Source organism: Schistocerca cancellata, chromosome 10 (assembly GCF_023864275.1).
Source record: "Schistocerca cancellata isolate TAMUIC-IGC-003103 chromosome 10, iqSchCanc2.1, whole genome shotgun sequence".
Lineage (NCBI taxonomy): Eukaryota > Metazoa > Arthropoda > Insecta > Orthoptera > Acrididae > Schistocerca > Schistocerca cancellata.
In genome coordinates, this window is record NC_064635.1 from 171,799,926 (window position 1) to 172,088,283 (window position 288,358).

The 288,358-nt window shown below is 41.7% G+C and overlaps 1 protein-coding gene across 1 annotated transcript; it reads right to left on the reverse strand.

The window, feature by feature from the left end:
• Positions 1-38,802: 38,802 nt before the first annotated feature.
• Positions 38,803-182,362, reverse strand: LOC126106453 (uncharacterized). Its single transcript, XM_049912740.1, has 11 exons — positions 181,601-182,362; positions 151,461-151,793; positions 141,677-141,927; positions 123,595-123,723; positions 123,206-123,494; positions 105,390-105,645; positions 94,513-94,701; positions 82,811-83,067; positions 71,916-72,149; positions 59,700-60,146; positions 38,803-40,512 (listed from the first exon to the last, which is right to left on the reverse strand). The coding sequence occupies exons 1-11, from the start codon at positions 182,183-182,185 to the stop codon at positions 39,688-39,690; spliced, it is 3,795 nt and encodes a 1,264-aa protein (XP_049768697.1). The 5' UTR covers positions 182,186-182,362; the 3' UTR covers positions 38,803-39,687.
• Between the last annotated feature and the right edge of the window lie 105,996 nt (positions 182,363-288,358).

A 288,358-nucleotide genomic window follows, 5' to 3' on the forward strand; every position in this document is an offset into this window, starting at 1 on the left:
CAAGTAGTCCTTAAACAGTGTCAGATACTTTCCCATTCCTTCACCCAGCGGCCTCTATAATGCTCTGTAAGGTCTCTGGTGGGGGAGGGTGTTTGCACACCACTTCTTTTAGCGTGGACCATGCATTGTCATTGCAGCTGGAATCTGGAGAATATGGACCCCTTTCCGTCAGACTGAGTGTGTGTTCCACTAGAAATTTATTTATACGATTGTAACAATGGCGCCGTGCATTGTCGTCCACCGGCGTGAATCCCGCCTCATTGTATTCACCAAATGGAGCCACTTCTTCGCACCAGGATTTCTGTCACATATTAGCACAAGGGGTGATCTGCAGCCGTACATGATTCCACCCCAAAATATGACTGAACTGCCTTCATAAGGGTGACGGTGTATGGTACAACTAAGGTATAAGCGTTGTACTCGTTGCATCCACACATGAATTTGAGTATTTTCAGCGTAGAGACAGATACAGACCTCATCAGAAAAGAGCGCAATCTCCCACTGCTCCTAATCCAAAAATAGTGGCTTTGTGTCCGTATCTTTCATACCAATCGGTGTAGTAGGTTAGTCTCGGTAGTGACGTCATTTTCGGTTCTTTATCGAAATATCCTATTCAGTAAGCTTCTGAGACCTGTTACCGAACGGTCCTCCCACCGATTTCACAATTGTACCGAGAGGTTTTGGATTTCGGTCTGGCCCTGCCGATCGGTGAACTGTGGTTTATGTACACCTATAATTTGTTATTTTAAACATATTTAGCGGTTTTAGCTTTGGATTTAGTGATTGGGTTATAACACTCCTTTCTGCTACTGCTATACCATAACCTCAAAACTGGAGGCAATTTGCAAAACAGAATTATTTTGTTGGAGTAATAATGGTATAAAGCAACAGAGCAGTGTTACCCCCTGAGAGGAATTTTGTTATGTTGACCGTGCTGTACCTAACGGAGGTGGCTTATCGGAAGTTAAAGTGAGAATTATGTAAATATTTGAACAGTAGCAAACAAAATTTTGCCTATCTGCACTGATTATAGAATAAGGAAAACGGTCGACAGCCTAATTAGGCAAGAGAAAGATTAACATTCTCATTTAAGAAAGTAGGTATAAGTAACTATAACGGATCAACACAACCTATACTTTGTCACACACGAGTGCAGTGAACTCTGTCACATACATATGTTTACGGTAAGATTGAAACTAACAGAGCAGCAGAAACAATTTGCAAAATTATAACAGATACCGAAACACACTATCACTTTCAGGGCTTACACAAAGTGAATAGTCTTTATAACATTACTATTAATATGCACTTCTAATACACAAGAGAGACAAACACTTAGCAAACATGAGTATATAACGTTTCACAACTGCAGCTTTCTCACTTTTACTACTGCGAAACACAATGTTGACAAAATTGCAAGAAACTGACTCACCTTTTAGAATTTACTACAGACAACAATGTGATCATTTACTTTATAAGCCTCAGTCTTAAGAACTTTTAATTTTGAAGTTAGCAACAGCACTTTAATAAGCAGGTTTTATAGGAATATTTTCAGCAAACAACATTTACTTTAATTCACTCTCTTGCCATCTTAACTTTAACTTTCTTTTTACTATGTTGAAGAGGCATTAATGAGCAAAATATTAGGCTTTAATGTTCTTTTAGTAAGGACACTCGGATATCACTTTAGCTCAAACGGAGAGGAACCTGAGAGGTGTTATGATGAGGAGAAAAATCAGGGTAGGTACACAAATTCAGATATAAATTACCTTATATTTGAGCACACTAACACATCCATTAAGCTGATCCTCCACTGTACATCATTGTAGTATTCCGATGTAATGATTGTGCAATGTGGTGGCAACTGCATGTTGTTAGGTGGAATTGCAGGTAGAATTGCTGGACTCTGTCATTTCTTGGTGGTGATGATCGATACCAATCCCAGAATATTTCCAGCTATTTAACCATTCTTCCGAGGCATTGGAAAGCGGCAGGAAAAGCCTCTCTCGGAACCAGCACAATATGCATCTTTTACATGGCAGTGCACAGAATCGTAGCTCGTCCCTGACTCGTAGCTCGTCTCCGACTCGTAGCTCGTCCCCGACTGGTAGCTTGTCTCCGACTCGTAGCTCGTCCCCGACTGAGTATCAGTTCCACCTTTTCTACCTAGGCCAACCACAATTTGCGCGCGCTACACAGTTCCGTTCCCGAGGGGAACCACTACACCTTTTACATACAGAATAACTAAGAGCCCTAAGTGAGGATCAGCAGTTTACATAATAGCAAACAAATATATTAAATAAAACAGAACATTTACACATATTGACATTTCTACAAAAAATTATTCACACAGAAATTACAATTATATATGGTAAGTTTTGTTCCCTCCAAATGGGACAAAGATTTTAAATTACAGATACACTACTTTGCATAGAATCAGACCATGACTCAAAGTTTGTAGAAAGAAAGGAGTATACAATTTTATGTTATCGATTCAAACAAACACATTTACAGAAGCACAGCAATGTGACATTAAATGAAACAAAAGCAAAATAAATCAGTACAGCATTAGAGCTATGGTGTTACAGGGTTACTAAAGAATCACCAGAGGACGCATCCAGTTGGAAAGTGAGTTCATAACAGACTATTTTCCTTTGTTAGAAATATGGTTAGGTTAGGTTGTTACTGTGAATGATTACATCAAAACAAAAAAAAAAACACGTTTTCGGTCAATATTCTCTCAAAATAAATGTTATTTTTATGCAAATAAAAGTTTAAACATCATTAAATATCAAGACATCGGCTCTGCTTACGTATATAACATGAGTGTGAACTGACATTACTAGTGCCTTTGTGTACTTTTTCCCACAAATGGGTTAGTTAGTAATTATCGAAATGTCTTTACAACTTTCATGTAACAATGGAAAGCAATTATGTGAAGTTTGATATTGGAAACCTTCGAAACTATCACGCATCTATAACTTACGCAGCACCGTTTGGCAACGAAGTCAGCCTACGTTCCTCTACACAGTACTTAAAGAATTGAGCACTGCATATCTGTTGTTAGGCGTGGCCAAGTGGTTAGCGCGCGGAATGCGATTCCAATGGTCATGGGTTTGCGCATGGGTGGACACAATTTTTTTTTTCTCTTCATGTATGCAACATGTTCTGAGACATTGTTACTCGTGTAAGTTAAGATTTTTCTGCAATATTCGTTATTACTTACATGTAAGAGCGCACTTCCTCAGTAATGATGTCGTGATTTCTGTGTGTTTAAAATACGAAATATGAAATTGTTGAAGATGAAATTGCTGTGAGTGAAACAACCGACAGTGAACTTTATATTTTTTCTTGTCAGAAATAATGCACCATTTTTTCCGAATATGTAGCGATTTCCGAGTATGCACTTAGACAGGAATCTAAGAGCACAAGTTAAATTACTGGGAATGTAACTAGCAGCAGTCATTTTCATAATCTTGCTTGTCACAAGTATTTATCTGCGATCGAATCCTCAACAACAGTAGACAGAGATGAAAGATCTCTGCCGTAATATTTTTAGACTGTAGCACCATGTACGGAACACTTTCATTCATGAGATGCATGTTATAAACTTTGACGAACTGCAGGAGCTCTCGAAAGCGCGTTTTTTCAGTTTCGTTTTTAAGACCCAAATTGTTGATACATCAAATAGGGAAGTGGGCTACTTAATCATTTGGATCTCTAGGAGCGAGTTCAAACCACATTCTGTTTATCTTCTTATTCTTTGAAACTCCCAGAATCAATTTTTCGGGTGTTCTTATAGATGTATTAGTACAATGTGGTACTACACACTATTCCTAACTCATTTTCCGAAACGTAAAATCCAAAACACGATGTCAGTGTGAATGAGAATAAGATGATATAATGCGTCATTTACGACAATCTGCAGAATGCAGTCAAACACGCCATCGTTATATTGCAGAGAAAAAATAAAAAAAAAATTATGCATTTCAGCTGAGGATCATGGAAATGGATATACTACGCCTGATGCTGTTACGGAGGAGGCAAGGGCGATGAAGGCGGGCACGTCAGCTCTATGGAATGCGGCGTTACGCGTTATGGAAACGTAAACGCAATTTTCTGTACTTGGAAGAATAGCGCGCCTGTGTCGTCTTCTAGCCGCTTTGTGTTCGTGGCGCTGTGCGCGCTGCAGTGCGCATGCGCGGATCTGCGGCCGCTTGCTTTAGATTCGCTTGCGCGACAGGAACTGACAACAGCGCTTCAGTCCTCTAGACCCGAACGGTATCGCTACCGAAATGCATACTGAATAACGCAGGGTCTCTAATTCGAGTACTAGACCGTTCGGTGCTATTGAGTACCGTAACAGTTGGCACAATGGCGGAAAGATACAGAATAGGCATCCTGGTACGTAATAGCCGCTCACGGAGCCTATTTCGTATCATTCGTGTTGCACCTGCAGTCCTGTAGCGATCTGGAACTGCCGCCGTAGATGTTGTGCGGAATTAGTATTTAATTTAGGGGCGACCAGACACTTCAACAAAAACAAGAAACACCAGGATTAGCGTTGCCACAACTTAATAAATAGCTTCTAGTCCCCTAATGTTACATCAATGCCCGTTCCCAATTGGCCATGGTTGACTGGCTAATGGAGATGGGTGCCTTCAATAATTACTTACACAACATTACTGATTTACGTAATTTATTAATAATAGTTCACTGAAACACAAGTCTTAAAACACTTCACAGAAAGGCTGGTTAAATAATTGTTCCTTTGATTAATCAGGTAATAAATTCTCAACCAATAACAGTAGTAAACAACGTCAGTTCGAAATCAAAACTTACAGACTCATAATGGTAGAAAGGTACCTTACAACTTCAAAATTTACTTTCATTTAACACGCAGATACAAAAACATATCCAAAACTCACAGTTAGCATATCTGTCAAATTCTATTATTTATAACACGCTGAACTACAGAGCAGAACTGACAATTTCAAATCTGTCCAATGAATAATCCTGATAACAGAAATTTACGTTCACCAATAAGAAATATAATAACTTTATGACAACGCCCATCCGGCATTCAAAAATGGCCCTGAGCACTATGGGACTTAACTGCTACAGTCATCAGTCCCCTAGAACTTAGAACTACTTAAACCTAACTAACCTAAGGACAGCACACAACACCCAGCCATCACGAGGCAGAGAAACTCCCTGACCCCGCCGGGAATCGAACCCGGGAACCCGGGCGTGGGAAGCGAGAACGCTACCGCACGACCACGAGATGCTGGCTATCCGGCATTGGCCACACTTTTACACAATCGTAAATTCCGTTGAAAAGTGACAGTTACTGCTCAACCTCCACACAGTTAAGTAAACTGACACAGCAGAAGTCACTGAAGGTTAATACACGTACTGTATTCCACTGCTTTCTTCTCCAGTATCATGACATCCTTACTGTGGGCGAACATGCTACAGCACAGCATGTTCAGGTTGGGCCCACGCTGCCTTGTTTATCTGCCGTGGCAAAACACACACAAACGACATTGGCCACAGCTCGCCGTAAATTGTGTCCATATAATTGCAGACCCCACGGCTTATTGTTCCACAGCAGCGTTGAATTCCCAAGCGTCTCCGTTTCACCATAAGTTCATTTCGACAGAGTTCCAAAATTAATAATTCACAATTTTGGCCCCAACACTCTGCCGTTCTGTCCTTCTAACTTGGTAATCTCCTACCGTCCTCTCCTCGTCGCCAGAGGGCCAGTCGCCGCCAACTCGGCGCCCCAGTGTCTCTGGCGAGGCCAATATCGACCTTAACACTCGCGGCCGAAACACAATCGTGCCAAAAACAGGCACAACGTGTATCATTTTTCTGACGCTTTGTGCTGCTATACGCAGGTATCTGGCGTGCACACCTGTTGTTTCCCTTCGTCGGCCACTTCTGTGACGATCCTCAACTGATCCTGCCGCTAGAAACTTGTTCCATACTCTAGAGACATCACTTTGACTCCCAGCGACACTCGCTGATGCATCCACTTGTCTCGTTCCTTGCCCCATTAGACTGGCGACGCGGAGCCTCTGACCATACATAAGATAATATCAATGACTCACCGTTGGAATTGGCTAACACATACAAATACCTGGGTGTAACACTTTGTAGGGATATGAAATGGAGTGATCACATAGGTTCAGTTGTGGATAAAGCAGGTGGTAGGCTTCGGTTTATTGACAGAATAGTGGGGGAAGTGCAATCAGTCTAGAAAAGAGATTGCTTACAAATCTTTCGTGCGACCTGTTTTAGAATACTGCTCAAGTGTGTGAGATCCTTACCAAATAGGTCTAACAGGGGATATATACAGTAAAGGGCAGCATTAACAATTAGAGGTTTGTTTAATCAGTGCGAGAGTGTCACAGAGATACTGAAGGAATTGAACTGGCAGACTCTTGACAACAAACATGAACTATCCCGATAAAGTCTATTAACAAAGTTTCAAGAAACGGCTTTAAATGGTTACCCTAAGGATATGCTACAACCCCCAACGTATCGTTCACACAGGGATCGTGAGAGGAAGACCAGAATAATTACTGCACGCACACAGGCATTCAAACAATCATTCATCCCACACTCCAGTCGTAAATGGAACCGAGAGAAATCCTAATAATTGGTACAATGGGACGTACCCTCTGCCATGCATGTCACGGTAGTTTTTGGAGTATAGATGTAGATAGAGATATTGTTGTCCGAACCCTGCTCAAGCAACATAACTATCGTAATGACACATGGCAGGAGAATCACATACTAGCTAACAGCCCTCCTCCCTCAACTTCAGAATAAAAAAGAATTTTCTTTGACCACTTCCATTTTCGAAATGACAAAAGATATATAACTAATAGTTTTGGTAAGTGCTTTGTTAAACCATGAACTAATGAGTCACCGAGACAATTAGTGTTGCTTATTTCTAACAACTTTTTTTATATGACGATGAAATACGTCTCAGTGGATTGCGAGTGTTGCCTATAACTACTCAGAAACGAAAGCTAACTATCCACATTGAAGGTAGACACTTGCTATGAAACATGCTTCCTCTCACCGGTCCTCTTCCTAGCAATGCTTGCTTCACTCGCACACGCGTTTAAAATCAATCAAGTTAAAATGTATCCACTATACTTAGTATACCTGCTAGGTAAATCACTTGGTTGCTGCACTCCTTAACTTCTGAATTGGCAGAAATTGGAAGACTCCAGGCTGCCAAGGTTTTTTATCTAACCATTGCCGCAAACTGTACCACTTGCACTGTCTCTTTCACTCTCTTTCTAGCACTGTTCTGTCACTATAAATTATGAAACTTCCTGGCAGATTAAAACTGTGTGCCCGACTGAGACTCGAACTCGGGACCTTTGCCTTTCGTGGGCAAGTGCTCTACCAACTGAGCTACCGAAGCACGACTCACGCCCGGTACTCACAGCTTTACTTCTGCCAGTACCTCGTCTCCTACCTTCCAAACTTTACAGAAGCTCTCCTGCGAACCTTGCAGAACTAGCACTCCTGAAAGAAAGGATATTGCGGAGACATGGCTTAGCCACAGCCTGGGGGATGTTTCCAGAATTCTGGACTATAAATTATGTTTCACTGCCAGTGCGTCCCTCTCTGCCTATCACAACGCTGTTGTCTCCTTCACTCTTTCTATCCCACAGCCACTGTCTGCTATCTTCCAGTAAATATTTACTGGTTTTCCGCCCCTGTCTCCTCCTCTCTTGGCATAAAAGACCGCGAATGTGTTCGCGAGCTAAAATTTTTTGGGAAATTTTTGAAAGGTGCTGAGAAAGTTAAAATGAGACAGCCAGTACACACACAGGAGCATAATCGCCTTTCTTGTGCTCCGATAGGAACATTTTTCCACTGGTTCCCACATGTCTCTCAAATGAAAAGAACTTTATGAGTCAGTAAAATTTTGATAGTTTACTTATGTGAAACGGATACAATATATAATTTTAAACCTCGCGCAGGATTTTACGTCCTCAAAAATTTTGCATGTGCTTCAGAGATACGAGGGTGGTTTGAGAAGTTCTCGGTATCACCGCGAGAGGTCAGCGCTGGCGCAACGAGTTGTTCACGTGACATTCATTGGACTGTTGCCTGTAAACACGTTATAAAATTATACGTAGTCGCGTTGGAAGTCAGATCTGGAAGCTGGAGAGATTGAATAAGAGTCACTATCCGTTCTTTGCACACCAACCTGTCGTCTTCTAAAGTTGTGTCCCCAGCGCAGAAGATAGCTCGTCGGTCGAGGGATCTTCTTCGGCGGAGGCTGCTATGTTGTCATCTCGAACTTGAACCTATGATTGTGCTTTTTTTGTCGGATGCCACTTGCCCAGGTTAGTGTCTGTGTCTACAGAGGGCAAGATCTGTAGTACTGACAATAACGGTAGCGACACCTCTCATTAATGTATCCTGTTTGTTTATATTTTACAATATCACTTTTTACACTCTCATCAACAACACTCGACATAGCTTTCTTAAGAGTAAGGTAAATTTTCTGACAACTTCCAATGTAGGATACGACATGTCCGTCCGAAACAAAGATACACGTCCGGCTTTGAAAAACACCCGAAACAGAGTGGCTAGCGCAGCCGAGGTACTTCGTCTCCCAGGCGCCCCAAAGCCACCCGAAGGTGTCCAAAGCACTTCGGTTGTAATATTGTTACTCTCATATTTCTCAAAACTAGTGAAATTTAATAAACAAAAGCGGTAGACACGTAGTATGGGTTAAGTACAATGAAAAGTATATAAATAAATAATAAGAGAATTAGGCGTTTTGGCGACAACACCCGGATGTGCCGACGAATCAGAAGCCAGTTCAGTACAATTAGCGGACTCTCCCCCAGGAATCGTACATACTGCACCATCTCGGCGCTCGTATATCCCTCTACTTTTGTACCACATGCTACTTCACGTGTATCACGCTACATCAAGGCAAGCTTCTAGCAAGATAAAATACTAGCGGCCACAGCCAGAAATATCACAACGTGGCACGTCAGTGCTCTTGGAAGAGAGCTGTGGCGGTGACTCTATTGTTGTTCCCAGTAGTGATTTGCGAAGATGGAAAAAAATCGAGATTCGAGCAGTGAAGAAGTACTTCGTCAAAGAAAGGTATGAAAGCAAAGGACACTCATGCCGATTTCTAGAATACACCGGGAGACTCGGCTCCTTCATATTCAACTTTTGCCAAGTGGAGAAATAAATTTGGATTTGGTCGGGAGAGGTCAGATGATGGTCTGCGCAGTGGTTGACCAAGATGTGTCACCACTCCAGAAATCACTGCAAAAGCGCACAAAAAGATCATGGAGGAGCGCCGATTGAAAGTACGTGAAATTGCTCACGCATCACATTTTAACTGTACAATTAAAAAAATGAAAACTCTCCCACGAGGCACCGCCTTATCGTAGCACTGTCCGTGTGGGCGGGAGAGTTTGTGTGCTCCAAGGAAGCTGATAGCTATATCGGCGGTAGCGTAGCTACTGGCGGGTCCAACCTAGCCGGGCAGGTCTCAGCAGAGGAGCCAGACAAAGTGTGCCTCACAACGACCCGTCTTATATCCTATATGTCCTATTCCCTACCCTCTCCTCAGTTACCATTCCTTTTCTTTCTCTAATTACCTTAAGGGGCTCCGGAAAGGCTCAAAATCATGAAAAGTTCAATTTTCACTTTTTTGCGTTTTCTGAATCTGCAGACTATTACCTTTTAATAGATATATAATTTATTCAATTAAGAAGACTACAACTATTTTTAAATGTTTTTTGAAATGTGTTCTACATGGGCGTGACCCACTGTGGCGCTGTTAAACTGCTCTCAAATGGTGTTATTATTAACGTCCGTGTTCATCAGGTACATTTTAGTGATGTGAGATAAAGTATGTGTTGTGGCTAACCTGCGTTGGTTCAATATATATCGCTGGTGTGATTGTCGATTGTTTCATGTTTATTTACTCTGTCGTTATCTCGAAAATATTCGTAATTAATTCTGTTTCTTGAGTCTCTGTTTTGTTGAAGTATAATAATGAGTAAAAGTAAAGTTATTAGAAATCCTCTGAAGGCTTTTAAGAAAAGGAGAAATGTTGGAAAGCCAAAGGTATGTGTTATTACTGTAAATAATAACATTCTAACATGGTACGAGCGATGCTTGCTTTAGACAAGGAACGCCTTCGGGCTGCAGACAGGGCTGTAAAGAGTCTAGAAATACAAGCAAGAGTAAACAGGAGGAGGAACAAGAGGAAGCTGGAGGAGGAGTTTGCAGAGGACGAAGATAATCCATCCTATGGACCTCGAATGCACTAAAAAGTTAATCCAATCTTTGTCGCTCGATTCCCAAAACTTTTATTTTCTCATACTAATTACATGTTTTCTAAGGACCTTCCAAACATATTTGTTTCAAACTTTCAGTAAATGTTACACAGTACCTTCTGCATAATTTAACAAAGCCTTTTTCCAAAAAACTGTATATTTTTGAATATATAAATAAAAAATTGCAAAAAAATGTTGTGAATTTTCATTACAATTGAAAAAAAAATCATCTTTAATAACTGAACTAAAATTTTGTAAAATCCCTGTGTTAAGTTGTAGCCCATATTTCAATAAATAATCTGTAAAAAGTTCAACTTCCTACCTCAAATACTTTGTGAGGAAAGATGTAATTTATAAGCGTTATTTTAACATTGCAAGTATAGGGCGTTCCAGAGCCCCTTAACACACCACTGCCTTGTGGTTGGTCTCGGGAGGGATGAAGGCTAAGGGAGAAAACCCTGAAAGAAAATCTGGAGTGGGGCCCCAAAGGCGGTTGGAAGGCGTAATACGTCCCCTTTCGGCAGCTCCTGCAACCGAAGTGATACCAGACGTATTGGCTTGCCTTTCCTCTGGATATCATCATTTGGGTCGAGAGGGAGACCGTGATGATTGGGCAACTCACGTGTCTTCATATTTATCGCTCAGGCTTGTAGCATCCTGGAGAGGACACTTCAGCGACGTCCAAGGACTTCGGCACAACACGGGAAGAGGCAGTTACCGGTTATAACCTCTGTCTGATTGGCGTAAGACTCGAGTGCCAGGGGCCATTTGCGACGGTGGGAGAGATCATTGCATCTCATTGGACAGCTACCGCCCGCCCCAAGCTGGGCAGCCCCCAGCCAATAAGGTGCTGTCCCGCCACTATCCGCCTGCTTCACGGGGTGTGTGAAGCTTAGAAGTAATCTTCGACAAGCGGGTTGATATAGTACACCTACCAACAACAAAAATGAAATAATAAAGAAATCACTATTTCGTATTGCCACCTGGAATGTTAGGATTACGTGTCCAAGGTACATTGACGATGCCCAAGAGGTTGATTTCATCTGTAAGACTGCCGTAATTGACAGAGAGCTCCATCGTTTGAATGTAGACATCGTGGGACTGCAGGAGACGCGGCTTCCAGACGCGGGCTCTATCAGGGAGGATAATTACACATTCTTCTGGCAGGGGAAGTCTCAAGATGGGCCAAGACTTCATGGCGTAGGATTTTCTGTTAAAAACGCCCTCCTGGACTGTACTGTGCCACCATCTGGTGGAACAGAGCGAATTATTGATTTGAAACTATGCTCCTCAAGTGGCACTGTCAACATCCTAAATGTGTACGCTCCCACCTTATCATCCAGCATGGAAGAGAAGGATCTGTTTTATGACTTACTCAGTGACAGAATAGCCAAGGTACCTAGCACCGAGACACTGTATATTCTAGGGGACTTTAACGCTAGAGTTGGATCAGATAACGACATATGGCCGAATTGCCTGGGACATCATGGGGTGGGAAAAATGAATGAAAATGGCCAGAGACTGCTTGAAGTTTGCTGCTTTTATGGACTCTGTATCACAAACACATATTTCCAGCTTAAGGATCAGCACAAGGTGTCTTGCAGACACCCGCGCTCTCATCACTGGCATCAACTTGACTTAGTCATAGCTAGGCGTACTGGTCTCATAAATGTGCTACTGACACGAAGTTATAGTGCTGATTGTAACACAGACCACGCCCTAGTGGCGTGCACATTGAGGCTCACTCCTAAGAAATGTCACCACGCTAAACCGAGAGGTCATCCCCGTATCAACACAGATCATGTTCATGACACACAAAGAAAGCAGGATTTTGCCAGTAATTTTGAAAGTGCTTTCCCAGGAAACGTGCAAGCAGAAAGGAATGTTGATAAGAAATGGGCAAAACTCTCGGGTGCAATCTACAACTCAGCAGTATTGGCCTATGGAATAAAAGGAAAAAGAAATAAGGACTGGTACGAGCAAAATTTGGAAGAAATGGAACCAGTCACTGAGGCTAAACGGAAAGCCCTGCTTGCTTACAAAAGAAACCCAAATGAAAGAACTCGAGATGACCTACGAAAAGCAAAGAACAGGGCACAGCAAACATCCAGGAGATGCGCAAACAACTACTGGCTGAATTTATGTGCAGGTATACAGAAAGCGGCCGACTCTGGGAACGCTAAGGCAATGTACGATGGTATTAAGAAAGCAATTGGACTAACTGTCAGAAAAACAGCTCCTCTGAAGTCCAAGACGGGTGAAGTCATTACTAATGAAGGCAAACAAATGGAACACTGGGTTGAACACTACCTCGAGTTGTATGCAGCCGAGAATGAAGTTAGCATGGATGCATGTGACGCCATCAAACAAATGCCAGTTATGGAAGAACTAGATGCAATGCCTACTATGGAAGAACTTAGTAGAGAAATAGATTCTCTTGCTAACGGAAAGGCCCCAAGTGAAGATGGGATCCTTGCAGAGGTTATTAAGTATAACAAGTCTGTTCTTCTCAAACAAAAATGGTTCAAATGGCTCTGAGCACTATGGGACTTAACAGCCATGGTCATCAGTCCCCTAGAACTTAGAACTACTTAAACCTAACTAACCTAAGGACAGCACACAACACCCAGTCATCACGAGGCAGAGAAAATCCGTGACTCTTCTCAAACATTTATATTCACTTATCACAACCAGCTGGGAAGAAGTTTATGTCCCGATGAGTATGCGGAATTCGAGGATAGTTACTCTATATAAACAGAAAGGGAACAGAAGTGACTGTAACAATTACCGAGGCATTTCATTACTAAATGTAGCCGGGAAAGCTTATGCAAGAGTCATCCTAATGCGATTACAGATCTTAGCTTCCAGAATCTACCCAGAATCTCAGTGTGGCTTCAGGCCCGGCCGATCAACCGTAGATACGATCTTCTCCTTAAGACAGCTACAAGAGAGATGTCGTGAGCAGCAGAGGCCACTTTATATTGCTTTCATTGACCTTGTTAAAGCGTTTGATTTAGTGAGCAGAAATGGGCTATTCAAACTGTTGCAGAAGATTGGATGCCCACCTAAACTACTACAGACAATTGTCTCTATGAGAAAACACAAGCAACAATTTGCTTCAACGGTAAAACATCAGAAGCATTCCCTGTTAATAGCGGTGTGAAACAGGGGTGTGTGTTAGCTCCTACATTATTTGGGATTTTCTTTTCCCTTCTGCTCAGATTTGCCTTTGAAGACTGTGAGGAGGGAGTGTATCTCCGAGCTAGGTTAATAATTGGCTCCTTTTACCGACCCCCCGACTCAGCAGCATTAGTGGCAGAACAACTGAGAGAAAATTTGGAATACATTTCACATAAATTTTCTCAGCATGTTATGGTCTTAGGTGGAGATTTCAATTTACCAGATATAGACTGGGACACTCAGATGTTTAGGACGGGTGGTAGGGACAGAGCATCGAGTGACATTATACTGAGTGCACTATCCGAAAATTACCTCGAGCAATTAAACAGAGAACCGACTCGTGGAGATAACATCTTGGACCTACTGATAACAAACAGACCCGAACTTTTCGACTCTGTAAGTGCAGAACAGGGAATCAGTGATCATAAGGCCGTTGCAGCATCCCTGAATATGGAAGTTAATAGGAATATAAAAAAAGGGAGGAAGGTTTATCTGTTTAGCAAGAGTAATAGAAGGCAGATTTCAGACTACCTAACAGATCAAAACGAAAATTTCTGTTCCGACACTGACAATGTTGAGTGTTTATGGAAAAAGTTCAAGGCAATCGTAAAATGCGTTTTAGACAGGTACGTGCCGAGCAAAACTGTGAGGGACGGGAAAAACCCACCGTGGTACAACAACAAAGTTAGGAAACTACTGCGAAAGCAAAGAGAGCTTCACTCCAAGTTTAAACGCAGCCAAAACCTCTCAGACAAACAGAAGCTAAACGATGTCAAAGTTAGCGTAAGGAGGGCTATGCGTGAAGCGTTCAGTGAATTCGAAAGTAAAATACTAGGTACCGACTTGACAGAAAATCCTAGGAAGTTCTGGTCTTACGTTAAATCAGTAAGTGGCTCGAAACATCATGTCCAGACACTCCGGGATGATGATGGCATTGAAACAGAGGATGACAAGCGTAAAACTGAAATACTAAACACCTTTTTCCAAAGCTGTTTCACAGAGGAAGACCGCACTGCAGTTCCTTCTCTAAATCCTCGCACCAACGAAAAAATGGCTGACATCGAAATAAGTGTCCAAGGAATAGAAAAGCAACTGGAATCACTCAACAGAGGAAAGTCCACTGGACCTGACGGGATACCAATTCGATTCTACACAGAGTACGCGAAAGAACTTGCCCCCCTTCTAACAGCCGTGTACCGCAAGTCTCTAGAGGAACGGAAGGTTCCAAATGATTGGAAAAGAGCACAGGTAGTCCCAGTCTTCAAGAAGGGTCGTCGAGCAGATGCGCAAAACTATAGACCTATCTCTCTGACGTCGATCTGTTGTAGAATTTTAGAACATGTCTTTTGCTCGAGTATCATGTCGTTTTTGGAAACTCAGAATCTACTATGTAGGAATCAACATGGATTCCGGAAACTGCGATCGTGTGAAACCCAACTCGCTTTATTTGTTCATGAGACCCAGAAAATATTAGATACAGGCTCCCAGGTAGATGCCATTTTCCTTGACTTCCGGAAGGCGTTCGATACAGTTCCGCACTGTCGCCTGATAAACAAAGTAAGAGCCTACGGAATATCAGACCAGCTGTGTGGCTGGATTGAAGAGTTTTTAGCAAACAGAACACAGCATGTTGTTCTCAATGGAGAGACATCTACAGACGTTAAAGTAACCTCTGGCGTGCCACAGGGGAGTGTTATGGGACCATTGCTTTTCACAATATATATAAATGACCTAGTAGATAGTGTCGGAAGTTCCATGCGGCTTTTCGCGGATGATGCTGTAGTATACAGAGAAGTTGCAGCATTAGAAAATTGTAGCGAAATGCAGGAAGATCTGCAGCGGATAGGCACTTGGTGCAGGGAGTGGCAACTGACCCTTAACATAGACAAATGTAATGTATTGCGAATACATAGAAAGAAGGATCCTTTATTGTATGATTATATGATAGCGGAACAAACACTGGTAGCAGTTACTTCTGTAAAATATCTGGGAGTATGCGTGCGGAACGATTTGAAGTGGAATGATCATATAAAATTAATTGTTGGTAAGGCGGGTACCAGGTTGAGATTCATTGGGAGAGTCCTTAGAAAATGTAGTCCATCAACAAAGGAGGTGGCTTACAAAACACTCGTTCGACCTATACTTGAGTATTGCTCATCAGTGTGGGATCCGTACCAGATCGGGTTGACGGAGGAGATAGAGAAGATCCAAAGAAGAGCGGCGCGTTTCGTCACAGGGTTATTTGGTAACCGTGATAGCGTTACGGAGATGTTTAACAAACTCAAGTGGCAGACCCTGCAAGAGAGGCGCTCTGAATCGCGGTGTAGCTTGCTCGCCAGGTTTCGAGAGGGTGCGTTTCTGGATGAGGTATCGAATATATTGCTTCCCCCTACTTATACCTCCCGAGGAGATCACGAATGTAAAATTAGAGAGATTAGAGCGCGCACAGAGGCTTTCAGACAGTCGTTCTTCCCGCGAACCATACGCGACTGGAACAGGAAAGGGAGATAATGACAGTGGCACGTAAAGTGCCCTCCGCCACACACCGTTGGGTGGCTTGCGGAGTATAAATGTAGATGTAGATGTAGATGTAGATCTACATACGAGGTCTGATGGAAATCTTTTCAACATTGCTCGCCTCAAGGCCAAGACCAAAGTAAATACAGTTGTTATCCGTGAGTTGTTATATGCGGATGATGCAGCTCTAGTAGCGAACACAGAAGATAAGCTGCAGTATATAATCAACAAATTATCAAATGCCTGTGAAAAGTTTGGTCTACTCATCAGCCTTCAAAAGACTAAGATCATGACGCAGAGCACTACCAACCTTCCATCCATTAGCATTGATGGCAATCCTCTCCAGATAGTTGACGACTTTACCTACTTGGGACCTACAATATGTAGCAACTTGTCCATGGACACTGAACTTACTAATAGAATCGCAAAGGCATCATCTGTCATGGCTAGATTGAAAAACAGAGTATGGAACAACGGACTGCTTACCACAAAAACTAAATTAAAAGTCTACAGCGCTTGTGTTATAAGCACCCTTCTCTATAGCTGTGAGACATGGACAACTCTTTCTAGGCATGAATCTCGACTCAACAGCTTCCATCTCCGCTGTCTCCGGAAGATCCTTCAGATCTCTTGGAGAGACAGAGTACGCAACACCGAAGTCTTTCATCGTGCAAGCACAACCAGCATCTCATCGACGTCTAAGATGGTTGGGACATGTCAAGCGCATGGATCCTGAACGGATACCGAAACAGCTGCTGCACGGCGAACTTCAGGAAGGTGTGAGGCCAGTGGGACGACCGCATCTTCGTTTCAAGGATGTCTGCAAGAGAGACCTGACCAAGACCAGAATCAATCCAAGTCGCTGGGAAAGCATTGCAGATGACCGTGTCAAGTGGCGAGTAACTGTGCGCAACGGCGTCAGGCTCTCAGAGGATGAACGCACACAGGAACAAATCAGGAAGAGGACAAAGCGAAGAGACAGAGCGGCTTGTGTTCGAAGTCCCTCAAATTTCACATGTCCAAACTGCAGTAGGGACTGCCACTCTCGAGTGGGACTTTTTAGCCACAGCAGACTCTAAACCAAGCATGCTACACCATCGTCCCTCAAGGATGGACGGATGCCATTATAAAAAGTGAAAAAAAAATTATCTGCAAGATGGATGCCGTAACTCTCGACGCTGGATCAAAAACGCATGAGAATGGACATATCGGAACAATGTTTGGCCCGTTTTAAGAGAAATGAACAAGATTTTTTTGCGCCAGTTTGTGACCACAGATGAAACTTGGGTGCACTACTATATCCCAGGGACAAACAGTCAAAGCAGTGGAAACATGCTGATTCTCCGCCACCAAAGAAAGCAAAGACAGGTCCTTCGGCGGGAAAGGTCACGGAATCAGTGTTCTGGGATGCGAAGGGGATTCTGCTTGTATATTTTCTCCCCACTGGGCTTGTACACGTATTTTGTGTGTACAAGCAGGATAACTTCAAATTTCTGTATCTAGGAAACGGATAAAGATACGAAGAAAGTTTTCAAGTCCGTTTGAGAGCAGGAACTTAGGACTACATCGTAAAAATTCCAGCCATTTGTTGAGCATGGTTATCTCGAAATCCTCGGCTCATTTTTGGTACCCAAACACCACGTTTTTCGTGTTTTCTCGAGAGCTGCCCAAGAGCCCCATAAGCCCCTACTGCATATCATAGACCACATATAATGCGAAAAGTAGCAACAGATTTTCTCCATTTGCCTAAGCGGCAGGAAGTGTGTAATGTGCAAACTTTGACCCCGTACTATAGGATGATGGCAGTTGGGTGTACAAATGGTCCCTAGTCTACGGGCTATCGAAAACACTGTACCTTTTTATTGTCAACAGGACCTGAGGTTGATCCCCACAAATATACCGTTTTAAGCGCGCCTTTTTGTAACATATCAGGTACTGTAGCGCATATTGACACATGCCTACCAATGCTTATGCAATCCTCAGCATGTTTAATCCACACTTCAAAATGGTTCAAATGGCTCTGAGCACTATGGGACTTAACAGCTGTGGTCATCAGTCCCCTAAGGGCATCACACACATACATGCCCGAGGCAGGATTCGTACCTGCGACCGTAGCAGCAGCGCGGTTCTGGACTGAAGCGCCTAGAACCGCTCGGCCACAGCAGCCGGCAATACATACTTCGGTCCTAATATTATTTAGTATAAAGGCAACTCGGTCGGATACATTTTAACGACTAAACAGCTGAACCAATTTCGATGAAATCTGTTATGGAGATAGCTTGAATTCTGTGGAATAAAATAGGCTAACGACTCTTAATAGGGTGAAGTAAGGAATGGAACATTCTTTTTATACATCAGTGAATATAAACCATGTTAAGAATTAATAAATTTGCTGCATAATGTACACGTTGTACAACAATAGAACCCACACCCTTCCGTACGCATCACTCCAGAACGACGCTGCGCGTGCCACTTCATCGTGCATTGGGTCAACTGGGGTGCAGCACACATCACAGCCTACGATTATCCAAACAGGCAGACATATGACGGCAGCTGACATTATTGCACATACAACAGCTTACTTACTCGACCTCACTCATCCTAACGAAACTACCAATATGCGAGTACAGCTGTGGAAAACAGCTAGTTGTACAATGCAATGAGGTGATGGGATACCTCCTCATATCGTGTCAACCTCCTTTTGCCCGGTGTAAATACACTCCTGGAAATGGAAAAAAGAACACATTGACACCGGTGTGTCAGACCCACCATACTTGCTCCGGACACTGCGAGAGGGCTGTACAAGCAATGATCACACGCACGGCACAGCGGACACACCAGGAACCGCGGTGTTGGCCGTCGAATGGCGCTAGCTGCGCAGCATTTGTGCACCGCCGCCGTCAGTGTCAGCCAGTTTGCCGTGGCATACGGAGCTCCATCGCAGTCTTTAACACTGGTAGCATGCCGCGACAGCGTGGACGTGAACCGTATGTGCAGTTGACGGACTTTGAGCGAGGGCGTATAGTGGGCATGCGGGAGGCCGGGTGGACGTACCGCCGAATTGCTCAACACGTAGGGCGTGAGGTCTCCACAGTACATCGATGTTGTCGCCAGTGGTCGGCGGAAGGTGCACGTGCCCGTCGACCTGGGACCGGACCGCAGCGACGCACGGATGCACGCCAAGACCGTAGGATCCTACGCAGCGCTGTAGGGGACCGCACCGCCACTTCCCAGCAAATTAGGGACACTGTTGCTCCTGGGGTATCGGCGAGGAGCATTCGCAACCGTCTCCATGAAGCTGGGCTACGGTCCCGCACACCGTTAGGCCGTCTTCCGCTCACGCCCCAACATCGTGCAGCCCGCCTCCAGTGGTGTCGCGACAGGCGTGAATGGAGGGACGAATGGAGACGTGTCGTCTTCAGCGATGAGAGTCGCTTCTGCCTTGGTGCCAATGATGGTCGTATGCGTGTTTGGCGCCGTGCAGGTGAGCGCCACAATCAGGACTGCATACGACCGAGGCACACAGGGCCAACACCCGGCATCATGGTGTGGGGAGCGATCTCCTACACTGGCCGTACACCACTGGTGATCGTCGAGGGGACACTGAATAGTGCACGGTACATCCAAACCGTCATCGAACCCATCATTCTACCATTCCTAGACCGGCAAGGGAACTTGCTGTTCCAACAGGACAATGCACGTCCGCATGTATCCCGTGCCACCCAACGTGCTCTAGAAGGTGTAAGTCAACTACCCTGGCCAGCAAGATCTCCGGATCTGTCCCCCATTGAGCATGTTTGGGACTGGATGAAGCGTCGTCTCACTGCGGTCTGCACATCCAGCACGAACGCTGGTCCAACTGAGGCGCCAGGTGGAAATGGCATGGCAAGCCGTTCCACAGGACTACATCCAGCATCTCTACGATCGTCTCCATGGGAGAATAGCAGCCTGCATTGCTGCGAAAGGTGGATATACACTGTACTAGTGCCGACATTGTGCATGCTCTGTTGCCTGTGTCTATGTGCTGGTGGTTCTGTCAGTGTGATCATGTAATGTATCTGACCCCAGGAATGTGTCAATAAAGTTTCCCCTTCCTGGGACAATGAATCCACGGTGTTCTTATTTCAATTTCCAGGAGTGTACATCAGTGAATATAAACCATGTTAAGAATTATTAAATTTGCTGCATAATGTACACGGTGTACAACAATAGAACCCACACCCTTCCGTACGCATCAGTCCAGAACGACGCTGCGCGTGCCACTTCATCATGCATTCGGTCAACTGGGGTGCAGCACACATCACAGCCTGCGCTTACCCATAACAGGCAGACATATGACGGCAGCTGACATTATTGCACATACAACAGCTTACTTACTCGACCTCACTCATCCTAACGAAACTACCAACATGCGAGCACAGCTGTGGAAAACAGCTAGTTGTACAAGGCAATGAGGTGATGGGATACCTCCTCATATCGTGTCAACCTCCTTTCGCCCGGTGTAAATAGCTGCTCGACGCGGCGTGCACTCAAGTCGTTGAAAGTACCCCCACACAAATGTTGAACCAAGCTGCCTCTGCAGCCTTCCATAACTGCGGAAGTGTTGCTAGTGCAGGATTTCGTGCACGAACTGACCCATTAAGCACCGTAAATGTTCGACAGGATTCATGTCGAGCGATCTGATAGTCAAATCATTCGCTCGAAATGTCCAGAAGGTTCTTCAGACATATCGCAAACAACTGTGGCCCAGTGATATCTCGCATTGCCACCCAAGAAAATTGCATCGTTGTTCGAGAACAAGAAGTCGCTCAATGCTCACCCCACCGTTCTCGGCTCTAGCCAGAGCGTTGAGCAAAGCAACTCAGGTGTCACTCTGGTCTCTGCGGTCTTAGCTCACGCAGTAATACAGCTCGCGGCTCGACTCAGTGCTTCTGCATCGGAGTTCGTCTCGACTGGGTATTGTTCTTCGTAGTAATACCGCTATGTATATTACATTATTATGTTATGTATACATCATTTGTTTTTATTTTATTTTTATTTGTTTAAACTGATCAGATTAGGTTCCTGACGACTCCTCTTACTATACTTTTTATTATGGACACTCGAATTTACGCTTTAATTATGAGCAAACCAATAAACGTATCGCAAAATGTGATACACCAATATTTTCCTTGTTTTATTCTGCGTAAGGCTATATGCAGCACTTTCGTTTTACAGTCAAATTTATATTTTTTTTTCTTATTCTGGTACGGATTTTGCGATTTTAGGCGTCTTCGGAAGGAAACGTTCACTTTAAAAATATATGGCTTGCGATGCATTTGTATGAGGTTAATGAAATTTTAATACATTATAGCCAAATATATTGTTAATGTAAATCTCAAGTTACAACATTTTCCGATCACCCAAAAAACCACGATAGTGCAAAATAAATCAATAATCCAAAACTTTGTCATATCGTGGAAATTTCAATACACAATACAAAATTCTTACTCATTATCTGTGTTACTTCAAAATAGGATCAAATAAGATCAAAATACAGGTATAGTACTGGAATAAACCAAGTTTAAAGGGCAATGTGCCTTCCATTTATTTTCTATTGTAAATGAGTGGTTAGTCATGAAAAAGAGCTAATTCATTTCAGGGAGTGAACAGTTCTGATCCGATCTCTGAAAAGAACAGTTTTGCCCATCTCGAACATAAGCAAGATCCAGTCCATTCCACGTAAACACAGCGCACATCATTATGGAGCCACCACCAGTTTGCACTGCAGCTTGCTGGCAACTTGGATCCATGGCTTTGTGCGTCTGAGCCACCCTCAAACCCTACCACAGCTCTTACCAACTGAAATCGGGACTCGTCTGACCAGGTCACAATTTTCCAGTCGTCTAGGGCAGGGGTCTCCAAACGTTTTAGTCTGCGGGCCACATTGATTCCTCCACGAAGTCATAAGGGCCAAGATCTACCTAGTGGGATTAAAGAACCCCAGCACTCCATGATCACTATAATGTAAGGCTAAAGGAAGGATGAAATCGCAAAAATCTAAGGTTGTGGGAATAGCTAGCACTGAAACGAGCTACGATTTTTATTCAATTACATAATTTTGATTGGTGGACGTACCTGACCGAATTTCTGGCATATTTTATTCTGGCGAATTTCACCGACAAAAAAGTATGTCACTGCACATTCTTCACGAAAGCGTCCTGCAAAGTTGACGAAATCTCAAAATCATTGTTAGCAACACTATTGCTACAAGACGTAACAGCGGTAGAGTATGTCAACGCATTGTTATTTCAAGCAGCGCAACAATAATTTTAGTTACGTAGTCTTGTAGCGAGTAGCAGAGCCATAGCATATATTTGATAGTTCTGTTGCGTTATTGTGTCAAGTTTGCTAGTGTCTCACGAGTTTTTTAGTGTTTCATGCGCTGTACTACTAGTTGTGGGACAATACAAAGTTTGAATTCGAAGATACAAGGAAAATCTGAAAATCGAAATACATAAAGAAAGTGGAACCTTGCTTAAGAAGCACCTTCCATAATGATTGAGTACTAAGGCTAGTCGCCGAAGTGGCGTCCATTTGAAAGACTTGCACCAGACTCGTGTGTAGAATAAAATGCAAAGAATTTTTTTACTTAAAATGTTTTCGCCAAACTAGTCTGTTAATCGTTTTTTTTTTCACTATCGCACGGAGAATGGTCTGTCTGTTTATTGTGGATAGCCACAAGTTTAACCATGACCTTCCGCTTTGTAAAGATAGAGCTCCGACCATGTCGCGGTGTATTGGTCACGATAGGCCTCGAAACTCAATTGCTGGCAGTATAGACACCACCTCAAATATTTGGCGGGCCGGATACCGGGGATGTACGGCCAGCTAATGCGGACCAGTTGGCCGACCCTCGCGGACCATAGTTTGGAGACCCCTGGTCTAGGGTCGGGCCAATATGATCACGAGAGCGCAGCAGACAATGTCGTGCTGTTACCAATGGCACTCGCGTCGGTTGTCTGCTGCCTAACCCATCAATGTCAAATTTCGCCACACTGTCCTAGCAGATGCGTTTGTTGTACGTCCCGAATTCATTTCTGTGGTTATTTCACACAGTTTTGCTTGTCTGTTAGCACTGACAGTTCTACACTAACGCCGCTGCTTTCGACCGTTGTCCGCCTTGGAATGTAATGCCTCAACTTTGGTGTTCTCGGCACGCTCTTGACGCCGTGGATCTCGGAATAAGGAATTCCCTAACGATTTCCGAAATCGGATGTCCCGTGCATCTAGCTCCACTCCGCGTTGAAAGTCCGTTAATTCCCGTCGTGCGGCCATAATCATGTCGAAAACCTTTTCACACGAATCGCCTGAGTACAAATGACAGTTCTGCACTGCACTGCACTGCAAATCTCTGGTTTTCATCGACCAGGAGTGGGACAGGCTAAGCAGCGAAGCTGCTGTTCCTGTGTGGACCTCAGGATCTATTTTATGGCCTCACTGTTGGTTTGGCCTATGTGAGCGGCCGCGTGAGGGCGGACGCTGCGTCGAAAGCGTCATAGGGGCTGCGGAAGAAGCTACTTCCGCAGCAGATCAGGCCAACGCGTAGTTGGCCTGCGGTGGACTTGGTGTCCCAGTCCGCGTATAAGATGACTGCCAGAGTGTTCTGCAGAGGCATAGAACACCCTGGCGGACTGCCGGATGCGATCCCGTAGCAACGGGACGCCAGCTTCCTCATGAAGCAGCCTCGTGGAGTACCGAGGCGGCTTGTGAAGAGGGAGTCGCAGCGCCCGATTCTGGACACGCTGGAGCATCGCAACGTGCGACGGAGCGGCATTCCCCCACACCACGGCGGCATACTCGAGTACCGGCCGGACAAGGGCCAAGTACACGGTCAGGCCGTGCCAAGGGGGGTGAGTGGACGAGGGGTTCAGCAGCGGGTAGAGCGCCCGGAGACGCCCAATCGCCCGCCCCCTGATGTCTCTGATGTGCGGCAGCCAGGTGAGATGCCTGTCCAGCTTCACACCGAGGTACTGGCCTGTTGGTGACCACGGGATGGGGCCTCCCGAGATCGAGACAGGCGGCAGGGCAGGAGGCAGTCGTCTCCGAGTGAAGACGACCGCCTGGCTCTTGGCGGCGTTAAATTTGAGACGCCACTTGGTGGACCACGCCCCCAGGACGTCGCACGCAAGTTGGAGTCGGCGGCACATCGCGACCACGTTCATGCTGCGGGTGAACAGCGCAGTGTCGTCGGCGTAAAGAGCCAACTCCACGCGCGCCACACGCGGTGCGTCGGCGGTGTACAAGGTGTACAGCAGGGGGCCGAGAACCGACCCCTGCGGTACCCCTGCACGAATCGGCCGGTCGGTGGATGTGCCGCCGGCGGCCCGGACGTGGAAGGTGCGGCCCTCGAGGTAGGACCGGACCGCAGTAGAAGTGCATGGGACGTCGGGACCCCATGTACAAGAAGTTTGTACAAGAGGCCCTCGTGCCACACGCTGTCGAACGCCTTGGAGACGTCGAGGAGTACCGCCCCAAGGTACTCCCGCGTCTCCAGCGCCCTCATCGCCTGTTCCACCAGGCGTAGGAGCTGGTGCGTGGTCGAGTGGCCCCGCCGGAATCCGAACTGCTCCGCTGGAAGGAGCCCTTCGGCAGTGACGTGGCGCCACAGCCGCTCCATGTACAGTCTCTCAAAGATCTTGGAGAGGGACAGGAGCAGGCTGATCGGCCGGTAGTGCTCCACCTGACGCGGATCCTTGCCAGCCTTCGGGATAGCCACCACTTCTGCGTGTTCCCACACGGAAGGGTAGATCCCGGAGCTGAGAACACAGTTGAAAGTGTCCGCTAGTGGCTGATGGAGCGCCGGCGGCAGTAGTCGCAGGAGGTGGTTTGTGACACCATCAGAGCCACCTGCCTTCCTCGGGTTGAGGCGGCGGAGCTGGAGTCCAACTTCTTCAGCTGTGATGGGTGTGATCGCATCGTCAGCGGCCCTGGCGGCGAGGAAAACAGGTAGGTGGTCTTCCACGAGTTGGACGTGTTCGGCATCGAAAACGTCCGCGACCGGGCGGAAGTTGTCGGCGAACACGTCGGCGAGGGCGTTGGCCTTGGCGTCTGGGGCACAGACAACCTCGCCGCCGACGTGGAGCGGAGGAACAGGCTGATGGCGGCGGAGGAAGCGCTTGGCGGTCCGCCAGGCACTCCCATCAGTCGTGTTCAGGGTGGCCACAAGGCCAGCCCAGTCACGGTTTCGATGTTGGTCGATGGCGGCCCGGATTTCGCGTCGTGCCCAATTGAGGCGACGCTTGGTCGCAGGCTGGCGGGTGAGTTGCCACTCGCGGAACAGCCGGTTTTTGGCCGTTATAGCCTCCAAGATGTGAGGAGGAAGCTGCCGGGACATCTCGCGGGGCCGCCGCGGCTGTTGGGGAGACGCAGCGGCAGCAGCGCTGAGGGTGTGCCGCGTAAAGAAGGCCAGCGCAGCATCGGCCCCCTCCAGGGCAGGATCTGGAGCACCTTCGAAGCGGCCGAGCAGTTCGGCTTGGAATCGGGCCTCGTCAATTCCGCGGAAGGTGCGGCGGGCAGGCGGCAGGGAGGCGCCGACGACGTCCATGTCGTAGACCACCGGAAGGTGGTCGGAGGACAGGGCGCAGCGGACAGTAGCCGACGTAAAGTGCCCGACGCCTTTCAGGACTGCGACGTCAAGCACGTCGGGCTGGCCTATGTTGGGGAAGAATGTGTGGTCAAATGGACCCAGGACGAGAGCTCCGTGACGTTGAGTGATGCGGAGAAGGCGTCGCCCGCTGACGTTGGTGAGTCGAGAGTTCCATTGCGGGCTCTTGGCATTCAAGTCACCCGCAATGAACAGTTTCCCACGCAGCGTTAGTAGGGCATCAAGGTCGGCCTCCAGGAGGTGGCCCCTCGGTGGCCTGTAGGCGGCGATGAAGGTAATGACACCAGCTGTGGTGGTGACAGCCACCCCAGTGGCCTCCACCGCAGCTAGAGGCGGCAGCAGGACTTCATGGTGCTTCAGGGAATTTTTCACATATATGGCGGTGCCTCCGCCATGGGTGGGCCGGTCGGTGTGGTAGCAGCGATAGTTCGCCACACCGACAGCCACGCCAGGTTTCAGAAACGTCTCGCAGACGAGACAGATGTCTATCGCCTCATCTCGGAGGAATTGACGGAATTCCCCTTGTTGGGGAACTAAGCCGCGTGCGTTATAGCCGCACACGGTGAGCCCATGTACATGCTCATTTTCCATGGCGGTCAGCAGGAACAACGCCGGCCTGGAGGGTGGACGTGACGGCGGTGACTAGCACCGGCAGCTGCTCGAGCAGCTGTCTCAACGAACGCAGAAGCGTGCAGAGCTCAGCTGCATCAGGAGCCGTGGGGGCCTCTGGGGCGGCCTCCAAGGCAGGAACAGCAGGCTGCGGTGGGACCGCAGGAGGCAGCGTTTGCTGTGGCACAGCCCGAGGGGCAGACCGCTGTCGCGGGGCATCAGTGGCCGGACGTTCCGCCGCATCAGTGGCCGGACGTTCCGCCGCAGGGGCGGTACGCCGTGGCCGTCGGCGGCGCCGGCGGGGGGAGGCAACCGGTGCGGGAGGCGCGGATGCAGGGGCAGCAGTCACATCGGACGAGGCAGGCTGCTGCAGCGCAGCGCCATTAGAGGCAGCAAGCTGCTGAGTAGAGGGGGCGGGCGTTCCCCCCTTGGCGGCATCAGTGAAGCTGGTGCCAGACTGCACCTTGCGGGAATGGGCAGCCCGGCCATGGTGCTGCTGGCGGCCACGTTGGAAGGCCGGACATCCCCGGTAGCTCGCAACGTGCACGCCACTGCAGTTGCAGCACGTCGGTTTATCTTCTCGCAGGAGCGTGCATTCCTTGCTCGGATGCTGGGCCCCGCACTTGACACAGCGGGGTGGCATCGAACAGTAGCGTGACACATGGTCGAGCCGTTGACAGGAGAAGCACTGAGCCCTCCTGCCCTTGGCCCGCAGTGGCTCCACTTCGACGTTGACCCGCCCAACCCGCCGCACCTGGAAGATCTTGCGATTTTCCAGGTTGTCAACAAGGACAACCAGGTACAGCGGCATTGGTCGGTGGGTGCGTGGGGAGTTCATGAGCCCCGTGTTGCGGATGCCGAAGCCCATGTCCTCCAGTTCTTCACGTAGATAATCCGCCTCAAACTGGAGGGGGAGGCGGCGGAACACCACCTTCAACAGTTTGAGCGGTTCAGACGGGTGCGTGTAGCAATGGAGGCCATCTTTGCAGATGACCTCCATGACTGCACGGTAGTCCTCAGCAGACGTCGTGGAGAGCCGGTAAAGATCATTACCGGCAGTCCTGACGCTGGCAGTGGGCGCCACCCGAGCGATCTTCTGCTCGAACGGCTTATAAGGACCGTCCCATTGGACCACGATTGGTGGGGGGCGCGGCGCAGCTGGCCGGGGCGGAACCCCGGCGTCGTCGGGGACGTCAGCAGACACGTCCTGGTAGGCGTTGGCGGTCGGCAGCGGCTGCGCAGGCTGTAGGACAGCCGCACGCGCCGTGTGCCGCCTGGCAGGGGCGACGAAACCGTCCTCATCAGGTTGGCGCACAGCAGCAGGCCCTGTGGAGGACCGCTGCTCCCTCGCGCACGCCGTCGGCGCGACCGTACGGGCCGCAGAGGCAGCGGCGGCGCGGGAGGATTTGGTGGCCTTCCTCCGCGGCCGAGCAGTGTCGGAGGCTAGGGAGCGGACGTCAGAGTCGTCAGTTGCGTCAGCACGGCGCTTCCGGAGCGCACGAGCAGCGTCAGCGTCACGTCTGTCGGCGTCAGCAATGGCCTCCGCAAGATTTGCGTCTGGCAAGTCGTCGTCGTCGGTAATCATGGCGGCCTCTTGAGCTGGCTTAAATGACAGTTCCACAAATGCACCTCCGTTTATACGTTGTGTACGCGACACTACCGCCATCTGTGTATGTGCATATCACTTCAGCCTAAAGTTCTTATCATATGAATTGTGGCAACTATTCCCAGCTTTATATAATCAAAGGGAACGGAGTGATCCTCTCTCAAATTCGGTCAGTGCCAGACATCAGTTTCCTAAAGCAATATTACTAAGTTCTCCAAAAAGGTCTAAAAAATCGCTTTTGAAAATTTCCAACTGTTGTTGACTACAAAAACATATTGCTATTAGTAATTAAATATGGAACAACGTTATTTTTATTAAAATTTATGATTCAATAATTGTTAACTAAAGTTTCCATTTGTTATTAAATATAGAGTTAAAATAAAAGTAAAAAAAAGTTGCTACCTATGAGATTAGAACCAATGACTTTATACTACACCTTCACGCTACGGGATCAGCTAACGGCAGCTATGTTCATAACTTCGAAATGTTTAACAGCAGTTAGAAATCCTGAAATTTCCAAAGGCGATTTTTGTTTTGTTTTTTTCAAGGTTACTTTTTTCCTTAACAAGATACGTAAGTAAATACACTGTGTCATATTGCTTGATGAAATTAATGTCCGAGATGCAGAGCCATAATTGTGGGGGAGCGGAGCAAACTGCGTAACTGAACAGGGCGGCAGGTTTTAGGGGGCGGCAGTATTTGTCGAAAACTATGAAGAACATGGGCATCAACCATGTTCCTAAAATTTAAATCTCCCGCTTCCCAGGGAATATTATTTGATGCACACGCAGATATGTATTACGTAGTGTTGTTTATCCTCGATACTATTAGCAAAGGTAAGAAATAGTTTCATATACTGATACTAATTAGTTCTTTTTATGTCACTAGTGAACCCCACACTGCTTCGCAATGGCGTAATCTGTACGAGAATGTATATACGTCCTAATCCCTTCCCCTCTTTGTCCACCTCCTCCTTGCTCTGCTCCATGTACGTCCCCCGCCCCCCCCCCCTTTCTCTCCCTTGTCCATCTCCTCTTACCCCGTCTTGCTAAGCCATTGAGCTTTATTTATTGTTACTGTCAACGAATCGTTGATTGAGGATCGAATTAGCTTAAAATGAATGTTTAAATCGGTTGAGTTCATTGGTAAATGGGGTATGACCGATCTATCCTGCTGTTGTACCTGAGAGTAGAGTAGCTTCAGTGACAGTATTATGCATAGTTTTAATTTGCAGACCAGTAGGATTACAAAGTTGCGGACGATTCAAGATTCTTTAGCATTATTCTAATTATAAGCCAATAAGCCATAAATATAACTTTCCAGTAAAAAACGACTGGGAGGATGACAAAACAGCACATTGTTGTGTATACATCTTTTGCTTAAAAGTATAGATACGGTAATGAGAAAGAATATCTATGGAACAAACAATTTTTCTAATGGTTTAAATTCCCTATAATTGTAGTTAACACTACCTGCAAGAGAAAAATGGAACAACATATTTTCACACCACAGCATTTTCTTTCTTGCAGTCAGTTTTAACTGAAAAGCTGAGCATTGTTGTTCCTTTTCATTACATTGTTGTTTACAAAGATATATAGCCCATATGCATCTAAATATTTATTAGAATCCTGCGTAAAAATGGTCATAAGCTTTGAGATTTTTCGTAACAACGTTAAACGACTTGTCTTTTGATAGAAGTATGGACATACATGAGAGAGCATTATGATGTGTTTCATTTTTGATTGATAAACGGCTTACAATGTGATTATGGTGTTAATACTCTTAACAAAAGATATTCGGATTTCCTGCTGTTCATAAACAAAACAATGTATTTTTGAAACTTTGGGGCATGTTTTATAAATGGTTTCTTTTAACTTCTGTGAGTCAAATGATGTATTAACCTTTAACTACTATCGACCGTCTCTCAGACCGCTACTAATTTTTGTGTCGAGGTATTTCTCACACCCTTGCAAAGCCAAATGGACTCTTCCATGTACCTTCCTATTGTCTGTCAAGCTACACGTGCAAGCATTCTTGCTGCTCTTTGTTTCGTAATTATTACCCTTAGGAGGTCTCACAGACGTACCATAGTGTTTGCGTGCCGCATTTTTATCGCGTGCTACTGTTTCTCCATGGCGGGGAGAGCTGGGCCTTCTGTGCGACGTGTGTTATGTGAGACGGATGTCTTCACTTGCAAGATGAGCCTCAGACACCGAAAGAAGAATTTGAAAATCGAAAAACGTGCACCTTTTGCCCTCCTCGTCTGAAGAGGAAAACAAGGTATCCATGTCAACAGCGTGGTGTTCCGATTAGTTTGGAGTGTTCCAGGAAGGTCTGTGTGAAGTGTTTGCAGGTGGAAATTGACTAAAGTATGATTCAGTGCCACATGAGAACAAGTATTTAGTTTTTACTTGTAATTTTAGAAGTAAAATGGTGGCAAAGTTTCTCCATTCATAGACTTATGGACTGAAATATTCGCTCTACATTGCAAAGTGAGTCGTAAACTGAAAGCTGACTTCGCACACAATTTATCGTAAGTCATGTCGGGCTTTTCCACCTAGTTATATTGCCAATTTGTAATATAATCCGTCTGATGAAAATCTATGTGTGAGTAGAGAGCTAACTATTTGCTGTTGTTTTCATAACTCATAAAATAAAAATATACTCCAGATTTCGCTTTGTTTTAATTGTCTAAGTGTTTAAAATACCACAGTGTTGAGAAAAAATCAAATTTCTACAAAAGCCACCTCTAAGAAGTGTAATGAATGACTGGAAGTCAAGAAACTATATATGTTCAGCAAAATTCTGGTTTGACATATAAAATAGAAAAATGCGGTCTGCGAGACCCCTCCATAGTAATTGTGTTCCTTTGAATGACCATAGTAGTTAAGGGTTAACTTATCATCTCGGGCACATCGAACGTAGAGTATACGACAATGCTGTGATCACCAGTGACGTCAGGCGGGGCACCTACTGTATATTAGACCCTACCAGCTGTTGTCCACTGGCAGTCATACCACTTGAAAATGGCCAAGGAGTGCGTTGTCTAAAGCTAATACAATTTTAATCATTGGTTAGGCTGGAAATCCGAGTACATTTTATTCAGTGTTACTGCTGCAGGACTCTCCATTTTTACATAACATACCTCGACAGGAAGCAGATGTGGTACAGTGTTATATGTTTGGGGTAGCAGTGTGTCAAGAAGGTTATTGCATATACTGGGAGCTTCACACTATTACGAGAAAGTTTACACAAAACCAGACAAGTACTGGCTGCAAATGAAAGTGCTCTTGTGGTCTTGCATCTGCAACTGTCAAGGGCACTTGCAGCTTTGTACTGGGATTGTGTCAACGCAGCTACAGTTTCCCACGAAAACAAACTACAGAGAGGCAGAAAGGAAATATCAGCCGCCTTTCGCATGAACACGATGTGGGCCACAGATCCTCAGAACACACAGTCATCAACTTGATCGTGAAGACATAGACAGGGATGCAGTGTTAGCACTGAAGACAGGACTTCCGCACATTCGGTGGATGAAATATGGCCTGCAACAAGCTACATTTCCACTAAAGCACAGTTACCAGTGCACAACATGATCAGGCCCATCCACAATGGCCTGCAAATGATGAACGCATTGTGGCCCTTCCTGCTGAGAGGGGCAATGCAGCCATAATTAAGGAATACACGGACTATGATACGAGGATCTGCGCGTTGCTGGACAGAGATACTTGTCGAAAAGTCCCACACGACCCAACATCAATGGAAACAAGAAAGACATCTGCAGTCCTCAACCACTCTTTGATGGAAGACACTGTGGTCAAGAGTCTTCTCCTGGAAGCACCTGGATCACCTGTTGCTATTGCCTTACCAAAGATTCTCAAGAATAGGACACCACTCCACCTCATCATTTCCACAATAGTTCACCAACATACAAGCTGGCAAAGTACTTGGCCAATCTCCTTGCTCTGCGAACATCATATTGAAAACTCTGCAGATTTTACCAGCCGAATTAACTGTCCGTGATGTAATGAGGGAGACAGGGTTAGCTTTGATGTGCAGGTGGTTCTACAAATATGCCTCTCAAAGACACTTTGGATCTAGTATTCCAATTCTTTATAAGAGACATGGTCGACCTGTCTAAAGCCTGTTAGCTGCAGCTGTTGCACACCTCTTTGTAGAAAATTTTTAAGATACTGACTTAGAAACGGGGCCACTGAGATCCAGTGGCTTCTTTCGGTATGTTGACAACACATTTGCATAATGTTAGAGCCCACACAGAGGCATACCGACAATCCTCCTTTCCACGAACAATTCGAGACGAATAGAAGGGAGAACCGATAGAGGTACTCAAGGTACCCCCGGCCACACACCGTCAGGTGGCTTGCAGAGTATGGATGTAGATGTCATTTGGTCACACGCATGTGAGACACTTGACAAGTTCTTGAAACACCTCAATAACATTAACAGTAACATCTAGTTCACCACGGATTTAGGAACAGACAATGCACTGCACTTCCTCGATGTTCTCACTTCTTGTAAATGAAATGGATGCCTTGTCCACAGCCTACTCACATCAATCTGTACTCGCACATTCTCAGCCACCAACACCCAGCACAGAAGCACACTGTGTTACAAACAATGTTGCATCATGCAAGAATATCAGACGCTTATAACCTGTCCCATGAAACCACCTATGCGAGATCTTCACGAACAATGGCTATAATGTTCATCAAATACATGAAGTGATTTGAAGCTAATAACACAAAAAGATCACCAATGAGGATCGGGAAAAGAAACTTGCTTTCCTGCCTTTCTGTGGCTCCGTGTTGGGCAAGATATACCAGGCGCTGAAACGACACACGACCAAATCGATCTTCAGACTTCCGACAAAAACTAGTCAGTTACTGATACCAGTTAAAAATGCAGCAGATCTAAGAACACCGTGACCTACAAGGTACCTTGCGAGTGTGGCCAGTCTTATTTCAGAGAAACAGTATGTACTGTAGAACAATGGAGGAAGGACAGAGAGATTTTATCAGCTGTGCTACCCCGACAAATATGCTTAGCCACCGTATAAAATTTGATGAAACTTTCATCACGACTCACACTATCAGCTTCTGAGACTGTAAGTAAAGAAGCCATTGAAATCACCGATAACACCCTAAATAAACAGCAGTCTGCAGCTCAGCGCGGCATGGGATCCAGCGATCACACGGTGGGGCACGTCAAATGCCAGGTCAACATATTCCTACACCTGGCGATGCTGCAGGCACCAGTGACATCAGAGTCACTGTACTGTGTATATAAGGGGCATATCAGCAGCCCACTGGCAGCCATACCACTTTACAATGGCCAAGGACTGCTTGGCTGAAAGCTCATGTTATTTTAATCACTTGATGCAACTGGAAACCTGATAACTTTTTTTCCAACTTATCACGTTTTTGTTAAACTTTGTTTACATCACACATGCACTTATAACAGCAGAGTGCAAGAGATGACTTTCAAGCAGACGACGAAATAGTTTGCTCTGGTTTGTCAACTCAAATGGCAAATTATGTCTAATGCGATTCCTACACTGCCAATAATGGATGCTGCATTTTGTTATTTTGAGGTTAACTGAAAGAAAGTGATTAAGTGGAGTTCAGTACCAATCCCTGGCAAAAGAAGAATAATTCAGGTCGAGAGGAAACACTCTCCCAAAGTGAAATTATAAAAGACCAGGGAGAAACACTTACCCCAAACAAACCCAAGGGTGATGAAAAAACACTTCTACCAAATGAAAGTGAAAATGGTATACTCATCGTTGTTGAGAAACATTTCACATTAGTGTTGATCCCTTTTCTTGGGGAAAAAAATGGTAAAAACTTGGACATCACAACGAAAAGAATAAAACAAAATAAAGAACACGACTTTTCCAAATGAGAATATCAGTTTAAAGATGGTACCACAAGAGACCGTACTAGAGCATTGTTCTGAAAAGTTGGCAAACAATGAAATTATTGATGAGAGATTATCTAGTGTATTCAGAAAGTCAGGAAATATTATTTTGTGAACCATGTACTATATTATGGAGAATAAAATATTTGGCAGGACCTCAAAACCAGAAAAAATACGAATCTCTGTGATACTGCTCCAACTGAATCGGTCGTAGCTGAAAGACATTAAGTCCAAGAGAAGCAAAAACTGTAGAGATGTATCCAAACCAAATAAATATTTATTACGACTTATTATCTATAAAATAATTTCTTAGAATGTAATTTTTGTTAGTGAAAATATAATCTGAACGTTTAATCTGCATTTATTTTTGTTTTTCAAAAACATATTAATGATTTTCAGCCTTTCAGTTACTAGTAAATTCACGACCTGTATTGATTAACAAATGTAATATGTTATATTAATCACGTGTGCTTACTGAATACATATTAATGGAATTTAAATTCATGAAGAAACAAACACATAACTCATTAGGGATGGAAAGATTCACTTGAGTATCCGCTGTTGACCATTTCAGCACATTCTCATAAAATTCCATTGCATCCTGAGGAACATATTTCACTAACTTTCCAATGTCCTATATCTTTCTTAAGTTTATGGAAACGTTGTCCCTGTGTACCTTTTCAAGTGGCATGGTAAGATAGGCAACGACCTTGACTTTCTCAGAAAGAATCTGTGTGTGTAACCGGAGAGTTGATCTAAACAGACTCTTCAACCTCTCCTCCTACCTTGTTGTTGCAGTAGAACTGCTTCTTATCTCTTGAGAATCCTTCAGTTTCCCTTGGTATAACAGTTTTCTTAAAGTAGGATGGCCACCGTTTATCAATATCAATGATTTCATCAAACTCTGCAACATGAAGCTCCACATTTTTTCTGCCGTTTGCTATTAATTCAACATTTTTTTGGGGTATAAACTCTATCGCAGATTTTTATTTTCTTTTTGAATACCACAAAATTTCTATAATGTGGTAGGTATGAATCACCACGTTCAGGAAACGTGGGTAATTGACTCAAACCTACCAACTGTAGTCAGCCCTATACACATTATCACCATTGTGTGATTTCAGTTTTGTCCAGTACATCCGTTTAAAAACAAGCTAAGATGCTTCATTGTGTCTGGAACATAGTTTTTAATGTAGTGGTATAGAAAAGTGTGCACCTCATTTGCACCTTTTCTTCCCTCACCCTCATGATAAAGATATATGACAGTGCTGTCATCTTTTGAAATGTGGATAGCAAATACAGTTACCCAAAGCTGTCGCATGTAAAAACTTCTTGCACAGGAATTTCTGGTACGGGCAAATTATGCGTATAGTCACAGGCAATGGCACCTATTTCTTCATTTTGAAGACACTGAGACTTTGCTTCTCTCAGAGACTCGTAAAATATTCAACTCCTTTGAAGATGAATCTGCAAATCTGCCTTGGCTGCAAGTTTTGAAGCTTCACAGAGATGAGGACTTTTTAACTTCGCATTAAGCTCCTAACAAAGAGAACAAACATTTGACTGTGGTCTCCCAAACTAATAATCATAATTTTCGTGAAAATACTGTCTGTAGAAGTTGTATTTCAGAGCTGTGCCTAGATATGTGGTACAGTACATCTGGTACATTGTTTTCACACACGGTCACAAATCTATGTACTGAATATCATTCCCAGCATAATGTGTGGACTTCAGAGGAGAAGACTGTATATGTCCATCTACTGTTTTCAGGATACTTTCAGGAATTTTATTTCCTTTCTCATTCGTCCCAAGTTTATCTTCTGGCAGTCTCCCATCCATTAACGTGTGAGTTATAGAGAACACCCACTTCATTCCAATGGAATGGAAACTGTGAAATGATTATTGACACACTTGCACTCTAAATGAGCCATACATTACAAAATACCAAAAACTGAAACAACGCTTATTTTCAATCACCATCTAATTTCCAAGGTTTGCACCTCAACATCAAAAGCTTCAATAAGGCCCATTAGGTACAAATCTTGAGTATCTTTGTTTGGGAGGTCATGAAATTTCGAAATGGTATCAATTTTCTCATTGTCAGTGAATCTCTTGAAACAGTCTCTCCAGCACCTATAATCAATACGATTGTTTAACAAATTGTCATTTAATCAAGTCTTTTATGATAAATGTTGGAAAAAAAATACAGGACACACCAGCATATCTACTTCGGCATAAAAAAAATATAAAGTGGAAATAAATCTTATTATCGTCAATATTGATGTAAAAGTTTGTCCTGACCTGGAGTCCTTTCCTGTTTTCTTTTCTGCAATGTGTTTTCCACCATAGTTAATATAAGCCTTTGGTAATGGCTTGTTTTATTATGTTTTTCTAATGAATGGAATCATTTCTCTTTCATTTGGGCGACATAGCATAGTACTGAGTTTGGCATGATAATCAAACAAAAACTGAATGAATATGAAACCAGGCGGGAAGATCTGCGTGGGAAACAGCATTAACAGCATTGCCAACACGCACAATGGCACGGAGGTGAAAAGTAATAAGCCCGTGACTTAATGCTTTTCTGCTCTGCACACCTAACCTGCAGAGTTCAACATAGAAGCAGAAGGCTAGCTTAATGCACCTTGTCCAAGTAGTTCACGATGTTCAACAAAACGAAATATGTAAGTTTGGACTTAATGCCTTTCAGTTCGACTGATGCAATTCAACAAGTGAAGTTCAGAATAAGAAATACAATAGGAATAACAAAAGATTCTTTGATGAATCTGATTCAGACATAGAAAAAATACACTTCAGGTCGCTGTTTCTGATTGCTCAATACAAAGGTCATTTTCTGCTGTCAGACACGTAAGTAATTAGTAAGGACATCACATAGCAGGATTGTCTTAGTTATCTTGGTGTCTGTCTATTAATTAGACTTGATAGTGAAACTAAACAATGATGAAATCATAAAGTTGTTTGTAAATGACAGGGCAAGAAAAAAAAAAAAAAAAAAAAAAAAAAAAAAACTCTTGCTATTTAAATAATCAGTGTTTTTCCCTGGTACCTTAAAAGCACAATAGCAGTATTTGCATTTATATTTATTGTCCAACACTTTATTACATTTTTTTTTACTTGTAACTTCAAAAAAGCACGGTTTTAAATTTGCAACTCAAAGTATTACGCAGACAAAAAACATGCCCACGTTAGGCAGACTAATAAATATCTGTATTTCAAGTCCATGGGGCAGAGGGTGGAGGACGGGAAGGGGGGGGGGGGGAGGGGGCAAGTAGAGATTTTTTTGCCCAGGGCCATCAAGAGTCCAAAATACAGACCTGCCAGTATGTATGAAGACAATCTAAGAGCAGCATCACTCCATAACGTCCACTTTCAATATTAAAAAAAAAGTAGATCATATGGCCATACTTACAAAATTGAAACAAAGGCTAACAAGATGAAATATTTCTTTTGACTTCCCTTTTATAAGAGATGTCTTAAATATCCACCATGTGCTCCATTACTGCATCTGTGAATATTAACAAATAAAGGCACTAGTGGTTTCAGATTTTGAAACAGACCACTCAACAAGATTTTAGAAGTTATGCGACCCTTCACAAACCTGCGAACATGTCTCTTGAATTAGGAACTAAACTTTCATTCTCACAACTACTGTGCAGTTAAGGTAATTTCACAGCCTATTACAATTTGTTTTCCAAAATGTAATTTCACAATCTATTACAATTTGTTTTCCAATTAATACTGTAATCTGGACTGAGGTCAACAGCCTGGAAACAATATGTATAAGGTGAAATATTACACTTTTTATTTTTATATTCTTTCTGAAAATAGGTAGCACAGTCATCACACAACTGCAAACTTAACACTAATTATAAAAAGTGTTATCACTGTTGACATCTTATCACAAGTACTAAATCAAATATGAAATATGGTGAAACTTAGTGTGGAATTAACAGCCAATATTCCTCTTATTATAATCAGGTACAGATAAGTAGGAACTGTTTTCCTACCTAGAAAAATTATCCAGTACAGAGTACAAAGACCTCAGTCATCACTGACTTAGCAGAGCAGTTAGGGCTCTCTGGCTAAGTACAAAATTGCAGGGAACACAACGAAAGTAATGGTCTACTTACTGTATAAATATTCAAAGATGACGTATGGATAACCACTATCTTCTGGTACACATTTAGTAAAAAATAATCCTCAGACAAAAACACTCACACAAACTCCCTCACAGAAAAATACAACAGTGACATATATACAAAGTGTCTTTGCATGAACACGTAGGACAGAGTGTTGTCTTATCAGTTGCACACTTTAGTAAAAATACATCAAGCAGATGAAAGATGAAACTATCCATCGAGGAACCCAGAGGTTGCATAAACATGTAACTCAAACTGCAACTGATACAATTATGTCTATTGTTCATCTGGAGAGCTGCTGGCTGACAGAAAAATGAAAAAGTGATTAATCTGGAGTTATGAAAAAAATAAAACTGACTTCTTTCACAAGTACTGCTACCTATCTCACTTATGAGAGGTAGACTGCTTCCAAATAATTATTAAAAATATCAGCGCAATGAGTATAAAGTGGCAAAAAATAACCATTATTGCACCGTATCATCTCAAATTAGCAGCTGTGCACAGATAAGACTGCAACTAATTCCGAAATATGACATAACTATATATACATATATATACACTTACATTTAAATGCATATTTATTACTAATAAAGACTACACAAATAGTTCAGCTTTACTAGCTGGAGCTTGTATTTACACATTATAGAAATAATATCTTTGGACAGTACTGACTCACTGCAACTGTGATAGCTGCAAACCTGCATTTGCAATTTTGTTCCAAGTGTAGGATACTGAAGGAGGGGGAGGGGGGGGGGAGAGAGAGGGAGAGGGAGAGGGGGAGAGAGAGAGAGAGAGAGAGAGAGAGAGAGAGAGAGAGAGAGAGAGAGAGAGAGAGAGAGAGAGAGAGAGCACATTTCATAACATTACTTTCACAAGGCAAGAGCAGGGGAGAAATAGATAGTTGCTAGAGGGGAGAGTAGTTATACACAGATCCTTGTAAGTACACATACAGAATACTTTTGTACTGGTGAAATACAATCATTTCAAGCCTATTCAGTTCTCAACAAACAAGCAATTAAGTTTCCCACTGCAGATTCTCAGCAGAACTTCAGGCGAGAACGGTTTTCTGGCAACACGGTTTATCACCAAATGCCAATGCCATTGTTAACCAGTAATAGCGAAAAAGTTTTTAATCAGTCAGGCAAATCTGTGAAAAGTTGAGCGCACAAGTGAAATAAATTTTGGCTTGTGACAGAGGCAAATGCATACCCCAGTTCAGTAAATGCAACATGATCCAATGGTACATTTTTGTCCATAAGAAGAACATTTTTAATTTCTAAGCGGAATGATTTGCTTTAATTAGAAAAAGCTTCTAGCAGAAAAACAGTTGTGAAAAAGCACTTCATTCATTGTGACCATGCCGATCATGAAAAGAGTAGTAACAAACTGCAGTCAAAGCATCCATCTCGTATCTTTTAATTTTGGCAATATCAAAACTGTAGCATTTCGTTGATTAGATATGTTTTAGATTAGTGCTGCTTGGAATTTATCAATAGAGGAATTGAAGTTACTAGTAACATAGCACATAAGCCAGCGAAAAATATTTTGTTGTGTTGAGGTGGATAACAGAAAGTCACTGCTAATCACAAAATTCGTAGGTATCACAAATCACATTTCATTTGGTGTCTCACACATTAGGTACACAAATATCGTCCTTCGGAAGTAGCCCTCTTTTCTGAGGCATTACTCTCAGCTTCCGACAACTTCACCTCCACTTGCAGCAGAAGCTGGATGTGCCGAGGAACTCAGTTCTTCTCCCAGTGCATCTAGATCTATGTGATCTGCTAAATCCGGCAATGCTAGGAATGTGGGGGGTGGAGCCGTGGGAATGCCGCTTCCACTTCCGGCACGGTGCGGTACCTGCAAGCTCGCGAACCCGGGGAGCTCGACCCGCCCGGACGGGTGCGGTGGCGGGATCACGTCGAGGAAGTCCACTAGACCCAGCCGCTCGCGAACTATGTCATCCACCGCCTGCAGGGCAGCCCGCCGGCCGGCATCCTCTTCAGAGCCCGCCACATCGGGATGACCTTCTGCCGAACAGCAGAGGCCGTCCAACAAGTCCTCGTCCAGAGGGTGTGTGGTGTTGTGGTGGAGCTGTCCTGCGGGCATCGGTGCCACCTCCCTTGGTACGGGTGGCGGTTCTGGGGGCGTGGAAGACAACTGTGTGGGCGTATGAGGTAGATCTTCTGGCATGCGGGACACGGACAGCTCCGGTGGCGGCTGCGGCAGTGAGTCGTCGTGTGGTGGGTGGGGCACTGGCACCTCCGTTACTGTGCAAGGCACTGACAACTCTGTTGGCATCTGGGGCAGTTCCCCTGGGGTGCCAGGTGGCTCCACCTGCACACTCTGCAGTTCTGTCATCATGTGAGGTGCCTCTGCCTGTGTGTTCAGCAGTTCTGAAGATGTGGCGGGAAGTTCCACTACGACATGAGGCAGTTCCGTCGGCGTGTGGGGTGCCTCTGCTGAAGCTGGCGACGAGTCCTCTTTAGGGTTTGCCACACCACTATCTGGAGTCTGTGAACAAAACACCTATGTGTCAGAACATGAAACATCAACATCCAATAAAACTCACTCACCTCTCTCTCTTTCTCTCTCTATCTCCAACTAACTAACTAAAGCATCTTTTACAGGAGTGACTTCGTGTCTCAATCATTGGCCAGCATCCACATAACTCCAATAATCTTCAAGCAGAACTGGAATCAAAACCAATCAGCAACAAGGTTCATGAGAGACTACTCTTTGCAAAATCAGTCTACTGCCTCTGGCATATTATTCCTACACCAAGTCTCATCTCTCACGAGTCACTTTTGTTTAAACATTGATACCAAACTTTCAGCAGTCTGCTGTGCAGTTTGATAGCTGAACACTGAAAATCTGGTTATGAGGGCCCATCCTTCTACAAGAAAGTAATGGAATTAAGAAACAAGCAGTAACACAGTTTATTAATGGCCAAAGCAAAATATGTGGTGCATGTTCACAACAAAGATCACATGATGAATTCTCCATATCACTAAGGACTGGAAGAATAGGGAAATCGTCGCCCAAACATTTCAAAACATTTTCACTTCAAATGAAATTACAAGTTTACTGTTAACAGACACAATTTATTTTATTTCCACTGTGAGTTTCAGAGATTCAAACCTGCATCATCAGGCGGATTTATTTGGATTATGTGACAGAGTCAGGTGGGATAATCTTACTTGTTCTTCTACCACTCCTAGCATGTATGTTGTTTCTTTCTTTTTTCTGGTATCGTTTTGTTAATAATACATAAACAGCAATTACCAGAAATCTGTAATTATTTTATTTAAGCTATGATTCTTGAATCTATATTATTCATTGAGCAACTTCCCTGTTGCTGTTGACTAGAATATAGTTAGTTTACCTGAACCATTTTATTAATAATAATATGAGCGATTTGCCATATATCTACAAACCTGTTGAAGCTGAAATTCTCATTGAACAAATTGCTGTTTGTTTCTAAATTAGTACAGCTCATTTTTAAAATTCCTCAGCCCCCACTTTTCAACTTTTTTTTTTTTTTTCCCGAAAACTATGTTTCGAAAGTTATTAGTATTTAAAAATTTATTGTTTTGGAAAGTTCCAACCTTAAATTGTGATTATTTGTAAAAGCCAGTACCAAAACTTTGTAAGCTAGTTTTTTTCTGATTTCAAAATGATTACTTTCACTAGAATAACTTACAAGTCTGTTAATCATTCAATTCAGAAAATTTAAATTTCTCGAAACTTTTGATGGGTTTTGGGAATCACTGAGAGCATAAAAATAAACCTCATATAACTGTGCCTAAAATTTTTGTCATTTTCTATTTATACAGCTCATACTTAAACTCCTCCTTTGCCAATTGTATCAGTGTACCCTTTAATTCTTCCTTACTTTCTGTGTCATTATTTCATACATAACAGCTCTGCATTTCAACATTTTGTGGGACACACAACCACAGTCAGTTTCTATTTTGCTACTAGAACTATGAACACTGAGTTACACATCCGGTCATGTTCTGCCATCAAAATGAAAACTACTTTGTGAATGGAGAATAGCTTTCATTACGCTAACATAATTTAGTCAATCAAAATGTATATTTACTTCGAGACAGTCTCTGCTCAGATACTGAAACACAAGTTGTGTGTTATTAGCCAGTCAGTGCCAGACTGTGAACAATGTGAACCCACTGAATTGTGACCACGATTGTATTAGTGTACCACTAGAGAGAACTTTGCCATATGCTGCCTATTAATGCAGTTTGGCTATCTGGTTCAAATGTTTACTTCTGCCAAAGCTGAACATCAGAAAATAAACATGGATTACAAACATACATGCAGCATGAAAACCAATTACTGCAGTGTGTGTACACAAATCCTTTGCCAGTTGGATGACAATTATCACTAAACAACTACAAATCTACCAAAGAATGAATACCAGATGAGTAAACTTATACTTTTGGAAGGAAGGAAGATCAGAGTTTAATGTACAGTCAACAGCATGGTCACTGGGAGATGGATGACAGGCTCGGGTTATGAAAGAAAGGAGAAGGAAATAGGCCATTATGTTTTCCAAGGAACCATGCCGGCCTTTGCCAGGGGCAATTTAAGGGAAACATGGAAAACCTAAATATGGATAGCTGGATGGGGATTTGAAGAGTCATCCGCCCGAATGTGAATCCAGTTTGCTAAGCACTACACTATCTGACTTGGTTCACATTGTTTTCATGACTTTGGGGAAATTTGGCACTGATTCAAATAGTCAAAAGTTCCTTTTCTGTCATGTTTACATAGCATATAACATTACTTACAGACTGGCCAGTGACGCAATGTTAGGAGTAGTCCCCTGGGACTGCGGCCCTGCCTTTTCAGACAGTATAAGTGACAGCGACTGCAAAAGGCAGATACGGAACATCAACCCTACCACTGTCAGGGCTGGTGACAGCATGGCACCTTCCTGCCAGTTTTCCATAATCAATGAAGTAAAACTTCAAACTGGAAACAATGCCACAGGTTGCCCCAACATCATACACACAATGCATGCATGTCATATTAAATCTCTTTTAGCCACGAATTTTCAAACACCTGAAAACTAATAATGGATACAAAAGACCTATATCGGCAACTGGTTGCTGACTAGCTGGCAACGCAGCTCCACACACTGGGGCAACTAATAATTGAGAAACTGCTGTTGCTGTATGCAAGTGAGGAGGAGAAAGGTTATTATTTGTCACGCTTGAGCATCTTTAGGTTATACTCAGCATCTCATGCACAGATTCAAGCTCAGAGGAAGATGTGGCTTCTTGTTACTGTTACTATTATTATTATTATTATTATTATTATTCACATATGGACCCAATAGGACCACTTGAGGAACATTACATCAATATCACTTCAGATGGTTGGCCTTCCTTTGTGTCAAAATTTGTTTCATCCTTTCATAATGAAGCCTCTTTCCTTCACCAGACCACAGTGTTCCAGTCCGTTTTCTAATTTCCCTCTCAGCGATTTTCCAATCAAATATCTTTTGTCTGAATATTTTTCTATTTGTAACATCTGCCCGAGTTATACCGGCTACTTTAAGATCCTCCTTAACTGCAGAGATCCATTTAATTGGCTCAGTTTTGCATTACTTCTGTTTTCATAGAATTCTATTGTTTGTTTTCTCAACTTAGTGAGTGCCATTATTTTAATATGCCCACAAAATTTAAGTCTTCATTTCTCATGTCATGATGTATGTCTGTGTAGTCTTCTATCTCCTTATTACTTTTCAGCATATAAGTTTCTATATCAGTAATTCTGAGGCCTAATTTTCCCAATAATCTTTCTTTCTTTCAAATTTCTTCAATTTATCTCTCTCTATTTAAAATTAAAGTTTCCGCTCCATAAAGACATTCAGGTTTGATTGAAGTGCTGTAATGTCTAAATTTACTGAATCTAGAAAATGATTTTTTATTATATTTTTTGTTGATCAGAATGTTTTCTTCTATGATTTCCCCCAAGTATTTAAATTGAGAAACCCTTTTTATTTTTCCATATTTTGTGTTCCAAAATTTTGATGCTTGTTTGTTGCATGTCATATATTCCATTTTTTCAAATGATACTTGTAGTCCTACCTTTCCCGCTACTTCTTTGAATTTCAATTTGTTTTTGAGCTGTGCCATTTTCCCTAGTTAAAACTGCCATATCTGTAGCAAAGATGAGGCAAACTTCTCTAGTATTACTTCTACCTAACTTGATGGATTGATCTAATTTGAGTTGACTTTGGCTCTCACCATTCAGTAATTACGTTTTCCAAAACACAGTTAAACAGTAATGGGGAGAGTCCATCTCCCTGTCTAACACCAGTCTTTATATCAAACGGTTCAGAAATTTCTCCCATGAATTTAACTTTAGAGCTAGTGTCAGTTTCCGTTTCCTTAATCAATATTAGAGTTTTTTTTTTATCTAGCCCTTGTTCCTTCAAAATTTGGAAATAGAAAAGAGATTCACAATCAAATGAGTTGTAGGCCTTTTTAAAACCCACAAATATATATGTTACCTGAAATCCTTTGGTGCCTAAGGAATGGTTTTAAATTAACAATTTGTTACAGATGGGATCTATTTGGTCTAAAGTCTGCTTGGTATTCGGCATTTTAGGTTCTAACCATTCTTGGCCTTGATCAATTAAACATTGAGAGGGAATTTTGTATGTGACTGGGAGAATAGAGATTCCTCGGTAACTATTAACATTGATTCTATCCCCTTTTTTATGCAATGGACGAATTAGGGCAGTTTTCCAGTCATCAGGTATTTTCTAAGTGTGCTACATATGTCCTATTAGTTGAGTGATCTCTCTTACAGAGTTAGGGCCAGCTGATTCTAGTAGCTCTGCAATTATTCCATCTTCTCTAGATGCTTTGTTGTTTTTAAGTCTCTTAATTTCTTTAAGATTCCTCCCCATGAACCATGGACCTTGCCGTTGGTGGGGAGGCTTGCGTGCCTCAGCGATACAGATAGCCGTACCGTAGGTTCAACCACAACGGAGGGGTATCTGTTGAGAGGCCAGACAAACGTGTGGTTCCTGAAGAGGGGCAGCAGCCTTTTCAGTAGTTGCAAGGGCAACAGTCTGGATGATTGACTGATCTGGCCTTGTAACAATAACCAAAACGGCCTTGCTGTGCTGGTACTGCGAACGGCTGAGAGCAAGGGGAAACTACGGCCGTAATTTTTCCCGAGGGCATGCAGCTTTACTGTATGATTAAATGATGATGGCGTCCTCTTGGGTAAAATATTCCGGAGGTAAAATAGTCCCCCATTCGGATCTCCGGGCGGGGACTACTCAAGAGGATGTCGTTATCAGGAGAAAGAAAACTGGCATTCTACGGATCGGAGCGTGGAATGTCAGATCCCTTAATCGGGCAGGTACGTTGTTGTTGTTATGGTCTTCAGTCCTGAGACTGGTTTGATGCAGCTCTCCATGCTACTCTATCTGTGCAAGCTTCTTCATCTCCCAGTACCTACTGCAACCTACATCCTTCTGAATCTGCTTAGTGTATTCATCTCTTGGTCTCCCCCTACGATTTTTACCCTCCACGCTGCCCTCCAATACTAAATTGGTGATCCCTTGATGCCTCAAAACATGTCCTACCAACCGATCCCTTCTTCTGGTCAAGTTGTGCCACAAACTTCTCTTCTCCCCAATCCTATTCAATACTTCCTCATTAGTTATGTGATCTACCCATCTAATCTTCAGCATTCTTCTGTAGCACCACATTTCGAAAGCTTCTATTCTCTTCTTGTCCAAACTAATTACCGTCCATGTTTCACTTCCATACGTGGCTACACTCCATACAAGTACTTTCAGAAATGACTTCCTGACACTTAAATCTATACTCGATGTTAACAAATTTCTCTTCTTCAGAAACGCTTTCTTTGCCATTGCCAGTCTACATTTTATATCCTCTCTACTTCGACCATCATCAGTTATTTTGCTCCCCAAATAGCAAAACTCATTTACTACTTTAAGTGTCTCATTTCCTAATCTAATACCCTCAACATCACCCGACTTAATTCGACTACATTCCATTATCCTCGTTTTGCTTTTGTTGATGTTCATCTCATATCCTCCCTTCAAGACACCATCCATTCCGTTCAACTACTCTTCCAAGTCCTTTGCTGTCTCTGACAGAATTACAATGTCATCGGCGAACCTCAACATTTTTATTTCTTCTCCATGGATTTTAATACCTACTCCGAATTTTTCTTTTGTTTCCTTTACTGCTTGCTCAATATACAGATTGAATAACATCGGGGAGAGGCTACAACCCTGTCTTACTCCCTTCTTAACCACTGCTTCCCTTTCATGTCCCTCGACTCTTATAACTGCCATCTGGTTTCTCTACAAATTGTAAATAGCCTTTCGCTCCCTGTATTTTACCCCTCCCACCTTTAGAATTTGAAAGAGAGTATTCCAGTCAACATTGTCAGAAGCTTTCTCTAAGTCTACAAATGCTAGAAACGTAGGTTTGCCTTTCCTTAATCTTTCTTCTAAGATAAGTCGTAAGGTCAGTATTGCCTCACGTGTTCCAACATTTCTACGGAATCCAAACTGATCTTCCCCGAGGTCGGCTTCTACTAGTTTTTCCATTCGTCTGTAAAGAACTCGTGTTAGTATTTTGCAGCTGTGGCTTATTAAACTGATTGTTCGGTAATTTTCACATCTGTCAACACCTGCTTTCTTTGGGATTGGAATTATTATATTCTTCTTGAAGTCTGAGGGTATTTCGCCTGTTTCATACATCTTGCTCACCAGATGGTAGAGTTTTGTCAGGACTGGCTCTCCCAAGGCCGTCAGTAGTTCCAATGGAATGTTGTCTACTCCGGGGGCCTTGTTTCGACTCAGGTCTTTCAGTGCTCTGTCAAACTCTTCACGCAGTATCGTATCTCCCATTTCGTCTTCATCTACGTCCTCTTCCATTTCCATAATATTGTCCTCAAGTTCATCGCCCTTGTATAGACCCTCTATATACTCCTTCCACCTTTCTGCTTTCCCTTCTTTGCTTAGAACTGGGTTTCCATCTGAGCTCTTGATGTTCATACAAGTAGTTCTCTTATCTCCAAAGGTCTCTTTAATTTTCCTGTAGGCAGTACCTATCTTACCCCTAGTGAGACAAGCCTCTACATCCTTACATTTGTCCTCTAGCCATCCCTGCTTAGCCACTTTGCACTTCCTGTCGATCTCATTTTTGAGACGTTTGTATTCCTTTTTGCCTGCTTCACTTACTGCATTTTTATATTTTCTCCTTTCACCAATTAAATTCAATATTTCTTCTGTTACCCAAGGATTTCTACTAGCCCTCGTCTTTTTACGTACTTGATCCTCTGCTGCCTTCACTACTTCATCCCTCAAAGCTACCCATTCTTCTTCTACTGTATTTCTTTCCCCCATTCCTGTCAATTGTTCCCTTATGCTCTCCCTGAAACTCTGTACAACCTCTGGTTCTTTCAGTTTATCCAGGTCCCATCTCCTTAAATTCCCACCTTTTTGCAGTTTCTTCAGTTTTAATCTACAGGTCATAACCAATAGATTGTGGTCAGAGTCCACATCTGCCCCTGGAAATGTCTTACAATTTAAAACCTGGTTCCTAAATCTCTGTCTTACCATTATATAATCTATCTGATACCTTCTAGTATCTCCAGGGTTCTTCCACGTATACAACCTTCTATCATGATTCTTAAACCAAGTGTTAGCTATGATTAAGTTGTGCTCTGTGCAAAATTCTACCAGGCGGCTCCCTCCTTCATTTCTTAGCCCCAATCCATATTCACCTACTACGTTTCCTTCTCTCCCTTTTCCTACACTCGAATTCCAGTCACCCATGACTATTAAATTTTCGTCTCCCTTCACTATCTGAATAATTTCTTTTATTTCATCATACATTTCTTCAATTTCTTCGTCATCTGCAGAGCTAGTTGGCATATAAACTTGTACTACTGTAGTAGGTGTGGGCTTCGTATCTATCTTGGCCACAATAATGCGTTCACTATGCTGTTTGTAGTAGCTTACCCGCACTCCTATTTTCCTATTCATTATTAAACCTACTCCTGCATTACCCCTATTTGACTTTGTGTTTATAACCCTGTAGTCACCTGACCAGAAGTCTTGTTCCTCCTGCCACCGAACTTCACTAATTCCCACTATATCTAACTTTAACCTATCCATTTCCCTTTTTAAATTTTCTAACCTACCTGCCCGCTTAAGGGATCTGACCTTCCACGCTCCGATCCGTAGAACGCCAGTTTTCTTTCTCCTGATAACGACATCCTCTTGAGTAGTCCCCGCCCGGAGATCCGAATGGGGAACTATTTTACCTCCGGAATATTTTACCCAAGAGGACGCCATCATCATTTAATCATACAGTAAAGCTGCATGCCCTCGGGAAAAATTACGGCCGTAGTTTCCCCTTGCTTTCAGCCGTTCGCAGTACCAGCACAGCAAGGCCGTTTTGGTTATTGTTACAAGGCCAGATCAGTCAGTCATCCAGACTGTTGCCCTTGCAACTACTGAAAAGGCTGCTGCCCCTCTTCAGGAACCACACGTTTGTCTGGCCTCTCAACAGATACCCCTCCATTGTGGTTGTACCTACGGTACGGCTATCTGTATCGCTGAGGCACGCAAGCCTCCCCACCAACGGCAAGGTCCATGGTTCATGGGGGGGGGGGGGGGCAGGAACGTTAGAAAATTTAAAAAGGGAAATGGATAGGTTAAAGTTAGATATAGTGGGAATTAGTGAAGTTCGGTGGCAGGAGGAACAAGACTTCTGGTCAGGTGACTACAGGGTTATAAACACAAAGTCAAATAGGGGTAATGCAGGAGTAGGTTTAATAATGAATAGGAAAATAGGAATGCGGGTAAGCTACTACAAACAGCATAGTGAACGCATTATTGTGGCCAAGATAGATACGAAGCCCACACCTACTACAGTAGTACAAGTTTATATGCCAACTAGCTCTGCAGATGACGAAGAAATTGAAGAAATGTATGATGAAATAAAAGATATTATTCAGATAGTGAAGGGAGACATAAATTTAGTAGTCATGGGTGACTGGAATTCGAGTGTAGGAAAAGGGAGAGAAGGAAACGTAGTAGGTGAATATGGATTGGGGCTAAGAAATGAAAGAGGAAGCCGCCTGGTAGAATTTTGCACAGAGCACAACTTAATCATAGCTAACACTTGGTTTAAGAATCATGATAGAAGGTTGTATATGTGGAAGAACCCTGGAGATACTAAAAGGTATCAGATAGATTATATAATGGTAAGACAGAGATTTAGGAACCAGGTTTTAAATTGTAAGACATTTCCAGGGGCAGATGTGGACTCTGACCACAATCTATTGGTTATGACCTGTAGATTAAAACCGAAGAAACTTGAAAAAGGTGGGAATTTAAGGAGATGGGACCTGGATAAACTGAAAGAACCACAGGTTGTACAGAGTTTCAGGGAGAGCATAAGGGAACAATTGACAGGAATGGGGGAAAGAAATACAGTAGAAGAAGAATGGGTAGCTTTGAGGGATGAAGTAGTGAAGGCAGCAGAGGATCAAGTACGTAAAAAGACGAGGGCTAGTAGAAATCCTTGGGTAACAGAAGAAATATTGAATTTAATTGATGAAAGGAGAAAATATAAAAATGCAGTAAATGAAGCAGGTAAAAAAGAATACAAACGTCTCAAAAATGAGATCGACAGGAAGTGCAAAATGGCTAAGCAGGGATGGCTAGAGGACAAATGTAAGGATGTAGAGGCTTATCTCACTAGGGGTAAGATATATACTGCCTACAGGAAAATTAAAGAGACCTTTGGAGATAAGAGAACCACTTGTATGAACATCAAGAGCTCAGATGGAAACCCAGTTCTAAGCAAAGAAGGGAAAGCAGAAAGGTGGAAGGAGTATATAGAGGGTCTATAAAAGGGCGATGCACTTGAGGACAATATTATGGAAATGGAAGAGGATGTAGATGAAGATGAAATGGGAGATAGGATACTGCGTGAAGAGTTTGACAGAGCACTGAAAGACCTGAGTCGAAACAAGGCCCCCGGAGTAGACAACATTCCATTGGAACTACTGACGGCTTTGGGAGAGCCAGTCCTGACAAAACTCTACCATCTGGTGAGCAAGATGTATGAAACAGGCGAAATACCCTCAGACTTCAAGAAGAATATAATAATTCCAATCCCAAAGAAAGCAGGTGTTGACAGATGTGAAAATTACCGGACAATAAGCTTAATAAGCCACAGCTGCAAAGTACTAACACAAATTCTTTACAGACGAATGGAAAAAACTAGTAGAAGCCGACCTCGGGGAAGATCAGTTTGGATTCCGTAGAAATGTTGGAACACGTGAGGCAATACTGACCTTACGACTAATCTTAGAAGAAAGATTAAGGAAAGGCAAACCTACGTTTCTAGCATTTGTAGACTTAGAGAAAGCTTTTGACAATGTTGACTGGAATACTCTCTTTCAAATTCTGAAGGTGGCAGGGGTAAAATACAGGGAGCAAAAGGCTATTTACAATTTGTACAGAAACCAGACGGCAGTTATAAGAGTCGAGGGACATGAAAGGGAAGCAGTGGTTGGGAAGGGAGTAAGACAGGGTTGTAGCCTCTCCCCGATGTTATTCAATCTGTATATTGAGCAAGCAGTAAAGGAAACAAAAGAAAAATTCGGAGTAGGTATTAAAATCCATGGAGAAGAAATAAAAATGTTGAGGTTCGCCGATGACATTGTAATTCTGTCAGAGACAGCAAAGGACTTGGAAGAGTAGTTGAACGGAATGGATGGTGTCTTGAAGGGAGGATATGAGATGAACATCAACAAAAGCAAAACGAGGATAATGGAATGTAGTCGAATTAAGTCGGGTGATGTTGAGGGTATTAGATTAGGAAATGAGACACTTAAAGTAGTAAATGAGTTTTGCTATTTGGGGAGCAAAATAACTGATGATGGTCGAAGTAGAGAGGATATTAAATGTAGACTGGCAATGGCAAGGAAAGCGTTTCTGAAGAAGAGAAATTTGTTAACATCGAGTATAGATTTAAGTGTCAGGAAGTCATTTCTAAAAGTATTTGTATGGAGTGTAGCCATGTATGGAAGTGAAACATGGACGGTAAATAGGTTGGACAAGAAGAGAATAGAAGCTTTTGAAATGTGGTGCTACAGAAGAATGCTGGAGATTAGATGGGTAGATCACGTAACTAATGAGGAAGTATTGAATAGGATTGGGGAGAAGAGAAGTTTGTGGCACAACTTGACCAGAAGAAGGGATCGGTTGGTAGGACATGTCCTGAGGCATCAAGGGATCACCAATTTAGTATTGGAGGGCAGCGTGGAGGGTAAAAATCGTAGGGGGAGACCAAGAGATGAATACACTAAGCAGATTCAGAAGGATGTAGGTTGCAGTAGGTACTGGGAGATGAAGAAGCTTGCACAGGATAGAGTAGCATGGAGAGCTGCATCAAACCAGTCTCAGGACTGAAGACCACAACAACAACAACAACAACAATTTGTTTAATTATTTAGATTTCATCAGGTTCTTTAGAGTTACGGTTTGTGTAATTAGTTTGATGTGGTTGGAAAGTATTCGCTGGTTCTGGACAATTTAATAGTTTTTCAAAATAAGTAGCAAGTACCCTACCATTTTTCTGGTTGTTAAGAGCGAAACTGCCATTTTCATTTTTGAAGCAAAGACTTTGACCGGTTAGCTTAGTTTTGAATGTTTTATGAAAGTTTCTTGTATTGTTGTTTTTGGAAGTCTTTTTCCGTTTCTAACAGTTGGGCATTTTTGTAGTTTCTTTTAGTCTGTCAGATTAATTTAAATGTTTCGTTTCTTATAGTCAGAAAGGTGTTGGACGTATTTTCACTTTTGTTGCTATTCCTATTTTTGAGTGCCTTATGCCTAGACTTAACTGCTGTATCACAGTCTGCATTCCATGAAGGGTGTTTTCATTTTTTTTAATAAATAGCATAATTAAATTTTGTGCTGTTTTGACGAACTTTTCTTTTAGGCCTTGCCAATTGTTGGATTGTTATTTGTCATGTTAGTTTGTTAGAACTGGGGTTATTTTAGCAGTGTCAAATTTTGGGACAAAAGTTTTTGGTTTGAAGTTTTACTTTCATTTGTGTTAAATAATGGTGAGAATCAATAGTAGCCCCTTTCATAACGCGGACATTTAAAATTTCTTTGTAGTTAGGGTATGATTTTTTTTTTTAAATATGTTGACATGATTTTAAGGTTAAAATGTTTTGCACGTTTCAACAAGTCTTTGGCCATTCTGGTTGGTCCACTTACACACAAGGAATCTACCCAATGTTTTCTCATGTATATTTTTTCCTCTTTACCTAATGGAGCATTAATATCACCCATTAAAATTTTAACATGGTTCAAGGGTAATTTTTGAGATGATGCTTTCCAATGTTTCCCAAGCTCATTAACTGTTTCAGGTTTTTTACAGTTATCCTCAATGACCGGTATATGGGCATTAATTAACGTGTATGCTTTATTTGTGCATTTAAGAGAAATTGTCATTAGTCTATTATTTGTGAGTTGTACCTCTGTTACTGAATTTAAAATATTTTTGGAGACTGCAAAAGCAACTCCCAGATTTGGTGTATTATTAAGTATTCTTTTATCAATCTTACTTTTAAAAAGATGATAATTACTGAAATCCATGGTGTTATTGTCCATCATTCAGGTTTCTTGAAGTGCCAAAATTTGGATCTTCTGTTCTTTTAATGTATCTCCCAATTTATGAAGTTTACTTGACTGCAAATGTGTTCGTAAGTGTTGCAAAAAATGTATTTAGACTTTAAGACTGAAAGGATTAGTTCCAGAATATACATTTCAGCTGCACCACAGGTGAACAGACACTACCACTCTGCCACTTGCAACAAGACAGATACAAAGTGGATTTGGTTTTATTTTGCCTCGGTCTGGGACTGCTTATTCTACATTCACAGCTGTCCACCATATATGATAGAATGTTCACTATCCACCATCTGTCACCTGGCCAATACCCTAGGCAAGGTCGGCTTCTTAGATTTTTAGTTACAAAGTCCTGAATTATTATTATTATTATTATTATTATTACACATGAATAACAAAATGAAGAAAATTCTGTAACAGAAAGATAATTCATAACTTTTTATAGAATGACTAAACAATGCAACAGTGATCTGGCGAAGCTGATTTCTTTCACCATAAAACATTGTTACTTTTATTCTGAAAACCCAAATATCGAGATTTATACACATTGTAATGTGGTGATGATCAAACAATGGAAATTCCTGCTAGGAATATAAACAATGTAGAAAAAGGCAGATTGCTACTTACCGTGAAGCAGACACGTCAAGTTGCAGACAGGCACAATCAAAAAGACGTTTTTCAACTTTCCATACAAAGCTGCTCATTCATCTTCAAACTGAACCACCACAGAGCTCTGTTCGAGGACATGATGCAACTCGGATCGCTTAGCAACATGGACGATGAGTCACTGGTAACTGGCTGACAATGCATTGCAAGCAATTAACTGGGGAGTCACTCAGCAATCACGCCATCTGTGCAGCCCTTCTTAACTAAATACAAAGGGATTCGCTGCTGATCTGTTGCCATCTCATGCCGGCAATGAGTTGTTTGGGTCGTGCGGAGGGTCTTAATATCTTTTGGCCTGATGTGAGATGTTTGCTCTCTTGTGGGAGAACACTAGTAGGAAAATAGTAAGTCCTCAATCAACCTCAGCAATATGTCACGCAAACAAAGGAAATAATGAAAATAATGACATAAAAATAGCAATATAATATCAATGGACAGATAAAAAGAAATCTACTCACCAAGAGGATGACACACATGCAAAAGGATTTAACTATTACAAGCTTTCAGAGCCAGTGGCTCCTTCTGGCAGAAGAGTTGAAAAGGAAGGAAGAAGGGTAAAGGAAAAGGACTGGAGAGGTTTAGGGAACGGGGTACATTTTTCATCACTCAGATTGTTGGGGACTGCACTGAATGAGATTTGAAAACCTGAGAGCTTAAAGGTGGACAACAGCATAATATGCAAGACAGAGATTACTACTAACACATCGTGCACAGTTATTAAGAGTGAAAAGCTAAAACAGAGTTGGGAGGGGGGATGGTGAAAAATATACAAGTCAGAAAATGAAAGATGTAGAAAACTAAAAAGTAGTAAAGAAAGGAGTACTTACTTTGAACAAATGCTGAGACAGAAGGAATTGATATAAATTAAGGTCAGGTGGGTGGCGAGACCCAAGGACGTGTTGTAGTGTTACTTCCCTCCTGTGGAGTTATGAGACACTGGTGTCTGGAGGAAGAATCCAGATGGCACGTGTGGTGAAACATGCACCAAGGTCATGACCGTCATGTTATACAACACACACTGCAACAGGATATTGTGTGCTCCTGCGTATCCCTGTGCTATGCCCAGTTATCCTGACTGATAACTGGTGGTCGTCAAGCCGATGTAAAAGGCCAAACAGTATTTACATATATGCTAATATATGACATGTGTGGTTTGACAGGTGGCTCTCCCTTTGATAGTGTATGTGGTGGTGGTGGTTAGGAGGGTGCATAGGGCAAGTCTTGCAGTGGAGATGGTCACAGGGGTAAGATCAGAGGGTAGGGAGATGGGCGCAAAGGAGCATAGGGTCTGACAAGGATATTGCGGGGATTGGAAGGGTGACAAAACGCTATTGTAAGTGCAGTGGGCAAAATCTCAGACAGGATGGATCTCATTTCAGGGCATGATTTTAGGAAGTCATGACCTTATCGAAGTAGCTGATTATACATCTAAGACCGGGATAACACTGGGTTACAAGTGGTGTGCTGTCCCCTGATCTGTTTGTGTGTCTGCCCTTAAAGGTAAAGTAATCGTTGGTAAGTATAAAATTGATTAAGGTGAGCAAGAAGGATGACATAGGCTTGGAATCAGATGGGCATTGACAGAGGAAATTTTCAGCAGCAGACCAAACATGTCCGTGGGGGATGTTGGCACAGAGGGAGATGGCATCAACGGTGACAAGCAAGGTGTGTGGTGGGAGTGGGATGGGCAAAAATTTCAGACAATCTTGTGGATCTTAGGAAGAAGGTAAAAGGTGGGGTGCATGGTTTGGTTGGAGTTAGGAGTTCTATGGATTAGGGTGTGTCCTTGTGAGGGGCGTGAGGTTTTTAGGAGGGACTGCAGGTTAGTTTGAATAAAAGGTGGGATCTTGATGGCAGATGCTGTATGTAGCGGTGTCAGACAGCTAGTGTAGACCTTCACCCATATACTCCTGTCAGTCAAGTAACACAGTGGTAGATCCTTTGTCTGTTGGGAGGATAATGATGGAATAATCACCTGTCCTCTGCAGAACTCCAGGCTCTACGGCCTGGAGATCTTCAGAGGACAAGTTAGAGTCATGTTGTAGGGAGGGACCTAAGGAAAGGTTGTGAAGCAATGCTGGATTTGAGGAATTCTTGGGAGCTTGTAAGGAATGTTTCTGAGATAGTGGTGGTGGATCAAGCTGGGATCATTGTCAGAACTGTACACGGCAGGCTTTAATGTCAGGTTTGGTGCTGGAAAGTTTTTGGGATTGGGTTGCAAAGTGATATTTCCAGTTGACATTACATGTAAAGGAAAGTAAGTCCTTCACCAAAGCAGCACGGTTAAATGCAGGTTTAGGGCTGAAAGTGAGGCCCTTGGCTAATACAGATAATTCCAAGGGGGAGAGTGCTTTGGATGTGATGTTAAGTACACTGTGTTGTTGTGACTGGTTCTTGTGATTATGACAGGAAAGGAAACGCCATTGTTGTGGTAGTTTAGGAGTGGGTGGGATAGCTTTTTGAGGTGAAGTCTGGCATGTTGTTGTAGTCTGATGTTGGCTTGGTAGGTAACTGTCAGATATTGTAGAAGAAGATATGTCTGGTGAAGTGGAAACTGGCTAATGAGGCCACAGGTCACAGATTAGTAGGGTAAGTGCAACAGATTGCTGTATTTGAACTGTAAAAGAGGCTGGTGCATAGTACGATTACATCCAGAATAAGGAACTTTTCAACATTAGGCCTTTTGGGAGTAACTCCAAGGGACAAGCAAGTTTCAAAAAACAGAAAGTGAGACCTTAATTTTGATAGTGCAAAAGCATGTTTTAGAAAAGAATGGATGTAATATATGACAGGATTCATCATGGCAAGTGAGGACAGTTTGGCCTATTAGAAATGGTGGTAGTGCCCAAAACGAGAGGTAGACAGTAGAAAAAGATAGAAAAACGGAAGAAAAGCAGGGACAAATTTGGAAAAATCAGAAAAATCTGCACGAAATCCTGAGAACAGGCAATGGTAAACAACAGGCAATGGCCAACAACAGGTAATGAGTGTGCGAGAGCTTCTAGTCACAAGAGTGGTCCATTTGATCGGAAAAAATAATGGGGGGGAATAGGCAAAGTCACAAAAGGAGATGAAATTTTAAAAATGGTCAGACAGAAAGAAAAAGTCACAGGAGATAATTGAAACTATCTTCTACTTTGCTTGGCAAATAAAGTGATGTAGGAGGCAGCAGTAAACAAAAATGTGAAAGAATTGCTTATAAACAGTGTAAGTGGAGGGTAGGAAATAAAATAGCTGTCAAATTTGAAAATAAATTGGTGGAAGAAGATCAAGAGAATGCCCAGCAGTAGTGAACTATAAGCAAATTTGTAAATAACAGTGGAATTCTTAAATGCAAGTTCACAAATAACAATGCATGCATGAAAACCGGACCTACAAATGATGTAGGGGCAAAGTGTTGAATAATCTGGTTGGTACAGATAATAAACAATCAGAATACTAGCACTAAAGGTAGACAGCAGACGATAGTTTGGACACAACAGATGGCAACAAAGACTGACAAGAGGGTTACATAAGAAGGAATGATGGTCATATAGGCTCATGTAACAACGAAAATAATTGATTATCGATAATATAATGTAAATGGATAGATTAAAAAGAAATCTACTCACCAAGTGGCGGCAGGGGGACACCCCCACAAAAGGATTTAACTTTTACAAGCTTTCGGAGCCAGTGGATCCTACTTCTGGCTGAAGAATTGAAGGGGAAGGAAGAGGGGTGAAGGAAAAGGACTGGAGATGTTAGGGAACAGTGTATAGTTTAGAAAAGTCACTCAGAACCCCAGGTCAGGGGACACTTACCAGATGGGATGAGAAGGAAAGACTCGATTGTTGGGGACCGCATTGGACAAGATTTGAAAACGAAATTAATACCCTGCCATGCTTGAACAGTACACTTTCAGTTAACTCACTACATGTCCACAATCAAAATGTAGAAGGCAGACTGATGAGAAATGTAAACAAGTCTCCATGACATCATTTTGCCATATAGGATACAATGTGTCAAACCTATCTATGAAGGAGTGCAACACACTGCCGTCAAGGATATAGTGAGGCAAAGCCTCCATCAAATGAATACATCTAAGTTGTCGGCTTGTATCTAGAAAGCCACAGAATATAAACTTTCATCAAGAATTTGAAAATGATGGATTTTTGGTCGTACCGATGTTGTGTTCAGGTCCATTGCTCTTGGTAACCAGTGATATTGAAATATCTGCAGTCTTGTGCACCTCCATTGTATACTGATTCGAGAGCATTATATCTGAACTTAACACAAACAGTTTTTACTATCTTTAACAGATATATTACAAATGCTTTGCAACACTGTATTTTATGTCAAAGCACACAGGCTTACACAGGCCGAATGGGCACATTTTTGGGCAGCCACTCTAAAGAATATTGCAACATAATTGCTTCTTCTTTTAAAAAATACAGAAATAAAGTAGGATGCATAGATGAACATCTGGATATCTTTCATTAGATTTCTAAAGATTCCCAGTTGGATATAATGTAAGAGCTTGACATTTTTAGTAATTTAATACCCACAGTAGTAGTTAAATGAACAAAGCAATTTCTGCAACAGAGTCTTTTGAAAGTATTTTCCGAACTGTGATTGTATTCTCCCTGTTTCTGCTACTTTGTCAGGGTTCCTTCAGCTTGGCTAATAATAGCTCGATTTAAAATTTTTTTTTCCTACAGGCTGTTTATGTGTCTTTGCAGCCACCAGCCATAAGTTTGCTACATGCAGATTGCAGCTGTGGGTGGGTGTCATCTATTCTGCTTTCGGTACTGATTTAGATTCTCTACAGTACGTAAGTAATTTTTTACTAGTTTTCACTTTGAGAAGTCTGTTTCTCACAATAAATTTTACACATGTGGCTATTTTTATCTTATTTTTGTGATTTAATACTCCAAACACAAAGATACAGCTGTCCCCAATCCAGTGTTTGGCGTGAAGACCACGGTGCTTTATTAGGCACAGTCTGTTGGAGGAGGTATACATTGCCTTTGACCAACTTTTAACCGACTTACCCAGCCAGTTATAGTGGGACGTAAATTTAGTGTGGATTCTGAAATATGAAGCAAGTTATCACTTTTCACATGAACAAAATCATTTCCAGAAGTAAAATAAGGGATAAGTGGCATACCTTACAACCAACTGGAGACCCAAAATTGAACCACTAGCTACGCAGTCGTGCACGTACCAACTGAGCCACACATCCCAGACAAATACTTAACAACATATGAGGGTGGTCTGAAAAATTCTTGGACTCACAAGGCATGTGATTTTTCCCCAGACACTGGAATTACTTTCAACAGGTTCCACGTGAAACTACGAGTAATTCTGTCCAGCAATTGGCTGTAGGCAGCTGTCTGAACTAGTCACAGTGAGAGAATTCTTGAAAATTTAGGAAATCGAATGCTGTCCAGTGATAATTTTTTTTTTTTTTTTTAAGAATGTTTGATGCCAACCAAAATTAATTTGAGATTCATAAATGTCCACGGTAACTTTTCTATTGCAATTTCCACCGTGAAGAATTAGGCTGCGCAATTTAAATGTGGCCATCAAAGTGTCCAAGTTGTTTCCTGTGGAAAGATGTCCGAAAAGTGTAATCACACTAGAAATAGTCAATACTGAATTGGAATACTGACATACAAAGGTACATGAAATTGGCATCAGTTATGGGACTTCGACAGAACCTGTTGGCCACTCTTTGCATACAAATGCTTTGTGGAAGATGCGTGATGTACCTGCTTACAGCAGATCAGATATGAATCCACATGACAATTTGCAAACTGTGTTTGCCACTTTGGTAAAAATAAAGGTAATTTTCTACATCAGTTTGTAAGAATCGATGAAACATCATCACCTTTCAAGAAAATGCACCCTCCCTCAAAACTGTCTTGCCAATAAGAAAACAGAGAAATCTGTGATGTGAAGTTCTGGAACATCCTCCTCAGTTCCCACAGTTGGCTCCCTCAGATTTCCAAACCTCATGAACACTCCACACGACAAAAGTCTTCTGCTGGTCAGAACCTTTTGTCCTATTAAGAGGTGATTCACATCTGCACAGGAGCATTATGCAATGCTTCCACAGGTGTGCTACAGAGAAGAATGTCACTGGAAGATTGCTGGTTGAAGCATTGTTATGTCACAGGGTATTATGATGGAAAATAGAAGTTTCATGAAAATAAAAATTCTCATTTTCATTATTGGCCCAAGAGCTTTCCAGACCACCTCGTACACTACCTCAGTTCAGTCATCGAAACAATAGTAATGTAATATCACTCACTCTGACAGCTTCAAGTGTGTTGGTCTGTGCTTGCAGCCCGAGTGCCTCTAGTGGACAGAGCCGCAGTTCGTGCGTGTCATCATCCGCCACTTCCTTATCACCACGCAATTCACCAGGGTCGTCAACAACCATGGTCTCTGACGGAGTGCCGGCCATACTGCAATCCATCCCAACACTGCTGCTCCCACTGTCCGGGGAGGTGGTTGCAGCCTCCAACTTCAGATCTTCTATTCTTGGCTTCTTCTCTCTGGGCTCTCCGGGTACGGCATCTTCCACTTCTGTTGCTGATTGCAGGTTTTCAGAAGCTCTGCTGGGTACATTGGACTCTGGAACAGTATTGGATGGAGGTGGCTCTTCGGGATGCGGCGGAGGACGCAGCTTCGAAGTATCCACACGGTATCGTCCACATTCCAGACCCATTGCGACACACAACACATCACCACAAACCTGCAGGACAAGAATGCAACATTTTATACTAATTATTATAGAGAGAGAGAGAGAGAGAAAGATGGTCACACAAAATCAACTCTCGGTGGGGTATACTTTGAAGCAACCTCTGAAACTACGTTCTGCCCCACAGTTTTTACCCACGAGTTTCCAGTAGTTCTGTTATGAAAAATATACGTGCATCTTCCTTGATCTTCTCAATGGCTGGATGAATAATAACTGCATTGGACTGTGTAATACAGTGCAACTGGAAAATGACAAACATGAAAACAAATGTGTTACATTACATTTGTTCGATTAGCCACAGCAAGGTAGCAAGACATGTCTTATCGGCAACAAAGATGCTAATGTAAAGGGTGCAGTTCATATGAAATCTTTAACACTGCATGGTTTATTGCTTGCTGAACATACCATTTTCTCGTCATTCATATGCCTGTGTTGTAGATGTATTTTCTGGAAATATCTACATGCCACAGTAACAATCAAAGCAACAATAATGGGATTAGCCACCCATTTCTGGGAATGTGGATAGGTTACAGACAAGAAGAGATCTGAGACACCGGCCATTTTGATTGCCGCAAAACTCGGACAGAGGTGAGAGTTGTGATACTGCATTTGTCTTCAAAAAGTTTAAGGAAACTGCGTGTCAAATATAAAAGTTCATACGATAGTGCTCAGAAAGCAATGCAGAAGTTAAAAATTTGTTCACATCATGTTTACAGATGGAGGAATGGAAGGTGCTGGATAAAGAAAAGCATACAGTACACGGTTTGGTGATTAGTTGACAGCCACGATTTTACCTTAGGCCATATCCTACATAAGCGACAGAAGCAACCGACAGTGCATGACATATGGATATGTAACACTCCAGCTACAAGTGGCAGAATCAAGTGATATGCTTAGATATCCAGCGTGCAAGCTGGAAACTCCCACTACAAGATGGTTACTAGGTCAACCAGCTGTTTTCATAGAATCATGTCCAAGAACTATAAAATATTTTAGTAAAAATTAGCTTTACTTAGGAAAAGAAGGCCAAAAAGAGTGCTGTGCATGAAATTTACAAAGAGAGGGATGCTCATGGATAATTTTGTAACCTGTATCATCAGCTACAAAGATCACCAGACAGATTCATCAAATGTACAAGGATGAAAATAGATACATTTGGCTACCTCATCAATGTTTCTTATGTGACCACAAAGTTTCAGCAGCCAATAAGTGCAGAAGAATGACTGATTAAAATAAATATGAAAAAAATGAGTGCAACGGGCAATGAGGTGTCCACAGTATAGCAGTAGCATCTTTGTTTACTAAGCTGAGTTGTCATGGTTCGTGAGTTCAGATCCAGTTACTTCTTATAATTTCACTGACTCAACTACAGTTCTATGTACTATGTTTTATATATATTCTTTACACTGCATCTCAAAGTACGAGGGCTGTTCAATAAAGAATGATCATAATTTTTTTATGGTCATTTTCTTGCACTAAAATTTAATCTTATGATAGTCTGTTATCTTAATGTGCAACAAACACGCCATACTAGTTTCATTGTTGGGATTGCTGGTTCCCGCCTGTGAGAGGCAGGCAAGGTAGACATGTTCAGTATCCCTACCACTGCAATGGAGGTAACACGCGAGTATGTGGCTTTGAAATTCTGCTTTTCTCTCAACAACTCTTCATATGAGGCCTATACAATGTTACAGGAGGCCTATGGAGAGTTTGTTCTTCCCTACAGCACAGCTCGGATGTAGTTTAAAATGTTTAAAGAGAGGAGACAATCAATTTCAAAGGAAGGTGGACCCAGTGCTCCAGTTACTGCTTTTACAGAAGAAAACATCAACACTGCTACTGTCATTGCCAGGGAGGACTGACGAATTACCTTAAGATCACTTTCTGAAATACTGAACATTTCATTGGGTGCCATTCATACACTGGTGACAGAAAAATTACACACGACACGTGTTTGTGCACTATGGATTCCAAGACTGTTGATTCCCGAACAAAAGGACATTTGCGTGCAGGTCTGTATGCAGTTAAAGTTGATGCCAGAGGAAGATCTGGAGTTTCTTTCAAATCTAATCACTCCTGATGAAACTTGGGTACATCATTTTGATCCTGAGAGCAAACAGCAAAGCACAGTGTGGGAATCTCCATCATCACCAACCCCCCAAAAAGGAAAAGTGGTTGCTTCTGCTGGGAAAGTTATGGTCGTCTCATTCTTTGATATTCATGGAATGGTTTATCAGCATGTTCTGCACACACATCAGTAACTGGACAATACTACAGGGATGTCCTGGAAACATTGCAAGTCCATATTAGGCCCAAAGACCACATTTCCGGGAAATAGACTGGATGCTGCACACCGATAATGCACGGCCACATATTGCCAATGTTGTTGCCGAATATCTTGCAAAACTCAATGTGCAGTGCATCCCTCACCCTCCCTACAGTCCAGATTTAGCGCCATGTGACTTTTTTTCTATTCCCTAACATGAAGGGGAGGCATTACCAATCATCAGAAGCAGTGTGAAGGCAATTTTGAAGGACCTCTCAAAAAATGGTGTCCAGCATGTATTTGAAGACTGGCAGAAATGCTGGGACAAGTACATTGCATTCATGGGAGACTACTTTGAGAAGGACCATCAAAAATACGAGGATGAGTACAGGTATGTTGTAAAAAAAAATCATCCTTTACTGAACAGCCTTTGTAAGTTTTTAAGGTCTTGTTAAAGTGTCTTAAGTGCGTACATACATATCCCAATATATCACACATCTTAAATTCCTAATAAAGCACATTAAACAACCACGAAATTTAACTGATTTTAGTTGTGAATGTAATTCATCAGCAATCAATGTTACTGCCAAGCATTTCAATTAATAAATAAAACAAACAACATATTTTGGAAAGAATGGAAAAGGGTCAAATGTTCTATGAAAACGTGTCCAAAACAAGTAAAACAGATTAGAGAAAAATTTGATTCGAGCCTCATCCAGAGGCACATCAAATGATTCTCTAATCCATTTTATTTCTCATTCAGAGGCACACCAAATGATTCTCTAATCCATTTTATTTCTTATAGACAAACCATTTCACACAACATTTAACTGATTTCTTTGCTATTTCCTTTTTTTTCCAAGTTCTATTCAGAAAGCGTGATCTTTCTGACATCTCAGCAGTCTTCCTAGTGCCTGATGTCCTCTAAATGTCCTAAATTTTGCACTTGATTTTAAGGAAGCAGTTTTGACAGTTAAATATCACATTAATGCACCTTCTTATGGGCAAAATAGCTAGGCCTTGAAGATATGAACTTTTTGACACTTCCTTTAGACAGCTAGCAGCAGCTGTGCACAAAGTATTTCAATTTTCCCTCAGCTTTTCTTAATTATTCGGATTACTTTCAAGTAATTAAATATTTGTTTGCAAAACTACACTTCATGCTAATCATTTGGAAACCCCATTTGTCCATTTCCCACTCTTAGTTTGGCTAGGAAAATTCAGACAAATCTATATTGTGTGATTTACAGGAAGGCTTGTTTTCTCTCCATTCATACATTTGACCAAAATGTTTTAAGTGTAAATCATATGACAAGATATGTCATCTTAGGTTGCTGCCATTTGCAAAAAATCTCATTTCGATATACGGAACCATTTATGAAACGTGACAATTTTTACAATCATATGATCCTTGATGCACAAGGATGGAACTGGACACGCCAAACTCGTCTGCTAGATATAAAATCCAAAATCTCTGGGACTAAGAGATATCATTCTGATCTCAACTTTAGTTAAATTTAATATGCAACAAAGTATGACCTAAAATCAAGCTACACGCAAAATCCATGAAATGTGTTTTTACTTCTGCAAACATTTTAAAAATTTCATGCAGTCATTTGCTTGCTTTAGTACTACACAGTAACTATGACAAACAATGAAAAATTTCAGTCCTACATCAAGCGAAGATATCAAGCTGTGTCCAATGTCAAGCGAAGATATCAAACTGTAAGATGTGGGAGAATCAAATTTTTCTCGCCAAATAGTTTTCTTAAAATCAGATATCGATTTCATAGCAACCGGTGCATCCGCTTCAGCACTTTGCTGAGAATACTCAGACTGTCACTGTCGCGTGAGCTGCAGCAACAAGACTCAAACATATTTGAATTGAAACGTCGTAAGTCGTAGGGGACAACCAGCAGTGGCACAGACGTCACCAACCTAGCGCACTTCAGTAGCTGTACCTGTAGTCATGTTTTGTCATCTGAAGCTGTCACATGCTGTCAGTTGCTTCTGTCACTCACCTAGGACACGGCTTTAGTGGATATGTGAGTAGTCAGCATGTAGGAATTTTGTCAAACAAAAATTCTCATGACTTTCATGCAAACACTTCACACTGTCAGAAAATTGGAGTACGGTATGCTGTATCACACTGTTTGACAGTGTGCCCCGTGAAACTACGGTGGACAGTGTCGTTTAGCAAAATATTATTACACAGTTCATTTTGCTTCTTGAGGCACATGAACGTTATTGTTGGTTGTAGCAGGAGAGTGCCACTTATCACATGTCTATTGAAACATCTCATTTCTTATGCAAATTTTTGGGTGTTGACTCATCCCTGAAGGATCACGGCACCCATGTTCTCCTGATTTACTTTCTCCATATTACTTCCTGTGGAGCTACGTTAACAGTGCAGTGTACGAAGGAAAATTAGGGGAAAAACTCGCTTAGCCACAAATTTTTGCACAGTTTTAAGGGGAGTGTAATGAATAACACAGTAAAAATCCAGATTGGCAGGATGTGAGCATGCGGGTGGGGGTGTTTAAAGGTAATTTTCTAAAATTTTTCTTGAATACCCTGAAAACCCTACCTTCTAGCAAAAATATTCCCCAGCACAAAATTAAACTACATTTAATTTCCTACAAAAAAGGTCATATTCATTACTTCCATTGGACTAGTAGTTTCCACATTGCAGAGGGAAAAAAAGCAGATTATTAAAAATAATGTTTCAATGGCATAAAATTGATGTTTATTGCTAAACAAAGTGCCTTAAAAACAAATTTTAATGTGTGTGGCACACCCATGTGCAGTAAAAAGGGATAATTTGTGTTCTGGGGGTGTAACAGGGAGAGCAAGGGGGAGAGGTGGATGTTAGGAGTATGAGGGAACGAAGGTGATCAGATTGTGGTCATATGCTTCTCTCCTTCAAAGGTCTCCAAACTGAAGAGCAGGCAGCCAATTCCCCACTCTCTTTACCTCACTACAATACAAAATACAACTACAGGGTATTTCACAAAGTTATACTACTCCTTCCGCAGCATGCCTTATTAATCACTGGTGACACAGTGCCTAGCCTTGCTGGGGGATGACTATTTTCCACAAAGCGTATTAATACTACATGGAATACAAACATGAATCACTAATACTAACACAAGAAAGACTTATGGAAAGAATCTATGTAAATCTCTGCACACTGTTCTACAATACTACAGGGAAATTGATTCTTAACCACCATGTAAAGAAGGTGTATTCTTCTTCCAGGAAATGCAACTTCCCCCAGCAAGAGTGCATCTCGCTTTTCAGTCTACAGACAGGGTATACCTCCACAGAATTTCCTGACAAGATCTCTCAAGTGAGTAGGCAAAATAACTTTACTGAGATGGTATTTATATAGCGGAGTTATTTTCAGTTTATTGGGTAATGTGATGTTGTCAGTGACCCATGGAATGTTGGTGGGTTGGTAAAAGTGGCATCTTGCTGCTGTCTGTCATTGACAGCATATGGTAAGGCCATGTAACTGCATTGTAGTCACTTGGTGACGAATTAATGAGTGATGAGAAAGTTACCACCCATCTCTCACGAGTAATTGTGTTACTGATAGAATGCATGAACCTCTTATATTCAGGAATTGCTGGCACTTGGAGAGTGGGTTGCACTGACCGCTTACCACACATCACCAGTATATTTTGGAAGGTCGATCTCAATATGTCTGCTTAATAATATTGATCCTATTTGAATTGGGAACAGTAATCTGCTGTAATGAACTGCTTGGCTTGCGTTAAAAATGTCTGAATATCCATGACACCAATGTGTGTGTATGTCTAAAGCAGAGAGATAAAGCAGCCATAATCTACCAGTAAAATTTTTTCTGAGGCTGCCAAGCTGCCAGATTTGTGAATGCGCATAGCTGTTCGAGTCAGAGTGGGGGTACACTTAACTTGCCTCATGTTTTGTTTGTGGTGCGTTTTTAAATTGTTCCGGAACTGTTGCAGTTCCCGCGTTCGGATACTCATTTTTATCATCTGCTATTTTTTTTTTTTTTCCCCATTGTATTCTTATTCTAAACTCGGCGACAAACACGTGTTTTGTGAAAATGCCAAAGCCTACAGTAACTGCCGACAAAAGGGAACAGCAATTTGAAATTGATGGTTTATATGCTCTCAATAAGTTAACAGTGTTTTATAAATTCTGCAATATCAGAGTTCCATGGAAGTGTAAAGATTCTGTAGTGGAACATGTGCAGACCGAAAAACATAAGGACAACAAGTTGAAACAGACCAGTTTGCCAATAAAGTGGGACACTACAATTAGCAGCAGCTTTGAATCTGCAAAAAAATGAACCGTGACAAGTCGCCCTAGACCGCACGGCTACCCCGCGCGGCTTATGATTCATTCAAAAACCAACTTACAGAGTGTGTTCAAAAACCAACAGGGATGCACATCAAAATCACATTAGTAATCGATAGAACCATCATGCGCTGGATGCTAGGCGCTTTGTGAAACAAGGTTTCCTCCCCTCAAGAATATGAATTTGGCACCCCTCCCCCACCCTCATAGATCAAGGCCCGCTGCGCACACGTGAATCTGGCAGCTTGGACGCAGCAGTAAAATTTTTCCCGGTTGCATCTAGCTGCTTGCTGCGACTGCTTACACAGCCAACAGCCCTGTTTCTGTAACCAGAAACGGGAGAAGGTACTACTCATACGCAACTCAACTGTGCATGCGCATGAGCCCGCTCGTAACTAAAACGAATCTAATGTAAACAGCTGTGACGTCATGCCCATCGGAGGCAATTTGTTGTTCTGAAGCATTGCATAGTCTTCCTAAAACCTTTGACACATTTTGCTGTTGGCAAACGCTTGTATGAGCACTGTGTTTTGTTGTTGCATATGGCACATTTCCCTTGCAATTTATGTTTTATTTTCACTTTTTCCTCGTTAACGTTTTATTGTTGCAGTATTATTCTGCAGTAGCGGGATTCAGTGATATCCTTGTTGGAGTATCGATTCTTACCAGTCAAAATTACAAAAACTTAACTGAAAACTAAAACAATGGAAAATTTCTGGATTCTAAAAAAATTCCCGGGTGTTTCCCGGATGAAAAAATTATCAGGTTTTTCCCAGATCTCCCGGTTGACCCGGGTCGTATACACCCTGTCTTGGCTCTCCACAGCCATTTATATAGCAGAATATTTCGAGGTAATGACTGAATTCTTCTGCAGTGATAGCTTGCAAGAGCTGTCCAATGCAGGCATTGAGTATATTATTTCACTGTCAGACAATGATGTAACTAGGATTCTTGCAGAGGCCATCTTTGTTAAAGAACATGCCAGAGATTTGATGAACACGGCTGTCTTCTTAGAGACTTCAAAGCATCCAGCCTCACATGAACTTTATTCAAAGTTGAAGCTTCTTGAAGTATTGTGGGAAAAGGAATATTTGGCAAGGAAACCAGTGAGATTTTAAAAATGATAAAGAGGGAAGTGCATCGTGCAGAAATTAAGGAGGGATTGAAGTGAACTGGACCGCACTTCCAAATGAGAAAGTCGACTCTCATGGCCACAGATCCAAATCAGTCAGTTTTCAACACCTTGGATTCTTGTTTCGATCCAAGGACAATAATTCTCAATTGTATTAATTCCGAAATGGCCAGGATCTTGCAATCTGTACCTGGGATGACTGTTCTTAGTATTGCAGATACTCTGAAGGGGTATCAATCTCTCCAGAATTTTGTTTAAAACCAAATGTCAAAGCAGTCGGGACATGTTGAAATAGTGAAATGCTGCAGGCACCTGCAGTCAACAATCTGGAATTCGCAGCTGCAGCATTGCAAGCTGTTTGGTTACCGTGTTCCAATGTTGACAGCAAGAGACTGTCATCAAACTGTAACGAAGTATTGACAGGTAGGTGGCACAATCTCTCTGAAGGCAACATTGAAATATAATGACAATGCTGTCATTCAAAAAACTGTCCACAGAGTGAAAATGTACTTGCCTCAGTGCTACTGTAGATCTATCTTCGTGAACTCGTTGCTTGATTCTTCTTTTTAAAAAAAAAAAAACTATGCATGTTCTCACTTTTTCAAATGTTTACTAGTTTTTACTTCTCTAATGTAAGGATGAACTATGCTTCTTTTGTTTGAGGATGGATTTCTATTTTGTCTGTTTTTACCGAATTTGTCCAGATCATGGTAAAAAAAGCTGAAAATGCAGTACATAACTCGGCCTTACTACAAGTTGTATGTATGTGTAAAAAAGAGAGAAAGAATGAGAGAGAGAGAGAGAGAGAGAGAGAGAGAGAGAGAGAGAGAGAGAGAGAGATTACGTTACAAGAAAGTATTTTTTGTATTACAGACTGTTTTACCAATGGAAAATAGAATTTAAAACCCAAAATTTTTACTGAAACATATTATAAACATTGTTTCTGAGCAACATGTGAGTGAACATTTAAAAAAATTAATAAAATAAAATTTTGTAGTAATTTCAGCCCAAGTTAAATACCTTTTGTAAATGATATTTTGTTACTTGGGAATACTTAAAAAATAGCCTAGAAGCTTTCTTGGTGATATTCATAGAGAAAAATCTCTTGGGGGTGCAGCCAAGACATTTAATTTATTAACAACAGCACTGCAAAGGCAAAAATTTTTCTTTACATTAAAATATTTTCTTCTAAGTTTCATTATTGCTATTCCGTAAGAAATTTCAATCATTTTACATAAATATTTAAGTCAGTGACAAAAATGGTTGAGTGTCAAAAATAGATTGTGGACCTGAAATAAGGGGAGTTCTGTATATTTTTTAATCTGCTGGATACATCATTGATAAATAATTCTTTTTGCAATATTTAAAATATATGTATAACTCCAAACCATTCTGGCCAAGCACAGCAACAGTATAGAAACATTAAAAATTGAAATAATAGTTTCTGTTACATATACTTTATTCATTATGCATTTCATGCTTCTAGTGCATCTACCGATCATTTATGAGTCGTGGAGATCGGCTTCTGTGGTCTCCACAGCTCAACAACAATATGGAAGAAGTGAGAAACGTATCATCAATAAAATATCTGCAACATACTGTTATTTTCATTTTTACCTTTGATATTTGTTATTAAATAATTATCTGTGTCAAAATTTTTTGTTAAAATAATTTTTCTCTGTGCTTGTCTCATGTTTGTCTATGCTATCTTAGGAATAGCATTTTCAACATAGCATTGAAAAATGGTTAAATACAACAAAAATAGATAACTGATAATAGTAAAAGATTGCCATATAACACTGATAAATAACACCAAAAAGTGCAAAAAATAACACCAATTTTTTCCTGTCCCTACTTATGAGCTATGAGTACTTGTCAAGGAGAAGATGTGAAGTTTGAAGAGGAACAAGTGCTCATAGCTCTTAAAGCAAGCATTTTAGAGCCCACATTTACTAGCCTTTTTTTACTTTGAACAATCATTCCTGTCATCTTTCTGAATACTGACCATTCCTCCTAGGACATCCTGTATATTCTCACATCACTTAACATATTTTCTTTTCTTTTCACTCTTTAGATTTGATTCTTCCAATTCTCCCTTTTCAACAATGATCTTAATGGTGCATCAGTGCAGAAATGCTACACTTAGCTGATAAGTAGTGTTGTCCACCGTCAACAGGTGGCAAAGCATAGTTCTACCTGCAAGCAAGTACTCCGGTTTCCAGCTTGAGGGACAACATAAAGAAATATTAGGCTATCTTAATTTGCCATCAGCAGCTTATATCAACGTCCAACTAAATCAATGCAACTGACAATGAACCTTTTGACAACATTTATTTGAAATACTGGAGTTACCAGGGCAAAAATGCAGGTAGTGAAGGAGACCAGACTGGAGTTCTAGGAGTCAAATAACATTAAAGAGGCAGTATCAGTAGTTGATATGGAACAGACAGGCTGCAGCCTATCCAAAACATTATTCAATCTGTATGCAGATGAAATAAAAAAGGAACCAAACTGGAAATTTGAAAAACAAATTGAAGTTCAAGGAGAGGAAATAACATCAAGGTCTCCCAATGACATTGCAACAAAACAACATTCTGGGCAAAGTGAAGAGGGTGTAAAATACAGGCTGGCCATAACAATGAAAGAATTGTAAAAAAGGGATATCTGTTAACACTGAATATAAATTTAAGTAATTTTTGTCTGGAGTGTAGCCTTATTATCAAAACAAAACTTAAATTATGATAAAACAATGGAAACTCCAACTTAGAATATCAACAATATAAGGAAAAGATAGATTACTATTCACTATAAATATGACATGATGAGTTGTAGACAAGCATAACAAAGGTACATATAATCTTGCAGCCAAAACCTTCTTCAGAAACACACACACACACACACACACACACACACACACACACACACAAATTCATTTACATGCGCAAGCAGGTACACATCATAATCATCTCTGGCAGCTCGGACTGGATTGCCATTGCTTGCTTGTGTGAATGAAAAAGAAAGAAAGAAAGAAAGAAAGAAAGAAAGGAGAGAGAGAGAGAGAGAGAGAGAGATTTTATTTTCTGACGAAACCTTTGGCCGAACGCTTATGTGTACCTATCTTTTCGATGTGCCTATCTACAATTCAACGAATCATTGTTACAGTGTGTAACTATAATAATCTATCATTTCCTTACATTTTTGAATGATAATAATACAGTCAAAAAGTAAACAGAAGATTGTGAAATGTGGTGTTGCAGGATTTCTGTAAACAGAATGAGTGGATCGACTAACTAATGAGAAGCCACTGAATCAAACTGAGGAGAAAAGTGAATAGTTAATTTCTTTGATAAGACGAGGGAGAGGGGGAGAGAGTGAAAAAAGGGGGTGGAAGGCTCATGGGTGAAATTGCAGAGGAAGTGAGGCACAAACAGGAAGCATATTCAAATTGATATGGCTTGGAGTAGAGATGATGGGTCTTGTAAGGGATAGATTAGTGACAGAGCTATATCAAATTAGGCTCCACAGTGAAGATGACAATACTAACAACAACAACAATAACAATAATTGTTCATGAGAGGCAAAACATAAGGAGCATCACTCAGCAAAATTTTAGCCGTCATATCAACATCAGGCTTCTCAAAGCTGTAAGATTTGTGAAAAACAGGTTACAATGAGAATTACAAAACAGTGGTTTAATATAAACGAACAGATAAAAAATCTACTCATCAAGCAGCAGCAGTGTTCCCCTGCCGCCACTTGCTGAGTAGATTTTTAATCTATCCATTTATATTATATTATCAAAAACAGTGGTTTAGCTTTACAGGTAAGAACTTTCGATGTCAACAGCAGATGTACGATAAACTGTTGTACCACATACGTAGCACATGGAGCACGCTGGAGACGGTCATGGATGGAAAGTAGCTGAAGATAAATAACAAAAATAGTGGCAAATGCTAGAATGGATGAATTTTACAACCGGTCTTTTTCTCTAGCCACAGGCACACTGCAGAAGCTATCTCACCTCCACATGCTCGTCATCTAGACTGGATCCCATTTTGTCATCACTCTCGTCCTTGGTCAGGGCAGACCCGAGAAGGGTCCGTGCCTCTCCAACCAGTGCTGCAAGCTCCTCCAGCAGTCGGTTGGCATGAACGGCTTCCAGTCGCAACCACAGCAGCTCCAGTAGAGAAAGTGATCCACAAACAGTGCGACCACACACCTCTGCGACCTCTACCGGTTCACAAGTTACCAGCATCTGTCACGGAAGACGGTAAGTAAACATTAATTGTCATGTTGCCAGGGCCCTAATTTTGAGAACATCAATTGCGAATGAAAATCCAATACCACAGAAAGCTTGATTTTTAAATTCTTTGTAGTTCAGTTCAGAAGATATTGCCTGAAATGTAAATAAAAAAACACAATATATTCATGGCTAAATGTAAAGTTTTCTATCCCTGACTTGTTTCATAGGCTTTGCTCTAACACCAGGTGGCAATTCCAATGTTTAGTTCATGTACACATCTCTGGCAGACCAACAGAGTTGAAACATCTGGAATGCAGTATGATTTTGGTGGATTAGTAAGAAGAAGTATTTTGGAACTGATGTATACCTGCAGCTTTATGCTGCTTGCTTGTGCACTTTTGTTAAGAGCTCTGCATTTGAACATAACACATACACTGTTTAAAAACTTTATTATAGGTACTGATTGAGTTAAAGATCTGTAGATTTTTTTACATTTTTCTACACAAAAAATAACTGTTCATTTATTTTTCAGATATATCATTGACATAAATAATTTTCTTAAATGGGGAGAAACTGCAGGAAAGTTCCCTAAGAGGATAATGAGCAGAAAAGGTCAAATGGACTTATGGCTGGAAATGAGTTCCAACTGAAGATTGAGATGAAAGATCTATGACAGTGTAGGACCACCAGGAAAGTAGGAATGTTCTGTCTGATCTAGAGTTTTTGTGGAATGACATCAACAAACCGTCAGCACTGGTTCAGTCTCAATGTGTCAATGTGTGGGTGAGGATTACTGGCAACTACCTCATGGGACCACTTAATCTTCTACAGTGCCTCACAGGCGAGGTGTCTCTGCATTTCCTGCCTCCTCTACTGGAAGACATGCCTTTGGCATTCCTACCTGCCTGGCGTGTTCTCAAGTGTGCTTTCAATGACTGAAAACTTCACTGACCCCCCCCCCCCCCCCCCAAAACACACACAGAACTCTTAGCCTGTCAAAGGATGGACCACCTGTGAAAGCAGCTATGTGATCTACCCACTAATTTACAGCACTGTGCTGCACATTTTTTTAATGGATGTGGCAACCAACAAGCTATCAGCCTCACAAATAGTCACTGCCAAACTGTGGCCAAGAAGCAGCTGGACCACCTAGATGCTGAGCATGCCATCCAACATGATATGCTTCACTTTAACCACTGCTCACAGACAGTGTCATATGTATTCTTCCCCCCTCCCTGCTTTCCCTGACCTCTTACTTCACTAGTCCATGTCCTCCATTGCCTCTTCCTGTTACAAATCCAGTACTATATTTGCCTTTGATCCCATCAATGCACTTGCACCAGCCTTTCTCCTTCTCTACCCCCCCCCCCCCCACCCCTTGCCGCTCCTCCCTGGACAGTCTCACGATGCTCCACCTAGCAGCTCTATCTTGTCCCCACCACATCTCTACATGCTTCCACAGGAACCCCCACTACCCACCCCAGGAAAGATTGTTTTGTTTCTAACGTGCAGTCATAGTCGGGTCATAGGGCCAGGAGACAAGAGTGATTTTGTGTGTGTGTGTGTGTGTGTGTGTGTGTGTGTGTGAGTGAGAGAGAGAGAGAGAGAGAGAGAGAGAGAGAGAGAGAGAGATTTCTATGCCCAATGAAGAACTTAGCCTGAAAGCTGAATATTTCTAGCATTCTTTTTCATTGTGCCCATCTGAGACTAAACACCTTGTCTATGTGGTGAGTAGCAATCTATCCTTTCCTGTTGTCATATACTAGTGTCATTCAGAAAGTACAGAATGTTCTTTTTCTACAGAAAGATTTGATATAATTAAACGAAATTGTATTTTGCATACCATTTTTTTTTTATCACTTCTGCAGTGTTGTCGTCTCAAAAAATCTGTCAATTTGGGGAATCACCGTACACCTCATTTACCTGCCTATAACTTCTGATGGGTCGGACTTCATGCCCATTTAAAATGCAGATAACGCTGCACACCTTACCTCACACTTAGTGGGATCATCGATTTTGTCACACATATTCAAGACACACAGCTACTCAGTATTCAAATGCATTGGATCATTCCTACTGCCATACTGAGGTGGATGGGTTCCAAGGTTGGTGGGCAGTCAGCAATGGTCTAACTATGTGGTCAAGTCTCAAAACAAAACATTCTTTACTTTCTGAATGACCCTCGTGTATACTAAACCTGATATCTGAGTTTCATTGTACAGCCTAAATCAAATTGGATCATAATTTAGTCTGTTTCAAAAAATAATGTATGGTACTGTGTATACAAGAAGAGCACCTACAAGGAATAAACTTAAGACCCTCTTCTTGTGTATCGGGTAGCACATAAAATATCTGGGGCAGGTGGCACTAAATATTTGTAACCCCTCCAGCAATGTTAAAAAACAGTGAACGTGTAAGACTCAAATGAGTATGTTCCAAACTATTAATTCTTCTGGCTAATCCATCAAAAGCATCCTGCAATCAAAGCTTTAAGCACAAAATATTGAAGCTATTTTATACACTGCTGGTTTTCAAGAAGCAATACAACTGTACCAAACACTGGAACGGTCATCTGATGATAAATCAAAGCCTCCTAAATGAATCCTATACAAAAATTATTAATTTAGTGACTTGTTACACAATGTTTTCATTTGAATTTCAAACTGTCACAAAAAATAGTCTAACAGACAGGTGTGTGTTCACTTCTTTGGCTGCTGGTCCTGACAACAGCTGGGTCCTTCTTAACCCAGAGTATGGGTGTCTTGCTCCTCATTTCCTACCTTTCCCAACCAATCTGGTCTTTCTCCCAGAAGAAGAAACATTCAAGTTCTGAAAGTTAGGTTTAGTATCTTTAACTTTTAGAGCATGTACAGAAGTACCCATAAATTTTGCCTGCTGAATGTTACGTACTAACTAGTAATACTGCTGTTCAACAATTTTCTCAATGGAATTTCCTCTTTGATGCAAACATTATATCATCAGTGAATAATCACTGCAGAATAACTTACATTTTTCTTACCAGTTCCTGAAAGAATAGTGTACTTCCGATAATGCAGTATGCAGTTATGTCAAATGCTTATCTAAAAAAAACTTCTGTTACATTATAACTATCACAAAATAAAGTTCAAATTAATGATATGAATATAATACAGGGAAACATTCCACGTGGGAAAAATATATCTAAAAACAAAGATGATGAGACTTACCAAACAAAAGCGCTGGCAGGTCGATAGACACACAAACAAACACAAACATACACACAAAATTCAAGCTTTCGCAACAAACAGTTGCTTCGTCAGGAAAGAGGGAAGGAGAGGGAAAGATGAAAGGATGTGGGTTTTAAGGGAGAGGGTAAGGAGTCATTCCAATCCGGGAGCGGAAAGACTTACCTTAGGGGGAAAAAAAGGACAGGTATACACTCGCACACACACACACACACACACACACACACACACACACACACATCCATCCGCATATACACAGACACAAGCAGACATTTGTAAAGGCAAAGAGTTTGGGCAGAGATGTCAGTCGAGGCGGAAGTACAGAGGCAAAGATGTTGTTGAAAGACAGGTGAGGTATGAGCGGCGGCAAATTGGAATTAGAAATTAGCGGAGATTGAGGCCTGGCGGATAGCGAGAAGAGAGGATATGCTGAAGGGCAAGTTCCCATCTCCGGAGTTCTGACAGGTTGGTGTTAGTGGGAAGTATCCAGATAACCCGAACGGTGTAACACTGTGCCAAGATGTGCTGGCCGTGCACCAAGGCATGTTTAGCCACAGGGTGATCCTCATTACCAACAAACACTGTCTGCCTGTGTCCATTCATGTGAATGGACAGTTTGTTGCTGGTCATTCCCACATAGAAGGCTTCACAGTGTAGGCAGGTCAGTTGGTAAATCACGTGGGTGCTTTCACACGTGGCTCTGCCTTTGATCATGTACACCTTCCGGGTTACAGGACTGGAGTAGGTCGTGGTGGGAGGGTGCATGGGACAGGTTTTACACTGGGGGCGGTTACAAGGGTAGGAGCCAGAGGGTAGGGAAGGTGGTTTGGGGATTTCATAGGGATGAACTAAGAGGTTACGAAGGTTAGGTGGACGGCGGAAAGACACTCTAGGTGGAGTGGGGAGGATTTCATGAAGGATGGATCTCATTTCAGGGCAGGATTTGAGGAAGTCGTATCCCTGCTGGAGAGCCACATTCAGAGTCTGATCCAGTCCCGGAAAGTATCCTTTCACAAGTGGGGCACTTTTGGGGTTCTTCTGTGGGAGGTTCCGGGTTTGAGGAGATGAGGAAGTGGCTCTGGTTATTTGCTTCTGTACCAGGTCGGGAGGGTAGTTACGGGATGCGAAAGCTGTTTTCAGGTTGTTGGTGTAATGGTTCAAGGATTCCGGACTGGAGCTGATTCGTTTGCCACGAAGACCTAGGCTGTAGGGAAGGGACCGTTTGATGTGGAATGGGTGGCAGCTGTCATAATGGAGGTACTGTTGCTTGTTGGTGGGTTTGATGTGGACGGACGTGTGAAGCTGGCCATTGGACAGGTGGAGGTCAACGTCAAGGAAAGTGGCATGGGATTTAGATTAGGACCAGGTGAATCTGATGGAACCAAAGGAGTTGAGGTTGGAGAGGAAATTCTGGAGTTCTTCTTCACTGAGAGTCCAGATCATGAAAATGTCATCAATAAATCTGTACCAAACTTTGGGTTGGCAGGCCTGGGTAACCAAGAAGGCTTCCTGTAAGCGACCCATGAATAGGTTGGCGTACGAGGGGGCCATCCTGGTACCCATGGCTGTTCCCTTTAATTGTTGGTATGTCTGGCCTTCGAAAGTGAAGAAGTTGTGGGTCAGGATGAAGCTGGCTAAGGTAATGAGGAAAGAGGTTTTAGGTAGGGTGGCAGGTGATCGGCGTGAAAGGAAGTGCTCCATCGCAGCGAGGCCCTGGACATACGGAATATTTGTGTATAAGGAAGTGGCATCAATGGTTACAAGGATGGTTTCCGGGGGTAACAGACTGGGTAGGGATTCCAGTCGTTCGAGAAAGTGGTTGGTGTCTTTGATGAAGGATGGGAGACTGCATGTAATGGGTTGAAGGTGTTGATCTACGTAGGCAGAGATGTGTTCCGTGGGGACTTGGTAACCAGCTACAATGGGACGGCCGGGATGATTGGGTTTGTGAATTTTAGGAAGAAGGTAGAAGGTAGGGGTGTGGGGTGTTGGTGGTCAGGAGGTTGATGGAGTCAGGTGAAAGGTTTTGTAGGGGGCCTAAGGTTCTGAGGATTCCTTGAAGCTCCACCTGGACATCAGGAATGGGATTACCTTGGCAAACTTTGTAAGTGGTGTTGTCTGAAAGCTGACGCAGTTCCTCAGCCACATAATCCCGACGATCAAGTACCACAGTCGTGGAACCCTTGTCCGCCGGAAGAATGACGTTGGATCGGTCAGCCTTCAGATCACGGATAGCCTGGGCTTCAGCAGTGGTGATGTTGGGAGTAGGATTAAGGTTTTTTTAAGAAGGATTGAGAGGCAAGGCTGGAAGTCAGAAATTCCTGGAAGGTTTGGAGAGGGTGATTTTGAGGAAGAGGAGGTGGGTCCCGCTGTGACGGAGGACGGAACTGTTCCAGGCAGGGTTCAATTTGGATAGTGTCTTGGGGAGTTGGATCATTAGGAGTAGGATTAGGATCATTTTTCTTCGTGGCAAAGTGATATTTCCAGCAGAGAGTACGGGTGTAGGACAGTAAATCTTTGACGAGGGCTGTTTGGTTGAATCTGGGAGTGGGGCTGAAGGTGAGGCCTTTGGATAGGACAGAGGTTTCGGATTGGGAGAGAGGTTTGGAGGAAAGGTTAACTACTGAATTGGGGTGTTGTGGTTCCAGATTGTGTTTATTGGAATTTTGAGGTTTTGGAGGAAGTGGAGCTGGAAGTGGGAGATTGAGTAGATGGGAGAGACTGGGTTTGTGTGCAATGAGAGGAGGTTGAGGTTTGCTGGAAAGGTTGTAAAGGGTGAGTGAGTTGCCTTTCCGGAGGTGGGAAACCAGGAGATTGGATAGTTTTTTAAAGTGGAGGGTGGCATGCTGTTCTAATTTCGGTTGGCCTGTAGGAGGATGCTCTGAACAGCCGGTGTGGATGTGGGAGAGGAAAGATTGAGGACTTTTATTAAGGATAGGAGTTGACGGGTGTGTTGATTGGCTGAGTGGATGTGAAGGTGAAGGATTAGGTGGGTGAGGGCAATGGATTGTTCAGTTTGGAACTGGTATAGGGATGGGATGTGCATAAAGGTTAGGCTGACCGATCCATCGTCATTCTTCCGGCGGACAAGGGTTCCACGACTGTGGTACTTGATCGTCGGGAGTATGTGGCTGAGGGACTGAGTCAGCTTTCAGACAACACCACTTACAAAGTTTGCCAAGGTAATCCCATTCCTGATGTCCAGGCGGAGCTTCAAGGAATCCTCAGAACCTTAGGCCCCCTACAAAACCTTTCACCTGACTCCATCAACCTCCTGACCCCACCAACACCCCACACCCCTACCTTCTACCTTCTTCCTAAAATTCACAAACCCAATCATCCCGGCTGTCCCACTGTAGCTGGTTACCAAGCCCCCACAGAACACATCTCTGCCTACGTAGATCAACACCTTCAATCCATTACATGCAGTCTCCCATCCTTCATCAAAGACACCAACCACTTTCTCGAACGCCTGGAATCCCTACCCAGTCTGTTACCCCCGGAAACCATCCTTGTAACCATTGATGCCACTTCCTTATACACAAATATTCCGTATGTCCAGGGCCTCGCTGCGATGGAGCACTTCCTTTCACGCCGATCACCTGCCACCCTACCTAAAACCTCTTTCCTCATTACCTTAGCCAGCTTCATCCTGACCCACAACTTCTTCACTTTCGAAGGCCAGACATACCAACAATTAAAGGGAACAGCCATGGGTACCAGGATGGCCCCCTCGTACGCCAACCTATTCATGGGTCGCTTACAGGAAGCCTTCTTGGTTACCCAGGCCTGCCAACCCAAAGTTTGGTACAGATTTATTGATGACATTTTCATGATCTGGACTCTCAGTGAAGAAGAACTCCAGAATTTCCTCTCCAACCTCAACTCCTTTGGTTCCATCAGATTCACCTGGTCCTACTCTAAATCCCATGCCACTTTCCTTGACGTTGACCTCCACCTGTCCAATGGCCAGCTTCACACGTCCGTCCACATCAAACCCACCAACAAGCAACAGTACCTCCATTATGACAGCTGCCACCCATTCCACATCAAACGGTCCCTTCCCTACAGCCTAGGTCTTCGTGGCAAACGAATCAGCTCCAGTCCGGAATCCTTGAGCCATTACACCAACAACCTGAAAACAGCTTTCGCATCCCGTAACTACCCTCCCGACCTGGTACAGAAGCAAATAACCAGAGCCACTTCCTCATCTCCTCAAACCCGGAACCTCCCACAGAAGAACCCCAAAAGTGCCCCACTTGTGAAAGGATACTTTCCGGGACTGGATCAGACTCTGAATGTGGCTCTCCAGCAGGGATACGACTTCCTCAAATCCTGCCCTGAAATGAGATCCATCCTTCATGAAATCCTCCCCACTCCACCTAGCGTGTCTTTCCGCCGTCCACCTAACCTTCGTAACCTCTTAATTCATCCCTATGAAATCCCCAAACCACCTTCCCTACCCTCTGGCTCCTACCCTTGTAACCGCCCCCAGTGTAAAACCTGTCCCATGCACCCTCCCACCACGACCTACTCCAGTCCTGTAACCCGGAAGGTGTACACGATCAAAGGCAGAGCCACGTGTGAAAGCACCCACGTGATTTACCAACTGACCTGCCTACACTGTGAAGCCTTCTATGTGGGAATGACCAGCAACAAACTGTCCATTCGCATGAATGGACACAGGCAGACAGTGTTTGTTGGTAATGAGGATCACCCTGTGGCTAAACATGCCTTGGTGCACGGCCAGCACATCTTGGCACAGTGTTACACCGTTCGGGTTATCTGGATACTTCCCACTAACACCAACCTGTCAGAACTCCGGAGATGGGAACTTGCCCTTCAGCATATCCTCTCTTCTCGCTATCCGCCAGGCCTCAATCTCCGCTAATTTCTAATTCCAATTTGCCGCCGCTCATACCTCACCTGTCTTTCAACAACATCTTTGCCTCTGTACTTCCGCCTCGACTGACATCTCTGCCCAAACTCTTTGCCTTTACAAATGTCTGCTTGTGTCTGTGTATATGCGGATGGATATGTGTGTGTGCGCGCGAGTGTATACCTGTCCTTTTTTCCCCCTAAGGTAAGTCTTTCCACTCCCGGGATTGGAATGACTCCTTACCCTCTCCCTTAAAACCCACATCCTTTCGTCTTTCCCTCTCCTTCCCTCTTTCCTGACGAAGCAACCGTTTGTTGCGAAAGTTTGAATTTTGTGTGTATGTTTGTGTTTGTTTGTGTGTCTATCGACCTGCCAGCGCTTTTGTTTGGTAAGTCTAATCATCTTTGTTTTTAGATATACAAAATAAAGTTCCTTATACTGGAAGAAAAGTCACATTTTGCACTGGATGAATTCCTACATTCGACACACAACTGTTTGGTATATTTCATTGATTGTTTGCAATCTGTGAACGTGAATGACAATATACTATAAAAATATTTGCTGTTAAGCAGATTATGCCAGCTAACAGGTCGTATATGAGGAATCTATAGAAATCATACAGAGTAATACACACTGAAAAAAGTGACTATGTGACACTGATAAGGATGAATTCTACTAGGATGCTGTCAACAGCAAATCCATGCTATCACAAAACAACAATTTAAATTTACAATATAACTTTGTCATTACCCAAGAAACTTGCAAACACACCTTTACCAGATATCCGTTACATTTTACAAGCATAACTTTAAAGTGAACAACTTAAGAGGCAATGGTACTGATTAATTTTGTCTTATTTTGGACATTAATACTTGAGACTGTGGTTAAACAGTAGATGATTTGTGTGCATACTACAACCAATTGATTCATGATGTTTTTAAAAAATTTTACTGCCCCATTAGCCAGCATTTGAACTACTAGAGGCTCATTGTCAAGACAATGGATACTTACAAGAAATTTATATTTTGCACAACATGCAGTCAGTCATTAGGACTGTAGTGTAGGTGAAACTTTTACCTCTACAGATACTATCATGTTCTGCACATAAAGTGCAGCAACATAATCCCAGAGGTTACACCCGTAACAGTATGTGGCTGATGTAATATTAAGGCAATTACAGGGAATGGGAAAATGTGGTAGACATAATATTACACCACAACAGCTAACATAATTTTCCATGGTGTCTGACCTATATTTATAACTACTGTGAATGTCTGTGCAGTTTGCAGATTTTTACTGTGACCATTAGATATCATTGGTAGCTGGCATTGGTGTAAGAATTCGTTATTACTGAAATGTTTTGTCACTGTCCCTTCGTAGATATCAACTGGTGTGGAATTAACACTATATCGCACTAAAAACACTAAATTTCACTTTGATCTTGTGTTTTGTGTGTCTGTCATGAGCATTAAATCATGTGTTTACTTATGTATTTGAACACAATAATTATTTCCCAAATTTTTCAATTTTGCATTTGCAATAAAATAATACTGGACTGAAGTTTCTCATCTGTGCATCAAGTTTCAACACTACCAATACCAAACTGATGACTTTAAAGCAAATGTAAAAAAGATAAAATGAAAAAAAAAGTTTCCAACTACATATTTTTTGTGCATAACTTTCACACTAGATACCCACTGAACATATCTTAAGATACTCCATCAATACGAGAAATCACATAAAACGGATATAAAGGAGATCCTGCAAATTTTTGTACTTCAGAAAGGGAGAAAAAATCCTTAAAGACAAGCTAGATAGTAAATTGATAAATTTCTTCAAATGTATATGTTGTATATGATAACTATAGTAATCCACAAATATACTCATTCCTTCGCACATTCCACCCAATATTTGTAAAAAATTAAGTTAAAAAAATTTGTAAAAATTAAAGTAGATATGATAATAATAAAAACAAAACAGAATACACAGCATAACTGATAATTTAAGTCCTCCGTGGCGTTAATGGTAGAAGTAAGTAAAAGTTTAATTTAAAAATAACGCAACCCTGAAAAATGAAACATGTCTGACTATATCCATACTCTTTTGGGAAAACATACTGATGTAATATCTTTGCACCATATTTTCATTTCATGTAAACACACAGTGCGAGTGATCTTTCTCATGTTTGTGAATTTCTGCGCAATGAAGGAGGCACACTACCTGTAAGTAGATACACAAAATCACTATTTTGCAATGTTTCTATGGGGTAAAAGCCCACAGGATCCATATTTTCCGACTGCAGTAAAATCATGAAAAGACCACTGCAGGGCAAGAGACGCAGAACAAGACACACACAAAATACCAATGTAAATATATGCACTCATAAATGGGAATAATTTTCTGAAATGTGCCTTGCTATGCACGAAAATATTCTCATCTTCCATCCCCTCTTCATTTACTTCCTCTTATCTTCCTGTATATTGTCCTCAAATTTCATGTAATAAATAATCTGCTACGTAACACAACTACCACGTGGGTGACTGGCCACGGAACGCACAATGAGTACTGACCTCCCTCAGCTTCTCTTTCCGCCTCTGCGATCGGGCCTCTGGTGTGATGTACGCCCACGGCCCACGCCGTTTCTTCTTCCGCGGGCCCGGGGGAGCGCCGACACGTCTGACCACTGTCGGTACTGCACCGTTAGGAACTGCAGGCACAGGTGTGGCTGCGGGTGTGGGTGCGGTTACAGTCGCGGGCGCAGGCGCAGGTGCCGATGCTGGTGTCGGCGCAGTGGCCGCAGCAGCAGTAGGTGCAGCTGCAGATACACCTAAAAATTTCAGAGGTGCAAAAGTCACTGGCTCCTAATTTGTGTACACATTTGGATCACACTGTTATGACCAACATCTTATTTCTTGAAATATAAATTGGATAAGAAAACAAAAGGTTTTTTAAGCTAACAAACTCCATCAGTGGTAATCAAGTTTTTGATCCTTTTCTTTCCAACAGAGGGTACATTATTCAGTTCTATTTCATGAAATGAACAGTAATTAATTCGAGTCCATCTTCTTATGTAACTGTTTATTACACCAAGAATGTGTGGCATACAAAATAAGACGAGGTATCAGCTGGACGGTACAATACCTATGCTGTACAAAAGACTCACGAATTATGTCGAAAAAACAGCAAGGCACAGTGAAATAAAGAGTTAATATTGAAGTGTTTCTTTCTATGATTGCATGGCCATATAATTCATAAGACAAGGGCCAAATAGTGCCAGAGTGTAAGTGTACTGCTGCTTGATGCATTGAATGTATATACACTTTTTACACTTTTGAGCAATTTTCATCCTTAGATGACTATAACATGTCCCTGAATGTACAACAGCCCTTTTGTTCTTTGAGAAATTTTTCTTTTAATGTATTGTGACCAATCAAATTTACAAACTGTTTTACTGATACATGTTAAGATCTGCCTAAAGAAGTTAACATTATCTATTCTAGACAGCCAGAGTTTTCTTAGATAGATTATACTATACTGATACGCAAGTAATTTTTTTGTCAAATGTCACGTGAAGTCTGTGAGCTGTCTATCTCCACTGCATTCATTAAGATAATTTCTCGAGTAACTGTGAACTCTGAATCATATTTCTCTCACATGTACTGAACAAACTGCTGCTTACAATTCATGAAACCTTCCCTGATTTTTCTCTCCTGAAAGATTGGCACCAAGAACTGGGAATCTTTAATTTACTCTTCATACGATGCCACCAACAAACATTCACTGCTGCGACATCAAATTTTCTTCCTTCTGCACAATTGTTTGTGGCCTCTGCTTCAAGAATAACTATTAAGTTAAAATTAGTGTTTTTCGTATTTGTGAACCAATTGTGAAATGCAAACTCATAGATCCACATGTCTCAACAGTCACAACTGTGATGAGCATCAATTATCTATAGCAAAAATTTACTGGTCTTACAGCTTCCTAGCGCTGGATTGGCAGAAATCTAAACACTTCAGGCTGACCAACATTTCATCATTTGTTGCTGACCTTGGAACTCAACAGTGCTGTTGAACAATACCTGCTTTAGCATCACTGCTGCATGTTTCATTAACTGTGCCACATTTTGAGTGTTCTGTGAGACATCTATATGTTAATTTGTCTCGTGTAAAATCCTACAAAAAAACATTACTACTAAAGAGGGACCAAGCAGCACTCAGTCAAAAGCTCATGGCTTTAAAACCACCTGATGTGGCTGGAAGCCCAACAACAATTTACCCAGTACAAACCAGACATTATACATCAGAAAAAACTTTATATTTTAAAACTGTTAAGGCTCTCGTGGCCACTTGTTGACAAACTGCCTATTGGCTTCTGTCTCGGGTTCTTTGGCCGACGTTCATCTAATGATTTTTCTGAGGTATCGCCAGCACGAGTGGCTGGCATTGTCAAAGCTTCACCCTCCATTGCCGGTGGTGAACTGGAGCCGAGCTCGCGGCCGCAGACTATATGTACCTGGCGCGCCAACGTCCGAGGGCTTCTCCGCGGTCATTTCCGGTGCGGTTCTCCTCTTGCTACCTGCGACAGTCGTTCGCTGCAGTACGGGTAAGCCAGGATCCGTTTACCTTAAGGCTTTCCTCTTTCTTGTTGAAACTGTTCGCGTGTTTTTAGATTTCTACAGCTTCTCTGAACAAGCGCGCGTGATAGTGCTTCTCTACAGCCAGAACTTCCGTGTTGGCGAATTTTATTGCGTGGTCTGTCTCATTCAGTGCGTGCTCTGCCACGGCCGATTTCTCCACCTGCCCCAACCTGCAATGTCGCTTATGCTCTTTGATCCTGGTGTTAATGGATCGTCCAGTCATTCCGACATAAACTTTTCCTCATGTGCAAGGTATACGGTACATTCCCGACATTGCAAGTGGGTCTCTTTTCTCCTTCGCCGATCTAAGACACTCTTTGATATTCCTTGTTGGTTTGAAAATTGTCTTTACGCCGTGTTACGGACAGAATCGGCCGTATATTGCGCAAACACGGCGTAAAGACGATTTTCAAACCAACAAGGAATATCAAAGAATGTCTTAGATCGGCGAAGGAGAAAAGAGACCCACTTGCAATGTCGGGAATATACCGTATACCTTGCACATGCGGAAAAGTTTGTGTCGGAATGACTGGACGATCCATTAACACCAGGATCAAAGAGCATAAGCGACATTGCAGGTTGGGGCAGGTGGAGAAATCGGCCGTGGCAGAGCACGCACTGAATGAGACTGACCACGTAATAAAATTCGCCGACACGGAAGTTCTGGCTGTAGAGAAGCACTATCACACGCGCTTGTTCAGAGAAGCTGTAGAAATCCAAAAACACGCGAACAGTTTCAACAAGAAAGAGGAAAGCCTTAAGGTAAACGGATCCTGGCTTCCCGTACTGCAGCGAACGACCGTCGCAGGTAGCAAGAGGAGAAACGCACCGGAAATGACCGCGGAGAAGCCCTCGGACGTTGGCGCGCCAGGTACATATAGTCTGCGGCCGCGAGCTCGGCTCCATTTCACCACCGGCAATGGAGGGTGAAGCTTTGACAATGCCAGCCACTCGTGCTGGCGAAACGTCGGAAAAATCATTTATATTTTAACATCCTGAGAGCAAAGAAATCTTACTTCCTCTACAATATACGTTACATAATGACAATGACAGGAGGAGCATATCAATTGTGATTCTTATATATAGACAGTAGGTCTCCTCTACACTGCTCACAAACATAGTATGATGGGGTGGAAATGATATTGGTGTAACATGTACCCTTGAACCCACACACTGTATAGTGACTTGCAGCATAGGGATGCTGAGATAGACATAAAAATCTGTTATTTTATTTGCTGTGAAGATGAAGCTTCAAACTGTAGAACCAGGATGAACACTGCATAATAGCTGGCAATTCAGTTGCTCCTCGCTTCCATTTGATGATATAGCAAAGTTCATTGTACTATAGCAACAATTACTCCACAGTACTTCCTGTAGCTGAAACAGACAGACACAAAGCCTCAGGAAGTATGAAACGCCAGCAAACTTCAATGGCCAGGGAGTTAAGTTTTCTGCCATTGGTGCACCTCACATTGTAAAATACCTGTCGTTAAATAATACTGATGTTTTAGTGACCAATGCAGTTGGTTTCCAGTGTTTCTACTGGAGCAATGTGTTGTTGAAGGCCCACCCATGTTTTGTCATAACCACTATGTCAGGGATGGCTTTACATCACAACTTTGCTGCACTAACAGCATGAGACACGATTATTAGTAGTGAAAAACTGCCTCTGTCCTAGATAAGGAAAACAGGAATCTATGCCCCATTCAACAATGATTGCCAACTGCAGTTCAAAATTAATAACAGCAGATACCACAGGAAGGCAATCCATTAATGTTTCCCATTCCTTCTGTCATTGTAAACCAGGGGGTGAAACACTGTGAGGTGGAATACCTTCCACCAACTATAATCCCACTTCTAATATAAATACTCCTTTTTTCCTTCCCCCTATTTATTCAATACATAAGACACATACTAGACATAAATGAAGTGTCCAAATTGTTGTTAGCACTGCAATTTTCAAAACTTTATTATTTAGTTTAATTAAAGTATTCCCATTGTCACCAAGAGCGTTTGTCTGCTTCCCAGTTCTTTTTCTTTATCTAATAAGGTCCGCAAAAAGGAAAAAAAAAACTCTTCTTATTTAATAGTTCACAAAAATAAATTCTTAAGATGGGAAAGACATATTTAGATACAGGTACTGGAGACTGAAATGAACCAAGTGAACTTACAGAATGGTTTCGGCCTGTCAATCCAAAGCAGTTTGTACAGTTTGAAACTGGAGATTGAACAGAACTAAGTGAACTTATGGACAGATTTGGTCTTCCATTTAGATGCAGTTCGCAATGGTTCACTGTTTGGAGTTCAGAACTAACGATGCTCAGGTCCTGGGAGTGGAGTGTGCTAAGTATCATGCGAGGGGAAATTCGTACATGCACATTTCAGCTTTCAATAGGTAGGGGAAGTGATGAATACAAACTCTGTAGTTCACTAAAGATAGACTGCTATAAACAGTTCCTTTCCCAGATTAATTCACTTGAACTAGTTTGTTCATGAACTACACATTCCTATTGTTAATGTTGTATACAGATTAAGTTTCTATCCTATCTTTGTCTTGTGTTAATATAGCTATCACCTTGTTCCACACCCAAGAACATTCTTCTTCTTGATGGGATCTACGAAACACAAGCAAATGAATGGACCTCGACAATATGGTACACCAGTAGACAAATGAACTCCACAACCAGGGCCAAAAACTGTCTTACAACCTTATCGGGTCCACAGTAGCACCTGAGGAACTTCTCAGAGAGACCAACCTTCCAAACAGGGGTGAAGATCCAGACAAGATCACCAGGCTGGTAGACAACAGGCTGGTGGCTCGCGTCATACCTTCGGCCATCGTTTTCTTGAGCCTGCAGCGTGCGGAGTCAAGCTAACTGCCGAGCTACCTCAGCTCTGGTTACACCTGGCCAATGTAGTCATCATCCACATCATCAGGATGTAACAGAAACACAAGTGTCCTTCGTCGTAGTTGCCTCACGCCCATGCACCAGAAAAAATGGCATAAATCCTGTGGTGTCTTGTTTGGCAGTGTTATAGGCAAACGTCACGAAAGGTAGCACCTCATCCCAGTTGCTCTGCTCAACACTGATGAACATTGATAGCATGTCAGCCCAGGTCTTATTAAGGCGTTCAGTAATCCAGTTAGTTTGCGGATGGCAGGCAGTCGTCATGTGATGAGTAATGTTGCACCGACGGTTTATATCTGTCACAAGATTTGATTGAAAAACTTTCCCTCGATCTATAATTAACGACCTTGGGGCACTGTGTTTTAATACAATGTCTTCTACGATGAATTTGGCTACCTTGGATGCTTCGGCTGTTTTCACGGCTTTTGTAATGGCATAGCGTGTCATAATCAGTGCAAACAATAATCCATCTATTACTACTAGCAGACATTGGAAATCGTCCGAGGAGGTCAATCCCAACATGCTGGAAAGGTGTTTCGGCTGGTGGAATTGGTATGACTCGGCCAGGTGGTTTCTGAGGAACTGCCATTCTCCTCTGGCACCCTTGACAGTGCAACACATAGTGACGGACACTCCTAAACAAACCTGCCCAGAAAAATCTCTTGCAGATTCTATCGTATGTCTTAATACATCCTAAATGTCTGGCCTCAGGTGTGTCACGGAATTTCTGTAGAACGTCTAAGCGCATACGTTTAGGAATCACTGGTAGCCACCTCTTTCCAAACGGATCCAAGTTTTTCTTGCAAAGCAATCCATTAACTACCTTAAATTGTCCTTTCACATCCTCTGACCGATTTAAGGCAAGCATAATTTGAGAGATCTTGGCTTCCCTCTATTGCTCAGCAGAGAGATCCTGGAGTGCAGCAAGACAGTCACTATCTTCACCAAAGTCTTGATGGTCTTGCATATGGTTTCTTGAGAGACAGTCGGCATCTTGGTGTTTTTTTTCCTCTTTTGTACACTATGGTAACGTCACACTCTTCAAGACATAGTGCCCACCTGGCGAGTCGTCCTGTTGGATCCTTAAGACCTGTCAACCAACAAAGTGAATGATGGTCTATAACAACTGTGAATGGCCTTCTGCACATGGTCCAGATCACAGCAAGACATTCTCTTTCTGTAGTTGAGTAGTTTCTCTCGGCTTTTGTAAGTGTCCTAGAAGCATAGGCTATAACCTTCTCCTTTCCATCTGAAATTTAAACCAGAACAGCACCGATCTCATACCTACTGGCATCTGTGTGTCGTTCTGTCGGTGCTCTCTCATCATACTGACCAAGTACAGGGTGAGTCATCAGAGCTTTTCACAGCACATCGAAAGAATCTTGCTGAGCACCACCCCAGATAAATTTAGCATCAGCTTTTAACAGCTCTTGGAGTGGCCTGGCTTTGATACAAAAGTCTTTGATAAAATGACAGGAATAAGAACATAATCCGAGGAACCTTCTCACATCTCTAATACGTTTAGGAATAGGAAATTTCATTAGAACTCTCACCTTTTCTGGGTCTGGCCACACACCTTTGTTTGACACAAGGTGTTCAGGTATTTTGATTTCTTTTGCTCCAAAGAGTCCGCCTTGTTGGAGACACTTAAGAACGGCCCACAGTCTTTTTATACATCCATCAAATGTCTCTGAGAACACTATAATGTAATCTAAATAACAAAGACATATCGTCCACTTCAGGTGACGTAGAAGATTATCCATCATTCGTTCAAAAGTTGCTGGTGCATTACACAAACCAAATGGCATTACCTAACACTCATACAGACCCTCAGGGGGTGATGAATGCAGTTTTCCCACGATCAGCCTCATCTACTTTGATTTACATCCCGAGTACATGTCCACGGTTGAGAAAAACTTAGCCCCCTTCAGACCATCTAGTGATCATCAATTTGTGGAAGAGGATAAACGTACTTTTTAGTTATCTTATTAAGCTTCCTGTAATCCGCCAACTGCCATCCTTCTTCCTGACGAGGACCACTGGTGACAACCATGGGGTCTGTGAAGACTGAATGATGTCATTTTCCATCATTTTCTCTACCTCATCGCGAATTATTCGACGTTCCACACTATTTTAGACAGCTTCAAGACATCTTGAATGTAGTTTCTCCTGGACGCTGTGCCCTGCACTTTAATTTATCTTCAGCCTTGCACTATTTAAGTTGTGTGTCGCAGAAATACTTATGCAGTTCCGCCTGGAACACTTCCCAGCTTGTGAACTTCTCATTGTTCTCATACCATTGATTGTCGGTGCCGTCCAAGTAGAAAAATATGCACGCAAACACACGGTGTCATCCCATTTGTTAAATTTGGCTATACGTTCATATACCTTCAGCCACTTGTTTGGATCTTGACAATCGTCACCAGAGAACCCGGAAGGATGTCTCGTGTGGTGGCACACAGTTGCTATCATCATAATGTCGTCTTCTGTCTCCGGTAGATTGCGATCTGTTGAATATGGCTCGGACTTGGGTTTCTCGCCATGTAAACGGCGGCTCTGTCATGGCCTGATGGGAGCCACTGTGTCGTCGATAACATACGCTATCACAAGTTCCAATACCCAATGTCTCCACCAGAATAATGTCACGTAGAAGAAGGTGTAAGTAGCTGAATGACGAACACTAACTTCAATTAACGAAGGTTTATTCAGCACTTGCACATACAAGAGCATGGAGCGAACTGCCTCTGGCCAGACCACATACAGTATATATACAGCTACAGAACATTCCAGTACAATGATTCTTTACATTTGTGGATACTTCTAGGATGTACTCGAAGTGAATATAGAAATTAAAATTCTACAGTCCAGGTGAGTTTTGCACTCACGACCTGCTGTGCAACCGTTTAGTATCATAGCCACTTGACCACGGTTCTACTCAGCTTCTTCTGCGACAATACAGGAATGGGAAAGATATGACACATCTACCATTTTGGCCATTGCCTGTGCTTTCTTGTTTTTATCCTTATACTCTTTTCAACTGTGGAACCTCATGACACAGTGAGAAAAACTCTTTCTCACTAAACACTCATGGTACAAAACAAACAAAAATGACCACTATATTCTTAAAGTGGCCGTCCATCAAAATCTCTCTGAAACAGGGTCTCCATTTGGCAAACACATCAAACAAACTTGCGCAGCGCCAAAAAATTCGACAAACTAGTAAAGTTTGACAAATTCTCTGATCATTTACTGAGGTCATTAGTCTGTTGGTTGAGAGAAAGGGGGGGGGCTTGAGCAGTGGGGAAGGAAAGACAAGAAAAGTGAAGACTGTGAAACAGCTAAAAAGTGCTTTTACACTCATAAAAGTTTGTTATGTAACAGTAAGTATAAAAATGAATTCCCAATGACAAATTCCCAAATCAGGGTGTATACATGTACCAGGAAAAAAAATTCCTGGATTTTTCCAGGATTTCCCGGAAAAAAAAAAATTCTCCCAGGTGAAAATATGCTTTTTCCATGTTAAATGGTAGTATACTTTCCCTCAGAATCAGAAAACTTATCATTACTTTGAATGGTCAGGTTTTTATACACCGGCCTAGAACCTCCCGCCCCTTTAGTAAACAAACTCCCAGGAGAGAAAAAAGCATTTTCAAAAGATATTTGGCGCAACAAGTATGCTACATATTTTCGTATTACGAACGTATATAATCAAATCCCACCAAACACAGAACATTAGTTTCCAAAGCATCGACATCAAGATCGTGGTGTGCTTTTATAAGCCAATCATAGCTCATGTCACATGATCTTACCAGCCGATGGTAGCAGATATTCACCACATTTATATGGGGCACCCAGAACAGGACTTCGTAAACCGATCCCCCAATACCGCTTCTGGGTGGTCATTGTAAACACATCAAAAGCAATTCTGGAAATACAATTCTGGTTGCCCGTTTTCCAATTCCGCAATCAATTTTCACTTCCTTGTAAATGCAGTTGGTTTTGAAACGTGATAGGGCTGTCAGGTTCCGTCTTGTTTTTAAAAATTTCAGCTAATATTGATGGAGTGGCTTTTTGTACAGTGAAGGATAAGTAGAAATATTAGACTGAAGCTGTTTACACCTCGTTTAATTGAAGAGAAACAGTGATTGTGCTGACTAAATCATAAATTATATCTGCTGTTTTCCCAGCACCATAGTTATCTGGGCTAGCAAATCCGCTTCAGACCTTAAGACATAAGCACGACAGAGAAAAATGGTTTCCGAAATTCGATTTTCGTCTTTCAAAAGATGTGTTGCCTGTAAACGTAGTGATTCAGAGCATAGGACACATTATGTAGTGGCCTATAGCAACAACTCCATTAAGTAGTGCAAACACACAAATGGGAAAAGTTAATGTTATAAATTAAGATAAATAGTGTAGCTACAAGGAAAGCTAAGCTTTCGCATATAATATTTGTCGTTTTTGCATGAGTTACACTTTGATACATCACACAAACGTGCCTGTAAAATTTCAAGTAATGATGTAAATGTCTGGTCTTCCGGATTCTAAATTCTTCTAAGCGGCTGCCCCTCAAAGTGTTAAGCTTTAAATGAGAATCAAATGCTCTACGATTCAAGAAGATTAAACATAACTCATATTAAACTTCCTGGCAGATTAAAACTATGTGCCCGACCAAGACTCGAACTTGGGACCTCTGCCTTACGCGGGCAAGTGCTCTACCATCTGAGCTACCGAAGCACAACTCACGCCCGGTATTCACAGCTTTACTTCTGCCAGTATCTCGTCCCTACCTTCCAAACTTTACAGAAGCTCTCCTGCGAACCTTGCAGAACTAGCACTCCTGGAAGAAAGGATATAGCGGAGACATGGCTTAGCCACAGCCTGGGGGATGTTTCCAGAATGAGAATTTCCACTCTGCAGCGGAGCGGAGACATGACTTAGCGCACACTCCGCTGCAGAGTGAAAATCTCATTCTGGACACATCCCCTAGGCTGTGGCTAAGCCATGTCTCCGCAATATCCTTTCTTTCAGGAGTGCTTGTTCTGCAAGGTTCGCAGGAGAGCTTCTGTAAAGTTTGGAAGGTAGGAGACGAGATACTGGCAGAAGTAAAGCTGTGAGTACCGGGCGTGTGTCGTGCTTCGGTAGCTCAGATGGTAGAGCACTTGCCTGCGAAAGGCAAAGGTCCCGAGTTCGAGTCTCAGTCGGGCACACAGTTTTAATCTGCCAGGAAGTTTCATATCAGCGCACACTCCGCTGCAGAGTGGAAATTCTCATTCTGGATAACTCATATTGCATAAAATGAAATGTAATTTAAAAGTAATGCTTTTAAAACCACCAATTGCAATACTTTCCGTGATCTATTGAAATTCATTTCAGCAACTGTCACAGAGCGCCACAAAATGGACTTACTGTGCCTGTGTAGCTATCACGATGTAGGTAGTCTGTACGTTTTTATGTACACAGCATTAAGAGATCTTACATTGCGTCATCAATGAAACAAAACATCAGAGGATACTCCAAGAGCATCAGAACTTCGTAAACCGTAATAAAATGCTTAATTCAACTTAGAGAGCACACTCATACACCCAGATTCACAAAGATGTAGGTCCCTAGCCGATATTATAACTTTTCAGTGTGATTTTTGAGATGCAAATTTTCTTGGAGTACCAGTACTGTATTATCTCATGTTTAGTTTTTTATTATGGCATAATGCTACATGTCCCAAAAGATAGCAACATGCACTTGAAATTCCACAAACATATGACACTAGTCAATAGTGTTTCCAATAAAATGACTGCCTTTGTGGAAAAGCATAATTAAAGCCAATTTTTTTAGCAAATCGACAAAAATAACTTCAGTGTTCTGCAAGGCAATTAATGCCCGACTGCCAAAAACCTAGAAATAAAATAACATCAGAAAACTGAAACTTATACCATATTTTAACCTTCCATAATTATGTGAGCATATTTTAATTCACTTTGTACCTCCCAGCCGCAGAAATCCATTTTGTTTTCATTTGACTTGAGAGCTATAAACCAAGAGGAAACAGCAAAATCACTGAACGTAAACACGGCTAATGTGGATACTACCCCACATCTGGCTGTTTGTAGGTACTGCTGGTACAGTTTGTATCTAGTTACCTCAGACACAGCTGCACTTGAAGTAGCCAGAAGCGGGAGAAGGTAAAGCTCATATGCAACTCAACTGGGAATGTGCATAAGCCCGTTGGCAACTGCTCAAACGAACCCAATGAAACCATTATGACGTCATGTCCAACGGAAGCAGTTTGTTGTTATGAAGTACTGCATAGTCTTCGTCCTAAAGCCTTTGACACATGTTGCTGTTGGCAGACGCTTGTGTGTTCACTGTTCCCCCCCCCACCCCACCCCCCCCCCCCCTCCTGCAAATGGCACATTTCCTTTGCAATTTATGTTTTATTTATTATTTTTTTTATGTTTTATTGCTGCAGTATTATACTGCAATAGCGGACTAAAGTAAAATTCTTTGTTAGAGCATCAGTCCTTACTAGTCAAAACCACAAAAATTTAACTGTAAACTAAAACAACGAAAAATTCCCAGAATACTAAAAAAAATTCCGTGTTTTTCCCAGTTTCCTCCCGGATAAAAAAATTCCCAGGTTTTTCCCGGATTTCCTGGTTATCCCAGAGCATATACACCCTGCAAATAGATAGCCTCTCTTATCAGCTACTGAAGTTTTACTACTGACCTGTCTTGTCTTGCGATCCTCCTCCGTCATCAGTGGGTGGAGCTGGCGAAGTGGCTTCGTCCACCGGGACAGACTTTGCGTGCTCAGGAAATGCCTGCAGGTGTCGCGCCATGCGACTGTGGCCCAGATATATCTTCTGGCAGGCTGGGCACCGAAAGTGCGGAGAAATCTTGCGCTTTGGAACTGTCACTGTGGAATCATTAAAACACTATCAAACTGTCAGTAGTATTTCACCGTGGCATTTGTCACCCTAGAAAAGGCAAAGCAACTCTACTGTGAACCATGAACAACACAAAGACAACAACCTTCTAATAACAAACACCAACACAACTGAATGTTTACTCTACTCATATAAGTAAGGTTAATGGGAAACAGTCTGAGAATGTTCGTAGTAGCAACAGTGAAAAATAACTTACTTCTTGAAGTTACTGCTTCCTCACATTACCCATCCGAATTAATGAAATTAAATATTGTAAGACTGTGGAACAACTACAAGTAGAGAGCTTTATCCCAATGACGACAGAAATGAAATTCACGCAGTGAGCATTTAGGTGGCATGAAGGAATTAAAGGAGCACACAATACCATAGCTAAAGATGACACACACTACTCCACAGTAAATGATAATTACGAAATGGATACCCAATTCATTAATCAATTGCTGCTGTCAAAAGTTTTACAAGTACAAACATTTTAATAAACGTGGTAGTTAATAAAACTCTGCTCGAACAGGCCACGAAGGCCCAACGGTACTGACCAGCTGCCGTGTCATCCTCAGCCCACAGGCGTCACTGGATAGTGGTAGTTCACACAGCATGGTAAACAACAAATATGCAAATTGGGCAATTAAACTAACCATCATGAGCATCACCCATTAGACAAGATTATTGACATAAATGGTTGTAGCTCCATCATAAGTTACATTGAGAAGTATTTTTTTTTTTTTTTTTTTTTCATTTCTTGATGGTGACTAGTTTCAAACACCTGTGTCCATTTTCACACCATCCCTAGCGTAGGTGTTACAAATACAAGTGACAGCCTATGTTCAGAAACTGTCCCCGCAGTGATGATCAAAGCGGCGCTATGGCTGACTCAACAACAGTAAACTGAAATCAAGGAAGTTTACAAAAGTGCCCATCTGCTATTACCAAAATCACATTGTGCGCGCATACCAATGAATCGCCCCCTTTCTGTGCTCAAATATCACTCACTTTATTATTTCGATCAAAGTATAGATCGTTGGTTATGAACAACTTCAGTGTTCAAAAATTTGGGGATGTAGTGCTGACGGGAGATATCCCATGCCCCTGGAGAGAAAGAGTTAATGACATTTTTGGACAACTCGTGCCATCTGATAACAACTGCCTAAGTCTCTAGTTAATGGTATGTGATACATCTGATCTGCCATTTATACAAGAGCTGGCCAGAAAGTAGTACTTGGTTGGCTTAACACCGTAGCAACATCCTTATCAGTTTTTTGTGCACTTTTACTATTGGTTTAAACAGCCTGTCAAGTACAATAAATACACCACACAGAGAATCAATGCAAGCAATAAAAACAAATCACAAGAATTACGTTAAAAGCCGCAAGTGTCATCTGCATCTGTCTGTGGCATCTGGCACACATGAGACGGCAGAGTGACACGACAATGGTGAGCACAATAAATGGCAAAACCAAACTCATTCTCAGATTGATTGTTGTTATGGTAGCTGTTGAAAGGGTCCTGTAGTCCCCTTTTATTATCATTTTATTTGCTTTCCAGTGATACAAAACTCTCTGGCAGGTGTGAGTGAATGAATGTGGTGTTTCATGTTGCTATACAGCCATTTAGTCTGCTGCAGAGAATCATCGATAGTTGTACAGAATGGCCAACCCCTGTAGTTTTCAGGTAGGCAAAGAGGTTTGCTACCCTTGTGTGAAAGTCACCGGTGTTAGGTTGGTGGCGGAAGCCTCATCTCTGGGTTTTCCTGGCCATGGAATCGTGTGGGAGATGTTGGAGTGTGTGAGACGGTCAGTCTGCTTCCAGTGCACCAAGAGTCTGCAGCCGAGCTCTCTTCGAAGGACGGTGAGTTGGTTTAACCGCATGGTGCGTTGTCTCGTAGCAAGAGGGGAGCTTTTGGCTTTTGGTCTCGCGTCTCGTCTTATAAAGATTGTTTAACCTTGTCGAAGTAAGGAATGCGTGGCTTCTGCAGACCTTCAGTTTATTTCCTAATGCAGACTTTGATTGTTAAGGAGGTAACACAAAGGTGTTGCATATGTGCGCCCTTGGTTCAGTGTGAATGTTTGTCTGCCTGCAACTGTGTCTGTATACGTTCTGATCTTTCTGCACCTTAATAATTTTGCCTCTTCGTGAATTTTCTTTGTCTCATTTACCTTATGTCCATTGGAAGCCACCCACGCGTGGTTTAATATTAGAGTTTGTTGGCCCACTGCCATCACCCTTTGTCCATTTAAATGCGCCTTCTGAATAATGTTGATTGTTCACAGCTGCGTAGTTTAATGTGGTTAAAACTTGGTCACGGTATGCAGAAATTCTCTCTCTGCAAACCACGTGGGCGTACGAGTGTGTCGTGAATCCTGTACCATTCACAAGAAATTGTACTTAGTTACCAGGCAACAGCAGTTGTGTAGATGCATTACATCAATGTTTTAACGAATAAATAATTTTGCCACCAATCTTATCCTGTGTACTGATGTTACGTTTCTATTACCTACGCTACTTACCTTGTTAGCCCATCCATAGCGCTTCCATGCGCACAGGCCCAGTAACTAGTGTTACCTTTTTATTTAAAACAAATTCTTTAGAATAGATGTTTTCAGGAGTGCTGCTGCAAGCTGCTCTTACGCACAGTGTTCACGCATTATTTACTTTATTTTAATATTTGATTCACGTGAATAATGCCTGGACCAAGCTAGTAATTACACCCCATTCTTTATGAGTGACAGTACGATGAATGTTCTTCTGTGAGTTTTTTTTCTTAGGATTAAATTAATTAATTTTCCGATTCAGTCGAACCCTTTATTTGTCTTGTGAATAGAGTTGATGATGACCCAATCTTTTCCGTTCATTTCTATGTCAGATAGCATTTTCTTATTCAAAGTGAGGTTCACACAACTTACACACAACACCATTTTTTTCCCCGCAACTTACAAATAGTGACCATGACGCAAGCTAACAAGCTAAGTTACACATGGCTTACCCTGCTCATGGATGTCGGTAAACCAGAGATCTTCTGATGTGCAGTGAGGATTAGTTATTTTCGGTTGGATGTGCTAATTGATATATTGTCTTTCTGCAACACAGAATTTACGTGAATTTAGGATATAGGTGTGCATTTTCTTCCATGTTTAATCTCGTTTATGTATTGCTGTATAGACATTGTCATTTAGTATTCCACTGTGTTAAAAGTGGGGGTTGATTAATGTCCTGTGGCATGCATCGGTGTAATATAGTAAATATTGGTGCTTTGTGGGGACTGAGAGTCCATTAGGAGACCTTGGCATTATTTTGTTGTATTTTAGAGCACAGAGTAACTATCCTTATGATGGAGACGCATACCTGTTCAGGGAGCCACAATCGGAAAAACCAGCCAGACAATAACCCTGAACAAGGACAAGATCAAAATGTCGAGTCTGACAGGGAACGAAAAGCGGAAAACGGAAGTACAAGTGTTGTCCATCCTGAGCCCGCTGTAGTGATTTCAAATCAGTTGATAGGTGCAAATTCATTGCAGACTATGTGCTATGACAGTTACTAAACAGTAATAGGAGACATATTGAGGAAGCTAATAAAAGATTGAGTAGTGAAATAGTACAGGGTGTTGGGGAGAAACTGGCGATCATTGACCCACGCATCTCCGCTTTAGAAGAGGGCAGCTAGTCACTAGCAAGGTGATAGAGCAAGAAGGAAGGTTCGCTGGGAATCTACGTATGCTAGCAAAACAATACCGGAGTGAACACGCGGCTCTTGAGTCCTGAGTAGGACAAAGTTCCGCCAGATATCTCCGCGCGTTAGCAGAACAATGCCAGAGTGACCATGCGGCTCTTGTGTCCCGAAACTAAGTGCCCGGTCCACCTTAGCGCGCAGGTAGAAACTCTCAGCCAGGTGATAATAGCCCTTGAGCGAGAGCAAGGGCGTATGCAAACACAACAAGACACGGCCCACCAAGAGGTGCGAGAAGAAATATCCAGGATCTCAGACGCAGTAGCGCGTTAAGTCTGACAATAATTGGGGAAACGATAACCTCATCATCAGCGGATGCAGATGAAATACGGTCGATAACTAATTGTCCACGTGGAGGGTGTGAAATAAATATACAACAAAGAGGGGCTACCAAGGGACTATGTGAGCGCATGACCTGTTCAGAACTTCACCTAAAAGGGTTAACGGCCCATGAAGTTGAAAGAAATGAATGAAAGGGCCATTATTTCAACGATTATTCCGGGAACGATGGTGAATTTGATCATCGTCACAATCACGGATCTCGTACCAGGTGGGAACGGTGCGAATCCCCTCAAGAACGTTTGTCAGGGAAAGCTCACGAATTTGACTTTAAACATTTAATGACAGTGAGGAAGTTTGAAGTCTTCTGTAACTCTGCTACGGGGATCCGCCCGTAGCAGTTCGAGTTCTCCCTTCCTCCTACGATGCCCAGTGCACACAAAATAGAGTATATGTGCAGCTACCTCAAAGGTGAGCCAGCGGTGCGGATGAGGTCAATTGCATGCAATTGCTACACAGTCAGGGAGTTTCGTCAACACTTCCTGTCAATCTATTGGTCAGTGGCAGTGCAGAGTCGTGTAAAACACGGACTCATTATGCTACCAGAGTTAAACCGGTCGAAATTCTCCAGCCCTGTGCAGATGTTTGAGCACATGTTGCAGGTGAATGAACATCTTGACGATCCTTATGGACCTGCGGAAATTATTCGTATTTGTCTGGGAAAGTTTCCAATGAAGTTGCAGCATACTATCCTTGGGTTGTGGCATGCTGTCCTTGCAGGACGATGTAAGGATGACGTAGAGGGATTTCACAATCTCCTTTTAGAGATTGAGTGCGACGCGAATGGCACCACGCAGAATTACGGTCAGAGCGCCTACGAGCAGCAGCAATGCGAGCGAAGCCGCAGCCATAGAGACAGGTGGCCATCCAAACGTAATGGGTCACCTGAGAGTTACAGAGCACGCATGCATTGGCAACATCGCGACTCCTCACGGAACGTGGGCAGAACAAACAATGCCAATGGTCATCATTCGCCGAGAGGAAATCAAAGACACACCGGGGAGTTTAGAAGATATGGTAATGAGCAGAGATTTAGGTGCAATTATAGCAGACCTAGGAACGGTAGTCCTGACCGACCACAGAATAATTATCAAACAAGCAACAACAGGGGTGCTGTAAACAGTACAGGTGGTCCGCCAGTGGGTGTTGAAATTTGTCCCGCAAACCCGCGGCACAATCCGCCAAATGCCCCTAATCAAAAGGATCAATGGCTATTGGCTGACTCGGTTGGCTTCAACTTAATGAGGACTGGTGCTATTGATGATATTGATGTGCATTTGATAGATGAAGATGATAATAGGGAAGATTTGTTGAGGGAGGGCAACGGTCTTGGTGTGGCTGTGGTAAACCCAGTAGTGTCTCTTTACATTCGGGGAGTCAGTCTTAGATGTGTACTCGATACAGGCAGCCCCTTTTCGTTAATTAGTGAGGCGGCGTTTCGGAAGCCTGAGGAAACGGGGAGAGGAACCACAGTCAGGGGCGCGATATGTGGAAAAAATGTTAAAATTAAAGTACAGACTCGAGTAAACTTTGTCTGTCAAGGTCATGAGTTTGAATTCAATTTTTTTGTGATGCCGCTAATGAGCGTGGCAATGATATTAGGGACTAACTTTATGAATGCCCACCGTGCCGTAATCGACGTCGCTGGCGGTGTTATGAATATCATTGCCGGGAGCAACCCTGTCAGTCTAATTTTCGAGGCATGTGTTTTGCGCAAGGAGGCTGACGTGAGCTGTCTGAAATTTCACGTTAGGACTGAGTCACGACCTGGGCAGGAGGTTTTGGTCAATATGATTAGTGACCTAGATGCACAACCTAATGAGCATGATAGGAACGATGTTTTCACGAGCGCTGTGGAAAGGTGTATTGCTGATGCAGGAGCCACAGAAACAAGGGGGGAGGGGGAGGGGGGGCAATTGATGGATTTCTGTATCGCTTTACGGTACGCGAGCATATTCTGTTCTTTGTTAAGCCCTACCCCATCCCATTGGTGCACAAGAGCAGTGTGGAAGCTGAAATAAGTAGGGTGCTGGAGCAGGGTATAATAGAGCGAGCTAGGAGTTCCTATAACAAGCCATTACTAGTTGTGCCAAAGCGGGCCAAGTCCATGTCTCTGGTGGTGGAATCACTGCAAATAAATACGGTCATCATGTCTGAGACTGATAGGCCAGAAGGACTGGAGGAACTGCTGCAAAGGTTTCATGGCGTGAAAGTTTTGTCATCCGTGGACCTCTGGGCAGCTATTGGCAAATTATGCTCAATTCGTCTTGCAGACAATATACAGCATTCCTCTGCTGTGGGAGTTGCTACCAGTTTAAACACTTCCCTTTCGGGTTGAATGTTTCTTCAGCTGCCTTCATAAGAGGCCTGAATACATACTACTTGACCCCCTAAAAGCGCGCGCAACTGTGTGTGGACGACATTCTCATTGCAGAGAAGTCATGGGAGGAACACAAATGGGTTCTAAATTGATTGCTCGAAGAATTCAAGAAAGCGGGGGTGACCGTCAATCTGGACAAATTCCAGTTCGGGTGTGAAAGCATAAAGTTTCTGGGTCACATTGTGTTAGTGGATGGGATTCATCCGGATCCAGAAAAAATTTCAGTGATTGCGGAGTGCGCGACACCCACGTCAAAGCGTCAGCTCAAGGGTTATTTGAGGCTTTGCAATTTCTACAAGAGATTTATAAATCTACAAGAGATTTATAAATCTCAATGTTTTGTCCACTCCTCATTTATGTGCACTGACAGGTAAGAACACCGTTTGGATGTGGGACGAACAAGCACAGTGCGAATTCGACGAATTAAAGAATGCATTAGTTAACGCTCCATTGATCGCGCATCCGAATTTGAATAAGGAGTTTTGCGTGATGACAGATAGTTCACTGATGGGGCTGGGAGCGGTGTTGTTCCAGATGGATGGTGGAAAGGATCCGTCCACCAGGAAAACTATCTCCTTCGCCAGCTGTGTGTTCTCGCGGAGTGAACAGAACTACTCTGTCAAGGAGCTTGAAGCCCTGGCGATTGTCTGGGCCTTCAAGAAATTCTGCTACTATTTGTTCAGGCGCACGACTATGGTGTACAGCGACCACTGAGCACTACAATTCATAATGAGCGCCAAGATGAATCACGGTAGACGCGGATGGTGGACGGTGTTCCTCCAGGAATACCACTTCACGAGAGAGTACATTCCGGGGCACAAGAACATCATTGCTGATGCTCTATCTCGGATGCCTATCGAGTTCACCCATGGTGAGGATAACGCTATTGATGAAAACAATTTCAGTGTGTTATACCTTCAAAATGTGGCATTCGAGAATTATGTCACTGCGTCACTAGGCAATATCGAGGCAGAGCAAGACAAGGACGAAGTCTTGCGTGACATCAAAGAGAAATGGCGTGATAAATCCCATGCGGCCATCAGGCAGTATCATATTATCCGTAATAGCATCCTATTCAAGAGGCGAGCTCTGGATGAGTCCAGGTGGCTGTTAGTGATTCCGGAGGAACTGGTGAACAAGCTCGTGTGGTACGTGCATCTGAGCTACGGTCACTTTGGTGCAAGGAAATGCTTGGAGAAGCTGCGGGAAACCTGTTATTTTAATAATATGTTTCAGTGTATATGTAAAGTAATTAGGGTATGCAAGCCCTGTCAGCAAGCCAAGCCGCCCACTGTGTCGTTTGCCGCACCAATACACCCGTTCATTCCCATTGAACTCAGGGATCTCGTAGCAGTAGATATATTTGGTCTGCTAGTGCATTCTAGGAACAGATTTGCACACATTTTTGTGGCAGTAGAGCTGACCTGAAAATTCAACTGCCTCACCCCGCTGTGTAGGGCCACCGGGAAGGCAGTAGCTGCCGCGTTCGCAAATCACTTCTTACGGGAGGTTGGCACTGTGAAGTGTGCGATTTCGGACAACGGGCCACAATTCAGGTCACGTCACTGGGAGTGTATGCTTTCGGAGAAAGTGTGTGCAACTGATCTTTATCTTCCTTTTCTGCCCTTCAGCAAATCCCTGTGAAAGGTGGAGGAAGGAGATTGGAAAATTGAGTCGATTATACTGCCACCGTGACCACCAAACTTGGGGCATGAAACTATCTGGTTTCCAGAACATATTAAATGAGTTGCCAAATGCCTTAACAATGTTGCCACTGAATCTGGTCCTGAAAAACAAGGAGCCTCCAAGTAAAATGAAAGAGGTGGTTCTCTGGCCAGCAGAACCCAGGTTATGGAGATCTGCAATTGTGGAGCTTGCCCTGAAAAAAATAAAGAGTGCCGCCGACGCTCAGATAAGAGCCTACAAAAAGAAGGCGCAGAACATAACTTTTCACGTAGGCCAGAAAGTACTTGTATGCTTGCACAAGCTCTCCAGTAAACAGGCTGGGTTGTTAAATAAGTTCTTTTTCTTATTCAACGGGCTGTACAGAATCAAGCGGATTCCACATCAGAATGCGATTGAAGTAGAAACCCTCCGCTCTCGTAAGTCGAAGGGCCTGCACCACATCTCCGATGTAAAACCTTATATTGAATAAGAAGCAGAAGATCTTGCCCCTCAGAGGTCGGAATGACGTATTTCCCGTATGTTTTTCTTGCATTCATTCTTTTGTGAGTAAAATTACAGTGTATATTTTCCAATGTTTTGATTTACTCTGGTGTGATTAAAATTAAAGTGTATATTTTCTAAGAATTGTAAAGGGTTCCCCAATATGTGCGTAGTTATTTCTTCTTCCTAGCAGAAAAGAGTAGTGTTGTGCAGCTTTATAACGTCTGTATGTGAATGACTATGAGGCTCGAGTGAAGCATTTCCTATTACAGTTGGATGCCCTTTTTTTTTGTATGACTAAAAAAGTATCGGGTGTGTTGGCGTGGCGAGTCAATAGTCATAAGGTAATTCTCGATGACAAATTACAGTTGTAGTGTGCTTATTCCCCCTAGGTGAGGATGATTCAATGAGACTTTGCACCTGTACTGCGATGTTGATGAAGCGACTTGGTGACTTGTAGGTGAAGGATTTGTGTATGAAGGGAGATTAATAGTGTTTGATTTTCAGAGTTGCCACCTTATAAGATGTTTGGAAAGTGTAACTTGCCGCCACATACTATTAGGTACGTTTAACGATGCCAGAATATGGAAGCCCTGGAAGATGAATATTGAAACAGCTTTTTAAACTCAAGCAATTTTTATATTTGATAAATAATCAAGGTAACAATCTATAAGTGTGAAATAACACGAAGGTATGTTAGAATCCCTGGTGACAGTGGTGAGTAATGGTGCAATGATTGTATCATATGACAATTAGTAAGATGAGTAATTATGGCTATGGGTAAATGATTTTACCTTTTTGACAATATTTTATGTGTTTACTTATAGGATAAAGTGATTTTGATTTCTATTTTTATGCCCATTCATTCGTTTACATCAGTCTGATGCCTAAATATTCCAGGTATGACTTCTATGAACCTTCTGTGTCTCATTAACCACAACTAACAAATTCAGCTGAGAGAGCACGGCTTTAGTCTGTCCACTTCTGTAATATGATTCTGTAGTATGAGGAAATGCTGCGGTTTCTCATTTAACCTCTTCAGCCCTTACATAGTACACATGTTACATCCAAATTTCAATTTTTTCTGAATCAGACAACAAACGAAATTCACTGTGCCTCCTTGGAGTATATACTTTACAACATATATGCTCTTACTGAATCAACTGTTTTCGTTTGTGTATGTTACCAGAACTCATAAGTGACAGCACCTGCTTATAGAAAGCTCTTCATCATATTTTCAGTGCGTCTTCAAGAAATAAATGTAATTTCTGTTTGTTTTTAGTAATTTTGGAATGGAATGTGATTAGAGTATGTTGTAATACGCTAATACACCCTGCAGTATCGAATAAGTAATTACTTATTTCATCACCATGATATTTTCTTTTCGACGGGATGACGTTCAGGAATGATCTATACTTTCACATTCCACTGATGCTCTTTTTATTAACTTTTACGTGTTTTGTACTGAGTTTTTGTATTGCACTTTTTCAATTATTTTCTAACATAAATAGTATTCACTTTGAATATATTCTAAAAGTTTGGCCAATAACACCAATTTTTTAAAATTTAATGTATTAATGTTATTCTGTTGCAGAATGAAGCACTAACCACCAATTTAAATTTTTCATTCATAAAATCTAAGCTCAGAACTGAGGAGGATAATCAGGCTACAGCGAGTACAAAACTGGGCCTTGATCTTCAACTCTCATCTGCAACAAGATTTCCCATTAAGATTACATTTGAAATTACTGGAGTTCCATCACTTCACCAATGATACCATCTGGCTGCACTCATATTTTATAGGAGAGTGAGGCAGTGAGATAACAGACTAATCTAGATGGTGGGTGGTGAGATTCATCACATGGCCTGGCCTACTATGCACAAGCTAACTGCAATGAAAGTGGATAAATTAAAATAGCCCTAAGGAGGTAAACTACGCTTATAGACATCTGGAGGAAAATCCCAAATGGTCGGTGAACTCCGATATCCCAACAGATGAGAGGTCCTGTGATCCAAGGAAGTGGTGAGCACTGCTACATTTCGACTGACCTGTAGGAGCACCCGCAGGCAGCGCTGGATCTGGTACCTCTGTGCCCCCTTTCACCAGAGCCCCGGCACCTTCCCCCTCCTTTCCATCCTCGTGGTCACTCATCTGGTAATCTGAGTAGCCACCATCCGAATCGTCAAGGTCCGCATCTGCGAAGTCCAGCCTGTGGAGTCGCTTGTAGTCTTTCACCATGTGCCGCGGTGGACGAGATAGTCTTCCAGAGCGGGTGCGCGATAACAACTGCTTCTTGCGCTCGGACTGTGGGCAAAATGTATTAATCCTCGAGCAGGCGTGTCAATTTTCATAACACGGGCAGGTGCTTAGTGTACTTTTCACACATGCGAAAGATAGCTGTTTTTATGTTACCAAGGTAAACATGTGCAGGTAAAATCTCAGTTTAATCTTAGTTTAATTACACAATGATAAAATAAACCTCAAACAATGGAAAATCCAGAATGGAGTATGAGTTGCGCGCACACGCATTTGTGTGTGTGTGTGTGATTCTGATAAAGGCATGTTTGGCCAAAAGCTTTGTTTGACAGTCTTTTTGTTGTGCCTATCTGTAACTCGGCACCTCTGCTATACGGTAAGCACCAACTATCCTTTTCGTAATACTGATAAAATAACCTTATATTATACAAGTTAAATCACTGTTTAGATAAACAATAATAAAATATACTTTCATGGTATCATTCTGCTGACAAACAACAAGACTGCACAATCGAATTTAAGCACGAAATATAGAAATATCACAAGAACAAACAAATTTAAGTAAGAAACAATGGAAGCTCCAGGTTGGAATAACAATGATATTAGGAACAGGACAGACTGCACCTCCCATAAAGACACATGGAGTTGCAGACTGGCACAACAAAAAGTCTGTTACACATGCAGCTGTCGGCCAAAGCCTTCCTAACCAAATGAAAAGCACACACACGCAAGCAAGAACATCTCACGCACAACTGACCACCGACCAGAATTGTCGGTGATGGCAGTCGAGAGTGCGTGAGGTGTGTGTGTGTGTGTGTGTGTGTGTGTGTGTGTGTGTGTGTGTGTGTGTTTTCTGAGGAAGGATTTGGCCAATAACTACATGTAACAGTCTTTTTGTTGTGCCTGTCTGCAACTCAATGCCCATCTTTACAGTGAGTAGCAATCTACCAGTATCCTTTTCCTAATATTATTGTTAAATTTAAGCATCCAGGAGAAGCCATACACCCTAATGGGGGAGAAACAGCTCAGTTATGAGAAACTGATTTACCATTTCACTTAACAAAATACATTAATTATACAAAAACTATTCTCTATAAATGCAAAATTTCACATTACAAGACAGTAAGTTGGCCAGCATCTTCATATGCATCAAGAAACAATAGTTTTAGATCCAATAAAAGAAAATGAAACCAGGAAAAAGGTAAGAAAAATTGTATATTTTTTTTATCACAGTTACGGATCACGATTTCAGTAGCAACCATCTTCAGACCTAACAAACACAGATACATCTTGTTTAGCAAAATATAGCAAAATTACGAAACAAGACATCAGAAATCAATTCAAGTATAAACGAAACAGACACATACCTGAGTATACACAGGTTGCTAATCATTGTTCAGTCAGTGTAGGAGAATCGAGGAGATAACATTGCGTAGCGACAGTACAGTGATAAGGACCGAGTGTAATGAACAACATACTTAAATGTCCTCACCAGTGGGGTGCAAGCATGGGAGGTGGGGGCAGGGGCATTTAAAGATTACTTTTTTATGTTTTTCTTGAATAAATTGGAAACCCTGGCTTCTAGCAAAAATGTTTCTCTGTACATGATAAACTACATTGAGTTTCTTACAACAAGGTCATATTCCTTTTTTCCTATGACTAATAGATTCACATTGCAGAGAATGAAAAAAAATCACAGGTTATTAACAATAGTCTTTTTAATTGTATAAAACTTAGGGAAGGTACGGTGCTGGGTTGTGGTCATGGCAGTCCCTCTTCAAAGCTCTGAAAACTATAGAGTTAGCAGGTGATATACCCCACTTTGTCACAAGAAGCCACTACAGAGTGTTTCACAAATTATACTGAGTTGCTGCAGTGCATCTTACAAACCACTGGTGACGCAGTTAGTAAACATGCCCAGGGGGTTGTTTATTTACCACAAAGTGCATTAACACTACACGGTATGCAGATGAGGTTGTTTATTTACCACAAAGTGCATTAACACTACATGGTGTGCAGATATGAGTTACTAATAACACTCACACACAAAGCAAATATGGACAGAATCCACGTAAATCTCTATACACTGTTCTTCACTGTAAAACTGGAAACTGATCATTAGTTATCCTGTGCAGCAGCTGTAGCTTTCTGTTGGGTAAGGAAACTCCCCCACTGCTGTTTGCTTTTCAGAATTCCCTGTGGTGTTCTCTTTATGTGAGCAGATAGGATGATTTTGCTGAGCTCATGGTTATAAAGGGGAGTTATTAGTGATTTATTAAAGGAGTACTTATTTGCAGTAATTAAATGAGCTTTTATGTAAAATAAATTCTCTCAAATAAAGGCTGAGAAGTGTTATCTTCGTAGTGTTGGTGGGAAAGGGACTGGATTGGTAAATGCATCATCTTGCTGCAGTCTGTAGTGACAGTGTATTGTAGAGTTGTGTAATTGTGTTGTTGTCAGTCGGTGGTGAATTAATGAATGACCAGAAAGTAACTTCATTTCACTGTCAGTTAACTGTGTTACTGGTAGTCTGCATTAATCTCTTTCGTCCACAAATTTCTTGCACTTGTAGAATGAGTTGCACTGAACGAAACCACTTGCCACATACTGTGGGTGTGAATAAGTCTGAAACAGCAATGTGCTGTAATGCACTGCTTGACTTATGCTGAAATACCCGAAGCTCTGCAACACCTAGGCAACTTACTTTTGTTACAGGTGGAGACAATTTACGCTCTTGGGACTCTTCAGATGTGGGTAGAACTGATGCTAAGATGATACCTTTGACACTGCTCATTCTGGGAAAGGTATTCCAGGAAGCGATAGGAGAGACAGTGAAATCGACATTGTCAAATAAATATTGACAGCTTGTTACACTTGGGACAGGGTCTTCAATGTGGTAGACACTTAGCAACTTCCAACATACTTCACACATAATGTCAAATGTTCCCTAAACTTTTACTCACTTACGTGCTTAACATTAAACATTAACACATGAACTAATCTTTGAAGTACCCAAGGCATTTGAAGTTGTTTTATATGGTGCAATTCGGTTCTTTAAAGGATCAAGGGTTTTCTGGTAAATGCTTGTACACAATCGACAAATGTAAATGCGCAAAACAAACATTGTATCACTACAGGCCTGCAATACAAGGACTTTATCCCCATTCTGGGATGTGTGTAAGATATAAGTCATGTCTAAAAAAAAAAAAAAAAAAGAGCCAATACAAAGCAAAATGCAACAACCAATCATGAGTCAAGGTTCCAACCAGGTTGAGTACAACATGCCAGTACACCCTATTTGACACACAGTAAATGACAACCAGTTTACAATTGTATGATGCTTGATTTCTTCTGCCTTGGTTTGTAATTCTGGTATATTTTGACATACAAGAAATTAGTCCTTACAACAGACTGGCAAGAGAAATTGTACAGCATTTTGAAAAATTAAAATGCAAATGGAAAGAGTATGAATACCTATAAAAAGAAGTCAGAACAAAAGAGGTGGGAAGGTTTCAGACAGGACCATTTCAAAAAGATACATAAGAAAATGGACAGTAGAACAGAGAAAGGACACAAGTGAACAGGTGGAGTATTGCAGACAGTGTAAAGCTAATTTAGTGGAATAAATGTGATCATTAGCTGACCGGTAATGACAGAAGAAGAAGTCAAAGGCCTTCCGAACTGGACACTTGATGATGAATGGCAGCAGGATTGTGAAAGTGGAAATGTGGGACATGAAGTACAGTGTCACCTTCTGAACATTAGAACAACATTACAAATGGGTTAGCTTAGGGCCCATGAACATGTGGTTTTCAGATGCTTCCTCTTTGTGGAAGCCAGGAAGCACAAAGCACTTCTGGGTGAAACATAGTTATTAATTCAGAATGTCAATAATAATGTGATGGGATGTTCCATGTAAAGTAGGAAACACATTATTTAAAAGTTTAAGATTTGGTACTTTTTATGTATTTTTTGAAAATGCTGGACTTTTACTGTATGGAAACAATAGTTTGTGGCCCATTATTGCTTTCCCTGCATAATTTGTAGCCAATTTTATAATGTCATATGTTTTCCATGTGATGAGAGTGTGAATTATTGGAGATTTTGGACCTTCATTTCAACTAATTGGCAGGTAAGAGTTAGTGTATAATTATTTATATTACTGTTACATACCCTAATGTATTGCATAAAGAGTATAAAACTGAAGTAGGTAAATTATAGGTTGGGGTAAACAATACAACAGCATGAACTTTCATGTCACGAGTCACTTTCATGTAATTAAGTTTTCATATCAATAGAGATATCGGAGATAACTTTATCTTGTTCAGTAATTTACTTCTTAGTGTGACTGTGTAACTAATATCACTACTAAGAATTTCCCACTTTCAACTATTATTGTAAAAAAAATGTGTAAATGTGTAACGTGTCACGTAATCTGAATCACAGTTGTATTATTTTAAGTTTGGAAGAAGAGGATGCCCTAACAGCCGCAGAAAGACAGAGTAGGAGGAGGGAAAAGTTGAGTTAAGGAAAATGTGAAGAATTTAAGAAGAAGCACCTAGAAGAAGCTCGAAAAAGCCAGCAGAAGCAGAAAATTAGAAGAAAGAAGAGCTAAAAATAGGGAGACAGTTAGAAAACACAGGCAACATAAGATGCAAGATCAGCAACCTAGTAAGACAAGTTTGTCACCGTATAAGTCACATAGTGCTATGGATAAAGCCGTAGCTCGAGTGCTGCAATTGCTTACATTAGCAAGGTACAGTCAACTTTACCTGAAAATGTGAAGGTAGTTTCAATCTAGTCAGACAGACCTGCCTCACAATTTAAAAACAAACATATTACTGCTGCTGTACCTCAATTTCAATCATTTCATAATGTGGAAATCTAATGGAACTTATTTGCTACATGCCATGGGAAAGAAGCCATAGATTGAATTGGTACAGTTGCAGAATGATTAGTGGGGAGTGCAGTAAAAAAGCGAAAATTCATAGTAGGTAATGCATCAACTTTCACTCAGGTAGCTGTGAGTACCACAACTATGCAGGTTTTTCATGTGCCTATTGATGAAATTCAAGGAATCAATGTGAAACTTAATCTGACTCAAATATTTTCTTCAGCATCATTAGTACCAAACATAAAAAGGATTCACTGCTTTCACTACCGGAAAGGAGTGCTACAAACATACCTGCTGTCTCCAAAGAATTTTGCTGCTATAGATTATCATACTGGAGAAACTATAGAAAGTGTGAAAATTGGGGAATGGTACAAAGTAGAATATGACAGTAAATTCTGTGCTGGAGAAGTATGTGTAGTTTTTGGAAATTCTTACTTATCCGTGCAATGGAGTGTGAAGGGCACTATTGGAAATGGCCTGTAAAATGTGATGAAATTATAAAGAAAATTAATCCACTTGATGTTGTCAATGCAAGAGGATATTTTCAGTTCTGACTTAATTGAATTTTAAGTTCATTTTCACAGATGTCATGCTCTTATAATTTTTCATGGTGTTTAGAAAGTGAAATGTTAATGTTAAGTTTATCTTATTTGGCACATAATGTCATATTTTCACTTCTCTGCTTGTTTTTCCAACGCGAAGTAGCAAGTAACACGAATCATGTAACACTGAGTCATGAGCCTTTTTCAGTTTATTACAATGTTTCACATGGTATAAATATTTTTAGAAATCTGTAACTCTCCCATTTGAATGCTAACCTAATATCCATTTTCTGTGATAAAAACCAGATACATACTCCTAATAGATTGACGACTCTTTTGACCTAAACTGCACATTAGGAATAGCATGTTCCAAATTTGTAACATGAGTCACAACATAAATTACATTCTTGCTCTTTGATTTTAATGCTCTTTACTGCTTAAATAATGCTTCAAGACCTTTGTCTGAATACCACAATTTATAATGATGATTTACAAAAGTAAATAAGGGTTTATAGATTGATAACAAGTCAACATAATAAAACACTGATTTCAAAATGTAACGTTAGTCGCCATGGAATCTCTCTGTTACTGCAAAAAGTAAAAAACATATCTACCAACAAACTAAATAAATTCTGAATATATATTGTAACATATTTTTATTGGGACATTGCTATACTTCCTCCTAAATATATTACATAATTGATACCAGACAGGTGGAGCTGCTCATCTCTAAACATAAAAAAGATATGGATTAATAGTGACTAATTTAGCAAGAGATGTCTTTTTTTTTTAACCTGCAAGTTTTTATCTGTTTCGGATCACACGCTCACTTCGATTGTTGTTGTTGTTGTTGTTGTTGTTGTGGTCTTCAGTCCAGAGACTGGTTCGATGCAGCTCTCCATGCTACTCTATCCTGTGCAAGCTTCTTCATCTCCCAGCACCTACTGCAACCTACATCCTTTTGAATCTCCTCATTAGTTATGTGATCTACTCCTTCAGCATTCTTCTGTAGCACCACATTTCGAAAGCTTCTATTCTCTTCTTGTCCAAACTAGTTACTGTCCATGTTTCACTTCCATATATGGCTACACTCCATACAAATACTTTCAGAAACGACTTCCTAACACTTAAATCTACACTCGATGTTAACAAATTTCTCTTCTTCAGAAAAGCTTTCCTTGCCATTGCCAGTCTACATTTTATATCCTATCTACTTTGACCATCATCAGTTATTTTGCTCCCCAAATAGCAAAACTCCTTTACTACTTTAAGTGTCTCATTTCTGGCAGCATCACCCGATTTAAATCGACTACATTCCATTATCCACATTTTGCTTTTGTTGATGTTCATCTTATATCCTCCTTTCAAGACACTGTCCATTCCGTGCAACTGCTCTTCCAGGTCCTTTGCTGTCTCTGACAGAATTACAATGTCGTCAGTGAACCTCAAAGTTTTTATTTCTGCTCCATGGATTTAATTCCTACTCCAAATTTTTATTTTGTTCCCTTTACTGCTTGCTCAATATACAAATTGAATAACATTGGGGATAGGCTATAACCCTGTCTCACTCCCTTCCCAACCACTGCTTCCCTTTCATGCCTCTCGATTCTTATAATTGCCATCTGGTTTTTGTACATATTGTAAATAGCCTTTCGCTCCCTGTATTTTACCTCCGCCACCCTCAGAATTTCAAAGAGAGTATTCCAGTCAACATTGTCAAAAGCTTTCTCTAAGTCTACAAATGCTAGAAACGTAGGTTTGTCTTTCCTTAATCTATTTTGTAAGATAAGTCGTAGGGTCAGTATTGCCTCACGTGTTCCAATAGGAATCCAAACTGATCTTCCCTGAGGTCGGCTTCCACCAGTTTTTCCATTAGTCTGTAAAGAATTCATGTTAGTACTTTACAGCCGTGATTTATTAAACCGATAGTTTGGTAATGTCAACACCTGCTTTCTTTGTGATTGGAATTATTATATTTTTCTTGAAGTCTGAGGGTATTCCGCCTGTCTCATACATCTTGCTCACTAGATGGTAGAGTTTTGTTAGGCCTGGCTCTCTAAGGCTATCATTAATTCTAATGGGATGTTGTCTACTCCCGGGGCCTTGTTTCGACTTAGGTCTTTCAGCGCTCTGTCAAACTCTTCACGCAGTATCATATCTCCCATTTTATCTTCATATACATTCTCTTCCATTTCTATAATATTGTCATCAAGAACATCGCCCTTGTATAGACCCTCTATATACTCCTTCCACCTTTCTGCTTTCCCTTCTTTGCTTAGAACTGGATTCCCATCTGAGCTCTTGATATTCATACAAGTGATTCACTTTTTTCCAAAGGTCTCTTTAATTTTCCTGTAGGCAGTATCTTTCTTGCCCCTAGTGAGATAAGACTCTACATCCTTACATTTGTCCTCTAGCCATCCCTGCTTAGCCATTTCGCATTTCCTGTCGATATCATTTTTGAGACGTCTGTATTCCTTTTTGCCTGCTTCATTTACTGCATTTTTGTATTTTCTCCTTTCATCAGTTAAATTCAGTTTCTATTCTGTTAACCAAGGATTTCTATTTGCCCTCGTCTTTTTACCTACTTGATCCTCTGCTACCTTCACTATTTTGTCTCTCAAAGCTACCCATTCTTCTTCTACTGTATTTCTTTCACCCATTCTTGTCAATTGTTCCCTAATGCTCTCCCTGAAACTCTCTACAACCTCTGGTTTAGTCAGTTTATCCAGGTCCCATCTCCTTAAATTCCCACCTTTTTGCAGTTTCTTCAGTTTTAATCTGCAGTTCATAACCAATAGATTGTGGTCAGAGTCCACATCTCCCCTTGGAAATGTCTTACAATTTAAAAACTGGTTCCTAAATCTCTGTCTTACCATTATATAATCTATCCGATACCTTTTGGTATCTCCGGGATTCTTCCATACAAACTTCTTTTATGATTCTTGAACCAAGTGTTAGCTGGGTCATTCCATGTCAGTTACCATGTGGGGAACACTTGTGTAGAATGTATTAGTTTCCCCTGCCAATTAGTTCCAGAATTATGACTTGCGAAAGAAGGTGGCGTGACTCAGAAATTGCAACCAGCATCTGGCAATCTATCTTCAGACCCAACTTCAGGTATTAACTTTGGAACTATTCCACACAGTCCAGTGAAATTTTTACAACCAGTAACATACACTTAGAACACACTCCATTAATCAAAACACCAACAACATATTTCTGAGGGAAAATAAAAAATTCCAAAATGTGATTTAAAAAATGTATTAAGTTAAAAGGTACATATGATAGGTGCCCTCTATGCCAAATATAATTCACTCAAAAGGGTATAAATTTTTTTGTGGTAAGCTTAATGTTGCCTAAACACACACAGAACTCATCATGCCCATATCAGTTACAAAAACTGAGTTACATGCATACGAAAATACAAAAATTTGAATAATTACCTGAAAAACATGGATTTTCTAAGTGTGGTAGCACAAAAGGGACAAGTGGTATCCAAGCCAAATTTCACACACTGCGTAAGTAGCCCATGATATATGTCTCAGAATTTCAGCACGTTATTGGAAGACATTTGTGTACAATGGAAGTTGACAGATGTATTTGGTGATGTGGTCATTGTTCCACAACACAATTTTGTAAAAACATATCATAAACTGTTCTGCCTCTTCTTATCCTCTCCCATAACTGTTTAATCACTAAGCAACAACATATAGACAGATTAACACAACCTATCATTAATGATTACTGCACCTTAACTGCAAAAACCAGTCGATTGTGCTTCGAACAGAAGTTCTCCCACACTTTAGCTACTGCACTGTGTACATTGAGTGGTAAATTGTACTGTCTTCCTGACACTGTGGTAGGAACTGGAACTGTCATAAGAATATGTTCAAAAGGAATCCAACACCTGTCTGCCAAACGTGGCCAATGAAATGATCTTGCTGGTGCCATGAAGTTCACAAATACATCACCTTCTGCTTCTCAGCACTCTGCAACACACAGTAAGTACCATTTGTCATCATAAACAGCAATAACATAGCAGCCTGGTTGTATGTTGCTGTTTTTGCTTCTGAATCCTGAGTCAGACACACTGTGAAGACACATGTTGTGCATGAACCTATAGTTATAACCGGACAGTCTGCTCATCTGTACATTGTCAGAGTCCGCTGGAGAGAAGTGATGATGGCTCCTTGTGCCTGCAACAGTTTTAACGTGTTCTAGTCTGCTTTTTAGCAACTCTTCGACTGATTTCACCTCATCTTTCAAAACATAGAATGATTGTATGCCAGAAATATTTTTCTGTACCCAGATAAATAATTGAAGAGGTGTTAGAATGTGACCTTCTGTAGGGTGCTGCAGACTAGCTTGTGACGCCATGCGCTTAACGGTAGCACCAAAACCATCACATACATTTTTACCATGACTTGTTGCGAAAAAATTCCATTCTGCTTGAATCTGAAAATCATGGTAATGCATGCATAAATTTTTGAGTCTTTTACGGTTTTTGTACTGACTAGTTGCCCCATCACTGAAGTATTTCGCAAAATGTATGTGAGGTAGCTAGTTTTTCACATATGCCATGACAGTGCGAATGTGGGCATGAACTGCAATGGCATCATGAATTGAACAGTCACTAAAAACGCACAGGTTCATGACCTACACATCACCTGATTCACCTCTATAGTAAATCGCAAATGGCTGGAGAGTTGCTTGACTGTTATCCCAATGATATCCTTGAACTATAAATGCATAATTTTCAGAAAAGTCTAGTATTACAATAATTTCATCTTGTTTCAAATTATCCTTACAAAACTGGAGATAAGCTGATTGTGCTGTTGCTGTGTGTGGTAAGTTTGTGCGTTTTTTGACAACACATTTCAACAAACTCTTCCTCTGTACTTTGCTTTGTTTCAAGACTTGTGCGATCCATGTATGTCCGTTGTTTATAAGAAACAAGTTCGTTGTCATCCATAAGCAGTTCACCATACAGTTTGTTATTCATGTGTTCTGCAAGATTTGCCTTACCGGGACACTTTTCACACCTGTGTATCATGCACTGGTAGGAACTGATGTCACACACTAGCAGCTTCATTGCACCTTTGTAATCCACACCAGAATCCTTTATAGCAGCAAACATCAGATTAGCATTTTGATGGGTCTCACATACACAAACATTGTGTGAGCCCCTTGCACTTACAGGCACAACCCAATTTGGCCGAAGACTGAAAAAAGATGATAAATCTACTTTGGTATTGGGATACTTTTCCTTGAATTCTACATATAGTTCTGATATGTTGCATAGCAACAGTCTTTTTTGCATCTGTACACGTACATTTCCCATTTTCACCATTACATAGTCTTTTTTTCCAGGCATTATTTGGCTGTAGTCATTATTTTCATAAAACTCCGACACTAGCACCTTTATTTCTGAACTCAATTGCTTACCCTGAGCCTGCTGAAGTTGTGGAAGCACTCCTTGGGTTGCTTTTATTTTCCTAGCTTGATTTACCATATAGGTAGAAACATTGAATTCCTTTGCAGTGTAGTCAATAGACCAGTTAGAAGGTGCAAGGGTAAGAATAGCTACTTTTTTCTGGCGTGTGGATAAGGCACATTTTTCTTTCAAATCATGCACAATTTTGTCCAAATCAGAGCATTTCTGGCATGATTTCTGTTCCTTTGGAGCAAATAGTTCTTCCTCTTCCACCATTAGTGTGTCAGCTATTTTGTGTTTTAATTCCATTTGAGCTTCTTGTAGTTTTCTTCTACCATAGCTGGGCCTGTCTCTTTTCCCAACTTTGTGTGTCTTCATGGGAGACAAACCAAGAGCAGTCACTGAAGTATTTAACTGCTCATCTGCTGTGGTTGTAGGTGGCTGATACTCCTTGTCACTGTCATGTAAATTATCAGAATATTCTTCATTTTTTAGCAGTGTAACACACCTGGAACATAACTTTTGTCCTAGTTTCATCTTAAGTCCCATGCACTGATTCACTTTCAATACTGATTTTATATCAATTTCTATGAGGCTACACTTCACTGTCTTCTTACGAATCCGAAATGGATCAAAACAACTTCTTTGTAGGAAAGAATACTTATCCAGAAACACTTTCATATGATGATAACAAACACTAAAGTTTCCTGGAAGTGTACTTCTTGTGGCCACAGGGTGTATCCTGGATCTCCATAGCAACAAATCTTGGTCCGATTCATCCAGATCATACAGTACAAAGCGAATGCCACATTTTGTTCCATATGTTGTTTTATGACATTCAGATGCTTGTGTTCTACCAATACTGGAACTTGTTTGAACAAAAGCACCACTAGTACACTCTCCTGCCTCCATACTGACTTTCCACAACAGTACTGACCAGTCTGAACTAGAATCTTAAAAACAAGAGTAACCTGTAATTGTTGCTTGTTTCCTTTGTTGTTCCTGCCTAACAATGACTCATTCTGTCCCTGAAAACTACCATTGTTTAACTTTCTGTTGCCTAATGGTTCCCAACAATTCCTGCAGCTTTATCTGAAACATGTTGTCTGCATCATCACTATTACTTGCTAAATTGTGTTAAAAGAAACATAACCAAATACACCTCTGTCAACTTTAACTGTACACAAATGCCTTGCAATAACAAGTTGAAATTTTGCCACATATTATATTATAGTCTACTTATGCAGTGTTTGAAATTTGGCATGGATATCACTTGTCCCTTTTGTGCTACCACACTTAGAAAATCCATGTTTTTCAGGTAATTTTTCAAATTTTTGTATTTTCGTGTGCATGTAACTCAGTTTTTGTGACTGATATGGGCATGATGAGTTCTGTGTGTATTTAGGCAACATTAAGCTTACCACAAAAAAATTTATACCCTTTTTGAGTGAACTATATTTGGCATAGGGCCCCTACAGTATGTACCTTTTAACATATTACATTTTTTAATCACATTTTCGAATTTTTTATTTTCCCTCAGAAATAGGTTTTTGGTGTTTTGATTCATAGAGTATGTTCTCTAAGTGGGTGTTACTGGGTTGTAAAAATTTCACTGGACTGTGCAGAATAGTTCCAAAGTTATTAAGACCTGAAGTTGGGTCTGAAGATAGATTGCCAGATGCGGACTGCAATTTCCGGGTCACGCCATCTTCTTTCCCAAGCCATAATTCTGGAACTAATTGGCAAGGGAACTTAAAATTTTGTACATGAGTGTTCCACACTTGGTAGCATCGGTATGACAAATTTCAGCCAAATCTGATACTATCAGCTGGAACATTTTCTAAAATTGGTTGAATTGACATGGAATGACCCAGCTATGATTAAGTTATGCTCTGTGCAAAATTCTACCAGGCAGCTTCCTCTTTCATTCCTTACCCCCATTCCACATTCACCTGCTACGTTTCCTTCTCTTCCTTTTCCTAATGTCGAGTTCCAGTCACCCAAGATTATTAAATTTTCGCCTCCCTTCACTATCTGAATAATTTCTTTTATCTCATCATACATTTCATCAGTCTCTTCATCATCTGTGGAGCTAGTTGGCATATAAACTTGTACTTAGATTATTATCATATGTTATCATGAGTGAATGCCTGTGCCAACAACTTCTTTGAACAAAAATTAAGTATATAGTTAAACTGATCAAACCTAACTCTCAAATGCTAAGTAAATAAGTTCTACTAAACTGATAATAATAATTACAAAAAAATCTTAGATTGCTACTGCTGTCAGGGTCAACGTAATATCTCGTACACCTCCCCACTCAGTAGCAGGAATCACTGAGCCTTAGGTTTGATTGTTCATTCATCTGCATAATTTTCATCAGAGAAAAAGTCACTGCTTTCTATGACAAAAATAAATTATATAAATGTGAATGAAGGACTTTTTCTGCATCTCTGAGTGAAGCAGACATATTCACAGATATGGAGCATATGACGCTGAAAAGCAAATAAAAATGGGCAAGTTCAATAAAGAAAAAAAGACATCTCAGCTAAAGTGTTCACTGTTAACCTTTTTTAACACATGAGTGGCTCCACCTACCTAGTATCAATGATGTAACACATTTACGAGGAAGTTGAGAAATGTTCAAACAGAAATAAAAGTAAAATTAAAACACAACTCATGAATTAAATCTTAGGCCTGGCCGACTGCTGCCTACACGGAGATAGTGGTCACGTATGTGTGAGGTGTGCCTGCGCGCGCGCGCATGTGTGTGTGTGTGTGTGTGTGTGTGTGTGTGTGTGTGTGTGTGTGTGCGTGTGCGTGTCCTTTCTGTTCTGAAGAAGGCTTTGGTCAAAAGCTTAGTATGTAACAGCCTTTTCGTCTGTGCCTATCGGCAATTCAATGAGTCATCTTTATGGCGAGTAGCAATCTATCCTTATCACAACTGTTAATATTCCAACCAACCTGGAGTTATCATTGTTTAGTTAGGTATGATTCTATTCATAGCTGTTCTTTCCTCAGAAACTGTGGTATATTTTTTCAGAATAAAATTCAGATTTCAGTTGTAGAGTTAGGGAATTTTTTTCATTTTACCTGTTTCAATAGCTTGATCTGTCATCATTAGTCTACAAAATTTTGGATATCAAAATCATTAGAACTTGGCTACACATGTATGTAAATAATAATTAGTTGTAACAAAAATTTACTTAATATTGGTTTAGTACATATCAATGTCTTCATCAAAGAAGCATAATCCTGTGACATGTCAAAGTGCACGTTTTACATCACAATTGTAAACACAAATTGATAATTTACAGCAACTGAATAACATTTATGTACATGGTCAATATTTTATGTGACAACTGTAAACACAGACTGTTAATTTACAGCGAATGAATCACATTTCTGCACACAGTTAATTTCCCTTGCTGCTAGCTGTGTACATAAATGTTATCCTTTCACTCTAAGTTGTCAATCCCTGTTTACAAATATCACATACAATATGCACACTTTTTCTTGGCATAATGCTACTGTGATGAAGATACTGACATAAACTATAACATAATATTAAGTAAGCTTTTGTTATACACTTCTTATACTTTACATACATGCATGGCCAAGTTCTAGTGATATAATATCCCAAATTTTGTAGGTTTCTGAAGATGACAGATCGATCTGTTGAAATCTATAAGGTTAAATAAATTTCTTAAATTGTGCAACTGATGAATAACTTTTATTCTGAAATAATTAGATAGAGTTGTGGTGCACATTCAAATAATAGTTAAATCCATAAATTGCCTACTTCCTCAAACAGCATCCCATAAATTCTGAAATTTACTATTTCGGTAACTGATTGAATGTAATTTTATTGCCAGCTTGCACGTCTTTCTACAAGAAATGAAGGACAACAAAATGAGCTGTTAGGTGAAAGAAAATGTGTTTTCCAGGGCTGCAGTACCCACACTACTTCCGCAGTCTGCAGCACTTTGCGTCCATGATCTGCCAACCTAGGAAGAAGCTCAGTGTTGTTGTACGTCAAGGGCAGCTTCTGCTTTTGAATTGGTAGACAGTGTCAGGTGGTGGGAGAGCCACACAATGCCATATTTCAAACAGATTAGCTACATATCTGTCAATGAACAGTTGTTCATTCTCATTCAATAACATGCAGACACCAAAAACAACTGGAAAACAATGGTGTGTGAGTGACATCTCCACTGTGAAAATACGCTCAACTCCTTATTAAATTTGACCCAAAACGTACTCTGCCATCTAAGCTACGCTGTTCCAGCTACAATGACCACCAGGGGGCAAACAGCTTACGCACATGCAGTCGAGATGTCTGTCCTGAAGTCTATGCGATTAATACTGCCCTGGTCGAGATACTGCTAGCAAAGGTAGCCGAGTGGTTCATATATGTTCGGAATGCACATAATATAGCCCGCCGAGCCTGGGAACACCATTGCCCCATAGCGTAAAGTTGGAAGAGCTCACTTTCTCAGATGATGATGGGCTCCCTTAGAGAGAGCCTCAGTGACATAGGAATCAGGATAAGTATTTGGACTGTTTAAGCACTTCTGAGGAGACTATGAACTATTAAATGAAGTTTTATTTTGGTTTCATAATAACATGCAAAATTTTCAATATCTTACACACAACAGAAACAGCTGTAGTGCAGTTCTTAGTCGATGGTTTTACCTCAATTATGAGGGTTTTGTTTCAAATGGAATATGGGAGTATTAGCTTAGTGCATTAATTCACAGCATTTTGTTTTGCATGTTGGTACTCTAGTTCCTATGGGTTTGTTTATTGACTGTCATTTTTTATTTGAGTTGTCATTTTGTCATCTGAGGATAGTGAGGGGAGCTGCAAATGCTAGAAAATGGAGCACCAAGTGGAGAAATCTTAATATTTCTAACTCATTCTTCTGTCCGAGTTAACAGAAGGGTGACAGCAGCAGAAGCAGCCGGAAACATTTGTGCCATATGTGGGGATAATGCCACTGAACAGAACACAGCAAGGAAACGGTTTTCTCGTTTTAAGAAACATGGTTTGACATTAGTGACTTTCCACACTCAGGAAGACCTTTACAGCTTGATGAAGATCGTTTAAGTGCATCAACCCACAGTGATTCACGTCACTGTACTTGAGAACTGGCAGAACTGTGATCATTTCACCATCATGTGACATTTGTGTGCAATGGGGAAGGCTCGAAAACCAGGTGTATGAGTACTACGTGCTTCAAGCAAAAATCACAAAAATCAGTGGGTGGTCCTACGTACCTCTCTGTTTCCATTTCATCAATTGGCTTGTGAACAACACTGACCATACCCATCCTGTATCGTTCCTGGTGGCGAGAAATGGTGCCTTTATGCAAACATACAGAAAAGAAAGGATTAATCGGGCCTAAACAAAGCAGAAGCAGCAACTCCGCATACAAAGACTTGCACTCATCCACAAAAATAATGTTATGCAACTGGTGGAACAGCAACAGTGTGGTGTACTACGAATTGCTTCGCTGAGGTGTAACCATCACTGCTGACACTTACTATCAACAACTGAAATGTCTTGCAGACACAGTCCTAGAAGAATGACCAGGAAGATTGTCTGAAGTAATGCTACTCCATGATAATGCCTGCCTGCATTTTGGTAGACCAATAAAAATCACTATACAAGAGTTGGGTTGGGAAGTCTTTCTGCAGCCACCCTACTCACCTGATCTTGTGTCCTCCAATTTCACCACTTCTGCTCTCTATTGAACAGCCTTCAAGGAACTTCCTTTCAAGATGAAAATGCACCTGAACATCGCTTGAAAAATTCTTCATCTCAAAACAATGTGATTTTTACAGTCACAGATCCAAAATAGTGAAGGAGATTATATTATTGATGACTGATGTGTCTGTTATATGTATCTGCTGTGTTTAATAAACTTGTGGAAAAATGCTATGAACTTACACACCAATCTACAATCTAATGTCTACAATAATAATTGCAGCAGCTGGTTCTGTAATATTCCTGCAGCCAAACCTTGCTGAATTCTCTAGGATTTGTATTTCATGAGGGTAATCCAGCTCATAATTCTTGTATGGTCTCCTGGCTGTTTTGAGTAGAATACCACTTGTATTGATGTTCTCTGAGGGACAATCAAATAAAAACAATTTGAAGAGTGCATGCTGGTAATGACTGTTTATAAAGAAATTTCAGCACACCTAGTTTCATTTCTCATAAGTGTAAAATTTTGATAATCATATTATTAACAAGGTATTTTCGGCCTATTCAAGAAACCAAGTTTGAGTATTTCTTTTCCTGAACCTGGCCCCCCTTTTAAAAGAAAAGAAAAGAAAAAGATGTTACGCAAGTGATTCTTCTTAACTTCATTTCCAGGAACACACGTGTGTAATTGTAGCTTGCTTTTTGTGTACGAGTATTCACTTTTGTGTGATGTAATTAGGGTTGGTTGTTACTGTATGAAATTCTGGATTAGATACCACATGCTGGTTATATAAGGGAGAGCAGATATCTGTCCGTAAATAGCTACCAGATATTGGCAAGGGAGCCTGAGGCAGGTTCTGTCATACAATTCAACTGAACAGTACTCTGGTATTCTCTTACACAACATGTAACCATGCCTGCAAATAGGAGATACAGTTTCGATACTCGTACAGGTAGAGTATGAAAAGCTTTGAGAGTAATCTTATAATGTCTTGATTTAAAAGAAAAGCACAAATATGTACTCACACGGGCTGCCTCCTCGGCCTCATCATGAATCACCCTGATTTCTCCCAGTCCAGCTGAGTCGGCAGGACGTTTGTTGCGGCTGCCCGGGAGCCGGCCTCTGCGTCCACTACCACGACCCCGCAGTGCTGTCACCTGCTGCAGCCTCCCATTGTCAACAATGGCCTTCGACAGAGTAATGTTTCCCTGCACTGAATGTGACACACCGATGCCTTGCAAGCGGCGCGGAGCAGTATCTCCTGAAGGTGGAGAGTTGGGTTCGCACAGGTCCAGGTCCTCCGGGTACACCACCCTATAAAAGTCAAAGAAGGCTTAAGAAAGCTTCCAGGCAATGAACCTACATCATTGAACTAACAGAATTTTTGAACAGAATATTTAAAGAATCAAATTACCTGTAGATGATACGAGTATTGGTCTCTGCATCGTAAACAACATTTTTGGTGCGAGGTGCCGAATCCAGGTGCTGCTGTTGTAAAACTGTTGCAATTTGCTTTAGCTGCTCTTGGGTCAATGCCTGCACACTGAAAAATAAAAGATATTTATATATTTCGCTATACAACAAATCATCAGGAAAACAAAGCAAAAGTTACATAAAAAACAGAAAATTTAAGAATATTGCTCAGTACAAGACATAGCTTCCACATATACCTAACTGAACAATGACAGTGCTATATGCGTCATAAGATTTTGGGCAGCTATGAATACATGGAAATGAATGAAAAAGTAAAAATAAATAAATAAATACAATTGGTAAATTTAAAAAATAAATGGTATTAATGAATGTGAGGACCTTTTTTATTTTTGAGTAATCAGTCTTCTGATTGGCTTGATACACCCTACCACAACTTTCATCTACATTTACAGGCATACTCCACAAGCAACCGTAAAGTGTATGGCAGACGGTAGCTTTCTACTCATTTCCTTTCCTGCTCCACTCGCAAATGGACTGAGGAAAAAAAACTGACTGTCTATATGCCTCCATACAAGACCTAATTTCTCACCTTGTCTTTGCAGTCCATATGCTACATTCACGAGAATTGTCCTGCAGTCAGCTGAAAATACTAATTTTTCTATATTTTCTCAGCAGATACTCATATATCATAAAGTCATTTAATCAATCACTTCAGTTGTAAATACTCCATACCTTACCTTCATGTACAGTCTTCATGTACAGCTGTTACCTGATTGAGTATTCACACTGTACAGTGGCCATGTGCCCCATGGTTCTTGTACACCTCAGGGATGGGCTGGTAATTGCCCAAAACCGGTCTTGGTTTTGAACTAATAAAAATATTTGCAACTGAAGCAGTTAATTATCTGATTCTACTATGCAACTCAGTTGTAGATGTCCTTCTTAATAAAACTTTTGTATCGATTGAGCTTACCAGCATCAAATCGAGCAGGACACTTATGAAATGCCTTGATGTCTTTCCCTGCCTAGTGATTCCTAACACTCCAGCAGTATTCAAGTATGGATCACACTAATGTTCTGTGTGCCGTCTCCTTTATACACGAGCTACACATTTGTAAAATTCTCTCAATAAATCAAAATCAATCACGCCCCTTCCCTACTACTGTTTATGGGTATGGTCACTTCATATTGTTTTGGAATATTACGATGGAAAATCCATAAGTCTCCTGGCCTCATCCTTCGTTAGTCACTGTCCTTACCCATCTAGCCCCTTCTCTGTTCCCATTTCAGCACGACCTCAGTCCTCTACTCCACCAACACACCCACAGTCTTTTTACTTTTCTCCTTTTCTGCTAACACCCCCCCCCCCCCCCTGCCTAACCTCCTGACTACACTTGGCTGCCTACCCTCTCTCCACCTCCTCCCTGTATGCTGCCACAAACAGCACTTTACCGTCCCCCACCCCTACACTACCACCCCTCCCATTCTCTGCCCCAGCCTCCACCTTCCCCCACCACCTGGTTGCTTCTACCAACATGCGCCACTGCTCACAGTCTGGTTTCAGCAGCCAGAGACTGTTGTCAAGTGAATGCGATTTGCACTTGTGAGTGTGTTGTCCATTTCCAACGAAGGCCTTGTTGGCCAAAAGCTCACTCTCCTTTTGTAGTGCCTATCTGCAAGTCAGCATCACCAGTATATGGTGATTTGCAACATTACACTTAGATATTTAATTGACATGACTATGTCAAACGGCTCATAACTAATACTGTATTTGAACATTATAGGATTGTTTTTCAAAGTCATCACCATTAACTTATTTCCTCTCTTGTGGCAACCTCTTCATTTCCCAATAGCACTTGCTACTAAACCCTTCTATCATTTGTTGGACACATTACGATCTTTGACTTGTACTACAGTTTTTACTCTCTTCAGCTCTCTCAGGCCCTACAGTTCACAATTTGCTTCCATACAACACACCGAATGTGAACTATAAGAAATTTTTCTGGAATTAAAAACAATGTTTGATAAAAGTAGACTTCTTTTGGCCAGAATGGTTTTCTGGTTGTGGTGGTCTGCTTTTGGTATTTTCTTTGCTTCAGCCATCACGTGTTATTCTGCTTCATAGGTAACACAATTCCTTCACTTCATCTACTTTGTGGTCCCCAGTTTTGATGCTACCCTCATTTCTGTTACTTCTTAGTACTGTTGTCTTTTTTAGGTTTACTCCAATCCATTGCTTGTGCTGATTAGACAGTTCATTTCATTCAGCTAGTTCTTCACTTTCAATGAGGATGGCAATGTCATCAGCGAACCTTATCTTGAATTTTAACCCTTCTTCTCAAGCTTTCTTTCATGACAGTAAATGCTTCTTCAAAGTATAGATCAAACTGCAGCTGGATGAAAGAGTGCAGCCCTGTCTTATGCCCTTTCTAATGCAATCACTTTTTCTCAATCTTCCACTCTTTTTTTTTTTTTTTCTCCTCTTGGTTCTTATACATTTTGCATATTACCCATTTCTCCCCACAGCTTACATCTTTTTTTGCTGAGAATTTATAACATCTTGTTTTCTTGAGAATTTTTAACACTCGCACCACTTTAAAATGTTTAACATTTTTTCGAGGTCAACTAATACTACAAATGTGTCTTGATTTTTTTTTATACCTCACTTCCACTAACACACACAGTCAGAATTGCCTTTCCGGTCCCTTTACCTTTCCTCAAGCCAAATTGATCATCATATAACCATTTTCTTTTCCATTCTCCATATCTAAGGGCCTGGCAGGCACAAATTCTGTTTTATCTCTCTTTCTCGACAAAATACAAAATTATTATATTATTAAGAAATTTTACATAATGTTCCTTTGTACACACACACTTGTCCGAAGGGACACCGCACAGAACTTCTTAATAACACAGGAACTGCTATTTCGTATTTATCTGACAATAACAGGCCCTCGACTCTACATAAATATGTTCTTCTCAGATGCGATAATACATAATGTACACGTGCAAGTTGTGACACACGGACAGTGACACATGGAGGTTTGGGTCTGGCTGTGACTTGTGCTCAGATGGCTGTTGCGGATAAGGTGACCGCTCGCATAAAGCGGGAAATCCCAAATTCGAGTCACAGTCCGGCACAAATTTTCATTTTCATCGTTCCAACATACAGCTTTTGGTAGTCATATTCACAACTGCAAATACATTTCCCGTATTTCTTTCTAGAAACTACAGCCTTCAATGATAGCATAAACCTGATTGCTCTAAGTAACTGCAGTGACTGATGGAAATGATGTACGTAAGAGCACTGTGTGTTGTTCTGCTAGTCTATCAATTGCTGCTAATGTTTGACAACTGCTCCTCCTGATGTGGTTACGGCTGTCTCCTTTGTATCTATAATACTTTTCCATTAATATAATTGATCTAAGAGTTCATGCTGCCATCTCTCATCATATGAACCTAATGCACCCAGGAACATTGTCGAACGTGATTGTTTTGGCTGTACATATGTTATGGTGTGGGACGTACAATGCTGCACGGCTGTACAGAACTCAAAATCGTCTGCGACACTCTAGAGTCAGTCAAAAGTTGCAGTACACCTGGTATGTCAGAAACTCTGCGGGAATGGTGAAACCTGAATATTCCAGTAAACTATGGGTGAGGTAGTCCACGTTTTCCAGCATGTACCGAACATGGGCGCCATCTTCAAACAGGCCATCTTGCATCTGAATCAAATTTTTTAAATGGAACAGGGGCTGTGTGATATGTTAAATAATATCAGCATTTTCTGACAAGTTCAGCCCTGTAAATAGAGTTAAAACAGCTGTTATGGTCCAAAAGTTACAACACTGTTTTTTGCTGCAAGTAACTGAAGGTGGCTTTGACCAACGAGGAGAGAATTGAGGTCATTTTCGGGTCTAGAGAATAGTTTTTCCCAGTCATAGCGGCAGATTTTAACAACTGGCACCCATAAGACCTCCAATTTCAAACAACACTGTCAGGTTGCATTTGCAACCTGACATCCATCTATTTGACCATGGCAGTGCTTCATTTGTCCAGTTAGGATGGTTTTAGACAGACAACTTACTCTACCACTTTACACCATGTGTACTTCCTCGGCGTGTATCATGGAGTCAGTATCTGTCATCTCTTCATATCCACGACACGAGATCCTCCAGATCTAGTGTCCTAACACAAATACAGTCACAAACTAAACATCTGTTGCTGCTGTGTGCATTCGGAACAAGCTACCCAGCACTCTTACATCCCAAAAACTTAATGTACAAGGAACAGACAAGGTATTAATTTACCTCAAAAAATAAATGCTGCATAATTAGTTTTTTGATTCTTTGAATGAACATGTCTGAATTAAAGTAAGGGTACTTATATTTTCACATAGCTGTAAGTGTTCACAAATGGCTCCTATCTTCATCTGCACACGTACCCAACGAGCCACCATGTGGCGTATGGAGGAGTATATCATATATACCACTATTAATAACTATTTTCTTTCTGTTTCACCCGCATACAGAGCAAAGGAGAAATGACTTTCTATATACCTCTGTAAGAGCCCTAATTTCTCTTATCTTCATGGTCCTTATACAAAATGTACATTGATGGTATTACAATTGTTTTGCGGTTTTTTAAATGCTGGTTCTCTACTTTTCTCAAAAGTGTTTCACTCCAGGGACAAACACTTGAGACCATAACGCATCTCCACAGCTATTGCATGTTGACCGAACCTAATTGTAACAAACTTAGCGGCATGCTCCTGAACTGCTTTGATGCCTTCCTTTAATCAGACCTACCGGGGATCCCAAACACTCAAATAGCATTTAAGAATGGGTTGCACAAGTGTTCTATACATAGTCTCCTTTGTAGCTGAGATAGACTTAGCAAAAATTCACGCAATAAACCAAAGTCGACTATTTGCCTTTCCTACTACTGTCCTTATATGCTCGTTCCATTCTGTATCACTTCGTAGCATTATGACGAAATAATTAATTGATGTGACTTCCAAACAGCACACTAATACTGCATTCAAACACTACACAATTCTTGTCATTTAGGAAAAGCTGCCACTCATCATATCAAATAGAAATTCTGTCCAAGTCATCCTATGTCCTTCTATGATCACTCTACGATGATACTTTGATACTTTCCTACGCACTACAGCACCATCAGCAAACCAGTCACAGATCACTGCTCACCCTGTCCATCAGACCATTTGTAGAGGTGAAATTAGTAACAGGCTACGTACCAAAAAAATGATTCCGAGTTACTCCGATTTTTTTTTTCTTTTTTTTGCTTATAGTAAGAGTTACACCACTATTGCAAATTTGTTCAAGTCCCCTCCCTTGTATCAGTGAATATAAATATTTTATTCTGAAAAATGCAAAACATGCTAAATGCCCTACAGCTATTGGCAAAAGAGAAGCAAGTGCCAATGAAAGACATCTCAAGCATTTATCAGCTTTTTTGTTATAAACATTTTACAGATGCACTATCCTGTGATTAAATTATTTTTAATCTTTCTTTTAGTTTTATAAAGCACAAAATAATTTTAACTGATTAACTGTTCGAAAAATGTTCTATTCGCTACTTTCAAATATGGCAACATCTGTTGCAGATCGTTTTTTTCTTTTCAGCTGACAAGCTGTTCATATGTTGTTGTGACTGTAAAACAAAGTTCTTTATAATGTCAGTGGTATCCCCTTCCTTGACGATCTTGCAGGCGCTCCAGTCTTTTTCTTAAACATTGTTTTCGTCTCAATGGCACCACGTGTGATTTTTTTCAAAGGAATCCCACTACATTTGGAAATCTTTATTACTGTTGCATTAATATGGGTATTGACTGTGTTTTTAAAATAACAAAGTCCTAAGGATGGAGTATGGTAACCATATAGTAACTACAAATGGACTGTTAGGTGTCCACAAGTTTTGCAAGGTCCTTATGTACCGTGTGTTCTTCCAACCTCTTACATTTTTCAATCTGGGCAAAACCTACATCACACGCTGCAAACAATTGCAAATCTTTGTGGCACTTAGCCCACTTTATCCTCACCAGTGGGCTGACACAGCTGTCTTTCTGGCCTTATATGCACTACTACAAATAATAGTGCTCAGAGGATTTTTCATTATTATACATTATTATAATCCTTATTAAACCATTGTATTAACCTTTGTGTAACCAATCGGAATGGTCTAATGTAAGTCATAAATTTAATAATGATAACCGTTTCCACTATTTATGTCACAGTAATTTCTAAAAGTTGGATTCTATATTATGCTTGCCATAATTAATGTAATGTAAAATATTTAGAATGGCAGGTTCAGTCGGTGTGGGCCTGCTGGTCCTAATCTTACCAGGATAAATAAATCAATAAATATTTCTATCTATCAACTGTTGTTTACAACAGCATCTCGAAGGCACACAACCACAAGTATTTTATTATGGGAAAGCTGCAGTGTTTTGTAGTTAACTATTTATACAAGATATACGACCTGCTTTGAACACACATTCCACTATCACATGTACCACATTTAAAAAGGGAAATGGATAGGTTAAAGTTAGATATAGTGGGAATTAGTGAAGTTCGGTGGCAGGAGGAACAAGACTTCTGGTCAGGTGACTACAGGGTTATAAACACAAAGTCAAATAGGGGTAATGCAGGAGTAGGTTTAATAATGAATAGGAAAACAGGAATGCAGGTAAGCTACTACAAACAGCATAGTGAACGCATTATTGTGGCCAAGATAGACACGAAGCCCACGCCTACTACAGTAGTACAAGTTTATATGCCAACTAGCTCTGCAGATGACGAAGAAATTGAAGAAATGTATGATGATATAAAAGAAATTATTCAGATAGTGAAGGGAGACGAAAATTTAATAGTCATGGGTGACTGGAATTCGAGTGTAGGAAAAGGGAGAGAAGGAAACGTAGTAGGTGAATATGGATTGGGGCTAAGAAATGAAAGAGGAAGCCGCCTGGTAGAATTTTGCACAGAGCACAAATTAATCATAGCTAACACTTGGTTTAAGAATCATGATAGAAGGTTGTATACATGGAAGAACCCTGGAGATACTAAAAGGTATCAGATAGATTATATAATGGTAAGACAGAGATTTAGGAACCAGGTTTTAAATTGTAAGACATTTCCAGGGGTAGATGTGGACTCTGACCACAATCTATTGGTTATGACCTGTAGATTAAAACTGAAGAAACTGCAAAAAGATGGGAATTTAAGTAGATGGGACCTGGATAAACTGAAAGAACCAGAGGTTGTACACAGTTTTAGGGAGAGCGTAAGGGAACAATTGACAGGAATGGGGGAAAGAAATACAGTAGAAGAAGAATGGGTAGCTTTGAGGGATGAAGTAGTGAAGGCAGCAGAGGATCAAGTAGGTAAAAAGACCAGGGCTCTTAGAAATCCTTGGGTAACAGAAGAAATATTGAATTTACTTGATGAAAGGAGGAAATATAAAAATGCCGTTAATGAAGCAGGCAAAAAGGAATACAAACGTCTCAAAAATGAGATTGACAGGAAGTGCAAAATGGCTAAGCAGGGATGGCTAGAGGACAAACGTAAGGATGTAGAGGCTTATCTCACTAGGGGTAAGATAGATACTGCCTACAGGAAAATTAAAGAGACCTTCGGAGATAAGAGAACCACTTGTATGAACATCAAGAGCTCAGATGGAAACCCAGTTCTGAGCAAAGAAGGGAAAGCAGAAAGGTGGAAGCAGTATATAGAGGGTCTGTACAAGGGCGATGTACTTGAGGACAATATTATGGAAATGGAAGAGGATGTAGAAGAAGATGAAATGGGAGATACGATACTGTGTGAAGAGTTTGACAGAGCACTGAAAGACCTGAGTCGAAACAAGGCCCCCGGAGTAGACAACATTCCATTGGAACTACTGACGGCCTTGGGAGAGCCAGTCCTGACAAAACTCTACCATCTGGTGAGCAAGATGTATGAAACAGGTGAAATACCCTCAGACTTCAAGAAGAATATAATAATTCCAATCCCAAAGAAAGCAGGTGTTGACAGATGTGAAAATTACCGAACAATCAGTTTAATAAGCCACAGCTGCAAAATACTAACACGAATTCTTTACAGACGAATGGAAAAACTAGTAGAAGCCGACCTCGGGGAAGATCAGTTTGGATTCCGTAGAAATACTGGAACACGTGAGGCAATACTAACCTTACGACTTATCTTAGAAGAAAGATTAAGGAAAGGCAAACCTACGTTTCTAGCATTTGTAGACTTAGAGAAAGCTTTTGACAATGCTGACTGGAATACCCTCTTTCAAATTCTAAAGATGGCGGGGGTAAAATACAGGGAGCGAAAGGCTATTTACAATTTGTACAGAAACCAGATGGCAGTTATAAGAGTCGAGGGACATGAAAGGGAAGCAGCGGTTGGGAAGGGAGCGAGACAGGGTTGTAGCCTGTCCCCGATGTTATTCAATCTGTATATTGAGCAAGCAGTAAAGGAAACAAAAGAAAAATTCGGAGTAGGTATTAAAATCCATGGAGAAGAAATAAAAACCTTGAGGTTTGCCGATGACATTGTAATTCTGTCAGAGACAGCAAAGGACTTGGAAGAGCAGTTGAATGGAATGGATAGCGTCTTGAAAGGAGGATATAAGATGAACATCAACAAAAGCAAAACGAGGATAATGGAATGTAGTCGAATTAAGTCGGGAGATGCTGAGGGAATTAGATTAGGAAATGAGACACTTAAAGAAGTAAAGGAGTTTTGCTATTTGGGGAGCAAAATAACTGATGATGGTCGAAGTAGAGAGGATATAAAATGTAGACTGGCACTTGCAAGGAAAGCGTTTCTGAAGAAGAGACATTTGTTAACATCGAGTATAGATTTAAGTGTCAGGAAGTCGTTTCTGAAAGTATTTGTATGGAGTGTAGCCATGTATGGAAGTGAAACATGGACGATAACTAATTTGGACAAGAAGAGAATAGAAGCTTTCGAAATGTGGTGCTACAGAAGAATGCTGAAGATTAGATGGGTAGATCACATAACTAATGAGGAAGTATTGAATAGGATTGGGGAGAAGAGAAGTTTGTGGCACAACTTGACCAGAAGAAGGGATCGGTTGGTAGGACATATTCTGAGGCATCAAGGGATCACCAATTTAGTATTGGAGGGCAGCGTGGAGGGTAAAAATCGTAGGGGGAGACCAAGAGATGAATACACTAAGCAGATTCAGAAGGATGTAGGTTGTAGTAGGTACTGGGAGATGAAGAAGCTTGCACAGGATAGAGTAGCATGGAGAGCTGCATCAAACCAGTCTCAGGACTGAAGACCACAACAACAACAATGTACCACATGTACCTGTAATATCAGTAACTCCTACAGTGAATAAATGAAGTACAAGTGACAGTCAAATGAAAATGTGACAGTAGAAAACACTTACACATCCTCCGTAGTCCCAGTCTCTCCTCACGTGATTTTCCTATTTTTGGTGCTCTGAAGGAAGTCATTCATGACAATTTGCTTTGTAGAGGTGCATGCAATACATGCAGTACAATTATGGTTCCGCAGGCAACGGCAAACATTTTCCCATGAAGGCATTGACTGTCTTGTCTCACACTGGGATAATGTGTTAATAGTTAAGGTGACTACACACGGTTTACTTACTTTTCCCACCTACCTCATGTTCACTTGACTGGCCCTTACACATCCACACAGAGATAACAGGAAATAACCAGTACCCTGCCATACCACTTGACTATGAAGATAAAACCTCACAATGCTGTAAAAACTTTGTGGTAGTGTTCTGAAATTGACCACGAATGTTATATGAATAACCAATATCGTTTCAGTGCAGCCTGAGGATGTCTGTAATCTTTCACTAACCTTATGCAGACTTTGTGCAACATATTTCCTACATCCAAATTTTCCCACCGAGCGGGGTGATGCAGTGGTTGGACACTGGACTCGCATTCGGGAGGACGACGGTTCAATCCCACGTCCGGCCATCCTGATTTAGGTTTTCCGTGATTTCCCTAAATCACTCCCGGCAAATGCCGGGATGGTTCCTCTGAAAGGGCACGGCCGACTTCCTTCCCAATCCTTCCCTAATCCGATGAGACCGATGACCACGCTGTCTGGTCTCCTTCCCCAAACCAACCAACCAACCAAATTTTCCTTTTTTATTCTAACAAGGGGAGGATGCCAGCAGTGGGATTGACTTTTTGAAACTGTCTAAATGATTATGTAGGTTAGTTAATGCCCCAGTCATTTCCCCTGGTTGGTGCTCATTTGTGAATTACTGACAGAAAATAATTTTGGAATTTTGCATGATGCTCAGTAGCATTGAATAGTAGTGTCATATCGCCTGGTTATGTGGCGTAAAGGGCAGGGTAAAACCTTGACATGAGAAGGTCATGGGTTCAAATCTTGTCAGATACATTTTTTTGGTTTAATTTTTATCGAAATTTCTTTGATCATTATTTTTAGTAAGTTAACTGGTTTAAATGTAATTTTTTTTATTTATACTCATTTGTCACACCATTTTAATCGTAGTATCAGCTTCTTCATTTACTCTCATTTTTCTTCCTCTTATTCGTTTTCTACTAGAAATCTCTGTTCACATGGTTTTAATAAAGTTTATGAATTAATTTCGATTTAATTTCTTCCGTTTTGTCACCATATTTTCTTTGTCCATACCATTCTTTCATTTAAATCTTCATCACTGTTATTTTGTCCATAGTGCATTAGAAATATAGGGTATGTTTTAAATGTTTGTATGACACATACCATGAAAAAAGTTCATCTTGTAATGAAAAATACATTTTTGACACTGCTGCACAGTCAATGTAAACAGATTATTTTGTCTTTTGATTTTTTAACTGACAGATTGTCATTTTCAAATATTTAAGTATTATAATAGATAAATATAATTAAAATCACATTCCCAAAAATTCCAAGTGGAAAAAGAATGACAAAGAAAAAATGAAAAAAATCATACGATGATTAAAATGTGACAAAGGAATAGAAATTTAAAAAATTACATTTTAACGAAGATTTAAAATTAATAAATTTAAGGGCACTTGATGATATTCAAACCCACAGCCTTCGGCATATGAAGGCCTTACCCCTAGCCATTACAACACTCAACCAGCCTACGTAACTCTTCTCTTTAAACACTATTGTGTATCACATAAAATTTCGATTTTTTTTTTTGTCCATTGCTCGCGAATAAGGGCCCACTAGTGTTAATGGCTGCAATTTATGATACCTGAGAACTTAACCTATATGACCAAACAGATGATTTCACAAAGTCAGTCCCACTGAAAGTCCCACTGTCGAGGACGTCTCCTTGCAAGGGAGCAAACTAAACTTGCTTTGCACGACTGTAGCATAGGCTACAGTCATGCACAGCGAGTTTAGTTTATTCCCTGAGATGGGAAAAAAAGCTGCTTATTGCAGTGTCAGCCTGTCTTGAAGAAATAAAGACAACATCTGTTTGTTTTTAGTAATTGGGGACTATAACTTACTGAAAGAGCTGAAAACAAATCGCTTGCCATGTTCGGATGGAATCGCAATTCGGTTTTACAAACAGCATTCTATGGCATTTGCCGTTTACTTGCATTTATCGCATGTCTCTCACCCAGGTGGCTCTTGCATATAAGAAGGGTAAAAGAACTGATTCACAAAAGTACAGACCAATATCCGTAACTTCGGTTGGCTGCAGAATTCCTGCAAACTATGGATAGTGGGCAACAGGCAGATACCATATTCCCAGATTTCCGGAAAGCATTTGACACGGTGACCTAGTGCAGACTGTTAACAAAGGTACAAGCATACGGAATACATTCCCAGATAAGTGAGTGGCTCATAGACTTCTTAAGTAATAGGAACCAGTACACTGTCCTCGACAGTGGGTGTTCGTCAGAGGCGAGGGTATAGTCGAGAGTGCCCCGGGACTGCTATTATATTCTATATGCATAAATGGTGTGAAGGACAGGGTGACCAGCAATACGTGGTGAGTGCAGTGCCCTGGCCAGCTTTACCCCCAGGAAAGATCTCCGGTACCCATTTGATAGCAGTCCGAGTGGACCCAGGGCCACCCCAGAAGTGATGAAATGAGGAAACATTCCTGTCCATAACCAGGATCGAATCTGCAACCTAGTGCTATGCCCGCTAGACCGTCACGGCCACAGAACGTGCTGCAATATACAAATATACCCTATGCTATCGAATAAGTGGTTGTTCACTGTATCACAACAATACAGCAATATATTTTTTTCTTTGTAGCACTGGGACTACATTTGGTAATGGCCTTAATTTTCACATTCAATTGGCATTGTTCTCATAATTTTTAACTGTTTAGTTTTATGAGTACAGCACACATTTCAGTTATTTTTTAATAAATATTACCCACTTTGAACATTTTCTAAAATCTTGGTGAATCGCGTCAATTTAAAATTTATTTAACTGGATGGATAAAAAAAATCTACTCACCTGCTTGTGTCTGTATATGTGTGGATGGATATGTGTGTGTGTGCGCGAGTGTATACCCGTCCCTTTTTCCCCCTAAGGTAAGTCTTTCCACTCCCGGGACTGGAATGACTCCTTTCCCTCTCCCTTAAAACCCACATCCTTTCGTCTTTCCCTCTCCTTCCCTCTTTCCTGATGAGGCAACAGTTTGTTGCGAAAGCTTGAATTTTGTATGTATGTTCGTGTTCGTTTGTTTGTCTGTCGACCTGCCAGCACTTTCATTTGGTAAGTCACATCATCTTTGTTTTTAGGTATATTTTCCCTCGTGGAATGTTTCCTTCTATTATAACCATACAATTAAATAATTTTGTCAATAATTGATTGTTTTCATTGCTATATTAGCCCCTGTGGCCATCATTCCTTCTTATGTAACCCTCTTGTCAGTCTTTGTTGTCATCTGTCTTGTTCAAACTGTCATCTATTTTCTACCTCATGTGCTAAACCATTCGTTTATTTATCTGTGTCACCAAGATTGATCAACACTTTCCCCTACTCCTCTTCTAGTACTGATTTCCGTGCTCGTAGATGGGTCCATTTTTATTTGCATACAACAATTCCATTGTTATTTAGGAATTTGCATACAACAATTTATGGTTCACTGCACTGCAAGGCCTTCTCCTGATCATGTTTCTCCGATTTATTAACAAATTTGACAGCTGTTTTCTTTCCCGCCATCCACTTATATGTAATTCTTTCCCATTTCTGTGCATTTGTTTTTTTACCAAATCACTCTGATTGACTTTTATTGCCATCTCTTACGTCACTTTAATTGCAAAGCTAAGTAGTTCACATTTTCTCCTATGACATCTGCTTTCTGCTTACTCAGTTATTAAAATTTTGTCTGTGTTCACGACTTTCCCAATTGATTTTTTTCGTTTTTCTTTCCCTTTTTTTTCCATGTCATATATATCTCCCACTCATTACCTCTTATTATCGATTTTTGTATGAAATTTTCTAATTTTCCAAACTTTTTCCTTGCTTTTCTTCCATTTTTCTATCTTTTCCAACCCTCAGCTTATTTATTTATTTGCCACTCCCACGATTTCTAACTCTCCGAACGGTCCTCTCTCACCCTGATGAATCCTATTTCATATAACATCTGTTCTTTTCAATAACATGCTTTCGCACTATCAATACTAAGGTCCCACATTCTGTTTCTTGAAACCCGCTTGTCCCTTGGAATTACTTCAAAAGTCTTAACACTGGAAGTTCCTCTTTCTGGATGCAATCGTACCCTACACGAGACTCTTTTACAGCTTCAAATACAGTAATCTCTTGCTGTTACCTGGCTAATCTGTGGCCTATATGCCTCATCAGCCAATTTCCACTCTACCAGACTTCTCTCCTCCTTCAAAATCCTGCAGTTATCTGCCCCACGTTTCCTTGAATGGTATCACCTGCCAATTCAACTTCAAACTGCAACAACATGCCAGACTTCACCTCAAAAATCCCACCTTCTCCTAAACTACCTCTTCAGTGGTGTTTCCCTTCCTTTCCCTCTGCAGCTCCCCACACAGCCAAACCATCAACCATCATTCCTCTTCTACACACCAAGCTTGGCCAACCTCCTAAACATCCCACAGCCTTCACCACTGCCTTCCAGACATGTAATAATTCATAATCACAAGAATCAGTCACAACAGTACAGTGTTCTCAACCCTTTTAGCTCTAAATCTGCATTTAACTGTGCTGTTTTGGCAGAGGACCTACTTTCCTTTACACTTAGTGTCAATTGGAAATATCACTTTGCAACCCAATCCCAAAACCTTTCCAACACCAAACCTGACATTTAACCTGGCCTTGAACAATTCTGACCACGATCCCAATTTGATCCACCACCACTACCTCAATCATCCCTTACAAGCCTTCCAAGAATTCCTCACATCCAGCTCTGCTTCACAACCCTCCTCAGGTCCCTACGACATGACCTTAACCTGTCCTCTGCAGAATTCCAGGCTCTACATTCTCTGAAAGCTGATGACTCCATCATCATCATCATCATCCCAGCAGACAAAGGAACTATCACTATAGTACTTAACTGACAAGAGTGCGATAGTGAAGGTCTATGTCAGCTGCCTGAGACCTCTACATACAGCGTCTGCCATCAAGATCCAGTCCCTGTGATTCAAACTGACATGCAGTCCCTCCTTAAAATCTCAGGCCCCACACAAGGACTAACACCTCAATCCATACAACTTCTCATCCCACCCAAACCATGCAGCCCCACCTTTTACCTTCTTCCTAAGATCCACAAAACCCTAGTCACTCTCACCATCCTATAGTTGCTGTCTTCAAAGCACCCATCAAACGTATATCTGTATGTTGATCAACACCTGCAAACCCATAGTGTTAAAGACTCTCCTCCTACATCAAATATACCAACCATTTCCTAGATCGTCTGAAATCAATGCCCGTTGCACTCCCAGCACACACCTTGCTTGTCACCATTGATGCCACTTCCCTCTATATCAACATCTCCCAATTACCTGGTCTGCCTGCTGCTGAACATTTCCTCAGTCAGCACCTACATGATCCCAAACCTATGAGATCCTTTCTACTCACTTCAATCAACTTTATACTTATCAACAACTACTCCATCTTTGAGGGGCAGACATACTAACAGATCAAGGGTCACTTGTGTGTGTGTGTGTGTGTGTGTGTGTGTGTGTGTGTGTGTGTGTGTGTGTGTGTGTGTGTGTGTGTGTGTGTGTGCGCGCGTGTGGGGGGGGAGACTTTCCTAGGATCCATAAGTCTTCAGCCCCTAATTTGGTTTAGACAAAGTGATGACATCTTTACCGTATGGACTCATGATGTGGCTCATCTGCTGAAATTCCTGGAATCTCTGAATACCTTCTCCCAATTAAATTTCACATGGTCTCATTCCAAATCCCATGCCACTTTCCTTGATATCGATCTCATTCTCAGCGAAGGCCAGCTACACACTTCCATTCACATTAAATCTACCAACAAATAATACTACTTACATTTGGACAGTTGCTATAATTTCCACGTCAAACGTTCCCTCCCATATAGTCTTGGCATCAGAGACAAACATATTTGTTCGGATGAAGACTCTTTACAGCAACACACCACCATTCTCACCTCCGCCTTCACTGCACATAATTACCCCACCAGCCTAGTTAAAAAGCAGTTTTCCCGGGCCATCACATCCAATCCTGGTACTGCTGATCTTTCCAAAACACAACTTTGGGGCCAAGACTTCCTAAAATCATGATCTCAAATGAGTTCCATTCTGTCTGAAATTTTGCTCACCACACCCAGAATAGCTTTCCATCACTCTCCCAACCTCTGCAATATTCTTGTCATACCCTATGCTGCTCCTGCATCCATCTCCCTGCCCTATGGCTCCTACCCCTGTGTCCATCCCCACTGCAAGACTTGCCCTATGCAATCTCCTACTACAATCTATAACAGCCCTGTCATTGGCAAAACGTATACTATCAAAGAGAGAGCCACCTGCGAAACGATACATCATATACCAGCTGTTATGTAAACAATGTTTGGCCTTCTACATTCACAAGACTACCACCAAATTATCAATTAGGATGAATGGGCATAGGCAAAGAGTGTATACTGGTAACTAGCAATATCCTGTTGCAGAGCATGTGTGACCTCAGTGCCTGTTTCACCACACGCGCCATCCGCATTCTTCCCCCAGACACCAGTTTCTCAGAACTCTGCGGATGGAACTAGCACTACAACGTTCTTGGTTCTCACCACCCACCTGGCCTTAATTCATGTTAATTTCTTCCATCTCATAATTCCTCTTTCATCACCTTACCCGTCTATTTTTCACCGCCTCCCCTCCCACCTCTGTTCCATACAATGCACTTAGCTTTTCACTCTTATTAACTCATGCATGGTATTCGAGCAGTAATTTCTGTCTGCATGTTACCCTGCCTTCCACCTTTAAACTCTAAGGTTTTCAAATCTCATCCAATGCGGTCCCCAACAAAATGTCTTTCCTTCTCATTCCATATGGTAAGTCTCCCCTGACATGTGGTTCTGGGTGACATTCCTACACCTCTCCAGTCATTTTCCTTCACCTCTCTTCCTTCCCTCCTGGCTCTGAAAGCTTGCCAATTACAACCATCTTTTATGTGTGTGTTCTGTCGCTGCTTGGTGAGTAGATTTTTTATCTATCCAATTAAATAATTTTGTCTATAACTGACAGTTTAAAATTTAGTATGTCAAACTTATTTTATCACAGGACAATGCAGTAACCACAACTATCAACTTTTCATTCATAAAATCTAAGCAAAGAGAGATGTCTAACAGGATGACCTCTTCCATGTCATTCTGAACACATCGATCATACAAAACTCGACTCTCACTTTTTCTCACATGACTTACTGAAAGCTTTGGATCAACACAGTCAAGTAGATGCAGTATTTCTTTACTTAGGGAAAGCGTTTGACTCAGTAACACATCTACGCTTATTGTCACATGTAAGATGACATGCGGTATCAAGTGAAATTTGTGACTGAGGTTTCCTTTGTAGGGAGGATGCAGCATGTTATCATTGTGCCCCAAGGAACTGTGCTGGGTTCCTTGCCGTTCATCTCATACATCAATGCTGTTGCGGGCAATATTAATAGTAACCTCAGGCTTTTCACAGATGACATTTATCTATAGTGAAGTACTGTCTGAAAGAAGCTGCATAAATATTTCGTCAGATCTTGATAAGATTTCAAAGTGGTGTAAAGACAGGTATCTTGCTTTAAATGTACAGAAATATAAAACTGTGCACTTCACAAAATGAAGAATTAGTATCCTATAACTGTAATATCTATGAGTCACAGTTGGAACAGGCTAGCTCCTACAAGTACCTGGGTGTAGCAAGTAGCAGGATATGAAATGATCACGTACGCTCAGTCATGGGTAAAGCAAGTAGCAGACTTCAGTTAACTGTTTGAATACTGGGAAGTGCAATTACTCTGTAAAGGAGATTACTTACAAATCACTTGTGTGGCACATTCTAGAATACTGCTCAAGTGTATGGGACCCACACCAAATATGACTAACACGGGATACTGAATGTATAGAGAAAGGAACATGAATAGTCACAGTTTTGTTTGACCTGTGGGAGAAGTGTCACTGGGGAGTTTAAAGGACTGAACTGGTGGACTCCCAGAATGCTACTAGAAAAGTTTCAAGAACTGGCTTTAAATGGTGATTCTAGGAATACGCTTCAACCCCTTGCATATTGCTCCTATAGGGATCGCGAGAAGAAGAGTAAAATAGTTACTGCATGCACAGAGGCATTTAAACAATCATTCTTCCTGCGTTCCATATGCGAATGGAACAGGAATAAGCCCTAATAACTGGTACACTGGGACCTACTCTTTCCCATGCACTTCACAGTGGTTTGCACAGATGTAAAAATAAATACAACTAAATTTAATTGTCGTATCTCACTTCAGGGTGAATATCAATGAATCTCAAATGAATCGTGAGACAAACAGTAAAGTTTTTAAAATAAAACAGAAATAACTGGCTGCTTACCTGTGGAATGTCTGCCCGTGCTGTACAAGTTGTATGGGGTTTTCACTGGAGCCGAGTGGTTTGGCCGAATCAAAGTTGTTGGCAGCTATGCGAGCTACGTTCGGCGCAGTCCTGGTGACGAGCTGCTGCGCTTCAGGCTCTGTCACCACCTTGCCACCGACAACGTGTACCTTTATACGATTGGGCCCAGATCCTGGTGTACTCTGAGCTGGCACTATCTTTCTCGCAGGTACGTGTGGCCTAGAGGTGACCTAAAAAAATAGGAGTAACACAAAAATTATAAAAAGGAGGACTATGAGCACAATCAAAATTTGAAAGTGGCTATTAACTGCCCAAGATGCTCAGGCAGTCAGGTAGACAACTGGTTCATTGCCACTGTCTTGTTCCTACTCACAGCTGGCTTGAATTTTTTTAAATTTTGTGTTGCAGCAAACTAGTCTCCTGTGAACGTCCATTTCCGTCTATCCCCATATGGCGATGATGTCAGCAAAAACAAAAGCGATGACATCTTCATTTTCTTCTTCCTGGCTTTCTTTCATGATTGTGTCCATAAGTGTAATGAAGAGTAAAAGGGAGAGCGAACTGCCTTGCTGAACACCTCTCTTTGTCTTAGACCATTATGATCTTCCACCTGCTACTTGTACACTGCTATCACAACCATTGTACAGCATCTGGACTTTTTTAATTAATGAATCAGGAACTTTGTTTTCTCAAGCATTCCCATATTTTACCCCTTGGTACAATGTCATATGCTTTTTCCAAATCCACGAATACTACTATCAAGTCCTTTCCTTTTTTCCAATATTTCTCCATTAACTGACGCACGGAGAAAATTAGATCTATTGTTCCACTATTACTTCTGAATGCATGCTGTTGTTCCTCTAATTGGTGTTCTAAAATTTTCCACAGTCTTTTTTCTATGACCTTTTCCATTAACTTAAGGCAGTGTGATAACAGTGTGGTTCCTCGGTAGTTGGTGCATTTCTTTCTACTACCCTACTTGAACAATGGTATTATAATTCCTTTTGTCCATTCATCCTGCACTTCGTTTTCTTTCCGTATCACCCCCAGCACCCGGTGTAACCATCCTATTCCCTTCTTTTGTTTTTGGTACACAGTAAAACAGAATTGTTTACACGTTATCACCTTTGTATTATTACAATTATTGACAACTGTAATTATTTTCTTTTTTAATGGCATTTGAATTCTTATACTCATACACAAATATATTTACTCCTCAATGGTTTCTGTCACTGGCAGTCAAAATTAGATTCAGCTGAACTTTGATGTACACAATGATAACACACACTAATCATTTTGCCTCCTTGTTATGGTTCAGGATGGAGTTAAGCAGTGGCTGCTGCTGTGTAAGAGCACAAGATCATATGAACACCCAACTTTTCGACACCTTGCAGATTCATTGGTTATTTTTCTTTGAATGCTGTTAAGCATAACATAGATGCTGCAATCTGAAAGATACAGCACTTAAACGTACTGCACTACTGTTCCTCTAGACTCCCTGAAACTTGCGATGAGGGTCATGAGCACATCTTTAGTTGTGCTTTTGCACATGTGCAACTCGCGTGACATTAAATGCCTTACGGGCTAAATACATACGGATTTGATAAACAATGTGCACTGTTCATGATATGCACAGCTAGCCCTTGCCACTGAACTACAAGTTTACGTCAGCGCCAGCAGGTCGTAGCACACTGTGGCAGACTTTTACCCCTGTCCGCTCGGCATAAATCCTGCTAGATAATAGCCCACTCCTCAGATATGCTAATTGACTTACTATATACTGTATATGTAAGGTGCTGACGAGGGAAACTCCTCAACATCCCCCCCCCCCCCTCCCTTAACCCTCAGATTTAGTGTTAAGATGGTCCAGTGAATAGCCTGTCAAGAACTGAAAACAGATCAAGCATGAAAACAGGAAGGAGGTGTACTGAACTGTGAAAGAAAGCAAAATAGAAGCAGTGAATGGTCCAAGCTTAAAAAGTAAAACATTGAGTACATCTGTACAGCCGCAGTATCGTGGTTAACGTGGACACAGTGTTGGACTGCAAAGCAGGTGAGCGATGTTCGAAACTCCCTCGTGCCAATTTTTTTAATTTTATTTTTTGTCACAAAATTGTCAACTGTCCGTTTGGTCATTGAAATGTTTGTTCTCTTTCTGTAGTTTTGGCAGTTGTCATACTATACGTTCGTTATAGAACATGAGTCAAGTGCTAAGAATATATTACCTTGCAAATAAATGTGATGAATGGCGAGAGCAGATGATACAAAATGAAAACAACAAATAACTGGGTGAGAATAATGTTACAACAAAATAATTCAAGTGTAAGAACTTACAAAATGGAACACAACTTCAAAAATGTTAAAAAAAAATGTTTTGATACAGCACAGGGAAAACTTTGAGATTGTGAAACTGCTGCATTCATTTGTTGCGTGACAAACTATTATGTTTTCATCATTTCCTTGGGAGTGATCACATTCATACGAACACCTAAACTGGGCAAGGAGGCATATCTCTCATACTCACCAGGCCTACAAAATAGATTCTTCGGTAAGAGATTCCTATCATGTGACACACATACTGTCACTAATGCTGTGTGTGACACACCAGACATGTCTTTCAGTGAAGGATTCATTCGACGTGTTGCCTTGTCATTAAACGTTTGTGGTTGCCACTCGAAAGCCACTTCCTTTCCACTGCTAACAGAGTAGTTGTGCAGAATCAACTTTCATTATGGATCTCTTTACTGTTGCAAAAGGGCATTACACCACAACACAAACAGAAATCTGAACCAACAGACACGTCAATAACTGGACAGACAGTTCATAATTTTGTGAAAAACAAATAAACAATAATTGGTACGATGGAGCTTTGAACATGGGCTTGTCCGCTTTGTAGTTCAACTTCGTCACCACTTAATCATGACGCTATGGCTATTCGTCTGTGCTCAATGTTGTACTTCTTGAACTCGGACCGTTCTCAGTTTCTACATTCCTTCTTCTTTTCACAGTTCAGTTCACCTTCTCAGTCTTTTCATGCTTGATCTGTGTTCAGTTTTTGACAGGCTGTCCACTGGGTCCTATTTCCACTAAATCTGAGGGGGTTGCGATGGCGAGTTTCCCTTAGGAGAACCATAAGGGCGTAAGGTACATCACCGTCGATTGTGAGATTCTAGCAGTTATTCATGCTTCTGAAATCTGTTGATCTTATGGTGAGATATGTTTATCTGTGCTGTAGGCCCACATTGTATATATGATAATTCACAAAAAGCTGTCACACTGGTTTTCTGATATTCACTTAAATGTTGGATTGATGGCGGAGTGCTTTAGGCGCTTATGGATCCCAGTGCCTCATTTGCATTTTAGTAAAGTGGCCATGTTGGTAGACATTACTACTTGATGAATTCTTCTCAGGTTATCAGCCAAGTGGTGGCGTCGTCTTTCCGCAATGTTTCAATGAGTTTCGTACCCATCATCTTTGTCAGAGAAGAATTCATCAGTGGAATACGCCGAGAAAGACTGCAATCACATTACTATTTGAGTTTAATCATTTCCACAAGTGGCACTTGTGGCTGGAGTTGGTTGTTTACTATGCGGGAATCAGCTTTCATGTGCAGTGTAAACATAAACTATGTTAAATCTATTTTAAATGCTAACAGAAAAGTAAAGCTGTGAGGACTGGTCGCGAGTCATGCTTGGCTAGGTCAGTCGGTAGACAACTTGCCCGCGAAAGGCAAAGGTCCTGAGTACAAGTCTCAGTCCACCATACAGCTATAATCTGCCAGAAAGTTTAATATCAGCGCACACTTTGCTGCAGAGTGAAAAATCGCATTCTGGGAACAGAAATGTAAATTAGCACGAAACGTTAGCCACAAAGGAACCAGGGCCTCTGAGAACAGATCCTTTGATTGAGAGACTGATGGAATCGAATAAACTTGACAACAAGTGAACATTTAACAAGTAAGTGTACAGTTAGCACAAGTTGTTGTGTGGGTGAAGTGTAAGAATATCTGAATTTCAGCCCAGACATAAATTCGTGAACTAAAACATCTATTAGAGATCGTGTACATTTGTCCAAAAAAAATGGAAAAGCACAGAAACTACCACATACAAAGGTGCGAAATGGTGAGTTACAAAAGCTTATACATTACCTCGTTACTGCCCTAAACTGTACTTAATTATTACCAAACAACAAAATTCCACAAAACAATTCTTTCTTTTGTCAGATGAGTTACACATGTTATTGTTATTATTATTATTATTATTATTATTATTATTGTCATTATTACTGGCAGTGGCTATTAATTTCACACTCTCAAATTTTTCTGATTCTAAAAATTTGTGAATACCCAGAATGTATACTTGTGAGCTGCCACTGGATTATGTACTCTGATTCAGAGACATCCAACAAGCTTCCATGTATAAGAAAGCATTAAATTAAGAATACAAGCAGTTCAAAAGAAAACTAAAAATGTACCTTGTCAGCCATTCTTTCTACATATTATCTTGGTCTTAGAGTCAAAGATTGAAATAATATTTGAAAATATAATGTAACTGTCTATACAGTTACATTATACATTTTTTAGGCACACACCAAATGGCAGGAGGAGAAGACATATATAAAGGTACAGAAAGTTGCAAGGGCTTAGATCCAGTGGTGTCTTCTTCTGGCAGAAGGGTTGAAGGGGGAAGAAGTCACTTTCCTTCACCCATATTCCTTCCCCTTCAACCAGAAGAACAAGCCACTGGCTCCGAAAGCTTACAGATTTCCATGATTTTATATATGTGTTCTTCTGCCATCACTTGGTGAGCAGATTCTTTATTTAATGTATCCACTTTAATTATAGATTCAATGACTGGAAAATTCTATTAGTTCCATGGCAAATAATTTTTTTTTATTAGGCTACAGACTTGTGTATTAGCAAAAGATCTTCCTGTCCTGGTCTTTAACATCTTGTGTAATGAAACATGCCTGTGTAGTCTGGGGCGTTGATAGTTCAGCTTAAATTTCTTTGAATGAAACAAAACACCAACTATCTACTTTAATGAAGCACATGAAATTACAAATGAGCAATGTCATTGGCTTCCCACATTCCACACGGTTCTCATCATTCATCACATACACATTTACCAACAGCAGCAAGCAACAGAAAAGCTGTTAGGACACCATACATACACTTTTACCTTCATAAATTTTGCCATCTGAAGGACACCTATCCTATTCTTAATTAAAAAACTTATTTCTCTACGTATTAAACATTAGCAATGTGTTTTGTTTTATTGTTGAATATGTAATTATACTGTAGTCAGATAATTTGTAACAGCCTTACTGCCTGTGTCTTCAAATAGGTGCTGTGGATTAAAGCCAAAGTCAGTCTCTATTTAACCTCCATCAGGTGCAGCTCACGTGTCAGTCAGCATTACGTAGTTATTTCTTCAAAATCAGTCAGCACTAAGCAGTCATCAAGTAATATTCTTATAGCACGGTGTTATGTCGGTCAGTCAGTTAGTGAGTTAGTTATGTTTAACAAGTTGTAATTATGTAAAAAAAAGCTGCACGGTCATCAACAGTATTCTGTTCTTTCGAGAATAGTTACTGTCTTCATATATATAGTTAAAGACTACCCAGCCATTGACCTTTGTCTGTGCGAATGCGCACAGGTTGCCCAAACTCTTACGGGAATCGCCAAAGCGTGCGCGAGTAATGAGTGGATGGGCAAATGTCTATAAGGTACATTACATATGTAGAATTGTGGACAGTTGGGAATGTGAGTCTCATGGGAAGCGTGCAAGGGATAAGTCCCTGCCGTCGCACTATACATCTGTGTCCTCGGTGGCTCAGATGGATAGAGCGTCTGCCATGCAAGCAGGAGATCCCGAGTTCGAGTCCCGGTCGGGGCACACATTTTCAGCTGTCCACATCGAGGTATAACAACAACAACTGTCGGCAGCTGAGGGTTTCAGTTAGTCATCATTTATGTAAAGTTCCATGTCAGTCTATATTAGAGTACAGTTAAGTATACACAATTAGCAAGCCTGCCTTAAGCATTTATCAAGTAATGTTCACCTAGTCTGGTTCCAATACTCATTATGTTAAGTTTAATATAAGTCAATCTCAGTTGTGCATTCACTGTGTTATGTTCAAATGGTCAGTTGATGCAGAACTATACTCACATGTAGTCATTAACAAATTTCCAACAGAACATTTACTGAGTATAGGCAACTATTAACACTTGTTAAATTTTTTGTCGGATTCATGGTGGTCTTTGCATTTTACTGACCTGTCATGAATATGATGTTTAGCATTTAAAAGCTGACCGCCATCAATAAGGACAGTACACGTGAAAATATATTTCAACAGTGTTGTGTAAAGTTATTTAAAGTTCGTTTAAAGCTCCTAACAACTTTAAAGTTCCTAACAATCAACATCTGGGCTTTGGAATAAAAGGATTTACAAGTAACGTGACTGACGGACGAGTACACTTACAGCCTACATTACACGACACACACAGGTAAGCATCTCCTACAGATATGTCAAAGGGCTGTTGGCATATCTGACCCTTAATTTGAAGTTCCTGTAATGACCATTACACACAACAAGAGAAAATCTGCACTATTATTACAACAGATTGCGTGCTTTCTTTTCTGATCAGTCGTAATTTCCAATGCTGTGATTAGGCACAAGCACTAGTGCTTGTCAAGACAACACCTCAATAGGACTGGCATAGGTCACATTCTATTCAAAGTCTTCCTTAGGTGTTGAACATTCTGTTGCGCAGCTTTGGAAGAAGAGCTGCAGTCATTTTGTCTACACCACTATTAACTACATCTCACACTGCTGTATTTCTGGTCCAGGTAGCAACCCTTTCAGTTGAGATCACTTGTGTTTTACTATAACAGGGTGTATACACAGACAAGGAAAAAAAAATTCCTGGATTTCCCGGTTAAAAATACACAATCTCCTGGGTGAAATCATACTTTTTCTGTGTTAAGTGACAGTATATTTTCCCTCGGAACTGCAAAACTTATCAATCCTTTGAATGGTTATGGTTTTATACATGGGTGTAGAATTTCCCGGCACTTTGGAAAACAAAACTCGGGGGAGGGGGGGGGGGACACCTTTAGGAAATATCTTTGATGTGCAGCAACACGTACACTGTGTATTTTTGTATTACGAAAGTATACATTGGAATTCCACTAAACACCACATGTTACTTTCCGAATCACTGAAATCGAGATTGCGATGCGCTTTTGTAAGCGTCATAGCTCATGTCATGTGGTCTCGCCAGCCGATGACAGCAGATATTCAGAGCACAGGACCAGCCAAAAGTGACATCACTGTTAAGTAGCACGAACACACAATCAGGGAAAGTTAATAGTTCAAATTAATATACGTAGTGCTGCTACAAGAAAAGCAAAGCTTTCATATATAATATTGGTCTCTAAGGTTAATAAGCTGCAAGAGAAGCTAGGCTTTCGCATTTAACGTTGATCTATATCACACAAATGTGCCAGTAAAATTTTTAACAATGACATAAATGTCTGATCTTCAGGGTTCAAAATTCTTCTAAAATGGCTCATCATCAAAGAGCTGATCTTTAAATGAGAGTCAAACGCACTGTGATTTAAGAAATTCATGGTACATTTTCGCACGTAGTTCAACTTACGTAAAAGGATATTTACTTTGATAGTAACACTTTTCAAAACACCATTCACAATATTTTCCTGCGACCGGTTAGAAATAGGTTCGTTTCAGCAGCTGCCAGAGAGCACAGATAATGGGACATGGCACTTGCGCAGCTACCATGATGTAGAGAGCCCGTACATACGTGTAAGACATTGAAAGATCATAAATTATGTCATCAAAGAAACAATACATCAGAGGATACCCCAAGAGCATCGGAATTTCGTGAACCACACTAAAATGTGCACATTTAAAGTGCATACTTAAAGTGCACATTCATATGTCCAGATTCCCAATGAAGTAGACCTCTACCAGATATTAAGCTTTTCAGTGTGGTTTTCGGGATGTAAATTTTCTTGGAGCACCAGTGCTGTATTATATCATGTTTGGTTCTTTATTATGGCATAATGCCATACGTGGTAGAAGATGAAAATGTGCACTTGAAATTCAGCGAACAGCAGAAGCCAGCTAGTACTGTGGAATTAAACATTTCATTTCAAATAATTGACTGCCTCTGCTGAAAAAGTTAATAAAAGTAAAATTTCTTTAGCAAACGGATTAAAATAACTTCATTGTTCTGGAAGGCGATTAATACTTGACTGTCACAAAGGTGGAAATAAAATAAAATCTAAAACTAATAACATATTTTAGCCTTCCGTAATTATGTGAATGTATTTTAATTCACTTGATATCTCCCGGCCACATATATCCGTTTTGTTTGCATTTGACGTGAGGGTAAACAAAGGGGAAACAGCAAAATCACTAAATGTAAACATGGGTCATGTGGAGACTACCCACTATAACTCAAGACTGCTCTGCGCATCAGCCGCCAATCTACGATATTTGCTAACCGGGCCAATAATAGGCTTTCAAATGACAAATCAGAAGCTCCAGAACATAATGAAACATTGGTTAGCTCGGTAATGGAAGAGAAAGAGCTCTGATACTGGGAGAACTGCAGGGCTCAGTAGATGTAGGCCTATAAAATTCTGGAGGTTGTTCAGCTGGAAGCTTCCCAAAAATCTGAGTACTTTCTGTTGGAGACAGCTTCCACACAGTCTATGGCGGCATTATCGTTTTATCAATTACTTCTCTACTGTAAGGGAATATTCCTGCTTTTTGAAAACCACTTTTCAACAATTCGGGTGGTGTTTCATTCCATACAGCAGTGAGGAGATTGGAAAAGTCAAGTTTGCTAATTTTTACCCCTTGATGATGTCTCTGGTGACGAGTTAACTTTTGGTCCCAAGTAGATTTCACTCTCTTAAACACTGCTACATCCATTGGCTGCAAGATGAATTATCATGCTCAACATTGTTGTCAGTCAAACAATGCTTCACATACTGTACTGTAATTGAAATGTGGCATTCTTTACAGTTCTGAGTCATATTTTATAAAAGGAAAGTGGTTTAAAAATATAGTAGACTTAAATAAAAAATAAAATATATCTCACACAAACTCAGTAGACCTACAAATCCAGCACATCAGGTATTCTGGTATCCATATGTACAGGAAGGCCAGCTTAGTTGATCTAGTGTGATAACAAAAACAAGGTTATGGCTTAAATAAATAAATATCTTCCAGTAAGTGTAACCACCCCCTGGTTACACTTGCCCCACATGGGAAAAAGTTGGGGTAAGTGTAACCATGCCTGGCATATCAAGAGCTTTATCAGTAGAGTAAAACAAATCTCATATTTGAAATTATCATGCAAAAGTTAGTTTGTAACCAAAAAATTGTGCAGTTATCTTTAAAACTGCAAAAATGACAGACCAAATTCTGAGCATGTCACTCTCTCGCAGAGTGAAAATGTAGACGTCAATTCAAGTCCAAAAATTAATTACCAATTTATGTCAGATTTGACAACTTATGGTTAAATATAACAAAGAAAGGAGAAAATTAACATGTGTGATAGGTCAGAGGTAAAAATAAGCTTCTTTAAGGCACCATAAGCCGTGGTTACACTAACTCCATGGTTACACTTACCCCACTTCACCCTATTTGATTTTATTGCTGTCAATGAGAGAAGGCAATTCACTACTGATTGCAGTTATGTGATTGTTGTTATGTGGCGGCCTTTACCTGAGTCTTAGCCGCGATTGGTAAGGACTTGTGTTCCCGTACACAAGAAAGTACAGGAAGTGGTGGCAGTTGTTCCTGATTAGTTTCGGGTGCCGTTGTCACTGACACGGCAAATTCTGTGGGTGAAGAGAAGGCACACGAGGTTTCCATTGTCGCCTCCTGCTGCTCAGTACTGCCGACATCTGCAGATTCATCCTCTCCGTTAGCAAACTGCACGGCATATGACACACACCCATCTATTAACTGCGGCACTAATGTAACTGGGTGGTCCATCGACACTGTTTCTCCAGCAGTTGTTGCACCAACAAGGGCTCCCAGCGCATCAGCGGCAGACTGCAACAAACAGGTCATATGAAGAAAGTTTAAATGAATGTCTCTCTCTCTCATAATAATAAATAAAGAAAATCATTCTCTTAAACAATTTAGCTCATAATTTTGCCTCTTGATATCTGATGCTGAAATAAGAGCTACCAGAGCCAAACTAATACATGAAAGGAAACACATATCTATGTTTAATATCACAGATGTTACTTTCATTGGTGGGGTCTCTTGCTGGATTATCAAAGTCAGGATAATATGAATGTGGAAGTATTGACAGGAAAGTTCTGTAGCAACAAGAGAAGAATTAATGTATCCAATGACATCAATTTCTCCATTCAGCTGAACTAAACAATTTATTTTAATGTTCAATTAATGTACAAATGATTTTTTTAGACTATACAGGTTTATCATCACATAAAAAAAGAATCAAATATAACATAATTGGATTGATAAAAAAAAAATCACCTCACCAAGTGGAGGCAGAAGGGATGAAGGGCACAGAAGAGTTACGAAGGAAAAGACTGGAGAGCTTTAGGAAATGGGGGAGTAATGGAAAAGTTGCCCAGCACCCCATGTCAGGGTAGACTTGTACCAGATGAGGTGAGAAGAAAAATCTGATCATTGGGAACTGCACTGGATAAGATTTGAAAATGTGAGAGCTTAAAGGTGGTGAATATAGCAGGGATTACTGCAAAAACATGTTACAAGAGTTAATAAGAACAGAAATCTAAATACATTACTGTGGTAGACAGGTGAAGTGAAGGACGGTGCGAAAAAAAGGACAGGTCAGAAAATAAAAGATAAAGAAAACTATACCACCACACGTTTGTTGTCTCCTTGATAACACAGAGTATGTTTTGGGTACTGAAGGTGCACCATTCAGTATCCCAGATTGCGAAAACTTTGCGGCGGAAAAGCGATCGAAGATCAGTCTCCAGCAAGCTGATCACCTGAGTTGGTTTACCTATAGCCTATCTGGCCAGGCTGTCAGCAAAGTTCACTGCCCGGTATCCCGACATGTCCTGGGGTCCAAATGAAGGTCACTGAGAGCATAAAGAGACTCCTGGATAGTCATTACCGAAGGATGTCAAGGGAAGCACTGGTTGAGAGCTTGTAGGCTGCTTAAGGAGTCACTGTAAATGGCAAAGGACTCACCGGCACAGCAGCGGATATGCTCAAGGGCACGATAGATGGCTATCAACTCTGCAGTGAATACACCGTAGCCATCCGGCAAGGAGCGCTGTTCAGTATGTCCAATGTGAGTGTAAGCATAGCCACAAGACCGTCTACCACTGATCCACCAGTGTAAACTATTTCTGAGCCCTGGAACTCACTGAGGAGAGAGAGAAACTGCCAGCAGAGGGCCTCAGGTGGAACAGAGCCTTTTGGGCTTTGTGATAGGTCCAGTCGAAGCCATGGCCAAGGTATGGACCATGAGGTGTACATAAGTGGATCCAAAGAAAAGGTGGTAGGGAGAAAGCGTTCAGCTCATTAAGAAGCGAGCGGATACGGACGGCGAGGGGATTCCCAGTTCTGGGCCACCGTTGTGGGAGACACATCACCGTGTTAAGGAAAAGGAGATGGTAAATTGGATAGCAAGGCAAACTATGAATGTGGGCAGTATAGTTAGCAAGCAATAGTTGCTGCTGGAGCTGCAATGGAGGAATGCCAGTTTTCACAAGGAGGCTCTTTGTGGTGCTCGTTCAGAATGTTCTAGTCACAAGCCAAACTCCACAGTGGTGCATAGTGTCCAGCAACACAGTTCAGAGAGCGATGCTGAACCATACACCATGCTCTCATAGTCAATACGGGACTGTAGGTGGGCTTTGTACAGTTGCAGCAGTGAAGGAAGATAAGCACCCCATTCGGTATGCCTCGGGCATCTAATAATATTAAAGTGCCACCAGCACTTGTCCTTAAGCTGACGAAGATAGGGAAGCAAAGTTACATGGGCGTCGAAGACCAATCCCAGAAAGTAGTTGGTCATCGAGATAATGTTCTGGGTGGGGATGGACAGTACGATGACGACAGAAGTGCATGACCCAAATTTTAGCAGCCGAAAACTGAAAGCTGTGCCCACAATTGTGCCTTCCATACAGCTCTCTGCAGCCTTCATTCAGCCACGAAAATAGAAGAGAAGCAGATGGAAATACAAAAATCGTCAGCATATAGGAGGGGAGATGCTGATGCGAGACCATTGAAGGCAATTGAAAAGAGTGGGATACTCAGGACAGAGCCCTGTGGGACCCCCATTCTCTTGTATATGGGGTTCACTGTGGAAAGCACTGACGCGAACTTTGAAAGTGTAGAGTGATAAAATGTTCTGTATAAAAATCAGGAGTGGGCTCTGGAGGCCCCACTCATGCATCTGAAAACTACCTTGAGCAGTTAAACAGAGAACCGACTCGTGGCGATAACATATTAGACCTTCTGGTGACAAACAGACCCGAACTATTTGAAAAAGTTAACGCAGAACAGGGAATCAGCGATCATAAAGCGGTTACGGCATCGATGATTTCAGCCGTAAATAGGAATATTAAAAAGGGTAGGAAGATTTTTCTGTTTAGAAAAAGTGACAAAAAGCAGATTTCAGAGTACCTGTTGGCTCAACACAAAAGTTTTGTCTCAAGTACTGATAGTGTTGAGGGTCAGTGGACAAAGTTCAAAACCATCGTACAATATGCGTTAGATGAGTATGTGCCAAGCAAGATCGTAAGAGATGGAAAAGAGCCACCGTGGTACAACAACCGAGTTAGAAAACTGCTGCGGAAGCAAAGGGAACTTCACAGCAAACATAAACATAGCCAAAGCCTTGCAGACAAACAAAAATTACGCGAAGCGAAATGTAGTGTGGAGAGAGCTATGCGAGAGGCGTTCAATGAATTCGAAAGTAAAGTTCTATGTACTGACTTGGCAGAAAATCCTAAGAAATTTTGGTCTTATGTCAAAGCGGTAGGTGGATCAAAACAAAATGTCCAGACACTCTGTGACCAAAATGGTACTGAAACAGAGGATGACAGACTAAAGGCCGAAATACTAAATGTCTTTTTCCAAAGTTGTTTCACAGAGGAAGATTGCACTGTAGTTCCTTCTCTAGATTGTCGCACAGATGACAAAATGGTAGATATCGAAATAGACGACAGAGGGATAGAGAAACAATTAAAATCGCTCAAAAGAGGAAAGGCCTCTGAACCTGATGGGATACCAATTCAATTTTATACAGAGTACGCGAAGGAACTTGCCCCCCTTCTTGCAGCGGTGTACCGTAGGTCTCTAGAAGAGCGTAGCGTTCCAAAGGATTGGAAAAGGGCACAGGTCATCCCCGTTTTCAAGAAGGGACGTCGAACAGATGTGAAGAACTATAGACCTATATCTCTAACGTCGATCAGTTGTAGAATTTTGGAACACGTATTGTGTTCGAGCATAATGACTTTTCTGGAGACTAGAAATCTACTCTGTAGGAATCAGCATGGGTTTCGAAAAAGACGGTCATGTGAAACCCAGCTCGCGCTATTCGTCCACGAGACTCAGAGGGCCATAGACACGGGTTCACAGGTAGATGCCGTGTTTCTTGACTTCTGCAAGGCGTTCGATACAGTTCCCCACAGTCGTTTATTGAACAAAGTAAGAGCATATGGACTATCAGACCAATTGTGTGATTGGATTGAGGAGTTCCTAGATAACAGGACGCAGCATGTTATTCTCAATGGAGAGAAGTCTTCCGAAGTAAGAGTAATTTCAGGTGTGCCGCAGGGGAGTGTCATAGGACCGTTGTTATTCACAATATACATAAATGACCTGGTGGATGACATCGGAAGTTCACTGAGGCTTTTTGCAGATGATGCTGTGGTGTATCGAGAGGTTGTAACAATGGAAAATTGTACAGAAATGCAGGAGGATCTGCAGCGAATTGATGCATGGTGCAGGGAATGGCAACTGAATCTCAATGTAGACAAGTGTAATGTGCTGCGAATACACAGAAAGATAGATCCTTTATCATTTAGCTACAAAATAGCAGGTCAGCAACTGGAAGCAGTTAATACCATAAATTATCTGGGAGTACGCATTAGGAGTGATTTAAAATGGAATGATCATATAATGTTGATTGTCGGTAAAGCAGATGCCAGACTGAGATTCATTGGAAGAATCCTAAGGAAATGCAATCCGAAAACAAAGGAAGTAGGTTACAGTACGCTTGTTCGCCCACTGCTTGAATACTGCTCAGCAGTGTGGGATCCGTACCAGATAGGGTTGATACCAGACATAGAGAAGATCCAACGGAGAGCAGCGCGCTTCGTTACAGGATCATTTAGTAATCGCGAAAGCGTTACGGAGATGATAGATAAACTCCCGTGGAAGACTCTGCAGGAGAGACGCTCAGTAGGTCGGTACGGGCTTTTGTCAAAGTTTCGAGAACATACCTTCACCGAAGAGTCAAGCAGTATATTGCTCCCTCCTACGTATATCTCGCGAAGAGACCATGAGGATAAAATCAGAGAGATTAGAGCCCACACAGAGGCATACCGACAATCCTTCTTTCCACGAACAATACGAGACTGGAATAGAAGGGAGAACCGATAGAGGTACTGAAGGTACCCTCCGCCACACACCGTCAGGTGGCTTGCAGAGTATGGATGTAGATGTAGATGTAGATGTAGATGCAGAGTAGCAAGGATGCGGTGTTGCCAAGTGGTATTGTAGGCCTTTGTCAGGTCAGAAAAGACGGAAATAAGGTGTTGTTGCTGGGAATAGACCGGTCGAATGGAAGACTCCAGGTGCCCAAGTTGTCAACGGTAGAGCGTCCTTAGCAAAAACCACCTGGGACAGAGCCAGAAGGCTCCAAGACTCAAGGAGCCAACACAACCGCCGGCTGACCATACGTTCGAGTATTTTGCACAGAACATTAGTGTAGCTGATAGGACGATAGCTATAAACATCTAGTGGGTTCTTACCAAGCTTTAGCACTGGGACGATGATACTTTCCTGCCACTGCGATGGGAATTCACCATTGCTCCAGACGCATTTGAAGATGGCAAGGAGGTGGCTCTGAGAATCCACTGACAGATGTTTCAGCATTTGCAAATGCCTGGGCCAGGGGATGTGTCCGCATGGTCGGCACAGTCACTGAGAAATTCCCACACACTGAACGGAGCATTACAGGCTCAGGGTGGTGTGGAGCAAAAGAAAGGTGTTGTCGTTCCACCCTCTGTTTGAGAAAGCAGAAGGTGGAGTGGTAATTCTCAGATGCAGAGATGCGAGCATAATGCTCTGCAAGATGCTCTGTGATTACGTCTGGCTCTGCAGATACAGCTCCATTTGTGGAAATTCCAGGCACACCTGCAGGGGTCCGATAGCCATAAAGTCAGCGGAGGTTGGTCAAACCGGGGAGGTGGGAGTTCTTGTTCCAATGGTAAAGACATAGCATTTCCAACACTCCTGCTTCCTCCGTCTGATGAGGAGGCAAACCTGGGCACAGAGCCATTTGAAGGCAATCAGGTTCTCCAGGGAGGGGTGGTGCTTATGACGTTGGAGGGCCCGCCTATAGTTTCTAATGGCTGCAGTGATTTCTGGCAACACCAAGGCACCGACTTCCGCCGGGGGCAACAGGAGGAACAAGGGATAGCCGATTCAGCTGCGGCAATAATGGTATTAGTAATGGTGTGAATCATGTCACTGATGGTGGCACGCATCGGAGATTCAATGTTGGCAGCGGATGTGAAAGTGTCCAAGTCAGCCTTGGGAAGAGCCCAGCTGGGGGAGGGACAGGAAGAGTGGAAAATGGTCACTACCATACAAGTCGTCATGTGCTCTCCAGTGGATACATGGGAAAAGGCCAGGACTGCAAACTAAGAGATCAATGGCCGAATATGTGCCATGTGCCACACTGAAATGTGTGTGTGTGCAAGTGCATTTAGGAGGAAAAGGTCGAGTTGAGTTAGCAGGTCCTCAACATCATTGCTACGGCCAGTAACCTTAGTTCCACCCCACAAAGGGTAATGAGCATTGAAAATACCCAGAAGGAGGAAAGGTGGTGGGAGTTGTGAAATAAGTGCAACCAATACTTGGGGGTGCGCGTCACCATTTGGAGGGAGGTAAATGTTACAGACAGTAATTTCCTGTGTTGTCCTCACCCTGACGCTCCTTTTGGAGTGCAGCGCAGTCCAGTGAGCAGGGGGAGAGGTGCTCTTCACCATTCACAAAGGTGGGAGAAGAGACACAGGGAGATGCAGTGGACATCCGCAGTCTCTACATGTGGTGCAATTCCAGCACCACATATAGGGACTGCTGGAATTGCACAGGGACGATATGTGCCCGAATTTCCAGCACTTAGAGCACCACCATGGGGGGGAGGCATGTAAGGTTTGACGTCATGTCGGTATACCATCACGTTGACCTTTTCAGGTAACGAATCACCCTCAAAGGCCAAGATGAAGGCCTTGTCTTTGGGTCCCCTGAAAACATGCTGGATGAAATGAACAACCTGCCGTTCTAAACTGGCGCATAGCTCGTCATTGGACTGCAACAAGAGGTCGCAATGAAAAATAATTCCCTGGATCATGTTGAGGCTTTTATGGGGAGTGACAAAAACTGGAATATCACCCAACTTGTCACAGGGGAACAACGCCTGCAACTGGGTTCGGGATGCCGTCTGAATCAAAACTGAACCACTGCACATTTTGGACAGTGCCATCACTTTCCCACAGTTATCCTCCAGGTACTCAACAAACAACAGAGGCTTCGTATCCAGAAAGGAGTTACCATCAGTTCTGCTGCACACTAAGTAATAAGGAGACTATGGATCTCGTCAATCTGTAGCCCTAGTTCTTCCCTTGGTTTTGCTAGGGAGGGGAACAATTTAGGGTCATTCCTACTGGCATTATCAAGCTTCCCTTTCTTAGAGACTGCTGGGGCTATTCGGTCCCCAGCAAAAGATGACTTGGTCCAATTCATTGTGGGTCATCCACCCTGATGCCACCCACTTCGATCAGGGGTTCTCCCCAGGGTTTTTTTTTTTTTTTTTTTTTTTTTTTTTTGTGGTTTTAGGGCACACAACTACAGTAGTCATTAGTGCCCAGACTAAATTATGAATGCACCGCGAGGCACAATGAGGAAACAGCAACTAAAAGGACAACACTATAAAAGGCACATTAACAGGCAAGGGATTAAAAGAAAACAGCATAATCAAATGTCCTTACGACAGGTTTGTCAAGTGGATAAAACGAATAACGCGAGCAGGTGCACCTGGGTCATCCGCTAAAATTTCACCCAGAGTACATGGCAGGCCAAGATCAATGCGCAGTGTATTAAAATTCGAACAGGACGTTAAAATGTGGCATACCGTCAGCAATTGCCCACATGGGTAGAACGACACCGGCGCCGGCGCAGCCGTCAGCAGATGGCAATGGCTGAACCAGCAGTGTCCAATCCGTAACCGGGCCAAAACGACCTCCTCCTGCGGAGAAGGGCGTGAAGAGGTCGTCCAAGCCGTAGGGAGAGGTTTCAAGGCCCGAAGCTTGTTTTCAGTAAGTGTAGACCAATCTGCATGCCACAGCGATAAAATGCGCTGACAAATGACCCTGCTAAAATCAGATGAAGGCACACTACATAAAGATAACTGGAGAACCGTCATCCGCCAGCTGCTGAAGAGAGTGCTGGAGCCGGTGCACGAAAGGGTGAACTGGATACGGATCACTGAGGCTCTGGATGGCGCTCAAGGAATCAGAGCAGATTACATAAGCAGAATGTCGGTGGCGGCGGATGTAAAGAACAGCCTGATAGAGGGCAAATAGCTCAGCTGTGAAGGCCGAACAATGGCCATGGAGCCAGTATTTGAAACTGTGTGCCCCGACAATAAAGGAACACCCGACACCGTCACTAGTCTTAGAGCCATCTGTATAAATGAAGATCAATATTAATGAACTTCAAATGAAGTTTGACAAACCGCGAGCGGTATACCGCTCCTTTGGAAGCGAGCTGAGGTCGAGGTGAACGCGAACCTGAGCTTCGAGCCAAGGTGGCGTTTGGCTCTCGCCCACTCTAAAGGTTGCGGGGAGTGGAAAATCAAGTTGCTGACGGAGGCGACAAAAGCAAACTCCAGGGGGTAGCAGGGCAGATACATACAACCCGTATTGACGGTTGAGAGAGTCATCAAAAAGGGGACGATAATACGGGTGGTCGGGCATTGATAATAGCCGACAGGCATACCGACAAAGCAGTATATCACGCTGGTAGGTTAGTGGCAATTCACCGGCTTCAGCATGAAGACTCTCGACGGGACTAGTATAGAACCCTCCAATCACAAGACGTAACCCCCGATGTTGTATAGAGTTGAGGCGGCGTAAGATGGATGGTCGTGCAGAAGAGTATACGAAGCTCCCATAATCCAGCTTTGAGCGGACGATCGACCAATATAGGGGAAGTAGGACTGTTTGATCTGCTCCCCACGACGTACTGCTGAGAACGAGGAGGACATTTAGGGAAGGACATTTAGGGTACGGGTAAACGGGCAGCCAAATATGACACATGCGGAGACCAGCTAAGTTTCCTGTCAAATGTAAGACCTAAAACTTTTGTTGTCTCCACGAATGGGAGAGCAACGGAACCGAGATTTAAGGACAGTGGGAGAAACTCTTTGTAGCACCAGAAGTTAATACAGACCATCTTCTTGGCAGAAAAACTGAAGCCACTGGCGACACTCCAGGAGTAAAGATGGTCAAAACAACATTGAAGACAGCGCTCCAGGAAACATGTATGCTGCGCGCTGCAGTAGATGGTAAAATCGTCCACAAAAAGGAAGCCTGATACATAAGCTGGGAGGCAATCCATTATTGGATTGACCGCTATGGCGAAGAGAGCGACGCTCAAAACTGAGCCCTGTGGCAACCCATTCTCCTGGCAAAAGGCGTCGGACAGGACAGAACCCACACGTACTCTGAACTTTTGATCCATTAAAAATGCACAAATAAGAAGAGGGAGGCGACCGCGAAGGCCCCATGTATGCATGGTGTGGAGAATGCTCACCCTCCAACAGGTGTCGTAAGCCTTCTCCCAATCAAAGAACATAGCCACTGTCTGGCGCTTCCGCAAGAAGTTATTCATAATGAAGGTCGACAAGGTAACAGGATGGTCAACAGCAGAGTGGCACCTACAAAATCCACATTGTACATTGGTAAGCAGGTGTCGAGATTCGAGCAGCCAAACCAAACAAGAGTTAACCATTCCTTCCATCACCTTACAGACACAGCTGGTAAAGGAAACGGGTCGATAACAGGAAGGCAAGTGCTTGTCCTTCCCCGGCTTAGGAATCGGGACAACAATAGATTCGCGCCAGCATGTGGGAACATGACCCTCAATCCAGATGCGATTATAAGTACGAAGAGGAAAACCTTTACCCACAGGAGAAAGGTTCTTCAGCATCTGAATATGAATAGAATCAGGCCCCGGAGCGGAGGACCGTGACCGGGCAAGTGCACTTTTGAGTTCCTGCATGGAGAATGAGGTGTTATAACTTTCATGATTCAAGGAGCGGAAGTTAGGTGGCCTTGCCTCCTCTGCCTGTTGTCGGGGGAGGAAGGCAGGGTGGTAATGAGCAGAGCTCAAAACCTCTGCGAAAAATCGGCCGGAGGCATTGGAGACATCCTCAGGGGCCACAAGGGCGTCATTCGCGACCGTCAAGCCAGAAACTGGTGAGTGGACCTTAGTAACAGATAGCCAGCGCAGGCTACCCCAGACAAAAGAAGAAGGAGTAAAACTGTCGAAGGAGCTTGTGAAAGCAGCCCAGCTGGCTTTCTTGCTTTCTTTAATAACACGACAACACTGCGCACGTAATCGTTTACAATTAATACAATTTGCCACCATAGGGTGGCGTTTAAAGGTGCGTAAAGCACGTCAACGAGCACATATAGCATCTCTACATGCTGCGGTCCACCAGGGGACCAGTACGCGACGTGGAGAAGAAGTAGTGTGAGGGATGGAATATTCAGCAGCAGTGAGAATGACTTCCGTGAGGTGTGCGACCTGACTATCGCAGCTTGTGAAGGTTTGATCCTGAAAGGTCGCTCTGGAAGAGAAGAGCCCCCAGTCTGCCTTGGAGGTGGTCCAACTAGAGGAGCACGGAGATGGGGTTTGATGCAGGAGATGGATAACACAAGGGAAGTGGTCGCTCAAATACGTATCAGAAAGAGCTTACCACTCAAACTGACGTGCAAGTTGGGTAGTACAGATATAGAGGTCTAAAAGGGAATAGGTGTGAGTTGCGTCTGAAAGAAAAGTAGGGGCACCAGTATTGAGGCAGACAAGATTGAGGTGGTTGAAACGGTCTGCTAACAGGGAGCCTCTCGGGCAGGATGCTGGAGAGCCCCAAAGGGGATGGTGGGCATTGAAGTCTCTAGTCAACAAAAATGGTGCAGGTAGCTGAGCAATAATTTGCATCATGTCTGCACTAGTAACGGCAGACGACGATGGAGTGTAAACAGTACAAATGGAAAATGTGAAAGTAGGGAGAGTAATTCGGATGGCAACTGCCTGCAGATCGGTGTGCAATGTGATGGGACTGTAGTAGATATCATCCCGGACCAACAACATAACCCCTCCAAGAGCCGGAATACCTACCACAGGAGGTAGGTCAAAATGCACAGAGGTATAGTGTGCCAAGTCAATATGATCGCATGGGCGTAGCTTCGTTTCCTGGAGGGCTACTACGAGCGGACAGTGCAAGTGTAGCAGCAACTTTAAGTCCTCTCGGTTGAAGCAAATTCTGTGAATATTCAAATGAAGAAGTGCCATCGTGAGAAGAAAAAGATAAAGGAGAAGCAAGAAGGGGTCACCTCGAAGGCCGCTGAGGGCCTGGTTTTGAGCGAGCACTGCTGCCGCTATCAACAGGTGGAGAGTCATCGTCCATTTTTTCAATAGGTTCGTCGGCCACCATGTTAAGATAGTCGGGAGGGGGAGCTCCCTCCACCGGTGAACGGCCAGATGTTCGGCTACCAGCGGTGCGGCCAAGCGAAACGGATGATGACCTGGGGCGGCAACCGCTGGGTGGCACAGGAGAAGAAACGCGCCGTGGCGGAGAAGGAGAACTTTGCTTTACTCAATCTGTCGAGTGACCTAGTATATACCACACCACGCGACGAATTGAAAATGCGGTGAGCCTCCACTCGGAGAGGGAGCATGTACAGGAGTGTGGCCCAAAGGAGATTTTGTGCCTGAAAGGTGCTCTCAGTTTCCAACAACAAGGTACTGTTACGCATCCTGGTACATGACTTGACAGGTCCGGCTATGGCATCTACGCCCTTCTGAATAACGAAAGGGTTGACAGATGAAAAATCCTTTCTGTCCTCAGATCTAGAAACCATGGTAGTACTTCTGTCACTGGTGGCTGGTCAAGTTTCTGTTTTTGGGCAGAAGTCGAGAGAGAATAAGAAGAGAAATCCATTACGGATGAATCCCCCACGATTGCCAGTGCCTCCGATGGCGCGCTCCTTCCTTGTGGGGACCCTCTCAGAGGGCACTCCCGCCTTAGGTGAATGTTTACACCTCAGGTCACACCTCTGGAGAAATGGATGGAGGGACCAATCGGCATGGTCGGAAGGTGTCAGATCGGGAAATCACACCTCTCCGGGCCTGGCCTTTACCAGGGGGTACGCACGGGCCCTACTTGTCTACCCAGGGCGGGGAATTACGTTTTACCCCGTCACCAGCTACACGTGCGAACGTGTGGGTCGGCCTCCAGGCACACACAGAGAGGAAAGAAGAATAGGAAAAAATGGGAGAGAGGGAGAGAAAGGACAGACTGTCTCAAATGCCGAGGCGGAGACCATAGGGTGGACAAGAAGGCAAGGAGAAGAAGGAAAGGAGATAAAGGAAAGATAAAAAGTAAGGAAGACAGTGAGAGAGGGAGAAGGACAAAGAAAGGAAACAAAGGAAGGAAGAAACCAGAATAAGCGAAAAACCAAAATGACCACAAATGTAAGTTGTTGAACCGTCCATCTCCAGACACAGGCGCAAACTACTCCTTTTAGTCGCCTCTTAAGATAGGCAGGAATATCTCGGGCCTATTCCCACCCCAGACCCGCAGGGGGGACTCTCCCCATGGGCGCCACCCTGTCACAGCAAGGGCCACCTGGTACAATGGTCATTGCTGGGAGTCCCGATGCCGCCAGAAGATGGGGATCCACTCCTTGGCATCTATGGGGAGGTTGCCGCTCTAGCATCAGCAGTGCAATCCCTGTGTTGTCAGGGGGCTACCACCAAATGGGTACATGATGGGCTCACCACAATGGGCCGTCTAGGGTGCTGGATGTTAGGTGCTGAGAAATCCAATATTGTCTTAGGCGAAACAGGGCAGCAGACTATGGAATTAGATGATGTACCCTGTAATGCATTCTTGCCCATATAACTGGATTTCAGGTTGGGGTGGAGATGCAGGACAATATGAGATGCAAAAGGTCTAACTGCACACTGGATATATGGTGCGCCACATAAGGCGTCCATCCCCAAATAGAACTTACTTCTGTAGAAATTGGAATGTGGGATGTCAAACCATAAAATAGCACCTGAACTTATAAGGCCGAAAAGTAGGAGACTCCTTTTAGTCACCTCTTATGTCAGGCAGGAATACCTCAGGCTTACTCCAACCCCTGGACCCGCAGGAGGGAGTGAATGAGCTGTTCACTGTAACATCTCACACACCACCGAAGTTGACATTTATCTCTGAGAATGGAAGCCAATCTACTGTTCAAAAAGGTAATGGGCTATCAACAGACTAGTTTATGGGTAAATGATCTCCTTCAGAGTTAAAAGAGACTAATAAAGATACACATATAAACAAAAAACAGCTATACTGTCTCAGCCAGTTACACTGCCCACTCAATTAAGTGGTGGTGTTGTGTTGGTTGGAGTTGGTGGAAGGAACATGGAGCGGAGGAAAAAGGAGAAGGGAAGGGAGAGGATGGGATGCAAGGGGATGTGGATGGGGAGGAGGGGAAGTGAAGAGGATGGGAGGGATCTGGTAGTAGGCGGATCCATTTCCTATACCTAGATCCTACATATGGTTATATGGAGCATTAAGGAAAATTTGTGATTGGATTGAATGTCGGACACAGATATTTATTCCAGATAGGGAATCATCACCAGATAAATAAGAAAACTTTAAGTGTACCTCAACGCAGTGTGTTGGGACCTCTGCCTTTCACATTTCATATTAGTAACCTCCAAGACAATTTGGGACCTCTGCCTTTCACATTTCATATTAGTAACCTCCAAGACAATTATAATAATCTCACACTTTCTGCAGACAATACAATTATCTATAATGAAGTAGTGTCACAAAAAATCTGCACAAATACTCAGTGAGATCTTGCAAAGATTGGTAATATTCACAAATTTAAGATTTTTCATTTCAAAAAATGCAAAAATGTTGTTATCTATGACAACAATATAAATGAGTCACAATGGAAAAACTCAACTCAAAGGGATACCTGGATGTACCCATCTGCAAGGATAGGTATACCTTTCTGTAAGGATACAAATCAGGTGGCAAACTTTGGTTCATTTTCAGAATTGCAATAAGTCTATAAAGTGACTAAACAACTGTGTGACCCAACCTGGAGTATTTCTTAACTGTCTGAGTACCAGTGATTTCTGCCTAAAATCAACATTTTATTGATTTCTTCTTCTTCTTGGTACAAGTGCCTTTCGTATTAAACCACAATTGTTATTTAACAGAGAGACATCGAGTGGCAGCAGCAGCCGGGTGTCATGCACTTAGCATACTGTAAATATTGCACTACAATTAGGCCATTTCCCTTTGAAGGTGTGTTGGTATGCAATTTAAATGGACACAATAACTAGAAACCAGTGCCAAGTGCTGAAATGGTGGTCAGCTGTGTTACAATCAACTCTGAGTAGGGACGCAGCCATCTGTTTTCGACTGCACATGCTCTGATGGGATGTCGTCTCTTCTGGCCCTACAAGAGCTACATTGTTCACAGCACCAGGTCAAGTGAAGAGTATGGGAGTACACAGAGGAGCAGTGACATAATTGCACTGTGACTGAGCGGTCATGCGCACAAACTGGCAATCCACCAACTTCGTTTCAATTTGCACTGCTACCATAACTTTTTCCATTTTATTTTACTCCTCACAATATTAAACAATTAATTTAAAAAATACTTAAAACTAATATAACCAATTTAGTTAAGATTACTACCCTTTTCAGTCAAAAGACTACTGGCCAACACATTGTAGAACATTGGTGAAATTTGCAAGAGCCACCATTATCTGGTGGTACACTGAGGCACTTCTAAGAGTATAGGGCACTGTAGCAGTCATTTATAGCATTCAAATGAATAGTCAGATAAGAGACTGTGCTACATGATTGTAGGAGATTGTGACATGGCTTCTTTTTATAGTGATCATACTGCGGAGATAATTGACAATGAAAGTAAGTACATTTAAACTTATTGTAAGGTAAATTTTAAGTTTGAACTAATGCTGTTATGACTGGTTTCTAAATGAAACCACTCCACAGGAGCCATATGTACTTGAGATATAACAAGGGTGTGCTGAAAAGTAATTCCTCCCATTCTTTGTGTGAAAACTCTTACAGCTTTTTAAATAAAACTAACTTTATTAACACTCTACACCATTATTCTTCATGCCTACATATTTATTTCTCTGCATAGTCACCCTGGCGACGAACACATTTCTCTGAGAAGAGACCAGTTTGCCAATACTGTCACTGCACATTGTTTGACATTGTCAACCGAGCCACAAGCTCACTTCTGCTTGCACAGCTTCATCACTGTCAACATGAAGTCCTCAAAGTTGTTCTTTAAAAAGTGTAAGAAACAGATGAAACTTACTTGGGGTCAAGTCAGGACTGGATGGAACATCAATGATGACAGTGAATCCAAGGTTCTGAGCCCTCTAGTGGCAGATGGTTGCAACTTACATAAGTGAATTGGGAAAGTCAAATGAGAAAAACGCACAACATGTAATACCTCTACCGAAATTGAAAAAGAATAAAAACATTCAGACGCATTAGTTTCCAACATGGCCTTGACATTTATTAAATTTTAGATTCATTTTTGCTCGTTATATAGGACTACAACTTGTTTTAGGCATTATGAGTTCATGGAAGTTTCGAGATGTGGGGCTGGGTCAAAGACAAACATGAAATTGCTTTCAAATCTCGGATTTGAATTATGGGCAGTTCAATTCAGGTAATACTTTTTGGCCACGAAAAATATTTTTAGAAATGTCTCATCAGTGTGTACTTTCTGACGGAGAAATGTTACCTCTTTTAGTGGTTTCCAACAGTGAACTGCTAATTGATTTCACTGATACAATTGAGAATTTTGTACCAATGTGAAGATGAAGACATTGTGAATGAAGAGGGATTAGTGAAGGTGAATGCAGATGCTGCTGCTGATCTACATCAATCTTCACCTCACCCATCACAGCATGCACACTTGAATGCCTCTACAAAGATTATCTGCTCAATGGAGGCGTCCAATCCCACCCGTTGGCTTTGACCTGTAATGTAAGAGTGTTGTGGTGTGTGACGTCATGACAGTGCAGGGTTTAGCTTGTGAGTGTGTTGTGTTTGTAGATGTCGCCTTGTTACGGTTGGTGGTGTGTGTATGGTCTGCGCTTTATGTAGTGTATTGGGTTCATTTGGGTGTCAGTGCTTGAAGTGTGAATTTATCGGTCATAGCTGTTATAGAAGGACAGAAATTAGTTTCAGTGAGTTACGAATTAAGTTTCCGTTGTGTTTATGTTCGGTGTCATTTGGTGTTATTGGTTTGCTGTCTGTCACGCGGTAAGTCATTTATTCTTTAATTCAATTTGTGGCTTCTTCTGCTAGGTATGGATAGACTTTTACTAGTGCGCATCTGCGGGCAGAAATGGGGGACGACATGTTGTCCATCATTAAGTTTCTACAACTTTTTGGGCTTGTGGCGGAGATAGTGAAATGCAGCGTATGCAAGCAGAATATGCGAGTTGGGGGTTTGTTTAGGTTTTGTGTGTGTGTGTGTGTGTGTGTGTGTGTGTGTGTGTGTGTGTGTGATTGAGGTAGATGATCTACTGTGTAGCGCCGGAACTTTTCTGTGGTAAGTAGTCATTTTTCTGGGTCTATTGTTCGCATGTTATGATGTTTGGTGGGGTTTTTATGTGTTGTTAGGTCGGTGTTATTTACTGCATGTGTGGTGGTTGATATATGTATCTTAGGGGAAATACTCGATTTCAATCTTTTTGGTATCGTCTGATGTATTTGAGCTATATATGTCAAGGGAAGTGTCTGATTCCTATGTGTCGTCGTAGCTATGTGTGTTTCGGTATCGTGAGTTGCTGTTGACCTATATACGTCACGGGAAGTGTCAGATTCCAATTTTTGTTGTTTTAGGTGTTGGTTTTGTGGTATCAAAAGCTACGGTGTGATTATAATTTTGTGAGTGTTTGGTTTTTATTTTGTGGTAACGACAATTGTTGTTCAGCTATACAGGTAAGGGAAATGACCGAATCCTGTTGATATTGTAAGTGTAGCGGAATTTGGGAATGTTGTGGTGTTTTTCTGTCGTTGTTTTGTGTTGTTTGGAATAGCGGTGTGTGTCCGTAAGTGTTTATACTTAGTTTGTCCGATGCAAAAACCCCCAATTTGCCACACTGGTACCGTTAGTTTGATTATATTTTTGGAGGGAGATGTGTTTGTTGGTTTTTATACGTATTTTTGTGTTTGTTGTTGTATTTATGTAATGACGCCATAGGTGTCATACTAGAGATGTTGAGAATGGTTGTTTCTGCATATTGGTGACTAATGGGTCAAAGCAGATGGGTGGAATCGGATGCTTCTGTAAGCTCAGATTATCACCAGGGATGGAATGTAGTGGGAGACTTCAAATCTGTCACCTTCTAGGAGGAGGTCAGCTCCGTATGTTCTAAAGGAGAGAGGAGGTCCCACTACTTACGCGTCAACAAGTGGACGACTCTGTCTCTAGTGCCTTCCACCTTATTTTTGATGAAGCAATGCTATGCTCATGAAGAAACAAAATACAACCAAATGTTGAAGGGGGGGGGGGGGGGGGGGGGGAATAAAAAAATAAACACACACACACACACGATTTGACCACGTCACTGGAAAAATCGATAGCTGTCACCCATATGCTCAGGGTGTCATTTGTACAAAATGTATGTCGGAGGATGGTTTTTAGTCCAATTCTTCAGGGCTTCCATTCGCCACAAAGGGGCAGGTTTCAGGAGCTTCTCCAATTTCTCTCCATTTTGATGAAAAATCAACCTGAGCTGAGCTAACAAATTTGCTTTCATACCAGCTAACAAATTTGCTTTCATACCTGAAATTTGGGAAAGTTAATGGAAAACAGTATTTTCCCTACTGCCCTGGAGAAAATATAATCATTGATGAGCCACAGTTACCAACCAAAACAAGATGGAGGTTCACTCCAACCGTGCCCAAAAAACCTGACAAATGTGGTCTCTAATTCTGGATTGCTTCCGATGTAGCAAAAAAGCATATATGTAATACTTACTAATATGACAGAAGAAAGGACACACACAGAGACAAGTAACCACCCAAATAGGACATGGTTCTGTGTTTCATGGACCCATTTCTAAATCAAAGAGGAAACATGATGATAGACAACTTTTTCATGTTCTAAAGTTTGCTAAAAAGCTCAAAGGGAAGAAAACTTCACTAGTTGATATAATGAAAAGAGTTGTTGTGAAATTTCTCACGAGGTAAAGAAGCCAGATGCTGAAAAACAATCCACTACAAACCTGCACCAGACTTCCAATACAGACTGCACCTCGACTGTATGCGAAGTAGTAATAAGCAGAGAAGGAAAGAAGAAACCTGCATTTCACAATGCAAGAAAATATGGGGTGGACACAGCTGATCATATGCCTCATAAATATACTACAAAGTCCGTGTGTAGGAGATGACCAATTCGCATACCACAAGGGAACGAAAGGACAGAAAGAAGAACAGATAAAATCGAAGGACACTGGACCAAAATTATCTTAAAGTGGAAGAAGTGTGAAATCAGTCTCTGCAAAGGCAACTGACAACTGTCTTACAGTGCCGCAAAGGCGTATGAGGAAAATGTGCAAGTAAAAAAGAAGTCATCAGTGCTAAATGAGTAAACAAGTCTAGAAGATCCCAGTGAACTGAGTAAAAAGTACAACACACTTTAATATAATATGAATGATATACACAAAGGGTGCCTAGAAGATTCTACAATTAGTATCATACGAAAGCCTGCATATAGGAAGGTTGTTAACATGAGTAATGGCCAGTAAGATATTTTTATTGTTGAAATAAGTAAGTTGTTGTTGTTGTTATGGTCTTCAGCCCTGAGACTGGTTTGATGCAGCTCTCCATGCTACTCTATCCTGTGCAAGCTTCTTCATCTCCCAGTACCTACTGCAACCTACAACCTTCTGAATCTGCTTAGTGTATTCATCTCTTGGTCTCCCCCTACGATTTTTACCCTCCACGCTGCCCTCCAATACTAAATTGGTGATCCCTTGATGCCTCAGAACATGTCCTACCAACCGATCCCTTCTTCTGGTCAAGTTGTGCCACAAACTTCTCTTTTCCCCAATCCTATTCAATACTTCCTCATTAGTTATGTGATCTACCCATCTAATCTTCAGCATTCTTCTGTAGCGCCACATTTCGAAAGCTTCTATTCTCTTCTTGTCCAAACTATTTACCGTCCATGTTTCACTTCCATACATGGCTACACTCCATACAAATACTTTCAGAAATGACTTCCTGACACTTAAATCTATACTCGATGTTAACAAATTTCTCTTCTTCAGAAACGCTTTCCTTGCCATTGCCAGTCTACATTTTATATCCTCTCTACTTCGACCATCATCAGTTATTTTGCTCCCCAAATAGCAAAACTCCTTTACTACTTTAAGTGTCTCATTTCCTAATCTAAGTAAGTAATGTTTAATAATCATTGGATCTCACAAGCAATTAGGGATTAACCTACAGTAAAATAAAGTATTTGTTCAAGTCAAATATGGAAATAATTTATATGGGTCAAAATGACCCCTTTCAGGTATTTTAGTAATGTCAAAAACTCTGCCATTCTAGTGTTCAGCAGTCACCATTCCAGCCCTCCATACACAAATGAATGGAAAGAAACTAACAGGTATAATGGGGAAGACCTTTTGCCATGCATTTCACATTAGTTTGCGTATTATAAATGTAGAATTAAATGTAAGGAAGTTATGCTGATAGCTGGGTAGCAACAATTTCTATCTTTCTTATAAGCCTGTCTACCTCTTAACTATAAGATGAATGGTTATGTTTATTCTTTCCATTATTTGTATCCCATCTAGAACATATCAGTATCATTTTGTTAATTCTTCCTGTTTGCAATTTCAACAAATCATTTCCTTTGGATCTGAGAATAGAGAAGGGAAATACTCATAGAAGGCATGTGCAACCTTTTTTCTAGCAGAACAATGTTCGTTAATTTTAGAAAACCTGTATCTGAAGAAAACTTCCTCCAGATGACTGGGTGGTGGTATGTCGTCTTCATCAACATCATTCATCCCCATTATGGCTGGAGGAAGGCAATGGCAAACCACCTCTGCTAGGACCTTGCCTAGGCGGCGGTGCAGGTCTCCCGCATCGTCCCCCACACTCCTCGGAGTATGGGACATCATCATCATCAGGTATCATAAGAAAAGCTAACAGTCACCTGAGCGCAAAACAGAAGTATTTGCTCTATTTGTGAATAGAATAGGAAAGAAAATTCATGATACTGGTACAATGCCCCATTCACCATGCACTTTACTGTGACTTGTGGAATGTATATCTGGATGGACATACTTTGCCACTGCACATCACAAGGCAATGAAAGTATATAAATAACAAGAAGCACTTGTTACATTAATATATTTACAAATAAAGTGGCTATGTTATCCTTCCTGTGTCAAATATACAGGCAATAGATGTCACACCACAAGGAACTGATCATAATGACATGATTTGATGGTATAAGTAGCTGGGAGACTGCAGTGAGATGACAAATGTGCTTTTCAGCATTGCTGCATCCCTGGATTAGCTAATGCTTTAGGATAAAGCTACCGAATTTGAAAATAGAGATACAATTTGTAGAACAATATGTGAGGAAGACTTTTGTTGTGAGGAATCCTTCATGTCGTCGTCATATGGGATGCGAAAGCAAATGCGGACAAATGAGCTGGTAGAATTTTGTGACGTCTGAATGTGTCATTTCATGTTTCACAATGCTTTCAATTATGAAAGGTGGAATCAGGTACAATAGATTTTTGCTCATTTGAGAGGAATGTGGTAAATGAGATGCAAGATCACATTTACATCACAAGTAGACTCTAAGAGACACCACTTTGGATTACATCATTTGATGGTTTCTATATTGTAGCTTATACTGTAATAATATACAGCTTCAAAGCACTGGCACATTGAAGATGTCTTGAAAACACATTATTTTTTGTATAACTTGTTATAATAAAATGACAAAAAACAACATACTGATGTTAAAGGCTTTTCTGTATTTAGAAATTATATTGTAGCTTCTGTGCTATGTCCGAAAGAACAGAAACCATATCCATATAAGTATATAGTTCTGGCAATACCAGCCATGACCTCCTCCTCCTGTGCAGATGCACACATATTACCCCAACTCTAATGTGACTTGGTAAGAATGTCTTTCACAATTAATGAGTATGTTGGGTAGGGACACTATGAATGTAATGTGTGGAGGTGAGAATGTGGGTCTCATGGGAGGCGTGCATGAGATAGTCCCTGCAGTCGCACTATCCTCTGTGCCCTCAGTGGCTCAGATGCATACAGCGTCTGCAATGTAAGCAGGAGATCCCGGGTTCAAGCCAGGTCAGGGCACACATTTTCACCTGTCCCCGTTGATACATATCAAAGCCCATCAGCAGCTGAAGGTATTAATATATAATTCTAATTTCATACAGGACTGTGTCCCCCTCTGGCTAAATCTATCTTTTTGTATCATACTGTTCAACATTCTCAGTAATTTGCTTTTCACATGTGTGGATACAAAGTACCTCAGTGCTAAGCATCATTTATAAAATAGAAATTCTGTAACTGCAAAAAATCTAGGAAATACGGAAGCGTCCGATCCCACCCGTCTGCTTTGGCCCATGAGACGTCACAAATATGGCGGAAACAAAAACAAACACACACACTTTCCACAAGAAGCCTAATGACACTAACGGGACAAGTGCGGGAAATGGGGTGTTTTGGGTGGGGGGCAAACTAAATATAAACAAATTTAGACGCCTTGCGTAGCTACAACGTGTAAGTGAAGACAGCCATGCATGAATACCCACCCACCTCCCCAGGGGTCGTAACCCCTGCAACCCATAGAAGATAAAGATGCTTCAGTAGCTGATTAGTGTTTTTTGTCTATAAAAAAAAAAAAATCTCACGGGATAGAACGAGCAGATCAGAAATATAAATATAATAAACTAAAACAGAAATTCGAGGAAAATGTCGGGGGAGGAAGGCAGGGTGGTAATGAGCAGAGCTCGAAACTTCTGCGAAAAATCGGCCGGAGGCATTGGAGACATCCTCAGGGGCCACAAGGGCGTCATTCGCGACCGTCAAGCCAGAAACTGGTGAGTGGACCTTAGTAACAGATAGCCGGCGCAGGCTACCCCAGACAAAAGAAGAAGGAGTAAAACTGTCGAAGGAGCTTGTGAAAGCAGCCCAGCTGGCTTTCTTGCTTTCTTTAATAACACGACAACACTGCGCACGTAATCGTTTACAATTAATACAATTTGCCACCATAGGGTGGCGTTTAAAGGTGCGTAAAGCACGTCAACGAGCACATATAGCATCTCTACATGCTGTGGTCCACCAGGGGACCGGTACGCGACGTGGAGAAGAAGTAGTGTGAGGGATGGAATATTCAGCAGCAGTGAGAATGACTTCCGTGAGGTGTGCGACCTGACTATCGCAGCTTGCTGAGTTTTGATCCTGAAATGACGCCCTGGAAGAGAAGAGCCTCCAGTCTGCTTTGGAGATGTTCCAACTAGTTGAGCACGGAGATGGGGTTTGATGCAGGAGATGGATAACACAAGGGAAGTGGACGCTCAAATACGTATCAGAAAGGGCTTACCACTCAAACTGACGTGCAAGTTGGGTAGTACAGATATAGAGGTCTAAAAGGGAATAGGTGTGAGTTGCGTCTGAAAGAAAAGTAGGGGCACCAGTATTGAGGCAGACAAGATTGAGGTGGTTGATAAGGTCTGCTAACAGGGAGCCTCTCGGGCAGGATGCTGGAGAGCCCCAAAGGGGATGGTGGGCATTGAAGTCTCTAGTCAACAAAAATGGTGCAGGTAGCTGAGCAATAATTTGCATCATGTCTGCACTAGTAACGGCAGACGACGATGGAGTGTAAACAGTACAAATGGAAAATGTGAAAGTAGGGAGAGTAATTCGGATGGCAACTGCCTGCAGATCGGTGTGCAATGTGATGGGATTGTAGTAGATATCATCCCGGACCAACAACATAACCCCTCCAAGAGCCGGAATACCTGCCACAGGAGGTAGGTCAAAATGCACAGAGGTATAGTGTGCCAAGTCAATATGATCGCATGGGCGTAGCTTCGTTTCCTGGAGAGCTACTACGAGCGGACAGTGCAAGTGTAGCAGCAACTTTAAGTCCTCTCGGTTGGAGCAAATTCTGTGAATATTCAAATGAAGAAGTGCCATCGTGAGAAGAAAAAGAAAAAGGAGAAGCAAGAAGGGGTCACCTCGAAGGCCGCTGAGGGCCTGGTTTCGAGCGAGCACTGCTGCCGCTATCAACAGGCGGAGAGTCATCGTCCATTTTTTCAATAGGTTCATCGGCCACCATGTTAAGATGGTCGGGAGGGGGAGCTCCCTCCACCGGTGAACGGCCAGATGTTCGGCTACCAGCGGTGCGGCCAAGCGAAACGGATGATGACCTGGGGCGGCAACCGCTGGGTGGCGCAGGAGAAGAAACGCGCCGTGGCGGAGAAGGAGAACTTTGCTTTACTCAATCTGTCAAGTGATCTAGTATATACCACACCACGCGACGAATTGAAATCTAGGAAATACGGAAGCGTCCGATCCCACCCGTCTGCTTTGACTCATGATGTCACAAATATGGCGGAAACAAAAACAAACACATACACTTTCCACAAGAAGCCTAATGACACTAACGGGACAAGCGCGGGAAATGGGGTGTTTTGGGTGGGGGGCAAATATAAACAAATTTAGACGCCTTGCGTAGCTACAACGTGTAAGTGAAGACAGCCTTGCATGAATACCCACCCACCTCCCCAGGGGTCGTAACCCCTGCAACCCATAGAAGATAAAGATGCTTCAATAGCTGATTAGTGTTTTTTGTCTTTTAAAAAAAAAATCTCACGGGATAGAACGAGCAGATCAGAAATATAAATGTAATAAACTAAAACAGAAATTCGAGGAAACAGATAATTAAAATTAGTAATAAGTGTTTTGAAATAAAAAAAAAAAAAAATAATCTTACGAGATAGAACGAACAGATCAGAAAAGTAATTAAAATAAGATAAAACAGAACTGGAGACAGCCACACTCAAACCAAACTCCGCGCCGTCATGACGTCACACACGACAACACCCTTACGTCACGGGTCAAAGCCGACGCGTGGGATCGGACGCTTCTGTCGACCCAAAATTTACATCTGTTGTTTCTGAATCTAGGTAAGACAGAGAGTTCTTGCTACCGTAATGTAACTGCCAAATTGAAACTCAAGTTAAGCAAGGCCGAATGACTAATCCGATGCCTAAATAAGTGTTAAAATTTATTGAGGTTTCCTTTGTGAGATCAACACAACTTGCCTCACACAGTAACTTGTCACTGGCAAAATGATAAGGAGCAAGACAGCAGGTCTCACCATTTCTGAGATGTTGTATTCCTAAACAGTCCCATTATCAGTAGAAGGTTTATATGTTCATCAATGTCTACAGCATTACTTTGCACTGCTCACTTAGCTGTTTGACAAACAGTTCACAGAACTATTTTCAAAGCATTTCTATTTCAGCCTCACAAAGCATGCGGAAAAAAATTGTCACTTAAATCTCTTTGTGCGAGCTCCCATTTTTCTTATTTTAATATGATCATCATTTCTATCCATGTAGGCGGATGTCAACAAAATATTTTGAAAATCGTGAGGAGAAAGTTGGTGATCTAAATCTTTGAAAATAACTTGGCACAATGAAAATCACTCTAGTTTTAATGAGTGCCATACCAACTTGCTAACCTACATCTAGATACATAATCCGCAAGCTCCTGCTGGTACCATGAACCACTGTCAATCATTTCCCGTACGAGTTGCCCTACTTTGAAATTTTTTGATGTCCTCCATTGATGCCTTATCAGGTAAAGGTCCCATACTGTGCAACAACACTCCAGAAAAGGAGGAACAAGTACAATGTAGGCAGTCTATTTAGTAACTTCTTGCACCTTTTAAGTGTTCTGTCAATGAAATGTAGTCTTTGGTTTGTCTTCGATATAATGTCTTCTATGTGGTGGTTCCAGTTTAACTTGTTCATAATTGTAATCCGTAGGTACTGAATTGGTTAGAAAGACTTCAAATTTATGTAACAACATTTAGCAGATCTTTTTAGATCTCTTGTGGATGACTTCACACTTTTCAATGTTTAGGATGCATCGTAAATTTTTGCAGTATCTTGTCTAAACCATTTTGCAATTCTTTAGTAGGCGGTAAACAACAGTATCCTTTGCCAACAGTCTAAGAGGGCTTCTCAGACCTCCTGCTAAATCATTTATATGAATGATGTCTGACTATTACAGACACAAAATGATGTCTGACTATGGGTCGACCGAAGCGTCCGATCCCACCCCTCGGCTTTGACCCGTGACGTAAGGCTGTCGTGGTGTGTTACGTCACGACGGCGCGGAGTTTAGTTTGTGAGTGTAGCGTGTTTGTAGGTGTCGTGTTGCTGTTCATGGTGCCTCTGGTGGTGTGTTTACGGGGTTTTGTGTTGTGTGGTGTATTGGCTCCGGTTTGGTGTTACTGCTTGTTCTGGCTGGTTCTCATTTTGGCTCTGTGTGGAGAGGAATTGTTTTCAGTGAGTTAACGATTTAATGTTTTTGTGTGAAAGTTATTGTACTGCTGTTCGCTGTAGGTTGTGTGTTAATATGAGTAAATTGATTTTTTGCTGCTCTTGATAGATATCGATATGACAGATAAAATTAATAGTGTATGTTTGCATGCTATGATGGGGGCGAGTCGGTTGGATTTGATAAAACTTCTGCAGCTGTTTGGGTTGTCGGCGGAGGTGGTGAAGTGCGCTGTTTGTGGGCATGATATGACATTGGCATAAGTTCCGGCGTCTCGGACCAGGGACGGTTATATGTGGCAGTGCCGTAGGGATAGTTGAGGTTCCTGGTTCGGGAAGTCTAAGTTGAGCATGCGCGAGATTGTGCTGTTGACATACTACTTTTGTTATAAATCCTCTCAAAGTTTTTGTGTGCATAAGACTGGTGTGAGTGAGATCAGTGTGCTTGACCGGTTTTCGTTTTGTCGCGAAGTATGTTCCGAGTTTATTAAGTACAGGGGTACGTTGGGTGGGCCTGGGGTTGTGGTGGAGGTGGACGAGTCACAGTTTGGGAAAAGGGAGTATCAGAGGGGTATGTCTGTGGTTGGTCTCTGGGTGTGGGGGGCTGTTGTACCGGGGTGGGGGGTAGGTGTTCAGAATGTGTTTTTAGGGTTGTGGAGGAACGGTTTAACGGTCTAAGAGGGAATTAGTGGGGTTAATTGAGGAGTTTATAGAACCGGGTTCTACTGTAGTTTCTGATGCTTTTTCTTCTTGAAGGGGATTGGGTGAGACGGGGTACAGTCATTTAGTGGTGAACCATAGTTTAGACTTTAAAAATTATGAGATGGGGGCTTGTACGAATACCATAGAAGGTATGTGGGGGGCCTTTAAGTCAGTTCTTGGGAGGGGGAAGAGGTGCTCTTCTAACCTTCAGTCTCATTTAGATGAATACTGTTGACGGAAGGGCACCCCTGAGGGCTTTTTTTTTTTTTAAAGGGGCTATCAATAAGATGTGCAGGCCGAAGGTGGTTAGTTAGGGTGGTTTGCGTGGGTGGGTGGCTGTGGATCAGTGGGAGTCGCTGTTGACCTATGTGGGTGAAGGTAACTGATTCCAATGGGTGGTTGTGGCTGTTCCAGTATCGGGAGTTGCTGCTGAGCTATACGAGTCAAGGGAAGTGTTCGGTTCCAATTTGTGGGATCTGGAGCTGCTGTTGAGCTATATAGGTCAAGGGAAGTGTCCAATGCCAAAGGATATTGCATTTAGTGGAATTTGGGGAGTTTTGTGTTGTAGGTTTTTTTCGTCGTTTTGTGTGGTTTGTTATGGTGGTGTGTGTCTAAATTTGTTTATATTTACTTTGTCCCCACCCAAAAAACCCCTACTTTCCACACTTGTCCTGTTAGTTTTGTTACATTTTTTGTGGAACTTGCATGTGTTGGTTTTTCAATGTATTTTCGTGTTTGTTGTCATGTTTACGTAATGATGTCATAGGCGTCATATTGGAATCGTAGTGTACGGTCGTTTCCGCCATGGGTCAATGCTGATCAGTGGAATCGGACACTTCCATATTTCCCGACTATTACAGACACAAACAAAATGGACAAACAGAGGACAATGAAACAAGCAAATAATCCTAGTAAACATAGGTCCACAAACCAACCTTTTCCCTGATATGACGCACATACAAATTGCTCATGCCAATGTTACAACACTTTTAATGACTAATGCTACATTTATTTTGAAAAACTGCAAGTGACGTGTGAATGACAAAGTAATATATCACCCACGTTTGATTTTATCATTTGTTTCGGTCACTCTCAATCATTTTCATACCAAAGGAATTTCATCAGCAACCCATCTTGTCTACTCAGAACAACGGATCATGGTACTGACAGTACTCTGATATGCTGTTCTGAGTAGGCAAGACAGGTTTCTGATGCAATTCCTTAGATCTGAAGATGATCCAGAATGACTGAAACCTGTTATCAAATAAAAAATGTGTGCAACTGAGATGGAACAACAATAAATGAGAATACCTTAAATATCTACTTGTATACAGTTGTTGAACTCTCTCACGATAATAACGTCGAATATAGTGACAAAGGGTATCAGTTATGGCTCGACAATACCGTTGCGACCCTGACCCCCTGACTTGAACTAGTTGGACTTTTTTTTTTTTTTTTTATCCGATGGGACTTTTGAATGTTTAATAGGAGATGTGCTGAAGACTGCATGAACAGTGACCATGAGGAACACTCGCTGTCTTTAAGAAACATGATAGGAGAGATGTCAATAACTATTGGCCACTTTCCCTACTGACATTTTCCAAAATTTTCGAAAAGGTGGTGTATTCTGGAATAGTATCTCATCTCAGCAACAATACTACCTTGCATGAATCTCAGTTTGAATTTCTCAAGAGTTGCTCTATTGATAATGTCATTTACATTGACTCACAACCCAGCAAAAAAAATAAAAAAATAAAAATAATAATACATAAATTTTTAAAAAATCAAAAAGGGTGCCGGTTGGTATTTTCTGTGACCTTTGTAAATCATTTGACTGCGTGAATCACAATATTCTCCTACATAAACTGTAGTTTTATGGGATTGACGGTACAACCAACCAATGGATTACGTCATACTAAACCAAAAGAACATAGAAAGTTCTACTTAACAATTCAATGAATTTAGTCTGAGGACATTGTTCTGACACGAGAAATTGTGTATGGGATTCCCCAAGGCTTAACCTTAGGTCAGCTATTGTTCCTCACATATATAAATGTTTTTCCATCTGATACACAACAAGCAGAATTAGTTATTTTGTAGATGACACTAGTATTGTAATCAATCAAAGCAAACATAAAGAAACATAAGAAATGGTACACAAACTTTGTAAAAGTATCACTGACTTGTTTTCTGCAAATGGTCTGTACCTCAATTTTAAAAAGACACAACATATTCAGTTCTGCTCATTAGGGATACTACAGCAATGGCAAGTGTAACACTTGCTGAGGAAATATGAAGGTGGAAACTTCAGAATTCTTAGGTGCCTATACTGATGAGAATTTAAACTGGAAATGACTCATTCGGGAAAACTTAAAACAACTTAGTTCAGCTATATTTGCACTTAGAATGATTTCAAATCTTAGAGAGAGTCAAATCAGCAAGTTGGCAAATTTTCATTTCATAATGTCATAAGGAATAATGTCCTGGGGCAACACATCTGTAAGAAAAAGTCCTGAATGCTCAAAAACATACTATAAGAATATGCCTACTCACTATCATCTTTTGGACATCTCTTTAAGGAGTTAAGCATTCTAACTACTGCTTCACAGAGTATTTATTTCCCCATGAAGTTTGTTGTAAATAACCCACATTGCAGAAACAATGCTGATGGAAATTACAATACCAGAAGGAAAAACGACATTCATCCTGCACATAAAGGTTGTCTTTAGTAAAAACAGGAGATGCATAATGTTGCAACAAAAATTTGTACCCATGTTGTGTTTTGCCATTCCCTTTTGTTTCCAAATAAAGCACATATAGTGTACAACAAGTAGCCACACTCAGGAAGACATTCTTTCAGTTTATTTAAGGCTTATTACCTAAAACACAAATACACAAAATAACAATTCTGTTTCTGAAATTTTGAATCTTATCATACTACAAATATTCTATAGGCCAGCCTTATCTTCAAGAAAGTATGCATATGAGAGCAGTTCTTCAACAAAATTAGAATGCATTCCTGTTTCAATTTCCTATGGGCCTACCACAAATTTCAATTGTGCAGCACATCATCAAGTACATTGCTTTTCTTAATAATATACTCATCTTGAACATTAACACATGCAGCAGAGGTTCAATGGTAACATATCAATGCTGAACAGTATCTGTTAAAGGTATCACCATGGCCTTCATCCAGATATTTGACGTGCATTGAACCACAGTAAATACACTCACGCTTTAAAACCTAATAATCTTGAATCTGTGTTAAAGAAATGCCAACAATAGGCACCATTGCTTTTACAATCAAAAACCAGTGAGGGATGCAAAGGTATCTTCAATTTCTCTACAACAATGGAATGAGAGCGCTACAACCATGTAGAATCACTGCATATATATATATATATATATATATATATAACACACTGTGTGCTCAATTACACTAGTTATAAACTGTGCGCATCTGTCTAACATCAAAACAAGAATAGTATGGACAAAATTTGTGGAGCGAAGCTTATCAGTAGTTGTGAATTTTAAAATTTTCCCGGCGAATTGACTGTTCAAACAAATTTCGGGCCGAAGTATTGAACAACGACCGGCTGCAAGCCCGAAATTTGTTATCAGTAGTTGATTGAAAAGACAAAGTGACATACCACAGATGGCTTCCGTACACATACTAAAAAACAACACTCAGGAGTATATAACGAGTAGGGCATAATAATGGGGAAACCAGCCTACAAATCAATATCCTTCCAACCATCAAACAACAATGCGACGGATGTGAAAACTCTTGAGATACCAGACACATCTTATTTCACAGGAAATAATACTGAATGTGCATGGATCCAGACTACTGAATTTCTATTAGTAAAAGCCAAAAGTTTCAAACATAAAACAGTACAATTACAGAACATCAACAGGCACATATTATGTGCAAGACAATCAGCGAAACGAAACGGCAATAAATTTTGTACCTGGAATTGGGTAGTCGTTCCATCATCTTCTTTGACTTCACAACCTTCAAACGAAGGCACTACAGCAGCAACTTCACCAGACGGGGTAGTGAACACCACCTGTTGCTGCTCATGCTCTGAGTGTTGTTCCTGATTCTCACTCACGGTCAAACTGTTTGTCTGCACATCTTGTTGAGCGTGTTGATGTTGCTCTTGTTTCACTTCACTTCCATCGACAAATATTTTAAGGCCTAAAGCTTCAGCATCTTCGGTCATGAATCGCACAGCTCCCTGGGATTCCTCATCGTTCTGGAAAATCAGCCTGAAATTACTGGCACCGCCTGCTTCCAGAGTGGTAGGAAGTGCTTCCGCCACCTCCACCGCTGTTGCCTCATTCGTTGGAACAACAAAGCTAGCGTCCGCGGCTACCGCGGTGTCAGCGCCACCGTCATCGACGGACTGTGTTACACCAACACTTTGTAAAGCCTGTTGCAACAGTTCGGCGTTTAGGTCGCCGAAGGCATTGTCTCCTGCTTCGTTTTGCAATATTATTGCCTGTCCATCGAGAAACAAGACTCGCGTCGCTTGCGCCTGAAGATTTGCCATCGTATGTGGTGGTATTACACATTGCCGTCCACGGTAGTTGCAAACCAGAACCACCCACTCATTCACTTGCCAAAAATGGACTCAGTAATTGACTAGTTGACCCCAACCACAATCCGTAAAACATAAACTATCGTCTCCCAAACACACCACTCAGACCCACAACATCCATTTTCTAATCCATAGACTCGCTGACCAAAGATCTCCGGAAATAGTTCAAAGAGTTTGAGAATCAAAGACTATAAAACAAATACTTATTTGCAGCCCAGGTACCACAGGCATGAATTTCTTGCTCGTGTATCCTCTCACCTCCTACTACCTACTCGTGTAAGTTAACGTACATCTGGAAACACTCTACTTGCACACTGTCGTGCCAGCTTACGTGAAAGTTACGAAACCTGAAAGGTGTTCTATTTTCTTGCACAATGTCACCATCACCTACGAGCAAGCAACTACCGATAGATGGATCTGCTCTCTGCTCTGATTCATTCAAGAGCTCAGATCCTAAGTCGTTAGTTCAAGCGCGTGAGAAGTTAGCATCGTACCAAAACATTACGCTTAGTCTTCAACTATTTAAATAAATGGACACACTTCGTGTGCCATGATCGCAATGTAGATACCTTTTAGTGTTCGAATATGACCGGTTACAATGAAAAAGCGTCTACACTGATGGCGGTATACGAAATGATTTTCAACCATACCGATTGACTCACTGTACAGCATGTGTACCTTACAGAGTAAGTAAATACGTTCTAAAGTGATAAGATTTTCTTAAACAGCGAGATATAAATATCACTGTATCATTCAGAGACACCGTATAATCACATATTTGTAACAAATATCGTTTGAACTGACTAAGTGGATTTAAAAAATATTGAAACTGAGAGTGTGATGTTGCTGACAGACATATTACTGCAGAACAGTCATCGGTTTTATATGAGAAAATAAAGAAAATTCTCACTGAAAGGAAAAACAATTACGATTCACTGTTAATTTCCCTATCTATTAAAAAACGAAACATTTTCTTGCACAACTAGAACAAAAAATCTGTAAAGGCCAATTCATACTAAACGTCAAAGGACCGTCATGTTACATCACGTCACATCACCGTCATGCCAAGGTATATTCATGCTGGACCTCGTATCGAGTCCTGTCAATTCGCTTAAGCCAAAGCCCCAACAGTGATAGTGAGGCAACGAGATACCATCCATGATACAAAAAGTCGGAGTAGAGTAGAGTATCAGAAGTGAGGAAGGTAATGACGATAAAGGTAATTTATCGCCAGAATAAACTTCATGCCATGTATTCTTGACCACTTTTGTGTTGTAGTATGCTGAGAAGTAAAAAATCATTTTAAAACATCGACATATGTTTGCTAAGGAAAAAACTTTTAAGAGACAGTCAAATGAAAATGGGTGAGGTAGAAAAAAGTAAGTGAATTGTTTTCTTATTTCAAAAGTGATCACCATAACTGTTAACACATTTATCATGCTTTCAGGCAAGACAGTCAACGCCTGCATGGAAAAATATTTGCAATTGCCTATGGATCCATGTTTGTACTTAGGATTGCACCACCTCATCTGAAGAAAATTGACAGCCATAACTGTCGTTCTTCTAGCATTCAAAAACATCGAAATTGCATGGGAGGGTTCAGGTTTATGGAAAATGACTAAGGGCTTCCCAATGAAACTTTCCCAGTATACTAGACACAACCTTGTTAACATGTGGCCCCACATATGAGTAGACTGCAGAAGTTTTGTTGCGAAGCCCTTACACAGTCTCGATCACTCCCCACACTTGATGTTAGAACCCAGAAGAACTATAGCCATGGCCATCAATATGCTTCAGACAGGTGGGATGGGGGGGGGGGGAAGGGTGCACTCCTGAATGCAATCATAGATCCATAGGCAACCACACAGATTTTTCTGTGAAGCTATTGACGTTTTTGACCTACAGTGGGCTAAATGTTATAGTGATTATTCTTGAAATAATCATCAGTTTACTTCCCATGTGTCTAGTTCTCATTTAACTGCCCTGTTAATATATAAAGAAATCCAACAATATTTATAAAGAATAATGATTTACTTTATCCACTGTTTTTGGTTTTTCCATAACTAATAAACTATTAAAGAACTGTATTTCTATCCTCCATCAGAACTGATTTTTCACTTAACATATGATTTAATTAGAACTGCTACCTCAACTTATGTTCTTCTTTATATACAATGTGGGCATTAGCTCTGTTCTCTTCTTCTTCTTCTTCTTTCGATTTCGGCCATCTTTGGACCACGTTCAACAATTCACTTGCCCGGCTTTTTGATCTTTTTTTCTCTCTTCCCAATATTTCCTCATCATTTTCGAGTGGTTCCTCCTCCGCTCTTCCGACCATTTCCTGTTATTATTCTTTAGTTTCGTTTCTTCTGGAAAACACTTAATTTCGTTCACTATTTGTCTAAACTTTTCCCTGTCCCTGATTGACTCACGGGTGACATTAAAATAGGCCAAATCCTTTTTCACCATCTGTATCCATTTATTGTTGGTTTTTTCGTTCCTGTTACTATGTTCAAACACTTTTCTTGTTAGTCTGTTTCCATCCATCCTCGACAGGTGACCATAAAACGTTAGTCTGCGTTTACGCATTGCCTCACTCACTTTCTCAATAGTTTTGTATATTTCCTTATTACTCTTTAGCTTGTACTCTTCCCCAATCTTTCTCGGTCCTAATATTTTTCTCAAAATTTTCCTTTCTTTCTTTTCCATGTTTTCTATTTCCCCCTTTTTGTTAAGAGTTAGGCACTCCGATGCATACAGGCATTCTGGTCTAATGACAGTTTTATAATGTCTTAATTTAGCTTGAATCGAAATGTTTTTTTTTTGTTATATATGTCTTTGGTTTTTTGAAAAGCAAATTCCAGTTTCCTTGCTCTCGCCTGGTTTGCACTCTTGTCTAAACCATTCACTTGAATTATTTCACCTAAATACTTAAATTTTTCTACTCTCTTAATATTGCCGTATTTAGTAATAAGATTTTTCTTGTTATTTCTATGATTAGACATATACACGGTTTTTTCAAATGAAATCTGCAGTCCAGCTCTGGCCGAAACTTCTTGTAGTTTCTCCAAGTAGTTCTGAGCTATTTCTTCGTTTTCTGTAATTATTGCCAGATCGTCTGCAAAAGCTAAACAGTCCACTTCTATTTTTTCTTTTTTTGTTCCAATTCTGATGTCATTCTTGGTGCCTTTGAGTTCTTCTTTCCATATTCTCAATATCTTTTCCAGTACGCAGTTGAAGAGGATTGGGGATAAACCATCACCTTGTCTAACACCTGTTTTAATTTCGAACTTCCTTGAAATTTCACCCATAAATTTAACTTTGGCCTTACTGTTCGTTAGCGTCTGTTTGATAATTTGAATTGTTTTCTTATCGACCCCAAATTCTTCCAATATTTTCAGTAATGTTTCTCTATCTACCGAGTCGTATGCTTTTTTGAAATCTACAAATACTATTGCAAATCTCTGGCCTCTTGAGATTCTGTAACGAATTAGTGTTTTCAGGTTAAATATTTGTTCAACACAGGATCTACCTTGTCTAAAACCTGCTTGATATTCACCTATTTTTTTTATCCAGAACTGGCTCCACGATTTGAAGTAATTTCCTTGACAAAATTTTGTATCCTACTGGTAGTAGCGAGATCCCTCTATAATTATTAACATTCATCTTATCCCCCTTTTTGTGTAGTGGGTGTATCAGGGCACACTGCCAGTCTTCAGGAATTCTTTCTTCGTCCCAGATCTTCTTAAACATATGTTCCAAAACTTGTGGGAGGTTGGTATCCATTATTTTTAGGATTTCTGGTACTATGGAGTCTTCACCTGGGGCTTTATTGTTTTTTAGACTGTGTATTATGTGTTTTATTTCTTCAGCGTCTGGAGGTTTTGACTCGGTATTAGTATTTCGGTGGTTTTCAAAACTCATTTTATCTTTGGGTGGTTCACAATTTAGTAGATTCTCGAAATATTTTGCTAGTATTTCACAATTAGTCTTGTTTGTCAAACCTAGCTTGTTCTCTTCATCTTTAAAACATAAATTTGGGGATTGGTATTTGGTTAGCTGTTTTCTAAAAGTTTTGTAGAAATCTCTAGAATTATTTCTTTTAAAGTCTTCCTCAATCTGTTCTAGGTTATCCTGAAATTGTCTTCTTTTTTTATTACGGAAAAGCTTAGCTGTTTCTCTTCTCTGGATTTTAAAATTGTCAAGATCTTGAGTTCCATTTCTGCCACAATTTCTGTCTCTTCTCCAGGTTCTCATCACATTCATTGTCCCACCATGGATGTCTTCTTACTCTTTTCACGAGACAATTTTCTTTTGCTATTTCAACTATTTCGTTTTTGATCTCCTCCCATCCCGCTTCCTTATTTATTGTGGATATGCCATCGCTATCTTTGTGCAATGCTCTTTGAAACCGTTGTTTAATTTCTTCATTTTTTAAAGTTTCTGTGTTATATTTTGGAATTTTGTAAAAGGTTTTCTTCTCTTTTCGAAATGGAAGTGGTCTGAATTTAATCGTAGTCAAATAGTGGTCTGAATCAACATCAAGGCTTTTCAGCACTTTAGTGTTTTGAATTTCTTCTTGACAATGAAGTGAGATAGCCACATGGTCAATTTGGAATTCTCCGAGAAGTGGATTTGGTGATCTCCACGTTTTAGTTTTTCGGCTCAGCTTTTTGAAATGTGTTGTCATTATTTTCAAGTTGAAATGCCTACATACCTCTATAAGCCTTTCTCCATTTTTTGAAGTTCTTTTGTGACCTGGGAAGAGGCCTACTGTTCCATGGTATTTTTTCTCCCTTCCTATTTGTGCGTTAAAACCGCCTACTAACATTTTTATGTTCTTCTTTGAGCATCTATCCAGTTCCATTTCAAGTATCTCCCAAAATTCTTCAACTTTCTCCGGGTTATTTTTGTTGTCCTGGTTTATGGGTGCATGGCAGTTGATTATAGAGTATCCTTTGTATTTACATTTAATCTCAAGAATGAATAGTCTCTCAGAACTCGAGTAGAAGTTAGTAACTGAATCTAAAATTGAGTGATGTACCAGAAATGCTGTTCCCAGGTATGGTATTTGTTTCATTAAGATTTTACCTGGTTTTCCTTTAAATAAACGATAGTTTTCAAAATCTAAAGCAGTTTCATCTAAAAACCTTGTTTCTTGCAATGCACATATTAAAATTTCTTTCTGGTTCAGCTTTTCAATCAATGATTTCAATTTTCCTACTTTAATTAGAGAGTTTACATTTAGGGTTGCAAACATAGTTGCTTTCTTAAATTTCAGTGTTGAGGGCTGCATACATGTTGGTTGGGGTCCTCCAAAATCCTTTGACCCCTTTGCATTCTCTTATCTCTTATTGTAAAACATAAATAATTTTTCGCCTTCAGATATCTGACCTCGCTTTTGGAAGAGCACGCAATGGAACAAAATATCGAAGTCATCATGGAACAGTTGCAATTTGGCACAAAGCAAAGCACATGAAGAAGATACAAAGTACACAATCCACTACTATAACATGTATGAGTGTGACGAAAATAGGTTACATTCCGATGTTAGCAGACGACGAGACCGTCAAAACTTTCTTATGAGAAGTCTTGAGGTGACGGTCCGTTGATGGCTTGTGTGAATGGCACCATTTGAAATTCATTGTGGAATCATCTGACCTGATGCGACATGACAGCCAGTGAGAATTGGCCTTTAGAGGTAACTTATTCACTTAAAATGTTATTTCATGAAAACTGCTTTATCAACTTAAGTTCTTAAGACCAGCTCATTCTTGCCATCATCTTGCGTCACGTCAAAACATTCAAAAACGCTTTTCATATGGTGGCGTTCACACAGGCGATCAAAGGATCTTCATGTCATTTCATCTCACGTCAACGTTAAGGTTTCTGAGGAACGAAGTGTTGACCCGGTTGTTGTTTGCTAACATAAAAAATTCACTTATCTTCTCTGCATTCATTCATGTTATAGACGTGGATTTCGTGCTTTTGTTTCTTCTTAGTATTATTATTATTATTATTATTATTATTATTATTATTATTATTATTTTGCTTTGTTTCGTAGCAAATTTCAAATGTTCCACGATGACTCATATTTTCTTCCACTGAGTATTCTCCCATAAGCGAGGTCGGTAGGGTTACCAGACACTCCATTTGCAAGTTGGGGAGGGGGAGGTAGGTGGTGGGGAGAGGGGGGCAGGTAATTTTAAATAACTCCAACACATACTACAGATAGTCAGTATTTTACTTTCGGTGCAGAACATTTAGCCCATCTACCTCGACAGGGTTCTTCAAGTCAGTCTCCTTCACTCTGTGAGACTACATACTGGTTCAGTTGATGAAAATCACCGTAGAAGAAACACCAACTAGTACCTAGCTCATGGAGGCCACATTACTCAAACTTAGAAACAGTGTCTGCATGTTCATGAGAAAATATCAGGCGGTTGGGATTCTATCCACTTGTGTAAAAGTTTTTAAGTTCATTTAATTCTGACATGTTGCCACTGAAACAAATTTAAGATGACTACCAAATCCACAATTATTGCCATAAAACGTTTATCATTGTAAGTTTACTTTTGTTCTGCTACACGTCTTCACACGCAAAGCAGCCAAAATTTACACATCCACCCCGAATAAATTCCCTAACTAAACAGTCACTGACCCACAGCTAGTAATGAGTTACTACATCAGCTCGTTGAATACCCTTCTTTAAATTAAGTGATCGCGTAATGTTCTGTAAGGTTCATGAAACACCCCACATGGCGTCGTTCACTGACCAAAATTTTCGCCTACAAAGAACTTCCAAACTAATTCACATAAAAATCTCAAAATTTAACTGCATGGTTTAAAACTGTAGTCACTTCACATTTGCGGTGAAAGGATAAAAAGAATGAATGATTTGTTTCATCTTGGACGAAGTTTGAGTGGCACAATTCCACATGTTCTGTTCAATAAGGCCGCTAACGAACGACTCCTAGATTCAACTGCAGCACAAAGCCCTCACTAAGTGTGGAAAATTTATAATTCTCGTTGGCTAATGATCTGAACAGCCTGTCAGAAATGCTCTTGTCCTCAAATGCCTACATGTAGTCAGGTAAATTCATCCAATACTATTATAAAAAGTAAATATAATGAGTTTCTAAATTTACTAAACCACATTTAAATCAAAAGCAAAACCAAGTCCAAATTATTCCCAGAAATAAAATATTAATTCATTTAACTCATAACTTTCATTCTGGCTGCTTTCATACTAAAGCACACACATTGGATTCCGTCACATGAGTCACAATTGCACAAGATTTACCCATGCATTCTTTTACATACTTTTCAATAAAATAAAACATCCTTTCTTCACGTATGTCCTCACACACACTCTGTCACTCATTCCAAAACATCTTCACGAGAAAACATAATTTAATAACATTTGAGATACTTACTTTTATATCAGCAGATCATTGTAGCCAAAGGAAAGAAAAAGGAATTTCCCTTAACTGATATTTCAGTCCTAGTTCTAGAGGAGATCATAAGCAAATATATTAAAACATCTAACACTCTTTCATAGTATGAGTAAATTTACTATCACTTTTAGGTAAAATTTTATATCTCGTGAAGTACGGTGCCTAGTGCCCGCCTGGCTAACCATGCAGTCTAATGCACTGCTTTCTGGATGGGAAGGCATGCTGGTCCCCGGCTGGCCAGTGTGTGGATGGTTTTTAACGCGGTTTTCCATCTGCCATGCACGCTGGTTCTCTTTATTTAGCCTCAGTTACACTATATCAGCAACTGCTGCACAAACACTTTCTCCACGTTAGTGTACACCATAATTACTCTACCATGCAAACATTGGGGTTACACTCGTCTGGTGTGAGACATTCCCAGAATGTGGCCAAACTAAACAAGAATCCTGGGTTTGGTGTGGGGCTGTAGCCTGTTATGGGGATGTGTACCACTGAAGGCTACAGGGGGACAAAGAATCTCCATCGTCTCTAGGTCCCCAGTTCCATACAATACAATACAATGGTGCATAGTAGTTTAAGATTTTAACAGTAGAATTTTTTAGCAACATCAGACTGTATACAAAGTATGAAGTCAATTGGAGCAAAATTAATAATATTTCCTTCAGAGTCACAGGAAGTGTGAATATTGATTTTAATTGTACGCCAGTATGGTTCAGAGCCCAAGTGCACAGCATCAGCTGCACTTACAACTGGGCAACAAAAAAAGCGAATATCCTACCTGGTTACAGGACACAACACAGTCTACGATCACGTACTCCACTGCTGAGAATAATAACTCAGGAGAATAGTATGCTGTTTCACATGGCGTTAAAAGATTCTTTCGTTTTATTGTCCAATTTTTTTTTATTTGAAGCTATTGCGAATTATATTTCTTGGAACAGATATAATCTTAAAAATTATCTTCTTGAAAAATGACTTTGTTGTAGTTTCTTTGGTTATATTGAAGTTCGTGAATTTTGGCAATGCTTGACCTTCCAAACCAAGTCAACAATCAATGATACAAACTGACATCACTGTCTCCAGCGTCACCACTCTGATTCATACATGATTTGTAGTGTGTTAGTACTCTATTACTATTAATAAGTCAATATCATTCACCGATCATGGCCAGACTGATTGTGTCACATCTTAGTTACTAGGAATTAAAACCACTGATAAAACTAAGATAACAGGCAAGAACCATTACACATCATTTTACAGCTCTTAAATTTTTTTAATTTGTGACTTCACGTGTGGTGGCATCATGTTGACCAGTCTTCAGTTCGACTTATGAATCAAAATTCATTTATGGAATATAGTGGCTTTTGCTTGGGCACACACATTGGTCTAGCTTTTAACATCCTCAGTGGCAGTGTCTGAACATCCGATGGTGGGTATTCGAATACCTTCAGGGGGAGTAGTGTCCAGTCTCTTACTTAGACAACAGCTGGGATGTCAATGTTGTTCTCATTTGATGTGTACTAGTTTTGAATCTGATGTCGTTTGCAGAAGGGTCCTTGATTTTCTTTTTTATTGGCAAGAGGTTGAAAACATACAGCCTAAATATTGTCCCAACTGCTTGAAAATTGATTTAGAGTCGTTAAATTTCTTTTTGGAAGATATTATTCTTAAAATCCATATCACACATATGCAATCTTAGGGCTGCTGTTTTGGGTATACAGGTTTTGACTTTTAACGTTATTTTAAGTGTATTACGTTACATATTAATAGAATCCATATATACTAGTGTCGAACATACATTTAGTAGCTCTTGTGAGCTGTAGGTGATAGAATATTACTGCTATTGCCTGGATCAATTTTGTAAAAAGATTGTAAACAACAGCAAGCGAGAAGTGTTTGAACTGCTGTAGGAATGTAAGTTCTGGGGTTCTATACAGCTGTTGTGACAGATGGTTACATTGTGGGAAATGTAGTGGCATGGGAACTGCGGAAATAAAGGGGTCTCTTCCATGGTATTGGAAAGTATGTTCAAGGGACAGGTAAATAGCTGAACAGCTGTGGACGATTAGAACCATCAAGGCTGAATGGGAGGTATTGATGAGGTTAAGGGGGAGAAAGGTGAAGGCAGGTGGGAAGTGGTAGCAAGGAAGATGGACCACAGAAAGAGAACAGTATCTGACAGTTCCATCATTGGCACAAATAATACATTTGCCTTGCTACTTCAGTTAACTAATGAAGAGGGTCAGGTAGATGAACGAGTAGTTAATACTCACCAGACATTCACCAGGAAACAAATTGTTTAAAAAAGGTGGAAACTAGGAGGAAATTTCTCTTGTTAGACAGTAGCCGTGGAAGAAGTAAGGGCCATATCTTGCAGGAAAAAATTGGTGGCAGGTACTAGATCACAAGTTTTTTTAAACCCAGTTCATGTTTTAACCATGTGATGGAGAAGGTAGGACCATTGTGCAAGGGTTTTACAGAGAAGGATCATGTTGTGATGTGGGTGGAGCAGGAAAAAGTATCAACAGATATCAGGGCTACAGTGTTGAGTGTGACCTGCTAAAAATAGCATCTGCAATGAACCTTACAAATGTTGGATTGGTTCTTGCTTTCATGTGGTATGATCAGCCCCAACTGATCAACTATGTCAGGATGGTCAATATGGGGTTACATCAGATGCTTTGTGTGGGTACTTCGTCAGGCATAGCCTGCATCTCAGTAGGAAAGGGAGGGGTAAATTGGCTGGAATGATAGCAAAATCTTTGAGGATGGGCACTAAAACTCATAGGAGTACCTCTTTTTCAGGTTAAGATAAATGTCCAACGATTCAACATTAAACAGAATTAAGTGTAATGAGAATCTCAGACAGGGAGGTACTAGAGAAGTTAAAATATCACAAGATTCTCATAAAAGTACAGTGGAAAATAATATTAGTATATTGCGCCAGAACATCAGGGAATTAAAAAAGCAAAGTAGATGAGCTTCCTGTCTATTTAGAAGATTTAGAGACTGAGGGTGGAATAGATGTACTATGCCTGTCTGAACACTGTAAGTCACAGATGTGGAAAAGATGAATTTAGGTGGATATAAGCTTTCAGCACATGTAAGTAGAGAAACTGTGGAGAGAGGAGTAGTTACCATATATGTTAAATTTTTGATAATGTGAAAAATTTAGAAACTAAAAAATTTTGTGAAGAGCATGTGCCTGTGAGCTTAAATTAAATAATGGTACTTTTATGACTGTAGCTGTGTATAGGATGCAATTGGGAAATCTTCAGCTATTTCTGAAAAATTTGGATTCTTTGTTGTGCCATCTGTCAGACAGAGTGAAGAGAATTATTGTTTGTGAAAATTTAAACGTAGATTTTCTCAAACAGTCTGACAGAAAGTATCAACTTGAAGTATTACTTTGTTCTTTCAATTTGACATCAGTTATTGGTTTTCCTACTAGGGCACTACAGGAAAGCAGCATACTAATAGACACTGTTTTTACAAACCAAGAAAAATTTAATCAAATAAAAACTTTTCCTGTTAAGAATGGTCTTGTTGCACAGCTAGTTACAGTATATAACATAGTCCCATACAGTAATCCAAACCAGCCCTCCAGAGTAGTATGTTCAATTAACGAAAATAGCTTCAAATTTTTAGGAAAGTTCATGTCTAGGAACCCGACATTCATTTAAAATGTGACCTATTGCATGATACCGTTAACAATATATTTGAAAACAGTTTCGCTAAGAAAACAGTGAAACATAATGGTAAGAAACCATGTAAAAATCCACAGCTTACTAAAGGGATAAATACATCTTGTAAACAGAAAAGGGAAATGTATGTTATACCCAGAAGGAGTAATGACCCAAAACTGTGTAACATTATAAAAACTGTTGCGCTATATTAAGAACAGTTATTAAAAAGTCCAGAAGTATGTGGCTTATGTCTGAGGTTATCAACTCTGATAATAAAATTTAAATACAATTTGTAATATTGTTAAAATGGAATAAAAGTGAAATTGGGCAACTGAGAGCACAGAAAGACTGTATTTCTATCAAACTCAATTAAAAGTTTGTTAACAAAAAGTCAAAAGTAGAAAATATTTTCAATAATCATTTTTTATGTGTTGTAGTGAAAATAGGATTCAACCGTTTGTTAGAAAATTTAAGGCTGTGTGTGGAAGAGGTAACACCTATACAATTTGATGAAACTGAAATGCAACCCGCCTCTCATTCATGTCAAAAGTAAAAGCTCACATGCAATTCATGACATTTCCAACAAGTACTAAAAGCTTGTTCCCAACAGATAAGTAGGATTCTCAGTCACATATATAGTAGCTCCCTGAAACAATTCATTTTTCCAGATGGTGTAAAATATGGTGGTGTTAAACCATTGCCTGAAAAAGGTGATAGACTCGATACTAACAACTACCACCCAATTTCACTTCTGACAGCACCATCTAAAAATCTTGAAAAAGTAATGTATTCAAGAGTAGCTTCACACATCTGTGAAAATGAAGTATTAATAAGATGACAAATTTGTTTTCAGAAAGGCTTTTCAACAGAAAATTCTATACATGCTTTCACTGATCAAATATTAAATATTCTGAATAACTGAACATCACCCGTTGGGGTTTTTGTGATCACTCAATGACTTTTGATGGTGTGAATCATGAAATTCTTTTAGAGAAGGTCTTAAGGTATAATTGGGACAGTATACAAATGGTTTAATTCATATTTAACTGGAAGAATGGCGAAGATTTAAGAAACAGTACAGACAGTTTGTAAAAATCAGCAGTCTTCTGATAGTGAAGGTATCTAGAATGGGTTCAGTCTTGGGTCCATATTGTTCTTAATATATATTAATTATGTGCCAGTCTATATTCATGAAGATGCAAAGCTACTTCTTTTTGATGATGATACAAATATAGTAATCACGCCCAACAAACAAGAATTAGCTAAAGAAATTGTAAGTAATAACTTCCATAAAATAATTTCATGGTATTATGCTAATGGACTCTCACGAAATTTTGAAAAAAAAAAACAGTATGTACAGCTCTGTACATTAAGTAGCATAACACCATTGATAAATATAAGGTCTGAACAGAAGTCTGTGGTTAAGGAAGAATATTCAAAATTTCTGAGTTTGTGCATTGATGAGAAATTGAATTGAAAGAAACACATTGCTGATCTGCTGAAACGCTTGGGTTCAGTTACTTATGCTAATAGGTTACTGCCAATTTTGGTGATAAACATGTCAGTAAATTAGCCTACTATGCCTATTTTCATTCACTACTTTCATACAGCATCACATTTTGAGGTAATTCATCGTTAAGAGAAAAAGTATTCATTGCCAAAAAGTGTGTAATCTGAATAATAGTTGGAGCCCACCCAAAACCACCTTGCAAACATTTATTTATGGAACTCAGGATATTCACAGTACCCTCACAATACATATATTCACTTACGAAATTTTTTATTAATAACCCATGTCAATGCAAAAATAATAGCAAAGTGCATAGCTGCAACACCAAAAGAAAGGATGATCTTCACTATTCTGGGTTTAATCTGTTTGGCCATTTACTAACTAGCATTAAAAGTCTGACAAAAAGCCTACCAGCATTTAAAAACAAATTAAAAGAATATCTGAATGAAAACTCCTCCCACTCAATAGACAAATTTTGAGATATGAAGTAGTATTTGTTAAAAAAAATTTTGTGTAAAGAAAACTTGTGTTTAACTGACAAATTCTGTGTAATTATAAAATGTTATATTCATGACCTATGGAACAAGCATTAATGCATTGTAACAGCCTTCTTTTGTAGGAGCAATATATTGTTACTTACAATATAGGGTCCCCACAGCAGCAGTCTATATGTGATAGGACTGTAGAACAGTGCATACTATATTGTGATTAAGTACTCATATGTTGTCAGACATATAAGCTTCCTGAGAAGATAAATAACTCTTGAGAGCTTAGAACATGCAGGTGCAGTATTTTCGTTCCATATCGTCAGTTGTGATTCCCAGGAGTTGGACACTATTGACATTGCTATGGTTCCACAATCACCCAGGTTGTATAATATTTTCTAGATTTTATTTTTATTTAATTTCATTTTGTTTGTTTTGTACCACTTTTTGACTACTGGATCTTCAAACAAATATCAGCGTCTTTTAATGCCTCAGCTGAATTTCCACCATTAGTCATTAATGTTGTATCATCTGCAAAGAGCAGAGTATGATAATCATAACTTATGTCACTGATAAATATTAAAAAGGAGCAGATGTCCAAGTACAGAACGCAGTGGTATGCGGTGTTCATGTCCCATTTCCCAATACTTCACTTCCTGGATAGAAACACTCTGCCACCTGTCTCTTACGTAATCTCAACAATGACAATTTTACACCATACGATTTTAATTTTTCCAGCAATATCTTATGAGCGATGCAATTGAACATCTTGCTTCGTTGTAAGGACTTGTTTTTGTTGTGGTCTTCAGTCCAGAGACTGGTTTGATGCAGCTCTCCATGCTACTCTATCCTGAGCAAGCTACTTCATCACTCAATACCTACTGAAACCTACATCCTTCTGAATCTGTTTAGTGTATTCATCTCTTGGTCTCCCTCTATGATTTTTACCCTCCACACTTCGCTCCAATATTAAATTGGTGATCCCTTGATGTCTCAGAATATGCGCTACTAACCAATCCCTTCTTCTAGTCACGTTGTGCCACAAATTCCTCATTAGTTATGTGATCCACCTACATAATCTTCCATACATGGCTACACTATATACGAATACTTTCAGAAACGACTTCCTGACACTTAAATCTATTATCGATATTAACAAATTTCTCTTCTTCAGAAACGCTTTCCTTGCCATTGCCAGTCTACGTTTTATATACTCTCTACTTCGACCATCATCAGTTATTTTGCTCCCCAAATAGCAAAACTCCTTTACTACTTTAAGCGTCTCATTTCCTAATCTAATTCCCGCAGCATCACCCGATTTAATTCGACTACATTCCATTATCCTCGTTTTGCTTTTGTTAATGTTCATCTTATATCCTCCTTTCAAGAGACTGTCCATTCCGTTCAGCTGCTCTTCCAAGTCCTTTGCTGTCTCTGACAGAATTACAATGTCATCAGCGAACCTCAAATTTTTTATTTCTTCTCCATGAATTTTAATTCCTACTCCGAATTTTTCTTTTGCTTCCTTTACTGCTTGCTCAATATACAGATTGAATAACATCGGGGAGAGGCTACAACCCTGTCTCACTCCCTTCCCAACCACTGCTTCCCCTTCATGTCCCTCGACTCTTATAACTGACATGTGGTTTCTGTACGAATTATAAATAGCTTTTCACTCTCTGTATTTTACCCCTGCCACCTTCAGAATTTTAAAGAGAGTATTCAAGTCAATGTTGTCAAATGCTTTCTCTAAGTGTATAAATCTTTCTTCTAAGATAAGTCGTAAGGTCAGTATTGCCTCACGTGTTCCAACATTTCTATGGAATCCAAACTGATCTTCCCCGAGGTCGGCTTCTACCAGTTTTTCCATTCGTCTGTAAAGAATTCGTGTTAGTATTTTGCAGCCGTGACTTATTAAACTGACAGTTCGGTAATTTTCACATCTGTCAGCACTTGCTTTCTTTGGGATTGGAATTATTATATTCTTCGTGAAGTCTGATGGTATTTCGCCTGTCTCATACATCTTGCTCACTAGATGGTAGAGGTTTGTGAGGCCTGTCTCTCCCAAGGCTGTCAGTAGTTCTAATGGAATGTTGTCTACTCTGGGGGCCTTGTTTCGACTTAGGTCTTTCAGTGCTCTGTCAAACCCTCCACGAAGTATCATATCACCTTTTCATCTATATCCTCTCCCATTTATATAATATTGTCCTCAAGAACATCGCCCTTATATAGACCATCTATATACTCCTTCCACCTTTCTGCTTTCCCTTCTTTGCATAGAACTGCGTTTCCATCTGAGCTCTTGATATTCATGCAAGTGTTTCTCTTTTCTCCATACGTCTTTTTAATTTTTCTGTAGGCAGTATCTATCTTACCCCTAGTGATACATGCCTCTACATCCTTACATTTGTCCTCTAGCCATCCCTGCTTAGCCATTTTGCACTTCCTGTCGATCTCATTTTTGAGACATTTGTATTCCCTTTTGCCTGCTTCATTTACTGCATTTTTATATTTTCTCCTTTCATCAATTAAATTCAATATCTCTTCTGTTACCCAAGGATTTCTATTAGTCCTGATCTTTTTACCTACTTGATCCTCTACTACCTTCACTATTTTGTCTCTCAAAGCTACCCGTTCTTCTTCTACTGTATTTCTTTCCCCCATTCTTGTCAATCGTTCCCTAATGCTCTCCCTGAAGCTCTCTACACCTATGGTTCTTTCAGTTTATCCAGGTCCCATCTCCTCAAATTCCCATCTTTTTGCAGTTTCTTCAGTTTTAATCTGCAGTAGATTGTGGTCAGAGTCCACATTTGCTCCTGGAAATGTGTTACAATTTGAAACCTGGTTCCTGAATCTCTGTCTTACCATTATATAATCTATCTGAGACGTTCCAGTATCTCCAGGCTTCTTCCATGTATACAACCTTCTTTTATGATTCTTGAACCAAGTGTCAGTTATGATTAAGTTATGCTCTGTGCAAAATTCTACCAGGCAGCTTCCTCTTTCATTTCTTCCCCCAATCCATATTCACCTAGAAAATTTCCTTCTCTCTCTTTTTCTACTATCGCCTTCCAGTCACCCATGACAAATGTTTGTCTCCCTTCACAATCGGAATAATTTCTTTCATCTCATCAGACTTTTCATCAATCTCTTCGTCTTTTGCAGAGCTAGCTGGCATATAAACTTGTACTACTGTGGTAGGCGTGGGCTTCGTGTCTGTCTTGGCCACAATAATGCGTTCACTATGCTGTTTGTAGTAGCTAACCCGCATTCCTATTTTCCTATTCATTATTAAACCTACACCTGCATTACCTCTATATGATTTTGTGTTTATAACCCTGTAGTCACCTGACCAGAAGTCTTGTTCCTCCTGCCACCGAACTTCACTAATTCCCACTAATTCCCACTATATCTAACTTTAACCTATCTATTTACCTTTTCAAATTTTCTTATCTACCTGACTGATAAAGGGATCTGACATTCCATGCTCCTATCTGTAGAACGCCAGTTTTCTTTCTTCTGATAACAACGTTCTCCTGAGATCTGAATGGGGGACTATTTTACTTCCAGAATATTTTACCCAAGGGGACGCCATCATCATTTAACCATACAGGAAAGCTGCGTGCCCTCAGGAAAAATTACAGCTGTAGTTTCCCTTTGCTTTCAGCTGTTCTCAGTACCAGCACAGTACGGCCATTTTGGTTAGTGTTACAAGGCCAGATCAGTCAATCATCCAGACTGTTGCCCCTGCAATTACTGAAAAGGCTGCTGCTCCTCTTCAGGAACCACATGTTTGTCTGGCCTCTCAACAGATACCGCTCCATTGTGGTTGCACCTACGGTACGGCTGTCTGTATCGCTGAGGCACACAAGCCTCCTCACCAACGGCAAGGTCTATGGTTCATGGGGGGAAGGTGTAAGGACTTAAAGCCAAGCAATTCTTTTCTTTAAATGCCTCCATTACCTTTTTCATTATGTCAAGCATTACAGTACATGTAGATTTCCTTCTTCTAAATCCATGGTGGTCGTCCAGGGTAAGGTTGTCTTTGAAATAACATAACAGTTGATTCTTCATTACAGTTTCAGTCACTTTTGCTAGTTTAGATCCTGTGGAAACTGGTCTGTAGCTGGAGTTACTACAAGGCTCATCTTTTTTATATACTGGTACTACCTTACCCAGTTTTAAAAAGTCTGGAGAAATATCGATCTCAAGGCTTTGGTTAATGACAGCAACCAGAGTTTCAGCAGTATCAGATGCAGTATCCTTCAGAACAATATATGACATACCATAAGGGGACTGATGACCACAGCAGTTAAGTCCCATAGTGCTCGTACCCATTTTGACATACCATATGTATCTGTGAGAACAGAATGTTTATAACGTTTTACAGTTTTCACAACATCATATGGAAGAACTTTCCTCCATGTGGTCATGTTGCAACTATTTTTAATACTTATATTACTTGCAATGTCGGTTTTTAAATCTAGTACTTCAGTTACCTCATTCCCAACTATGTCAATAAAATATTTGTCAAAATCATCAGGGCTGTGAGGATTTAATGGGGCTATGGATCTTTTTCTGTGTTCGTTAACCAGTCCCAGGCTGGTTTGCATGGGTTGTGTGCTTCATAAATGAACCTAACATTGTATGGCTTTTTGGTTGCTTCTGCTTCCTCTCTGTAGATTCTTTTAGCTTCCAGGCAATAACACTGAAACATATTTATGGCCCTGGCATCTGTTGCTGTTTTAACTCGGCCATTTAGTAACTAAACAACATACTTTATGTTTTACAGCTTCGTCTCTGACTAATTTTCTTATATTCTGAAGTTTTTCAAAGAAATTGTTTAGGGTTACTGATGGGAAAAAGTTGTCAAAATTTATCTTGAGTAGTTCTGCTCTTCCTCCAGAATAAAAAAGACACACTTGTAACTACATTTTTAGACCACATAGAAGAATCCATCAATTTATAGGCAACATCTAGTTTAAAACTGCAAATAAATCCCATCATGCATAGTTTATGAATTATGGTTCAAAGTTCCTGCGGTCTGGGAAACAATTCCTTGCAAAAGTTTTCTAAGAAAGTGTTTCCCAATCTGTGCTAGAAAATTAGTTTCAAATTAAAAATGTTTGAGGGTTAACAAGATCCATTAAAAGACTCCTCCACGAAAATGTTTGAATCTCAAGGCAAACGAAATGAAATATATCTCAAGAAATGAGAAGATATATTTTCATAGGTTAAACCAGTACCAGACGAGAAATTGTCCTTTGTGTAGGAAGCATTTTAGTATTTTGCATTGTGGATAAACCGATCTGAAACAATGTGCTCAACACAGAGCAGAAAATTGGAGAAAGGTTTAGCTATATAAGGTTAAATAAGCTAATTATCTATTATGTTACTTAAGCATTAAGGAGCAGTGTGATAAAAGGACTGTGTTTGAACTTGTTTTTTTTTTGTATCATACAGTGTATGATCTTAGAAAAACATAATTTGGGTGTGAAGTCAACACTGGTCTATATGTGGATGCAGCAATGTGATATATTTTCTCCTGTTTGATTAATAAATTCCGTATTGTAGATCGAAATCGTGGTCCATTATCTGACCGAATACTTTGTGGTCAAACAATATTCTGAAAGTAGCCTTCCTTTAATTTTTTTAATGATGATCTTACTGTTAGCTTTCCTCAGAGGAAAGAAACAAACAAACTCTGAAAATAACCCCACTACTACCAAAATTTGAATGAAGTTTTCAAAAGACTTTGGGAGTGTGCCAAAACCATCCAAACCAATGATTGCACCTTCTGTTTGAGAAATAATGTTATATGTTAATTCTTTATGTTGTGTTGTAAACCCTTTGGTACATTGACGTAGGTCACACTACTTAAGAAAACTTCATACTTTCCAAGATCATTTGTTTCTGAAATAGTAGTAAACGTTTCCTATGGTCAAAATGAGCAAAGCCGTTATGACTATACTTAGTCAGATCATCTACTATGTGCTTGGGTATGCAAAGACTCCATGATTCTGAATTTAAGTCTGTTCTGTGCTACAGGACATCATTATCAATTAAGTAATACTGTCGAATTATCACCTCTCTTCATTTTGATTCATCTGCTTTCTTCTCTGCTTTGATATTACGAAGAACTTTCGACTTTGCGATTGTCCCTCTATTCTATTCATGAAGTTAACTTTGATCTCCTTTACACATGGCGTCTCAGTGCAAACATCTTTCAAATTTTGCAGAAAATGTAACAAGGCTTCAGGTACTACATTTCTTTAGCCTGAAATGCATTGTATCTGGAAGGTAAATTGTTTCAGTGTGAGTGCCCATCTGGAAAGACGGTTATGCCGCAGTAAGGGAGGAGAGATAATGTTCTGTGATGAGTCTGTACGATAGTGTGTCATCTGAGCAGAAAGTAGAGGAATCGTGAAAACCCCAAAATAACAGCAAGTGTCTCGTCCTCGATCACAGTGTACTCCTTGTCCCAAGCTGACAAAACGCGACTGTCGAACGCAATTGAACTATATTGTTCTTGGCCATTTTCATTAACTATTTGACACAAATAAGCTCCCAGCCTGAATTACTGGAGACTGTCCCTTGATAAAAGGGTTTGTTAAGATTCTGGGGATGCAATAGTTGATTCTTGATTTCATCAAAAGCTTCTTGCTCTGTTCCCCATGTGCAGACTAAGTTCTCCTTGACTGATATCCACAGTGCAGGTGATGACAAGTAATATCCTTTAAGAAAAGGGTGATAGTATCTGCAGAATTCAAGTTGGTACTGGAAAGTTGCGAATTACATTTAGTTTTTTGAATCTGACTCGATCCCAGCTGATGATATGACATGTTCTAAGAATAGTATTTTGTTCCCAGAAAATTCCAAGTTTTTTTACAATGAGTATGACTTCCGCCGATTTGAATATACCAAAAACTTTATTCAACATATCCATGTGATGTTTCTACGACGCAGCCACAATCAAAACATCATAGACGCACACAGTTATGAGAAAGCTGCTCTCTAAGAATTTCATCCAACACTCTCACAAATGCCGCTGAAGAAATATTTAAACCGAACAGCCTCCTCGTGAAATGGTTGCAACATCTGTTGTATAACAGTGCAGTGAATTTTCGACTCCCCCTCTCCAATTCTAACTGCGAAAAGTTACTTATCACGTTCGAACTTCTAAGGTAAAACATACCAGTGAACATCTGAAAAATCTCTTCTATATTCTCGGGCTGATCCCGCGAAGGCAAAACGATGTAACTGGGAGCTCGAGCATCGGAAGCAAGTTAAACAGATCTGCCCTCTTAATTACTGGATGAATCAGGTTGCAATATTCGCTATCTTATCTCTCAATTATGTCGTTTTATATCGTTCATTTGATTTCGTTACTTGCAGCTTCTCTTCTAGATAGTGGTACTAAATACAATTTCATTTTTAACAGTCATGCGACCACACTTTAGTTTGATGTTTACATTCCTTTCTTAGTTCAGGTGTACTTGAAAGGACTCTGTGTGCACATGTAAAACATTCTGCAGTTCTTCTAAAGCATGGGGACAAATAACTTCCCATTTTCTTCCTGTCTACCTGTGGGCGCACTATCTTTCATGTACAAATATGATGGCATTCAGTTTCAAGATCTATCTTCTTTTGGATAATTCTATCTCTGATCACAGTAGGCACTTCTCCTTTTTCTCTGACAAATAGTACGAAATTAATTACCAGTTCTTCATTCTTATCACAAATAACTATACACCTCTTTCTAAAAGCGGTTATATACCTTCTTTCAGTGAGCCAGTCATTACCAAAAATCCAACCCACCATTCCAAAAGCAATTCTACATGTTCTTTCAGTAAGCCAGTCATTACCAAAAAAATCCAATCCACCGCCAAAGAATCAATAGTTAGCACCACCACATCAAAATATCTTTCCAAAACCTTGCACCTAAGAAGTGCCTGCCCAATAACAGCATGACTTCTGAATCCATTTGTAATAACTATTTGCTCACAATTGACAGGAAAAAAAGGTTTCCATTTCATACAGCTGCTTATAGAACTTCTTGGAGACAGCTGTAGCATCACTTCCTCACAATAGAGCTGCTGTAATTTTCTGACCATTTACATTACATTAACACTTGTTCCAAAGGTCATTAATATGGCATTTTGTTGTGATGTGGAATATATCAGTTTAACATAAGTTTTCTTTATACAGAATAATGCTTTTTTTTCTTTTTTACAATTACTACTTCATATCTTTTTTTTAATGCTGGTACACATTCTGTCAGACTTTTAATATTATTTGGTAACTAACCAAAGATATTTGTGACAGCATAATTCACCATTTTCTTTGACAAAGACAGATTTAACCCAGAATAGTGAAGATCATCCTTTCTTCTAGAGCTGTAGCTACGCTATTTTTTTGAATCGAGATGGGTTATCAATAACAAATTTCGTAAGTGAATATATGTATTGCAAAGGTACAATGAATAACCCGAATTCCTTAAATAAGTGGCTGCAAAGTGATCTTGGGCGGGCTCCCCCTACTATTCTGGTTACACACTTTTGTGCAATGAATACTTTTTCTCTTAATGATGAATTACCCAAAAATATGATGCCATTTGAAAACAGTGAAATGCAAATAGACATAGTAGGCTAATTTACTGATATGTTTATCATCAAAATTCACAATAACCCTAATAGCATAAGTAGATGAACCGAAACATTTATAGTTCTGAGCCCAGCTCAGCTGGACTTAAGGCATCACTTACATTTTCATGTCTTTTCTCAGTATTTCAGTCTTGATGTTTTCATTATCACATTTAATCATTTTTGTTCTCACTTCTGACCCATTAAACTGTTCGTCTGTCCTGGAGCGGTTCTCTTCCAAAACCAGTAGTAGCTTATCAGTGATTACTCATTATGTCAGTATCTGTCATCCTTATTTCAGAAGTATGAACACTCTCGAAATATTCGATCATGTATTTCCTACTGATTCCACCTATCAAAATCATTTTCCCTTCTCTCATCATGTCGAAGTGCATCATCATTATGCACATAACTATTCATCTCTTCTCGTTTTGTTGTGTTGTGATCGATTGTCACTTTGCTGATTCCTTTGGCAGGTGTTCAAAATTATCTTGTCATGGTGTATCACATCACTGAGAATTATGACTATGGTGTGTCATATTTTGTTCAAATCACCAAGTGTTCCTTCATTATTGATCCCTTCTAAATGACCAACAAGCTGCAACAGCTCATCAGAATCCTAAAATGTGCATGACGCTAATTGCTTTCTCACTGTCCACAGTAAATCTATTATTAGTATTATAAGCAAATCATCATAACTAATGGGGATCATCTAAATAGCTACTCGGCTTCCAGTGTTTCTGAAGAAAGTTATGCATTGATCCTTCCTTGTAGTGATAATTGCACATTGCAAATAATTATACTTTAATACTTCTCTGTTTATCTCATGACTAATACTTGCATTTCAAAGTCTGCATAAGTCGTGTGCTAATCTGAAACCTCATTTCCCTATTTTATTGCACCTGCACTCATGTGTCTTATGCAAAAGTCAGTCTGTTTTGATACATTTCAAATTCATTCAGACACTAATTTACATTGCTTACGAAGTCCAGCAGATGTAATTATTTTAGTGGATCAAATTCCTTAAACTGTCCTGCCCTACGATATCTGGATAACGACCAGTAGTACAGTTCTCTTGAATTACCGTTTCTATTTCGTCTCAAATTATATTTGTATCAGTTGGCGTCTTATCTATCTTTACATTTGTTAGAGATTCTGCCAAGTGCTCCACTTCCGATCTCAAGTCGAAGCATTGTTCTTGTACATCTGATACATAACCGATTTTCTGTTTTTCTTGCGTCTATCTTTAGCTCAAACAACTTTGTTAATTGTAATTGCGCAGTCTAAAAGAGCTTGTTTCACAATCACCTAATGCGGGTTTGCTTGAGTCTGTATTTTGGTTATTTCTGTTCCTATCTGCTGACAATGTGTCTTGACTTTGTGCATGAACTCAGGCTATTGTCCATTCGAAGACTTGCTACACTCCTTCATGAATTCAGTAAACTGGCCCTGCAGCTCGTTAGAAATTTCCACTACCATTTGTTCAAACATATCGTTCAATTATTGTAAATGTTATCGAGTTTTTTGTTCAGATGCTCTCTCAGTCTTTGATTCTCTGGACTTAAATCCCACTTAGTATTATCTAGCTTTTTGGTAGTTTTGTCAAGGTTTTTATTTATGCTTTTCTCCTGATTGTCAAACTTTTTATTTCAATTTTGCTCCTAATCATCAAACCTTTTATTCAAATCTTGAATTTATTTGGTAAGAACTGCATTAACGCAGCCTCCATTTATACAGCACCAGTTCAGTTAAAAATCAAATAAAAACAGTATCAATTGTGCTTTCAGATTTTTTATTTGTTAGCAGCCAGTTTCAGTTCTTTCCTCAGACCATATTCAGGCTTTTCACCATTGTTATGACTGTTGGTGGCAGCAGACAGAGATCCCTGGATGTACAGTTGCCACTGTGCTTCTACGGATCTTTCTCCATCTTCAGTCATACTGTCGGTGAAAAGTCTGAGGCCATGTGGTTCTAGGCGCTACAGTGTGGAGCCAGGCGACTGCTACGGTCGCAGGTTCGAATCCTGCCTCTGGCATGGATGTGTGTGATGTCCTTAGGTTAGTTAGGTTTAATTAGCTCTAAGTTCTAGGCGACTGATGACCTCAGAAGTTAAGTTGCATAGTGCTCAGAGCCATTTGAACCTTTTTTTTTAAAGTCTGAAGATGGTCTGAGGAAAGGGCTGAAACCTGTTGCTAACAAATAAAAGATCTGGAAACACGATCAACGCTTTTTTATTTGATTTTCAGCATTTTACATGCATCGCTGTGCTCCAATCACAAAATGCTTTCTAAAATTTTTAATACTAGTTGAGTTGTTGTCTATCATGGCCTCACTTTATTCAACATTTACATACAAATTAGAATTTTCATTTTCCCCTACTACATTTGTACTTTGAATCCTATTAATTGTTCCCAATTAATTAATGAGATATATAGCAAAACACTCCTAATCAACACTGTCCTCTCTGTTAATTATGTCACTATTCTCAGCTTGACTAGCCATTGCTTTTCCTATCTATACTGCCCTTTGAAAACTATCCTCAATTGTTCACTGCTAATAATCCTTTCCCTATCCAACTTTGGCTGAAAAATCGAGACATCACTGAAAACAGCAGCTGCATGCACCATATGTTGAATCTGACCACCAGACTCTGGATACAACGACTGTTGAAGGCTTCAATGTCATTGTCACTGATGACCATATTCAACAAGTCTGGGCTGTTATATTACAACAATTTTTTGTTCCCCTTCCTCCATGAATTTAATAATTCATTGTTTACAAGTGCTGATTGTTTAGGGCAGCAGATAATGACGGATTGAGAGCAGTGACTAGTAAGAGATTATGAACTGTATGTTTTATTATAGATACTCAAGAATTATGAACACTTTAAATTACACACAGCTAAGCCACATTCCACATGCCATCATATGTTACTAATTGCATTCACACTGGGACTTATACAGTATCCAGCAGTGGCACAAATAACTATTTTAAGAACTCATTAGCAAAACAGCCTAAAAAATACCAGTACACAAAATTTTTGCTTCAATATATGTAAATAGAAGTAAGTGATTTGTTGCATAGCATAACTATGTGGTTTTTTCGGTTTTGTATTAGCAGTAAGAGATTTGTACACAAACTACTCAAAAACTGATTTTGATAGTGATTATGTAGACCTTCCAAATGAAAAATATATGTTTTGCACAACAAGAGCTGTGACTGTCGATTGATAGTTAGTCTGAGTAAGCTTTATTTGGTTAATATCCATTAGTTCAGTTTGTTCTGTCATGATGCAGTTTAGTCTGGGGACTGTGTAGTTTACTGTCCTTTTCACTATGTATAAATCTTTTCCAATGAGAAACATATGTAGAAAGTTGCAGTGTCTATAATACACTCCTGGAAATTGAAATAAGAACACCGTGAATTCATTGTCCCAGGAAGGGGAAACTTTATTGACACATTCCTGGGGTCAGATACATCACATGATCACACTGACAGAACCACAGGCACATAGACACAGGCAACAGAGCATGCACAATGTCGGCACTAGTACAGTGTATATCCACCTTTCGCAGCAATGCAGGCTGCTATTCTCCCATGGAGACGATCGTAGACATGCTAGATGTAGTCCTGTGGAACGGCTTGCCATGCCATTTCCACCTGGCGCCTCAGTTGGACCAGCGTTCGTGCTGGACGTGCAGACAGCGTGAGACGACGCTTCATCCAGTCCCAAACATGCTCAATGGGGGACAGATCCGGAGATCTTGCTGGCCAGGGTAGTTGACTTACACCTTCTAGAGCACGTTGGGTGGCACGGGATACATGCGGACGTGCATTGTCCTGTTGGAACAGCAAGTTCCCTTGCCGGTCTAGGAATGGTAGAACGATGGGTTCGATGACGGTTTGGATGTACCGTGCACTATTCAGTGTCCCCTCGACGATCACCAGTGGTGTACGGCCAGTGTAGGAGATCGCTCCCCACACCATGATGCCGGGTGTTGGCCCTGTGTGCCTCGGTCGTATGCAGTCCTGATTGTGGCGCTCACCTGCACGGCGCCAAACACGCATACGACCATCATTGGCACCAAGGCAGAAGCGACTCTCATCGCTGAAGACGACACGTCTCCATTCGTCCCTCCATTCACGCCTGTCGCGACACCACTGGAGGCGGGCTGCACGATGTTGGGGCGTGAGCGGAAGACGGCCTAACGGTGTGCGGGACCGTAGCCCAGCTTCATGGAGACGGTTGCGAATGGTCCTCGCCGATACCCCAGGAGCAACAGTGTCCCTAATTTGCTGGGAAGTGGCGGTGCGGTCTCCTACGGCACTGCGTAGGATCCTACGGTCTTGGCGTGCATCCGTGCGCCGCTGCGGTCCGGTCCCAGGTCGATGGGCACGTGCACCTATCGCCGACCACTGGCGACAACATCGATGTACTGTGGAGACCTCACGCCCCACGTGTTGAGCAATTCGGCGGTACGTCCACCCGGCCTCCCGCATGCCCACTATACGCCCTCGCTCAAAGTCCGTCAATTGCACATACGGTTCACGTCCACGCTGTCGCGGCATGCTACCAGTGTTAAAGACTGCGATGGAGCTCCGTATGCCACGGCAAACTGGCTGACACTGACGGCGGCGGTGCACAAATGCTGCGCAGCTAGCGCCATTCGACGGCCAACACCGCGGTTCCTGGTGTGTCCGCTGTGCCGTGCATGTGATCATTGCTTGTACAGCCCTCTCGCAGTGTCCGGAGCAAGTATGGTGGGTCTGACACACCGGTGTCAATGTGTTCTTTTTTCCATTTCCAGGAGTGTAGCTTGTTGATGTTTCATCTCACATCACACAAACTTACATGTGCTAATAGCATTGTCAGTATGAAGTGTTTAGAGCTCACCTTGTAATGGACAGTCTCCTTTGCTGTGGGAGGGTAGTGGACTGAAGATTCCATCTGGAAGTATGTGTTTCTTGATACACTTTAGATTGCTCATCAATGTGATGTAATAGATCACTTTCCAAATGACTTATACATACGTGTTTCTACAGTGCCACAGTCACAGAGCTAAACAGTGTTTCCAAATATACCGTATGGTGACTGTTGGGATTAGGTAGCAAAGCAACACTTGGCAAATTGCTGTCACAGCAGGCAAAGACGCAGCCTTGAGAATAAACAAAAGCTTTCCTTTAATTCTGTTGTCTGGAGACTTCAAGAAATCTTTCTCTTACATTGTAGAACCTTGTGACCTGATGTTTGACAGCATTAATAAGAAAGACTCTCCCTGGCACAAAACATTCCTATTCACTTGGAGATCTCACAGTTTTATTGCACTTTAGTGTGATAAAATGTAGGTGTTATTGATTATATTCATTTCATAAATCTCCTATCACCACCTATTACATTATTAATCCCAGAATGGTTTCCCATAGACATTTAGGGTCTATCACGCATAAAACTAAATTGAGAAATACAGTGTTGCTTCTGGATTGGGCAGACAAATGTGAGGTGCACATCCTCAGAACTGGCATCTGTTATTTATCAAGTGAAGCACAGTGAAGCTAATGTGGTTTAGTAAAACTTAACACTTCTGCACTGTTAACTTTTTTAGTCTTGTTAGATGAAATATTTAATGTGACTTGCACTGATGGTTTTGGTACCAACATTGTCGTTTTATTATGAATTTCAACATTAGTGGGTCACTTTTTCATCACCTCCTGTACTTGATATTTCTTCTGAATTGCACTGTTGTCTGTAAGAAAATCCTGACAAAAATGTGTGTGAAGCAATAATGTAAATGGCACACCCTGTAACTGGCATTTACAACACAATGATGCTGTAGCACAGCCTTTTATCCTTTCAAGGTAGTTGCTGCACCATTCTGTTTTCATGAATATTGTAGAACATAATGAAGTTACATTTAGCAGAAACTGAAAATGGTTTGATACAGGAAGGTGTATAGAGAATTGAAAATTATTGAATAATTAAATTTGTCAGAATCTAGGTTGCAGTAACAGCCTGATCTGTAGTTTAGTGCTTGGTGCTTCAGTTTGAAGACTTCCATTTTGCATTAGGTTCCGTATACTTTTCTTGAAGCCACTATTATTTGAGAAATGACTTTTTTCCTGGATTGTTATAAAATTTGTTTACCATCACAATTTCGGCTGTTGCGCCATTATCTAAAAATAACCACTACAGAACCAACCCAGTTTTAAAACTGTGGTCTTTTAATTATTTTTTTGTAGGATAAAATTTAGTCTTCAAAGGTTTACTACTTCTTACATTATTAAGTAAAATTTAATCTTCAAAGTTTTACCACTTCTTACCTTACTATAATGTATCAATGCTAATTCATTCCAACTGAGAAAACATCATCCTAGTCTCAAAAATATTTACACCACAATTAACATTTCAGACCAAATCATTAGTTTCACTGGTTGAAATCTAATTGAGTACCTTAAGTATCAGTTTTAATCAGCGTTAAGTCCTCCAGGAAGTCATATGTCGACCTCAAAACGTGCAGGGTGCCAGTATTCCAATATAGAGCATCCATTGGAAGGTAATCACACAGTTATCACATACATTTACCGTAAGGAATCAAATGATAATAGTAAAGTATATTCCACCACATTTACTCACTATGGTTTGACGAAATAATATGAATTGCTGACCAAAAATTATAAGTAGAATCTTCTATAAAATGAAAAGAAACAAGATATAATACAATAACAATAAAATTAAATGTGATGCAATGAGGAATTTTATACGATTACGAAATATGAAATTAATCCTAAGCGACAATCACATCTTGCATACTAGTGTAATAAAATACCAGTTATATTAAAACGGCTCGTCTGACTCAAAGAGTCAGAGCGAGATGGTGCAGCGCACACTGGGCTCATATTCTGGGGGTCAATGGGACTAATTTCCATCCAGCCATGCTGATTTAGGTTCACCTTGGTTTTCTAAAACGCTTCAGGCACATTATGGGATGGTTCCTTTGAAAGGAGCTGCTAATTGTTACTGCAGAGATTTAGCAGAGAGGAACTACCTTAATCACTATGTTCGTTTCATAAGCATCCCACTGACATGTTGGTCCTTCGTGATGAACAAAAATTTGTATTATTGACAATCGATTAGCATCTCCCCAGAGACGTTTTATAGTGAAATAGCCTGGTATTCTCAAAGCAAACATCTCAGAGGTGTAGCTAAGAGTTATGGTCCACAAGGCATACCAGCTTCGTAGGGTTGACAAAACTTGTTACATATATGTGGCGCCTGTTCTTTCAGAGATGTCTGAAAGAACAGACACCATGTATATATAGTTAAGGTGAGGATGACAGATAAATCACGTCATTATTGATACACGCTACAGTCGAACTCATGCCGCAATCGACGTAATGCCACAGATTGTGCAGATAATGGGCAAAGGGCAGTACATCAATAGTGTGTGGATAAGTTGAGAATTTGGGTCTGATGGGAGGAATGCTATGGAAGTCCATGTAGTTGCGAGGCCCCCTCTGTCCAGCTGGTGCAGCAGTCAGCTGCATCTACCTGGTAACCAGTAGACAAGGGTTCGAATCCCAGTTCAGCACAAATTTTCAGCTTTCCCCATTGATTTAAATCAATGCCCATTAGCAGCTAACGTCAGTCATTTCTCTGTTTCTTAAAACTTGTTATCCTCTGTGGCATCAGTTGTAAAAAGATATTTTTTTCCTTCCTTACACTTACAGGGGCAGACAGTCAAGAGGATGGCTTATGATCTGGGCCTGACTGTTCTAAATATACATCCACATCTATGGTCCTCTAGCTACACTGTGGTGTGTGGCGGAGGGCATTGCATTCTGTGTACCAGTGTCACTTCCCACCTTTTCTGCTCCAGCAGCGAAGAACGATTGCAGGTAGACTCCTTGTGAGCTCAGATCTCTCTGATTTTATCTTCAACTCTTTTCGCGGGATACAGTACGAGGAAACAATATATCTCTTGATTCTTCTAGGAACACTTGGAACTTCTAATAATAAACGTTAGCGTGATGCAGAACGCTTCTCTTGCAGCAACTGCCACTGGAGTTGGTTGATCATCTCTGAGCCACTTTCGTTCTCACTAAATGAACCTGTAACGAAATACGCTCCTGTGCTTTGGATCTTCTGTATTTCCTGTGTTGCCCTACCTGATATGAATCCCATCATGAAGAGCAACATTCAAGTACTGGTCGAACGAGTGTTCTCTAACCTACTCCCTTTTGGTGACGGAATGCCAAAGGAGCATAGACCTTAGTATGTGATATAAGTTTTAACTTAATACGTCTGTCCATCGCTAAGAACAAGGATTTTGAACAGTCAGACAGACGGACAATGAAGTGATCCTATAAGATTCCGTTTTTACCGGCTGAGATACAGAACCCTAAAAACGAACAATTTTCTTAATGTGTAGGAAACTGTGCAAGGCAACGGCCTTGCTGCAGTGGATACACCGGGTCCCATGAGATCGCCGAAGTTTTGCGCTATCGGGCGTGGTCGGCACTTGGATGGGTGACCATCCAGGCTGCCATGCACTGTTGCCATTCTTCGGGGTGCACTCAGCCTCGTGATGCCAATTGAGGAGCTACACGACCGAATAGAAGCGGCTTCAGTCAAGAATACCATCATAACGACAGGGAGAGCAGTGTGCTGACCCCACACCCCTCCTATCCGAATCCTCAACTGAGGATGACATGGCGGTCGGATGGTCCCGATGGGCCACTTGTGGCCTGTAGAGGGAGTGTTTTTTTTATAGGTACTGTGCATGGAGTAATAGCACAGAAAAAAATCTCCCCTATTTTAACCACTTTTATCTTGGAACAATTAAAGAGATATGTCACCTGGCTAGAAGCTCTGTGAGAAACAACCATTATCAGGCTTGGGATCCTGCAGTTGTTGTTGCATAGCTCCAGACGTGGCCCCCATCTTGATGATGATATTGGTTTTCTCACTTTAAAAGAACAGCAATTTTTAAGCCAACATGGACCGTAGCAGTACATTTATACAATTTTTCATGTGTACCCTTACATTTCAGGTAATGCCTACTACACGAACAGAAAATATACTATACTTCCGACTGGAAGTAAACTGTCGCATCAGTAGAAACACAAAATAAAAAGACATGTTCAGAATTCTCATTAAGACGAATCCATTTCCAAAACTGTCAAACGGACTGCTATGAACTTCACCAAAATTATCACATCGGACAATCGTATAAAATCTGAAGGCAGTTTTAGAATGTGTGTTGCAGTTGTTCATCGGCAATTTTATTACTGTGTGTCCACTGCTTTGGTAATGCACTGTTATATTTTGGAAGTTTGTAACTAGTTTGGTTTTGTAGTTATCACAGCAGAAAAAACTGGATGAAATACGGCACTACGATTCGCGACAGTAGACGCTCTTCTTTTCTGTACTTTTCTGAGTTCTAGTTCACGTACGCAAACAAAATGGAATATGTGCATTAAAATCTTACATTTATTGTTCGAAACTTTTCCTGCCTGTTCCTCCTAATTCAACATCCCCACGTCTACATTTCTTGACTCTTCGCTCATGACTAAATCCTCCATACAATCATCAGGCTTTGCATGCATGAGCTCTGTCACACGCTTCATGTCTGCCTTACCTCGACTCTAGCTCCTAGGTAACATTCGCACTAAATCTCTTAATTCGCCACCGAAACTTGTCTAGCTCTTCGTACACTCTAACTCCATTGTGCACAAAACGCCGAAAGCAACAACAAGGTGGATCTAGCGCATGGACAGAAGGATTAGCGCAAGCAATAGTGAAATGTACAATAAATATTTTAAATTATCCACCAAATTGAAATTTTACATTTGTCTCAATTTTAACAAATTTAGAGATGAACGTAAAATTCACCATCAATTTGAGACACCGACGAGGGAAAAAAAATCCTCCAGCCGTTTCCCACAAGATTCTACAGTTCGAAATGCCTAGAAATGGCAAATTCTTGGAAAGCACAAGCCATTTATGAGAGAAGTTAGAATGTGTGTGTGCAAAAGAATGATGAAACTGTGCCCATTGCTGGCTGAGACTTATCACATCAGCTTCCCTACGACCACGGGATCATGGGTTCAATTCCTAGCCAGGTTGGGGATTTTCTCTGCCCAGGGACTGGGTGTCTCTGTTGTCCAATATCATTTCATCATCATCCTCATCATTTATGACAGTGGCTAGATTGGACTGTGTAAACAAATTGGACTGTGTCAAAATTGGGAGTTTGTACGGACGCCGATGACTGTGCAGTTGAGCGCCCCACAAACCAAAGATCATCATCATCATCCAGGTCTAGTGAAACAGGGCGTCCCCAAGAAATTGACGACTGCTGCGATATTGCTCACTGTTTGCACATTGGATAACACCACTGTGGCCAAAACACATCAGCTTATAGCTGAAACAACTTGTTACTGATACTTGCGAAAGTGAAACTTCTAGATACTAAATGATATAGGCTGATCTGGCAAAAATATTATTCATTAACGCAAATCCAAGACAAATGATCATTGAAAACGCATTTGACATGGACTGATCTTAAAACTGTATAACAGGAGAAATAAAGAATAAAAATGATAACAAGAATAACATTTAGGTCCCCACCAGGGAGATAACGCTGGGAAATTCGATAATTTCACTGAAGGTTACTGAAGTAACGTAAGATTCCACTTGAATTTATAAAAGTGGACAATTAGAACTTTATAAAATAAAACGGAAAACAGAGTACAATCGGAAAGAAAACTGGAAGAAGATCAGAGATAAATCTAAACGAGTTAGATTCGACAGACTGAAAGGTTGTTGCGAAACATGGGGAAAAGGTAGAGAGTTGAATTCAGGTTACTTGACAGTGTGAATGACCACCTGAATAATTGCACAATGGAAGAAGACTGTGGACAGATGTGTGAGAGATCCCGCTGCCTCAGCACATCTCAGTTTATCTGGCACGTGGAATTTGTCTACTTGTCCCATCAGGTTCTCATACATAAATAATTCATCTTTACTGTACTGGGACGAGGATGAATGAGCCCAATGCATGAGTAGAAAATAAAATCCTTGACTCTGTGTAAAGTTTTATGTGTGGTTGACTTGCTAAGCCTGCCGCGGTGGCCATGTGGTTCTAGGCGCTGCAGTCCAGAACCGTGGGACTGCTACGGTCGCAGGTTCGAATCCTGCCTCGGGCATGGATGTGTGTGGTGTCCTTAGGTTAGTTAGGTTTAAGTAGTTCTAAGTTCTAAGGGACTGGTGACCTACGATGTTAAGTCCCATAGTGCTCAGAGCCATTTGAATCATTTTTGACTTGCTAATTAGTCAGTTGTGTAGTGGTGGGGCATTCTTATTTGAGGCATAGTAGCGAGCAGTTGAGTTTTTCGGAGAATCAGATCTGTTTTCTGTGAATCTCAGAGACTCTGCCTGGAATACTTTATTATGGAGATGAAAACTGATTTATAATACTTTCTCGTTCTTAATATTGATGGTGAAGATTTTTAAAGGTAATGAAGGCATGTGCAACAATGAAATGTTTATCAGAGCTGTTAACTGAAGGAAATGTTTGTTCCTCAGCTAACTAAAAACTTGCATGATTAGTGTTAATTTGATCTCTTTGTTTCTCATTATATTACAATTTACGCAATTGGTTATGAAGTCTGTAATTTTTGTAATGGAAGAATTTATGTTGCGCAGTCTTTTTGTCTTTAATCAGAAAATGATTTCTCAAGAACGATTTTCTTTAGAGTAAAACTAACCTCCATGGTTCATAGTAAACAGTTTATGACTCGAAGACATTTAAATTGTTACTGACAATCAAATTTAGATTATTTATTTTTGAACGCTGCATCTGCTGAATTACATTTGTTTTCGATGACTTCAGTATTCCAGACTCAAAAATAACATGCAGAGTAAGAGGTAAGACACTTTTATTTCAGGGTATGTCTCTTCTTGCATTCTTGTTGCAAACAGTGTAGTCAGGTGTCGTGCTAGTTAGTATATTAATTTTCAGTGAACAGTGTCGGCAATTTCAAACAGTTATTTTCTTCCGAGTGGAGCAGGAATTTATTTTTGTGGGTATTCCAAGTCAAACATTACACTTCATACCACGTAACATTCATAATGTACCTTAGTACTGAGTTTTAGTTACATAGTTGTCCTTCAGCGCAATTAATTTCTTTTTGCTTTCAATCAGTTTTATTGTCTTTATTTCAAATTCTGCATTTCATGAAGTTTAAAGATTTATTTCATGACACTGTTAACGTGTGCAACAAAGGGCCAGCCAACAGTCAGTTTCACTAAGGAAGTGAACACGATACTTAACCCATTACTGACTATTGTCCTTTTTTTGGGACGCGTATATTTTACTTATTTCTACGTAAGCAGTGGAGCTTTTAGCCTTTATTGTTGCATCTCTAGGTTCAACTAACTGCTATAATGCCTGTAAATGTAAAATAAATTACTTTTTTCTAAGGAAAATTATAAACTTGCCGATTGTATTGTTCTCGCTCTTGGCAGCACTGTATATCTGCTGGTAGTTCCTGGACGACATAAGCTGTGATTTAGTTGTCTGGGCGTGTTTGTTATGAACATATGGATGTCCGTGTAAGATTAAGTATACTTCAGATTTTTTCAAGTAAGTGCAATATCGATATATTTTATGTGTCCCAATAATGGACAATGGCATGTTACACTATCATTTGTTGTTGATGTGCCCTATTCTTGTATACACGTATTATACAGTGAAGAATTGCATTTTACGTTCTTTATATCTGCTTTTTTTCATATTCTATTCGAATTTTACGATTCCAACGGGATAAAAACATGCCGCATGGACTTACACTTGAAGAAATTCTAGCAGAACTAGAGAACCATCAAGAGAGTGACGATGAAGATGATGACGTAGAATTGGTGATTATTCCACCCGATGCAGATGTAATAACAGATGAAGAAGACATTGGCGAAAATGTGCTGAGCAATGAGTCTGTTGTACAAGATGTAGCTGGTACTTTAGAGTTCATAACCAGCCGAGATGAAGTTAATGCTACAGTTGTACCTCCAGAAGCCAAAAGAAGGAAAGCGTTAGGAGCAGAAGGTGGTACGTTATCTACAAAAAATATAAATGTAAGTGGTATAAATGTCAACCAACGCCGGCCGGTGTGGCCATGCGGTTCTAGGCGCTTCAGTCTGGAACCGCATGACCGCTATGGTCGCAGGTTCGAATCCTGCCTCGGGCATGGATGTGTGTGATGTCCTTAGGTTAGTTAGGTTTAATCACTTCTAAGTTCTAGGCGACTGATGACCTCAGAAGTTAAGTCACATAGTGCTCAGAGCCATTTTTTTGTCGACCAACGTACACAAACACTAGTGAACCAGGGAAGAGCAACGAACATTATGTTGCAGAATATCTAGCAAATAAGACAGTGCCCCAGGTGTTTGGGAATTTTTTTTCTGAGAAACTAATGGATACTATTATTGAACAAAGCGAAATCTATGCTTGCCAGCATAACAAATTAAATTTTCTGGTAACCAAAGAAGAACTAAAATCATTTATTGTCATACTACTTCTGAGTGGTTATCATAAGCTTCTCCATGAGAATATGTACTGGAAACAGACTCCTGATGTCGGTGTTTCTTTAGTCTTCAACTCCATGTCAAGAAATAGGCTTTGGAAAATGAAGAGATTCATTCATCTTAATGACAACTCCAAATTAGACAGAAATGACAAGATGTACAAACTGAGGTTGTACTTTGAAATGCTGAAAAAGGAATTTGGTAAATGTGGCGTATTTCATTCAGAACTCTCAATTGATGAAATGATGGTACGTTATTATGGCAAACATTCAGCTAAAATGTTTCTGAGGGGAAAGCCTATCAAATTTTGATATAAAATTTGGTGTCTTACAAGTTCCAATGGCTTTCTTTATAATTTTTCGCCATACTGTGGCAAGACCGACAACACACAGGAGCCTTTAGGTGCAAGGGTAATAAATGAACTAACCAGCATGATTCCAGAATCAGAGTATCCGAATTATAAGCTTTTCTTTGACATCTTTTTCACCAGTATTGACACTCTGATCACACTCGAAAAGAGTAAAATGAAAGCTACAGGAACAATAAGAGAGATCCAAACTAATGCATGTCTTTTGAGTGACTCGAAAAGAATGGCAAAAGAAAAGAAACGACAGTTCTATGAATACATGTTTGACAAAGAGAACAAAGTTGTGAAATGGAGTGACGACAAACCAGTGTGTGTAGCGACAAATTACAGTCCTATTACTCCTCTGAGTTCTACTAAAAGATACTCACGGGCAAAGAAAAAGGAAATATCTGTTACAATACCACATCTCATTGAAGAATACAATGCCCATATGGATGGCGTAGTTCTACAGGACAAGCAGATGTCAATTTATAGGATGAGGATAAGGTCAAAGAAATGGTGGTGGCAATTATTCAGACAGATGATAGATATCTGCGTAGTAAACACATGGCATGCATACCAAATTGCTAACTCTCATAAGAAGCTCTCACTTTTGGATGTACGACGGAGAATAGTGATGTTTTACCTATCAAAGAAAACAGGATCAGTACCAAAATGCAGAGGACCACAAGGAAGCAAATTGATGGGAGGACAGGTGAGCACAGATGTACGACTAGTCCATGTCATCATTTCATTGTGCTAAGTAAAACACAGAAGAGATGTGCTTACTGCAAGGAAAAAACAACAAAAATTTGTGATAGGTGCAATGTTGGTGTACACGACAAGTGTTTTACTTCATTTCATACTGAATAGACATTCAATAATATTAAAACATTCTTTATTTATTGTTTGTGTTGTTTCTTACAATATTATGCATAGAGAATAAGGTTGTGAATTTAGATAGCGCATTTGGCCAATGTCCCAAAATGGGACGGTCTGTAGTTTTGTTCTAATAAACTTTTTATTCAATTAATCACTCAATGAAACGTATTTATGTATAAAAGTTTGCAAAAAATTTGCCAGATACTCGCGTCATGTTCGTCGCAGGAGGCCTGATGTACAGCATGCATCATGAATCAGCAGCGAAGATTGGCCAAGTCGCAGAAGTCTGAAGCCACCGTAAGTGCGGCGCCGGCTCCAGACCAAGCGTAGAATAGCTGCGCGTTAAGTGAACGGAGACTGAACCAAGCGTGTCCTTTCCAATTTCTCTTAACTTCCCTCCTAAACTTTGTCAATGCAGCCTCTCCCTGCTGCTACGGACAATCGCAGGACGTGGTGCAAACGCCAGTTCCAGTGACAGAGGTTCGTATGAGCAGTTGCCAGCGGGCTCGTGCGCATGCGCAGAGCTGAATTCGCGTATGAGCAGTGCCTCCCTCCCGCATCTGGCTACTTCAAACGTGGCGGTTTGCCGTACGAGCAGTAGCAGCAAGTAGCCAGAAGCTACCCGGAAAAATTTTTCTGGCGCGCCCAACCTGCCAAATTCGCGCATGCGCAAAGCAAGCTGAGTTTTACTGGGGGTCCTTCCCCACATGACCAGTGTATATGTTTCGCGCCTTCGTAATATTGCTGGTCTCTTCGTTTACAGCTCCCATGCCAAATGAAATCAAAACAGATCTCTGTGGCCGGGAGCCATCAAGTGAATTAAAATACATTCTCATAACCATGAAAGACCAAAATAAGTTAGTAGTTTCAATTTTCTGATTTTATATTATTTCCACGTTATTAGCAATCAACCATTAATGTCTTAATGAAGCTATTTCTGTCTGTTTTATAGAGAAATTTGCTTCTATTAATTTTTTTCCGCAGAGGCAGTTAGTTTGTTTGAAACGAAGTGTTTCATTCCGCACTGTTGGCTTCTTTCAACCTCATTCATTTTAAAGCGCATATTTTCATTTTCTGGGACGAATGACGTTATACGATAATAAAGAACCAAACATGATAATACAGTACTGGACCTCCAAGGAAATTGGTATCACGAAAACCACATGAAAAGCTGAATATCAGGTACTTCAGAGTGCATCTGGATATAGAAATGTGCAACTAGAGCAGAATGATGCATTTTAGTATGGTTTATGAAATTCCGATGCTGCTGAAGTAGTCTCTGATGTCCTGTTCCTTTTATGACACTGTAAGATCTCTTAATGCTACACACGTACGAACTTACGTAAACATTGACTTGAAGCTGACTAAGTAGGTAAATTTGGTCAGTAGTTTTGAACTAAATATTTTGTTTCAAAAATAATGACAGCTGTAGCAGAATTTTACAAATCTGCCTTCTGTGAAACAGTGCTTTTCGATCACAGGGCACTTGTCAAGTACTTCCTCTAGGCCTGAAATTTATAGAATGCCATTCTATGCTAAATTGTAGACTGGCTGCATACATTGTTTTATAGTTTTAACTCCTCACATGGCTTCACATTTATTCCTAGAGTAGAATATAAACTGTCAGTTGTACAGTTTCTTTGCCTCACAGACAACCATGTTAATTTTTTACACATTTTGAAATAGTCATGAAATTTATTGTCCTTTATTCCGGTCTAAGCTACACAAGAAACTGTCTTATTTTTTTGCAAGAAATTTGTATTCCAACCTACTAGCTTTTTGCAGTGCTGTGCAGATGTAAACCTGTTGGAAATGCTACATAACAATATTGCAGAGCATGAATTAAAAAAAAAAAAAAAAAAAATCTGTCGAAGTCACCCCATAGCAAAATTTTATGGTACTTCGAGCTGTGGAGTCTAATTTTGAAATGATATTTTGCCAAGAACTGCTTCCTTATTTGCATCCTTTATCTGGGTGGGATATGATAAAACAATTGCTCTAAGTAGAGCTCTGTATGTCCTCTCAACAACATGCCGCAGGGCTGCACATAGTCACGTGATGCCCCACCACGCACGAAATTCCACCAGAAATGTGACGAAAAGCGTATGAGCAGAGCAAGCACCAAGCACGGGCTGGCTACGTCACACCGTAGCTGCGCATACGCAGGACAGCCTGTTGTTAGGCGCTGTCTGGTAACGGCTCAAACGAACCTAGAATTATAGCAGTATCTTTTGCTCCCACCAAGTTTGTAAAATCTGGACAGGGCAATCCACAGACTAGCGCAGATGGGAAGAGCCCTGAAACTTTTTCTCACGCACTGTGGAATTGCCCGAGAGCGCCAAAACAGGTGAGTAAGAAGTATAAGGAAAATTTGGGCTGTGGTCCCGAAGAATGTTTGGGAAGATGTTGTCGCATTGTCCAGAAACCCACTTCCCAGTCCTCCAGAAACAGTTCCTGCCTAACGGGACGTCCAGCCGTAAAGCTGTGTCATTCATAAGCGGTACCTTCCCCTGCTGGACTCCGTAGTGGGCTGACTGTTGTAAGACGATTAATGTTGAGCACCACAAAGGGTTGCTTTAGTCCTCGGCTTAGCAGTGGGCATTCAAGGACCTCCCAAGATGCTTGCATGCAGAACCCCATAGCGTAATTATCAGCCCAAATCAGAGTTAAGGTTGAAACGTCCCCTTAGAAAAATTTATGAATTACTGTGCTGGTAAACCCCTTACGTTATTTGATTTTCAAATAGCAGAGCAAAACTGAACGTACTCAGACATTTCTCTCTTTACTTATTCTGATCATCAATAAAATGACACACAAAATTTTTAGCACAACCCAATCTGACTTTCAATAATCCCTACAAAAGAATGGCCCTGACTAACAATAACCTATACCCTTCATGAATCACTTACCTCACAAAAATCTTCGTTACTCGAACTACTGCAATACAGCGAGCGCCAATACTGCCAGCTAAATAAAAGATTCTAACTACTGAAGGCACTAACTACTGATAGGCATAGTTAGCAAATGAAAGATTTTGATAGAGAACAAACAATGTATTTACCTTAATAGTGTTCAAAAGTCATAATATACACTCCTGGAAATTGAAATAAGAACACCGTGAATTCATTGTCCCAGGAAGGGGAAACTTTATTGACACATTCCTGGAGTCAGACACATCACATGATCACACTGACAGAACCACAGGCACATAGACACAGGCAACAGAGTATGCACAATGTCGGCACTAGTACAGTGTATATCCACCTTTCGCAGCAATGCAGGCTGCTATTCTCCCATGGAGACGATCGTAGAGATGCTGGATGTAGTCCTGTGGAACGGCTTGCCATGCCATTTCCACCTGGCGCCTCAGTTGGACCAGCGTTCGTGCAGACCGCGTGAGACGACGCTTCATCCAGTCCCAAACATGCTCAATGGGGGACAGATCCGGAGATCTTGCTGGCCAGGGTAGTTGACTTACACCTTCTAGAGCACGTTGGGTGGCACGGGATACATGCGGACGTGCATTGTCCTGTTGGAACAGCAAGTTCCCTTGCCGGTCTAGGAATAGTAGAACGATGGGTTCGATGACGGTTTGGATGTACCGTGCACTATTCAGTGTCCCCTCGACGATCACCAGTGGTGTACGGCCAGTGTAGGAGATCGCTCCCCACACCATGATGCCGGGTGTTGGCCCTGTGTGCCTCGGTCGTATGCAGTCCTGATTGTGGCGCTCACCTGCACGGCGCCAAACACGCATACGACCATCATTGGCACCAAGGCAGAAGTGACTCTCATCGCTGAAGACGACACGTCTCCATTCGTCCCTCCATTCACGCCAGTCGCGACACCACTGGAGGCGGGCTGCACGATGTTGGGGCGTGAGCGGAAGACGGCCTAACGGTGTGCGGGACCGTAGCCCAGCTTCATGGAGACGGTTGCGAATGGTCCTCGCCGATACCCCAGGAGCAACAGTGTCCCTAATTTGCTGGGAAGTGGCGGTGCGGTCCCCTACGGCACTGCGTAGGATCCTACGGTCTTGGCGTGCATCCGTGCGTCGCTGCGGTCCGGTCCCAGGTCGACGGGCACGTGCACCTTCCGCCGACCACTGGCGACAACATCGATGTACTGTGGAGACCTCACGCCCCACGTGTTGAGCAATTCGGCGGTACGTCCACCCGGCCTCCCGCATGCCCACTATACGCCCTCGCTCAAAGTCCGTCAACTGCACATACGGTTCACGTCCACGCTGTCGCGGCATGCTACCAGTGTTAAAGACTGCGATGGAGCTCCGTATGCCACGGCAAACTGGCTGACACTGACGGCGGCGGTGCACAAATGCTGCGCAGCTAGCGCCATTCGACGGCCAACACCGCGGTTCCTGGTGTGTCCGCTGTGCCGTGCGTGTGATGATTGCTTGTACAGCCCTCTCGCAGTGTCCGGAGCAAGTATGGTGGGTCTGACACACCGGTGTCAATGTGTTCTTTTTTCCATTTCCAGGAGTGTATATATCAGTTCATGACATCCAGTCTTACAAATCTACTGTCTCTGATGGACACACGTCCAGATCATCCGCTCTCAAAACTCCGCCATCTCTCTCCCCACATCCACCACTGCTGGCGGCTCACCTCCAACTGCGCAACGCTACGCGCTGTTCACATCCAACTCCCCAACACTACAATAGCAAATATTCCAACAATGCAAACGAGCCACAGACTTCACACAGCACAGCACAGTTAGTGATTTTCATATAGAGTGCTAAGTGGCATTACCAACATAAAAACCTAAACAGTCTACTTACAAGGTGTAAATAATATGAAGATGATAACTGAAGTGAGTTTAATTGTATAGCGATGTAGAAAAGTAAGGATGAAATTACTGTGAAATCCAGACCATTAGCTACTTACAGGCGTTGATAACTATCAATAGGGACAGTTGAAAATGTGTTCCCCAACCGGGAATCGAACCTGGGATCTTCGGCGCACAGGGCAGACACTCTATCTGACTGAGCCATCTTCATATAGATAAGGCTTACTGGCCAATGATCTTGAGTGCGGATGCACTCACATTGCTCAAACTCGGTAGAGTGCCTGCCGCGAATAATTAGTGGTCAGGGGCACCACAAATGTAGTGTGTGGACAGTGAGTTGGAAATGTAGGTCTCATGGGAGCGTGCCACAGATAAGCCCCTGCAGTCGCATTACCTTCTGTGTCATCGATGGCTTAGTCGGATAGAACGTCTGCCATGTAAGCAGGAGATCCTGGGTTCGAGTCCCGCTCGGGGTACACATTTTCAATTGTCCCCGTTGATATTTATCAAACTCTTTAAGCAGATAATGGTCTGGGTTTCATTATAATTTCATTCTTCGAGAGCTGCAAGATCACCAATGTTATCAGTTCTTTCGGACATGTCCGAAAGAACAGAGCCCGTCTTCATATAGAAAAGTAAGGAGTCAATCAAAATGCCCCCTATGTTCATCCTATGGTCATTCACGGTGATGTATCTAATAAAGTAGAAAATAAAACAAAAATTAGCCTGCACGATAATCATGTGAGTAAAATTAAAATGAGAGATGGCTGGCGAGATTGGCTTGCCACCTCTCAGTATATGAGTGCATCTTCCACATCTCCTCTTAGACCACTGGACCGATTTCAACCAAAGCCTAGTATACATATTGTTGTGACTTGGCAAGACAGCCAAGCCACTATGATTGGTAGCCGAAAGGCAAGCGCTAAGCTCACGTAGGCTGGCGTGAGGTCTGGAACATTTAAGGAAGTTAGACTTTAGCAAAAAAGGTCGTAGCTGTTGGAATACTTAACTTTAATCCATAATTGGTGAACATCGGTCTGACGGTACATGCATCACAAGATAAATAGCAAATGATAATGGCGCCTTGCTAGGTCGTAGCAAATGACGTAGCTGAAGGCTATGCTAACTATCGTCTCGGCAAATGAGAGTGTAATTTGCCAGTGGACCATCTCTAGCAAAGTCGGCTGTACAACTGGGGGGAGTGCTAGGAAGTCTCTCTAGACCTGCCGTGTGGCGGCGCTCGGTCTGCAATCACTGATAGTGGCGACACGCGGGTCCGACGTATACTAACGGACCGCGGCCGATTTAAAGGCTACCACCTAGCAAGTGTGGTGTCTGGCGGTGACACCACACATATCCCTTAGTGCCAGTCTACTATCACTGTGAGGTTAAGAACCACTTACCTATCACAGCTCAGGACATATGACGACATAAGCAATTAGATGTGTGAAAAACTGCTGCATCATAAGTGGCGTTAAAAATTTATTTTTTCTGTGCTACTGACTCTATTCGCAGTAATCTCGCAGACACTATCCATTGTTGTTGTTGTTGTGGTCTTCAGTCCTGAGACTGGTTTGATGCTAGTCTATCCTGTGCAAGTTTCTTCATCTACCAGTACCTATTGTAGCCTACATCCTTATGAATCTACATCTACATCTACATCTACATTTATACTCCGCAAGCCACCCAATGGTGTGTGGCGGAGGGCACTTTACGTGCCACTGTCATTACCTCCCTTTCCTGTTCCAGTCGCGTATGGTTCGCGGGAAGAACGACTGTCTGAAAGCCTCTGTGCGCGCTCTAATTTCTCTAATTTTACATTCGTGATCTCCTCGGGAGGTATAAGTAGGGGGAAGCAATATTTCGATACCTCATCCAGAAACGCACCCTCTCGAAACCTGGCGAGCAAGCTACACCGCGATGCAGAGCGCCTCTCTTGCAGAGTCTGCCACTTGAGTTTGTTAAACATCTCCGTAACGCTATCACGGTTACCAACTAACCCTGTGACGAAACGCGCCGCTCTTCTTTGGATCTTCTCTATCTCCTCCGTCAACCCGATCTGGTGCGGATCCCACACTGATGAGCAATACTCAAATATAGGTCGAACGAGTGTTTTGTAAGCTACCTCCTTTGTTGATGGACTACATTTTCTAAGGACTCTCCCAATGAATCTCAACCTGGTACCCGCCTTACCAACAATTAATTTTATATGATCATTCCACTTCAAATCGTTCCGCAGGCATACTCCCAGATATTTTACAGAAGTAACTGCTACCAGTGTTTGTTCCGCTATCATATAATCATACAATAAAGGATCCTTCTTTCTATGCATTCTCAATACATTACATTTGTCTATGTTAAGGGTCAGTTGCCACTCCCTGCACCAAGTGCCTATCCGCTGCAGATCTTCCTGCATTTCGCTACAACTGTCTAATGCTGCAACTTCTCTGTATACTACAGCATCATCCGCGAAAAGCCGCATGGAACTTCCGACACTATCTACTATGTCATTTATATATATTGTGAAAAGCAATGGTCCCATAACACTCCCCTGTGGCACGCCAGAGGTTACTTTAACGTCTGTAGACGTCTCTCCGTTGATAACAACATGCTGTGTTCTGTTTGCTAAAAACTCTTCAATCCAGCCACACAGCTGGTCTGATATTCCGTAGGCTCTTACTTTGTTTATCAGGCGACAGTGAGGAACTGTATCGAACGCCTTCCGGAAGTCAAGAAAAATAGCATCTACCTGGGAGCCTGTATCTAATATTTTCTGGGTCTCATGAACAAATAGAGCGAGTTGGGTCTCACACGAATGGGTCTCACACGATCGCTGTTTCCGGAATCCATGTTGATTCCTACATAGTAGATTCTGAGTTTCCAAAACGACATGATACTCGAGCAAAAAACATGTTCTAAAATTCTACAACAGATCGACGTCAGAGATATAGGTCTATAGTTTTGCGCATCTGCTCGACGACCCTTCTTGAAGACTGGGACTACCTGTGCTCTTTTCCAATCATTTGGAACCTTCCGTTCCTCTAGAGACTTGCGGTACACGGCTGTTAGAAGGGGGGCAAGTTCTTTCGCGTACTCTGTGTAGAATCGAATTGGTATCCCGTCAGGTCCAGTGGACTTTCCTCTGTTGAGTGATTCCAGTTGCTTTTCTATTCCTTCGACACTTATTTCGATGTCAGCCATTTTTTCGTTTGTGCGAGGATTTAGAGAAGGAACTGCAGTGCGGTCTTCCTCTGTGAAACAGCTTTGGAAAAAGGTGTTTAGTATTTCAGCTTTACGCTTGTCATCCTCTGTTTCAATGCCATCATCATCCCGGAGTGTCTGGACATGCTGTTTCGAGCCACTTACTGATTTAACGTAAGACCAGAACTTCCTAGGATTTTCTGTCAAGTCGGTACCTAGTATTTTACTTTCGAATTCACTAAACGCTTCACGCATAGCCCTCCTTACGCTAACTTTGACATCGTTTAGCTTCTGTTTGTCTGAGAGGTTTTGGCTGCGTTTAAATTTGGAGTGAAGCTCTCTTTGCTTTCGCAGTAATTTCCTAACTTTGTTGTTGTACCACGGTGGGTTTTTCCCGTCCCTCACAGTTTTACTCGGCACTTACCTGTCTAAAACGCATTTTACGATTGCCTTGAACTTTTTCCATAAACAGTCAGCATTGTCAGTGTCGGAACAGAAATTTTCGTTTTGATCTGTTAGGTAGCCTGAAATCAGCCTTCTATTACTCTTGCTAAACAGGTAAACCTTCCTCCCTTTTTTTATATTCCTATTAACTTCCATATTCAGTGACGCTGCAACGGCCTTATGATCACTGATTCCCTGTTCTGCGCTTACAGAGTCGAAAAGTTCGGGTCTGTTTGTTATCAGTAGGTCCAAGATGTTATCTCCACGAGTCGGTTCTCTGTTTAAATGCTCGAGGTAATTTTCGTATAGTGCACTCAGTATAATGTCACTCGATGCTCTGCTTAGTGTATTCTTCTCTTGGTCTCCCTCTACGATTTTTACCCTCCACGCTGCCCTCCAATACTAAATTAGTGATCCCTTGATGTCTCAGAACATGTGCTACCAACCGATCCCTTCTTCTAGTCAAATTGTGCCACAAACTTCTCTTCTCCCCAATCCTATTCAATACCTCCTCATTAGTTATATGATCTATCCATCTAATCTTCAGCATTCTTCTGCAGCACCACATTTCGTAAGCTTCTATTCTCTTCTTGTCCACCCATCTAATCTTCAGCATTCTTCTGCAGCACCACATTTCGAAAGCTTCTATTCTCTTCTTGTCCAAACTAGTTATCGTCCATGTTTCACTTCCATACATGGCTACGCTCCATACAAATACTTTCAGAAACGTCTTCCTGACACTTAAATCTTTACTCGATGTTAACAAATTTCTCTTCTTCAGAAACGCTTTCCTTGCCATTGCCAGTCTACATTTTATATACTATCTACTTCGACCATCGTCAGTTATTTTGCTCCCCAAATAGCAAAACTCCTAAACTACTTTAAGTGTCTCATTTTCTAATCTAACTCCCTCAGCATCACCCGACTTAATTCGACTATATTCCATTATCCTCGTTTTGCTTTTGTTGATGTTCATCTTACACCCTCCTTTCGTGACACTGTCCATTCCGTTCAACTGCTCTTCCAAGTCCTTTGCTGTCTCTGACAGAATTACAATGTCATCGGCGGACCTCAAAGTTTTTATTTCTTCTATATGGATTTTAATACCTACTACGAAATTTTCTTTTGTTTCCTTTCCTGCTTGCTCAATATACAGATTGAACAACCTCGGGGAGAGGCTACAACCCTGTCTCACTCCCTTCCCAACCACTGCTTCCCTTTCATGCCTCTCGACTCTTACAACTGCCGTCTGGTTTCTGTACAAATTGTAAATAGCCTTTCGCTCCCTGTTTTTACCCCTGCCACCTTCAGAATTTGAAAGAGAGTATTCCAGTCAACATTGTCAAAAGCTTTCTCTAAGTCTACAAATGGTAGAAACGTAGGTTTGCCATTCCTTAATCTAGCTTCTTAGATAAGTCGTAGGGTCAGTATTGCCTCACGTGTTCCAACATTTCTACAGAATCCAAACTGATCTTCCCCGAGGTCGGCTTCTACCAGTTTTTCCATTCGTCTGTAAAGAATTCGCATTATATAGACCACTAAATGCACCTACATAATTATATCATGGTACCACATGTAGTTTAGGTGATATGGCATCATAAACACTGAGATGCGTGAAAAACTTCCCCTCTGTGCATGACAATTCAATTTATTTCTTCTTTCCTACTAACTCTATTTGCAACACATTCTGCAGACAGTATCCACGTATGCCGCTGAATGTACCTACAAAATTATATCATGGTACCGCAAATAGTTTAGGAGGTATGACAAAATAAACACTGAGATGCACGAAAAAATGCGTCTTCCTGCATGAAGTTTCAACACATTTATTCTTTTCTACTAAGCGTTCCCACAGTCGAGCCAGCTTAACGAAATCCCTTACAGCTGTCAGCGCTTTAGGCAACTTTCATCTGCGAAAACCATAGCCGTCTATATGAGGTGTTGCCGTAGACAAGTTTATAAAGTCGTTTTGCAGACACGCGAATTAGTTGCGCCTAGCATACAGAAACTGTTCCATAAAATCAAAGATGTTTTCACGAATACATGGAAATGGGTTTTTCCGATATTACACTACACACATAGTTCATTTTTTATCTTCGTTTCTAATATAAAGGCGGCAAAATGAACACCTAGGAAATGCCGAGTTTGTCAGCTATTATGACTATAAATATTAAAAGTATTATTACCTGCCGGCCGGTGTGGCCGTGCGTTTCTAGGCGCTTTAGTCTGGAACCGCGTGACCGCTACGGTGGCAGGTTCGAATCCTGCCTCGGGCATGGATGTGTGTGATGTCCTTAGGTTAGTTAGGTTTAAGTAGTTCTAAGTTCTAGGGGACTGATGACCACAGATGTTAAGTCCCATAGTGCTCAGAGCCATTTGAACCATTATTATTACCTGTATTTTCCTCCAGTCTTTTTGGCTGGAATGATTTTTCCTTTCCAGTCAACATACTCTTCCTTTTTAATTCTGGATTCTTTAATTCTGTTCCTGGTTCACACGTCTTTACTTTCATTCGGTATTTAATTTTTCTTCCATCACGTTTTGTTTGTCATATTATACAAACAATGTAACATATGCAGCAAGAAATAGGTATTAGAATAAATTACTACTCACCAGATAAACTACGTCAGCATGTTTGCGAAAGTACCAAAACAAAAACAAGGTGCACCGACATACACATTCTACATACATAAAAAAAAAAGTTTTACATCATCTCGGTGCCGAGAGTTCCGGAACTTGTACAGAAAATTGGAATAGAGATCAACATAAACATCATTTCCGCCCTTTTTATTGTTCATGAAAAACCACACATTGCATGTTGTACCACCATACAGCGAGACGTTCAGATGTGGCAGTCCAATTGCTGTACTCACCGGCAACTCTAATGCCCAGAAGCATGTCCTCTTGCACTGATGCATGCCTGTATTCGTCTGACATACTATCCACAATTTCACCAAGGCACTGTTGGTCCAGATTGTCCCACTCCTCGGCGTAGATTCCTCAGAGTGGTTGGTGGGTCACGTCGTCCATAAACAGCCCTTTTCAACCTATCCCAGGTATGTTCGATAGAATTCATGTCTGGAGAACATGCTAGCCACTCTAGTCGAGCGACGTCTGTGGTGTCACCGCCAGACACCACACTTGCTAGGTGATAGCTTTTAAATCGGCCGCGGTCCGCTAGTATACGACGGACCCGCGTGTCGCCACTGTCAGTGATGGCAGACCGAGCGCCGCCACACGGCAGGTCTAGAGAGACGTACTAGCACTCGCCCCAGTTGTACAGCCGACTTCCTAGCGAAGCTACGTTGACAAATACGCTCTCATTTGCCGAGACGATAGTTAGCATAGCCTTCAGCTATGTCATTTGCTACGACCTAGCAAGGCGCCATAGCATTTGATAATTAATATTGTGAAGCCTGTACCGTAACGAGAGATGTTCTACAATTGTGGATTAAAGTTAAGTATTCTACCAGTTACTCTTGTTTTGCTAGTCTTATTTCTCTGACCGGTTCCAGACCTCACGCCAGCCTGCGTGAGCTTAATCGCGTGCCTTTCGGCTTCCTCCAAACTCCGTGAATTGGCTCCTGCCAATTCACAACAACGTCATTCACAAGATGTGCACAATGAGGGCGCGAACTGTCGTCCATGAAGACGAATGCCTCACCAATGTGCTGACGATATGGTTGCACTATCGGTCGGAAGACGGCATTCACGTATCGTACAGCCGTTACGGAGCCTTCCACGACCACCAGCGGCGTACGTCGGCCCCACATAATGCCACCCCAAAACAGCAGGGAACCTCCACCTTGCTGCACTCGCTGGAGAGTGTGCCTAAGGCGCTCAGCCTGACCGGGTTGCCTCCAAACACGTCTCCGACGATTGTCTGGTTGAAGGCATGTGCGACACTCATCGGTGAAGAGGACGTGATGCCAATCCTGAGCGGTCCATTCGGCATGTTGTTGCGCTCATCTGTAGCGCGCTACATGGTGTCGTGGTTGCAAAGATGGACCTCGCCATGGACGTCGGGAGTGAAGTTGCGCATCATGCAACCTATTGCGCACAGTTTGAGTCGTAACACGACGTCCTGTGGCTGTACGAAAAGCATTATTCAACATGGTAGCGTTGCTGTCAAGGTTTCTCCGAGCCATAATCTGTAGGTAGCTGTCATCCACTACAGTAGCCGCCCTTGGGCGGCCTGAGCGAGGCATGTCATCAGCAGTTCCTGTGTCTCTGTATCTCCTCCATGACCGAACAACATCTCTCTGCTTCATTTGTTGAGAGCCCTTCCTGGCACTAAGTAACAATGTGGACGCGATCGAACAGGGGTAATGACCGTCTAGACACGGTTGAACTACAGATAACACGAACCATATACCTCGTTCCTGGTGGAATGGCTGTAACTGATCGGCTGTCGGACCCCGTCCGTGTAATAGGCGCTGCTCATGCAATGTTGTTTACATCTTTAGGCAGGTTTATTGACATCTCTGAACAGTCAAAGCGACTGTGTGTATCATACAATATCCACAGTCAACGTCTATCTTCAAGAGTTCTGGGAACTGGTGTGATACAAAACAGTTTTTGATGTGTGCAGAGGTGCTATAGCGAGGGACTGAAGACCTTATAGCACATAGTATGATTTCTGTAGTATCTTTCTTACAAGGCAGCGTCCTTCTAGCATTAAAAGATGCATTTACCCTACAGGAAAACTCCATTTTCGACATTTCCTGACAAGGAAACCCTTGAGCCGAGGTCGCAAGTTCAATCATTATAAGGCTCATTTGAAAGTGTTGTGTTAACTACATTACTGACCATTAAAATTGCTACACCACCAAGATGACGTGCTACAGACGCGAAATTTAACCGACAGGAAGAAGATGCTGTGATGTGCAAATGATTAACTTTTCGGAGCATTCACACAAGGTTGGCGCTGGTGGCGACACCTACAACGTGCTAACATGAGGAAAGTTTCCAACCGATTTCTTATACACAAACAGCAGTTGACCGGCGTTGCCTGGTGAAACGTTGTTGTGATGCCTTGTGTAAGGAGGAGAAATGCGTACCATCACGTTTCCGACTTTGATAAAGGTCGGATTGTAACCAATCGCGATTGCGGTTTATCGTATCACGACATTGCTGCTCGCGTTGGTCGAGATCCAATGACTGTTAGCAGAATATGGAATCGGTGGGTTCAGGAGGGTAATACGCAACGCCGTGCTGGATCCCAACGGCCTCGTATCACTAGCAGTCGAGATGACAGGCATATTATCCTCATGGCTGTAACGGATCGTGCAGCCACGTCTCGATCCCTGAGTCAACAGATGGGGACGTTTGCAAGACAACAACCATCTGAACGAACAGTTCGAGGACGTTTGCAGCAGCATGGATTATCAGGTCGGATACTATGGCTGCGGTTACAGTTGACGCTGCATCACAGACACGAGCGCTTGCGATGGTGTACTCAACGACGAACGTGGGAGCACGAATGGCAAAACGTCATTTTTTCGGATGAAACCAGGTTCTGTTTACACCATCTTGATGGTCGCGTCCGTGTTTGGCGACATCGCGGTGAACGCACATTGGAAGCGTGTATTCGTCATCGTCACACTGGCCTATCACCCGACGTGATGGTATGCGATGCCATTGGTTACACGTCTCGGTCACCTCTTGTTCGCACTGACGGCACTTTGAACAATGGACATTACATTTCAGTTGTGTTACGACACGTGGCTCTACCGTTCATTCGATCCCTGCGAAACCCTACATTTCAGCAAGATAATGCACGACCGCATGTTGCAGGTCCTGTACGGGCCTTTCTGGATACAGAAAATGTTCGACTGCTGCCCTGGCCAGCACATTCTCGAGATCTCTCACCAATAGAAAACGTCTGGTCAATGGTGGCCGAGCAACTGGTTCGTCACGATACGCCAGTCACTACTCTTGATGAACTGTGGTATCGTGTTGAAGCTGCATGGGCAACTGTACCTGTACACGCCGTCCAAGCTCTGTTTGACTCAATGTCCAGGCGTATCAAGGCCGTTATTACGGCCAGAGGTGGTTGTTCTGGGTACTGATTTCTCAGGATCTATGCACCCAAATTGCGTGAAAATGTAATCACATGGCTGTCCGGAGTGGCCGAGAGGTTCTAGGCGCTACAGTCTGGCACCGCGCGACCGCTACGATCGCAGGTTCGAATCCTGCCTCGGGTATGGATGTATGTGATGTCCTTAGGTCAGTTAGGTTTAAGTAGTTCTAAGTTCTAGGGGACTGATGACCTCAGCAGTTAAGTCCCATACTGCTCAGAGCCATTTGAACCATTTTTTTTTTGTAATCACATGTCAGTTCTAGTATAATATATTTGGCCAATGAATACCCGTTTATCATCTGCATGTCTTCTTGGTGTAGCAATTTTAATGGCCAGTAGTGCATTATGAAAGGAAAAAAATCAGCTGCTAATGACTCTCCACGTGGATCAGGAGGTAGACTGAAAATGAGTGTCGGACAAGTGCGGAGATCAACCTTCTATTGGATGTACGTATTACACTTCACGAAACCAAATGGTCGAAATTCAAGAAATGTTCAAAACAAGCCAATAGCTTGCGCCATGAACACCGAATGAAAAACGGCGCTCGACAGTGATCACAGAGATTTACTCCATCGTGATCGAAGGCTAACGCCTTTGGAGTTACAAACTGCGCGGAACGTTCAGCTATGTATCCACTCTTTAAAGAATGCATAAAGGAGCATATTGGTATAACGGAGTGACGAGGACTGATGGAATGTCATGGTATGCAACCGAATGCGAAACAATCTGACAAGGAGCTTTTTGTGAAACTGACTGTCATTTAAAGTGTAGCTGTAGGTTGGGGGCTTTCAAACAACTAATGAATGAAATGAGCTGACCCACAAACTCAGAGTTGCGATATTAAAGTTTTGGCTGGTTTCGTTGTCTAGGGGCTGGGATACGCAGTTGCCGTATTACACGCCAAATACTGCAGAGTCTACAGTATACGATGAGAGTACACACATGAATCGAATGGTCGAAGGTTTCTATCACTCGGCAGTTGCGAATTATTGAAGTACCATATAAATTTATAAATGAAAGATTGCAATTAAATAAAATCTGCAGATACTATCTTAACGACTTTAAATGATGAGTACGATAGTAGAAGTACAGGGTGGCGCACGAAATGTGTTATCAATTGTTTATTTCACAATTTACGACGCACATTAGGTATCCCGCTGGGATCTCTACAGCAGTACCAGCAGAGCTTGGAAAAGCAAATGAGTTACGAAAAGACGTGTAATTCACGATACTGCCGCTAGGAGACTAGTAAGCAGCAATGGCTGACAATGGAAGACTGACGACACAGCAACGATCGGCAATTGTGTTACTTTTTCATGAAACGAAAAGCCTTGTTGTGACTCAGAGGCGTTTTGGACAACAGTTTAACACACGATGGGTCCCTTGCAACAAGACCATCCACAGGTTGTACGATAAATTTGTACAGGAAGGAACAGTATTGGAAGCGAAGCCACCTCGGCCTGAGCCTGTTTGTTCGCTGAAGAATGTTGAAGCGGTACGAGTTGCTGTACAGAGAAGTCCCGGGAAACCGTGTAGAAAGGCAGCAGCGCAACTGGGAATATCCAGACTCTCCGTTCGACGGATTCTTAAAAGTGACCTCCATATGTACCCATACAAGATGACCTGTGCACAGAAGCTCACTGAAGAACACAAGCAGCAGAGACTACTGTTTGCTCAGTGGGCGGAGGATAGGGAAGAAACTCTCAACAACGTTTTCATTTACACGGTGTGGTTAACAAACAAAATGTACGCTTTTGGGCCACTGAAAACCCACAAGTGGTTCATGAACGACAAAATTATGCTCCGAGGATTACAGCGTGGGCAGCAGTTGCCAGTCACGGACTTATTGGACCCTTTTTCTTTGAAGAAACTGTGAACAGCAAGCGTTATTTGAGCATGCTTCGCAATAGCTTCATTCCACAGTTTCTTGCTACTGCCTTGTCCTTCAACACGCAGTGGTTCATGCAAGATGGAGCAAGGCCACATACTGCAAACACTGTATTGGAGTTTTTACACGAACATTTCGACATGCGGATCATTTCACTCAGGTTACCAGGTCGCTTCAGTGACGGACAAAATTGACCCCACAATAGTCCAGACCTCAATCCACGTGACCTTTTTCTTTGGGGGTACCTAAAGGAAAAAAATTTCCCGAAACGTCCACGTGATTTAATATAGCTCAGAAGACTTATTCTTCAAGCTTGCAGTGAAACTACGGAAGACATCTGCCGTAGGGTAATCACTAACTTCAGTGTTCGTTTGAAGGAAGTTAGGAAACGAAATGGTGGACATATGGAAACGAAATGGTGGACATATTGAACATGTACCCATACAAGATGACCTGTGCACGAAAGCTCACTGAAGAACACAAGCAGCAGAGACTACTGTTTGCTCAATGGGCGGAGGATACAGAAGAAACTCTCAACAACGAAATAGACGACAGAGGGATAGAGAAAGAATTAAAATCGCTCAAAAGAGGAAAGGCCGCTGGACCTGATGGGATACCAGTTCTATTTTACACAGAGTACGCGAAGGAACTTGCCCCCCTTCTTGCAGCTCTGTACCGTAGGTCTCTAGAAGAGCGTAGCGTTCCAAAGGATTGGAAAAGGGCACAGGTCATCCCCGTTTTCAAGAAGGGACGTCGAACAGATGTGCAGAACTATAGACCTATATCTCTAACGTCGATCAGTTGTAGAATTTTGGAACACGTATTATGTTCGAGTATAATGACTTTTCTGGAAACTAGAAATCTACTCTGTAGGAATCAGCATGGGTTTCGAAAAAGACGATCGTGTGAAACCCAGCTCGCGCTATTCGACCACGAGACTCAGAGGGCCATAGACACGGGTTCACAGGTAGATGCCGTGTTTCTTGACTTCCGCAAGGCGTTCGACACAGTCGTTGAACGAACAAAGTAAGAGCATATGGACTGTCAGACCAATCGTGTGATTGGATTGAAGACTTCCTAGATAACAGAACGCAGCATGTCATTCTCAATGAAGAGAAGTCTTCCGAAGTAAGAGTGATATCAGGTGTGCCGCAGGGGAAGTGTCGTAGGACCGTTGCTATTCACAATATACAGAAATGACCTTGTGGATGACATCGGAAGCTCACTGAGGCTTTTTGCGGATGATGCTGTGGTATATCGAGAGGTTTTAACAATGGAAAATTGTACTGAAATGCAGGAGGATGTGCAGCGAATTGACGCATGGTGCAAGGAATGGCAAGTGTAGGCAATGTAGGCAAGTGTAATGCGCTGCGAATGCATAGAAAGATCCCATATCATTTAGCTACAATATAGCAGGTCAGCAACTGGAAGCAGTTAATTCCATAAATTATCTGGGAGTACGCATTAGGAGTGATTTAAAATGGAATGATCATATAAAGTTGATCGTCGGTAAAGCAGATGCCAGACTGAGATTCATTGGAAGAATCCTGAGGAAATGCAATCCGAAAACAAAGGAAGTGGGTTACAGTACGCTTGTTCGCCCACTGCTTGAATACTGGTCAGCAGTGTGGGATCCGTACCAGATAGGGTTGATAGAAGAGATAGGGAAGATCCAACGGAGAGCAGCGCGCTTCGTTACAGGATCGTTTAGTAATCGCGAAAGCGTTACGGAGATGATAGATAAACTCCAGGAGAGACGCTCAGTGGCTCGGTACGGGCTTTTGTTGAAGTTTCGAGAACATGCCTTCACCGAGGAGTCACGCAGTATGTTGCTCCCTCCTACGTATATCTCGCGAAGAGACAATGAGGATAAAATCAGAGCGATTAGAGCCCACACAGAGGCATACCGACAATCCTTCTTTCCACGAACAATACGAGACTGGAATAGAAGGGAGCACCGATAGAGGTACTCAAGGTACCCTCCGCCACACACCGTCAGGTGGCTTGCGAAGTATGAATGTAGATGTAGATGTAGATGTGCTGAGTTAGAACAAATCTCCATGGACGGCTCTTCTTGTAGTATATGTTCCTTCAGATTGTATTGACAATAAAGTTTATATTCACAAACAAAACAGTAACACATCTCGTGCGCCACCCTGTACTTTCGAGAATGCGGTATATTTCTGCAAAACACTTATTGGTGTCGATGGTCCAGCAATTAAATAAAATATAAGTTGAATAACAGGGAAACAATAGATTCCTGCTGCACGTAATTAGTTATGAACAACAATATAGCTCGCGAGATATTCACTTCTAAACGCACACTACGTCTTCACTGTAGAAGCCACGGAAATCTCACATGTGCGCAAGTCGGTACTACGAAATATTTCTACCTGCCGCGACCACGCGTAAACCGCTCCACACTCTCCACGTCTCTGCCGCGACTGTGCCTCCGTCCTGTCCGAATTGTCCAGAACTGCCGCACTTCCCCGAACTCCCTTCCATCCAGTCTCCCCATTCACGAGCGCTGCGTTCGGCTACAGCGCTCGCCCTACGTCTTCCAGCCAACGCACCAACACAACATAATGAAACACATTCGAAATACTGGATTTACATTTAAATACCCTGAAATTAAATAAATATTCCTGGAGCATAAACACGCTCTAACATACATTATTAAATACACTACTGGCCATTAAAAATGCTACACCAACAAGAAATGCAGGTAATAAACGGGTATTCATTGAACAAATATATTATACTAGAACTGACATGTGATTAAATTTTCACGCAATTTGAGTGCATAGATCCTGAGAAATCAGTATCCAGAACAACCACCTCTGGCCGTAATAACGGCCTTGATACGCCTGGGTATTGAGTCAGATTTTGGACGGCGTGTACAGGTACAGCTGCCCATGCAGCTTCAACACGATACCACAGTTCATTAGGAGTAGTGACTGGCGTATTGTGACGAGCAAGTTGCTCGGCCACCATTGACCAGACGTTTTCATTTCGTGAGACATCTGGAGAATGTCCTGACCAGGGCAGCACTTGAACATTTTCTGTATCCAGAAAGGCCCGTACACGACTTGCAACATGCGGTCGTGCATTATCCTGCTGAAATGTAGGGTTTCGCATTGATCGAATGAAGGGTAGAGCCACGGGTCGTAACACATCTGCAACGTAACGTCCACTGTTCAAAATGCCATCAATTCGAACAAGAGGTGACCGAGACGTGTAACCAATGGCACCCCATACTATCACGCCGGGTGATAGGCCAGTATGGCGATGACGAATACACGCTTCCAATGTGCATTCACCGCGATGTCACCATACATGGACGCGGCCATCATGATGCTGTAAACAGAACTTGGATTCATCCGAAAAAATGACGTTTTGCCATTCGTGCTCCCAGGTTCGTCGTCGAGTACACCATCGCAGGCGCTCTTGTCTGTGATTCAGCGTCAACGGTAACCGGAGCCATGGTCTCCGAGCTGATAGTCCATGCTGCTGCAAACGTCGTCGAACTGTTCGTGCACATGGTTGTTGTCTTGCAAACGTCCCCATCTGTTGACTCAGGGATCGAGACGTGGCTGCACGATCTGTTACAGCCATGCGGATAATATGCCTGTCATCTCGACTGCTAGTGATACGAGGCCGTTGGGATCCAGCACGGCGTTCCGTATTACCCTCCTGAACCCACCGATTCCATATTGTGCTAACAGTCATTGGATCTCGACCAACGCGAGCAGCAATGTCGTGATACGATAAACCGCAATCGCGATAGGCTACAATCCGACCTTTATCAAAGTCGGAAACGTGATGGTACGCATTTCTCCTACTTACACGAGGCATCACAACAACGTTTCACCAGGCAACGCCGGTCAACTGCTGTTTGTGTATAAGAAATCGGCTGGAAACTTTCCTCATGTAAGCAAGTTGTAGGTGTCGCCACCGGCGCCAACCTTGTGTGAATGCTCTGAAAAGCTAATCATTTGCATATCACAGCATCTTCTTCCTGTCGGTTAAATTTTGCGTCTGTAGCACGTCATCTTGGTGGTGTAGCAGTTTTAATGGCCAGTAGCGTACACAAACAAATTAAATAAACATATATCAAAGGAACAGCAAGAAAAAGTAGGCCAGTAGCCTAATGTCTCTGTGCTGTCTAAAACACAGTAAATATTTGACCAATTCCTTCATGAATAGTATGTATCGGCCTTGGCATAGAGGAATAAATATACAGGATTATTACAAATGATTGAAGCGATTTCACAGCTCTACAATAACTTTATTATTTGAGATATTTTCACAATGCTTTGCACAGACATACAAAAACTCAAAAAGCTTTTTAGGCATTCACAAATTTTCGATATGTGCCCCTTTAGTGATTCGGCAGACATCAAGCCGATAATCAAGTTCCTCCCACACTCGGCGCAGCATGTCCCCATCAATGAGTTCGAAAGCATCGTTGATGCGAGCTCGCAGTTCTGGCACGTTTCTTGGTAGAGGAGGTTTAAACACTGAATCTTTCACATAACCCCACAGAAAGAAATCGCATGGGGTTAAGTCGGGAGAGCGTGGAGACCATGACATGAATTGCTGATCATGATCTCCACCACGACCGATCCATCGGTTTTCCAATCTCCTGTTTAAGAAGTGCCGAACATCATGGTGGAAGTGCGGTGGGGCACCATCCTGTTGAAAGATGAAGTCGGCACTGTCGGTCTCCAGTTGTGGCATGAGCCAATTTTCCACGGGCTACGCGTGAAACTTGCCCGCACGCGTTCAACCGTTTCTTCGCTCACTGCCGGCCGACCCGTTGATTTCCCCTTACAGAGGCATCCAGAAGCTTTAAACTGCGCATACCATCGCCGAATGGAGTTAGCAGTTGATGGATCTTTGTTGAACTTCGTCCTGAAGTGTCGTTGCACTGTTATGACTGACTGATGTAAGTGCGTTTCAAGCACGACATACACTTTCTCGGCTCCTGTCGCCATTTCGTCTCACTGCGCTCTCGAGCGCTCTGACGGCAGAAACCTGAAGTGCGGCTTCAGCCGAACAAAACTTTATGAGTTTTTCTACGAATCTGTAGTGTGTCGTGACCATATGTCAATGAATGGAGCTACAGTGAATTTATGAAATCGCTTCAATCATTTGTAATAGCCCTGTATTTATAAGCACGCTGCTACCGTTTCTTCGTGTCACTGTGGAGTACTTATGGCCTGACGCGATCGATAGTAATCGGCCACTTTGACCTCCAACAACTCATATACTATTAAAGTTACATGCCTGTAATTTATAACAATTTAGATTTACACTAACAGCTATTTAAATACACGTCGATCGACGAAATCGGATGAAGCGTTTAAATTATGGAAATTCGTTGCTGGGTGTTACTTGTATAATTTATCAGTCAGATACTAAAATCGAATACAGATACTGAATATCTAATTACACCATCAGAATCGTCGTGCCAATAATGGTAATGTACATGTTTCTAATTTTGAGATATCATGATTCATCTGGCTGCTGTTAATTTCTATACGAACTGTGAAATGTCTGCCATTAAGGTTTCACAAAGACCGCCATCTTTGGCACGGAAATCTCCTTCATCGACACAAAGCACCGTTCTCGTCGCAGCGCCAGCAGGGAATTCCCAGCCACGCGGCCGCTCGACCCCTCTCGCTTCGGCCAGCGTCCGGCGCCACGTGTTCGGCCTGCCGAGCGGCCCGCACCCGCCGAGCGTCCTGCGCAGCCGCCCCGACTCCCAACATATAATACGAGTATTTTAACCCCACCGCTACACGCGCGATTTTTTTACCTCCGCTACACGCGCGCGGACTGAGAGTCCGCATTGCGTTTTATACCATTTTCATGAATAATCCTGACATTACAATTGGCAAATATAATGTATTCGAGTCTGGATAATATAAATAAAACAATGAATTCGTAAACACAATGTATTTCAGTATCAGTAGTGTACATAAAATATTTTATCTCATGTTGTTGTTGTTGTGGTCTTCAGTCCTGAGACTGGTTTGATGCAGCTCTCCATGCTGCTCTATCCTGTGCTTCTTCATCTCCCAGTACCTACTGCAACCTACACCCTTCTGAATCTGTTTAGTGTATTCATCTCTTGGTCTCCCTCTACGATTTTTACCCTCCACGCTGCCCTCCAATACTAAATTTGTGATCCCTTGATGCCTCAGAAGATGTCCTACCAACCGGTCCCTTCCTCTAGTCAAGTTGTGCCACAAACTTCTCTTCTCCCCAATTCTATTCAATACCTCCTCATTAGTTGTGTGATCTACCCATCTAATCTTCAGCATTCTTCTGTAGCACCACATTTCGAAAGCTATTCTCTTTTTGTCCAAACTATTTACCGTCCGTGTTTCACTTCCATACATGGCTACACTCCATACAAATACTTTCAGAAATGACTTCCTGACACTTAAATCTATACTCGATGTTAACAAATTTCTCTTCTTCAGAAACGCTTTCCTTGCCATTGCCAGTCTACATTTTATATCCTCTCTACTTTGACCATCATCAGTTATTTTGCTCCCCAAATAGCAAAACTCCTTTACTACTTTAAGTATCTCATTTCCTAATCTAATTCCCTCAGCATCACCCGACATAATTAGACTACATTCCATTATCCTCGTTTTGCTTTTGTTGATGTTCATCTTATACCCTCCTTTCAAGACACTGTCCATTCCGTTCAACTGCTCTTCCAAATCCTTTGCTGTCTCTGACAGAATTACAATGTCATCGGCGAACCTCAACATTTCTATTTCTTCTCCATGCATTTTAATATCTACTCCAAATTTTTCTTTTGTTTCCTTTCCTGCTTGCTCAATATACAGATTGAATAACATCGGGGACAGGCTACAACCCTGTCTCACTCCCTTCCCAACCACTGCTTCCCTTTCATGCCCCTCGACTCTTATAACTGCCATCTGGTTTCTGTACAAATTGTAAATACGCTTTCGCTCCCTGTATTTTACCCCTGCCATCTTTAGAATTTGAAAGAGAGTATTCCAGTCAACATTGTCAAAAGCTTTCTCTAAGTCTACAAATGCTAGAAACGTAGGTTTGCCTTTCCTTAATCTATTTTCTAAGATAAGTCATAGGGTCAGTATTGCCTCACGTGTTCCAACATTTCTACGGAATCCAAATTTATCTTCCCCGAGGTCGGCTTCAACCAGTTTTTCCATTCGTCTGTAAAGAATTTCGCATTAGTATTTTGCAGCAGTGACTTATTAAACATAATATAAATAAACCAATGGATAATATAAATAAAACAATGAATTCGTAAACACAATGTATTTCAGCATCCGTAGTGTACATAAAATATTTTAACTCATAATTTACCCATAAACCAATAAGAACATTTATTGTACTCGCTGAAATTTACGTTCATTCTGTTTTTTCACTGTTTTTCCAAATGAATATGAACCTATTAGTTCAGAAACTTTTTCAGAAATCTATAGTTTACAGCCTCACAGTCAATTCGAGTAAATCACTCGTGGTGGTTGCCATTTTTCACAGCACTCACTGCACAGATATGCACCGACATGTTCCAGACATACAAATTTATTGCACACGTTCCAGGAAAATCTCGTCGGTCTGTTTTTTTTTTTTCCCTATCACAGAAGTTGCATCTTCCTCGAGCTGTTGTTTGTGGAGGTCTAGGAAGAGCTTCAGCTGTTGGTAATCCCAAAATTTCCTTGATACGATTCTTGATGTTCACCGGTGTACTTGTCATATAATCATGCAACAGTTCTTTGGCAAGAACTTTTAGATAGTCTTTTCTAGGAATTCTTGAATCCATTGATTATGTATCCATTGATTTCAGCAATATTTAGAAGAGAGGAAAAAATTATAAATGGCCATCTTCTGGTAATTCTTGTCACAGAGAATGTACATTTCATCTCATCAACTTTACCCACACCAGATTTAGTCTCGTTGTAAAATGTTATTATTTCCGGCTTGCACTTTTCCGAATCACTGTCAATACTGTCATCATCATGTAACGTAGACAGTGCCAGAACAACCTTGTCTTTCGTAGGTTTACATGAAAGCAGTGTCATATTCTTCCTAAATGCAAAAACGCTGGAGTCCACAGGACGATCTTTTGCTACTGTCTTAAATGGAGAAATTTCACGTTTCATTCATTCATTCATTCATTTCATTGTTGCCCTTATGGACAGTGTTTGAACTCGAAAATCACATGATGACACAATTTTCACTTCTTTCCTTTCTTCCTCTTCTCTTCCCAAAATCTCTTCATCCTTTGGCTGTGCTCCTGTTTCCTTTGCTCTGTCCATAATGTTCCTGTCTTCTTTCTCTCCTTTACAATAAATTTTGCACTCCTAACTTTGTTTCTGAAGTATTTCCTGTCTCCTATCATTTGCCTGTTGATCCCTATCTGCCTTAAGTCTTCGTCTATTTCATGATACCAATTTGTTTTCTTGCTTGAGCTGTTTACTACATCAAAAATTTTCTTTGTAAGTCGGTTGTTGTCCATTCTCTGTATGTGCCCATAGAAAGTTAATCTGCGTTTTCTGATCGCGTCTGTTAGTCTGTCAGTGTGCTGGTACAGCTCTTTGGTAGGTCGCTTCATCCATATGCCATCTCTGTGAATTGGTCCAAATATTTTTCTGAGAATTTTGCGTTCTATTTTTTCTGTGTCTATGATACCTGATGCTCCAATTGTGGTTGTTTCTGACGCGTACAATGCTTCTGGTAATACAACTGTTTTGTAGTGCCTAAGTTTGGCCTGCCTCGATATGCTTTTCTTATTATAATGTGACCATGTGAGTTTGTATGCCTTCTGGAGTTTCTTCGTTCGTTCCATGTTAGCCGCCTTGTTTGATCCTCCCATTTGTATGTACTCCCCTAAATACTTAAATTTTTCGACTCTTTCTACGGATCCATATACAGTATGCATGGTGTGTACATTGTTGGTCTGTCGTTCCATATATTGTGTCTTCTCGTAAGATACCTGCAGACCTGTTTTGGCAGCTATTTCATGCAAGCATTCCAGTGCTTCCTTTGCCTCCTGTTTCACGTTTATTTTTTCGAATTCTTCCAACCACTTGTAATGTCCCCACAGAAAATACCCCTTACCACGCACCAATTAATCATTGTTAATCAAACCATCCACATTCATTCACTTTGGAAAAGTTATCTGATCTGATTTTCTCGTAACATATGCGGCGACAGCTCGACGACGCCAAAGTATTTTCTAGTGCGTTTATTCTTTGAAATAACAGAGATGCATATATGCATTTTCCATGGTTGTTAGAGTGGTAACTAGGACAGCTTCTCGAGTAGTATCTGTTGAGGGATTGACGTGTTTCTGAGAGATACATATTTTGCTTTTCTTCTCGCTAAAGCGAGCCAATTAACATTTGTGACGCTAGCGGTTTGTTTGAAGAGAAAGAGACTGTAAACGGAAAATAATTAAGACGTGGAATCACCGGAGATCTGGACATGTAATGGAGATGGATTGAGTACACAATTTCCTTCATAAATAAGGTTTGTGACTTTTTTGTTCTGGAGTGAATGAACGAATGAGTTTTTTTCTGAATCATTTGATGATCACGTTGGCCCTGTAATTAGTGAGGAAGTTTCAGCTGTGTCGAAGAGAGCCTGCAATCACTGAGTCTGTGTTAAATCGTCCAAAATGGCTTCGTACACATCTGGAATTCGCAATCTTTCGTAAAAGGAACAAATTGTCCACACGATTGATTCTCCCGACTGAATGCAGTGTTTAACAGTAATAATAAATGTAAAGATCTCTTACAGCAAGCCAGCCGCTGATTACCAAGACGAAGGACTCCACCACAGATTCTATTTGGCTGATTTCACGTAATGAAATATTATATTAAAAACTGTACATAGATAAAGGAGAGAAAGAGAGAGAGCGAATGAAAATAGAGAAAATACTAATAATCCTCCATTAGTCTAACTTTTCGCCTGTCTTATCACGGATCAGCCGACAAATGGGAGGCCCTTACTTTACTGTATAGATTTATGTGTGAAGGTGAAGGGATCTTAAAGGCAACAGATACACGTCTATACAGACAAGACATTACCCAAAGTTAGCGGCTAGCTGCATTCATCATCTATTCTTACATGAAGAGACGGCAACTTATTATCCCTAACATTTAAAAAAATTTTAAACACTGTCAGCTTGTCATTTTCCAACAAGTCAGTCGCAAGTGGAATTGATGTGAACCAATTATCACATGTTACATATCTGCCAAATTTGGATATGCAGTTCACCATTCTTTTGACAATAGCATGAGGTGTGTTATCACAGAGATAAAGCCCATCCACTTACTTTCCAGAGTATATTTCTAAATGGCTGGTATAGAACATCCTTGCATCTGTAAGTGCAAACATTTTTATACCATATTTTGCCGGTTTTGATGGAATGTATTGTATAAATCCACATCTGCCCCTGAATGCATCCAGAATTTCATCCACTGTAACTAGTTCTGATAAACCATAATGTTTCTTGCAGTTTTGATTGAACTGGTTTGTCAAGAATCGGACAGCAGCTAATTTGTCTGTCTCCTTCCGATGAGCTCTGTTTCTGACGTCATCAAATCTCAGACATGTCAGTAAGAAACGAAAACGGTTTATGCCCATTGAAAGTCTGAAGTACTCCACTTCAGTACCATCTGCAGCCCAGAGATCTAGTAAATTTGTGTGTGATGTTCGTAGCACACCCACCAAGAAAAGGAGTCCTACACAAGCTTTGATTTCTGTAATGTTAGTGTCTACAGCATCTCTTTCTCTGGAATATTTAGAACGGATGGTAGCAATGTAAATATTAGTGTAGCGAACAATTTCTTCTAAAATGTCATCTGTGAAGAAAAGTTGTAAACAATCAATTGGACGCTTGGCATTCTTTGCTTCGCCTATGACTCCCGGTAAATGCTTGACAATATTATGTTGAGGTCTTCTTACTCTTCTGTTTTGGATTAGAGGTCGATGGCTCCATTGCATACCGTCTTTCCCAAAATACAAGTCAAATTTTTCGATGGAACCGCTTTCGTCCAGCGACTGTTCACTATCTGAATAGTGATCACTTCCGAATATTGACTTCAGATCACTACATTCTTCATTACTAAACTCTTCGTCCACTGCAAAACCTGATCGTCATCCACCGTTCTTCTCAAAAAAAGTGTATATTTCACTAATCGGTGTTGGTCAATAAAAAGGCTCATAATTGTATGACAGTTTGAATAATAAATAAATAAATCAAGTTTCTAAGCGTAACTATGTTTTGTAATATTATAAAGGAAGAAACCTCCTTACCTGCAATACATCGTAAAAGAACTGATGATAGAACATCGCCACACGCATGCACTCGCGCGGACTGACGCTCCGCACCTCACGACACTGCTACTTCTGGCAATAATGACTAATTTCCATTGTTGCCATTAATTCGTTACGGAAGGAGGGGAAGGTAGAAAATGCCGCTAATGGAAATCTTGAATTTATAAGTGATTGTTGATGGAAAGATAAAACTGCGGACTCACAGTCCGCGGTGCGCGTAACGGAGGGTTAAGGGCGCGATGACTGGCCCGTTACCTCACAAGGTAGCGCGATAATATGTTTTAAAGGCACGGTGGATTGTAATTTTCAGGAAGGACAGTTAGTTTGAACAGTTCTCGGGTATCCGACCGGTTAGCGTCGTAATTTCTCCACAATATTTCGTCAGACGTACACGCTACCGTCTTCAGGTGGTTCCTGACGAATGCTGTGCTGTTCCTCTCGGCGCTTTATACAGGGTGTTACAAAAACGTACGGCCCAACTCACCGGAAACATTCCTCACACACAAAGAAAGAAAATATGTTATGTGGACATGTGTCCGGAAACGCTTACTTTCCATGTTAGAGCTCATTTTATTACTTCTCTTCAAATCACATTAATCGTGGACACAGCAACAGAACGTACCAGCGTGACTTCAAACACTTTGTTACAGGAAATGTTCAAAATGTCCTCCGTTAGCGAGGATACATGCATACACTCTCCGTCGCATGGAATCCCTGATGCGCCGATGCAGCCCTGGAGAATGGCGTATTGTATCACAGCCGTCCACAAAACGAGCCCGAAGAGTCTCTACATTTGGTACTGGGGTTGCGTAGACAAGAGCTTTCAAATGCCCCGATAAATGAAAGTCAAGAGGGTTGAGGTCAGGAGAGCGTGGAGGCCATGCAATTGGTTGGTTGGTTGGTTTGGGGAAGGAGACCAGACAGCGTGGTCATCGGTCTCATCGGATTAGGGAAGGATTGGGAAGGAAGTCGGCCGTGCCCTGTCAGAGGAACCATCCCGGCATTTGCCTGGAGTGATTTAGGGAAATCACGGAAAACCTAAATCAGGATGGCCGGACGCGGGATTGAACCGTCGTCCTCCCGAATGCGAGTCCAGTGTGCTAACCACTGCGCCACCTCGCTCGGTGTCGGCCATGCAATTGATCCGCCTCTACCAATCCATCGGTCACCGAATCTGTTGTTGACAAGCGTACGAACACTTCGACTGAAATGTGCAGGAGCTCCATCGTGCAAGAACCACATGTTGCGTCGTACTTGTAAAGGCACATGTTCTAGCAGCACAGGTAGAGTATCCCGTATGAAATCATGATAACGTGCTCCATTGAGCGTAGGTGGAAGAACATGGGGCCCAATCAAGACATCACCAACAATGCCTGCCCAAACGTTCACAGAAAATCTGAGTTGATGACGTGATTGCACAATTGCGTGCGGATTCTCGTCAGCCCACACATGTTGATTGTGAAAATTTACAATTTGATCACGTTGGAATGAAGCCTCATCCGTAAAGAGAACATTTCGCACTGAAATGAGGATGGACACATTGTTGGATGAACCATTCGCACAAGTGTACCCGTGGAGGCCAATCAGCTGCTGATAGTGCCTGCACACGCTGTACATGGTACGGAAACAACTGGTTCTCCCGTAGCACTCTCCATACAGTGACGTTGTCAACGTTACCTTGTACAGCACCAACTTCTCTGACGCTGACATTAGGGTTATCGTCAACTGCACGAAAAATTGCCTCGTCCATTGCAGGTGTCCTCGTCGTTCTAGGTCTTCCCCAGTCGCGAGTCATAGGCTGGAATGTTCCGTGCTGTCTAAGACGCAGATCAATTGCTTCGAACGTCTTCCTGTCGGGACACCTTCGTTCTGGAAATCTGTCTCGATACAAACGTACCGCGCCACGGCTATTGCCCCGTGCTAATCCGTACATCAAATGGGCATCTGCCAACTTCGCATTTGTAAACATTGCACTGACTGCAAAACCACGTTCGTGATGAACACTAACCTGTGATGCTTCGTACTGATGTGCTTGACGCTAGTACTGTAGAGCAATGTGTCGCATGTCAACACAAGCACCGAAGTCAACATTACCTTCCTTCAATTGGGCCAACTGGCGGTGAATCGAGGAAGTACAGTATATACTGACGAAACTAAAATGAGCTATAACATGGGAATTAAACGTTTCCGGACACATGTGCACATAACATCTTTTCTTTATTTGTGTGTGAGGAATGTTTCCTGAAAGTTTGGCCGTACCTTTTTGTAACACCCTGTATATAATAGCCGTTACCCCCTCCACCGTGCCTCTCCTGGTGTCTTCGGTGCGGCCGGCGGGGGAGAAGCGGCGCCTGTGTCTGAACTGGGGTCTGCAGTCTGCCTGCTGCCGCCGTCGGAGGCGGTCCTCGATCTCTGGGACAGCATCTTTCTCTCCAGGCTGAGTGCAGGGTTCCAAGCCGGACGAAGTTGAAGGCCGCTGTCTTTATTAATTATATCGTCCTGTAGTCGGATTTCGATGGCCTCTTTAGTAACGCAGTCCCAGAAGTAGGAGGATTGACAGTGTATTTTTTGATTTTTTTTTCATCATAGTATGGCCAGTCTTTACACAATGCTCAGCCACGGCTGATTTAGTGGCCTGGCGTAATTCGGTATGGCGCTTGTGTTCGCGGCACCTCTCTTCTACAGTGCGGACTGTCTCGCCGGCCGCACCGATGACACCCTCAGGGGGACGGGGGAGGGGGTAATGGCTAGTATATATAGGGCGCCGAGAGGAACACCACTTGCACCATTCCTCAACAGAGTGTGTCTTTCTCTTTTTCAGGTTACACCAGATAGGACCAATCAACAAGAGTGGTAATATTTCTCTCTCTCACAGGAACCGCAGGAATGACAAACTTTTGTCTAAACTGCACCACCACGAGCCAAGGACAGGCTCGTCATTCCGCGTCAGCTTCACACCACTTCCACCTAACATCCAGCCCATTGAGATAAGGGACATCCCAGTCCCGTGGTCAAAAACAGCAACATACTTGGGTGTGACTCTTGATAGGCGACCTCATATAGAAGATATTCGAGAGAAAGCCAGGAGAAGAATGGTACAGCTTTACCCATTATTAAATCCAGGGTCAACACTACCATCAAGACTGGGGGTGATATTGTACCTTACACTGGTGCGACCAATCTTAAAAAATGGTTTAAATGGCTGTGAGCACTATGGGACTTAACTGCTGAGGTCATCAGTCCCCTAGAACTTAGAACTACTTAAACCTAACTAACCTAAGGACATCACACACATCCATGTCCGAGGCAGGATTCGAACCTGCGACCGTAGCGGTCGCGCGGTTCCAGACTGTAGCGCCTAGAACCGCTCGGCCACCCTGGCCGGCACACAACAGTCAGATAACGAACTTGTACGAGAACTTGGACACAGGGTGCAGTACCTGGCCTCCACCAGATGGCCCAATGATCTACGCGAATAACAAGACTACACATCTTGTGTATATATTTTTTATATAATTTTAATAATTTTAACAATTTTAATAATTTTACTTTTAATTTTTATTTTTATTTTATTTTAATCTTAATTTTATTTTATTTTAGTTATATTTTAATCCTATTTTATTGTATTTATTATTTATTTATTTATTATTGTTATTTTATACAAAAAAGGTGAATGAATGAGTGTGAGAACGCGTTAACTGTAATATGTATGTGTGTGCACAATGTATATATTGTGTGAATGTGTGATCAAATGGAAAATAAATAAATAAATAAATAAAAATAAAATTAAAAAATCTACCGTACAGCTAATGTATTTTTAAAGCAGAAAAAAAAACATGACAACCAAAAAGCTATTGTTTTAATGTCAATTTTTATTATTGAAGGCGTAGCCGCATGACTTGAACTTCTATTCTCAGACTTGGCAATCCTTGATGCTGCAGCGTGACAGCACAGTTCACAACCATAGATGGACACAACCATAGATGGAAGCATAATAGACCAAAGACACTATTGGCTAGGAACTAAACATCTATGGTCCACAGCACGCTAACACGACAGTACTGGCGAGCCCCTGCAACACAGCTACTACTGGTAACCCCAGATGCTCGACCAGCGGAAAAACAAGCAACTGCAGGGAAACCGTACTGTACACAGCACGCAAACCAGCCACCCCCCCCCCCCCCCCCTACACTGTCTGTGAGCCGATCTATGACCGATCGCCCACTAATGTAGAACGACCTTGAACTGTTACAGGGACGCAGCAACTGCAGCAAGCCCCACAACGAGCTTCTGCAACTACAAAAGTAACGATGCACGATACCTTGCACTAACATAATTGAATGCACTGTCGCAGCTAGCAAACCGCTATTGCCCTTACTACCCGTCCTACTGTCGCAGAAAACATATATGAGAGAAGAACGACAAGCATATCGCAACAGCCGGCCGCTGTGACCGAGCGGATCTAGGCGCTTCAGACCAGAACCGCGCTGCAGCTACGGTCGCAGGTTCGAATTCTGCAGCGGGCATGGATGTGTGTGATGTCCTTAGGTTAGTTAGGTTTAAGTAGTTTTAAGTCTAGCGGACTGATGACCACAGATGTTAAGTCCCGTAGTGCTTAGAGCCATTTCAAACATATCGCTACAGAGCTGCCTCTAGGACAGCTAAGAACTGCCAACATAGTAGCAAATATGTAATAAGGAAATCTGGTTCTGCCTTGAGCAAACATAATTTGTCTTCTTTTAGTACTCGAACATGTTTCGGAGAAGTTTCTCCATCTTCAGTGGGTTCGTTTACTCTCTGTTAAACACCGTGTAATTTTTCAGGTTATAGAATTTACTTTAATAGAATTACCGACGAATATATTAACCCGAGAAATAAATGTATCCCTTAGTATTACACATATATTAGTGTTCATGGGACTGTCTGATACTTGCACCACAGCTATAATTGTTGGCTACCAGTGTGTCGTCTGAAATTCAAAGGCTTTGTTACGTAATTTTCCAAATATTTGGCCTAATATGACAAACTCCCGCTGAGAACACGCGGAGCAGGGGGAACGACAAATGAACATCACACAAACAGTGATACCATAAAAAACGCATCTACAAAAAGTAAATACACTCCTGGAAATGGAAAAAAGAACACATTGACACCGGTGTGTCAGACCCACCATACTTGCTCCGGACACTGCGAGAGGGCTGTACAAGCAATGATCACACGCACGGCACAGCGGACACACCAGGAACCGCGGTGTTGGCCGTCGAATGGCGCTAGCTGCGCAGCATTTGTGCACCGCCGCCGTCAGTGTCAGCCAGTTTGCCGTGTCATACGGAGCTCCATCGCAGTCTCTAACACTGGTAGCATGCCGCGACAGCGTGGACGTGAACCGTATGTGCAGTTGACGGACTTTGAGCGAGGGCGTATAGCGGGCATGCGGGAGGCCGGGTGGACGTACCGCCGAATTGCTCAACACGTGGGGCGTGAGGTCTCCACAGTACATCGATGTTGTCGCCAGTGGTCGGCGGAAGGTGCACGTGCCCGTCGACCTGGGACCGGACCGCAGCGACGCACGGATGCACGCCAAGACCGTAGGATCCTACGCAGTGCAGTAGGGGACCGCACCGCCACTTCCCAGCAAATTAGGGACACTGTTGCTCCTGGGGTATCGGCGAGGACCATTCGCAACCTTTCCATGAAGCTGGGCTACGGTCCCGCACACCGTTAGGCCGTCTTCCGCTCACGCCCCAACATCGTGCAGCCCGCCTCCAGTGGTGTCGCGACAGGCGTGAATGGGGGGACGAATGGAGACGTGTCGTCTTCAGCGATGAGAGTCGCTTCTGCCTTGGTGCCAATGATGGTCGTATGCGTGTTTGGCGCCGTGCAGGTGAGCGCCACAATCAGGACTGCATACGACCGAGGCACACAGGGCCAACACCCGGCATCATGGTGTGGGGAGCGATCTCCTACACTGGCCGTACACCACTGGTGATCGTCGAGGGGACACTGAATAGTGCACGGTACATCCAAACCGTCATCGAACCCATCGTTCTACCATTCCTAGACCGGCAAGGGAACTTGCTGTTCCAACAGGACAATGCACGTCCGCATGTATCCCGTGCCACCCAACGTGCACTAGAAGGTGTAAGTCAACTACCCTGGCCAGCAAGATCTCCGGATCTGTCCCCCATTGAGCATGTTTGGGACTGGATGAAGCGTCGTCTCACGCGGTCTGCACGTCCAGCACGAACGCTGGTCCAACTGAGGCGCCAGGTGGAAACGGCATGGCAAGCCGTTCCACAGGACTACATCCAGCATCTCTACGATCGTCTCCATGGGAGAATAGCAGCCTGCATTGCTGCGAAAGGTGGATATACACTGTACTAGTGCCGACATTGTGCATGCTCTGTTGCCTGTGTCTATGTGCCTGTGGTTCTTTCAGTGTGATCATGTGATGTATCTGACCCCAGGAATGTGTCAATAAAGTTTCCCCTTCCTGGGACAATGAATTCGCGGTGTTCTTATGTCAATTTCCAGGAGTGTATATCTTTCCATGTATAGTCCACCCTCTCCCCTCCCCAATCGTCATTTCACGAAGGCTATTCACAATGAGCATATACGTCACTACACTTTTGCAAAACTAAGTGCTGGTAACATAAAGAACGCTATTCAAACAGCAAAATTGCGAATCTTTGTTTACAACGCAACATAAAATGAAATGATAGTATGGCATTGTTGGCCGGGAGGCCCCATTCGGGGGAGTTAGGCCGCCGTATTGCAAGTCCTTTTTAGTTGACGCCACTTCGGCGACTAGAGAATCAATTATGATGAAAATGATGATGAAGGACACACAACACCCAGTCCCCTGCCGGGAATCATAATGGCAGTAGCGCTATAAAAACCTAGGGAAATAATGTCTATAATTTCATATTAGGCATTACGTTTGGCAGATAACAAAGCATTGACAAACTCTTTTTAATTGCAGACGACATACGAAAACATCGTTCATGTGAAACCCAACTCTCATTTTTCTAACATGACGTACTGAAAGCTTTGGATCAAAGCAGTCAGGCAGATGCCGTATTTACTGATTTCCGAAAAGCATTTGACGCAGTACCACACCAGCGCTTATGTTCAAAAGTACGATCATATGGGGTATCGAGCGAAATACGTGACTGGATTGAGGACTTTTTGGTGGGGAGGACAAAGCATGTTGTCTAGGATGGAGGGTCATCGTCAGTGTGCTCCAGGGAAAGGTGTTCGCACCCTTGCTGCTCATGCTGTATGACCTTGCAGTCAAAATTAATAGTAATTTTTTGCAAAATGTTGCACTTATCTATAGTAAAGTATTGTCTGAAAGAAGCTTCATAAATATTCAGTCAGATCTTCATAAGGTTTCAAAGTGGTGCAAAGACTGGCAACTTGCTTTAAATGTTCAGAAATGTAAAATTGTGCTCTTCACAAAACGAAGAAACATAGAATCCTATGACTACAATATCAGTGAGTTACTGATGGAATCGGCCAACTCATAAGAAATTCTGGGATATGAAATGAAATGTTTGCATAGGATCAGTCGTGGGCAAAGCAGGTGCTAGACTTCGGTTTGTTGGTAGAATTCTGGGGAAGTGCAATCAGTCTACAAAGGAGATTGCTTACAAATGACTCGTATGGCCGGTTCTAGAATGCTGTTCATGAGTGTGGGACCAGTACCAGATAGGTCGGGCAGGGGATATTGAACGTGTACAGGGAAGAGCAGCACGAATGGTCACAGGTTCGTTTAATCCGTGGGAGAGTGTCATAGAGACACCGAAGGAACGGAACTGGAAAAGTCTTGAAGACAGGCGTAAACTACTCCGAGAAAATCTATTAACAAAGCTTCAAGGACCGGCTTTAAGTGACTAGGAATATACTACGACCCCTTACGTGTCATTCACATAGCGATCGTGAGGATAAGATTAGAATAATTACTGCAAGCACAGAGTTATTCAGACAATCATTCTTCCTGCGCTCCATAGGCGAATGGAACAAAAAGAAAACCTAGTCACTGGTACAATGGGACGTACCATCTGCTATGACTTCACGGTGGTTTGCAGAGTATAGACATAAATGTAGATGTAGATATAAGACGGCCACATAAACACCAGTTCGTTGTTTTCCTGTTAATTTTCTGTCAGTACCTTTATTAACTTCAAAACCGTTGTATATCATAATGCATAAATTTCTTATATGTAATATAACAGAGGGCAAATGAACCGACTGAGGATAGAGAAACTTCTCAGAAACATGTTAGGGTTATAAAACAAAAAAAAACTGTATTTGCTCAAGGCAGAACCACGTTTTCTTATTACGTATCAGGGAGCAAACAAGGGCGAGAAAAGAGCTTCAGCCACAAGATGATTATATTAGCAAATGTACTTACTTTACTTTACTTTACATCTGGCAAGGGCCTTATCGACCATACGCCTGCTCTATGAGCCTCTTCCACCTCTGTCTCTCCAATGCGCGTTTTGTCTAGTTGCTGTTCATCCTAGTTGTGTCCTCCTAATGTTATCTCGCCATCTGATTCTGGGTCTTCCTCTCGTTCCATCTATTGTTCTGCTCAATGCTGTTCTAGGTAGTCTATTCTTCGCCATTCTTGCTATATGGCCTGCCCAATTCAACCTTCTCCTCTTGAGCACTTCGACGATGTTACGGCGTTTGTACATCCCTCTTCATTCTTCATTTGTTCTTATTCTCCATTCCATGTTATTTTCGTCGTATACACGTCCTAAAATTTTCCTTAGTACTTCTCTTTCGAACAGTTTTTCTTCATCTTTCTTTCTAAATATTAATGTTTCACATCCATATAACATCACAGATATAACGGTCGATTGATATAAGCGGATTTTGAAGTTACTGCTAAGTGATATTTTTCTTAGAATTTTGATGAAACTAAAAAGTGTCTTGTTTACTGTTGCTAAACGGTCATCTGTTTCTGTGTCTGTTCTGTTGTTATTACTAAAAAGACTTCCTAGATGTGGTATCGATAGCAGCGATGCCACAACGTAGGTCCGCTCTGCTAGGTTGGCACTACGAGAGACACCGACGACAGCGCCCTCTAGCAACACCGACTCAAAGGAAGGCCTCGGCGCTTGTTGGTGACGTCACGTCAGCTAGGCACGGCGAACGCCAGGTCTGTTGCAGGCAGAAACGCCTGGGCGTGCTTACCACTATAAATCTCTTATTTTTGGACAAACTGTTTGGTATTGTTTTCGATTCTGCAGTTTTATTTAGATGAAAGATTTTCTTACTACTTAAAGCTACAAATTAAGATCATAGTTCTGTATTACTGAATCCTGTCGAAACAAACGTAGATCAAAATGAGAAGATCCTTTGCCCCATTGCAAGCTTCGGAAATTTTACATTCAAGAATCTATATTTACTTGATCCATTTTGATATCGAAACTTACCCCAACACCCTTACAGTGAACCGAGCGAGATGGCGCAGTGGTTAGACACTGGACTCGCAATCGGGAGGACGACGGTTCAATCCCGCGTCTGGCCATCCTGATTTAGGTTTACCGTGATTTCCCTAAATCGCTCCGGGCAAATGCTGGGATGGTTCCTTTCAAAGGGTACGGCCGACTTCCTTCCCCGTCCTTCCCTAATCCGATGAGACCGATGACCACGCTATCTGGTCTCCTTCCCCAAAACAACCCAACCCCCCACCCCCCTTACAATGAACTCGTTTCTTTTATTTATTAATTTATTTTCGTTTGACATCGTCACTGGAAATGTGAAATAATTTAGATGTGTAAATGTCCAACTGTTGCCAGTCATTAGATTACAGTTGTTTTCGACAAAAGAAATTCTAAACAGGAAACAAAATAGCTTCATACATCGAAAATGCTGCTGAGCTTAAACTTTTTTAAACATGCACATTAGAAAAGATAAATATTCCCCTCTTGCAACTGAAAGGAGAACTTTATAAGATAAAAAAATTTTATTTGATAAAACAAGTATCTCTCTTTCGCCTCTTCTTCTGTCCCCCAACCCCTCCCCCAACGTGTACAATCGCAAGTTATGTCATTAACATTCAGTGCTCCTCACCCCATAGTCAACCAAGATACCTAAAGAAGAGCAACAATATGTTCACAGTTTCTTGTAAAAGCAACCTAGTACAAACGTAACTTCCTCAGATTTACAAATAAGGTAAAGAAGCACGAATTCTGTTGCTGCTGGACTGGACCATGAAGTTGTTTTTGTATGTCAATCCTTAAAACAGGCGGAAATTTAAGTTCAGGAGTACACTATTTGTTAAGAACTATAATGAATTGCACAATTAATTGATTGCAGAAATCTCTCAGAACAATGTGTGTTGGTCAACTACCGCCAATAGTTTCACATTTTCCTGTGTCAGAGAGGGAGACACCACCATTATGAGTATGCCTGCGTTCGCCGTGCCTAGCTGACGTGACGTCACGAACAAGCGCCGAGGCCTTCCTTTGAGCTGGTGTTGCCTCTAGCCGGTGCTGTCAAGGTCTGCTGCCTCTAGCCGGTGTTGTCGAGGTCTACGGACTCCGCGACTGCTTCAGCCCATTCGATCAGGTGCAGCCAGCCAGTACACTTCGCTTCAGCATCGCACCTACGTACAAAGTTATGTAATCGTTTATCACCTTCTTTTTGCACCAGTAAACCACGTTCTTGCAGTACCGACTTCTATTACCTTTTCCCGTTCCTACCTACGCGCCGCCTCCCAGGCGGGATACAAAGCTAGGTACCTGAAGTGGTCAACAGTCTTGAAATTGAATCCATCTACAGTCAAAGGTGCATCTTTTCTGGTTTTCTTACCTATGGGCAGGTATTCTGCCTTTTCTTCATTGACATGTAATGTTGTTTTCTTAGCAATTTTGTAGTAATTTTGCATCTACATCTACATTTATACTCCGCAAGCCACCCAACGGTGTGTGGCGGAGGGCACTTTACGTGCCACTGTCGTTACCTCCCTTTCCTGTTCCAGTCGCGTACGGTTCGCGGGAAGAACGACCGCCGAAAAGCCTCCGTGCGCGCTCGAATCTCTCTAATTTTACATTCGTGATCTCCTCGGGAGGTATAAGTAGGGGGAAGCAACAGATTCGGTACCTCATTCAGAAACGCTCTCGAAACCTGGCGATCAAGCTACACCGCGATGCAGAGCGCCTCTCTTGCAGAGTCTACCACTTGAGTTTGCTTAACATCTCCGTAACGCTATCACGCTTACCAAATAACCCTGTGACGAAACGCGCCGCTCTTCTTTGGATCTTCTCTGTCTCCTCTGTCAACCCGATCTGGTACGGATCCCACACTGATGAGCAATACTCAAGCATAGGCCGAACGAGTGTTTTGTAAGCCACCCCCTTTGTTGATGGACTACATTTTCTAAGGACTCTCCCAATGAATATCAACCTGGTACCCCCCTTACCAACAATTAATTTTATATGATCATTCCACTTTAAATCGTTCCGCACGCATACTCCCAGATATTTTACAGAAGTAACTGCTACCAGTGTTTGTTCCGCTATCATATAATCATACAATAAAGGATCCTTCTTTCTATGTATTCGCAATACGTTACATTTGTCTATGTTAAGGGTCAGTTGCCACTCCCTGCACCAAGTGCCTATCCGCTGCAGATCTTCCTGCATTTCGCTACAATTTTCTAATGCTGCAACTTCTCTGTATACTACAGCATCATCAGCGAAAAGCCGCGTGGAACTTCCGACACTACCTACTAGGTCATTTATATATATATTGTGAAAAGCAATGGTCCCATAACACTCCCCAGTGGCACGCCAGAGGTTACTTTAACGTCTGTAGACGTCTCTCCATTGAGAACAACATGCTGTGTTGTGTTTGCTAGAAACTCTTCAATCCAGCCACACAGCTGGTCTGATATTCCGTAAGCTATTACCTTGTTTATCTGGCGACAGTGCGGATCTGTATCGAACGCCTTCCGGAAGTCAAGGAAAATAGCATCTGCCTGGGAGCCTGTATCTAATATTTTCTGGGTCTGATGAACAAATAAAGCGAGTTGGGTCTCACATGATCGCTGTTTTCGGAATCCATAATGATTCCTACAGAGCAGATTCTGGGATTCCAGAAACGACATGATACGCGAGCAAAAAACATGTTCTAAAATTCTACAACAGATCTACGTCAGAGGTATAGGTCTATAGTTTTGCGCATCTGCTCGACGACCCTTCTTGAAGACTGGGACTACCTGTGCTCTTTTCCAATCATTTGGAACCTTCCGTTCCTCTAGAGACTTGGGTAAACGGCTGTTAGAAGGGGGTCAAGTCCTTTCGCGTGCTCTGTGTAGAATCGAATTGGTATCCCGTCAGGTCCAGTGGACTTTCCTCTCTTGAGTGATTCCAGTTGCTTTTCTATTCCTTGGACACTTATTTCGATGTCAGCCATATTTTCGTTTGTGCGAGGATTTAGAGAAGTAACTGCAGTGCCGTCTTCCTCTGTGAAACAGATTTGGAAAAAGGTGTTTAGTATTTCAGCTTTACGCGTGTATCCTCTGTTTCAATGCCATCATCATCCCGGAGTGTCTGGATACGCTGTTTAGAGCCACTTACTGATTTAACGTAAGACCAGAACTTCCTAGGATTTTCTGTCAAGTCGGTACATAGAATATTACTTTCTTATTAATTCTGTTTTGGAACTGTTGTGGATTGGCAAGACAGCCAATCCACTATGACAGGAAGCCGAAAGGCGCGCGTTTAAGCTCACGCAGGCTGGCGTGAGGTCTGGAACATGACAAGGAATTGAGACTAGCAAAAATAGTACGTATCTGTTGGAATACTTAACTTTAATCCATAATTGGTGAACATCGCTCGTGACGGTACATGTTTTACAGCATCAATAGTAACTGGTAATGGCGCCTTGCTAGGTCGTAGCAAATGACGTAGCTGAAGGCTATGCTAACTATCGTCTCGGCAAATGAGAGCGTAATTTGTCAGTGAACCATCGCTAGCAAAGTCGGCTGTACAACTGGGGCGAGTGCTAGGAAGTGTCTCTAGACCTGCCGTGCGGCGGCGCTCGGTCTGCAATCACTGATAGTGGCGACACGCAGGTCCGACGTATACTAACGGACCGCGGCCGATTTAAAGGCTACCACCTAGCAAGTGGGGAGAAGAGAAGTTTGTGGCACAACTTGACCAGAAGAAGGGATCGGTTGGTAGGACATGTTCTGAGGCATCAAGGGATCACCAATTTAGTACTGGAGGGCAGCGTGGAGGGTAAAAATCATAGGGGGAGACCAAGAGATGAATACACTAAGCAGATTCAGAAGGATGTAGGTCGCAGTAGGTACTGGGAGATGAAGAAGCTTGCACAGGATAGAGTAGCATGGAGAGCTGCATCAAACCAATCTCAGGACTGAAGACCACAACAACAACAACAACAACCTAGCAAGTGTGGTGTCCGGCGGTGACACCACAGGAACTACTTACTAGTGCTACGTCATCTGCATAGGCAAGTCTTGTAATGTTCGCACGCTGTAGATGGATCCATTGTGGACTGATTTAGAAAATTCTGGTGCCCAAAATTAAAGCAACAAACGGAAATTTTGCAAGGTTGCGTTTATTTTGCCACAAATCAGTATAAACATGTGATAGTAAAGTAGAAACAATGGAAAGAATACGGAATATAAACAACTGCAACATGCATTACGCCGGCGGAGTGGCTGAGCGGCTCTAGGCGCTACAGTCTGGATCCGCGCGACCGCTACGGTCGCAGGTTCGAATACTGCCTCGGGCATGGATATGTGTGATGTCCTTAAGTTAGTTAGGTTTAAGTAGTTCTACGTTCTAGGGACTGATGACCTGAGCAGTTAAGTCCCATAGTGCTCAGAGCAATTTGAGCCATTTTGAACATGCATTACTGTAGACAAAAATGTTCTTCGTTTTTTTTCCAATTTAACGGATTTGTACACACATTTCAACAACTGGTTAATGTGCTCAGTATAGGGTGTGACCACCTCTGGCAACAGTGCAGACCTGACACCGACGGGGCATGCTGTCAATGATGCCATCAGTCTCATGTTGAGGCAATCACGTCCATTATCCCTGCAGAGTTTCTCCCAAGTCTTGGAGAGTGGTCTGTGGATGCTGACGTGATCCAACCGGTCTCCCTGGTGCATCCCAGACATGCTCTGTGGCGTGCAAATCGGGAGAGCAATCAGGCCACGCCATTCGTGCAATATCTTCCGTTTCCAACAAAACATCAACAACGCATGCTATATGAGGTTGAGCATTACGGTCTGTCAATACTATGTGTGGGCCCACAGCACCACGCTACAACCGCACACGACGTCCCAGGATCTCGCCACGATATCTTACAGTAGTAGTTACCGATTCACTCGTATAATTTTATGAAGAGATGTTCAAGTGCTTAACATAATCCAGGCCCACACCATTAGACATTCTCCGCAATATCGATCTCTTTTCACAGTTGTTGTTGTTGTTGTGGTCTTCAGTCCTGAGACTGGTTTTATACAGCTCTCCATGCTACTCTATCCTGTGCAAGCCTCTTCATCTCCCACTACCTACTGCAGCCTACATCCTTCTGAATCTGCTTACTGTATTCATCCCTTGGTCTGTCTCTACGATTTTTACCCTCCACGCTTCCCTCCAGTACTAAATTGGTGATCCCTTGATGTCTCAGAACATGTCCTACCAACCAATCCCTTCTTCTAGTCAAGCTGTGCCACAAACTTCTCTTCTCCCCAATCCTGTTCAATACCTCCTCATTAGTTATATGATCTACTCATCTAATCTTCAGCATTCTTCTGTAACACCACATTTCGAAAGCTTCTATTCTCTTCTTGTCTAAACAATTTATCGTCCATGTTTCACTTCCATACATGGCTCCGCTCCATACAGATACTTTCAGAAACGACTTCCTGACGCTTAAATCTATACTCGATGTTAACAAATTTTTCTTCTTCAGAAACGCTTACGTTGCCATTGCCAGTCTACATTTTATATCCTCTCTACTTCGACCATTATCAGTTATTTTGCTCCCCACATAGCAAAACTCCTTTACTACTTTAATTGTCTCATTTCCTAATCTGATTCCCTCAGCATCACCCGACTTAGTTCGACTACATTCCATTATCCTCGTTTTGCTTTTGTTGATGTTCATCTTATATCCTCCTTTCAAGACACTATCCATTCCGTTCAACTGCTCTTCCAAGTCCTTTGCTGTCTCTGACAGAATTACAATGTCATCGGCGAACCTCAAAGTTTTTACTTCTTCTCCATGGATTTTAATACCTACTACGAATTTTTCTTTTGTTTCCTTTACTGCTTGCTCAATATACAGATTGAATAACATCGGGGATTTGCTACAACCCTGTCTCACTCCCTTCCCAACCACTGCTTCCCTTTCATGTCCCTCGACTCTTATAACTGCCATCTGGTTTCTGTACAAATTGTTTTCACAGTATGAGATTTTAAGTCTGCAGCGGAGTGTGCGCTGATATGAAACTTCCTGGTAGATTAAAACTGCGTGCCGGACCAAGATTCGAATTCGGGACCTTTGCCTTTCCCGAGCAAGTGCTTCACCATCCGAGCTACCCAAGCACGACTCACGCCCCGTCCTCACAGCTTTACTTCCGCCAGTACCTCGTCTCCTACCTTGCAAACTTCAAGGGAGGTTCTGTGAAGTTTGGAAGATAGGAGGCGAGGTACTGGCGGAAATAAAGCTGTGAGGACGGGGCGTGAGTCGTGCTTGGGTAGCTCAGATGTAGAGCACTTGCCCGCGAAAGGCAGAGGTCCCGAGTTCTAGCCTCGGTCCAGCACACAGTTTTAATCTGCCAGGAAGTTTCTTTTCACAGTGTTTGGGTCCCGAAATCGTGTTCCACGTTCTCTCCAGATGCGAATCCGTCGAGAATCACTCTCCAGACCAAATCGGGACTCATCTGTGGAAAGAGCATTGGCCCACTGTTCAAACTTCCACCTTCGACCTTGATGGCTCCACTCTAGACGTTCCCTACTGTGAAGACGCGTCAGAGGTACGCATACTGCAGGTCTCCGACAATAAAGGCCGAGCTGCCGAAGCCTTCGTACACCGTTTGCCTTGATACAGCCACAGAGCATCGAAGGATACAGAGCGGCCTTGGGCCGGCGCGGGATGTGCCAGTTAACCCCGCCTCCCTGGGCACCTACCGCGCTGGGGCCCTGCGCTGCCGTTCCCGCCTGGCTACCGTTAATTCCTTCCTTTATGCGAACAGGTATGCAGTCCAGAGCTTATCGTTGTTCATTCCAGTGTTGGTTCGATGTAGTGTCGGAGACGAGTTGTTATTGTGTGAGATTTTGCTGTTGTGAGCGAAAATTTTCCTGCTTTCGAATGGGGTGTTTCAAAACTGACCGGTATATTTGAAACGGCAATAAAACCTAAACGAGCAGCGATAGAAATACACCGTTTGTTGCAATATGCTTGGGACAACAGTACATTTTCAGGCAGACAAACTTTCGAAATTACAGTAGTTACAATTTTCAACAACAGATGGCGCTGCGGTCTGGGAAACTCTATAGTACGATATTTTCCACATATCCACCATGCGTAGCAATAATATGGCGTAGTCTCTGAATGAAATTACCCGAAACCTTTGACAACGTGTCTGGCGGAATGCCTTCACATGCAGATGAGACGTACTGCTTCAGCTGTTCAATTGTTTCTGGATTCTGGCGGTACACCTGGTCTTTCAAGTGTCCCCACAGAAAGAAGTCACAGGGGTTCATGTCTGGCGAATAGGGAGGCCAATCCACGCCGCCTCCTGTATGTTTCGGATAGCCCAAAGCAATCACACGACCATCGAAATATTCATTCAGGAAATTAAAGACGTCGGCCGTGCGATGTGGCCGGGCACCATCTTGCATAAACCACGAGGTGTTCGCAGTGTCGTCTAAGGCAGTTTGTACCGCCACAAATTCACGAAGAATGTCCAGATAGCGTGATGCAGTAATCGTTTCGGATCTGAAAAATGGGCCAATGATTCCTTTGGAAGAAATGGCGGCCCAGACCGGTACTTTTTGAGGATGCAGGGACGATGGGACAGCAACATGGGGCTTTTCGGTTCCCCACATGCGCCAGTTCTGTTTATTGACGAAGCCGTCCAGGTAAAAATAAGCTTCGTCAGTAAACCAAATGCTGCCCACATGCATATCGCCGTCATCAATCCTGTGCACTATATCGTTAACGAATGTCTCTCGTGCAGCAATGGTAGCGGCGCTGAGGGGTTGCCGCGTTTGAATTTTGTATGGATAGAGGTGTAAACTCTGGCGCATGAGACGATACGTGGACGTTGGCGTCATTTGGACCGCAGCTGCAACACGGCGAACGGAAACCCGAGGCCGTTGTTGCATCACCTGCTGCACTAGCTGCGTGTTGCCCTCTGTGGTTGCCGTTCGCGGTCGCCCTACCTTTCCAGCACGTTCATCCGTCACGTTCCCAGTCCGTTGAAATTTTTCAAACAGATCCTTTATTGTATCGCTTTTCGGTCCTTTGGTTACATTAAACCTCCGTTGAAAACTTCGTCTTGTTGCAACAACGCTGTGTTCTAGGCGGTGGAATTCCAACAACAGAAAAATCCTCTGTTCTAAGGAATAATCCATGTTGTCTACAGCACACTTGCACGTTGTGAACAGCACACGCTTACAGCAGAAAGACGACGTACAGAATGGCGCACCCACAGACTGCGTTGTCTTCTATATCTTTCACATCACTTGCAGCGCCATCTGTTGTTGAAAATTGTAACTACTGTAATTTCGAAAGTTTGTCCGCCTGAAAATGTACTGTTGTCCCAAGCATATTGCAACAAACGGTGTATTTCTATCGCTGCTCATTTAGTTTTTATTGCCGTTTCAAATATACCGGTCATTTTTGAAACACCCTGTATGTGGCGTACGGTTGTAATAACCGTAGAAAGAAAAAAAAAAGAAAATATCGAGAGACGAAGAATTTCTTTCCACCGCTTTCCTAACGATCCAGAACTGAAGGAGAAATGGATTCGAGCGATCAGAAGAGACAACTGGAAACCTTCAACTCACAGCCGTATCTGCAGCTGTCATTTCAGCGAGAAAGACTTCGAGAATTATTCTCCTTTTCGAAGATATTTGAAAAAAGATGCAGTTCCATCGATATTTAGTTCACATCCACCACATCTACAGCCGTCAACATCAGCTTCAAAGGTAAGAAAAGTTCTCAAACGTGTTACTTCGCCTATTCCATCGTCAGTGCCGGAAAAAGTACCAAAAACTGATTTAACGATAACTAAAGAAAAACTAGAAAAGACCCAAGAAAAACTAAATGAATATAGAAAAAAAACTGCGGAATATGAAACTGAAACAAAAGAGACTGCAATTAAAAGTGACTAGTTTAGCAGATATCGTTAAAGAACTAAAAAAAGAAAAAAATGTTATTCAGTTAGAGCACGGCGATTTGTTGTGCAACATTTCTACAACATCATTGTGTCTTGTGCAGAGTCAGAAAAGCGTGTGAACCCAAACATGAAGAAACAGTACGATGACTGCATATGGAATTTCGCTACTACGTTGCATTTCCTCTCTCCTAAGGCTTACAACTTTGTACGACACACTTTTCAGACTTGCCTTCCGCATCCACGAATAATTGCTAAGTGGTTTTCTTCCATCAATGCTGAACCAGGTTTCAGCTCAGAAGTCTTCCGGGTACTGAAAGAAAAATGCAAACTTCATCATGGACTTTTGTGTGCAGTTTGATATTCGATTCAATGGCCATTCGACAGCATATTGATTGGGATGGAAAAAAGTTGTATGGCTACATGGACCTCGGATGTGGAAATACGGACGACGGAGTCCCAATTGCCAATGAAGTGTTCGTCATTCGTCTCGTGTGCATCAATTCATTGTGGAAAATTCCTCTGGGTTACTTCTTTATTAAAGGGATCACTAGGCAACAAATTTATTGTCTGATTTCTCAGTGTTTGCAACTTCTGTCAGACATAAACATAAAAGTCGTCTCAGTCGCCTGTGATGGTACTTCATCCAATTTTGCGTGTTTCGGAAAATTTGGTTGTAATTTCAAAGACCCAAAGCAGCTGGTAACGTATTTAGAAACAGGACCTCATCATGTCAATGTGTTTTTCGACCCATCACACGTGCTGAAGTTAGTACGCAATACTCTCCATGACTTGCAAGAATTAGTGGACTCATATGGGAGAGGTATATGCTGAAAAGTCTTCGATAAACTGTTACATTTGCAACAAATGGAAGGTATGAGTGTGGATAATAAAATAAAAAAATCAGCATGTCTGGTTCAAAAATCAAAAAATGAAAGTGAAGCTAGCAGCTCAGTTGCTCTGTAGGAGTGTGGCGGATGCATTGATATATTGTGAAATGAAAGGCATTCCGGGCTTCGAAGACTGTGATGGAACAATCAAATTCGTAAATATTTTTAATGATTTATTTGATGTACTAAACTCCAGAACTATTAGAGAAAAATATTTAAAACAAGCAATAAATGAAAATAATGAACTTGATGTTTGTCTAACTTTAGAGAGAACAGAAACTTACATTCTGCAACTAAAAGAAAAAAAACGGCAGATTAGTACTCAATGGTCCCCGTAAAACTGGTTTTATGGGTTTTCTGATATGCATCAACAGCATGTGCAGAATGTATGTCAGACTTATAAAAGAGGAGAAGTTGCTGAAATATGTACCCATGTATAAAATAAGTCAAGACCATTTGGAGAGATTGTTCTGCTATTTGAGAAGGAGAGGAGGAAACAACGACAACCCAAGTGCTTACGAGTTTTGCCACTTGTTCAGTAAAATTATTGTGCATAAGCAGTTGCATGAAAGTGATGTTAGCAGTGGAAATGTAATATCACTTGACAAAATTGACCTTTTGGGACTTGGAATTGGAACTAAATTAAGCAGTGAAGATAAAATAAATGTGTCTACGCCATCACAAACTGTCATAAATTTAAGAACATAGACATTCATAAATTTTGCCTAGAACAGCATATGGAAGCATGTGCAACAGAATTAGATTTTCACAAAAAATCTTTCATAATATGAAGTGTATATCGAGCACCTGCAGGCAACTTTAATCTGTTTGTAAACCACCTTGAAGCTGTACTGGCCCATTTAACAACCAAAAACAAAGAAATAGTGGTTGCTGGTGATTTCAATGTAGATTTCCTTAAAGACTCTCCCAATAAGAACTTATTTGAGTTAGTAACACTATCATTCAACTTAATTCCCACAGTAAAGTTCCCCACTAGGATAGCCACTTGCTCACAAACAGCCATTGATAATATCTTTATAGAAAAGTCAAATGAACAAAATTATATTACAAAACCAATAGTCAATGGCCTCTCAGACCATGACATGCAGTTCCTTTTGTTAAATGTTAATACTGAACAGGATATAAAATCTGTTAAATCTGAGCTGAAGAGGGTAATCAGTAAGCCAAAAATTGATTATTTTAGGACACTCCTCAGAGACATTCACTGGACTGATGTTTACAGTGCTCATGGCATGAATGAAAAATATAACATTTTTGCTAATAAAGTGCTTACCTTATTCGAACACTGCTTTCCCCCAAAACTTACCAAGGTTAGAGCAAAGTCTACAAAGAAGCCATGGATTACTCGAGGAATAGGGGTATCTTGTAAAACCAAAAGAAAACTGTATCTGTCAATCCGAATCATTTCCAATGTTGATGCTATAGCACATTATAAGAAATACTGCAAAATATTAAAGACTGTAATACGGATGTCAAAGCAAATATATTACAAGGAAAAGATAGTCATATCAGATAACAAAATAAAGACAATATGGGATATAGTGAAGGAGGAGACCGGTAGAACCAGACATGAAGAGGAACAAATAGCATTAAGAGTAAATGATGCATTGGTGACAGATGTGTATAGTGTTGCAGAACTTTTTAACAAACATTTTATAACTGTTACTGAAAAGATGGGGTTGTCAGGTTCGGTAGATGCTGCTATGGATTACCTTAGACCAGACATTTCAAGTAACTTCCATAATATGAATTTGACCCTCACTACCCCAACAGAAATAATGTCCATCATAAAATCTTTAAAATCAAAAACATCTAGTGGGTATGATGAAATATCAACAAAGTTAATTAAAGAATGTGATTCTGAGCTAAGTAACATATTAAGCTATCTGTGTAACCAGTCGTTTATCAGTGGAATATTTCCTGAATGGCTGAAATATGCTGAAGTTAAGCCACTGTTTAAGAAGGGAGATAAAGAAATAGCATCAAATTTCCGTCCAATTTCACTGTTGCCAGCATTCTCAAAAATTTTCGAAAAAGTAATGTACAGTCGTCTTTATAACCATCTTATCTCAAATAACATACTGTCAAAGTCACAGTTTGGATTTCTAAAAGGTTCTGATATTGAGAAGGCTATCTACACTTACAGTGAAAATGTGCTTAATTCATTAGACAAAAAATTGCAGGCAACTGGTATATTTTGTGATCTGTCAAAGGCATTTGACTGTGTAAATCACAATATCCTTTTAAGTAAACTAGAATATTATAGTGTAACAGGAAATGCTGCTAAATGGTTCAAATCTTATATCTCTGGCAGGAAACAAAGGGTGTTATTAGGAAAGAGACATGTATCAAGCTATCAGGCATCATCCAACTGGGAACTAATTACATGTGGGGTCCCACAAGGTTCCATTTTGGGGCCCTTACTTTTTCTTGTGTATATCAATGACCTTTCATCAGTAACATTACCAGATGCCAAGTTTGTTTTGTTTGCTGATGATACAAACATTGCAATAAATAGCAAATCAAGTGTAGTCTTAGAAAGATCAGCCAATAAAATATTTGTGGACATTAATCACTGGTTCCTAGCCAATTCTTTGTCACTAAACTTTGAAAAAACACACTACATGCAGTTCAGAACTTGTAAGGGGTGTCCCAAGAGTATATGTCTAACATATGATGACAAGAAGATAGAAGAAGTGGACGGTGTTAAATTCTTGGGATTACAGCTTGATAATAAATTCAACTGGGAGGAGCACACCACAGAACTGCTGAAGCGTCTAAACAAATCTCTGTTTGCAATGCGAATTTTGTCAGACATAGGGGATATAAAAATGAAAAAGCTGGCATACTATGCTTACTTTCATTCCATAATGTCATATGGGATTATTTTCTGGGGCAATTCATCAAGCCAAGCTAAAATTTTCCGGGCACAAAAACGTGCAGTAAGAATTATATGTGGTGTGAACTCAAGAACATCCTGCAGAAGCCTGTTTAGGGAACTAGGGATACTAACTACAGCTTCCCAATATATTTATTCCTTAATGAAATTTGTCATTAAAAATATATCACTTTTTCAAACCAACAGCTCAATTCATGGAATCAATACTAGAAATAAGAATAATCTTCACAAGGATTTAAAGTCACTTAGTCTTGTACAAAAAGGTGTGCATTATTCAGGAACACACATTTTCAATAACTTGCCAGCAGCCATAAAAAGCTTAACAACCAATGAAATTCAGTTTAAGAGAAGCCTAAAGGATTTATTGGTGGCCAACTCCTTCTACTCCATTGATGAATTTCTTAGTAAAACCAACTGATTTGTATATAAGTACAACATAACTTCTGCACAATTTCAGTGCAGTAATGTGTTCACTGAAAATTTGTGTGTGTGTGTGTGTGGGTGCTTGTGTGTGTGTAAGTGTGTAAGTATAATCTAACTTCTGCACCATTTCAGTGCAGTAATGTGTTCATTGTAAATAAGTATTACAGTAGTTGTATTACATGTTTATTACCTTATAAATAAATAAAAAACTTTTTTATTTTAAATTCAGTGCAATAGTATTTGTAAAATGTGTTCATTAAAAAATGACGATCATTCCACTTGGGACCTGTGGAATGGTACATTAGCTTATTTGTTTTAGTTGTAAATATTTGTCATGTATTGTTGTTTTTCTGACATGTTCCACATCCTGGAGGACCTCCTCACTATGGATCAATTGGAATGAAAGTAAATCTAATCTAATCTAATCTAATCTAAATCAAGCTTGTTGGACGTGGAAGTTTCTAGGGGAAGTAATGGAGAAGATGAACCCTTCTTACCAATGGAGCCAGTTTTTTCCACGTTAAGTGTGGATGTTGTTGAATACATTGGAGGATACGTTGTGCGGAGCCTAGGGCGGAAAATAAAATTTGAAGAATGTTTGGTGGCAATCAGTGGACATAACGAAAATATGCCTTTGAACTTAGCTGTCAATTTGGTTTCAATTAAAAACCGTGGAGGGCTGGTGCAGCCTTCACCTGATGTGAATCGCGTATGTAGGATTTGTGAAAACATTTGTAAGACAAGCACATTGAAAGGGAGACCAAAGAGCAATCTTACCTTTTATTGCAACAGTTTGCTCAACCAGTGCTCAAATCTCAATTTATTTGTCGACTCGCCACACTTCTCAAATGGTGGGGAAGACGATCACAGAAACTGGATAATTGACAGCACTGGGAAAATTTATTTTAGTATTAGAATCAAGAAATATACATGTGTTAAAAACCAGAATATTGAGGAACAAAAAATTAGACAAAAACTTAAAAAAATTGTTCATTTCAAAGGGCAATAATAAAAATTTGTTAGAAATAATTAAGCTTACTCCTTTTTTCTTTACAATCGTATTGACCAACTAGGATCACGTTAACAACTTCAGTTCCTCTTCTTCCTTTGTTGTTGTTTCCTATTTTTCCAGTATTCCCTCATTTTCTCCCCATGAAGTCTCCTTTCTTCTGTCCATGTTGTTCCCGATTTTTTAATTCTTCTGCTTTGAAAGCCTTTCAAATTTAGCATTTTGTTTTTAAAACGGTTTCTCTCTGCTATTTCTGATTCTTTGATGTTGTTTCTTTCAAGATCTTTTCTTACTTTGTAATCCATGCTACTGTCGATTTCTTCTTCCATAAATATAGAAGTGTTTGTTTTGTTAGTATATTTCCATCCATTCGGTAGAGATGTCCAAAAAAGGTTAATCTTGGTTTGGCCATTACTTCAGATATTTTCTCTATATTTTTGTAGATCTCCTCATTAATTCTTATTTTCCAACCATCTGCTGTTTTCATTGCACCCACTATTTTTCTAATAATTCTTCTTTCCAGTACCTCTAGATTGTCCATCTTATAGTTCATCGTTAGGCATTCAGATCCATATAAACATTGTGGTCGTACCACTGTGGTATAGTGTTTTAGTTTTGTTTTTCTAGATATACATTTCTTGTTGTAAATATTTTTGGTCAAACCATATGCTCTTTCCATTTTGTTAATTCTTACATCTATTGCAGATTTTTCTAGTCCATTCTTTTGTATAGTTTCTCCAAGATATTTAAATTTATTTACTCGCTCTATTTTACCTATTTGTGTTTCAATGTATTTTGGTGCATTTTTTATATTTGTCATGAATTTTGTTTTTTCAGCTGAAATTTTGAGACCAGTTCTGTTTGCTAATTTTTCCAGAATGTTTATTTGAGTAACTGCTTCTGTCAGGTTTCCTGAAAGTATTGCGAAATCATCCGCAAAAGCCAAGCAGTTTACCTTCATTCCATTTGTTTTCCTTCCCAGAATTATTGGTTCAATTTTGTGATTTTTTGGCTCCGAATTCCAGATTCTTACAATTTTTTTTCTAGAACACAGCTTACTCCTTTATTTATTTACTCATTTTAATTTATGCTAATGTTCAAATTAATAAGACATTAATGCTGAATTATGTTAGGATTAAAAAAACAGCTTTTCCGTTATGATTTCTAGGAAGAGAATGGTGCCGAGAGACAATGAAAAAGAATTGTGCACAACCTATTTGCTTTTTCCGTTATTTCTTTTGTGAATATATGAAACATAACAATAATCTACAGGTAATTTTGGATGCTTATTGCCGTGCGAAAGTAATAAAATTAGCAAGCTGTAATGTCTCTTGCAGCGGTCTCTACGCGATATCTTCAGAAATTTTATAAATTATATAACTCAGTACATATCTCGAAATATCTATTCTTATCTTACCGATTATCAATGCAAAGTAGTTTCAAGCATAGAGTAAATATCTCTGGAGTGAGCATTCACACGCGCAGAACAGATTTTGTGTTATCAACATACATTGCCGGCCTGGTCACGTGATCTCGGGACGTCGTGTGTCCGTTGGCGCCCTGTATATTTAGAATGTCACTACATCCCTAGTACAGACGGATTCTTTTCGTTCGTGTCGTGGATTATTTATATATGTTGCGCAGACATTTTAACAATATCCATTTGATAGCGGGAATAAACCATCTACGTAACTTTGAAGGGCAAGTGATATTACATTCTGCTTCTTTGCGATTGGTGTCATAGTTCAGATGCACTCGATTTTTGGTAGTTTTCGGTATGATACGGCACTTTATAGTATTACAGAGCCTGACGTACATTTTGGCAGTGATAGTCTTGCAAAACGACTTGACAGTACGCTAGTACTTTTGCAAGTGTCCGAAAAACACCAAATTTGCCACACATTAGCGATTATATCCCTGCTAATTCGTCTTTCTTTCTTGTATTTCTGCGCATTTATTTTCTCGTTTTTGCGACCTAAAGCACAATTTTTCTTACTGGTGGCACTTTGAGGTATTCATTTAAGGCATTTTAAGTACTTGCTCCCAGTTTATTAAATAAATAGTAGACTGAGTAATCTATATACATAATCGACAAGTCACTGATAAATGCATGGAGGATAGTATTTACTGAAACAACTAACCTTTCCCTTTCCTGTTCCACTAGCAAATTTACAAGAGGAAGCGATTGTTTGTAAGCTTTTGTACAAGCCGTAATATCTCATAAAACCGTAGAAAATTAGGTCTACAGAATCAAACCTTAATTATAAGGCGTCTCGAAATTTTTAAACATATACAGTGTCTCTTACTAATATGATAACTATAATTAGAGCTACATGGTATCTACCCATGAAAAGTTACTATCCCTCCTTTCACGTATTTTTCTTTGCATCTGTAGCAACAACGCCGGCCGCGGTGGCCGTGCGTTTCTAGGCACTCAGTCCGGAACCGCGTAACTGCTACAGTCGCAGGTTCGAATCCTGCCTCGGGCATGGCTGTGTGTGATGTCCTTAGGTTAGTTAGGTTTAAGTAGTTCTAAGTTCTAGGGGACTGATGACCACAGATGTTAAGTCCCATAGTGCTCAGAGCCATTTGAACCATTTTGTAGCAACAACAGTAATTCACCCTCGCTATTACACTATCGACAAACAGTGAAACACAACAAAAACTCTTGATATTATAAACTTCACTGCAGAAAGCAGACACGCACAGCGAAGTCCCGAAAACACGTGACAATCCTGGTTTAATGTTGACAACATGCGCAGAACGCAATGCTCACTCCAGAGATATTTACTCTATGGTTTCAAGTCCAATTATTCCTTGGAGCGTCCATTTACTCCATGGAATAGCTTCTCTGCTATCTATGTTTTCTCTTATGAAAAGAAGGAGGACTTCTTGCCGATTAGTCGTGAAAGAAGGAGGAGGTATATGTACGTATTCTTGAGCTAGTCGCCATCTTGATGAGATTCTGTATGAGAAGGAATTTAATACATGAACTAAACTAAAGTAAGTGTGTTCGCGTATTATTTAACTGATTATTATTGGCAGTGTCTGCTTACTACGCTGTGTTGCACGGGATCAGTGGGGAACGTCTGAGTTACACTGGACGAACCTGCCGTTTTGTATGCTCAAGATATCCAGTTACTTCAAATAAATAGGCTAACACGGTCTTACCAGCAGATCTCCGATCTTCCCCATGTGATCACCGAAAGTTAATAATTATTACAAATGTTTCCAGGAGATCGACTGACAATTTTCGTCGCACCGAGACTTCGAAATTGCGTCACTGCCTTATGGAATTTAAGTTAAGCTCAATTTAATCAGGATAGAACAGTATTGAACTGTGTGAATGTGATAAGCCTGCTTTGTGAATGAAAATTCCCTTAACATACGCATGTTTTTACTATGCTGATCAGTGAAGCTAAATCAGGCCGGTGTGAGAGAGGTTTTTAAATTTTTAGATCCCACATACAAAAAAATATTAAAAAGCAATTATAGTATGTGAATTTCAGTGAAAGTAATGCCATGCAATTTGATTTGTTTTTAAGGTTTTTTTATCTCCCCGCCTATATTATTTACTTTATTTAAAAAATGGTTCAAATGGCTCTGAGAACTATGGGACTTAACATCCGAGGTCAACAGTCCCCTAGAACTTAGAGCTACTTAAACCTAACTAACCTAAACACAGCACACACATCCATGCCCGAGGCGGGATTCGAACCTGCGACCGTAGTGGTCGCGCGGTTCCAGACTGAAGCGGCTAGAACCGCTCGGCCACACCGGTCGGCATTTAGTTTATTTGTTCATCTCCATGAATACGTTAATAACTAACAACTAGAGATCAGAAAATCAGGTGAGATGTAAGCAGAAAATTAGGAAGGGAACAGGAGCGCGGGCTGTGCCCAGCCGGTCAGGTAGGTGCCCTGGGGGGCGAGGCAGACGAGCACGTGCCGGCCGGGCCTCCGCCGTGGAGAAGGCCGCTCTGTATCCTCCTATGCTCTGTGGATACAGCAAGCTTAATGGATGCTGCGAGGTCGAATACCAGCCGCTGCACACTACTAATGCGATACCTCAGTGCCAAAAGTTCAAATGTATGTGAATTCCTGAGGCAGCAAACTGCTTATGTCATCGGTCCGTAGACTTACACACTACTTAAACTACACTACTGGCCACTAAATATGCTACACCACGAAGATGACGTACTACAGACTCGAAATTTAAGCGGCAGGAAGAAGATGCTGTGATATGCAAATGATTAGCTTTTCAGAGCATTCACACAAGGTCGGCGCCAGTGGCGACACCTACAACGTGCTGGCACGAGCAAAGTTTCCAACCGATTTCTCGTACACAGTTGACCGGCATTGCCTGGTGAAACGTTGTTGTAATGCCTCGTGTAAGGAGGAGAAATGCGTACCATCATGTTTCTGACTTTGATAAAGGTAGGATTGTAGCCTATCGCGATTGCAGTTTATCGTATCGCGACACTGCTGCTCGCGTTGGTCGAAATCCGATGACTGTTAGCACAATATGGAATCGGTGGGTTCAGGAAGGTAATACGGAACGCCGTGCTGGATCCCAAACGCCTCGTATCACTAGCAGTCGAGATGACAGGCATCTTATCCGCGTGGCTGTAACGGATCGTGGAGTCACGTCTCGATCCCTGAGTCAACAGATGGGGACGTTTGCAAGACTACAACCATCTGCACGAACAGTTCGATGACGTTTGCAGCAGCATGGACTGTCAGCTCGGAGGCCATGGCTACGGTTACCCTTCACGCTGCATCACAGTCAGGAGCGCCTGCCATGGTGTACCCAACGACGAACCTGGGTTCAGCAATGGCAAAACGTCATTTTTTCGGATGAAGCCAGGTTCTGTATACAGCATCTTGATGGTCGCATCCGTGGTTGGCGACATCACGGTGAACGCTCATTGGAAGCGTGTATTCGTCATCGCCATACTGGCGCATCAGCAGGCGTGATGGTATGGGGCACCATTGATTACACGTCTCGGTCACCTCTTGTTCGCATTGACGGCACTCTGAACAGTGGACGTTACATTTCAGATGTGTTACGACCCGTGGCTCTACCCTTCATTTGATCACTGCGAAACCCTACATTTCAGCAGGATAATGCACGACCGCATGTTGCAGGTCATGTACGGGCCTTTCTGGATACGGAAAATGTTCGACTGCTGCCACATTCTCCAGATCTCTCACCAATTGAAAACGTCTGGTCAATGGTGGCCGAGCAACTGGCTCGTCACAATACGCCAGTCACTACTCTTGATGAACTGTGGTATCGTGTAGAAGCTGCATGGGCAGCTGTACCTGTACACGCCATCCAAGCTCTATTTGACTCAACGCACAGGCGTATCAAGGCCGTTATTACGGCCAGAGGTGGTTGTTCTGGGTACTGATTTCTCAGGATCTATGCACCCAAATTGCGTGAAAATGTTATCACATGTCAGTTCTAGTATAATATATTTGTCCAATGAATACCCGTTTATCATCTGCATTTCTTCTTGGTGTAGCAATTTTAATGGCCAGTAGTGTAATTTGGTATTTTGTTATGACGATCGATAAGACAGTGAAGAGGTGACCGAGACGTGTAATCAATGGCGCCCCATACCATCACGCCTGGTGATACGCCAGTATGGCGATGACGAATACACGCTTCCAATGAGCGTTCACTGCGATGTCGCCAACCATGGATGCGACCATCAAGATGCTGTATACAGAACCTGGCTTCATCCCAAAGAATGACGTTTTGCCATTCGTGCACCCAGGTTCGCCGTTGAGTACACCATAGCCGACGCTCCGGTCTGTGATGCAGCGTCAAGGGTAACCGCAGCCATGGTCTCCAAGCTGATAGTCCTTGCTGATGCAAACGTCATCGAGCTGTTGGTGCAGATAGTTGTTGTCTTGCAAACGTCCCCATCTGTTGACTTAGGGATCGAGACATGGCTGCACCATCCGTTGCAGCCATGCGGATAAGATGCCTGTCATCTCGACTGCTAGTGATACGAGGCCGTTGGGATCCAGCACGGCGCTCCGTGTTACGCTCCTGAGCCCACTGATTCCATATTGTGCTAACAGTCATTGGATCTCGGCCAACGCGAGGAACAATGTCGCGATACGATAAACCGCAATCGCGATAAGCTACAAACCGACCTTTATCAAAGTCGGAAACGTGATGGTACGCATTTCTCCTCCTACACGAGGCATTAGTAACAACGTTTCACCAGGCAACGCCGGTTAACTGCTGTTTGTGTACGAGAAATCGGTTGGAAACTTTCCTCCTGTCAGCACGTTGTAGGTGTCGGCTCCGGTGTCAACCTTGTGTGAATGCTCTGAAAAGCTAATCATTTGCGTATCACAGCATCTTCTTCCTGTCGGTTAAATTTCGAGTCTGTAGCACGTCATCTTCGTGGTGTAGGAATTTTAATGGCCAGTATTGTATGATCAGTCTGAAGATGCCTAAACAAAATGAAACGCGTAGTTGATAAATAAAAAAACTTAAATTGCAACCAAGATTATTTTCAACTAATACTATTAAACGCTGGTTTGCTGATTCATACCACAGATGGAATGGAAGGATAACTACTCTGTTTGACAGGTGCCCCGACGTCATTGTTGGTGTGGTTGTACCTTGACCAGAATGCTATCTTCCGTGCAGAAGACGATCGTACGGACATCTCTTGACAGTTTGATTATATCGTGAATAAGAGATAGGACGGGGAAACAGCGGTTTGTTGCTTTAATTTTGGATCCCAGTGTACTTGGCAAACGTGTGATAGTGCATTTACTTCCGCTTGTAGTACTGAATTGTCCCGCTAGATTCACTTGGCAGTTCTTTTCCACTTCGATGACTCATGCTATATGAACCTGATATAGGATGAGACATAGAAAATTTGATTTTAGGACTCTTAGCCGGCCGGAGTGACCGAGCGGTTCTAGGCGCTACAGTCTGGAACTGCGCGAACGCTGCCGTCGCAGGTTCGAATCCTGCCTCGGGCATGGATGTGTGTGATGTCCTTAGGTTAGTTCGGTTTAAGTAGTTCTAAGTTCTAGGGGACTTATGACCTACGATGTTGAGTCCCATAGTGCTCAGAGCCATTTGAACCATTTAGGACTCTTGGAACGCCGCTCTTCACGTAAGCAACAAGTGCTGTTATCTTCAACGTTGCGTCATGAAGTTCAGCGGCCAATATCGCAATGAGGGAGACGTGTTGCCGGCAGCTTGTCGTCATCTGATCGATTCCGCGCGTATCTTGCGATGCAAGGTCGGTGTGAGTTGTCAGGTGTAATCTCGGTGGAGACAGTGCAGTCCGCTCTTGTCTGCCGTGGTGTGCAGGCGCGCGCTGCGGTCTTCCAAAGGGAGCGGTCGTGTTCATAGCGAGTGCGCTTACTCCTTCCCTTCGTGGCATAGCCTCATAACAGTAAGTACGGTGAAAATGGCTTGTTCACGGAAATGAACGTTGAGGTTTGGCTTTGTGAGGAATAGTGTACGTCTGTTTCCTTCCTCCTTTTGGAACAGGCTGGTACGTGAATTGAATGATGTGGAGTCTATCGCTATTCAAACGGATGATGTTCCAAAATCGTATTGGTTATTTATTTTAATATTCACTCGTTTGGAATTCACAAAAGCATTCATCACATAATGTTTTAACTCAAATATTCTGATAGTTTCATACTGAGCCAGACTGTTCTTTACATATATTCTTATAATACAACGTGTATCAAAAAGAATCATATGATTTTTAAAAATCATAACTGTTATGTTATATGAGATTTTTGTATCCCGCCCGGAAGGCGGCGCGCGGGTAGCAGCAGGAGCAGGAAAATTACGTCTGTACTGCAGTGAGTATAGGTGGTTTACTGGTGCAAGAAAGAATACATAACTTTGTACAGATGCAAAGTCTTAGACCCGTCGTACGTAGAGCAAGGGTGAAGCGAAGTTTCCTGGCTGGCTGCACCTGATGAAATGCGGTGAGTCTGTAGCGGAGCTCGAAGAGCTGCACAGCACCAGCTAGAGGGCGCTGTCGACGGTGACTCGTGGTAGTGCCAGTCTTTGAAACTATGCCGTGGCATCGTTGCTATCGATACCACAGAGATATGTGCGTGAACACAGGAGTGTTGGAAAGAGCAAACTCTCGAGTTTTACTGGGTTCATGCTAAGTGGCAGCAGTCTGCACCCACTTTGATGTTGTTGTGGTCTTCAGTACTGAGACTGGTTTGATGCAGCTCTTCATGCTACTCTATCCTGTGCTTCTTCATCTCCCAGTACCTACTGCAGCCTACATCCTTCTGAATCTGTTTACTGTATTCATCTCTTGGCCTCCCTCTACGATTTTTACCCTCCGCGCTGCCCTCCAATACTAAATCGGTGATCCCTTGATGCCTCAGAACATGTCCTACCAACCGATCCCTTCTTCTAGTCAAGTTGTGCCACAAGCTCCTCTTCTCCCCAATTCTATTCAATACCTCCTCATTAGTTATGTGATCTACCCATCTGATATTCATCATTCTTCTGTAGCACTACATTTCGAAAGCTTCTATTCTCTTCTTGTCTAAACTATTTATCGTCCCATGTTTCACTTCCATACATGCAATCTATACTCGATGTTAACAAATTTTTCTTCTTCAGAAACGCTTTCCTTGCCATTGCCAGTCTACATTTTACATCCTCTCTACTTCGATCATCATCAGTTATTTTGCTCCTCAAATAGCAAAACTCCTTTACTACTTTCAGTGTCTCACTTCCTAATCTAATTCCCTCAGCATCACCAGACTTAATTCGACTACATTCCATTATCCTCGTTTTGCTTTTGTTGATGTTCATCTTATACCCCCCTTTCAAGACACTGTCCATTCCGTTCAGCTGCTCTTCCAAGTCCTTTGCTTTCTCTGACAGAATTACAATGTCATCGGCGAACGTCAAAGTTTTTATTTCTTCTCCATGTATTTTAATAACTACTCCGAACTTTTCTTTTGTTTCCTTTACTGCTTGCTCAATATACAGATTGAATAACATCGGGGATAGGCTACAACCCTGTCTCACTCCCTTCCCAACCGCTGCTTCCATTTCATGTACCTCGACTCTTATAACTGCCATTTGGTTTCTGTACAAACTGTAAATAGCCTTTCGCTCCCTGTATTTTACCCCTGCCACCTTCAGAATTTAAAAGAGAGTATTCCAGTCAACATTGTCAAAAGCTTTCTCTAAGTCTACAAATGCTAGAAACGTAGGTTTGTCTTTCCTTAATCTTTCTTCTAAGATAAGTCGTAGGGTCATTATTGCCTCACGTGTTCCAACATTTCTACGGAATCCAAACTCATCTTCCCCGAGGTTGGCTTCTATCAGTTTTTCCATTCGTCTGTAAAGAATTCGCGCCCACTTTAGTTCTAGTAAAAATAGTGTAGGGACAACAGACAGCGTTGTCTGTTTTACGTTTTGTGCAGTGCGGGTCAGTAATAACAATTCAGCGTGACTTTCGTACTAGGTATGGCGTGGATCCCCCTACAGCACAGAGCATTAGACGACGGCATGAACGACTTCGAGAAACAGATTGTTTGTGTAGAGACAAATTGGCCGGGCCGTCCCCGACTGTCTGACACAGACGTAGAACGCATCTGCCACAGTTTCACAAGGAGTCTGCAGAAATCCGTTAGCCGTGCAGCCACTGATGTCCGTGTGGCGTGCGTTGCGTCGAAGTTTACCCATGAAACCATACAAAATTCAGCTACTGCAAGCTCTTCGTGAAGGTGACGAACAACAACGTGTAGGGTTCTGTAATTTTGCTCTTGGCAAGATGGAAGAGGACAGTTTTCTTCCACCCTTAGTGTTTAGTGACGAGGAAACACTCCATTTAAATGGAAAGGAGAACCGTCATAATGTGAGAATATGGGGTACGGAACAACCACATGAAGTTGCACAACATAAGAGGGACTTTCCAAAATGTAATGTGTTTTGTGCAGTTTCACGGAAAAAGGTGTATGGTCCATTTTTCTTTGTCAAGAACAGTGTTACACGAAGCACATGTCGATATGCATGAGAACTTTCTTTTCCCACAGTTGGAGACTGATTCTGGGTCACAGAAACAAGGGAAGAATGTGAGAAACAATACTCACATTCCAGGTGTTAGTACGAGGGGCGCTCAGTGAGTAATGGAACATCCCACTCTCTGGCTATAAACCCTATTTTTCAACATAATCTCCGTTCTATGTGACGGCCTTACACCACCTTACTGGCTGCAACAGTAACTTCCACATCATCCACGTACTGCTCGAATGAGAGTGTCCGCACGTTTCAACGTTTCAAGATTCACAGCTGAGTACGGCCGTCTGGAACCCAGGTGATTTGACAGGTTGGCGCGACCATATTGCGATGATGACAGGCGCCTCGCCCAACGACTCGCCGTGCTTTTGTTCACTGCGAGGTCTCCATAGACATTCTGCAAGCGCCTATGAGTATCTACAATGTACTGGTTTTCCACTAAAAGAAACTCAATGACAGCTCTCTGCTTGGAACGCACCTTCCTTATAGACGCCATTTTGAAGGTTATTTATAGCGCCGTCACCTATCGGAATAGTTACTATTAAAATCAGTCTTGATCACAAATTTATTTATTCTGGTAACCGGTTTCGGCCACGCCTGCGGTCATCTTCAGACGAAAATGGTGTATGAGCAGGAGCCTCCTCCTGATGGTAAATCACTGCTCACCTATCGGAACTTCATGAAACTATAGGAGCTGAATCAGGAATAATCCACGATGTCCAACAGCAAATTCAGCTTTTTTTCAACCTAAATTGGACAATAAAACAATGTATTTCATTATTTCTCGAATGCCCTTCCTAATTAACTCGAAAACGACGCCATTGCGAATCGAATTTTTTTCTTAACAATTATTTCTCAGCCCAATCTACCCTGCAACAACCTTACAAACTTTTCATACTGTTTCCTACCACCCTGCTCCTTCTGGGTAAGGTAGCAAAATAGAGCGAGCAAGGTGGTAGTAGTAGTATACTTGTTACCCGCCAGAGAGCAGCCGAGAGCGCGAACGCGCTGGTTCCTGGAATCGGGTAGGTGCGCCGGCCCTGGATCGAATCAGCACGGCGGACTAACGACGAGGGCGGGTGTGCCGGCCATACTGGATGTGGTTTCTAGGCGGTTTTCCACATCCCGATAGATGAATACTGGGCTGGTCCTCACGTTCCGCCTCAGTAGAACGAATCGCAGACATTTGCCAAACGTTCGCGCTATTCCATGGGTTACACTAGACGCTTGGGGTGCACACATTCCGTCCTGGGGGAGGGGGGGGGGAGTACGGGGTGGCGACTGGAAGTGATCATAAAGCGGTTACTACATCGATGATTTCAGCCGTAAATAGGAATATTAAAAAAGGTGGGAAGATTTTTCTGTTTAGCAAAAGTGCCAAAAAGCAGATTGCAGAGTACCTGACGGCTCAACACGAAAGTTTTGTCTCAAGTACAGAAAGTGTTGAGGATCAGTGGACAAAGTTCAAAAGCATCGTACAATATGCGTTAGATGAGTATGTGCCAAGCAAGATCGTAAGAGATGGAAAAGAGCCACCGTGGTACAACAACCGAGTTAGAGAACTGCTGCGGAAGCAAAGGGAACTTCACAGCAAACATAAACATAGCCAAAGCCTTGCAGACAAACAAAAATTACGCGAAGCGAAATGTAGTGTGAGGAGGGCTATGCGAGAGGCGTTCAGTGAAGTCGAAAGTAAAGTTCTACGTACTGACTTGGCAGAAAATCCTAAGAAATTTTGGTGTTATGGCAAAGCGGTAGGTGCATCAAAACAAAATGTCCAGACACTCTGTGACCAAAATGGTACTGAAACAGAGGATGACAGACTAAAGGCCGAAATACTAAATGTCTTTTTCCAAAGCTGTTTCACAGAGGAAGACTGCACTGTAGTTCCTTCTCTAGATTGTCGCACAGATGACAAAATGTTAGATATCAAAATAGACGACAGAGGGATAGAGAAACAAAATCGCTCAAAAGAGGAAAGGCCGCTGGACCTGATGGGATACCAGTTCGATTTTACACAGAGTACGCGAAGGAACTTGCCCCCCTTCTTGCAGCGGTGTACCGTAGGTCTCTACAAGAGCGTAGCGTTCCAAAGGATTGGAAAAGGGAACAGGTCATACCCGTTTTCAAGAAGGGACGTCGAACAGATGTGCAGAACTATAGAACTATATCTCTAACGTCGATCAGTAGTAAAATTTTGGAACACGTATTATGTTCAAGTATAATGACTTTTCTGGAGACTAGAAATCTACTCTGTAGGAATCAGGATGGATTTCGAAAAAGACGGTCGTGTGAAACCCAGCTCGCGCTATTCGTCCACGAGACTCAGAGGGCCATAGACACGGGTTCACATGTAGATGCCGTCTTTCTTCTTCTGATACAGTTCCCCACAGTCGTTTAATGAACAAAATAAGAGCATATGGACTATCAGACCAATTGTGTGATTGGATTGAAGAGTTCCTAGATAACAGAACGCAGCAGGTCATTCTCAATGGAGAGAAGTATTCCGAAGTAAGAGTGATTTCAGGTGTGCCGCAAGGGAGTGTCGTAGGACCGTTGCTATTCACAATATATATAAATGACCTTGTGGATAACGTCGGAAGTTCACTGAGGCTTTTTGCGGATGATGCTGTGGTATATCGAGAGGTTGTAACAATGGAAAATTGTACTGAAATGCAGGAGTATCTGCAGCGAATTGACGCATGGTGCAGGGAATGGCAATTGAATCTCAATGTAGAGAAGTGTAATGTGCTGCGAATATATAGAAAGAAAGATCCCTTATCATTTAGCTACAATATAGCAGGTCAGCAACTGGAAGCAGTTAATACCATAAATTATCTGGGAGTACGCATTAGGAGTGATTTAAAATGGAATGATCATATAATGTTGATTGTCGGTAAAGCAGATGCCAGACTGAGATTCATTGGAAGAATCCTAAGGAAATGCAATCCGAAAACAAAGGAAGTAGGTTACAGTACGCTTGTTCGCCCACTGCTTGAATACTGCTCAGCAGTGTGGGATCCGTACCAGATAGGGTTGATAGAAGAGATAGAGAAGATCCAACGGAGAGCAGCGCGCTTCGTTCCAGGATAAACTCCTGTGGAAGACTCTATAGGAGAGACGCTCAGTAGCTCGGTACGGGCTTTTGTTGAAGTTTCGAGAACATACCTTCACCGAGGCGTGCGGAGTATGGATGTAGATGTAGATGTATTCGGCCAACCCTTAAAATTAACACACCAAATCCAGTTAACCATAACAGCGGACCCCGCAACTCGGGATTAATGCTAGGAAAGAAAGAGACTAGTATACTTGTTCCGTAAGAATCCGCTCAACATTATCCTCGGAGGCGATTCAATCGCGTTTTAAATGTTATTGATCAACATCGACACTTTAATGCTTTGGGAGAAGATTGAAAGCTTTGGCTTCCATAACACGTGGAAAATAAATGCAACATTCCCGACTTACAACTACATGACGAATACGTCGCTGAGAGGCTGGACAGAATTTATGTAACAGGGCCGTGGAAAACAAATGTAATTAATTCTGAAATAGCACTTCTCCCTTTCTCTGACCATTGCTGTCACATGACATAATATACAGGGTGTTACAAAAAGGTACGGCCAAATTTTCAGGAAACATTCCTCACACACAAATAAAGAAAAGATGTTATGTGCACATGTGTCCGGAAACGCTTAATTTCCATGTTAGAGCTCATTTTAGTTTCGTCAGTATGTACTGTACTTCCTCGATTCACCGCCATTTGGCCCAACTGAAGGAAGGTAATGTTGACTTCGGTGCTTCTGTTGACATGCGATTCATTGCTCTACAGTACTAGCATCAAGCACATCAGTACGTAGCATCGACTGGTTAGTGTTCATCACGAACGTGGTTTTGCAGTCAGTGCAATGTTTACAAATGCGGAGTTGGCAGATGCCCATTTGATGTATGGATTAGCACGGGGCAACAGCCGTGGCGCGGTACGTTTGTATCGAGACAGATTTCCAGAACGAAGGTGTCCCGACAGGAAGACGTTCGAAGCAATTGATCGGCGTCTTAGGGAGCACGGAACATTCCAGCCTATGACTCGCCACTGGGGAAGACCTAGAACGACGAGAACGCCTGCAATGGACGAGGCAATTCTTCGTGCAGTTGACGATAACCATAATGTGAGAGTCAGAGAAGTTGCTGCTGTACAAGGTAGCGTTGACCACGTCATTGTATGGAGAGTGCTACGGGAGAACCAGTTGTTTCCGTACCATGTACAGCGTGTGCAGGCACTATCAGCAGCTGATTGGCCTCCACGGGTACACTTCTACGAATGGTTCATCCAACAATGTGTCAATCCTCATTTCAGTGCAAATGTTCTCTTTACGGATGAGGCTTCATTCCAACGTGATCAAATTGTAAATTTTCACAATCAACATGTGTGGGCTGACGAGAATCCGCACGCAATTGTGCAATCACGTCATCAACACAGATTTTCTGTGAACGTTTGGGCAGGCATTGTTGGTGATGTCTTGATTGGGCCTTATGTTCTTCCACCTACGCTCAATGGAGCACGTTATCATGATTTCATACGGGATACTCTACCTGTGCTGCTAGAACATGTGCCTTTACAAGTACGACACAACATGTGGTTCTTGCACGATGGAGCTCCTGCACATTTCAGTCGAAGTGTTCGTACGCTTCTCAAAAACAGATTCGGTGACCGATGGATTGGTAGAGGCAGACCAATTCCATGGCCTCCACGCTCTCCTGACCTCAACCCTCTTGACTTTCATTTATGGGGGCATTTGAAAGCTCTTGTCTACGCAACCCCAGTACGAAATGTAGAGGCTCTTCGTGCTCATATTGTGGACGGTTGTGATACAATACGCCATTCTCCAGGGCTTCATCAGCGCATCAGGGATTCCATGCGACGGAGGGTGGATGCATGTATCCTCGCTAACGGAGGACATTTTGAACATTTCCTGTAACAAAGTGTTTGAAGTCACACTGGTACGTTGTGTTGCTGTGTGTTTCCATTCCATGATTAATGTGATTTGAAGAGAAGTAATAAAATGAGCTCTAACATGGAAAGTAAGCGTTTCCGGAAACATGTCCACATAACATATTTTCTTTCTTTGTATGTGAGGAATGTTTCCTGAAAGTTTGGACGTACCTTTTTGTAACACCCTGAATATGAAGGCGAAACCGCAGCAACCAAACGCGCAATATTGTTATGGAAACCGAATATCAGTACCGTCTCGGAAGAAAATTAGAACACGAATTTCGAGGCCTGTGCGATGCAAGTACAGTAATATCCTAATCCACTGGACTGGTGGGTAAAACTAGCAAATCGGAGGACTAGGACGTTTTTGATACGCTGCAAAAGGAGAAAATAAGAAGGCACCTTAAACTTATACTGTTCGTCTTTCCTTGACTCATATAGCAGACGTACAAAGCAAGTGTATGATAGACAAAATATTCATAAGCCTATATTATCATGTGTTAAATCACAATAGCTGTATGATCTTAAAATAAGAACCAAAGTCATCAACGAAGTCGAACAAGACCAAACATTCTTGCACCATCTTTCAAGAGAGAACTTAAGAAGGAATCAACATATAGTACAAGAAACACGATTGGAGGAAGGCAACGTGGCGAGAGATGAAAAAGGCATTCTACAAGACGTTGAGAAATACTTTCAAAACATCTATGGAGAGGATGTTAGCAATGATGAAGAAGGTCATATTCCTTTGCGTAACGTAGTAGGAATGATTGATGCAGAAGATAATCGCTCACTATGCAGCCCCTTACGGAGGAAGAAATTCTTGAACCAACAAACGCCACAGAAGTAGAAGTGTGATAGGACCGTATATACCAGTATAAGTCAATTATTATCCGCAATTTACTTATATGTTTGTTTATTTTGGTAGTAGTGTCATTTACGTTGATGACGCATGCCTTGTTTATTTGTTGTTATATTTTGCAATTTTCAACCTGTAGGTTAGTTTCGTTATCGCTGCCGTGCTGTTAATCACGACTGCTCCGTTGTCTATTTAACCAAAAGCAACGTTCAGTGATCCGTTTTTTGTGTTCGGAAGGCGTATCAGGGGCCGAAATTCATCGAAGACTTTCGGTACAGTATGGGAACAGTGTTTTGCCACAACGGAGTGTCGACGAATGGATTGAAAAATTCCGAAATGGTCGCACAAATGTTATGCACGATGAAGGAGTCGGACGACCGTTTACCGCCACAAATGAAGAAACCATTGAGCGTTCACGTGAAATGATTCTCTTAGACAGACGATTAACTACTGACGAATTGGCATATCGTCTGCAAATTAGTCACGGTTCTGCCTACGAAATCATCCACAACAGACTTGGGTTTCGTAAAGTTTATGCAAGATGTGTCCCAAAACAACTCACACAGTTGCATAAACAAACGCGCTTGGACATCTGCAAAAATCATTTGGATCGCTATGGTAACGAAGGGGACAACTTCTTAGACAGGATCATTACTGGTGACGAAACACGGATCCATCGTTACGAGCTGGAGAGTAAGCGGCAGAGTATGGTATGGAGACATCCAAATTCGCCGTGCAAGAAAAAGTTCAAGACCCAACCACCCGCAGGGAAACTGATGGTTATCGTTTTATGGAACGCTCAAGGTCCAGTACTGGAACATTATGGGGAAAGGGGCACAACAATAAACAGCAGTGTACGTTACAGTGAGAGGCTTACTGCCAGGCTGAAGCCTGCAATCCGAAGTAAACGCCGAGGATTGTTGTCAAAGGGTGTTGTGTTGCTGAAGGACAATGCCCGACCGCATACTGCTGCCCACACTGCTGAAACGCTCCAGCAACTCAAATTTAAAGTACTGGAGCATCCTCCATATAGTTCCGATCTTTCCCCTTCTCACTATCACTTGTTTGCTCCACTCAAACAGGCATTAAGGGGCCGTCGATTTGCCTCGGACGAAGCAGTGAAACGAGCGGTGCATTCTTGGTCCGCAGCTCAACCGAGAACCTTCTTTTATGAGGGCACCACGAAGCTTTCACAACGATGGACCAAGTGCGTTAAAGCGCAAGGAGGCTATGTCGAAAAATGATGTTCTTGTAAGTTTCCTTTTTGATTACAATAAAATTTTATAGCTACTTTGCGAATAATAATCGACTTGCCCTCGTAAATAATCCAGCAGAAAGCTTCCGAAGCTTTTTAAGACTGTTCGCAGATAACGCGTTCGTCTTTACGAAAGTAGCAACGCTAGACGACATTATCGATTTGCAAAATGGTTTACAGACGATTGATTAATAGTGCAGTCTCTGGAAGTTGACCCTGAGCATTAATAAATGTAACATATTGCGCATACATAGGAAAAGAAAGCCACTATTCCAAATCTACACTGTTGATGAGAAACTGCTGTAAACAGTGTATAGCGTAGAATATCTAGCAGTAACTATCCAGAGCGACCTTAAACGGAATGACCACATGAAACGAACAGCAAGGCATCTAAATGGCAGACTGAGATTCAGGGGAGTAATCTTAAGGGAAATGTAGCTCATCCACTAAAGAAGTGGCTTACAAGTCGCTTTTTCGATCGATTCTTGAGTATTGTTCATCAATCTGCGATCCTTACCAGGAGGGACTGATAGAGATCCAATGAACAGCGACGCGTTTCGTCACGGGATTGTTTAGTCAGCGCGAGATGCTCCAGTGGCAGGGGTTAGGCGTTATGCATCACGGAGAGATTTACTGTTGAAATTTCGAGAGAGTACTTTGTGGAAAGAGTATATAGGAAGGGTAGAAGGACGGGTCCTCAAAATTACAGACCAATATCCTTAACATCGATTTGTTGCAGGATTCTCCAACATATTCTCAGTTCGAATATAATGAATTTCCTTGAGACAGAGAAGTTGCTGTCCACGCATCAGCACGGCTTTAGAAAGCATCGCTCCTGCGAAACGCAACTTGCCCTTTTTTCACGTGATGTCTTGCGAACCATGGATGAAGGGTATCAGACGGATGCCACATTCCTCGACTTCCGGACAGCGTTTGACTCGGTGTCCCACTGTAGAC

Bases quoted from the DNA above. Each gene is read 5' to 3' on its own strand.
- LOC126106453 (XM_049912740.1), bottom strand. From the start codon at position 182,185: ATGGCAAATCTTCAGGCGCAAGCGACGCGAGTCTTGTTTCTCGATGGA. The intron at 94,702-105,389 runs GTCAGTCGAAAT...ATGATTCCACAG, and splicing joins GCCTGCGGGTGCTCCTACAG to TGACAGTTCCAAAGCGCAAG. The intron at 60,147-71,915 runs GTGAGATAGCTT...CTTGTCCTGCAG, and splicing joins TAGATGACGAGCATGTGGAG to GTTTGTGGTGATGTGTTGTG.